At 41.9% G+C, this 288,358-nt stretch overlaps 3 protein-coding genes, 1 long non-coding RNA gene and 1 pseudogene across 8 annotated transcripts; 2 read left to right on the top strand and 3 right to left on the bottom strand.

Moving 5' to 3' along the window:
* The first annotated feature begins 53,615 nt into the window (after nucleotides 1–53,615).
* Nucleotides 53,616–156,977, top strand: MSH6 (mutS homolog 6). Of its 4 annotated transcripts, XM_060412203.1 has the most exons (12): nucleotides 53,616–53,958; nucleotides 114,601–114,655; nucleotides 134,249–134,409; nucleotides 146,457–146,659; nucleotides 148,963–149,132; nucleotides 150,630–153,174; nucleotides 154,204–154,472; nucleotides 155,471–155,588; nucleotides 155,771–155,860; nucleotides 156,260–156,414; nucleotides 156,499–156,698; nucleotides 156,807–156,977. In XM_060412203.1, exons 1-12 carry the CDS (start codon nucleotides 53,945–53,947, stop codon nucleotides 156,886–156,888), a joined length of 4,062 nt encoding a protein of 1,353 aa, XP_060268186.1. In that variant the 5' UTR covers nucleotides 53,616–53,944; the 3' UTR covers nucleotides 156,889–156,977. The 4 variants fall into 4 exon arrangements, with proteins under 4 accessions (XP_060268186.1, XP_060268185.1, XP_012027333.2 ...); XM_060412202.1 differs by lacking the exon at nucleotides 114,601–114,655 and having other exon boundaries at nucleotides 53,681–53,958; XM_012171943.4 differs by lacking the exons at nucleotides 53,616–53,958; nucleotides 114,601–114,655; nucleotides 134,249–134,409 and adding an exon at nucleotides 134,683–135,025.
* LOC121819162 (archaemetzincin-2-like) lies at nucleotides 70,326–72,330 on the bottom strand (annotated as a pseudogene).
* On the bottom strand, nucleotides 156,944–267,654 carry FBXO11 (F-box protein 11). Of its 2 annotated transcripts, none has more exons than XM_027966867.3 (23): nucleotides 266,629–267,654; nucleotides 187,381–187,508; nucleotides 187,163–187,247; nucleotides 186,600–186,744; nucleotides 182,810–182,939; nucleotides 181,597–181,680; nucleotides 181,369–181,501; nucleotides 180,168–180,274; nucleotides 179,971–180,082; nucleotides 179,783–179,889; nucleotides 179,561–179,698; nucleotides 170,711–170,928; nucleotides 166,640–166,725; nucleotides 165,691–165,785; nucleotides 164,592–164,714; nucleotides 164,421–164,506; nucleotides 163,620–163,696; nucleotides 163,381–163,524; nucleotides 160,310–160,420; nucleotides 159,443–159,550; nucleotides 159,028–159,136; nucleotides 158,376–158,474; nucleotides 156,944–158,289 (listed from the first exon to the last, which is right to left on the bottom strand). In XM_027966867.3, the coding sequence occupies exons 1-23, from the start codon at nucleotides 266,855–266,857 to the stop codon at nucleotides 158,160–158,162; spliced, it is 2,784 nt and encodes a 927-aa protein (XP_027822668.2). In that variant the 5' UTR covers nucleotides 266,858–267,654; the 3' UTR covers nucleotides 156,944–158,159. The 2 variants fall into 2 exon arrangements, with proteins under 2 accessions (XP_027822668.2, XP_042102143.1); XM_042246209.2 differs by having other exon boundaries at nucleotides 186,600–186,741.
* LOC105606943 (large ribosomal subunit protein uL22) lies at nucleotides 194,563–195,197 on the bottom strand. The gene has a single exon (XM_027966868.3). It carries the CDS (start codon nucleotides 195,160–195,162, stop codon nucleotides 194,608–194,610), a length of 555 nt encoding a protein of 184 aa, XP_027822669.1. The 5' UTR covers nucleotides 195,163–195,197; the 3' UTR covers nucleotides 194,563–194,607.
* A 320-nt stretch (nucleotides 267,655–267,974) lies between the features above and the next one.
* Nucleotides 267,975–278,771, top strand: LOC114113604 (uncharacterized). The gene is made up of 2 exons (XR_003588508.3): nucleotides 267,975–268,423; nucleotides 268,507–278,771. It is a non-coding gene; the product is annotated as an uncharacterized LOC114113604 (long non-coding RNA).
* Nucleotides 278,772–288,358: the final 9,587 nt, after the last annotated feature.

Below are 288,358 nucleotides of genomic sequence, written 5' to 3'. Positions count from 1 at the left end.
GCAGCTGGCAGAGTGTCTGACCTCCTCTGACACAAAGGGCCCAGCAGGCAGGGCTGGGGGGTTCCTCCACCACTCAGCTATGGTCTCCACTCAGCCTTCTGCAGGTCAAGCCATCAGCACTAAGCCTGAGTACCTTCCCCCACGCCCTGCACAGCGGGGTTGGGCTGGTACCCTCTCCAAGGTTGTCTGCCCTGGACTGGTGTGTTTCCTGCATATGCAGCTAAAAACAGCACTCCCCAACAGCTTGAATTTTTCTCCTCCTCCCTTGTGATTCCTCAACATGCACATGACAAGCATCAGAGATAGATGTGAAGGCCAGTTAATTCCGAGTCCGGGGCTGATACTGGTACAGACATGGCTGGATACCGAATTAAATGACTGCCAAGGTCCTCTGCTGACTCAGCACTTGGAGGAGCAAGTGACAAACCCTGGGGCCTTCTGGAGAGCTCTGCCTGCACAAGCGTGATCTTCAATTTTCAGCTTTCCTACCTGGAAAGCAAATCCCAGCCATTCTTCCCACCCTACCTGCTCACTAAGCTAGATGACGTATTGTTAAAAGGGATTTTCTGCTCTCCGGGGACCTCCCTCAAGTCCAATCTCCTGTCCCTACCTCTGGCACCTGAGTCCCACACTGGAGGATCTTGGATTTGGGGGCGGGGGGAATAAGATCGCTAATAGAGGCAGTCTCCAACAGACTCTTTTACTGCTGCTTGTCTCTAATAGAGACAGTGCCAAGGGCTGACTGTGAGAGTGGTAAGCTGTAATCTCCAGTTACAAACACCATACTTGATATGCTGACCTGGCTTCCACCCAAATCCGCTAGCTTCCTCTTCAACCAAATTGTCCTCCCTAAGCCCTTCCGACATAGATGTTCCAGAGCCACCTCCGACTCTTGGTTTGAATGAGTACATTTGGCCTTTTCCTGCAAGGGAGACACAGGTCGCAGGCCTATTGTAGTTGTTAGGTTTCTGCATCTCAGGCTCTGGGTGCGGATGTGAGATAGGTCCTTGCCTATGTCCCCTGTGCCTGTGTGTACCCGGAGGCATGCGTGCAGTGAGCAGACACAGGCTGTCTCCACCCTCTAGCAGCTGTACAACTTTGCTTCTTGCAGTCAGCACTGCTTTGGGTTTAAGGAGGTGTGTGGTTTATAGATCCCAAGTGCCGCATGTGGCCAAGGTCTCCAGTGCCCCAGCCTGTTCTAGAGGCTTTCTTAGGCCTGGATGGGCTGCTGGCAATGTTTCCCCTCTTGCTGTCTTATCTCAAATGTGACCCAACTGAAGACTCAACAGCTTCTTTATTGGGCATTTCACTTGTTTTCAATCGTCAGGCTGTTATAAATGATGCTGCAAGGGCCATCTTTGTTCATTCTGTCTGTCACTGAAATGGTCTCAAAGGGAGCCAGAGAAAGACAGGAGAGATGCTCAGAATCCAGTTGGATTTAAATATATTCAAGAGGCGTGGCCCTGCCAGTTTGGAAGAACACAAAAAGAATTTAGAACAGCATTAAGCAGTCAATAGACAAGTTCTAATGGAGTGTGGAAGGAATGGGGGTAAGGGTGGCGGGGTGAATGAGGTTTGCAGACTCAAACCACACTTGATAATTAGGGAAGGTGTCACTCAGGGCACAGGCTGTGACACCACCCTATTTGGAGGGTATGGACTGGGAACTGCCAAGTTTAGGCCGAGCTACAATATAAGGGGGCTCCAATTATCCCTACTGTCATGAGGAAAATCTCGAGTCTATTGCTGCAGATCTCATGCCCCAACCAAAAATGTGGTCTCTGGGTGACTCTAGCCTGGCAAGAAAGTCACATCTAGTTGCTTGGAATGGTGACCCTGATCCCCTTCAAATGATAAAATTATTGTTCCTTTAGTGAGCTGGAGGGTTTTTTTTACCCAGAGAAGGCTTAGAATTAGGTAGGAACATGAAAAAGTAATAAAAATCATGGTATTGCTGGGGTTTTTTCTTATTAAACTTGGGAATAACCAATGTATATTTGGTTCTTAAAGTGTTTGTCTAGAGTAACTGATAGATTAGCCCCATGACTCCATCTTTCCCTGCCCACCCCCCATGGTGGCTTAACACAGTGACAGTAATAATTTTGCTGTCTTCATTCAGGCAAAATTGCAGCCTGCCCAACTTCAAAGGGAAGAGAAATAAAGCTCCACTTCTTCTTGGGCGGGGTGGTGGGGGCTGGACTCCCTGATGGCTTAGATGGTAAAGAATTGCCTGCAATGCAAGACATCCAGGTTTGATCCCTGGGTGAGGAAGATCGCCTGGAGAAGGAAATGGTAAGTCACTCCAGTATTCTTGCCTGGAGAATTCCATGGACAGAGGAGCCTGGTGCACTACAGTCTATGAGGTCACAAAGAGTCAGACACACCTGAGCAACCAACACTTTCACTTTTCTTCCTGGGGAGTGGCATGATTCTAGAAGGGCAAGTGGAATATTGCTGTGGATCCATGGCTACCCACCTTGTCCAGACAGTCCCTCTGAAGCCCTTTAGGTTTTCAGCAGTCATTTCTTCAAGGTCCCTTTAGTCTCCATCTAGCACCCAGTCCCAAAGACGCATTTGGAGGCTTTATTATTTTTTTTAAGGGCTCAAAAAAAAATATGGACCATTTTTAAACTATTTATTGAATTTGTTACAATATTGCTTCTGTTGTTTATGTTTTTGGCTGGGAGGTATGTGGGATCTAAGCTCTCCAACCAGCAATAGAACCTGCACCCCCTGCATTGTAAGACGAAGTCTTAACCACTGGACTGCCAGAGAAGTCCCTGGCAGCTTTATTATGGCACCATCTTACCTCCAGGCCCCTCAGTCACATGAAGTATTTCTTGCTGTACAGGAAACCATCCCCAAGTGCGGTAGCTTAAAACAATGACAACACTCATTTCTCTCATAAGTCCTCAATTTGGGGCAGGACTTGATGGGAATAGCTCATCTCTTTTTCATTCCGTTGAGCTAAAGCAGCTGGAAGGCTGTGGCCTGGCCTCCCCTGGAGGCTTACTCACCCACATGTCTGGGGATTCATCCCAGCTGCAGTTAGCAGGCAGAGACCGACAGATCCATCCATACCGTCCCCACACGGCCTGGGCTTCCGTGCAACGTGGTGGCTGAGCGCCAGGACCACGTGTCTAGAGAGGGAGAGGCAGATGGAAGCAGAACTGCCTTTCCTAGCCTAGCCTCATGAATCACAGTGTCACTCTCACCACATTCTGTGCTGAGGTATCACAGAGGCCCACTCGATTGCGCCAGCTCTTGGTGGGGCCGCAACAGCGCTCTGGAAGAACATGTAGAACACTGATGTGGCCATTCTGGAGAACGCCAGCCTGCCCTGTTTCTGCACGAGTCTGTCCTTGGCTGTGGGCTAACCCCTGGGATGCAAGCTCGCAGGTGCTTTCAGCTGAGAATAGTAGTAACCTAAGGGCTGTCCACTCTGAAGGAGGTCAGCCCTGGGATTTCTTTGGAAGGAATGATGCTAAAGCTGAAATTCCAGTACTTAAGCTGAAACTCCAGTACTTTGGCCATCTCATGCAAAGAGTTGACTCATTGGAAAAGACTGATACTGGGAGGGATTGGGGGCAGGAGAAGGGGACGACAGAGGATGAGATGGCTGGATGGCATCACCGACTCGATGGACGTGAGTCTGAGTGAACTCCGGGAGTTGGTGATGGACAGGGAGGCCTGGTGTGCTGCGATTCATGGGGTCACAAAGAGTCGGACACGACTGAGCGACTGAACTGAACTGAACTCTTCTTAACGTAGGTGTGCACACATGGAAGTTGTGGAGGGGTGCACAGAAACGCTCAAGGGGACGTCTAGGAGTTCTGGGAAGCACATCAACAATGTCTGTTTCAGGACAATAAGACAAAATACTGATAACTAAGAAGTCAGGGTGAATCATATTCCTATTCCTTTCTCGTGCAGTCACAGGCATCGCAGTCTTTCAGGAAACATTAAGTGACCAAAAAATGTGAACCCAAGATCAGCTAGATGCTCATTTATAACCAACAGTTGGCCTGACCTGACATGTCCATCTCTCAAATCCTTTTGGTCTCTGACCACTCAAGGGATGGACCAGTGGCCCTTCCTTGAATCATACTGTTACTCATCTATGACTTGTTTTGATCTAAGAGAGGCTGGAAATTAACTAGTTTGCTTTTACAGATGGTCCTGTATGTGTACAAAATGAAGAAGCCTTTATTCACTGAACATGTTCTTTGAATAAGGTTTTGAGAATAGCTACCAAAATATATTTACATTTTTTTTCTTTTATTGAAGTATAGTTACTTTGCAGCGTTGTTAGTTTCTGACGTACAGCAGAGTGATTCAGTAATACATATATATATCTTTTCCATATTTGTTTTCATTATGGTTTATTATAAGATATTGAATATCTTATACTCAATGTGTTAGTGCCCTGTACTACACCGCATGACCTGGTTTCACCTATATTATATATGGTGGTTTGTGTTTGCCAATGTCAAGCTCCTAATCCCTACCCCTTTCCTTTTATAATCATAAGTTTGTTTCCTATAATGAGTTTGCTTCTGTTTCATAAATAAGTTCATTTGTGTTATATTTTAGATTATGTATGCAAGAGATATATGGTATTTATCTTTCTTTTTCTGACTTCACTTGGTATGATAATCTCTAGGTACATCTATATTCCTGCAAATGGCATTACTTCAATCTTTTTTATGGCTGAATCATATTCCGTTGTGTATATATACCAAATCCTCTTTATCCATTCATCTGTCATTGGACATTTAGGTTGTTGCCATGTCTTGGCTATGGTAAATAGTGCTGCTAAGCTATAGGGGTGCATGTATCTTTTTGCATTATCGTTTTGTCTGGGTATATGCCCAGGAATGGGGTTGCTGGATCATACAGCAAGTCTACTTTTAGTTTTTAAAGAAACCTCCATACTGTTCTCCATAGTGGCTGCACCAATTTACATTCCCACCAGCAGTGTAGGAGAGCTCCCTTTCCTCCACCCACTCCCCAGGATTTATTATTTGTAGGCTTTTTAATGATGGCCATTCTGAGAGGAATGGCGTGGTACCTTACTATAGTTTTGATTTGAAGTTCTCTAATAATTAGCAATGTTGAGCATCTTTTTATTACCAAGATATATTTAAAGATCTTAATTGGGCCGCTAAGACTGCAGTGTTTTGATTATGGTAAACTAGCTTCTATGAGAAAACAATGAGAAAGATCTTTGCTCTAAGGATGAGCAAACATGTTCACGGAGGGTGGGCATGAAATAGCTGCAGAACATACTCCTCGCCTGCTGATGCCAGGAAGACTGCTTAGTAGATGAATAGGAAATGTTGGGGTGGTGTCATAGAGACTTCTCCATGCTAAGGACATTTTTTGTGCTGCATCAAACCTGGAAGTTTTTCTCTTACTGCCCAAACTTCACAGGCACTTGGACCCTTGTCATCACCACAGTGTAGCTTCTTAGGAAGGCTCAGAATAAAAGAGGAGGATTCATTGAGAGGTCCCAGGGAAGCCAAGAGAGTGTGAGATGCTGTTCCTGAATGGAGCAGACATCCTTTGCTTTGTAAGGCAGTCTTTGAAGGAGTCAGCCTGGCTCCAGTTCTGACATCACAGAGAGAAGAACCTACCAAGCTGCCTCTATTTCCTCAATGCAACTGACTCGATGGGTCTGAAAAGGGACCAGTGTTGGCAGGAACACTTAGGGGTCAGCAGCACCACTCGCGCCGGGCGGTCCACCAGGTGAGCCCCACGCTGCACCCCCTTCCAGGAGGACCTGTGGCACAGCAGTAGCACTCACATGACCTCAGGTAAGCATTCAGTCGGGTCTCTGGAGACCAGGAGCTCCCAGCTCTCTAAGGTCCCAGGCCTGCGGCTAGATTCCCTCTACTTCTCTAAATGAAAACTCTCTCAATCTGATCCATGTTAGAGTCTTTAATGCAGAAGAGTTTTAGTACACAAAGTGCCTTCTCTGGGAAGATAACTCATCAAATCTCAGGTCTCTGTCTCCTTGGAGAAGTAAGGTGCTATCCCCAACCACAAGAGAAAGCCATTGGAGGATCCCCAAACACGTGTCTGGACAACACAGAAGGAAAAGAATGATCACACTGGGGAAATAGAGCAGGCTCTTCCCTGGGCGGGGCTTCCCAGTGGCACTAATGGTAAAAAGAACCTGCCTGCCAATGCAGGAGACATGAGAGAGGTGGGTTCGTTCCCTGGGTCAGGAAGATCCCCTGGATGAGGGCATGGCAGCCCACTCCAGTATTCTTGCCTGGAGAATCCCATGGAAAGAGGAGCCTGGCAGGCTACAGTCCATGCGGTCCCGGAGTTGGACATGACTGAAGCAACTTAGCCTGCATGTACTTCCCTTGGGTTCCAGGATGGCATTCAGCCCTGACCTCCCTCTTTCCTCTTCCTCGGTGACCTGCTTTGGGTTTTGCTATGAGGACTGTTCCTTCAGCAATGGGAAAGGCCCTGGATCTGGAGATGGAGGATTTAGAAATTAACCCCAGCTCACCCCCTACTAACTGTATCTGGGACAAATCCTATAGCCCCTCTGAGCCTGCTTCCTGTCTAAGCCTGCCTTCCCTTCCTCACAGGCATGAGGGGAGGACAGATGAGATGTGTGGGAAATAGCTCAGGGAGTTCTAGAACATTCTATCCTAATATCAGTGGTCATAACTGGCGCTGACTTAGCACAAGGTTCCAGGTTCCCTGTCTCAGGACGTGGCACAAGATCTCCGCAGGATCTGGAAGATACAACAGAGTTGAGTGATTCCTACTGACCCCTGGGTTGCCCTGGAGGCAGACGTTGCAAGGCCTGACTCAGTGCATGCTTTGAACCTCTCAAACACGCAGCCTCTCAGAGCAGTGCTGTGGAAGGAGGGGACGGACTATGGATCTGGTGACAGGAATGGGTTCCTCCTGTAAATGACCACCGACTCAAAACACAGAAAGTTAGCTTGCAGAATTAATGAAGACCTCAGGGAAAAGCAAGAGTTGGGATGAAATGCCAGCCTCACGCTGTGTTGAGTGTGATTTGTGAGCTAGAATCTGTGGCTGGTGTGAGCTGACTACACTCCCACTGCAGCTGCCCAGAGCTTCCACCTACCAGGACAAGCCCTCAGGAAAGTCCTGCCATCAGTCACTTCATCTCTGGTGCAAATGGCAGCTGTGTGCCCCCTCTCCTCCAGGTGTCTGCTCTCCAGAGGCAGAGTGGAAGATGTTGGCCCGGGGTTAGGGATGCTCGGCTCCTGACTAGCAGCTCAGAGAGGGTTTTTAGGGGCATGAGATCTCCCTGGCGCCCCGGCAGTTCCTCGCTTTCTCTGTATTGGAGTCAGGCTGACCTTGGAGAACCCTGACATCTGGGCCATGACATGTCTCCGGGATGATCTTCAACTTTCAGATGAAAGAAGCAAGTCTGGGGAGGAGCTGCACTCTGATCCAAATGGGGCGCTCGAGGCTCACTTGAAAGCTCCAAGCAGAGCCACTTGAAGCTCAGCTGGTTTGCTCAGCTGCATGTAAAAAGAGGCACTTTTATGAGAATAGAGGCTTCTCAAGGTCAAAGGCCTTTAGGGGAGGGGATCCCAGGGGTCCAGACACTGGAGAGAGCCCTGCTGCTGCTGCTGCTAAGTCGCTTCAGTTGTGTCCAAACTCTGTGCGACCCCATAGACGGCAGCCCACCAGGCTCCCCCATCCCTGGGATTCTCCAGGCAAGAACACTGGAGTGGGTTGCCGTTTCCTTCTCCAATGCATGAAAGTGAAAAGTGAAAGTGAAGTCGCTCCATCGTGAGTAAGTGTGATTTCAGGTGCTGGGAAGGATGCCTCCCCTCCCCACCACCCTTTAAAAAAAAAAAGATTGTAATCTGATCCTTGTGCTGCAGCTCAACTGCAGATGCCCAGGGGAGGGTCGCAGCACCTCGGTAATTTACCCTCCCCTGTGGAGGAGCTCCAGGCCTATCCTTGGAATTTTACCGGAACAAAGCAGATGGGCCCTGGAGGATATCAAAGGCCCAGAGTTAGTAGTTATGAAGTGAGTGCTGAAAAGCAGGCAATGTTAGACACTGAGGTTGTTCTCTGATGTTGCATGTGTGCTAAGTTGCTCAGTCATGTCCAACTCTTTGCAACCCCATGGACTGTAGCCCACCAGGCTCCTCTGTCCATGGAATTTTCCAGGCAAGAGTACTGGAGTCGGTTGCCATTTCCTGTTCCAGCAGTCTTCCCAACCCAGGGATAGAAACCACATTTCTTATGTTTCCTGCGTCTGCATGCAGGTTCTTTACCACTAGTACCTCCTGGGAAACCCTCTCTCATGTTGGTCTCACAATAATTAAGCAGGGTGGGTCTTATCCCCATTGTACAGATGAGGAAACTGAGGCCCAGCAAGCCATTTGTCTAAGGTCAGTTGGCCTGGAGCAGAGAGTGGCATCACACTCATCCTGCCATTTCCCCCACCATCTCTTATCTGGCTTAGAGTCCACCGTCCAGCTTACCAAGTCTTTACTGCAAATACCCTTAACCTCCTTGCCTTCCTTCCCCCTCTGTTAAACCCAAGCTCACTCCCGCTCTGCAGCTGCAGAAGAGCTTGCATCCCGGCTGACTGTGTGGCCACTTTCTGTTCATGACCCCAAACTTCACACAACACCAGACACCAGCAGGCCTTCATCACTCAGCTTCCTAGGGGAGCCATGTCTTGCCTGAACCCTTGCCATGTTCTTTCTCCATCTCATCCTTCCTGGAGAAAACAAACCTTTAAAGGGAACTCCTTCACTGACCTCTCCCCAGTCCCCGGTGCCCACCTGCCTCTTGCTCCTGTCACAGTGGAAGACCCGTCCCTGCTCCTGTCTAAGGCCAAACCTTAGACAGAAACTTCTTGGTCTGCAAACCCTCCCCTGCTCCCACCACATGCTCCGGCATTTCCATCTCCAGCCCTGCCTCTTTCTTGAGCTGTGGAGTCCACATCAATCCCCACTAGGTGTCCAGTGGGCTAAGGCGGGAGGCCCAAAGCCAGAGAAAGCCTGACCGCTGCTGGGGTCAGTCACGGAGGACAGTGCCCTCAGAGAATGACGACTCATCCCCATGATTTGGGGAGATGAACAAGGGGGAAAAGCCTTGAGAGGTCATTGCCACCAGGAGGGCAATTTCCCACCTGACCCCTCAGATGTCAGTCGCTGCAGAGCAGACTGCCAGCAGGAGAGAATTGGCAAAGGCCTCCTCCATCTCTGCTGTAACAGGCTGTGTCTGTGGCTGCCCTTTGGCCTCAGAGCTGACCCACCTCATAGGGAGGGATTTCAGGGCCAGCCTCTCTCTGGGCAGGTGAGATGGAGTTGGGGGAGGGGTCCAGGCTTAGGTGCTTGTCCTGCTTTGTCTTAGGGGTTGTTGGGGTTGGGGGAGATTTGCCTATAGCCACTGTCCTGGTACTGCTGGGGAAGGGGACCAAGGCAGCCCCTCCCTGCCTGCCTGGGGGCTCTGGGACTCTGGGTTCCAGACAGGCTGCAGAGGCATCTCATTAGGAAGCTCCCTGACTCTGGGTGTGGGGACAGGCTATTCGTTCACCCTGCTTCCTGAACCATCCCCTCTCCAACTCCCCATTCTTTCCAAGCAGTTTGTTCCTTGGCCAGCATCTGGGAGCCAATTTATTCAGGCCCTGAGGTTTGTTTTGTTAAGGATTTTAAAATGTATTAAGAAAAGTGCAAAGAGCTTTGTCATCACTTTCCCCTTTCTTAAGTACTTGAGTGATTGGATCAGGAAGTCCCTGTTGGCCTCTTGCCCTGGCAGGCCACCAGGGGTGGCCAGCTGTCCCAGGGGTAGGAAACAGGGGCTCAGTCCTCTCCAAGCCATTCATCTGCCACATAACCTGCCTGGGCTGTAATGATCTGAGGACAGAAGGGGGCGGGTGGGTGCTTCTCTCTTTTCTGTCTCTTCACTCCCTGTTTCACAGGGGCTGGAAGTTTCCAGGAGTCAGAGCCCGGGACTCTGGGGCTCCCAGCTCCCGGGGTACTCTACAGGGCATGAGGAGGACTTGAGCGATGACAGTCACTGAGAAAGGGGGGTGAGGTGCCTGTCTCCATCGTCTCACTGGGTCTAGCCTCCATCCTCTCTGATGTGCCTCTGCCAGGCTGCAGGGTATGGGCCAGGGGTCCCCAGGGTCTGTCCTGAGAGCTCTTCTGGCTGTGGAGAGGATGTTTGATGTTGCTCTGAGCTGAGCTTGGGCACTGAGGAGAGAATGTTCATCTCAAGATGAGTTTATGGGTATTATAGTTTCAGCTGTATACCCCACTAAAATGATATATTAAAGGCCTAACCCCCAGTACCTCAGAAAGTGATCCTTCTTTCTGTTTTTGGTTTAGAAATTAATCTTGTTTGGCAATAGGGTTTGTTACAGATGCAATCAGTTCAGATGAGGTCAGACTCGGGTGGGGGGCCCTGATCCAATATGACCGGTGTCCTTGTAAGAAGAGGACAGAGTTACTCAGGCAGACGACAGTCGTGCGACAAGGGAGGCAGAGAGTGGAAAGAGGTGTCTCCAAGCCAAGGAAAGTCAAGGGCTGCTGGTGAAGCTAGAAGAGGAAGGAAGATTCTCCCCAACAGGTTTCAGAAAGAGTGGGGCCCAGTCCCCCGCTCTCTCTGACTTCCGCCTCCACAGCTGTGAGACAGTGTATCTTGGTTATTCTCTGCCACCCAGCGTGCGCTGCTATAATACAGCAGCCCTGAGAACTAAGACCGAGGTGAAGGCCAGTGCAGTCCAGTGTACCCATTTGGAGGCCAGTCTCGCTGTCAGTGCCCTGTCTGCCAAGGTTGCCAATCTGACCCAGCAGGCATCCTCCGCCATCTGTCCCTTCATTTCTCTACTGCTGGAACCCTGGATGGGATGCAATCAGAATCAGGGCCAGGGGGTCCTGTGTGATGAGTCCACGGGGACCTCAGGCAGAGGTCAGGCCTGGGGACAGGAGCTGGGGTCATGAGCTGGGGTCATGACTGCTACAGAGCTTGGTGAGGGTCCGCTCCTGGGAAATTTACTAGACACGCTTGCTCACTGAGTCCATGTGATTGGATTTTCAGCCAAACAGAAATTATCACAGGTCACAAACCTTCAGGATCAACTGGAGGATACTTGATGTTCTGAATGGTAAATTTGTGAGTGATGAGGGTATGGCATTGCGTGAAGGTCCCTGTGCCATTCCAGCACATGTCTGGCCTGCCTGAAGTCTCAGGCGACCCTGGACGTGCAGCCATGCCTCCTGTGTGGTGTATCACGCGTGGGGACTCCACTGTGCTTCCATGCTCACCACTCCCCCTGAGAAAACTCAGCTCTCCCAGAACCACACTTGGCCAATCGGAAAAACAAATTCAAATCGTCAGTAATAACAATAAGCTGCATTTGTTCACTTCCTAAACCCCGTTCCAGGCATCATCCCATTTTATCTTCGCAACAAGTGGATGTGTTTTATCCCCTTTCATCCCCTTGTTACTGGATGAGGACTCGGAGACTCAGTGAGGTTGAAGGCTGGACCAAGGTTCACACAGCTGGTGATGGGCGGAACTGGAATGCAAGCCTCATTCTGTTTAACTTCAAAGCCCTGGCTGTCTCCTCTGGGTCCTGATGGGGACTCGCTCTGTCCTCTTCCCAGGACAGCTGCCTACTTTCCGACAGGAGCTTTTTAGAAAACCGTAACCCTTAGGAATTTCAGGCACCATAAGACACACTGCGGATGGAAAACGTTGGCGTGGCAAGTCCTTCTGGGGCAGCCTATATGCCTGTGAATTCAGAAAAGTCTCGAGGCTTAGTTCTGGGGCTATTTTTAGCTCCTCTCAACCTTGCCAGGTGTGGCCTGAAGTCCGATTGGCCTCCTGGAGCAGAGCTGCCAGGAAGATTGAACTCTGCTTATTAAAATGCTCATGGCATTTGCGATGAGGAGCTTTTCCCAGTTAATTCTAACCTGTCAGTATTCATTTTCCCTTTTGAAGCCCAAATAGCAACGTGTCACCTTCCTAAACAAAGGGCCAGCATTGACTTTGGCCCCCTCTTTGGGTTAAAGTCACAGGAGGTGTAGGAATCAGAAAGATGGGGCTTCTGTTCGTGTGCATAGGAAAAAGATTATGGGGTTACATAAATTATAGGGCACCTATTCCATGGAAGGCAGTACAGTTATTAAAATGCCAGTGTACTTATCAATATGAAAGTCATTTGTAACACGCTATAGAGGAAAAATAAGAACTTACACAACTGTGGAGCATAACCCATTTTGTATTTAAAAATATATCTACACATAATATGTATATGAATAACTGATTCACTTTGCTATACAGCAGAATCTAGAATAACAATGTAAACCAACTATACCCCAGTAAAAATTACTTTAAAAAGTATATCTACACACAAAAATTACCACCAAGGCATATTCTAAAATAGTTAAAATTGTTACTTCTGGGTACTGACAGTGTGGATAATTTTATTTTCTTTCGTCCACCTCTCTGTTTTTTCTTCTAATCTCCCCCAACCCCCATTTAAACATTGTATGTTCAAATTTAAACACAACAAATTTACTGATCAACGTGGAAATTGAACAGCAAACCTCATGCCTGAATTTCGGTGGATATTGGTCTCCCTCAAATCAGGTCACAGTAAACTTATGTTTGAATGAAATTCTATTCAGGCCCATATTCTATTAAATTTTTTTTAAACCTAGTTTTCTATTTTGAAAAATTTAAAGCCCAAAGAAAAGTTGTAAGAATGGTACAATCAACACCCCGAGTCCTTCACCTGGATGGTTTGATTGATTGCATTTTTGCCGCGTTTGCTCTCTCTCTGTGTTGTTATGCGTATTTCTAACCCCTCAACACCTGATATTGTTTTCTGTGAATGAACAAATGCCTGCAGTGGCAGGAAGATCAGTCCCTAAAGGGCAAGTTAGCTTGTGCAGTGGGTGCTACCTGAATTCAGCTGGTGCCAGAGGAGAACCAGAGGCAGAATGCCCCCCACCCCAGGCAGAGAGCAGCTTGAAAAAATATTTGGAGGATGGCAGCACAGAGCTTCTACTGAGCTACACAACAGGGAGTGGGATGGCAAGTGGAGGTGAGGCTGAACACACAAGCCCTGGGGTGGGGGTGGAGGACCCAAAAGTTCTCAGCTACCACACAAAAGGCTTCCCTGGTGTCTTAGTGGTAAAGAATCCACCTGTCAATGCAACAGACTTGGCTTCAATCCTTGGGTCAGGAAGATCCCCAGGAGGAGGAAATGGTAACCCACTCCAGTACTCTTGCCTGGGAAATTCCATGGACTATGGAGCCTGGAGGGCTACAGTCCATAGGGTCTCAAAAGAGTTGGACACGCCTTAGTGACTAAACAACCACCCGAAAAGGGTCAAAGTGTAAGGGGAGGGACTTCCCTGGTGGTCCAGTGGATAAGAATTTGCCTGCCAACGCAAGGGACACCGGTTCAGTCCCGAGTCAGGGAACTAAGATCCCACTGAGCCCACATGCTCTGGAGCCCGTGTGCCACAAGAAAGACCTGATGCAACCAAATAAATAAACATATAAATATTCACATATAGACGTATTCAAAAGGTGTAAGGGGAGCCGCTGAAATTTTGTGTTTTGTAGGTCACTCTACTGCCATGACAGACATGGACTTGAGAAGTACAAAGGGAAGGATGAGACAGAAGGCCAGTGAGGGGGCTGTTACAGCGGTCCAGGACAAGGACAGGCCGCAGAGGACAGGAGGAGGGACGCAGTAGCTCTGGAGGTGACTGCCTGGGTTTGTTGAGGCAGTGAATAACACGGGATGGCTCCAGGTCTGGTTTGGAACAGATGCATAGAAACCAGGGCTATTTCTTTAGATGGGGAACACAGAAGCGGGAAAGTCAGTGGTGTGGGGAAGAGGAGGAGGGGAGCTGCTGACTTCAGTTCGGGTATATTATGATTGAGTAGCTATGGGATATCCAGGTGGAAATGACCAGCAGGCAACTGATTATGGGTCTTGAGCTCAGGACTGAGGACAGGTCTGGAGATAGAGATACTAGAATCCTAAGACTCTTATGGGTTGGATGACCACCATCTGGTTATCCTGGAGTTGGCCTATTCATGCCTATATTGTAGCATATTTATTAATAGCTCCCTCTTTCACTTGCCTGGTTCTGACAGTGATGTATATGGCACCCTTGAAAAGCTGAGATTTGTTGCTTCCTGTCTTCACTTGATACCACTCCCTGGCTTGGCCTGGCTCTGTGGCTGTGGATGTGGTAAATTACTAGAAGTCCATGTCCTCTGTCCTTGGGTATCCCCACCGTGTTTCACACGCTACCTCTCAGGTGAAAGTGTTAGTCACTCAGTTGTGTCTGATTCTTTGCGACCCCATGGACGGTAGCCCATCAGGCTCCTCTGTCCATGGAATTCTCCAGGCAAGAATACTGGAGTGAGTTGCCTTTCCCTTCTCCAGGGGACCATCCTGACCCAGGGACTGAACCCGTGTCTCCTGCATTGCAGGCAGATTCTTTACCATCTGAGTCACCAGGGAAGCCCCTTTCAGGTAGATAGTGCCTAGACATTATCTGTGTGTCCTAGGTTGAAGATCCACAGGTCTCCATCTTCTGAGGGAGAGAGGGTGGAGAGGTTCTGTGGGTTATCATGCAGGAGGCTAATGGATTGAGATGGCCCCTGACAATCTCCTACTAGGTATGGGATTTAGGAAATGTCAGAGAAGTGAGGAAACTCTAAAACATTCCCACCTTGCTCCGTTCCCTCCCTGCCTTCTTGGGTTCTGACAGCTACAGTGCTGGGGAGACCCCATCCCCCAGAAGCCCTGGAGGCGCCCAGTGCTGAATGAATCCTTTGGGAGCCCACCTTGCTGATGAGAGTCACCCCTGGGCAAGCCCTGTTCCCTCCTGGGCTTTGCTTCAGCCAAACAGCCCCAAACATACCCTGGATAGTTTTGCCTTTGGGACCAGGAATGCCCCTTTCCCAGGCCCTCATGCCCCCAGCCCGTGTCTAACTGTTAAAATCGACCTGCCCTTCAAGGCTAACTCATACGTGTTGTGGTGCCCCAGGGGACTCTCTTGGATCCATCCCTGCTGGATGCGATGCTCACTTCATCTGGAAGGTCCTCGCAGCTCTCACTGCCTTCCTCATTGTTTCATCTGGGCTCTCTTGTCTTACTCTTTGGAACTCAGGGTGGAGACACTTTCTTTTGATTTTTGTATTTTTTTACAATGCCAAACATGGGAGTAATCACTTCATGATGTGTACAGGAAATGCGTGATGAGTTCAATTGCCAGGAATTTAGTCTCCAGATAAGAGAGCACCACTGAAGGTTAGGAAGCAGGGAATAGTGGGATGAAAGGAGAATTTACATGTACTCCTGCATTCAACCACTGTTTATCAATAGCCCTCACGTACTTCACACTCTGGTACATAGTGGATTTAAAGAAATAGTCACTGAGTCACTTCAGGGACCTCACTGCAAGACTGAGTGCCTAGTGGAGTCGGGAAGGGCTTCACCAAAGAATTAACATTAAAACTGGGTATTGAGGCATGCACAGGAGTTTGCCAGACATCAGGGGAAGGGTACTGCTGATAAAGGGAATAATAAGAGCAAAGTCACTGAACCCTAGAAAGGTTTGTGTAGAGAACTGCCAGGGGTGAGGGGGAAATAAGCATGTGGGACAAGGCAGGGAGATGAGTCCAAGGGGGAGGAAAGGGGCCTGACATTGGGGCAAAAGGTAGGGTTTTGGTGGCTCACTGGTAAAGAATCCACCTACCAAGATGTGGGTTTCAATCCCTGGGTTAGGAAGATCCTCTGGAGAAAGAAATGACAACCCACTCCAATATTCTTGCCTGGGAAATCCCAGGAGTAGCCTCGTAGGGTACAGTCGATGGGGTTGCAAAAGAGTTGGACACAACTTAGCAACGAAAGAACAGCAACAAGATGTGCTGACTGTGAGGCGTATGGAAGATAGGTAGTCGTGAACACGCAGCCGCTCCCCATCCTTCTACTGGGGCTGCCCCGAGCTCCTGGCCATGGCTGTTTTCATTTGGATTGTAGGTCCTTAAGGGGAGCTGCCTGCCCCATACCTCCAAGTTGCCAGCAGCAGCTACAGATCCCACCCACCTCCTCATCTACTCTCCTGGGGACAGAGACCTCAGCAGAACTGGTCTCTGGACTGAACCCTCCTCTGCCACCTGTGCCCTTAGAGGGTGGGCAGATGGCAAGGACCGTCCTCCCAGCTAGACAGCCTTGCTGGGCTGGCGGTGCCCTTTGAATCGTGCAGGAGATGGCAGGAGCCTGCAGGCCAATATCCGCCCTCCCAGGTGTCCAAACTTGGCAGTTCCACCAGTCTCCAGCCAACTGTGTCCTTGCAGATGAAACTGGCTAAAGGAAGGGCCTGGATTCCAAATTGCTCCCTGAGTTTTTTAAAATCACAACTTTGATGTTTCCCATTCTGTCTGCCAACACCATTAGTCCTTTTTCTTTTTTTAATCACCTCTTGTATGCTACCTCGGAGAAGGCAATGGCACCCCACTCCAGTACTCCTGCCTGGAAAATCCCATGGATGGAGGAGCCTAGAAGGCTGCAGTCCATGGGGTCACTGAGGGTCGGATACGACTGAGCAACTTCACTTTCACTTTTCAGTTTCATGCATTGGAGAAGGAAATGGCAACCCACTCCAGTGCTCTTGCCTGGAGAATCCCAGGGACAGGGGAGCCTGGTGGGCTGCCGGGACATGACTGAAGTGACTTAGCAGTAGTGGTAGTATGCTGCCTACACATCTTGGCCATCCTAGGGTGTAGGATGGCCTCCTCCCCCAACCCTTAGTGCTTACCTCTTCCTTGTTCCTCTGTGGTCTGTTTGGAGAGCAAGCTGGCCTTTGTCTTGTGAATGTTTACACAAATGAAAAATGTCAGAGTTCAATCTATAAAGGAACCCAGGTGGGGAAGTTCCCAAAGCAAACATCCGAAGGTGCAGTGTGCTTCCCCTAAGGGTGGTCCATGGGACAGTGTCAACTCACAGCCTCACATTTATTCAGCACCCGAGGCAAGAGCCCCTGCCCTCCTGGAGATTCCAAAATGAAAAAGACAAATCTGCAGCTGGTGAAATCCCAAGGTCAGTGTCACCGTGCTGTGCGAGCTCTTGGTCAGGAGTGTCTTATCCCGGGTGCAGGAGGGAAGGTTTGGTGGAGGAAGGGCTGGAAACCTGGGTGGAAAGTGGACACGCCTCCAACAGGAGAAGACATGAGGAATGGTGAGGACACGTCAGGCTGGAGTAATGGTCTGGCCAAAAATCTGAAAGGAAAGCACAGGGACATCGGTGACAGGCCTGGAGGGTGTTGGACAGACTCAGAGAGCCTTGAATGTCTATCCAGGGAGTTAGGCTCTTCTGTGTGCAGGAGAGGAAGTGAGGCACGTGGATGGGCATTTACGCCTAGTACTAGTCCTCATGGTGGATATGTCTATAGCCTGGACCTGTTTGTGTTTTAAAAGATGCTCATGCTTCTTATGTGTATCACTGGATAAATCCATTTCTAAAATCCCATTAATTGTAAAATAGTCATATTTCTGAGATAGGAGAAAATGGTGATGTAGTGAAGGAAAAACTTTTCCTCCACCCTCGTAGGTTCAGTTCCGGGGTCTGTGAATTAAAATGACAACAGGTATTAACAGGAAGAAAAGGTTTATGTGCATCAGCCATACATATGGATATGCTCAGTGTTGAGTAACTCAAAGGGATGGTTAGAATTGGGGTTGTATAGACCTAATTTAGTAGAGGAAATGGAAGAGAGAGAAAAAAGTCTCCTATGGGAAGAACAGATGGGTCTCTTTAAGAAAGAAAAATGACTTTTTCGGAGAATAAGTGGGAGATAAGAGAATTTGTGATAACATTTGTCTATACAGCTATGAGTGGCCTTTACCTCTTCTTCAGGGCCATACCAGAGAGAGAGTTGGTGGACTGGCAAATTATGGTATACTTGCTCTTGGCCTCTTTCCTGGAAGTGGACCCATCCCTAAGAGGGAATTTATGATAGTCCTGATTTCTCAGAAGATTCTGCTTTTAGTCAGTTAGGGGGAAGCTCCGAGAAGCCTTCTTTCTGCATCTGTTGAATCTCAAACGTCTACAACTGAAAACAATCGTTATACCAATTTTAGGGTTCTGAGTTACTCCCACAGTAAAATGGGGAACTGTAGGAATTCCTGGCCAGACTGGGGCTGACCTTCACATCCAGAGGAAACCAGTGACTGAAGATTCATTCTCACTGCGTAGGCCAAGCATCTGAATCACTGGGGTTAGGTGGATAATTTCAAAACATAACTGATGCTGGGGAGTGGAGAGACTTTTGGGGACTGAGTGATCCGGATAATTGTAGTGGTGGTGATGCCCTCCCAGCATGCCCTGGGGTGGTGGGAGCACATTAGTCATGGGCTGGGGTGAGGAGAGGTGGTTGAGGAACAGGGAATAAATAAAAGGAGTGAGCAGTCTTCTTTCCAGCAGGCCTGCAAGGGCGGGCTGGGAGTGGGGGCGGCTGCCGGCGTCCCAGGCAGGGAGACATGAGTCACACCCCGAGACGCTGACCTGCCAGCACCCGGCCTCTCCGGGAGAAGGAGGGAGCAGGCAGGCGCTGGAGGTTCCAAATGCCAGGCTTTGCCTCTCACCATAGCCTCAGGCTAGAGATTTTTGTCATCCCTCATCAGCAACCTTTGCAAAGCCACGTGACCGACTGGCCTCTGTTCATAGTTCTTTTGCCACACTTTACCCTTAAACCATCAGAAGCTCTACTTCTGACCATAAGAGCTGGAGCCACCCAGTCACGGTTCTACTCCTGGGACTGTTCTCTGTTTGGCGGCTGGTTTGTGAAGATAGGAAGGAGGAAAGGCTTGTGTAGTCTTCCCAGCAGCCTGTTCTCCCCCAAGGCCTCAGTTTGCTCTCATTCCTTCCCGTGTGTGACCCTTAGCCCATACAGGAGTTCGTCTGCCCAGAGAGGAGGTCTTTTCTAACGTTCCAAGAAGAACATCTCGGCCCTAACCCGGGGAAAGGTAGCACCTGTAAAGCCAGCCATCACTAGGTGACAGAGCCAGGCAGCTGGGTGGGTCAGGACCACTCCAGCTGAGGACAGTTGCTTGCCTCTGGGACCCGCTTTCAAGGAGCCGGAGGCCAGAGTCATGGTCTCCTCCTGGTACTGAGAATGAGAGTTAGTGTCCCCACCCCCTTTTAAATGTGTTTGGCTGCATGGGGTCTTAGTTTTGCCATATGTGGGGTCTCCGTTGTGGGATGCAGGATTTTTTTTAGTTGCTGCAGGTGGGATCTAGTTCCCTGGCCAGGGATGGAACCCGGGCTGCCTGCATTGGGAGCATGGGGTCTTAACCGCTGGACCACCAGTGAAGCCCCAGAGCCCGCTTTTTTATCTCGTCTGTGTTCTGTAGCCTCCTGGCTCATAGCCTCACCCCTGCCCAGCCCAGCCCCTCTCCCTCACCTAGGTCTGTGTCTCTCCCCTTCTCTAAGCCTGGCCTCAGATGGGTGTGCAGCTTAGGGCCAGTGCTGCAGGCTTTACCCTTGCTGGGGGCAGCTTGGGTGGGAGCTAAAGTTGGGAGTTCAACCTCGGCAGAGATGGGCTGAATCTCTCTTGGTTTGGTTTCCAGGATTCTATTTGTTGACTCTGGGCAGTCTTGTTAGACGAGCTGAAAGTCCATCTTTTGTTCCTCTACTGGATGTTTATAATGTCTAGGTACCTGCCTTTTTAAAATATCACCATCTAGAAGAGCTTTATTTTATTTTATGTCCGGTCTTCCTTTCTATCTTTTAAGTGGGAAATAGAAGACCAGAGTGAGGGAGTAATTAAGAGGCTTGCTCTAAGCAAGGGACACAAGATCCCTCCCCGCTCTTTGCCCCTGCAAGTTCCTTCCACAGCTCCAGAGCAGAGCTCATATTCCATCCGCCAATGCGCCCCTTGACCTTGACCAGGCACAGCTGGTTCACACTCTGACATCCCCGGAACAGGAGTGGCTGCTCTGAAATAACTCTGAGATGTCATCCTAGAGCAGAGACTGCCCTCCTTCTCAGAGCGAAGAGGGAAGAGCTGGAAGGACACAAGATGCTTCACATCCACGGCCTCTGGCTTACAAAGCACCTGGCCCTCCCCTGGGATGGGGGAAGGCCGCCATTCCTTTGAGGAGGGGCCCTTGGTGAAATGCTTCCATCTCAGTATTGGGGTGTGGTTGATAACAGAGATTCTCGCTATGCAATGCGGTAGTCATAGGCATGGCAGTGTATGTAAACCTACATTTATATAAATTAAAGTTTCTAAATCAGTTCCTAGGGACTTCCCTGGTGGTCCAGTGGTTAAGACTCTGCCTTTCAGGTCCAATCCTTGGTCTGGGAACTAAGATCCCACATGCCACGTGACATAGGCAAAAAAACAAACAAACAAACAAACAAAAACAGTTCCTATTGCACTAGCCACATTTCAAGTTCTCCACATGTAGCTGGTGGCTACCTCATCACCTGGCATGGATACAGAGCACTTTCGTCATCACAGAAGGCTCTCTTGGACAGCCCTGCAGGTGACTGGGAGAGAAGTTTGCCAGAATTGATCGAATCCCCTGTACAGCGACCTGGCCATACAATCAACATTGCTTTCATGCTTCTCTGACCTTTTGGTGGACATTCAGAGGCTTCATTCGCTCTGCTGACACGCCCAAGCTTCTTTCTCAACCCAGAGACCTGGTTGCCCTGGCCTTGTGAAACCTCTAGAAAGAATAGGTAGCATGCCTCTGATCCAGCTGACTAGGCCACCCCAAGGATGAATTAACAACCTGACATTTACTCCCCAAATGAATGCCACTCTGTCTCTGGCAGGGACAGCTCTCACTCGGCTGTCCTGTCTCACTGCTATTTAGTAACTGGTAGACACAATGGCACCCCACCCCAGTACTCTTGCCTGGAAAATCCCATGGATGGAGGAGCCTGGTAGGCTGCAGTCCATGGGGTTGCTGAGGGCCTGACACAACTGAGTGACTTCACTTTCACTTTTCACTTTCATGCTTTGGAGAAGGAAATGGCAACCCACTCCAGTGTTCTTGCCTGGAGAATCCCAGGAACGGGGGAGCCTGGTGGGCTGCCGTCTATGGGGTCACACAGAGTCAGACACTACTGAAGTGACTTAGCAGACACTGGATGACAAGACCCATCAGATGCTCTGATGTCCAGGGATATTCCTTTCCAGCTCCTCAGTGTCACTCCTCCCTTCCCCCAAGCATCACCATCTCCCCAGATAAAATTGTCTGTTAATATCCTAGGTGCAGGCTGTATTGGAATGACTTGGTGGGAGGGGCTTGTTTAAAATGCAGATTTCTTGGCTCTGCACCAAGCCAATAGAATGAGGATCTCTGTGGGAATGAGGGGGGTGGGGGACCAAATCTGGGAACCACTTCTAGTGAGGGAGCATCTCAGGAACCATCCTTGGAGCCCCTGGAAACTAGAAATTGACCGCCTTTGCATTCCGGGATCTGCGGTATATTGCAGATCATACCACCCCTGTGGCTGAAAGCTGGATGCTGGGAGTTGCTGACGGTGGCAGGATGACAGATGTTTGCCGCACCCTTTTGTTTCTCCACCTGCTCACCCCCCATGCACACGCACGTGTGCACACACAGGGGTAAGTACATGTGCACGTGCTCACTACTGCCCATTAGGTCTGCTGGGCAACTAACAGACCATAAGAAAACCCTGCTCCCAGCTCTGCCTGTGGGGCCAGGAGGAGCTCCGGGCCTTCTCTCAAAAGGCCCTGCTGTGCGGAGCCTCAGCAACTGAGCCCTGAGGACCTGCCTCAGAGGAAACTTCTTTCTTTTCTCTAAATCAGGGTTTCACGACCTTTATTAACCCTGCTCCATGTTAACGAACATTAAACTACCTCAGGGATTCTAGTGTGCCTTTATGTCCCCTCTTCTTGTCCCTCCAAAATGTTCTACAGTTTGTGTTATAAAAATAAGAGTTCCCCCTCACTTCCCAAATGTAAAATTATATACACATAACACCTAACAGAGGATGAGATGGCTGGATGGCATCACAGACTCGATGAACGTGAGTTTGAGCGAACTCCGGGAGTTGGTGATGGACAGGGAGGCCTGGCGTGCTGCAATTCATGGGGTCACAAAGAGTTGAACACGACTGAGTGACTGAACTGAACTGAACTGAACTGAACACCTAACAGAGCGTGAAGGTATAGTTCATTACTGGAAAGAAAGGCATACTGCTGGAACAGCATCTCTCTAGCAGGAGAACACCGGCCCCGCCCGAGACTCAGATTCAGGAGGTCTGGGTCCTGAATTCTGGGTCCTGCCCAAGAATATGCACTGCTGAGAGTTTCCAGGTGCCACAGCTGCTGCCACCACTGGGCAGGGAAATCACACTTTGAGAATCACTGCTCTAGGAAGACTGTCCTCTCTCCAACCCTTGAGCCCAAAGAGAGTTCAAGCCTTTGTTTAAAACACCCAGATCATCACATGGTCTTGTCTCTCTCTGTTCTCCCTCCTTCTTCAGATCAGAGGGTCTATAAGACCAACCCTGTTGTCAGTAATGCTGATGGCCTTTCCTGGGGAATCTTCTTATTGTTATCAGACCAGTTTTCTGTCCCTGCAAAGACTCCATACACGTGGGGTAGCTGTGAAGACAGGAGATGAGAAGAGGAGCGAAGAACCCTTTCTTGCCAAAGCTATACTGAACACACGTTTCCAAACTCTGCATCCAGGGGGCTGGGTGTCCTTCTCCGTAATTGGTAGCAACCACAGCAGAAAACTTACACAGTGACTCTGAATGACACTGGTGGAGAATACAGGCCTTCTGTTCCAGCCAGGACTTGGAACAATCATACAGGTTGTGTATTTATTCAGGCTTTGCCATCTTGGCAATGAAGAAGTTTTGTGGAGTAAATGAGCAAAAGATGGAGAACATTTTTGCTCTGTGTTTATAGGTTTTGACATTTCCCAAACGATCCATCTTGAGGTCTCACCATCAAGCAGGCAAGCAGCCCTCTGACACTCTTGTTAGACGTTTCACGCCATTTATTTTTTGCCCCAGGAAGCAATCTAATTCTCTGCCACCGAGGCTGTCAGGCAGTAACAGAGTGCCTGAGCTCACTCCGTTGTTTATGGGGCTTTTTCTGAATCCCCAGCCCTTTCCCATAGATGAGAAAAATCAATGAAAATCTCTCAGCAACAAGCCTGAATGGCCCATCTGTCCCCAGCTGTCCCCAACCCGCTCTTTGTTTCGTGCCCCTCACATCGATCAGCTAGGCTATTTCTACTCTGGGCTGCTCAGTCTTACCTGGACATTTACACTCAGTTAAAGGAACTTTGAGAGGAGAATGGCCCAGATGGTGATGGACTTACATGCATGCCTTCCCAGGAAAGCCCAGAGGGCTTGAAAGATGTTATCTAGGGAAGGGTCCTCCAGGGGACACCACTCTGCCTTCAGATATCCAAGCAGCTACCGGGTAGAAACCTCTTGGTCTTGCTTCCTGTGCTCCAGAGGGAAATCCTATTTTGTCAATCAGGCTATTTGCTGGGGTTTTTCCTTCTCCAAGTGGGCTTCCCCAGGTGGCTCAGTGGTAAAGAATCCGCCTGACAATGTAGGAAACGCAGGAGACACAGGTTCAATCCCTGGGTTATAAAGATCCCTTAAAGGAGGAAATGGCAACCTATTCCAGTGTTCTTGCCTGGTAAATCCCATGGACAGAGAAGCCTCAGCAGGCTACAGTCCATGGAGTCATAAAGAGTTGGACATGACTGAATGGCTGAGCATGCACACAGGCCTCTTCTTTGGGCATCTAACCTTGGTGTTCTTTGGAGCCTTTCTCCCTCTCTCCCTCCCTCTCTAGGAAATTTCACTTCTTCTTCTGGCTCTAAATGTCATTTGTAGGCTGATGACTCCCAAAAGCATATCCCTGGCCCAGATCACTTTTTGAAAATGTAAACGTATATATTCAACTGCTGACACACATTTCCACTTGATATCTCCCTGACATTTCCAAATATGTGCAAAAGTGAACTCTTGATCTGTGCCCCTAACCCAAATCTCATCCTCCCACAATTTTCCCGTCTTGGTGAATGGCACCAGCCTCCACCTAGCTGTCAAGTCAGGGATTTGGGAATCATTTCTGGCACCTCCTTCTCATTCATACTCCACATCCAGCCCATCAGCAAGCCCTGTTTATTCTCCCTCTAAAATGTGCTCTGAGTACCTCTCCTTCTCCCACCTTCGTTTCCACCACCCTCAGTTAGGCCTCCCCTGCCTCTCATGGGGTCTGCTACTGGTATTTCAACTGGCTTTCCTGCTTTCCCATCACCTGCCTCCACACAACAGCGAGAGAGACATCTGAAAACTCCGCATCAGATCATGTCATCCCCCAGCTTAAAACCTCTCGGTGGCATCTGAGACAGAATAAAGCCCAGGCTCTTCCCAAGACCTGCAAGGCCCTGCATGATCAGGCTCCACTTCCCCCTGTCACTTCATTTGATACCACTCTCTCTGTCACCATCAGTGGGCACTTGAGCCACTCTGGCCTCTTATAGCTCCTCAGATGCACCAGGCTATTTCCCGATCCCTCTGCCTGGGCTTGCCTTCCAGGGTGCCCCTACTCCCTTCCATCTTTTAGTTCTCATCTTACACACCACCTTTCCAAAGAAACCATCTGTTTTAGTTATCCACTGCTTTGTAACAAATCATCTCCAAACCTAGTAGCTTGAAACAACCACCATCTTCTTCTCACAGATAAGCTTACCCCAGGTAAGCTACCTGGGATTTAGCTGGTAGTCCCTGTGCTGGTCTTGCTTGGGGCTTTCTCTCTCTCTCTTTTTTAAATTATTTATTTGGCTGTGCAGGATCGTAGTTGTGGCATGCAGGATTTTCAGTTGTGACATGCGAACTCTTAGTTGCAGCATGTGGGATCAAGTTCCCTGACCAGGAATCGAACCTGGATCCATGCATTGAGAGGTTGAAATCTTAGCCACTGGACCACCAAGGAAGTCCCAGGGCTCTCTTACGTGGCTCCAATCAGACAGCGACTGGGGCTGAGACATTCAAATGGTTTCACTCACAGTAACCAAGATGGTTACTTGGCAGGAACATTCCAGCTGGAGCACTGGGCTGACTGGGTTTTTCTATGTCATCCCAGGGGCTCACCTTCTCCAACATGGTCTTTCCAACAGAATGGTCAGACTGCTTTGGGCCTGGGTTGATCCCATTAAAACACTTGTTAGAATAGAGAGCCACAGATATGTGTATTTCTTAGTGTGGATAACTGGCCTCCAGGAGTCTTGGTGTCATATAGTAGAAAAGAACAGGAATTTGGAGACTAAGATTCAAATCCACTTCTGCTTCTTGCACTTTAATTAAGACTCTTTTGGGGGACTCCCTGGTGGTGCAGTGGATAAGAATCTGTCTGCCAATGCAGGGGACATGGGTTCGATCCCTGGTCCAGGAAGATCCTGCATGCCACGGAGCAGCTAAGCCCGTGTGCCGCAACTACTGAGCCTGTGTGCTGCAACTATTGGGACCTGTGTGCCGCAACTACTGGGACCTGTGTGCTGTAACTACTGGGACCTGTGCATCCAAGAGCCTGCGCACTCAGAAAAGAGTAGCCCTCACTTTCTGCAACTGGAGAAAGCCTGCTCACCACAATGAGATCCCGCACAATCAAAAACAAAACAGATTGTTCTTTGCAGAAGGACTCTTCCGGCTGCTAGCCATGGGAACAGGTTCTGGCTTGCCTAAGCCAGAAGGGGATTTGTTGGAAGGATCCTAAGGCAGGGCTGATAACAGCAGTTCAGCAGTGGGTGTCAGTGGCCTTTCTCCAGAGCACAGCTAACTAATCTGTCTCACCCTCCGTGATTCCTTATCTTTGTGTCTCTCATTCTTTCATTTCAAGTCTCACGTCTCTTAAGATTCTGCTTGATCCAACTTGGGTTCAGTATCACATTCCTGGTCAATACGTCAGCTAAGGCCAGAGGACAGGTACAGAAAAGGCTGCCGGGACCCCCTGAGAATGGGGTCCAGGGCCAGAAGAGGAAAGCAGCTCATCTTCCACTTGCCTTGCTTCATTTCTCTGAAGAGCCCTCATTCCTTTTGTGGAAAAAGAGACTCAGAAGCCAAGATCTGGTCTCTAGACATCCTCACCGCTATTGGGATGTTGCTGCTTCCAGGGGCCTTCAGAGATCAGACAGAGGTAGAGAACACACACACACACACCCAGAGTCACACCTGCAAGGGTTAATAGTCAGCCACCTGTTGCTCTGGCTAAGCCCTGAGAAAATCACCATGGGAAAAGAATAAAAGCAAAATATAGCAATACAGCATAACCCAAATAAGAGTACATTGGGTTGATCAGTTGGGGTCGTCATACCCTGCTAAGCTAAGGAAAAACATAGTGTGGGCCTTAATGCTGGGTCAGTGCAAGTTCAGAACACTGCTTGTGCACACAGTGAGATGCTTTCCCAAGGCATATGCGGGTCTATGACCTCCAGCTAGGGATAGCCCTTGTACAAGAAAATAACAAAGATAGTTTAATCAATAAAATGGGAGACGTGGCCGGGGACACAGGAGGCTGACTTCATCGTAGCAGAACAGATGCTTTCTGCTTGCCAAGACTAAATAAGAGTGATGTGGCTCTGAGGAACAGGGCTCTGGACCCAAGAGGTCTTAAGTCTCCCGGTCCCATCTTTAAAAGTTTAATCATGTCTCTAGTTTCTTTATCCCAAACTGTGCGTCGACCACTTTCAATCCCTACCTGCTGTGCTGGCCACAGCACACACCCACATATGTCTACATTTATTTCTGTCTCTCGGAACATGAAAAATAGAGAGTTCACATGGATGCCTGAAATTGCAAACCGATACCACAGGGTTAATGTTCGTTTTCTCTCTTTCTATATTTGTTAATCTACTGATGTTGATAACCATACTGTGGTTGTGAAGGAGAATGTCCTTATTTGAAAGAAATACACACTGAATGTATTTACCCAGTGATGGGGCATGAAGTCAGCAATTTGCTCTCAAACGATTCTGGAAAAAAATATCTCCAAACCATATTTGCAACTTTTCTTTGAGATTTTTCAAAATAGATTTATTTTTAAAAGTGTTCGTAGGGAATTCTCTGACTGTCCAGTGGTTAGGACTTGATGCTTTCAGGGCCAAGAATGCAGGTTCAGTCCCTGATTGGAGAATAAGACCCTACAAGCCTCACAGCATGGCCAAAAAAAAAATTTTTTTAAAGCTCTCATACAATGAATAGCCCTGCATCTGTGTCATTTCCTACATAGGAAGGGGGAAATGCTATGTCAAAGGGCCTATGCATTTCTAATTGTAATGACTATCACTCCTATCCCCCTCCGTGGTGGCCTTATCAATTATAGACACTCCCACCACAGGAAATGGGCTTCCCTGTTGGCTCAGACAGTAAAGAATCCACTTGGAATGCAGGAGACCTGAGTTCGATTCCGGGGTTGGGAAGATCCCCTGGAGGAGGGCATGACAACCCACTCCAGTATTCTTGCCTGGAGATTCCCCATGGACAGAGGAGCCTGGTGGGCTACAGTCCATGGGGTCACAAAAGGTCAGGCATGATTGAGCGACTAAGCACAGCACAGCACAACAGGGAATGGTGTCCCCACATCAGTGTTTTATCAAATTTTAATTTTTTAAAAATCAGTTGATGAAATCTGTTCGCTTTTATACTTAAAAAAAAAAAAGTTCATTTATTTATTTGGCTGTGCTGGGTCCTAGTTGCAGCATGCAAATTCTTAGCTGTGGCATGTGGGATCTATTAATAGTTAACTGACCAGGGATGGAACTTGGGACTCCTAGCCACTTGACCACCAGGGAAGTCCCTGTAATGTACTTTTAATCTGCATTTCTCTTATTGTGAATCAGTCTGAGCATCTTTCAGAGAGACTCAGAAGCCAGTTGTATTTTTCTTTCCCTGAATGGTTGGGGCACAATCTTTCCCCATGTTTCTTTGGCTATTGTTCTTTATTCCTGTAGTTATGTTATTGATTTTATTTAGGACCTCTACGCATGATGGAAATTACCCCAAATGTAAATTTTAAAGATGCTTTTGTATAGTTTTAATGATTATGTAGGCATATTTATGATCTACTATTTTAGAGCTTTTTGGTTTTGTTTTACACCAACAAAGGATTATTCACAAATCTTTCCCCTATGGTTTCTTGTAGTATGTTTTTAAGTTTTATTTATTTATACATTTAGATATTAGACACAATTGATATTTATCCTCATCCAACTTCATGGTTTTTCCCAATTCCATTTATTGAATAATTCCTTTCCCCCAGTAGTTTGAGATGCTGCCTTTACTGTACATAGAATTTCTCCAAGTATTGGGATCTATTTCTGGGGTTTCTGTTCTGCCCTTGGATCTCTGGGTTCTCTCTGGAGACACAGTTTCTCATCTGTGTCTCTGGCTCTTCTTCTCTCCCTTCCTCTGTTTCATTGCACCCATCCTGTGCTATGCTAGTACATTTTCCCTTCTCTCTGCCAAACGGACCTCATCCAGCTTCATGGCCTTAAGTATGAGCCATGCATTGATGGCATATGACATTATTTCTCTGGCCCAGACCTCTCCCCTCTCTCTCCAAGCCCATGTAGCCAGCTGTCCTCTGAGTCTCCCCTTTGGAGGATTAATCTGCATTTCAAATTTAACATTTCTGAATCGGAACTCCTTATCTTTCCCAGAACTTGATTCTCCCACGAAGTTTCCCAGTCAAGAAACAACAGCCCCATTGTTTCTGTAACTCAAGTCAAAAATCTTCAAGTATTTTAGAAAATATTTGTTTGTCTGACTGTGCCAGGTCCTAGTTGCAGCAGGCGGAGTCTTTGATCTTCATTGCGGCATCCAGTATCTTTAGTTGTGGCGTGCAAACTCTTGGTTGTGGCATGTAAAATCTAGTTCCCCTACCAGGGGTTGAACATGGGCCCTTTGCATTGGGAGTGTGAAGTCTTAGCCACTGGACCACCAGGGAAGTCCCCCAAATCTTCAAATCTTGACTTCTCTCTCCCTCTGTACATCCATTCTCGCTATCAAGTCTTGTCAGTTCTGCCTGCAAACATGCAGAATCTAATCAGCTCTCACCATCTCCACCACTGCCCTATCGTCCCTCACCTGGGTTATAGCAGTAGCTTCCTAACCAGTGTTTCTGTGACATCTCTGATTCTCCCCACAGCGGCCAAATCAATCCTTTTGAAAAGTAGTCAGATCCTTTCTCCTCTGCTCATAACTTTCCAATGACTTCCAAAACCCCACAGAAGTTCCCAAGAGCCACCTAACCTGGCCCCCAGCCAACTCTCAGAACTTCATTTTCTTCCATGCTCCCGCTCTCTTGCTGAGCTCCAGCAGCATTAATCCCCACTCTGTTCCTTGATTATACCAAGAGGACTCCTGCCTCAGGACCTTAGCACAGGCTGTTTCTTCTACTTATGATGCTCTTTCTCCAGGTATACCTGAGACTCTCTCCTGCACCTCCTCTGTGTATTTATTAAAATGCCACCTCCTAGGAAGGTCTTCCCAGACTTCTTTGCATAAAATAGAAACCCTACCCCAACTTTCTGTCTTCTTACCCTGTACTTCAGTCAGTCAGTTCAGTTACTCAGTCATGTCCAACCTTTGTGACCCTATGGACTGCAGCATGCCAGGCTTCCCTGTCTATCACCAACTCCTGGAGCTTGCTCAAACTCATGTCTGTCAAGTCAGTGATGCCATCCAACCATCTCATCATCTATCGTCCCCTTCTCCTCCTGACTTCAATATTTCCCAGCATCAGGGTCTTTTCCAGTGAGTCAGTTCTTCACATCAGGTGGCCAAAGTATTGGAGTTTCAGCTTCAGCATCAGTCCTTCCTGTGAATATTCAGGACTGATCTCCTTTAGGATGGACTGGCTTGATCTTCTTGCAGTCCAAGGGACTATCAAGAGTCTTCTCCAACACCACAGTTCAAAAGCATCAATTCTTCAGCACTCAGCTTTCTTTATAGTCCAGCTCAAATCCATACATGACTACTGGAAAAACCATAGCTTTTACTAGACAGACCTTTGTCAGCAAAGTAATGTCTCTGCTTTTGAATATGCTGTCTAGGTTGGTCATAGCTTTTCTTCCAAGGAGCAAGCATCTTTTGATTTCATGGCTGCAGTCACCATCTGCTGTGATTTTGGAGCCCCCAAAAATAAAGTCTCTCACTGTTTCCATTGTTTCTGCATCTATTTCCCATGAAGTGATGGGACTGGATGCCTGGATGCCATGATCTTAGTGTTCTGAATGTTGAGTTTTAAGCCAACTTTTTCACTCTCCTCTTTCAATTTCATCAAGAGGTTCTTTAGTTCTTCTTTGCTTTCTGCCATAAGGGTGGTGTGCTTACAATCCTGGAATATTGCATATTTATTTATGTCTGTTTATTGCTGAAGAATTGATGCTTTTGAACTGTGGTGTTGGAGAAGACTCTTGAGAGTCCCTTGGACTGCAAGGAGATCCAACCAGTCCATTCTGAAGGAGATCAACCCTGGGATTTCTTTGGAAGGAATGATGCTAAAGCTGAAACTCCAGTACTTTGGCCACCTTATGTGAAGACTTGACTCATTGGAAAAGACTCTGATGCTGGGAGGGATTGAGGGCAGGAGGAGAAGGGGACGACTGAGGATGAGGTGGCTAGATGGCATCACTGACTCGATGGACATGAATCTGAGTGAACTCTGGGAGTTGGTGATGGACAGGGAGGCCTGGCGTGCTGCAATTCATGGGGTCACAAAGAGTCGGACATGACTGAGCGACTGAACTGAACTGAAATTGTCTATCTTGCTAGCATGAAAATCCCCACGAGGGCAGAGGTGTATTATTTTCTTTTACTGACACTCTTTTGCATCTAGAAGAGGCCTATACTAAGTCCTCCATAGCCTTATGTGGACACAGAAGTTTATCATATGTCACGTGCTAAGTCACTCAGTCATGTCCAACTCTTTGCAACCCTGCCACGTTCCTCTGTCCATGGAACCCTCCAGGCAAGAATACTGGAGTGGGTGAAGCTATTCCCTTCTCCAAGGGGTCCTCCTGACTCAGGGATCAAATCTGGGTCTCTTGCATTGCAGGCAGATTATTTACTGTCTGAGCCACTAGGAAAGCCCATCATATATCACACTTGGATGTATATAAGAAAGAAAATTTGAATGAGAAAAATTGACTAAAGTAGTTCTAAAGTGTCTTTACATTCTTATTTTGATTCTGACCATTGATGTCCTTGTCTTTCCCACCACTTTTGTCCTCTGTGCCTACAAGAGTCCCACTTTGATGAAGCAGCATTTCTTAAAAGAATACCCCACTATTGTGTCCAAGAGTTTCTTCCAAGTTGCTGACAATCTTGGCCAGTGTTTTTGTATATTGACAGGTGATGACAATTACCTCCTGATTGCCACCTCAGTGGCAGATGTTAAATTGCAAAAACAACAATCAACAGGAAGCGGAATAAATGAATTAAGGTGCTTATCTAGTAGGACTGATCCCCCCAGTTATTCTCCTTTTCCACTTTTTTTTCCTAATTATTCTTGGCCATTTTTTCTCTACGAGTAAAGTTAGGAAATCTTGTTTATACAAATAAATGATGATAAACAACAAATAAATAAATGCCAATAGTAGAAGCAGAAACATATAATCACTTGATTGATTATTTTATGTAACAGTTGTAACTGCTTTTTGTATTAGAGTTGTATCAACAAATACCAGGTAGTCACTCCCAACCCATGCTCCTAGCAGACATGGCCAATCCATCAGGAATCTATTTTTCATGCTTCCCAGAGGAAGGCCTTAAAATCCTTTTCAACACAGTATTCCAGGTAGCCATTAGCAGTTGATTAGAGTCTGCACATAGATTAAATGCACCAAGCCAACAGTCACTCAGGACACATGAAAGTGAAAGGCCAAAAAACTGTAAATCTGTTATCAGTTCTTCAACAAGACAAGATATGCACTCTAAACACCTCTTGTTGTTGTTCTTTAGTTGCTAAGTCATGGCCGACTCTTTGTGACTCCACGGACTGCAGCATGCCAGGCTTCCTTGTCCTTCACTATCTTCCAGAGTTTGTTCAAACTCATGTCCACTGAGTCGATGATGCCATTCAACCATCTCATCCTCTGTCGTCCCCTTCTCCTCCTGCCCTCAATCTTTCCCAGCATCGGAAGTCTTTTCTAATGATCAATAACCTCAGATATGCAGATGACACCACCCTTATGGCAGAAAGTGAAGAGCAACTAAAAAGTCTCTTGATGAAAGTGAAAGTGGAGAGTGAAAGAGTTGGCTTAAAGCTCAACATTCAGAAAACGAAGATCATGGCATCTGGTCCCATCACTTCATGGGAACTAGGTGGGGAAACAGTGGAAACAGTCAGACTTTATTTTGGGGGAGTCCAAAATCACTGCAGATGGTGATTGCAGCCATGAAATTAAAAGATGCTTACTCCTTGGAAGGAAAGTTATGACCAACCTAGATAGCATAGTCAAAAGCAGAGACATTACTTTGCCAACAAAGGTCTGTCTAGTCAAGGCTATGGTTTCTCCAGTGGTCATGTATGGATGTGAGAGTTGGACTATAAAGAAAGCTGACCACCAAAGAAATGACACTTCTGAACTGTGGTGTTGGGGAAGACACCTGAGAGTCCCTTGGACTGCAAGGAGATCCAACCAGTCCATGCTAAAGGAGATCAGCCCTGGGATTTCTTTGGAAGGAATGATGCTAAAGCTGAAACTCCAGTACTTTGGCCACCTCATGCGAAGAGTTGAGTCATTGGAAAAGACTCTGATGCTGGGAGGGATTGGGGGCAGGAGGAGAAGGGGATGACTGAAGATGAGGTGGCTGGATGGCATCACTGACTCGATGGACGTGAGTTTGAGTGATCTCTGCAAGTTGGTGATGGACTGGGAGGCCTGGAGTACTGAGATTCATGGGGTTGCAAAGAGTTGGACATGACTGAGTGACTGAACTGAGCTGAACTGAACTGAAGCTCTTTTCATCAGGTGGCCAAAGTATTGGAGCTTCAGCTTCAGTATGAGTCCTTCCAGTGAATATTCAGGTTTGATTTCCTTTAGAATGGACTGGTTGGATCTCCTTGCAGTCCAAGGAACACTCAAGAGGCTTCTCCAACACCACAGTTTGAAAATATCAATCCTTGAGCGCTCAGTCTTCTTTATGGTCCAGCTCTCACGTCCATACATGACTACTGGAAAAGCCATAGCTTTGGCATTTGTTGGCAAAGTGATGTCTCTGCTTTTTAATATGTCTAGGTTTGTCATAGCTTTCCTTCCAAAGATCAAATGTCTTTTAATTTCATGGCCGCAGTCACTGTTCACAGTGATTTTGGAGCCCAAAAAATAAAATGTCACTATTTCCACTTTTTCCCCGTCTATTTACCAATAAATAATGAAACAAGGTGCCGTGATCTTCGTTTTTTGAAGGTTTACTTTTAAGCCAACTTTTTCACTCTCCTCTTTCACCCTCATCAAGAGTCTCTTTTGTTCTTCTTCGACTTCTGCCTTTAGAGAGGTATCGTCTGTATATCTGAGGTGGTTGATATTTCTTCCAGCAATCTTGATTTCAGTTTGTGAGTCCTCCAGCCTGTCATTTCGCTGGATGTTGTACTTTGCATCTTGTTGTTGTTTAAGCGCTACGTCGTGTCTGACTCCTTTGCCACCTCATGGACTGAGGCCCGCCAGGTTCCCCTGTCCCTGGGATTCTCCAGGCAAAAATGCTGGAGTGGGTTACCATTGGTTCTTCTCCAGTGGGTCTTCCCGACCCAGGGATTGAGCCCGCACCTACTGCATTGGCAGGAAGATTCTTTACCACTGAGCCACCAAGGAACTGTAAGCAGGGTGACAACATACAGCGCTGACATACTTCTTTCCCCGTTTTGAACCAGTCCATTGTTTCATGTCTAGTTCTAACCTGCATGCAAGTTTCTCAGGAGACAGGTAAGGTGGTCTGGTATTCCCATCTCTTTAAGAATTTTCCAGTTTGTTGGACCCACACAGTCAAAGGCTTTAGCTTAGTCAATGACTAAACACCTCCACCCCTCCTTTGGAAAAAATTGAAACCCTGTATCAGTTAAAGGCTATTTAAAGACCTCCCCATCACACCCCCAGTTTAGCTGAGTTCAAAGCTAAGTTATGAACCTGCAGCCCTGCAGCCAGTCCATGGGGTCGCAGAGTCAGATGCGACTGAGCGACTGAATGAACTGAACTGGGGAACTAAGATCTCTCATACCTCAAGGGTGAGGCCGAAATAAAGAAAAAAAAAGGTTAAGTGAGGACACAGGGTGGGGTCCTGATTCAATAAGATTGCTACCCTCATCAGAAGGACACCTGAGTTCTTTAGTTCCCCACCCAGGGTTCAAACCCAAAACGCCCCTGCGGTGGAAGCACATAGTCTTAACTGGACCACCAGGGAAGTCCCTGTCCTCATTTAATCGTAATCACTTCCTTAGAGGTCCTGCCTCCAAAGAAAGCCTGCGAATTGGAGTTTCAACATACAAATTTTAGGGGACACACTCAGGCCATAGCACTAAGCATAACACCGGGAGAAAACGTTCTACTTTGTCGGTTCCCTAGGAAAAGCAAATATTCCCTGGACACCTGCACGGGCTTGACCTCAACACCTGAGATGATCAAGCTGAAGGATTTATCAAGGACTAGATCCAGCAATGTTGTGTTGTGTTGGCAGGAAAAATCCTTTGTCTAATTATGAACCGCCGCATCCCAGAATTGTGGGGCGAAGTCTGTTTTCCATTTCTTTTAACAGAGCTTCTCTCTGTGACAGTTCTAGCCAATTAAGCCTCCTCTGCAGGTTCCAGGCAGAGAGGGCTCTGTGTATGGGCTATATTTAGTGCCCAGGTGGCAGATGGACATGGGCCATGCTGAGCACAGCATTACTGTGCTCACCACCCCAGCTGTGCCAGGATGGCTCCCGGGGGCTTGTGTGGCAACACGGAGGCTCCCCACGCCTGTGCCAACCCAGGCCTCCTGCCCAGCCCCAAATGGCTTTGGAAAAACCTGCCTTAGGTGGCGCAGTGCCTCTTTATGGGCACTGTGCCTGGGGCCTGCTGGCTTTTTAAGGGCTTGTAGAAAATATCTGAAACCTGAGTTTAGAATGTATTGGTTCCAAGAGACAAAAGTTTCTAATTTGAAATCAGTAAATGTTAATTAAATGCCCAGAAAATGTCAGTGGTCACCTACAGTTTAACTCTTTGTTGTTAGTCACTAAGTCATGTCTGACTCTGTGAGATCCCATGGACTGTAGCCCGCCAGGCTCCTCTGCTCATGGAATTCTCCAGACAAGATCACTGGAGTGGGTTACCATTTTCTTCTCCAGGGAATATTCCCAGCCCAGGGCCAGAACCCGTGTCCCCTGCTTGGCAGGTGGGTTCTTTACCATTGAGCCACAAGAGAGGACAGTAGTGGGGAGTTCCCAGTGGTTGGGACTCCGTGCTTCCAGTGCAGGGGACATGGGTTCAGCCCCTAGGCAGGGCACTAAGATCCAGCATGGCAAAACAAACCAAAAAAAGGTAAGAACCACAAGGATAGTTATTTTAAAAAGCTAAAAGGTATAAAAGTCCTTTCAAATTTTCTAGAGCAAAGAGATATTTAGCATGGAGTTTGGGTGCCTTGTGATGTTTGCTATGATGTGGGAGATGCCCTAAGGTCAGCTTGCCCAGGGCCTGGCCCAGGTGTGTCCTCTAATGACTATGAGGACTTGACATTTGGGCAAAACCTGATTCCCAGCCCACCTGCTGCCGTGTCTCTGAGGTTGCCTAGCCGCGCCAGGCCCCAACACTCTACAGCAAGTTGCTCACAAGGTCATCTAGGAACCACGTCCAGCATTTGGAGCTCTTGTTTAAAATGCAGCTTCCTGGGCCTCAGGACCTACTGGATCAGGTTATCTAGGCAAGGCCCCAGGAAGCTGTACTTAGAACCAGCTCCCAGGTGATTCTGATACACAGTAAGCTATATACCAGAGCTGGAGAGCGCATGCTTCCTGTTTGGCAAAGAGCTGAGCTGAACCAGTGAGAAGCAGGTCTCGGGATAGAAAACGGGATGCTGTGAGGTTCATGGCAGAGAACTGGGGCCAGAGCCGGGACCCAGGGAAGATGTCTAGGACAGGAAGGGCAGCAGGTAAGCCCAACAGACTGGGGCTTGTGCTCTTTCTGGGTCCCGAATTTTCCCACCTGCCCCAAGCCAGCCTACGGGGCTCAGGGCTTAGGCACTGGCAGAAGCTCTTCAGGGCTGGATCAAAAGGAAGGCAGGGGGCGGAGGGGCAACATGCACTCATTTATTTAGTGTACGTTCATCCATCTAATGTTAATGAAGCACCCACTCTGCCCCGGATGCTGGGCTAAGCCCTGGCCATACAGCAATGAACAAAAATGGATGTTGTTACCTGCCTTGTGAGGCACACAGATCTGGCATAGCCTCTGGGCACATCTAACAGGGCTACCTGGGCCTGGCAACAGCTGCTGGGAAGTAAAGGTGGGATCATGGCCCAGGGAAGGGGGTCCCATTTCATTCCAGGTAGGAGGGGCTCAGGCCATCGCAGACTCTGAGGAATGTCAGTTGAGGGGTTCTGCATCATTAGCCAATCAACCAGTAAGTCTTAACACCTGCCTCTTTCCCCTTACCCCATCCACCTCCAGTTCCTATCCATTCTACTTTTTAACAATTTTTAACACCAAAAACATTTTGTACTGGGGTGTAGAAGGAGGAGGGGACGACAGAGGATGAGATGGCTGGATAGCATCAGCGATTCGACGGACATGAGTTTGAGTGAACTCTGAGAGTTGGTGATGGACAGGGAGGCCTGGTGTGCTGCCATTCATGGGGTCGTAAAGAGTTGGACACTACTGAGTAACCGAACTGAGAGCCAATTAAAAATGTTTTGATAGTTTCAGGTGAACAGGGAAGAGACTCAGCCATACATATATATATATCCATTCTCCCCCAAACCCCCCTCCCATCCAGGCTGGCACATAACATTGAGCAGAGTTCCACGTGCTATATAATAGGTTTTTGTTGGTTATCCATTTTAAATACAGCAATGTGTACATGACCTTCCCAAAGTCCTTAACTATTCCTTCCATCCAGCAACCGTGAGTTCGTTCTCTAAGTCTGTGGTCTCTCTGTTTTGTAGGTAAGTTCATTTATGTCATTTCTTTTTAGATTCCACGTATTAGGGCTGTCATGTGCTATTTCTCCTTCTCTGTCTGCTGCCTTCACTCAGTATGACACTCTCTAGGCCCATCCATGTTGCTGCAGTCTTGTCCATTCTACTTTCAAAATATCTCTTGCCCTACCCACTTCTCTTATTCCCCCTGCCACTAGCCTAGCCCAAAGCCATGATCTTCTTCCTCCAGGGTGACGGCAGGAGCCACTGGCCATTGTTGTGACAGCACCATTCTAAACCGTCTCTAAAACATTACCCTAACTCCCACCAGGGACAGGGATGCCCTGCTTATAGCCTCTCAAGTGACTTCCCAGGGCTTCCCTGGTGGCTCAAACAGTAAAGAATCTGCCTCAATGCAGGAGACCTGGGTTCAGTCCCTGGGTTGGGAAGGTCCCCTGGAGGGGGGCACGACAACCCACTCTAGTATTCTTGCCTGGAGAATCCCCATGGACAGAGGAGCCTGGTGGGCTACCGTCCATGGGGTCGCAAAGAGTCGGACACGATTGAACAACCAAGTACAATACAGTGACTTCCCAAGGGGCTTATTTAAAATGAAATCCTAACATGATTTACAGAAGTCCTGATGACTGGCCCCAGGCTTCCTCACCAACCTTGCTTCATGCAGACGCCCCTGCCCCAAAGTTTGTTGGCCTGAGGACAGGAACACACCTGGAATGCCTTCCCCCACTTCCTGTCCTGTTGCCCGAATGATTGCTAGTCATCCTTTAGGCTTCTACTTAAATATTCCTTCCACAGAGATGGCTTCCTTGGCTGCTCCCTACCCTTAATATAAATGCGGTCCCCTGTCCATTTTACCTTTACTTTGTATTCATAGTATGGACATAATAATTATAAATTTCATTTTCTTGTGATTATTTAATAACTAAATCATAAGCTCCTCCAGGCAGAAAGCCGATCTGTTTTGTCACTTTTGGCACACACAGTACCTAGCACATTGGTACTCAATAAATATTTACTGAATGAATGAATGAGCAAGCGCATCCTCATGCTGCACTTGTTCCAAAGTGTCCATCTTTGTGGCAGGAGTCATGGGAAATGCAAGGAAAAGGAAGAGATCATAGTCCCTGTGCTTTGATAGATTTGAGAAGATACTTCACTAACAAGACATTTATATTTGTTATTGACTAATGAATAATGAATTATTCCAAAATTTAGCAGCTTAAAATAATAAACATGTATAATCTCACACTGCTGCAGTGGGTCAGGTTTTTGCAACAGTGTAGTTGGGTGGTTCTGCCTCTCATGAAGTTTTAGTCAACATGTTGGCCGAGGCCTTGGTTATTGAGGCCTCAGTTACCTGAAGGCTTGACGGGGACAGGAAGATCCACTTCCAAGATGGCTCACTCACAAGTCTGCCATTAGTATTTGTTGTTGCCTAGTAACCTCAGCTCATCATCACACGAGCCTTTTCATAGGGCTGCTTGAGCATCATCCTGACCTTGACATGGCAGCTGAATTCCTCCAGAAAAGGTGATCTAAGGGATTTCCCAGGGGGCACCAGTGGTAAAGAATCTGCCTTCTTATGCAGGAAACGTAAGAGACATGGGTTTGATCCCTGGGTCTGGAAGATCCCCTGGATGAGGGCATGGCAACCCACTCCAATAGTCTTGCCTGGAGAACCCCATGAACAGAGGAGCCTGGTGGACTACAATCCAGAGGGTCTCAAAGAGTAGGACACAACTGAAGCGACTTAGCAGGCATGCACAGACAATCTAGGAGAGTACAAACCAGAAGTCGCACTGTCTTTTATGACCTAGCCTTGGAATTCACACTGATGTTTCTGCCGCATCCTATAGGCTACAGAGTTCAGCTCTACTCATGAAGGGAGAAGACTACGCAGGAAGTGAAGATCACTGGGGTCCATTGTAGAGGCCAGCTACCACGTGGTCCCTGCATATAAATGTGAATTCAGAAAAGGGAACAATCTCTGGAATCATTAGGGTTGATTTGATCAATGAGGTTGATTTGCCCTGTACCCTGAGGAATGACTAGCCACTGGAGAGTCCTCCATGAGTGGAGGGAAGGCAGGCCAAGTGGGAGCAGAGTATGAGCAAAGGCACTGAGGCAGGGAATGGACATCATTGTTAGAGAGGACAGTGTTTGGTGAGGTAGAGGTAATAAGATAAAGTAGGCGGGTGACATCAAGTTAGAGCGGCTTTGGAAGGTCGGTAGTAAGAAGCACTGTAGGATGCTGTGACGACTGGCTGTGCTGACACAGAGCTTCAGGAAGCATCACCAGGGGGCAGCATGTTGGGTGGCTTGGTTTGGGGTGAGGCTATGGCAGATTCACGAGCCGTGGCCTGGTGAGAACCAGAGTTAAGATACTGGCATTAGGAGAAGGAAACAAGGCAGACTTATTTGGGTTTTTAAAAAACGTTTATTTGCCTGTGCTGGGTTGTAGCTGCAGCATGCAGGATCTTAAGCCTTTGTTGCTACATGCAAAATCTTTAGCTGGTATGTGAGATCTTTAGTTGTGGCATGTGGGATCTATTTCCCTGACCAGGGGTTGAACCTGGGCCCTCTGCACTCCCACTCGACCTGCACTGGGGAGTGCCGAGTCTTAGCCACTGGACCACCAGGAACATGCCAGAGTTTTAGGGATTATTACAAAGAAAGAACCAACACTACAGAAAGCCTGGGAAATGGAGGATGAGGTCTGCACCCCAATTTGTCCTGTGCATAATGTGGGGGGCATGTTAGTACCTGCTCCACCCGCCCCCCAGCATTGAGATTTGTATCATGTGATAGATGAAACTACTTTGATAGAAGCTGTAGACAAGAAGGGATTAATATTGTAGGAATGATTCACCTGGGGAGCAGTGTTTATTTTCAGTCAGAGGGAGGTAAAAGTTGGAAAAAGAATAGGGACTGTTTGGGGCCATGCCTGTCCAGCAACCCATCCCTCTATCCTTTCTAGCCTGATGGATCTAAAACCCAACACCTCTCTTGTCCTTTCTTTGTGCCCCATTCTTCTCCTAGTTACCCATCTGTAGTCTGGGCATGTGACTCCATGGTCCTAGGGAACCTGCAGTCTCCCCATTTTCCTTTACCCCAGTACAAGCCCACAGCAATCAGGAGACTGTGCTGGGGAAGCATTGGCAGCCACCACCAGTTACTGCAAAAGGCTGAGTGATGTGAGAGACTGGGTCTTGTGGAGACTGAAGCCATACCCGAAGTGACCAGAGCAGAGGAGATGCTGACCCAGCCAGCAGACTCTGAATTTCAATGTCTTAACCTCTGTGTCTGTCTAATCTCTCCTGGTCTACTAAGTTCCTTGCCCACAGATAAATTTGCAGAGAAAACACAGTTGTTTTCCTCTTTGCTGTGTTTATCAAATGCACAGCCCTGTGGTTACTTACTCTCATTGTGTTAGAAATAATGAGGTTCTGGACTTGCATTGTCATTTCCAAATACTTTCACAAACATCATCATGAAGGGGCATATAATGAAAAATAGAGATATCATGTATGAAGTATCCAGATTTACGCCCGGTTACTGTCATTCCATAGACTCAATCTTCTCATCTGAGAAATGGGATAGCAATAGAACCTACCTCATCCAGCTACTGGGAAGATTGAATGAAGTTCAGCATGGTGCCTGGCAGGTCATGGTAGGAGGGCAGAAACCTCACTCTCAGAGTGCCTGCAGGCTGGTTAGGGAGACACGTGGGGGGAAAAAATGTCTGCTTTTTTTGGGCTGCCTGGGCTTTTGTTAATAAATTTCCAGAGGGACGTTTCCGCCACTTGCCTTTTTTTAGAGACATGAAGAGAGGAGAATTGAAAACATTTCCTATGTTGAAATGAAAGGCACTATTTAATCTTGTCACCATCTGCCTGCACTCCAGGCTGGGAGCCCACAGGCCCGGCTCCCTGTTTCCTAGCGACAGGCAGGCACACCTTCCCCATTAGAGAAGAACGCCCACTGCAGGGAATGCTTCCACCCCAGGGAACTGGAAGTGAGGTGCCCCAGACCAGAAGGGGGCCCAGTCTTCCTGGATGTTTGTCTTTGAACAGGCCACCTTGTTCTTCTCTCCCAGGGTCACACAGCACTAGGGCCAACCCTTAATTTGCAAAGTCCTTGAGGTCACCCTCGGTGCCTTGAGCCCCCTTCTCATCAACAAAGCTCTCAGGCTGTTTGCTTTTCAGAGGGCTGCCATAACAAAATACCACAAGTTTGGGGGCTTATAACAGGAATTTACTTCCTCACAATTCTGGGGGTCAGAAGTCCAGAATCTGGGTCTGCTTAGGGTGAGTCCCTTCCAGGACCTCTGTGGGAGAACCGGCTCTGTGCCCACCTTGAGGTCCCAGTGGGGTCCCCACCCCCTGATATTTCCTGGTTTGTAGGTGTACCACTCTCTACCTCCATCTTCACAGCTTTCTCGCTTTGTCTCTCTGTCCTCTGTTCTGTCTCTTACAAGGACACTCATAATTGGATTTAGGGCCCATCCTAATCCAGAATGATAACATCTTTCTATGTTTACCTAAATTACATTGCAAAGACCCTCTTTAAAAAAAAAAAAATTCACTTGGCTCTGCCGGGCCTTAGTCGTGGCATATGGGCTCTAGTTCCCCAACCAGGGATTGAACCTGGGCCCCCTGCACTGGGTGTGAATAGTCCTACCCACCAGACCACCAAGGAAGTCCCACCCTCTTTGAAATAAGATCATTTCAGAAAATCTGAGGTCCCAGGTGGACAGATCTTTGCAGGGGCGGGGAGGGATGCAATTCAACCCACTGCAGAAACTAGCAAGTCACCTGGGCTCTTCCTGTCCAGGCGAAAAGGTTTAACAAGTGACTCTTAGGACAGTGTGTGGGGATGCCCCTGGATCTCACAGTCAAGCGGTATGTATTTTGAAAGTGGAGCTTGGGACAAGGCAACACCTTAACCAAAGAAGACATAGCCCCTGTGGCGATTTCCCTCAGGGAGATGCTTTCCAACAAGGTGTCTTCCTGGTGATCCTGCTTGGCAGCAGCCATGTCTATGCAACCGTGCAAACAGCAGAGAGGCACCCCAACCTGTCTTCAGTTTCCTAAACATCTCCCTCTGATAATGAAACTGGAACCTGATCATCTGAAACCCCCACCTTTTAGATCTTTTCCTTAAAAAAAAAAAAAAAAAAAAGGCAACAACAAAAAAACTGTCACACGCACTTATCCTTTTTTGAATAGATAATACAGTTTCATTGTTTCAGCTTCCAAAGGAACAAAGGATATTCTGTGAAGATTCTCCCTCCCACTACTGTCTCCCCACCACTCACCTTTCCAGAAGTCACTGATGTTTCAGTCTCATGTATTCTCCAGAGACGCATAGATAGTCAGATTTTCTTCTTCCATTTACTGCTTAAGTGATAGCTACTGTACCAGCTTTTGTAACTTGCTGTTACAAAAAACCTTGCAATACATTCTGGGGATCTCTCAGTAGCAGTCATATGAAGAGAGCCTGCTCGTAATTTTTTAATTACGAGAAGTATGGCAGAAGTATCCACTATGAGGAAATACTGCAGGGCACCACCCAGTGCCCAGTCAATGGTTACAGGGGCTGTTCCCTATGTTTCCTGCTGCTACAAACAGCTGCTTGGAGCAACTCTCCATGGGCATCACGTCCTACATGGGTGGCAATAAGTCTCCAGGTTAACGTGCTGGGAGTTGCCGGACTCCCCTCCCTCCATCACAGACCTTCTGGACTTGAAGGCCCTGGACTGAATGGCACAGCCTCGGAGAACCTGTCTTGTGTTAAGATGGCAAGTGCTCTGCAGGTGGAAATGCACCATGAGCTAAAGCTTTGACACCAGCTAAAGCTTTGCCACCAGGGACAACCTGTGTCAAGGTCCCTGGACTGAGGTTGGACTGGAGACTGCAGGCTTGGTCCCAACTCCAGTTCTGCTCAGAGTGACCTTGGTAAGTCACTCACTCTCTCTGTGTGAGTGGGTACCTTAATCCCTGTCACTCCCTCTTTCCCAGATTTTAGGATGAGATAGGCAGATGTGTTCCAGAGCTCACTGTAGGCCAGGTCCCAACAGCAATCACATCCTGTTTATTACTAATAATGGTGGCTATGAAATAGTGTGAACCCCATTTCACCCCTCCTGCTCCTGTGTCTTTCCAATCTCACGTCCTTGTTGTTGTTCAGTCACTAAGTCATGTCTGACTCTTTGCGACCCCAAGGACTGCAGCACACCAGGCTTCCCTGTCCTTCACTGTCTCCCAAAGTTTGCTCAAACTCATGTCCATTGAGTCAGTGATGCCATCCAACCATCTCATCCTCTGTCTCCCCATTCTCCTCCTGCCCTCAGTCTTTACCAGCATCAAGGCCTTTTACAATGAATAGGTCTTTTCCAAAGTATTAGAGCTTCAGCATCAGTCCTTCCAATGAATATCCAGGGTTGATTTCCTTTAGGATTGACTGGTTTGCTTTCCTTGCATTCCAAGGGACTCTCAAGTCTTCTCCAGCACTGACTCTCTGAAAAGAAAGATAAGGTTGAGGAAACATCTTCCTTTTTGGAGTTACCTGGTCTGCTGGGGCAATGTGGGCTATAGGCAAGCAGGTCTGGGAGGTCTGACCCAGCAGACCCCAAGGGCCAGGGAGGGTTGTGTGGGAGATCCCAAGGCCAAGTGACAGACAGGTGTCTGAGAGGACTTTCTGCCAGGAGGCCTCAAATACCAATAGCTAACACTTGCCTGGTTCTTTACAAAGTGCTTTCTCATATGCTTTCTCAGTTAATGTGTGATTCAGCCAGATTCTTAGTAATAGCAGAGTTAAGCAGTAAAAGAATCTAGTCAGTATTCTGGGTGGGAGCTCACAGAATTGCCTTCAATTTGAAGTATGCTGCTCAGAAGTCAGATGGGAGCCAGGAAAGTGGCTGAGAGACCCCATGGCCTCAAACACTAGATGTCACCCAGGCTGGACACAGGCCACCAGAGGCTGAGGTGATCTCTTAGCACAAATTGTCATCCCCATGGCCCACCTCCGCGACTATGGTGGGCCCACTTGGGTCAACGTCTGTGCTGCCCTTTCAGATCACTCCAGGATGAGCGCCCCCTTCTGGCCTGGATGCCTGATGAGTGGAGTTGGGGCAGAGCCTGTCACCAGGGAGGTAGAAGTGGGTGGCCTTTACAGTTTCTCCAGTGAGAAGCCAGCTGCTCCAAAAAGAGTTACAGAGGGGAATCCTCAGTCCTAAAGAGGGTGGATCAGATGTTGGGTAGCAGAAGGGCAAATGTTCATGATTATTTGCAGAACAATCTTGGGGTCTAGGTCACTGTATGCATATCTTACTTATTGAGGGGTGCTGGGGTAGGACCTTTACCTGAACCAGGGCTACTGGGATCTTGGTATCAAACCTCTGCATATCTGTCCTGACACTGTAGCTGATTGTTCACAACCAGTATACCATTAGGGATGCAGTCCAGAGAGCCCTTCAAGAACCCTCCTCCCGTAGAGAGTTCAGAGGGATCACAGCCCAATCATCACCTTGTTTTTGGACTTTCAACTTTCAGAACCATGACACACTTTACTGTTCTTTTAAGCCGTGTTTGTGGTAAATTGTTGACAGTCTTAGGAACTGAATACAGGCAATTGTTTCAGTTCAGTTCAGTCGCTCAGTCGTGTCCGACTCTGCAACCCCATGAATCGCTGCACGCTAGGCCTCCCTGTCCATCACCAACTCCCAGAGTTCACTCAAACTCACGTCCATCGAGTCAGTGATGCCATCCAGCCATCTCATCCTCTGTCGTCCCCTTCTCCTCCTGCCCCCAATCCCTCCCAGCATCAGAGTCTTTTCCAATGAGTCAGCTCTTCGCATGAGGTGGCCAAAGTACTGGAGTTTCAGCTTTAGCATCATTCCTTCCAAAGAAATCCCAGGACTGATCTCCTTTAGAATGGACTGGTTGGATCTCCTTGCAGTCCAAGGCACTCTCAAGAGTCTTCTCCAACACCACAGTTCAAAAGCATCAATTCGTTGGCTTTCAGCTTTCTTTATAGTCCAACTCTCACATGCATACATGACCACTGGAAAAACCATCGCCTTGACTAGACGGACCTTTGTTGGCAAAGTAATGTCTCTGCTTTTGACTATGCTATCTAAGTTGGTCATAACTTTCCTTCCAAGGAGTAAGCATCTTTTAATTTCATGGCTGCAATCACCATCTGCACTGATTTTGGAGCCCAACAAAATAAAGTCTGACACTGTTTCCACTGTTTCCCCCTCTATTTCCCATGAAGTGATGTGACCAGATGACATGATCTTCGTTTTCTGAATGTTGAGCTTTAAGCCAATTTTTTCACTGTCCACTTTCACTTTCATCAAGAGACTTTTTAGTTCCTCTTCACTATCTGCCATAAGGGTGGTGTCATCTGCATATCTGAGGTTATTGATATTTCTCCCGGCAATCTTCATTCCAGCTTGTGCTTCTCCTAGCCTAGCGTTTCTCTTGATCTACTCTGCATAGAAGTTAAATAAGCAGAGTGACGATATACAGCCTTGACGTACTCCTTTTCCTACTTGGAACCAGTCTGTTGTTCCATGTCCAGTTCTGTTGCTTCCTGATCTGCATATAGGTTTCTCAAGAGGCAGGTCAGGTGGTCTGGTATTCCCATCTCTTCCAGAATTTTCCACAGTTTATTGTAATACACACAGTGAAAGGCTTTGGCATAGTCAATAAAGCAGAAATAGATGTTTTTCTGGAACTCTCTTGCTTTTTTAATGATCCAACAGATGTTGGCAATTTGACCTCTGGTTCCTCTGCCTTTTCTAAAACCAGCTTGAACATCTGGAAGTTCACAGTTCACATATTGCTGAAGTTTGATCATCCTAAAAAGGTTTTTGGGCCCACCATCTATCTGGACTCCAGCCTCATAGACCCCCTATCTCCCACCAACTTGTGATCTCCCCTTGGTTGCCTGGATCTTGCTGCCCTGTCAGTGGCCCCTCCTGGTTGGAAGGCTCAGGCTCCCCCTCTTCCAGCAGAATCTCCTCACTAAGCTCCCTCCTTGGGTGGGGGCCAGACTCCCTAGGTGCCCTTCCATTCCCTCTGGGCCCTGGTCCCTTCCTTTCCTTCTGGGTCCCTAGGGCCCATGCTGAGAGCAACATCCATGACTGAGCCACTGGTGGAAAGCACTGATCTTGGGAAAAAAGGCTCTTTGTGACTCTTGGGCATTGCTGTGGCTCCTATCAGCTGTGGAAAAATCAAAGCGCCTGCATGCCTAGCCTAGAATTAGCCAATTCCCCCTAATTGCCTGAAGAACTCACCTGAGCAGAAAGGGTACTGTCACCATAGATGACTAGGGTGTGAACTAGGTGTGTAGACAGGGAAGAATGCAGCAAAGTGTGTTTGTTAGAGTTCTTCTCTGTGTCCCATTGTCTCTGCAGGCCCAGCAAACATTTGTTTACCAATAACTCGCTTTTCCTTGGTTGCCTTCCTCCCCTTGGAGGTTTCAAATCACTACCCCAAACATCCTCTCTTGTCTTGAAGATGTTATTTAAGGTGAGGGTTCAGCAAGTTACTCAGTTTTCCTTGATCTCTCCTATGAATACACGTTATTAAAAATTTGCTTGATTTTCTCCTGTTAATCTGTCTCATATCAAGTTCATTCTTAGAACAACCAGAACTTACAAGGGTAGAGGAAAATGTCTTCCTCCCCAACATTTACCTTGGGGTAAATGAAACATCAAACCTGCCTGGAAGTGATGCAGTCTAGTGAAGAAAGACAGACAGACGCTCTGCAGCCATAGATGTCCTTACCAGATGACAGTGAGGGGATCCTCTCCAGCATTAGGATCAGCAGCCTAATTCCCCAGGCGAATCACCCTTGGAATAGAACATGCGGGTCCCAAACTGCTACCAGGATGGAGCATCTCCTGGGGAGGGTGCTAGAGGGCAGAGGGCAGACCTCCCAGAGGGTGGGGAAATGGTACCTAGAGGAAGACAGACTTGGTGCCACCTCCCACCTAGGTCTCTGGGCTTTTGTGGTATAAATGGATGCAAAGAAGAAATGGACACGTTGAGAGTGGCTGGATTTGATTTATATTGGAAAGGACAGGAAATGAGCTGGTTGAGAGTGTGAGGAGGACTGAGCTGTGGTAGACACAGTCATCAGGCTGTCCTCTGTGCTATCATATAATCCTCCTCTGGTATCTTATTGGATGGCTATAGGAAAGCTTTCTCCTGTTCTTCAGTTACTTCTGGATGCCAGACTGAGGATTCCTTCAGTGCTGACACTGACATCAAGGCGAGGACAAACCAGGTGCTCCTGGAGGTTGCAGTTGAGTGGAACCTGCATATATTGGAGATGTGGGGACCTCAGATGGGGAACTGGGGAGCAAAGGCAAAGAGATGGCCAAGCACTTTGTGTTCTGGGCTGAGAAAGAGCCATTTGGGCAAAGGTGCCAGTCTGGGGGGGAGAGGAGGGGAGGGCAGTGTGGGGCTGGCTTGCGGGCTACCTTTTGGCACCATTCAGTGCCAGGCTAGGGGTGTCTTCCTGGATTTTAAGCATGAGGAGACAGTGCATATGGGGGCATATGGTGTCATCAGTGTTGCAGAAAGCTTTTCAGGTTTGTCTGCTCTTCCAATCCTTCTCCCTCCTTCCTTTGCTTTTTTCCACTGAGAATGAGACCACACTTCTCCTTGGCTGGGACTCGAACCCAGACACACCTCTGGTTGGGACTTGAGCCCAAGCGATGAGACTGGAACCCACTGTCTTTTAAATTAAAACTACCCACCTGATCTGAAATCGCAGAACTTGTCTCAAGACTTAATGAAGCTCAAGTTCTTTCATTCTGGTGCAGAAAGAATTCAGGGAGAGACAAAGTGATGTATTAGTATAGGATACTTGTGAGAGGTACATGAAAGGGACTTCCACCCTGAGAACTTAGTGGGCTCCAGTTTTAAAAGCAAAGGAAAATGTGGAGGGGGAGAAGATCACCTTCTTCCTCATTCGTTGAGTTTTCCGTCATAACTCCTCCTACATGTTGGGGCGGGGGAGCTTTTGATCCTATATGGCTCTGTCATGATGCTATGGAAATGAACAAAAAGGCAGTGATGTATACTAAGATATGATAAATCATCTCAGGTTTCAGTATAATTTCATATTTTCCTTATATTTTTATTTTGAGTGCACGCAGAGAAGCATGTCCTAGGAATTGTCAACTTACTGACCTCACTGGGCAGGACATGGGTCTCATTCCACCGTTGCTTTGAGGCATGTCTCACGCTTCTATTGCATGGTTTTGTTGCTAAGCAATTCTGCTTTCTTGAGTGGTCATTAACTTATGGGGCAGGGAGGGTCTCCCACACTTTTTTCTCTACTTATAATCCCTTAGTGGGATTAACTATTTAATCACCTACATTGTCCCTTCATTCTGTTACTATCAAGAATATCTACTGGAAATCAGTCTTGTTGGAGGTTGCAGGAATTACACTGAGACCCAGACCCACCTCCTAGGAGCTCATCTCTGGCTGGAGAGACTGATAGATTAAGACACACCCTTCAATGTGGTCTAGTGGACACATATAAATTGCCTGGGAGCACATAAGAGGACCCCCAAACTCAGCCTGGCTTCTCAGATCTAGAGTCACTTGAACTGAGTCTTAAGGAATAAGTCATTATTCCAGGCACAGAAAAGAACAGAAAATACGTGTGATGTAGGGAACGGTCATTGTTGCGGTTGGGACTCTAAGGTATGTGTTTGTATGTTGGGAGAAAGGAGGGTAGAGGTTAGAAATACACAATGTGACCAGATGGAAAAGGCCTTGAGTGTCCTACAAAGGACTCTACCCTTATCTTAAAGCCCAGGTAAAGGTCACACCAGCTTCCCTGGTGGCTCAGTGGTAAAGAATCCACCTGCCAATGCAGGAGATGTGGGTTTGATCCCTGGGTTAGAAAGATCCCCTGAAGGGGGGCGTGGAAACCCACTCTGTTATTCTTGCCTGGAGAATCCCAAGGACAGAGGAGTCTGGTGGGCTCCAGTCCAAGGGGTCACAAAGGGTCAGACACGGCTGAAGCAACTGAGCAAAGCACACAACCCAAAAGTCACACATAGATCTTTTTTCTTTCGCCTCTTGCCAGCTTCCAAGCTCTGTGTCTCAAAATGATCAGCTGAGATTAGAACTGTTTGTCCCCCTGAAACTAGCTAGACACAAGCATCACCTGTTCAGCTAAATGATACTTCTCCTGGTTGCAAACACAAGCTGAGGATAAGTCACCTGGGCAATAGCTCACAGTTACAACTTGTAACACCTTACTTGTGGCAAACCATTGAGACATTCTGATCTTTACATCTGGGGGGAGTCTTATCTGATTGAAATATACTGAATAAATTAATCTCCTCAAATGTGCAGTTTCTACATTTGACATTATGATACGCTTGCTTTTTCCAACTTCCTGGAGGGCCAAGTGATGAAATATGGCTTTGCTAAATAATCCTATACCCAACATTTCTAAAGGACTCTACTGTCTCTGTGTACTTTCCCATGTATAGTCTAATTTAATTGACACTGTTGTCCTGGAAGACAGGCAGAAATCAATGTCACCATTTAGAGATGGGGAGATTGAGATTCACAGAAACCTCATGGCATACGTGAGTCACACAACCTGTAAGTGTCAAAATTCCGCACTGGAAAATGGGATTTTTTTTCTTTCTACCCTACTGTGCTCCTTCATCAAATTAACAACTATTAAAAAATATTTGCTGATTTATTTGGCAGTGTTGGGTCTTACTTGTGGTGCTTGAGATCTTTAATCTTTGTTATGGCGTGTGAGATCTAGTTAACCGAACAGGGATCAAACCTGGGCCCCTTGCACTGCGAGCTCAGAGTCTTAGCCACTGGACCACCAGGGAAGTTCCTAACAATGTTTAAAAACAGTACCAATACCCCTTCGAAAAAGAGCCCGCTCTCTACTTTTCTTTCTGTTTTGAGAGCTCAGGCCCCACTTGCAGACAACCTTGAGCAGGAAGTAACACAGTATCAGGATGATGCATCAGGATAATTTCCTTGGACTGCAGGACAGGGTTCCTGGGGTTCAGGGTTCACATTCTCCAGTCATCTTGAGCTTGTCCTTCCTGAAAAGGACTCTGGTTCAGATAACTGTTGCACATGCATCCTGAAGGCCACTTTTATATAAACACAGAGCCCGAAGGTCCCGCTCTCACTATTCTTATTAACACTACTTCTTTCAAAGAAAGAAAAGCAGCCTTTGATTAGCTTCTGCTCCAGCTGAGAGAGAGGCCAGTCCAATCAAAAACCGCTTCAGCTAAGGGAGAAATGGATGTAACAGGACTGCATTCTCTCAATCCTAATTGACTTTTCAATTTCTCTTTTATTTAATAACCTCTTCTTCTGAAATGACTGATGTCACTGTTCTGTATCCAGAGACGTTCTCAGCAAACGTATCCAAGGCTTGGAGTGAAGGGCAGCTGTCCATCTATCACAAGGCATGCTGCCTCTTCCCACAAGAACTGAATTGAGCACTTCCTGGGTACCCACGGCATGCCTCAAGCCTATCTTGCTGCCAGGGAAAGCCAAGACAAGTTCCCTGCCCTTGAGGAGCTCACAGCCGTGGAGAGGAACGGGGAACTAACACACAGGAAGAAATGCAAGGAAAACCAATGTCTGGGGCTCCAAAGCAATCCAGGGAAATAGCAGTGAATGGACAGATGAAAATTCCTGCCAACCTGGAGGGAAGACAGAAATAAACCATAGAGTCAACTAGAAAGCTATGAGCATCAGGGAAGGAGGATGGGGAATCAAGCAGGGAGCAGGGTAAGGAAAGGACTTTTGAATTTTAAATGGGATGCTTGAGTCAAGGTCCAACGGAGGTGAAGGACCAAGCCCTGAAAAACATCTGGAGAAGACAATGTGAGGAAAGGGAAGGGAGAAGTCAAAGGATCTGAACATGGGCAGGCCTGGAATTTCTGAGAAACAGCAAGGTTAGAGAGTAGTTGTTTTCTTGGCCAGGGGTTGTAAGAGGGGAAGGGTCCTTTTTAAAAGGACTTACTCTGGGCAGCAGTACAGGGAAGCATCTCTGAACCTCCATTTCAGTTCTCCGTGCGGTTCCCAGTGTGGCTGGAAGCATGGTATTGAGGGAGGAAGTGGGAGGTCACGGAGGTGAGGAGGAGGGACAGATCATCTGGGGGTCTCGGAAGTTTTCTTCAGGGGACACCAGTGAAAGGTTGGGTACAGAGGAGAAATGTGATCAGATGTTGATTCTAAAGGGATTGCTCTGTTTTAAGAACAGTGTGGACAAAGGGGTAGAAGCTGGGGGAGAAGTTAGTCAACAGAGTTGATAAGTACGTGCTTGATGTTTCCAGCTTCCAAAGTATCTGTGCATTTTGCATTTCCACCAATGTATGAGAGTTCACTTGTCAACACTTGATGTTATCAGTCTTTAACTGTAGCCTTTTGAGTGGGTATATAGTAGTATCTCATCACGATTTTAATTTTTTTCCCTAGATGACTAATGATGTTGAGCTTCTTTTCATGAGTTTGCAGTAGAGAGCTGATGGTGGTTTGGAGCAGGGTGGTGGTAGCACAGATGATGAGAAGGGTCTGAGTCTGGATATTAGAAATCTCTAGAGTGGGCATCCTTCCTGAACCCTGTGGGAGAGGGAACCACATCCAAACAAACTGAATCTCTGTCAGAATTGTTGTTCCCAATACCCCTCTTCCCCTTCTTCTAAGAGGCTAGAGCCCTGATTTTGGCCAGGCATGTGGCTATCCAGATAGTACTTCCCGCTTCCCTTGCAGCTAGCAGAGGCCACGTGATTAAGTTTTGGTCAATACTATATGAGCAGAGGAGTTGAAGGTAGGTCCCAACACCTTCTTTAAAGGGCAGCTGGCACATACTCTTCACCTCTTTTTTTCTGTTTAATACTTACTAATTAACTTACTTAGCCACACCAGGTCTTAGTTGTGGCATGTGGGTCTAGTTCCCTGACCAGGAATCAAACCCAGTTCCCCAGCATTGAAAACTCAGAGTCTTAGCCACTGGACTGCCAGGGAAGTCCCTCTTCACTCCTTAACATCCTCTCCCTCTAGCCCTTTCCTTTGAACATAAAAACCATTGCAGGCTCCACCTTCAAGATGGTAGGTGGCAGAGCTAGAAGTCCCTGAGCCCCAGGCACCGTGGAGAGCTCTGTCAGCCCTAGACTGCCACCTCCTGATGTCCTGAATGAGAGAAAGAAGATACATTTCTAATCGGTCTCAACCATCATTATTTTGTTTTCCCTGGTGGCGCAGATGGCAAAGAATCTGCCTGCAGTGCAGGAGACCCAGGTTCAATCCTGGGGTTGGAAAGATCCTCTGGAGGAAATTGCACACTCCAGTATTCTTGCCTGGAGAATCCCACGGACAGAGGAGCCTGGCAGGCTACAGTCCACGGGGTCACAGAGTCAGACACGACTGAATGACTGATACTACTACACGATCATTATTTTGTTGGTGGTAATGTTCTCAGTGAACTTAATCTAAACCCATTTGACAGGCAACCAACAGCATCTGCTGTCAAACAGCTTCTTGGAGGAAGGGATACATACAATTATTAATAGCTTCCAGATGAATAGAGCTCAGGGAATCAGGGACCAAAACGGTGAGCACTCTAGTCTGAGGCAGGATAGTGAGCCTGGCTTGAGGGTGAGGCTACAGAGGGAGTGAGTGCAGAAGGCTCGGATGAGCCCGGGGCTGGTGCTTTTAAGCTCAGAGAGTCTACACTGTGTAGATTTAATGGAGAAAGGTTACCCCCTTCTCCCAGGGCCCCCTCCCGTGTTTAACTGAAATGTATCACATTGCAGTTTAAACCCTCTTCCCTAACAGTGAAGCAGTTTGGGATGGACACGTACACACTGCTATATTTAAAATGGATAACCGACAAGGTCCTACCGTATAGCACAGGGAACTCTGCTCGGTGTTGTGCGGCAGCCTGAACGAGAAGGGGACTTGGGGGAGAATGGATACATGTATATGTATGGCTGAGTCCCTTCGCTATGCACCTGGAACTATCACAACATTGTTAATCAGGCATACAAAATATAAAGTTTTTAAAATTAATTTTTTAAAAATGAGACAATGCAATGAAATAAAGCCTCTACCCTTATTCACAGGGAGTAATCCTGGCTTCGGCGTTGGAAAGCTGAGCCTCTATGTACCCTTAGATGTAATTAAATGCCACTCCATCTCTCCACACAGCCAGCCAGGCAAGCAGAGCTGAGTCCTAACCTTCCTCGGTCCCAACCATCTGTTTCTCTAAATATGTTAGTTTCATCCCCAAAGACCAACTCTCAGACCAGACGGAGTGAGCTGGCCAGGGCAGGCAGCCCATCTCCTCCCTCAGCATCCGCCCAGGCCTGGCCTCCTGGGCTCTCACTCGTAGAATAGCTCCATCCTTCTCTGAGTCACCTCCCAGACATTCACCCTTTTAGTCTGTGCCAAAGGAGCCAAGCCCCAAGCATGAGACCCCTGGCAGCTCAGCTGGGCTGGGTGTGTGGCAGAGCTGCCTGGAGGGGCCCTCTGCCTTCCAGAAGCCACCCTGATGTCAATCATCTGAGAAGCAGGATGACACGCCATTGGAACACCCAGGCCCAGAGAACATCTTTGATTACTGAGACGCCCAGGCTCCCGAGGCCAGCTGCTGAGGATTTTCTACACCCAGACGTGCAAAACAAAAAAGCGTTATTTTCACGTGGATTCCATCATGGCACTGTGCAGGTATGGCACTGGGAAGAGAGACAGCGAGCTTTTTGGTCAAGGTTATTTGAGGTGCCTTGGACCCTGGCCAAGGGCGCCCGAGTGCTGGTTCTGTTCACTGTGGAGACAGTGGGAGGCAGGCTGAGAGGGAAGGAGGAAGGGGAAACGAGAGGCACTGCCCTCCACCCTGGGTCCGCGGGTTCCTGCGATGAACGCAGTGCCTTTCTTCCACCAAGGATGCCTCAAGAAGGCAAATTGGATTTTTTTCTAAAAATCAAATTTTGATTACCCGTAAGTCAGCCTAGCCTCCTGTCCAAGCTTCTGGAGAGTATGAGATGAACAAGAGTGTTATACAGATGATGTAATTCCAGCTGAAAATGAAGAAACCGGGGCTTTAGTGAGCCTTACAGCCTCATCCCAGAGACTTTTAAGCTTTGGTTTTGGCTTTTTGTGATATTGTCAATAGCCCAGTAACACCCTCAGCCCCCGTTCTCACACTGACTCTTGCCTAGGGCCCAGCTAGAGAACCATTATCAAGTCCAAGAAATGCCTCTTGGACTGCAGCTCCTTGAGCAGGTGTTTCAGGCCCTCAGTCGGGGTGTCCTAAGGCCCCCCAACCATCTGCAGTGCTTCAGGGTGAGCCCTGACCTGGGGCGCTGCATTGCTAGAAATTCCAGCCAAGTTCTTCACATGAAGAACATCATGGGAAATGTAGGTGTATATGCAGTGGAGAGTGAGAGGAGGAACCTGGGTTTCTTGAGGAAGCTAATTTTATGACTAATTAAATCTGAGAAGATGTGGAGAATCCTAGCACTGCTTTACGACACTCCTCACAATAGTCTTCACACCTTCAGTCTCCCCAAAAAGCGTTGTTTTCTTAGGAAGAGGAGCAAAGTGGGCATCTCAAGGTTTTCTCCTTTGGTGAGAGGGACTAACGGTGCTTGGGTGTCCAGTCTCTGTCCCTCTGTCTTACTTTGTGACCTTGGGCGTAATGCATTAACCTCTCAGAGCCTCATTTCCTTACCTGAAAAACTGCACTGTTATGAAAATCACACAGAAATTCACACCGAGCATTTAATGTCTCTGACATATAGTAAGCACTCAGGCTAGGGTAGTAGCCATTACTGCATTGCTCATTATATGTGATGTTCTTTGCCTTTTGAATCCCCCCCACCTCCATCTTCTCCTAAAAAGAGGCTGACCTGTGACTCCTGGGTCTGGCCAGGACCTTTCTCAGTGTGGAGACAGCACCTTTCCCGCTGAAGTGGGGGCTCCTGGATGGCTGGATGGCTCCTCTTCTTCCTCTGGGCCAACCATCCCCATTCCTACCACTCCAGGCCCCGTGCCAGTCTCAGCTTGATCATGAAAGATCCTGAAGATGCCACTGTTGGAGAAGAAAGAAAAATGTTCCCTCTACCCATCTAAGTTCTTGGTTGAGACTCTTGAAAGAAAAGACAGATTAACCAGAGAGAAACAAACAGAAGTGTATGAACATGTATACCTCTTGAATACATGGAGATACCCAGGCCCCCCAAGGTGGCTTTGAATTCAGTCTTAAATATCATCTTAATAGGGAAATTGAGGCTTCCCTGATAGCTCATTTGGTAAAGAATCCATCTGCAATGCAGGAGGCCCCGATTTGGTTCCTGGGTTGGGAAGATCCGCTGGAGAAGGGATAGGCTACCCACTCCAGTATTCTTGGGCTTCCCTTGTGGCTCAGCTGGTAAAGAACTGCCTGCAATGCAGGAGACCTGGGTTCCTTCCCTGGGTTGGGAAGACCCCCTGCAGAAGGGAAGGGCTACCCTCTCCAGTATTCTGGCCTAGAGAATTCCATGGACTATATAGTCCATGGGGTTGCAAAGAGTTGGAAATGATTGAGCAACTTTCACTTTCACTTCACGTTCACCTTTTAATAGGGAAAGGGAAGAGGCATTGTACCTCTACTTATTAGGGTAGAATCAATTTTAGAAAAAATGAATGGGCGCTCAGAAGAATAAATGGGAGGGATGAGAGTTTGTGAGGGCCTCCCAGGTGACTCAGTAGGTAAGGAATGCACCTGCAATGCAGAAAATTGTCTGCAATGCAAAAGACCTGAGTTTGATCCCTGGGTCAGGAAGATGCCCTGGAGAAGAAAATGGCTGCCTGGGAAATCCCATGGACAGAGAAGCCTGGTGGATACAGTCCATGGGGTCGCAAAAAAGATGGGCATGACTGAGTGACTAAATCACTACCACCGCATGGCAGTTTGTGATGAAGTTCATCTGTGAGTGTTGTTAACTTCTAGTTTCCTCTCCTATGATGCCTGATGAAATTCCTTGGGAGGGGATTTGTGACAATTGAGTTCCTTCTGGAGGATCTATATTTATGTAGATAAGGGGAGTTCAGAGAAAGCTTCTCCCTGGCTTTTCTGGTTTTCAAGTGCCTACAGTTCATAATAATCATTATAACAACATCATTGCAGGCGCCTCTTGGGAAGCAAAGAATCAAGAATCTGACCCCTTTCACTTTAAGAATGAATTTCCTTTAATAAGATCTGTGGCCTGGGGCACCCTGCCTAAGATGAGAAGATGACCCAGGAGACCCCAGGGAACTCCCTGGAAGGGAACTGGGAGGCTGGACCATACACCCAGGCACAACACCAGCATGGTGGGGACCAGTTCTGGGTATTACATGACCCAGAGGCTGCAAACCTCTCCCAGCACCCCAGCCCCACTGGCTCTGTATGCTAGTGTGGCCACTCTGCTGCTGCTGTTAAGTCACTTCAGTCGTGCCCGACTCTGTGCGATCCCATAGATGGCAGCCCACCAGGCTCCCCCATCCCTGGGATTCTCCAAGCAATAACACTGGAATGGGTTGCCATTTCCTTCTCCAGTGCATGAAAGTGAAAAGTGAAAGGGAAGTCGCTCAGTCATGTCCGACTCTTAGTGACCCCATGGACTGCAGCCTATCAGGCTCCTCCGTCCATGGGATTTTCCAGGCAAGAGCACTGGAGTGGGGTGCCATTGCCTTCTCCACACTACACACTTCCATTCATTCATTCAGGCATGTTTACTGCACTTGTTCTGTTACTGCTAGGCTCTGATCTAGCTGTGGGAAACAGCGATGAAAAATAAATACCTGATCTTATGGGAGCTTATTCATTAGGGGTCCCTGTGTGATCCTCTGTCTTAGCAATAAGCTGCCCTTTCCTCTGGTACAGGGAGGGCAGTTCACATGAGGGTCTTATGAGCTGCTTCAGGAGAGAAGGGTAGGGGAAGGTCAGAGTGAACTTCCTGCTTCTGCCATTTTCTCAGATTCCTTCAGCTTGACATATTCCATATACCAACATGCTGTATTTGGGGGTAGCCTGTTCTGAACCCTGCCAGTACTTAGGAGAAATTTGAGTACAGAAATCACATAATCTAACTTTTATTATATTTAAAATTGTAATTAAAACATTTATTTAGACTTCAAAGTACTTCAAAAGTAGAGAAAATAGTCGAATGAACTTTCATAGATATTAGTACTTGTTACAGCAGCACCCCGCTTCTCTGGACCAAAGCTTGGGCCGCCACTACAATATACCACAGACTGGGCCGCTCAAATGACAGAAATGCATTTTCTTACAGTTCTGGAGGCTGCAAGTCCCAGATCAAGGTGTCAGCCAATTCTGTTTCTGGCGTGAGCTCTCTTCCTTGCTTACAGACAGCTGCCTTCTTGCTTAGCCTCACATAGCCTTCCCCTAGTATGTGTCTGAGGAGAGATCTCTTCTTCCTCTTCTTATAAAACCACCAATTCTATCAGATTAGGGTCCCACCCTCATTTTATTACCTCCTAAAGACCCTTTCTCCAAGTATAGTCCTGTTGGGGCTTAGGACTTCAGGGTATAAATTTTAGGGAGGCTATGATTCAGTCTATAGCATAGGGAATCTGGAATAAAATTTTCAGGGGCTGTTGGTGGTGACACGGGTGCCAGGAACCTAGAAAGGCCCCTTCCTGGTTCTCCTCCCACAACCCTTCATTCCCATTCATTAACTTAGTATTTGTAGAGTTTGCATTGCTCTGCTTGGCTCAGGAAATTGCCTAGAAACATACACACAGGGACCTAGAAGAAGTAACCTGAGAAATGAGGTGGTCTCATTCTGCAAAATCTGGGCTGTGAGGGTCAGGGCTCTGGGAGGCCCCATTCCACCAGCCTTAGCCCTGTGTGGGTCAACCCCAAGAGTACTAGACGCATTCACAGGCACATCATTCGCTACCAGAGATGCTGCCTGTGTTGGGAGAGAAGAGCAAGTGCTGGAGTAACAGCTTTTATTCTTTGAGCAAAGAGTTAAGTGACTGAGTCTGGAGAGTGGAAGGGACTTCCAGCTCAATGATGAAACACTAGGATTGTGGAGACAGGTTTTTAATTCAAAATGTGTCATGGGATTCAATATCAAAGTAAAACCATAGAACTTGGATCTAGGGCCAGGCAAAGAGTTCTCAGACATAATACTAAAAGCATGATCCATAAAGGAAAAATTGATAAATTGGACCTCATTAAAATTTAAAAGTTCTTCTCTGTGAAAAATTTGTTTAGCAGAAAACAGGAAACAAGAAAACTTGTTAAAAAGACAAGTTACAAAGAGAAAATGTGTTGCATGTCCAACAAAGGGCTAGTATCTAGAATATATTAAAATAACTCTTGAAACTCAGTTATAAAAAGATTAAAAATACACAATCCAACTAGAAGTATTATAGTATATAGCGTTTGGGGATTGGTGTTTTTCAATGAGCATCATTCCCTGGAGATTTGTCTAAGTTGTTGGACAAATGGGACATTTGTCCCAATGGGACTTCCCTGGGGGTCCAATAAGCTAGACTCTGAGCCAGGGGCACTGGTTCAATCCCTGGTCAGGGAACTAGATCTCACATGCTGCAATGAAGATTCAGAGCAGCCAAAATAAATAAAAATTTAAATTAAAAAGTATGAGCAAAAATATAGAGACAGTTCACCAAAGAGAACAGATGGTAAATAAGTACATGAAAAGTAGTTCAACAGTATCAGTTCTTAGGGAAATGCAAACTAAGACCACAGTGAAACAGCACTGCTCACCCCTCTGAATGGCTAGAATAAAAAACAGTGATAACACCAAATGCTAGCAAGAAAGAGGCAAAAGCAAAGAACTGATACAACATCGCTGGTGGGAATGCAAGATGGCACCAGCACTCTGGGAAAACAGTTTGGCAGTTTCTTACAGAATTAAATATACAACTACCATTCAAGGCAGTGTTTGTATTTTATTTCAAAGAAATGAAAACTTATATTCATGGTAAAACATGTACAAACTTAGCAACTTTATTTGTAGTAGCCAAAAGCAACTCGGATAACCTTTAAGATGTGAATGGTTAAACAAACTGTATATCCATCAGTTCAGTTCAGTTGTCCCTCAGTCGTGTCTAACTCTTTGCAACCCCATGAACCGCAACACGCCAGGCCTCCCTGTCTATCACCAACACCCGGAGTTCACCCACACTCATGTCCATTGAGTCGGTGATGCCATCCAACCATTTCATCCTCTGTCATCCCCTTCTCCTCCTGCCCCCAATCCCTCCCAGCATCAGAGTCTTCTCCAATGAGTCAACTCTTCGCATGAGGTGGCCAAAGTATTGGAGTTTCAGCTTCAACATCAGTCCTTCCAATGAACACCCAGGACTGATCTCCTGTAGGACCATGGACTAATACTCTGTGATAAAAGGAAGAGGCTATTAAGACACCCAACAACTTGGACAAATCTCCAGGGAATGATGCTCATTGAAAAACACCAATCCCCAAATGCTATATACTATAATACTTCAGATAGCATTCAAAATGACAAAGTGGTATAGACAGAGATTATTGATTACCAGGAGACAAGGGTGTGGATGGGCGTGGGTGTGGCTATGGAAGGGCAACAAGTAAGATATTTGTGGTGATGGATAGAAATATTCTGCATCTTTTAAAAATATGTTTATTTGGCTGCTTTGGTTGAGGCACATGGGCTCTCTAGTTGTGGCGAGCAGGCTAGGTTGCTCCGTGGCACATGGAATCTTAGTTCCCTGACCAGGAATTGAACCAGCATCGCCTGCATTACAAGGTGGATTTTAAACCACTGGACCACCAGGGAAGTCCCTATTCTGCTTCTTGACTGTATCAGTATCCTGGTTGTGATAGTGTACCATAGCTTGGCAAAATTTTACCACTGGTGGAAACTGGATAAAGTACACATGGATATCCCATGGGATTGCTCCATATTACTTATGACTATGCATAAAACTATTTAAAAATAAGAAATTTTTAAAATTTTGCAAAAAATTATTTTAGAAAAAAAATTTTTACTACACCACCTGGCATGTGGGATCTTAGTTCCCTGACTAGAGATCGAACCTGCACCCCCCTGCAGTGGAAATGCAGAGTCTTAACCACTGGACTGCCTGGGAAGCCCCTAAAAAATTATTTTTAGAAAATTACAGCCTCTCCTCTGTGTAGGGTCATCAAAGCCACCTGGGAACTGTTCGGAGAAGTTGCTTCATTGACTTCCTTTGTTATGTACATATGAAGCTTCTGGGCCTCTCTGGCACTTTTTTTTTCTTTTTTTTCCTGGTTCTCTTGATTGGCTCTTCTCAAGTTTTGTATGCAGAGAAATGGGAGACAACTTGCCTAAGGAGTTCCAAGGCAGTTTTGGTAGGGAAGGTGCTAGTAACCTAACCCCTACTGTCTGTTGTAACTGTAGACCAAAGTCTGCAGACTGCAGAGAACTCTATGGCCTCTGAAGTCCACCAGGAGCCAGAGAGACTGAGGCAGGAAGGACCTGGGAGGCCAGGTGGGCTGCCCTGAGGAGGCTGGCAGAAGTGTGGGCCTGAGGCAGTGGACAAGCTTAGTTCTCTGTCGGTCTGGGCAGGCCTGCCTTCAACAGCAACACCGACTCACATTTGTAATAACTTGAGATGGAGAAGCCTCTAGAGGACGATAATGGAGTTTCCAGTAATAAGGGCAAGTGAAAGCTGGAAAAACTAATTTGAAAAATCAAAGAGATATCATGGTATTTGCACCTCACACTCATAGAAAAGATCCTGTTTGTTTCAAAAGAGGCTGAAATTGGACCTATGAGGGACAGTCTCCATTTAGCACAGTCCTGAGGTCAACATCTCTTGAAATTGCAAGACAATTTTAAACAGTCTCAACACAGAAGCCTCCCTTTTGTCTTCAGGTGTTGCCTCTATCTGTTACTCTTTCTCTCTCTCCATCTTATTCAGAATTCCAGGTAGAGTGGATTCAGAAGCAGTCAAGGCTCCAAACAGTCTTGGAGTGATCAAAATCTATCACGGACCAGAATCTGGCATGCCTGCCACCCCAACCAGTTACCTTAGGTCTGTGAGTTTGGAGCAGTTAGAGAAGCTCTCATAGACTCCAGGTAGCTGTGTTCTAGATGAATGAAGCATATAGGATGTATTTGATCTTTAGGAGACAGAAAACCTCTCTGAATGGTAAGAGCATGGTGGTTCCCTGTAAGGTGAAAGCTGCCAATCTCTCAAACATCGTGGGACTAGACTAGAATAAACATATAGCCAGGAATGTCCCTGGGGCCCAGATCAGGGAAGTTAGGAACCATCAGAGAGGAGGAGTTCCTTTGGCTGGGCTAATAGTAAAATCATAAATAGTAAAAATAGTAAAAAATAGATTAACAGGAGAAAAACATTTTAATTCATGTGTATGCAGGTCTCATGGTCCTGGAACCAATCTACCACTGATACAGATGGACGACTATACACACACACACACTTGGAGTCCCTGTAATTCCAGCCTCCAGCACTGCCCACTTCCTCTCACACTGCCTAGTTATTATAGGGCTACCCCTGGCCCCCAAGATGCCCACCACTCCCCTCCCACCTCCATTCACCCAGCCCCTGGGCTCTCACCCCATTATCTTTGTGTCACCCTCCTCATCTTGGGTATATCTAGGGTTTAGGCTGGGTACCTGCAGTCCTTCTCACCAAACACACCTTGTGTGCTTGAGAAACTGCAACACTTTCCTCTTCACTTAATGTCTCAAAAGGAAGGTAACGCAAAGCCAGCAAGATATCAGGCATTGCTCAGTTTCCATGGAGAAAATCATCCACACACAAGTCACTCCCTCATTTTGTCCCCTACCCCCACCTTCCCTGCCCCAGCATTTTCAGGAAAGCCCAGTGGGCCCTCTGTCTTGCTCTGTAGGACCCTGGCATCCTCCAGACTCCTTCCCAGACTTGCCCCCTGCACGGTGGCTCTACCAGACATTCATGTCCACGCCAGCCCCTTGGCCTCTGGGGCAGAGCAGCCAAGGCTCAGTCTTGAAATCAAAGAGAATCTGTAAGGGATTATTAATGTGTGCAATAACCACCGCTTCTATTTTCGTTAGAACACACGCGCTCAAGAGTGAAGAAGCTGTCCCTGTGGATAGCTTTCCCCGACAAGCATACTGTCTCCATCTCGTTTCTGAGATTAAAACGGCCTTTTTATTGGAAAAGGAGTGATTCCAGGAGAGGCTTTCTGCCTCCAGCACCACTGATATCCAAAAGGTCCCCGTTACCCCACATCTGACCCTCTTAGACTTTGGAAGGAGCAGAGAGCTCAAGGGCTGGCCACCTGCTGGTGAAGTCCTGAGCCACGGGCCTGTATTCTGGGCACCCGGGGCCACACAACCTCCCTGGATCTTGCTCAGAGCCTGGTAAACAGTAGGCACTCGCTGAAGAATGAGTGTTTAGATTTATCTGACTTGTGTCCAGTCCATCCCTGCATTGTCATCCCCACTCAGGTCCCTCAGCAACTGCCTTCTAAGTGGTTCCCCCCCAAATAAATGACTACTGTCTTGTGGAGGGTCTATTATTGATACAAGGGAAGTTGTTCATTGTCTTGATCATGAGGGTGGCCTGGGGGAGGAAAAGTTATGCTAACCCTCTCAGGATTCCCAGACGGGGTCTAAAATGTTAACTGACAGAGGAGAAAAGCATACAGATTTATGTAATATACATGTTAAGTGATATGGAAGGCTTCATAAGGAAATGAAGACCTGAAGAAACAGTTCTAGCTGAGTACTGTTATGCTAGGTTTGTTGAAGAGTGGACAGTCATGGAGGAATATGATCAGTCCCGCATAGTATACGGACTAAGTATAATAACTGGGGAAACTCAGCAGGCCCTACGTGTTAGGATTCTTCTCAGCACTCCGCTGTCCTCGGAAATGAGGATGCTCCTTTCCTGTAGGACAGGGAGCACACCCCTCACCTGAGGATTTAAGATCTGTTTCAGGGCAGAAGGGTGCCTATGCTGTTTTCTCCAACTCTTTCAGCTTAAAATGTCTAGCATGCCAAGGTGCCATACTTTAACATAGTGTGTCCTGTTCTGTTTTGTTGTGTTTTTTGTTTGTTTGTTTTTTGTTTTTGTCCTCTCATTAAATTCTGTTTTGATGGGTCACAAAATTGCATGGCAAATTTTTTGTCAAGCTGTTTCTATTAAAAAGTTCCAATATTAAAACTATTAACTTAAAACTGCCCCCCACACACCCTGAAAAACCACCCGCAAAGCATTCTCCTGTCCTTCTGAAGGTCTGGCGAAGCACTGTTCGCATTAACCAGGCTTTTACTGTTAAGCTCTAACAGCAATTGAGGCTAACACTTTTGAGACCTTTCCTCCACCACTGATCAAACCTGAGATGGACAGTTTGGGAGATAAGACCCATTTAGCCTTCTGAGCTTTCTGGGAAGGCTTGATGAGAGCTTCAGATGGGGATACATAGGACGTTTATCAATTTAAACACTTTAAATAAATGTAGATTATTGCATGTCAGTTTTACCTCAGGAAGGCTGTTAATAAAAAAGAACGTTGTTGTTTTTTTTTTTAAAGAAGTGTTTTTTAGGGGGAATTTCCTGGCGGTCCAGTGGTTAGGATTCCTCACTTCCAAGGGAACTAAAATCCCATACGCTGTACAGCATGGTCAAAAAAAAAGGTGGGGGTGGTTTGCATTCGTTAGCCCCCCTCAAAGGAGCCAAGCACCTTGATTATACCCATTAAATATTGTTCCTCAACCCCCATTGTAGTTTTCCTACCTTTTGGTATTAAATATTTTTACTTTTATGAGCATAGTAAACAGTATATATTTTCTCTTTATGTTTTACTTGACTTGATGAAATTTGCCAACTTTAATGAGGAAGTATGATTTTCAAAAAGTTAATGAGTCCCATGCAAATAAAAAAATGAGCTGTGTCAAACTTTAACTGTTTATGAGGTAACCAGCAAGACAGTAATGCTAGTTCACAGAGCGTTGGGGAGGGTGAGGTCTCTGTAGTGGCAAAAAAAGAAAGAGTATTTACAGAAGTTTGCTAACTTAGATACAAAACTGACATATCTGACATTAGCCCAACATTACCCTAAAAGGAAAGATAGCAATAATCCCTATTTTCAAGTTTTATAACATTTTTCCTAACAGAGCTTTGGTCCCCTAAAGGTTATTTCTTTTTTATTTATTTTAAAATTTTGTTGGTCCACCTCCAAACTTTGAAACTGTTGGCTCTGGATAATCTTTTTTTTTTTTTAAATATAAGTGGTAATTCAAGAAAACTTAAATTGTTTACAAGAGGCATTTCCCACTCATTCAATATGAAAATAGCTATAATATAACTATGAAAACAATGTACCTTTTCATAATTTTGATAGCCACCTTCTTGGGATAGAGAGAGAGTAATGAGAAAATGGCTTCTGCTTTTAACAGCTGAGTGTTTTCAAGAAGCAGCTTTCTAATCTTCATCTTGAATTGAGACCTCCAAACTCAGCTTATCCTTCTCAGGCAGCTCCTACTGGCTTGGACTATTGCCCCGGAATTGTGTGGGAAGGGATTTACTGGCAAAATCCTAGAGGAATGGGACCCCAGAGGCCGGGGATGGGGTAAGATTTGGGGAGTTAGAGGGGGAAAAGGGTCCAGAAAGGAAGGTGGGATTTGCTGTATTGTAATTCTGCAGAAGTCCAGGCTGAAAGTCCAAGACTGCTTCACTGAGGTCCTTAAGAGGGCAGAAGAAAATTTTTTTACTGAACCTTAGAAGCATGGAGCTTTCAAAGCAGTCAATTAGGCTTATGGAATTTAAAAGTAAAGTGTTTCATGTAAGGCTCTTGTCCTTCTTAGATAACTGAGGCTAGGGAGTAAAAAGTCTTAGCAGCCCTTCCTTTGCCTTCAAGACTTTATGTGTCCAAGTAGGTGGTGTCAATGATGTAGTCTCCTAGATCAATGTTTTATCCCTCCCGGAGGGCACATGTGCAGGTGTCCGGAGCCTTCTGAAGATAATGCTTCTATCCGTAACAGCGTCTCGTGGTAGAGTTTCAGACACTACATCAGGCCAGTAGTGCTGATATTACTAAATAGGGCAGTGAATAGCCTACCGCTATTTCTACACTGTCTAATATGGCCACTCACCACGTACTGAGCACTTGAAATATGGCTAGTCCAAAATCAATTGTGCTTTACGTGTAAAATATGCATTAAACTTGAAAGACTTACTGAGAGGAAAAAAATAAAAGCATGTGAAATATCTCCAAAATATTTTTTATACTGATCACACGTTGAAATATTTTAGATACGTTGAGTTTAAAATGTTATTAAAAATAAATTCCCATGCTTCCTTTTACTTTTTAAAAAGTGTCCACCGGAAAAATTTAAAATCTACCTGTGGCTTCGATCACATTTCTCCTGGACAGAGCTGACCTATGCTCTGCCTTCCCATCCAGTTCCAGAGAGACAGCAGCTCCCAGCTGTCATCCCTCCCACCTCTCTAGACAGGAGTTCGATTTTAAATTGCAGCTCCTTTGTTCTGGTGCTCATTCATGGGATAGATGGCTCTTGTCGGCAGGTAGTAGTTAGTCTATTCATGGTCCCTGGAAGAAACGATGCAGGAGTGCTGTGCAGGACTGGGGAATCGGGAGACTTGCAGTTTAGCCCCAGTGTTGCTGCTGATGGGGAGCCGAGTATGCCACCCTGAAATCTGCTGCTGCTGCTGCTCAGTCGCTTCAGTCGTGTCTGAAATATGCTACTTTGGCATAAAGATTGTTTGAACTCATGGCATTTAAGAAGAACTAGATACGAGAAAAGCTCTGCCCTCCCCCTATTTGCCTAAAAGCAGGACGTGAAGTTGTAGAGATGTTCCCCTCCCATCTCTACTAGGAAGAACAGACGTTAGCCATGGGGGTAACTCTAGACCTTTATCGTCCCAGAGGTGGCACCGGAGGAACTGACAGAACAGACTTTCCTAACAAGCCCTTGTCTTCTATTAGTTCCCTCATATATTTACCTTCCTCAAATTTTCCATGCCTAGACACTCAGAGTCTTTTTCCTCTGCCTGTCACTTCTCTATAAATTTATTATTCCTTGGTTATGAGGCAACATAAGCCCAGTTCTAACCACGCTTTGAGTTACTCATCATTGTGGTTTCTCTCAAGTGATGTGTTAATAAACTGCTCATTTCCTCTTGTGACTCTATCTTTTGTCAGTCTAATTTGCAAGACCACAAAACAATGAGCCTAAGATGGGTAGAAGAAAAAGAGAATATTTCCTCCCTGACATCACTGACTTCCTGTGGGACCAGGGCAAATCCCTAAACCCCTCAGGGCCCTCCCTTCCACACTTCCTGAATGACCCAGCCTGAGTGAGATCAACGTGAAGGCCCCCCTCCAGCTCTATTCGCTTGAGGATGTAAGAAGAGAAAGGGGCTTTTATTACACTGTTATTGTTCGGTGCACCTGCGTGCTCTGTCATTCAGTGGGGTCCAACTCTCTGCGACCCTATGGACTGTAGCCTACCAGGCTCCTTTGTCCATGGGATTGTCCCGGCAAGGATACTGGAGTGGGTAGGCATTTCCTCCTCCAGGGGATCTTCCCAACCCAGGGATCGAACCCTTGTCTCCTGTATCTCCTGAGTTGGCAGGTGGATTCTTTCCTACTGAGCCACCAGCTTTGGTGACGTTGTAGCTTTTGTTTAGAAGAGCAACCACAGCAGGTGCACCAGGCCGGACCCTCTCACCCTGGTCCGGAGTTGTGGCTGCTGCTAACTCTGCTCCATTTCATCTGGGAAAGTAGTTGCTGCCACCGTGTTTTTGTCCATATCATTCCTTCTCTGTCTATCAGTGCTAATGCACCCAGCTTATATTTAGTGCCTAACATGTGCCAGGCACTGGGATACAAAGATAAGAACACTTAGGGCTGCTTGAGCACTCATCTATCCATAGGTATGACCACTGACAGACAACTGTAATCCAAGGTGGGCAATTTAGTGAGTGATCTGTGCTTGGGTAATACTGTGGAGAGACAAAAGATGGGCTTGGGACAGGAAGATTTCCTGAAAGAAGGACCACCTGTGCTGTGTCTTGTGGAGTAGGTGGGAGTCAGCCAGCTAAAGAGATGTGGGAAAAGGAAGGCATTCCAGGGGGTGGCAACTGTATGAGCAAAACAAGGAGACAAGGCTCATCTTGGTGTGGGACAGGATTATAAATCATTTAGTCGTTAGACCTTAAAATTCAGTAGGGAGAGAGGAAGCAGGAAAGGCAGGCAGGTGACTCCGCCCCAGGGCAGCATTAAGAACTCCTTAGGGTATTAAGTCCCTTTCCTGGTTCATTTTCCTGCCTTCCTCCCTTCCATTTTCCTGGCTTAGTAAAAATTCTAATTCCTGTTTGCAGCCTCTTTTGGACTCCAGCTTCTGTCCTCTTGCCAAATACCACTCCCACCCCCTCATGTCATCAGGGGTGATTCACCTGTAGGCTCCTGCATGCTGAAAGCCTCTGCAGTGAGCCAGGAAATGAGTTCTGAGTGTCTGGGAACAGTCCTCTACTTTGAGATTGGGAGCAGGGAACATCCATTTTGTGTTGGTGTCTCCGTTTGTTCCTTGTTGCTTCCTCTGGACTTGTAGGTTGTTGCAGCAAATCCCAGCTGCTCTGTAGTGAAATCAAAATAATTAGAATTTTTTACAGGAATTACAAAATTTCTGTAAATATATGTGCCTTTAGAAGATTGGTTATCGTGAAGATGTTTTTGACTGCCTTTTGTAGCCCATTTTCTTCCCCAGCAGGACCCAGGTATAATTTTAGGTAAAAGTAGAAAGGAAATTATGATGCTATAGTCATCATCTAGTTTTAGTAATATACCTACTTCAGAGAATCTCAGTCTCTCTGAAGCACTCCCTGGGTACAAAGAGCAGTCATTGAATTCTGGAGTGTTTGGGCAGGATCCTAACAGGAGTTTCTCAGGCCTGGGACCCGTTCCCCTGCTTTGAGAAGTGGAGCTGTGGACAGATCTGCTGCTGCTGAAAGTGTAAGACATATGGGTACAACTAGCATGATCACTTAGACATTATTAGTCCGGGGTCATTCCGTTTTCTGTAGCAACTCCCTTCTGTCTCCTCTTACCTGAGGAACTGTTGTGGCCACTGCCTAGGCCTCAGTATGTCCAGAAACCATAAAACCATCACAGTTCCCAGAAACAGACTGGTGTTTTTCCCCTCTGGTGGTTTCCTGTAGCAGCAAAGGAAAGGACCCAACAGCCATTCTCAATGCCCATTCATGGACCTGCAGTTTTCTTGTAATATTATCATTATTATTTCTTTTGCTCAGGAGAAAGGAAAGGGGCCTGTTACATACAGTTGGCCCTCTGTCTTTGTGGGTTCCACATCCACGGATTCAACCAACTGGAATCAAAAATATTCGAGGAAAGATAATTTCAGAAATTTCTAAAAAGCAAAACTTGAATTTGCTGCATGCCAGCAACTATTCACATAACACTTGTATTAGCTATTATAAGTAATCAAGAGATGAGTTAAAGGATAAGGGAGGACCTGGGTTAAGTCCTGTAGGAGAGGGAAATAATTTTTTCTCTACCCTCCTAGGTTCTGTAGCTAGAGCCCTGGAAATCAAACTGACAAAAGAAAATTTAACAAGAGAAAAACAAAGTTGATTCTCTTGTTGTGGAACATGGGATCTAGGGCCCTTGGGCTCCATACTTATGATGCACAGACTTAGTCGCTCCATGACATATGGGATCTTCCTGGACCAGAGATCAAACCCGTGTCCCCTGCACTGGCTGGCAGATTCTTAACCAGCAGACCACAAGAGAAGCCCCTTATATCACATCTTAATAAAGAACAATAAATTTGTAGAGAAGTGATTAGACAAAAGAAAAGGAGTTTAGGCTTTTCAGGGTGGCAAATTGTGGGAAGGTAAATATATGGGAGAAAGCTAATAGCAGATGAAGGTAAGGTTTGGTAAGGTTTGTTTCAGAGATTCCTCTTAATGCCATCCCTGTCCTGCTAAGAGTCTAGAGTTGTCTTTGGTGATTAAGAGTCCAAGAGTTTTCTTTCTCTTTCCTGGCATTGAGGAGGGAGACACCTTTACAAACAAAAATTAATATCATGCTCTCAGCCAGGTGGGGAAGGGAAAATGGCTTTTTTTTTTCATTTGCTGTTTTGTAATTGTCTTTAGCACGAAGTGATCCTTATGTGAAAGTGGTGTGTTTTCGGTGGCATATTCCAGTCCCCTTCATTGCTAACTCCATCAGCTAAGTGACCTTCATCAGTTTACCCAGCTTCTCAAAGCCTCAGAGAGGCTTACAAAATAGATTCAATAAGAGTATGTTCTGTATATTATCATATGTGAAATAGCTCGCCAGTCCAGGTCGATACATAAGACAGGGTGCTCAGGGCTGGTGCACTGGGATGACTCTGAGGGATGGGATGGGGAGGGAGGTGGGAGGGAGGGTCAGGATGGAGAACACATGTACACCCATGGCGGATTCATGTGAATATATGGCAAAACCACCACAATATTGTAAAGTAATTAGCCTCCAATTAAAATGAATTAAAAAAAGAGTATGTTCTTCTTCATAGAGCTGTGATGAGGATTAAATGAAATATTGCACATAAATCTTTTTTTTAATATGCAAGTATTTGTTTTAATTACTCCTAATTGAAGGTTTCTATTTTTGGAGAATAGCAAGACATTTTATTATTCACTTTTTCCATTCCTTTTTTTGTTTACTGAAATATAGTTGATTTACACTGTTGTGTTACAGGTGTACAGCAAAGTATTCAGCTATATATATATATATGATTGTATTTCAGATTATTTTCCACTATAGGTTATCACAAGAATATTCTTTCCATTCTTTAAATGCTTCCACTGGTTTTGGCAAATTCACTTTCTTTTTTTCCCCCCACACTGTGCCACTTGCAGGATCTTAGTTCCTTGACCAGGGATTGAACTTGGGCCCTCAGCAGTGAAAGCACAGAGTCCTAACCACTGAACAGTCAGGGAATTCCCAGCAAGTTCACATTATCCTCATGACTGTATTTCAGAGTAATCCCAGGTATGTTGGTGGATTCATCATCAACCCACTGTGTGTCTTTCTATAATACTGAAGAGTAGCACTCTGCAACCTGCATAAACAGGGCAAAGGTGGAGGGGTCTCTGGGCAGCTTCTTCCAAGTGGCTGGAGCCTTGCATTAGGCAGGTTGAAGTCTAAATATGTGTCCAATCTCATGGGTTAAAGTCTTACAGGATTGTAGCAGCAAAACATCACTCCAGGAGAGTAATAGTTATCAAAAAACAAAAAGCCCCTTGGAAAGTATTTTCTGCAGCTTCTTCACTTTGCTTTCACAGCGATGTAAAATCACTGCCATACCTGGCACAGCTTGCCCATACCAGCTGTCAAAGAGGCCTGTCCAAAGACAAAACGCTAAGAGCCTCTTGGATAAAGATCGACCACTTACTCTCACAACACAGAAGGCATCTTCAGGTTCCTTCTCTTCTAAGAACTTCAGGATGTGTCCTGCATGACTGGTGGGTTTTCTGTGTCCTTATTGCACTAAAGGAACACTCTGTTACAGAGATAAGAACCGGTTCTAGGAGTTTTACTATCTAGCCATTGCAAAGTGCTTCAAAGTAGCCCTTGCGTCATTGAATATCTTCTTCACTGATAATTCTGGTGTTTCCCAAGAGATCCATTGCACTGTGTAACCATACTGCATTTCTCAGAAGAAGGTGTCTTTCTGTAAGGATTACTGAAAAAGTGTTCAAAGTCTTGGGGAGCCCTGAGATGGGAGGTGACCCAATCTGATGCAAATGCAAAGTAATGGATCCAAAAAGACCATTGTCTGCCTGGAAGTCTTCCATCAAATGCCGTTATGTCTCATACTGTGACACAAGCGCTGGGCGCTTTGAGTTGAGAGCTGTTCTTAGTGTCTGTTAAGAGCACTGTCCTGCTTGCCTCTTTGGGGAGGAAGATTCCCATTGAAGTTCTCACCTTTCTAGGACAGGCATGTCTGGGCCTAAGAAAATACTGTCTGGGCTGTCTTCACCCAATAATAGTTTGTTATTCTGAGAGGAAAGGATGACCCAGAAGTTAAAAACATGGCTTTCGGAGCCACGTTGCCTGGCTTTGAATCTCATCTCTGTTACTGTGTGACCCTGGACAGATTACTTAATCTCTCTGGTCCTCAGTTTCTTCATATATAAAATAGAAAATATATTTCATAGGGTGCTGAGTTTTTCCAATTTTTTTTGATGTTTATTTCATTTTTATTACTTATTTGGCTGCTGTGGGTTTTGTGGCACACAGGATCTTCCATCTTCATTGTGGCATGAAAAAAAATCTTTAGCTGTGGCATGAGGGATCTAGTTCCCCCAACCAGGGATTTAACCCAGGCTCCCTGTATTGGGAACGCAGAGCCTTAGCCACTGGACCACCAAGGAAGTCCCAGTGCTGAGTTAATTTTTTAAATGAATGTATGTACAGCACTTCAAATGAAACCTGGAGTACAGGGAGGTTTATGTGTTAGCCAGTCACATCATCCAGGACGCAGGAAAGAGCCCTCAGCATAAGCCCTCAGCAGTGACAAGTAGACCATTTCTTTCTGGTTGAGATCAGTGGATGGGACAAAGCCCCCTGTTATGAGTCAGGATTCCTAAGTGTGTTCCCACCAGACCTGCAGGCTGTGACCTTGAGCCGTGGTCCTTTTCTCCTTGATCCTATTTCCCCTTTTGTAAATTGTGGGGGTTGGACGTGGGGCAGGTCTCAGAGTTGGGGTCCTCATAGTGAATGACTGGGACAGAAGCGGAGACGTGAACTAAAATGACAAAGCAGAAATCCAGGATGACCTTTTAGGGCTCCCGAAGGTAGACCAGTGAGCAGGAATACTGCTCGCCTGTGGGGAACGGCGGCATGCTCAGGTGAGGGACCTAGTTTCTGCTTGGGTTGGGCGAGATGGGAAACCTCAACCTGCCCCACCACCTCCCGCCCTGGACTCCTTGGCAGCATGCAGCAGTGTGGCACTGACAGCTCCTTTTCCTTACTCTGGCAGTCTAGTTTACTGCCGAAGTGTAAAGTGTTCATGCTGAGAAAAGCCTGGAAAGTTTCAGTAAATGCTTCCCAGGGGTTTATCTGTGCCAGGAACTGGAATTCAGGGAGAAAATGAACTGCCTTCTCCTCCTGGGAAGTGATGCTGGCAGCAGCAGGACACGATGCCGAGAGGATATGATGCCTGAGAGGACTGTGCAGAGTTCCTAGGGAGGTTCCTTAAGGGAGAGACCTGGGGAAGAGCCAACTGAGGGCCATACATCGCGGCTGTGGCCCCTGGGAGAACAGTCTTCTGAGACCTCATTTCCATGCTGACTTGGAGGATGCAGGAGATAAGAGGGAGGTCTCGGCTGCCTCTGAAGAGGTTAACCTGCCAGTTGCACCAGGAAGAGGCAAAGATTAAAGGTCAGGGAGAGCCTTCTTTGCTGGTGACCCCTTGGGGAAGTGTCTTTGGCCTGGTCTTCCTAGGAGTCACCCTGTGGAATGAAATCCAGTTCACTACTTTTACAGATGCCAAGGACAGGGCCAGGTGCTGGAAATAAAACCCAAACTAAAATGCAGCTCCTTAGGGATTTCCTTTGCAATCCAGTGGTTAAGACATATAACAAGAGCAAACGAACAAAGACAGGAACACTGGAACCAGGGTAAAACTTTTTCCTACAAAGTACCCCCAGCTTCCTCTATTGGCAAACATTAACATTGTAATTGCAACAATAGGGATTAAAGGGTCTGATCCATTATCGAGAGCAGATCATGAAAGGTTGATTTAGCTCTGAGAGGCAATAAATTGATAACTAGCACAACAGTCAAGAACTTTAAAACAGCTATTATGAATATGTTCAAGGATGGAATGGAAGAGACAAACACAGTAAATAAACAAATGGATAATCTTAGCAGAGAAATGGAAACTATAGAAAAGAACCAAGCAGAATTAGACATCAAGATGGGCATTAGCTAACTGGTTTTTTGATGAAGGATCCAAAGAAATTCAATAAGGAAAGGAAAATTTTCAACAAACTGTACTGAAAAAACTGGGTAAACATATGAGATTGTTTATGATCCTAAACAAAAGGTTAAGAAACAAAGCTTCTAGAAGAAAGCATTGAAGAAAATCTTCATGATCTTAAGCTAAGCAAATATTTCTTAGACTGGACTCAGAAAGCAGTAACCATAAAGACTGAGAAATCAAAATGTAAAACTCCTGTTCATCAAAAGACACTATTAAGAAAATGAACAGGCAAGTCATGGGCTAGGATATGTCTAGATCCCAGTCTATATTTGTAACTCATATTCTGCAAAGAGTTTGTATATATATTATATAAAAATTCACACATCAATTTCAAAACACAATTAAATTCATACACCAATTAAAAAGCACAATAAAAAGAATAGTGAAAAGACTTGAGCAGACACTTCACAGAGAAAGATATACAAATGGCCAATAAGCACATGAAAAGGTAAATTGCATCATTAGTCATTAAAGAAATGCAAATTGAAACTAAATGACATATACTGTTTCATAGTCACTAGAATGACTCAAAAGACTGGCAGTAACTGTTGGCAAAGACATAAAGCAATCAGAATTCTCATAACTGCTTATGGGAATGTAAAATGATAAAACCAATTTGGTAAACAGTTTGGAAGTTTCTTTTAAAGTTGGATATATACCTACTCTATGATCTAATATTTCTACTCCTAGAGATTTACCCAAGATAAATGAAACTTTTTATCCAGACCTGTGTCCAATTGTTCATGGCTACCTTATTCCTACTAGCCAAAATCTGGAAACAACCAGTTAGCCTCCAACAGGTAAATAGATTTAAAAGATTGTAGTATATCCATAAAATGGAATACTGCTCAACATTGAAAAGGAACAAAATGTTAATTCAAGGAACAGAGAAGTCTCAGAAACATTATACTGTACAGAAGAGTACAGACAGCATGATTCCATTTCTATGAAATTCCAGAAGAGGCAAAACTAAGCCAATGATTGAAATCAAATGGGTGATTACCTAGAAGGGTGGTCATAGGTTGACCACAAAGGGGCAGGGAATAACTTTCTAGGTTGACGGGAAATTTCTATACCTTCATTAAGGTGGTGATGGCATGGGATTATGCATTTGACAAAACTCAGTGAGCTGTATATCTTATCTTTTATATTTGTTTATTTGGCTGCACCAGGTCTTAGTTGCAGCACGTGGAATCTTTGATCTTCCTTGTGGCATGCAAGATCTTTAATAGTGGCATACAGAAACTTTAGTTGCAACATGTGGGATCTAGTTCCCTGGCCACGGATCAAACCCAGGCCCCCTGCATTGGGAGTCTTAGCCACTGGACCAACCAGGGAGATCCCTCAATGAGCTAGATACTTAAAATGTTCATTTTATTTGTAAATTATACTTGAACAAACTTGGTTTTATAAAGGGATTTATTGAGCATGTACTAGATGCCTGGTTTGTGAACTGTGAAGAAAGAATGAACATAAAATAAGTTTTATAGAAAGAGAGGAACAAAGAGGAAGTAGTTAAAAATATACAAGAGAGGGGATAAGAAACAAGGTATTTAAGAAGATGAGAAAGGAGGGACACTTAGAGCCCAGTTGGCTGTGGTCAGCGTGGTAGACACTGAGACAAGAAAAGAGGAGGACAGTGGAAGGAAGAGCTGCTGAGAAACAGGTAGGACCGTCAGACCATGGTGCCAGCTGAGCCTGATAGACTTGAATCTCTGATCGCCCCAAGGATAGAATTTCTCCAGCATTGCTTGGTGAACTAGTGCAGGGGCGGGGAGTGGGTACACATTATGGGGTGTTCAAAAGCATGTGTCATGGATGGGAAAAATAATAGGAGTTGGAGGCACTGACAACTACCAACACACAGGAGTTAAGCTGGGAGGGAAAGGAAGTGCAGCCAGGAGGGGAGCAGAGGGAGAAAGTGGAAGGCTTGTGGGACAAGCGGAACAGGTAAGAGTGCTAGAAGCAGCAGGTCTCGATCCTGCTGAGTCTGCAATTGATGATGGTCTGGTCTACTCCTCTCTCTCCTGGGCTTCTCCAGCGACCTGGTGGTAAAGAATCTGCCGGCAGTGCAGGAGACATGGGTTCAATCCCTGGGTCAGGAAGATCTCCTGAAGGAGGAAATGGCAGTATTTTTGCCTGGAAAATCCCATGGACAGTGGGGCCTGGCAGGCTATAGTCTATAGGGTCGCAAAGAGTCGGACATAACTGAGTGACTAGGCACGCCTACACCTCTTTCTCCTACAGACACGAAACCTGGATTTCTTTGGTACTCTTTTTTTCAGTGAATTCCTCGCATTTATTGAAAACCTACTGTATAGTAATCCAAATTGTCATGAAGCGAAAGTTTTGTGCAGATTTTCTCCACCTAATAGATATATTCTCCTGAGGCTGTATTCATACAGAGCTCTGTGTGCCCACCTCAGCAGCGTACTTCATACTGCAATTTAAAAAAAATTGTTTTATTTACTTATGTATTTATTTATTTGTCTGCATCGGGCCTTAGCTGCAGCCTGTGGGATCTTCAGTTGCATCATGTGGGATCTAGTTCCCTGACCAGGGATCAAACTTTGGACCCCCTGAATTGGGAGCGCAGAGTCTTAGCTACCAGACCACTAGGGAGGTCCACCTCACACTGCCCTTTTAAATCGAGAACACAGCTACCCAGTCTTAACACGTTCACACCCTCTAGCCAGCAATTTCACGTCTAAGAATTTATTCTTACTGCTGCACCTGGACATGCACAGGCTATTTGTTTTAATGCCATTTACAATCATAGGAGGAATCGTTAAATGAACAATAGCACTTCCATGCAATGAAATACCATTGTATCCATTACAAGAAAAAGAAAGTTCTTTCTGTATCAATATGAACTGGTTTCAAAGTGTTTAAAGGGAAAATGAAAATAAGATACCAAACAGTATTTTGTTTTACCATTTGTGTAAAAACAAAAGCACATGGACTCCTAGAAACTGGACACTAGTCACTCCTGGGGCAGTTGTGTAGCTTAGGGATAGGAGAAGGACTGACTTTATACTCCACATCCTTTGTACCTTTATAATTTTGTGTTAGTCTACCTTTACAGTTCTGAGAGTAAGAGAGTTTGAGAAATGGAAAGAGAGGCGGGGGAGTGGGGGCAGCAGTGAGAGAGAGTATAAATGAATTATTAGTGTCTGGAAAACCTCAGACACTGGGAAACCTCAACCTAAGAATGAAGCCCTGAGAAGCACCTTCAGGACTGTACCCCCCAGGGTCCCTCCATCGTCACTGGACTTTTCAAGCACCTATCCAGCTCCAAACAGCTGCATCTCAGAGGGCCACTCTCGCACTCTGGAATTGGGATCCACCACTTATCTCCGTCCAAACACCTCTCCTTTACTCAGCTTCCTGGCAACCTCACTTGCCCAGAGCTCAGCTAAGAAGCAAAACATTTTTAAAAATGACTCTCAAGTATCATCATACATGTCACTAAAGCTCATGCATTTGTTTGATCCTAACTCAGAGCCCATTTCCCTTTGTGAGGACCTTTCAGGTCCCTGGAGTTGGTATGAGTATTATTTCTTAATTAATTAATTAGGCTGTGGCAGGTTTTAGTTATGGCATGTGGGATCTAGCTCCCTGGTCAGGGAATCAAACCAGGTCCCCTGCATTGGGAGCTCGAAGTCTTAGCCACTGAACCACCAGGGAAATCCTGAGTGTTATTTTAAACTGAAAGCATTTTAGGGGCTTCCCTGGTGGTGCAGTAGATGAGACTCCACCTGCCAATGCAGGGGACGCGGGTTTGAGCCCTGGCTTGGGAAAATTCCACTTGCCTCAGAGCAACTAAGCCCACGTGCCGAAACTACTGCAGCCCCTGCAGCTAGAGTGTGTGCTCTGCAACAAGAGAGGCCCCCGCAGTGAGAAGCCCACACACCACAGTGAAGAGCAGCCTCCACTAGAGAAAGTCTGCACACAGCAGTGAAGACCCAGCACAGCCAAAATAAATAACTAATAAAGAAATAAACTGAACACACTTGAGACACAGCAGGTATAGAGAGAAGCCTTTTGGAGTTTCCCTTATCTGACTACAAGGTAAAACCTTAGAAAGTGAAGGTGCCGTAAATCCCTTCTTCCAGGAATCTTTGCTTCCAACAGAAAACCAATCACTGGATGAGAAATTATATAAACTAACATTATATCACAAACGTTCATACCTTCCATTTGTTTCCCTGAAAGTCACTTTGTCTTCCCTAAAAAAAGGCTCATTTGTCCTTCCCATACAAGCCCTTTCTCCCCTTCCCTTTCCCCTGTTAAGCTGGTATGGAAAGTCCTGTTTCTAGATGTGCAGTGAGCCATTTCATCTGAATGCTCCCACATGCATATGAATCAAATTTGTGTATTTTTCCTCCAGTGATCTCTTCTATTATCAGTTAGCCCCTGATCACTGGACCTAAACTAGTAGAGGAAGAGTTTTCTCTCCTTGCTGAGTTTTTTTTTAATACTTATTTTTATTTATTTGGCTCCACCAGATCTTAGCTGTGGCACACAGGATCTCTGGTCCTCACTGCAGGATCTCTTAGTTGCAGCATGTGGACTCTTAGCTGTGACGTATGGGATCTAGCTCCCTGACCAGCAATCGGACCCAGGCTCCCTTCATTGAGAGCGTGGAGTCTTAGGCACTGGACCACCAGGAAGTCCTTACTTTGCTGAGTTTTAACTGAGCTTGGTTAACAGGCCCATAGGAAAAAAGAGACACCAAATTATAAGAAGAGAAGAATGTTATTTCATGCAGAAACCTTCCTTCAGTTTCACTAAGTGATAGATGACAACCTAACTGTTGCAGGGAAGACAGAAACATCTATTTAAAACAAACAATAATAACCTCAAAGAAGTGCAGGTTATTTGCCACTTTGCATGTCCTGATGTCATGAGGGCATCTGGAATTAGCCCACAGCCCAGCCACTGGTATCTGTAATCATGGCCCATGTTTTAACACAAAGAGCTAAATTCTCTTCGGGGCTTTCTGATGGAGGAAAGAGAGCAGAGCCTGTCAGGGAGATTTCTATACAAACCTTTTAAAACTGTCTGAGGGTTAAAGGGATAAACCCCATCACTTCAACATCTTGGCTTTTACAGAACGACTCACTCCCCTAAGGTTTCACTCCAGTGCAGCGGGAGGGAGAAGGGGAAGGTTTGTTCAGTGCTTAGACGATTACAAAATCACAGAATTCAAATAGACAAAGGAACATCAACAGCAGCTTGCCTCCATGGGCTCTTGAACGAGCCCAGCAAGGGAGGAGTCTGTCCTGCCCAAAAGGCAGCAGGGCTCAAAACCAGGGTCCAGATTCTTGCTCTGCAAAAACCTCTAGATAAACACAGTCACTTGATTCTCTAAGCCTCTGCTTTGTCTTCTTTACAATGGGAATAACAACCTCTAAGCTCTTGGTGTTACCAAATCATTGTGATTATTTAATTCGGTTCAACTTATTCTAACAAATATTTACAGAGAATCTACCGTGTGCCCTGCCTGGCACCAGGTAATCCCTGTAGGGAGAACGGAAAAATGAATAAAACATAGTTTTTTACTTCAAAGAGCTTGTCATCTGGCAGGACCAAATTAACTACCAGATGGTGTGAGATAATAGAAAATGTCTGTTGGTCTCTGTTCCTGGTTCTTGACACAGAGCTCCTGAAACCCTTGTAATTTCCTGGAGGATAGCAGTGAATTGTATTCTAAAGAGGAGACTCTGGGTGCGCTCCTACAAGGCTCCTGGCTGGAAGGACCAAACCATAATTAGAAGCTTGGGATTTTCAGCCCTGCCACCGCTTCCTCTTGAAAAGAGAAAAAGGCTGAAAATGGAGTTATTGATGGATCATTCTGAAGTGATGAAACCTCCATAAAAATCCCAACTGTATGGGACTTGGAGGACTTCCAGGCTGGTGAGCAGGTGGAGATTTGGGGAAAGAGGGCACGGAGGCTCTACAGCTTCTCCCTGTGTCTTGCCCTATACATCTTCCATCTCTCTGTTCCTGAGCTATTGTCCTTCATTATATACCAGTAATCTAGTAAGTAAAACATTTCTCTGAGTTATGTAAGTCTGAGTTAGCAAATTAATGAAAATCAAGGAGAGGGTCATGGGAACCTCTGATAAGCCAGTCAGAAGTACAGGTAACAACCTGAGCTAGTGACTGACACTGAAGTCCAAGGAGGGAGTCACTGGGCCCTTCAGCCTATAGCCCATCAGTCAGAAGCACAGGCAATAATCTGGGGGCGGGGGTGAAGAGTGGAGGGAGCAGTCTTGCGGGACTGAGCCTCAGCCTACGGGATCTGAGGCCGTCTCCAGGTAGATAATTTCAGGACTGAGTTGAATTGTAGGACACACAGCTGGTGTCTCAAGAATTGCTTGTTAGTGTGGGAAGACCCCCCTGTCCCACACACATACATTGAAAATCGGGTCTTAGAACGTACTTTAGATGGGAAAGTGCCTTAGAGAGGAAACCCTCCTCTACAAAAGTTAAGTGTCAGTGCTTTTTCTGGAAGCTTGGAGTTTGTGGTGACACTCTTACTAACGGAGCTGCTGCTGCTGCTGCTGCTGCATTGCTTCAGTTGTGTCTGACTCTGTTTGACCCCATAGACAGCAGCCCACCGGGCTCCCCCGTCCCTGGGATTCTCCAGGCAAGAGTACTGGAGTGGGGTGCCATTGCCTTCTCCAACTAAAGGAGCAGCATGGCTTAAAACCCCGGTTTGGCAAACAAAGTCCTGGGAGCAGCACCCTGTCCAAGACCCACCATCCAAGAATCCATCTTTCTTGTAACCTTTCCAAGAAAAAGATGCAGTTCCACCCTCCAAACCAAGAGACCCCTTGATCCTCCTGATCTAGCCTCTTAAAGCGTCCAGAATCAGCCCCCTGGCACAACTGGAGTCCTGCTCACAAGTTGCTCTGCTGGGAGCCAGCATGGGAGATCCCACCCATGACAAGGTCATGCGAAGGAGACCTGATAAGCAAGGCTTCAGGACTCGAGGGACTCCCTGGGCTGATCCCACCCATGACAAGGTCATGCAGAAGAGACCTGCTCGAGCATCTACCCTAAAACCAGAATCTGTCTGTCTTACTATTTTATGTCTTTCACCAACTCCTCTGACATTAACAGGAGAAATCCCCGACCACCCTTCTCTGGAGAAAATCAACTTAGGGCTCTAGCTAATAAGTCTCCTGGACATGAAAGGAATATTTCAATTCAAACCCTCTCTGTTGCCATTCTAGCTTGCTTGGCAGGTTTATCTAGACTCTTGTAGCTACACATATGATTATTCACAGCCTCCCAACTGTGAGAGGCAGGGGAAGCCTAAAAATATAGAGCCTTTCAAAGAATTAAAAGCTATTAGAGTAGTGCTGGTGTAGGATTTCACTGTTGAGCCAATGCTTGCTGCTAAGTTCCCCTATCTCTTATCCACTGTGCACCTGAGAGTGCATTAGTTAACATATTTGGAATGTAAGAAAAACAAGAAATAGCCTTGGAATTAACCATATCAGACCTTTGAGCTAATTGGTTCTTTCTTTGTTGTAACTCACTGCACCTTTGCTCTGTGAGAATGTGACTTTGTTTAGCACTTTCTGAGGCTGACATAGATTGGAAATATAAAGAAAAAACACTTCAAGGGAAAATAAGTTTTCTGGTTGAGCAGCCTTTATCAAAAGAGGGTTATAAAATGACCACAAGCCTCCAAGGCCAGAAGATAATGTACACAACATTGTTTATGAGAAGGGTATGCAGAAAAAATCCTGGTTTTGATACAGACAAAACAGATGTAATGTTTGGGCTGACTCTGACAGATGTAATGTTGGGCTGACTCTGTACAACTTTGCATCTTTCATTTCCCTCTATGTACAAGTCAAGGTATAAAAGTTCTTTTTGAAAATAAAGTTACGGGCCTCACTCACTGAAGCTTGGTCACCCCGTTTCATTCATTCATTCACCAACGTCATCCATCCTGAGGGTATCCCTGGACTCTGTTGAGGCTGGACCCTGGCATTGCTCTTATGGACAAGGTGTTAGCAGAACACAGCCGTGCCCATTCATAATATCCATGGTTGATTCATGCTTTAACAATAGGACTGAGTAGTTGGTAAGAGACTGAATGGCCCAAAGAGCCAAAAAATATTTTCTATCTGGCCCTTAGTGTGGCGATAAACAAGAATTAGCCACTGTTACTTGTGGTTGGCAGAGACACTAAGGCAGGCAGGGGAGTGGGAAAGCTTTATAAAAGTGCAGGCTTCAAATGTGCCCCAACTGGAGGCTGCCAGCCTGGGGAAGCTGAAGATAAGAGGCTAGACACTGGGTGACCTATGTGACTGGTTAGTGGCCCATACTGGCTTCCTCTGGTTGGTCCCAAGTTGAAAGCAGGGACAAAAACTAGGGGCACTGTCAGTTATTAATCAAATCCTAGCTACTTGAGACCAGTTGTTACCAGGGTTATTTTTTGGCTTCCTGAGCTGGTGGCTATGACAGATGGTGGTCTGACATCCTGCAAGTCTGACTTATAGATAACAAGCTGGCTTCCTGAGCTGGGTACTGTCGATGATGGATTGGTTTCCTGGACAGAATGCTGTAGATTATGGGAAAGGGTCCTATTTTTATAGAGGATCTGTCTATTTTCCATTTGTATGTTCAGTCTCTCAAAAGAAGTTACCTTATTCCAGTGGTGATCATTTTGTAATGTATCAAGATATCAAATCACTATGCCGTGCACCTGAAACTAAATTTGTAAGTCAATTACACTTCAATAAAAATATATATACACATAGATGTATGCATGTAAAGTTTGCTTATTCCAGGATTCAGGTGAAGTGTTTTCAGTGAGTGGGTCCTAGATACTTGGGTAAGTTACTTCAGATCTCTGTGCTTCTGTTTCCTCATTCATAAATTGAGGATTATGACAGTTCTTGTCTTGTAGGGTTTTAGAAAAAGTAAGCCCATGTAAAATGCACCTGGCAGAGTGCCTGATACATAGTGTGTCTCAGTGAATATTATCCACTGTGTTACAATCTTCCCACAGAGTTCCTTCAAGGCAAGGTCTGTGCCTTTTGTCTCAGTAGTCCCAGCTTCTATCAGAGCGTTTGACGCATAGTAGCTATGCAATAAATATGTGATGAGTAAGTGAGTGACTTGTAAGAAACCAGAGATAGAGGGAACCTTGGCTGCCCATCTCAGATAGAGGATAATCTCTTTGTTGCGTTGCGTGCGTACTCAGTCACTCAGTTATTACTAAACAGTAAAAAAGGCCTAAACTTGGGGACCCCCATTCCCACCCGGATATTCAGGCCATAACCCTGTCTTGAAGCTAAGGGAAGCCTGTTCCTCACTGACTGGACCCAGGAGAGGCTCAGTGACAGGGGGAGTCTCTGACTCTCAATGATACTTGACTTTACTAAATAATTCCTGTGTTTTCTTTAAATTGCCTGTCTATCTTTTTGGGAGCCTTCCCACTCCTGTAATTGGTGCTGTGGAAGTTGGTATCAATATTTACAATCTGACTCAGTAGTTTCCAAGGCTGCTCTGATCCTTCAGTTTAATAAGAAACAACAGCCATGCAAGATATTCCTTCCCCCTGCACCTTTGACCTTGACAGAGCTGGCCTTGCAAGGAAGTGGGGCCTTGGATTCCAGCAGCGGCTGCCGGATCCTCTCCCAACCTCCAGTCCCTCTGCCTGGAAGCAGCACCCAGTCTTGAGCCCAGCTACCCAAGAATCCATCTTTCCTGTAAACCTTTCCAAGAAAGAGACACAACTTCACACTCCAAAACCAAGAGACCACTTGGTCCTGCTGATCTCTACTCTTCAAGCCTCAGGAATCAGCTCCCTCCCCACCAGCCCTTCTGTATTTGTCATGTCTTGGACCCTCATAATTCCTCCCTTGAGCTCCAGCAGTGCCCTTCTGACTCCAGTCTTCCTCTGCTCTGTCCCAGCCCCTGGTCCAATGAGATGACCTGGTCACTTTTCGGTGTGCAACCCTCCAAAAACTTCCCATCATCTATAAGCTGAAGTCTAGCACCCTTCAAATGGTGTCTGCGGCCCTTCCCTGAGCTCTCCCAGCCTGCTCTGTCCCTGCCGCTTCTGCCCTGCACTTCACCAGAGCTGCCGAGCTGTCCAAGATGGTAGTCAGTGGTTGCCTGCAGCGCTTTTAAATTTTGATTAAGATGAAATCAAATTAAAAATTTAGCTTCTTAGTTGCACTATCCACATTTCAAGTGCTTAAGTGCTAAAGACTACATAATGGACAACATAGAGATAAAACATTTCCATCAACACAGAAAGTTTTACTGAACTCTTCTAGAAAAAGGGTTTGTGTTTCTCTGCACACATCATGGTACTTCACCCTGCCAGATTTTTACTCATGTCTCTGTCCGAATACACACCCTCCCCTCTTTCCACTGAGTGATTCTTCAAGACTCAGCACAGGAGTCACTTCCAAGAAGCCTTGTTTGAAGCCCTAGGCTAGGGCGAGTGCTTGGTTTCTGGGTTCTTAATAGTACCTCCCATTAGCTTATGTTTATCTGACCACTTACCATTTGCTGACATATCTGTCTCCTCCGAGAAACTGTGAGTTCCTCCAGGGCAAAACCCATGTCTTTACGGGCCCAGCATCCCCAGTACCCAGCACAAAGCAGGTGTCCATTACTGTTGGCTGAACTCATGCTAACAGAACACTCAGCAGTGCGTGACCACAGGACAGGATTTAGCTGTGTGTCAGTGAAGACCCTCAAGTAGAGAGAAACCAGTCACGAGGAAAGGGGACTGAATGGTTCAGTAATTGGGAGGTTTAGGGCAGTTCTTGCTCCATGCATGATGGGATCCAGAGGCTCAGAGCATGTTATCAGGGTTCTGGTGTCCTCCCCAGTTCTTGGCTCTACTGATTACTGTCTCTAGGTAATTACCACCAGTAGCCTTGGCCCTAAATAGTCCCAATTCTGTCATCTTCAGTAAGAAAGAAAATCCCCCCCCCAACATCAGTGTAGTGGTCCCTGGGAAGATGCTGTTTGGCCTTGCTTGGGTCTTGTGCCTTCCCTGAATGAATTACTGTGGCCTGGAGTAGGTGCTTGGTTCTGTCACTTGACTCATGTGTTTGTCCTGAGGTGAGAGGTGAGATGAGGTACAAAGTCATCATGACTGACAGCTCTCCAGGTCACATGGCAAAAAAGGGAGGAGTCACCCAAAGGAACCAGAAGAGCAGGGTGGACAAATGCTGGGAGACAGGAGGGTCAGCTGGTCTGACCTCTCACCCTGGGAGCCGGACTCCTGCTTGCTTTCCGTTGCAGGCAAAGGGTCTTGAGTTTAGGTTTCTCTGCCCTGGAAATTAATAGCTGATGGAGCTTCTAAGGACACTGGCCATATTTTGGGGAAAAAAATATCCCTTGTAGGATTAATCAATTCTGGTCAGTGCCTCACAAGTTTCTGCAAACTTCCTTTTTTTTCCATTTAAAATATTAATATATAATTTACATACAGTAAAATTCACCCCTTTTAGTGCATAGTATTCTAGGTTTTAACTACAGTCTTCTACCACAATCAAGATATGGAAGAGTTCTATCAGCCACGAAAAATTCCCTGGGTCCACTTTGTAGTCAACATTTCCCCCAGCCCAGTCCCTACAACTATTGCTCTGTTTCCTGTCCCTTTTGTTGTTGTTCAGCTGCTCAGTTGTGTCTGACTCTTTGTGACCCCATGGACTGCAGCACACCAGGGCTCCCTGTCCTTAACCATCTCCCAGCACTTGCTCAAACTCATGTCCATTGAATCGGTGATGCCATCCAACCATCTCATCCTCTGTCGTCCCCTTCTCCTCCTGCCTTCAGTCTTTCCCAGCATCAGGATCTTTTCTAATGAGTCAGCTCTTTGCATCAGGTGGCCAAAGTACTGGAGCTTCAGCGTCAGTTCTTCCAGTGAAGACCCAGGACTGATCTCCTTTAGGATGGACTGGTTGGATCTCCTTTCAGTTCAAGGGATTCTTAAGACTCTTCTCCAACACCACAGTTCAAAAGCATCAATTCTTTGACACTCAGCCTTCTTTATAGTCCAACTCTCACATTCATACATGACTACTGGGAAAACCATAGCTTTTTGCCTTTTCCCAAATGTCATATAAATGAAAGCATATAGTATGTAGTCTTGAGTCTGGCTTCTTCCACTGAACGTAAAGCAACTGATATTCATACATGCCATTCTGCATACCAATAGTTCATTCTTTTTTATTGCTAAATTTTGTTGCATGAATGCACCATATTTTATTTACCTATTCTCTTCTTGAGGGCCTTTTGGGTTGTTTCCAGTTTGGGGGAATTATGAATAAAGCTGCTATAAATAGATTTTCAATTGTCTTGGGTAAATACCCACGAGTGGACTTTCTGGGTTGAATGGTAAGTGTTTAACTTTGTACAAAACTGCCAAACTGTTTTCAGACAGACTGTATTTTTTGCATCCCTGCAGGCAGGGTATGAGCACTGCAGTTGCTTTGCATCCTCACCAGAACTTGAGTTTGCTGGGTTTTTTATTTTAGCCGTTCTAATACATGTGTAGTGGATCTCACTGTGGTTTAAGTTTGCATTTCCCCAATGACTAATTCATTTGAACATTTTTCTATGTGCTTTTTTTTGCAATCTATATATCATCTTGGGGGAAGTATCTATTCAAATATTCTACCCATTTAGTTGACAATTATTTTTTATTGAGTTTTATGAGTTATTTATACATTCTGGATTCAGAGCCTTTATCAGACATATATTTTGTAAATATTCTCTCCCAGTCTGGCTTCTTTTCACTTTTTAATGTGTCTTTTGAATAGCAGAAGTTTTTAAATTTGAAGAAACTCGTTATTATTTTTTATTTTATAAGTTATGCTTTTAGCGTCATATCTAAGAAATCTCAGCCTAACCCAAAGCCATAATGAAGTGAAGTGAAGTGAAGTCACTCAGTCGTGTCCGACTCTTTGTGACCTCATGGACTGTAGCCTATCAGGCTTCTCCGTCCATGGGATTTTCCAGGCAAGAATACCAGAGTGGGTTGCCATTTCCTTCTCCAGAGGATCTTCCCAACCCAGGGATCGAACCCGGGTCTCCCACATTGCAGGCAGCTGCTTTACCCTTTGAGCCACCAGGGAAGCCCAAAGCCATAATGCTTTCTCCTAAAAGTTTTGCAATTTTAAGTTTTACATTTATGTCTAAGTCCTTTTAGAGTTCATTTTTTTAAGGTGTGAAGTATGGTTGAAGTTCTTTTTTTGCATATGGATATTTAATTATGCTAACATCACTTCTTGAAAAACCTTTCTCCATTGAATTATCTCTTTATCTTTGCCAAAGATCGACTGACCAAATATACATGGTTTTATTTCTGGACTCTTCTTTCCCACTGATTCACCTTCTCCCCCTACCATGCTGTCTTGACTACTGTAGCTTATGGTAAATATGAAAATCAGTTAATGTGAGTTCTCCAACAGTGTTCTTCTCTTCTTTAAAATTGTTTTGGTTACTCTAGTTCTTTTGCATGTTTATATAAATTGTAGAATCAACTTGCAGACTCCGCATTTCTCTGGGGAATCCATAGGGGGACAGGGGCTGCCTGGTCAGGATTCACACCTCTGCTGGTGATTTATTATGAGGTGGTTCTAGGACAGAATGATGACTAGTACAAGACTCTGAGACTGGACTGCTCGGACTCAAATCCTAGCTCCAGTTCATCCCACAACTTGGGAAAGATACTTGACACCCCAGTACTCCATCTCCTCTCCTGTAATATGAAGGAAATGGCCGCACTTGCTTTATGGGATTTTTGTAGGATGGCAATAACACGTGGAAAACAGAACAGTACCTGGCACTCAGTAAACCCCTGATCGGTTGGTTTAGTCACTAAGTCGTGTCTGACTCTTGTGACCCCATGGACTGTAGCCCACCAGGCTCCTCTGTCCATGGGATTTTTCCAGGCAAGAATACTGGAATGGATTGCCATTTCCTCCTCCAGGGAATCTTCCTGACCCAGGAATCAAACCCGGGTCTCTTGCATTGCAGGCAGATTCTTTACCGACTGAGCTATAAGGGAAGCCCAAACCCCTGATAAGTGTTGGCTATTATTTGTATTATCTTTACTGATCTCAGTCTTTGCCCTTCTCTCCGCACTCCCACTAACATTCCACAACTGCTGAACTACTGATTTTTCTCTCAAGGACATTTCTCAGGCTTTTAAGTCACTTAATAGTCAGCTTATGACATTGCCATGGCCCTCCTGGAAGTTCAATATACAGATATTTGCTGTTTCGCCTTATCTGTTTCTTCTCATTTTGACATTTATGGAAAATCTGTTCTATGAGCAGTACAATTTGGCTGGTAGTGAAAGGCCAGGCTGAGGGTTGCCTTCTGTGTCCCGAGGCTGCAGGCCAAGCACAGTGATTGCCGCACACCTGCCAGCAAGCGAGGGCTGTGCCTCTCCTCTCAGACTGGGTCCATTCTTCCTCCATCAGCCTGGCATATGCCAGGGGCAAGGACTTGATCTATCTGGGTCCAGCAGATTCTCCTCAACAGAGAAATCTACTTCCCCCACAGGGTCAGGAGTTGTGGGAGAGTGAAGTCTCAGGGTCTCTGATTTATCAGCGATCTCAGAAGTGTTCTTACCTTTCCCAGTGGAAAGGTTGGGGGCTGTATCTACTCTGATGCTGAATACTTTTTTCTAAATAGTTTAATAATTTTCATAGTCATAGTTTGAAAATGGATTGCTTTTTCTCTGCCTTCTTTAAAGGAAGTCACTGAGTGTCATTTAATATTTCCTTGATAATTCAAAGCCATAATCAGGTACATCAATGGCTACACTAGGATTGCAGCTGAAATTCAGCCCCTGAACACTGGTACCAAATTGAATCTCAGAGACAGAGTTTTGGGTGAAGTAGTCTTCCCTAGTGGCTCAGACAGTAAAGAATCTGTTTGCAATGCAGGAGAACTGCATTGATCCCTGGGTTGGGAAGATGCCCTGGAGAAGGGAATGGCTACCCACTCCAATATTCTTGCCTGGAGAATTCCATGGATAGTGGAGCCTGGTAGGCTACAGTCCATGGGGTCCCAAAGAGTTGGACATGACAGAGTGACTAACACTTTCACTTTCATAGAAGAATAACTTTACTGTTTTGTTGGACAAAGAGGGCCACAGCAGGTTAATGCCCTCAAAGGTGTGTGTCCTGACGTGAAGGGGCTAGTGAAGAGTTTTCTGGTAATGGTTCAAAGAGGAGGGCATGATCAGTTCCTGGACATTCTTCTGATGAGTTGGTGGTGAGGTAATTGAGTGTCAGCACCATCAAGCTTCTAACTGGTTCTGACCGGTCTGGAGTCTACATCCTTGTTAACTCCTTCCACCTGGTGGTGCTTTCAGTATCTGCTGCAGCTGCTGCTGCTGCTAAGTCGCTTCAGTTGTATCCGACTCTGTGCATCCCCAAAGACGGCAGCCCACCAGGCTCCTCTGTCCCTGGGATTCTCCAGGCAAGAATACTCGAGTGGGTTGCCATTTCCTTCTCCATCAGTATGTGCAAGGCAGCTCAAAAATATTGTGTATATCCTTTGGTGGGGGGGTAATTTTTATTAGTATATATTTGGCTGCACCAGGTCTTAGTTGGGGCATGTGGATCTTTTCGTTGCAACACGCAAGTTGGGGATCGAACCCTGGCTCCTGGATGAACCTTGGCCCCTGGCATTGGGAGTGTGGAGTCTTGGCCACTGGACGACCAGGGAAGACCCTGCCATGTATATCCTTTGATGGGAGAGCCAGGACCCTGCCCTAAGGCTGTACTATTGTTTCTAGGCTGCTCCTCCGCTGTCTCTGCATCCCCTCCCTTCCCCGTTAGCAACTGTGTGAACCTGCCCTTTGGAACTCAGGGAAGATCATGGAGGCTGAAAGAAAACTATTTCCTACAAATGAGAAAGCGGGGACACACGAAGGCTTTTGTGTCCAGGAGCCCCACAGGGTCCTGCATAGTTTCAGGATGTCATGACTGGGGCCTTTTGAGGCACACAGGCTATTTCCATCCTGCCCTAATTCTCTCAGACCTTCCTGTGGATTGAGTGCGTGGGCTTCCTCCTCTGTCAGCACTTACCTATTTCAAGGCCCTTCCCCTTGGTGTCTATACTGAGACATGGACCTGAACACTAGCAATGTTCCGTTACTCATGGCAAAAACAGTGAGCATGAGAACAGCAGCTCCTGGGAGCCAGAAGTTGGCGGGACACCAGGGCCTGGGCTGTGGTGTCCTGCTGTTGGACGTGGCTGCGCCCACTGAGCATCAGCCTCCAACAAGACCACCACTGGGGCCAAGCCAGAGGACGGCAGTGTTGGGGCCCAGAGCAGGCCTCCCCAGCATGCGCCTCAGCGGCATACTGGTCATGTTACCTAAAGAAAAAAGTGAAAGTATTAGTCATTCTGTTGTGTCCAACACTTTGAGATCCCATGGACTGTACCAGGGCTCTTCTGTCCATGGGATTCTCCAGGCCAGAATACTGGAGTGGGTAGCCATTCCCTTCTGCAGGGAATCTTCCCAACCCAGGGACAGAACCCAGGTCTCCTGCATTGCAGGCAGATTCTTTACTGCTGAGCCAAAAAAAGCCAAAGCAAGAGGGACACCCTGATCCTCATCTCTATCTCCCTGAAAGCAGGAAATAAGCCTCTCCTGTGACAGGTGCCCTCCCAATGTCTGGAGGTGGAAGAACACACTTATCACCAGAGATAGAGATTTTGAGATGAAAAGCGTTTTACATAAACAAAACTTATTGCTTCTTTAACTCATTACCCCTAGTCCAAACTCTGCTTAGATTTTTCACTAATTAAGCATCCAAAGCCCAACTTTCTTTGTCCTGTCAATTCCCTACTATTTTGTCTAAAAAGTATAAAAATTGCCTGCTTTGATCACTTCTTAGGTCCCGTTTCTATGAAACTTCCAGTCCATGAATCTAAATGTGTTTCTTTTTCACCTGTTAATCTGTCTTGTGTCAGTTGTATTATACGTCCAGTCACAAGAACTCAAGATGGGGAGAAGGGGGAAACCTTTCCTTCCCTGACAACATCATGGACTACCCCCTCATCATCATGCCTGAACATGGGCTAAACAGGAACATTGTCCAGGCCACAAAAATGACCAAACATCTCTCCTATTTGTCTAATACGAGTGATAGTTACTTTTTTTTTAACCAGTTATAGCTTTCACCTTGTTTCATTCCCAAGTCTTCTGGATAAGAAATATTAAGATTCCTGGTGATAGAATTACCTCTACTTTCTGATACTGTTCAGTTCAGAACAACATCCTGCTTCTTTGAATACTCCCCAGAATCACCTGCCAAGGGACTTCCCTGGTGTCCAGTGGTTAAGACTCCGGGTTTCCACTGCAAGGGAAGAGGGATCAGTCTCTGGTCAGGGACTTTAAGATCCCACATGCTGCATGGTGAGGCAAAAAAAAAAAAAAATCATCTGCCATGAGCCCCAGTACTTAATAAGTTCTTAAATCAAAGAAGAGGTTCTCAGTGGAGTTAAGCAAGGATAGTAGGGCTGTTGAGAAGTTTTCTGTGTCCTTCAGATCCCAAATCTTTGTAGAAACCTACCTACTATGCTTAAAATGTGAGTGAAGAGTAATTTGTATATCTGTTATACATTTTGGATCAGCACAAAATCCAATTAGGAATGTGATACCTGCCTCTGGCCCATCCACCTCCACCCCACTCCTAACTATTCTGAGAGGGATGTGCTCAGTTGTATTGCATTAAAGAGAAGAAAATTTTAACTGCTCAAAAAATTATTGGTAGAACAATGTCTGCCAACAGAGATTGCTTCAATAATGGAGCCCAAAATAGAGAGAACAAATAAAGCTGTCGAGACGTCTGTGGGTTTAGTGTCAGTGAGCATCCCCCGCTATTCAGAAGACATAAAAATGATCTTTGCCGTGAGCAAGTAGCATTTTATTTCCATAGGGGAAGAATTTCTCATTTAACTCATTTCATTTCCTTTATGAAACAGGAAGCATACCTCTCACTCTTTTTGGAAGGTGGTAGCATGTTAAAAATGGATCTGAGTATTAATGTGAGACTATTCAGTCCATCACAGTTAAAAGTTTGAAATCCAGACTAAAGTTTTAAATGTGAGAAAAGAGAACGCGTGGTCCAGAGGATGTACTTCATTTCAGTCTTCTCTTCCCAGGGTTGTTCAAGAAAGATTTTAGGGCCCTTTTGGAAAAGACTATGATGCTGTCAAAGACTGAGGGCAGGAGGAAAAGGGGGTGACAGAGAAAGATGGTTACATGGCATTGTCGACTCAATGCACATTAGTTTGAGCAAACTCTGGGAGATAGTGAAGGACAGGGAAGCCTGACATGCTGCAGTCCATTCGTCCCAAGGAGTCAGACACGACTTAGCTACTGAACCATAACAAAAATTTAAGCAGAAGGGAAGTTGGCCTTTCATCTCCAGCTGGAAACTGGAGCAAGTGAGGACCTCGCGGCAGGGGGCGCTGCCCCCTCCTCCTTCACTTTAGTTCAGCTCAGTCGCTTAGTTGTGTCTGACTCTTTGTGACCCTATGGACTGCAGTACACCAGGCTTCCCTGTCCATCACCAACTCCCCGAGTTTACTCAAACTCATGTCCATTGAGTCCGTGATGCCATCCAACCATCTCATCCTCTGTCGTCCCCTTCTCCTCCTACCTTCAATCATTCCCAGCATCAGGGTCTTTTCTAGTGAGTCAGTTCTTTGCATCAGGTGGCCACAGGATTGGAGTTTCAGCTTCAGCATCAGTCCTTCCAAAGAATATTCAGGACTGATTTATTTAGGATGAACTGGTTTGATCTCCTTGCAGTCCAAGGGATTCTGAAGAGTCTTCTTCAACACCACAGTTCAAAAGCATCAATTCTTTGGTGCTCAGCTTTCTTTATAGTCCAACTCTCACATCCATACATGAATACTGGAAAAACAGTAGCCTTGACTAGATGGACCTTTGTTGGCAAAGTAATGTCTCTGCTTTTTAATATGCTGTCTAGGTTGGTCATAACTTTCCTTCCAAGGAGTATGTGTCTTTTAATTTAATGGCTGCAATCACCTTCTGCAGTGATTTTGGAGTCCCCAAAAACAAAGTCTGTCACTGTTTCCACTGTTTCCCCATCTATTTGCCATGAAGTGATGGAATTGGATGCCATGATCTCAGTTTTCTGAATGTTGAGCTTTAAACCAACTTTTTCCCCCTCCTTTCACTTTCACCAAGAGGCTGTTTAGTTCTTCTTAGCTTTTTGGCATAAGGATGGTGTCATGTGCATATCTGAGGTTATTGATATTTCTCCCGGCAATCTTGATTCCAGCTTGTGCTTCATCCAGATCAGCATTTCTAGATTGCCAGGAGAAATATCAATAACCTCAGATATGCAGATGATATCACCCTTATGGCAGAAAGCTAAGAAGAACTAAAGAGCCTCTTATAAAGTGAAAGAGGAGAGTGAAAAAGCTGGCTTAAAACTCAACATTCAGAAAACTAAGACCATGGCATCTGGGCCCACCACTTCATAGCAAATAGATGGGGAAACAATGAAAATGGTGACAGACTATTTTGGGGGGCTCCAAAATCACTGCAAATGGTGACCACAGCCATGAAATTGAAAGACACTTGCTCCTTGGAGGAAAAGTTATGACCAACCTAGACAGCATATTAAAAAACAGAGACACTACTTTGCCAACAAACGTCTGTCTAGTCAAAGCTATGGTTTTTCCAGTAGTCATGTATGGATGTGAAAGTTGGAATATAAAGAAAGCTGAGCGCCAAAGAATTGATGGTTTTGAACTGTGGTGTTAGAGGACACTCCAACACCTTGGACTACTTGGACTGCAAGGAGATCCAAGTCCATCCTAACAGAAATCAGTCCTGAATATTCATTGGAAAGACTGATGTTGAAGGTGAAACTCCAATACTGTGGCCACCTGATGCAAAGAACTGACTCATTGGAAAAGACCCTGTTGCTGGGAATGATTGAAGGCAGGAGGAGAAGGGGACGACAGAGGATGAGATGGCTGGATGGCATCACCGACCCAATGGACATGAGTTTGCGTAAGCTCCGGGAGCTGGTGATGGACAGGGAGGCCTGGCAAGCTGCAGTGTGCGTATCAGTTAAATAAGCAGGGTGACAATGTACAATCTTAACTCCTTTCCTGATTTGGAACGAGTCCTTCTCTTACGTTCTCAAAAACTCAGTGGATCAGGAAGAAGCCCCAGCCTTGAAGTCCAGGGTAATTTTCCATTCTCCTGCAGACTGTATTCCTAGCAGCTCTGCCTCTACAGTGCCCTGTATCTGCCTACAAGCAGGAGGAAACAATTATTTTCCCCAACATTGCAGTGTTTTCTCTTTCATTCCTTATTGAGCTGTCATTAAGTCATGGGGTTCTCTGGGGAAATCACTCTAATCTCTTTGGGGGTGGCTTACAAGCCCCTGAAGGTGATTCAAGTACATCCAGGCAATATATCACAACTGAATCAGAGAACGAGCAGTTAGAAAAACTCATTTGCTATTATTTCACTGGACTGTCTCTCTCCAGAGGTGGCCCTCCCCTCACCCATGGCACCCTGCCCCTGCCTGCTCCCCTCTGGCTGCCTTCTCAGCAGCTGTGTCCCCTACATTTGCTCTCCACTCGCTGATTCCTAGCCCTGGCTACTGTCTCAGCTGACTGCCTAAGGCCCTGAAAGACCCCAGTGGGAGCATGAGACCCCTTTCAGGAGGTTCTGCAGTTAAAGACACAAGAAGAACCTTCAAGAATCAAAGTTACTGTGTTGGGATCATAGGGGAGGAAAAATGCCTTTTACCTTCTGCCTTTCTAGGTTCTCTTCTGGAGCTCTGTAATAAGAGACAGAAAGCACAAAAAAAGATATACACATTTATTTAATGTAAGTTTTGCTTGATACAGGGGCCCTGAAGTCCTCATAAGGGAACGAATGATCCAAAGAAGCGGTCAAACCAAAGCACCTTGATGCTAAGTTTCATGAGGCATGGGAGGTCGTAGAAATCTGTGATAGGATATGAGCTCATGTATTAAGCTGGGGGGAACTTAGCAAAGTGTTCAGATTCCTCTCAGTCATTCCCCACCCCTACCCCCACTTTGGCAATAAGGTTGCTCCTTTCCTCCCAGTATATGGGGGGCACCTCGTCACGTGAGGATTTTATGACCTGCTTCAGGGACAAAAGGTTTGCAGGTAGCACTAGTGGTAAAGAATCCACCTGCCAGTGCAGGAGATGCAAGAGACATGGGTTCAGTCCCTGGGTCAGGAAAGTCCCCTGAGTAGGGAAAGGCAATCCACTCCAGGATTCTTGCCTGGAAAATTCCACAGACAGAGGAGCCTGGCAGGCTACAATCCATGGGGCTGCAAAGGGTTAGACACAATTGAGCACACATACATCAGGGGAAGGTCAAAGAATCCTTTCCACAATTGCTGTTTCTCAGATTCCTTCAATTTAATATGCTAAAGTGCTGTCCTTTAGAGTAGTCTGTCCTCAGCCCTATCAGGGTTACCGGCAGTGGGCCTGATGCTCTGCAGCAGGGAACACAACTCCAGGCATTGGGGCAGGCTCAGTCACGCTCCCTCCTTCTGTCTCTGTCTCTGCCTTCCCTCTCTCTCTGTTTCTCCCTCTGCTTTCCTTTGTCTGCTTCCAATCCCGATGAGCTCAGCATTAACTTTCTCGATACACAAGCTGCCAAATACTCCTTTTAAACTTGCATATTTCCCACCCATCCCCATCTTCCAGAAATCTCTTCTACACGGAAGACATTTACTGAACAGAATTGTTAAGACACTAGCCTGTCTACTACAGATTCTGCCGATAGTCAGATGCTCAACTGTCTTCAGGACTTTAACTACTCTCATCTGTGAAATGAAAATAAAGCATGGATTAGTCCATAGTCCTTTTCACTTCAGTTCAGTCGCTCAGTCGTGTCTGATTCTTTGCAACCCCATGAATGCCAGGCCTCCCTGTCCCTCACCAACTCTCAGAATTCACTCAAACTCATGTCCATCAAATCGGTGATGCCATCCAGCCATCTCATCCTCTGTTGGCCCCTTCTCCTCCTGCCCTCAATCCCTCCCAATATCAGGGTCTTTTCCAATGAGTCAGCTCTTCACATGAGATGGCCAAAGTATTGGAGTTTCAGCTTCAGCATCAGTCTTTCCAATGAACACCCAGGACTGATCTCCTTTAGGATGGACTGGTTGGATCTCCTTGCAGTCCAAGGGACTCTCAAGAGTCTACTCCAACAGCACATTTCAAAGGCATCAATTCTTTGGCGTTCAGCTTTCTTCACAGTCCAACTCTCACATCCATACATGACCACAGGAAAAACCATAGCCTTGACTAGATGGACCTTTGTTGGCAAAGTAATATCTCTGCTTTTCAATATGCTATCTGGGTTGGTCATAACTTTCCTTCCAAGGAGTAAGCGTCTTTTAATTTCATGGCTGCAGTCACCATCTGCAGTGATTTTGGAGCCCCCCAAAATAAAGTCTGTCACTGTTTCCCCATCTAGTTCCCATGAAGTGATGGGACCAGATGCCATGATCTTAGTCTTTTGAATGTTGAGCTGTAAGCCAACTTTTTCACTCTCCTCTTTCACTTTCATCAAAAGGCTTTTTAGTTCCTCTTCACTTTCTGCCATAAGGGTGGTGTCATCTGTATATCTGAGGTTATTGATATTTCTCCCGGCAATCTTGATTCCAGCTTGTGCTTCTTCCAACCCAGTGTTTCTCATCATGTACTCTGCATAAAGTTAAATAAGCAGCCTTGATGTACTCCTTTTCCTATTTGGAACCAGTCTGTTGTTCCATGTCTAGTTCTAACTGTTGCTTCCTGCATATAGGTTTCTCAAGAGGCAGGTCAGGTGATCTGGTATTCCCATCTCTTTCAGAATTTTCCACAGTTTATTGCGATCCACACAGTCAAAGGCTTTGGCATAGTCAATAAAGCAGAAATAGATGTTTTCCTGGAACTCTCTTGCTTTTTTGATGATCCAGCAGATGCTGGCAATTTGATCTCTGGTTCCTCTGCCTTTTCTAAAACCAACTTGAACATCTGGAAGTTCACAGTTCACGTATTGCTGAAGCCTGGCTTGGAGAATTTTGAGCATTACTTTACTAATGTGCGAGATGAGTGCAATTGTGTGGTAGTTTGAACATTCTTTGGCATTGCCTTTCTTTGAGATTAGAATGAAAACTGACCTTTTCCAGTCATGTGGCCACTGCTGAGTTTTCCAAATTTGCTGGCATATCGAGTGCAGCACTTTCACAGGATCATCTTTCAGAATTTGGAATAGCTCCACTGGAATTCCATCACCTCCAGTAGCTTTGTTCGTAGTGATGCTTTCTAAGGCCCACTTGACTTCACATTCCAGGATGTCTGGCTCTAGGTGAGTGAACACACCATCGTGATTATCTTGGTAGTGAAGATCTTTTTTGTACAGTTCTGTGTATTCTTGCCACCTCTTAACATCTTCTGCTTCTGTTAGGTCCATACCATTTCTGTCCTTTATCAAGCCCATCTGTGCATGAAATGTTCCCTTGGTATCTCTAATTTTCTTGAAGAGATCTCTAGTCTTTCCCATTCTGTTGTTTTCCTCTATTTCTTTGCATTGATCACTGAGGAAGTCTTTCTTATCCCTCCTTGCTATTCTTTGGAACTCTGCATTCAGATGCTTATATCTTTCCTTCTCTCCTTTGCTTTTCACTTCTCTTCTTTTCAGAGCTATTTGTAAGGCTTCCTCAGACAATCATTTTGCTTTTTTGCATTTCTTTTCCATGGAGATGGTCTTGATCCCTGTCTCCTGTACAATGTCATGAACCTCATTCCATAGTTCATCAGGCAGTCTATCTATCAGATCTAGTTCCTTAAATCTATTTCTCATTTCCACTGTATAATCATAAGGAATTTGATTTAGGTCATATCTGAATGGTCTAGTGGTTTTCCCTACTTTCTTCAATTTAAGTCTGAATTTGGCAATAAGGAGTTCATGATCTGAGCCACAGTCAGCTCCCAGTCTGTTTTTGCTGACTGTATAGAGCTTCTCAATCTTTGGCTGCAAAGAATATAATCAATCTGATTTCAGTGTTGACTATCTGGTGACGTTCATGTGTAGAGTCTTCTCTTGTGTTGTTGGAAGAGGATGTTTGCTATGACCAGTGTGTTCTCTGGGCAAAAGTCTATTAACCTTTGCCCTGCTTCATTCCGCATTTCAAGGCCAAATTTGCCTGTTACTCCAGGTGTTTCTTGACTTCCTACTTTTGCATTCAGTCCCCTATAATGAAAAGGACATCTTTTTTGGGTGTTTGTTCTAAAAGGTCTTGTATTTCTTCATAAAACCGTTCAACTTCATCTTCTTCAGCATTACTGGTTTGGGCATAGACTTGGATTACTGTGATATCGAATGGTTTACCTTGGAAATGAACGGAGATCATTCTGTCATTTTGAGATTTCATCCAAGTACTGCATTTCGGACTCTTTGGTTGACCATGATGGCTACTCCATTTCTTCTGAGGGATTCCTGCCCACAGTAGTAGATATAATGGTCATCTGAGTTAAATTCACCCATTCCAGTCCATTTTAGTTCGCTGATTCCTAGAATATCGACGTTCACTCTTGTCATCTCCTATTTGACCACTTCCAATTTGCCTTGATTCATGGACCTAACATTCCAGGTTCCTATGCAGTATTGCTCTTTACAGCATCAGACCTTGCTTCTATCACCAGTCACATCCACAACTGGGTGTTGTTTTCGCTTTGGCTCCATCCCTTCATTCTTTCTGGAGTTATTTCTCCTCTGATCACCAGTAGCATATTGGGCATCTACTGACCTGGGGAGTTCCTCTTTTGGTATTCTATCATTTTGCCTTTTCATACTGTTCATGGGGTTCTCAAGGCAAGAATACTGAAGTGGTTTGCCATTCCCTTCTCCAGTGGACCACATTCTCAGACCTCTCCACCATGACCTGCCTGTCTTGGGTGGCCCCACAGGGCATGGCTTAGTTTCGTTGAGTTAGACAAGGCTGTGGTCTGTGTGATTAGATTGACTAGTTTTCTGTGATTATGGTTTCACTGTGTCTGCCCTCTGATGCCTCTTGCAAAACCTACCATCTTACTTGGGTTTTCTCTTACCTTGGACGTGGGGTATCGCCTCACGGCTGCTCCAGCAAAGCACAGCTGCTGCTCCTTACCTTGGACGAGGGGTATCTCCTCACAGCCGCCCCTCCTGACCTTGAATGTGGAGTAGCTCCTCTCGGCCCTCCTGCGCCCACGCAGCCACCACTCCTTGGACATGGGGTTGCTCCTCTCGGCCACTGCCCCTGGCCTCGGGCATGGGGTAGCTTCTCCCAGCCGCAGCCCCTGACCTCTGGCGTGAGGTAGCTCCTCTCAGCCTCTCCTGTGCTGTCACAGCCTTTTAGGACTATTAATTGGAGGAGGTAATGGGAGCCAGGATATTTCCAGAAGGTGGAGAAAGACTTTTTATAATATTTTTTCCTTTGAGACCCAAGAGTTTAACTGAATACTCCTGGAAATAATTATTATATACTCTGTTTTCCCAGAGCAATATAATAACATTTCTACTTCATTTACTTGACCTAGTCAAAGCTCACAGATCATCAGAATTGGAAGGGACCCGAAGGACTCTAATTCAGGGGTTCTCAACTTATATATGGGGTCACACAGAGTTGGACATGACTGAAGCAACTTAGCAGCAGCAGCAGCAGCAACTTATACATCACTGAACTTTTTAAAAAGTACTGAGCCTGGGCCCCACCCTCAGACCAATTACATCAAATCTCTGAAGGCAGGGCAAGTCTTCTTTTCTTAAAGCTTCCCAGGTAACCTCAGCATCCAGCCAGAATTGAGCATCAGTTATTTGGTCCAACAGTCTCTGCACAAGGAAAAGACAATGAGAAGAGGTGATGTGAGTCAAACCAGAGTCTCACAGGGATGGCATCATATGACTTGTAGGTGCTAAATGGAGGCAAAGGTCACGCAAGGACAAGGAGAATGGAGAATTACAGGCGAGCCTAGTCATTATCAGCCAGTCAGTCACTAAGTTAAATAAACACTAGGCTATATCTACCTGGAGCAAGAGTTTGATGTCTTTAAGCTCCATTTTCCAGGAGATTTTAATATTACAAGGAAGTATCCTCATTATAAGTGGAAAAAATAACCTTATATCTTAACTTCATACATGGGCTATGCGTGTATGATCATAGGTTATATGCATAAGTGAAATACACCAGAAGTTAACAGGTGCTGGGAACAGGGCGCTTCCTCTTTTTTACAGCTTCCTTTGTTTTCTCTGTTTTTCAATTATTTTTAAATGAGCTGGGCCAGAGAGTTGGAACTCACTGGGTGAATGTGTTGCAGAAACCAGTAATCAAGAAACCAAGCACCAGACTCAGAGAGTTGGGGAACTTGTGTTTATTAAGCTGGCGGGCCCAGAGGAGTTAACACTTCAAGCTCTGAGCCCCAACCAAAGGGTTACAGAGTTTTTATAGACAGACTATAGTGAGCAACACTAGCTGCTAATAGGCTGGTTTAAATTAAGGGGTTTTGCACGCATGGGATCAGCAGTCAAGATTGGGAGGAGGATGCCTGATATTTACATGGACAGGCATGATTAAGCAGGTTTGCAGGGACTGGGCAATTGCAGAGAGCAGGACAAGGGTGAATGAGATAAGCTCCAGTTCCTAGTATTATAAGTCTCCACTTTCTGAGACTACTTGACCAATGTGATCCAGATTTTGCAAGGAGCAAGCTGAGTTACAGAGGCAGAAGGAGCAGGAGGTTATGTAAAATTTTAACTTTTCCTCTTCAAATGGTGGGGGATACTTCTTGCCTCTGTAATCTTCAGAATGCCCTGCAGTTTCTATCTCCTCATCCGTGCAGGGGTCCTCCTCTGGGGGCATGGACTCAGAGAGATCTACCAGGGATCTCCCGACAGGCTAGCTGGAAAGTCAGAGATACACCCCAAGTCTCCTGTTTTGTAGTCTGAATCTTGATGGGGCTGCAGTCTGAACACATGGGCAGGCCCAAGGGATAGGGAAGAGGCTGTTATAAAGGACGTGCCCGTTCTGAGGGGCCGGCCCATTCCCAGAGACCTGGGGCTAGCTCCCCACCCAGGAATCACCCTCCCCCCCAGGAATGAAGAGACCTGTGGACAGCAGATCCTACAGCCAAGTGATGTGGGAAAGGCACCTGTGGGAACTTGGAATAATCACCAAAACGATCTTTAAGACTGTTTGCTCTTCTCACCGTGGTGAGAACTCCAGGTGTTTTAGGAACTTAAGGATCTGCTTTTTGCAGATCTGCCACCTGGGGGCAACAGAGTGGCTGACCCAGCATAGGAATGAACCTCTCTGCTGCTGCTGCTGCTGCTGAGTGGCTTCAGTCGTGTCCGACTCTGTGCGACCCCACAGACGGCAGCCCACCAGGCTCCCCCGTCCCTGGGATTCTCCAGGCAAGAACACTGGAGTGGGTTGCCATTTCCTGTTCTAATGCATGCAAGTGAAAAGTGAAAGTGAAGTCAGTCGCTCATTCGTGTCCGACTCTTAGCGACCCCATGGACTGCAGCCTACCAGGTAAGAGTACTGGAGTGGATCGCCAGTGCCTTCTCCGGAATGAACCTCTAGTCCAGATGAATGGCTTGAAAAAATTCTGGGTGGCTCTGAGCCTGGTCTAATTCATTTACCACTATTGAAGAGTTGAACAGTTTGATGTTCATTTAAGTCAGAGATTCTCGATGTTGACACTTCTGACATTTGGGGCTGAATAATTCTTTGTGGTTGCCCAGTTCATTGTAGAATTACCGCCTCTACCCACTAACTAGACGCTGGTAGCCTTCCCTACACCATCATGAAAACCAAAACTCTCAGTGCATAACCTAAGGCCTCGCTGGGGCATTTAAATGTAAACAAGTCTTTCAGGAAGTTCCTGGATTGAACAATGAAGTTATTTGTAATTTGTATCTCTTTGGCAAGTTTCCTATGGTGCTGAGTTCTGGTTGATAAAGACAGTGGAAGAACCAGTGATTGAGTTCCCACTTAAGGGGAATCCTGCTTGCCGTGGGGTGTGGCCAAAAAAAGACTGGAAGAGCAACACCAAGTACTGTAGAGTCTGAGTGGTGGGCTGGGGACAAGGTGGTTGTAGATGGTTTCCATTCTCTCTGTCAACCTACAGCCTCGCCTCTCCTGCCTCCTGCAGTCTCCTTTTTATGGTCAATTTTTAGCTTGAAGATACAATATCTCTGAAGTCAAGGATCAATAGCTTCTAAGGAATGAAAAGAAAGCAGGCTAAGGTTTATTGAGTTCTTAACCTGAACACGATAGTCTTCATATAACCCCATGAAGTGTCATTAGCCATTTTATAGATAAGGAAATAGGGGCTCAGAAAAATGAAGAGAATTGCTTCTATCACTCAGTGAACAGTGAGGTTGGAATCTGAATGCAAGGGTCTGACTCCATGGTGAGATACCAGATTTAGCAATGCTATCATATGGAATATATTTATATTCAAAAATTATTCGTTGTTTGCTTGCAATTCAAATTCAATTACACATCCTATATTTTATCTGAGTACTCTACTTCAATACGCCTTCTCTGACCCCACAAGGCCATTGCAATGGGTGTGCAGTGCTGGCTGATGAACTGAGGATGGGGCACAGACCGGGGAGCCCTAGGACCTTTGTGGAGAGAGGAGGTGGGGGTGTGAAGCCCCGGCCAGCTGCCTCTGCTTCAAGAGCCTGGTGAGCAGTGACCCCTCGTGGCCATGCAGCATCCTGCAGCTGCAGGCAGTCCAGCTCCTGCACCGAGCACAGGGCCTCAAGGGAGGACATCTGTTCTTGGTTCTGACCCCCCTGGAGAGCTGACATCCTCCCAGGAACTATGGGGAAGGAAGCCCGGACCAGAGCCACCCAGGAGATTTTCAAGCCATTCAGCAGGACCGGAGGTTCATTCCCACGCTGGGTCAGCTACTCTGTTGCCCCCAGGTGGCTGATCTGGAAAAAGCAGATCCTTCAGGTCAGTTTAGTTCAGTCCGACTCTTTGCAACCCCATGGACTGCTCTTCCCTGTCCATCACCAACTCCCAGAGCTTGCTCAAACTCACATCCATTGAATCGGTGATGCCATCTAACCATCTCATCCTCTGTCGTCCCCTTCTCCTCCTGCCTTCAATCTTTCCCAGCATCAGAGTCTTTTCCAGTGAGTCATTTCTTCGCATCAGGTGGCCAAAGTATTGGAGTTTCAGCTTCAGTTTCAGTCCTTCCAATGAATATTCAGGACTGATTTCCTCTAGGATTGACTGGTTGGATCTCCTTGCAATCCAAGGGACTCTCAGGTGTCTTCCCCAACACCACAGTTCAGAAGTGTCAGTTCTTTGGTGCTCAGCTTTCTTTATAGTCCAGCTCTGACATCCGTACACGACTACTGGAAAAACCATAACTTTGACTAGATGGACCTTTGTCGGCAAAGTAATGGCAAAGAATCTATAGTACGAAATAGCAGATCCTTAAGTCTCTGAAACTTCAAGGACCCCTTATGCAGTAAAGTCAATCTACTGTGCTACTGTGCAGGGTTGCGGTGAAGGAAAGTGCAGTGCTTACTGCAAAGCTGTACAGCTAGTCCAGGACAGCTAGCACTCAGAAAAGCCTGAACTCCAGGACCTCCCTGGTGGGCCAGTGGTTAAGAATCTGTCTGCCAATGCAGAGGACATGGGTTCAATAATTAATTAATTCTTTTTAATCTAAAAAAGAAATCCTGAACTCTCTGAAGGGTTTCAGGAAAGCATTTTCAAAGGGCCAGTTGAGGGAGGGGGGCTTGGAGGGCATGTGATCAGCTGTGGCACAATTCTCTGATTGGTTGATGATCAGGTGACTGGGTGGTATTGCAGGGTGAACATTAGTAAGCCTTAGGCTCCAGTAGGCCTGGAGGCTATGTGCTCAAGATCACCAAATAGTTACCTTCTTCCATTTGATGAGGGTTTTCACATTATAAAACAATGTGCATCAGATACAATTAACTAGGGACTTTTGAGAGGAGCTACAGAAGAGGGTATGGCGGGGGTGGGGGCGGAGGCGGGGGTGGGGGTGGGGTGGGGAGGAGGTGGGATGTGTCCCAGGAAGGCACCTAGGGTCCTGCTCTGTTACAAGTGAAAGTAAAAGTGTTAGTCACTCAGACACATCTGACTCTGCGACCCCATGGACTATAGCCCTCCAGGCTCCTCTGTCCATGGAATTTTCCAGACAAGAATATTGGAGTGGGTTACCATTTCCTGCATTGCAGGTAGATTCTTTTCCATCTGAGCCACCAGGGAGGACTGCTGAAACCCGGGCCTTCCTACCCCCTGCCGCGCCCTAGGTCCCCTGGCCCCTGTGCCACTCCAGCGTGTGAAGAGTCACATCTATCTGAGGGCAGCACTGAAGTGAGGACATCATTGAAACTAATGTCCAGAGTCCACGTCTACCCTGGAGCCACGTCTAGCCTGGGGTCCATGTCTAGCCTGGGGTCCCATGAGTCACCTTTGTGTAAATCTGCTCTTTAGCGGAAGCCTTTAGTGCTTTTTGAAGTTGGACTTAAATTGAATAAAGTAGGGAAAACCACTAGACCATTCAGGTAAAAGTTCAATTCAGTTCAGTCGCTCAGTCGCGTCTGACTCTGCGACCTCATGGACCACAGCACGCTAGGCCTTCCTGTTCATTACCAACTCCTGGAGATTACTCAAACTCATGTCCATTGAGTTGGTGATGCCATCCAAATATTTCATCCTCTGTTGTCCCCTTCTCCTCCTGCCTTCAATCATTCCCAGCATCAGGGTCTTTTCCAGTGAGTCAGTTCTTCACATCAGATAGCCAAAGTACTGGAGTTTCAGCTTCAACATCAGTCCTTCCAATGAATATTCAGGACTGATTTCCTTTAGGATGGACTGGTCATTCAGGTAAGACCTTAATCAAATCCCTTATGATTATACAGTGGAAGTGACAAATAGATTCAAGGGATTAGATCTGTTAGATAGAGTACCTGAAGAATTATGAATGGGGGTTCATAATCCTGTTCATGACACTGTACAGGAGACAAGGATCAAGACCATGCCCAAGAAAAAGAAATTCAAAAAGGCAAAATGGTTGTCTGAGGAGGCCTTACAAATAGCTGTGAAAAGAAGAGAAGCTACAGGCAAAGGAGAAAAGGAAAAATAAACCCATTTGAATGCAGAGGTCCAAAGAACAGCAAGAAGAGATAAGAAAGCCTTCCTCAGTGATCAATGCAAAGAAATAGAGGAAAACAATAGAATGGGAAAGACTAGAGATCTCCTCAAGAAAATTAGAAATACCAAGGGAACAGTTCATGTAAAGATGGGCACAATAAAGGACAGAAATGGTATGGATCTAACAGAAGCAGAAGATATTAAGAAGAGGTGGCAAGAATACACAGAAGAACTATACAAAAAAGATCTTCATGACCCAGATAATCATGATGGTGTGATCAGTCACCTAGAGCCAGACATCCTGGAATGTGAAGTCAAGTGGGCCTTAGAAAGCATCACTACGAACAAAGCTAGTGGAGGTGATGGAATTCCAGTTGAGCTATTTCAAATCCTGAAAGATGATGCTGTGAAAGTGCTGCACTCAATATGCCAGCAAATCTGGAAAACTCAGCAGTGGCCACAGAACTGAAAAAGGTCAGTTTTCATTCTAATCCCAAAGAACCGTAATGCCAAAGAATGTTCAAACTACCACACAACTGCACTCATCTCACATGCTAGCAAAGTAATGCTCAAAATTCTCCAAGTCAGGCTTCAACAGTTGATGAACTGTGAACTTCCAGATGTTCAAGCTGGTTTTAGAAAAGGCAGAGGAACCAGAGATCAAATTGCCAACATCTGTTGGATCATCAAAAAAGCAAAAGAGTTCCAGAAAAACCTCTACTGCTTTATTGAGTATGTCAACACCTTTGACTATGTGGATCACAACAAACTGGAAAATTCTGAAAGAGATGGGAATACCAGACCACCTGACCTGCCTCCTGAGAAACCTGTATGCAGGTCAAGAAGCAAGAGTTAGAACTAGACATGGAACAACAAACTGGTTCCAAATCAGGAAAGGAGTACATCAAGGCTGTATATTGTCACCCTGCTTATTTAACTTAAATGCAGAGTACATCATGAGAAATGATGGACTAAATGAAGCACAAGCTGGAATCAAGATTGCTGGGAGAAATATCAATAACCTCAGATATGCAGATGACACCACCCTTATAGCAGAAAGTGAAGAAAAACTAAAGAACCTTTTGATGAAGGTGAAAGAGGATAGTGAAAAAGCTGGCTTAAAACTCAACATTCAGAAAACTAAGATCATGGCATCCAGTCCCATCACTTCATGGGAAGTAGATGGGGAAACAATGGAAACAGTGACAGACTTTATTTTGGGGGGCTCCAAAATCACTGCAGATGGTGACTACGGCCATGAAATTAAAAGATGCTTGCTTCTTGGAAGAAAAGTAATGACCAACCAAGACAGCATATTAAAATGCAGAGACATTACTTTGCCAACAAAGGTCCATCTAGTCAAAGCTATGGTTTGTCCAATAGTCATGTATGGATGTGAGAGTAGGACTATGAAGAAAGCTAAGAGCCAAAGAATCGATGCTTTTGAACTGTGCTGTTGGAGAAGACTCTTGAGAGTCCCTTGGACTGCAAGGAGATCCAACCAGTCCATCCTAAAGGAGATCAGCCCTGGGTGTTCATTGAAAGGACTGATGCTGAAGCTGAAACTCCAATACTTTGGCCACCTGATGTGAAGAACTGACTTGTTGGAAAAGACCCTGATGCTAGGAAAGGTTGAGAGCAGGGGGAGAAGGGGGTGACAGAGGATGAGATGGTTAGATGGCATCACCAACTCGATGGACATGAGTTTGATTAAACTCCGGGAGTTGGTGATGGACAGGGAAGCCTGGCGTGCTGCAGTCCATGGGGTCACAAAGAGTCAGACACGACTGAGCAACTGACCTTGAACTGGTGCTTTGCAGGCTCCACATGGCCCCCTGGGGACTCATTCCTTACCCAGAGATTTGCTGTGCCCTAACTTGTACCATGATATATCAAGTGCTGAAGGTCAGAAACATGATCCATGTGGGCCCTGCTTTCTCAGGCCCTTGAGGCAACATGCCTGAACACAGCCACACAGCTCAGAGAGTGCCCCCCACCTCAGCCCATAAGGAAAACCTCTGTGGCCGTTTCCTCTGAAAATCCTTGACGAAGTGTTGGGGGTGTCTCTCCAGGGCCCCTTCTCCATCTGGACCCAGAAGACCTTTCACTGTGTGTTGGACCCCTAATACTGTGGGGTGAATCTGATGATTCAAGTCCCACTGCTCACTGCTGACAAAATCAATTACATATTCACAAACTGAAACAGGAAGGAAGAAGGCAGGGCACAACTCTGAAAGAATAACGTAGCCCGAGGGCACAACATAAATTGATTAGAACCAAATGGGTCCAAGACGGCAGACAAATCAACTTAACTAGACTTCTATCCTCAGTATAAGCTACTGTAACACATCAGCAAGCTAAATGACACACCCAGAGGTGCCATGACTGTTTCAAGATCAACCATCAAAGACCAAACACTGGGCAATGGCCCAACCCCTGGAAATGGCAATGGCCCCACCCCTTTCCCAAAAGAGTTGGAATAATCCTTCCACTCATTAGCCTAGGACATTACCCAGCCCAAAAAGCTAACTACACCACATTTCAAGGCTGCTGCACTTGCCCTCTGTGATGGCCCACACTCTATCTGTGGACTATGCTCCTCTCTGAATAAATCCACTTCTTACCCATCACTTTGTCTCTCACTGAATTCCTTCTGTGATGAGGCATCAAGAACCTGAGCTTCATTAGGTCCTGCAACCAGGTCAGTGAGCTCAGCTGGAAGACTGTAGGTTTTAGCTGGGTTCAAGTCCTAGCCACAGAGGTTAGAGGCCCAAGCAGGGTTTTGGCTGGGTTCAAGTCCCAATCTGAAGTAGACGGTTTCAAAAAGGCAAAAGAAAAAAGCTCCTTTAATCAGAACGCTGGCAATCTGGGAAGACAGTGAACTCAGCGTCCCCAGAAAACCATCTCTAAATATTCTGCTCGGCCATGTAAATTCTAAAGGGAAACAGAGAAGCTATCGCATTTAATCACTGAGATGGGGGTCAGAGTCATTGCCATTCCCCACTGTGGCTTGTTGACCCCTCTCAATGTTATTTGGTTCACACAGTTTGTTGGGGAGATCACTAAAGCAGAAGCCAGGGAAGAGATCTGGTCATCTGTCAATTACCCTTCATTTCTACTTCTGTGATTTACAGAAAGAATCGACAAGTTAGGCGAGGAATTGTGTGATTAAGAGATCTGAAAGATGTGCTTGGGTCAGGATGAGTAGAGCTGGGGACACCTGGCTTAAAAGTTAGTTACAATGTATTCTTAGCTTTGCTAAAGTGACAGGAGGAAAAGGGGCTTCCTGCTGAGGCCCTGTTTTCAGTGTCCTGTAAAGAGTTGCTTACCCTGAGGCCTCACTGAGCCTTGAAGAGGACTCAAGGACCCAGGTGAGGTCACAGCCCTAGCAGACACCATGATTCCAGATGGTGAGATCCTGCCCACAGGACACAGGTACTCTGTGCTCAGACTCCTCTCAATACATTGGTATTGAGACCATACACTGGTATTGTTTTAAACTGCTCATTGTATGGTAATTTCTTATGCAGCAACAGAAAACTAATATAAGCCTCACTCTAGCCCTGGGTACCTCCATTCTGGAACATTCCCACCAAACCCTGGCTTCCTACATAACCAGAAAGAGCAGTAGAGCTAACTGAACCCACAGAAAGCTCCCTATAGGGGATGTGCTGTAGGGAGGTCCCTTTGAAACTGTACTTCTGCTTGGATGGGACTTGAACCCATGGGACAGGATTCAAGCCCATTGTCTTTTTAATTAGGTGGCGTTAGTGGTAAAGAACCCACCTGCCAATGGAGGAGACTTAAGAGACGTGGGTTTGATCCCTGAGTGGGGAAAATCCCCTGGAGGAGGGCATGGCAACTCACTCCAGTATTCTTGCCTAGAGAATCCCATGGACAGAGGAGCCTGGCGGCCACAGTCCATGGGGTCACAAAGAGTCAGACACCACTGAAGTGACTTAGCAAGCATGCACCTGAGCTCTGAAATGATAGAACTCATCTCAGGACTTAACGATGTTCAGGTTCTTTGTCTCGGTGCAGAAATAATTCAACGACAGTGAGAGGCAAAGTGACCGGCAAGAAGAGATTTATTTGTATAGGTCGCTTGTGGGAGACACAAAGAGGCAGGCAAGGAAGTGCAGCCCCCAAAGCTGGGTGGGCCTTATTTTTATAATCAAAGGAAAAGTGGGAAGGGGAAGAAGACCACCTTCTTCCTCATTCTTGAACAGATATCAAACTTCCATCGTCAGTTCCTCCTCCACATTGAGCAGGAGAGTTTCCTTGTCACTGTATGGTCACACTGGGCTTTCATAGTCCAGTTTCATACACTAAAATGTGGTAAATCATCTCAGGTGTCAGCATGATGTCACATTTTCCTCTCTCTTTGTTTTTCGTGTGCACAGAACAGCATGTTCTAGGAATGATTTTGGCCTCACTGGGCAGAATACAGGTCTCATTCCACCGTTAGTTTATTGATTGGGGGCGGTTCTCATGCTTCTGCTGCATGGTTTTGTGGGAAAACAAGCCTGCTTTCTTGAGTCATCATTAGCTCGCAGGTATCACCCATACCTTTTTTTCTACTTATGATTCCCTAATGGGATTAACCACTTAATCATCTACTTTGTCCCTTCTGTCTATCCCTATCATTTTAAGCCCACAGAAACCTGCTGTATTTCCTGCCCTGCTCTGCTGCTACTGCTGCTGCTAAGTCACTTCAGCTGTGTCCGACTCTGCGACCCCATAGACGGTAGCCCACCAGGCTCCCCCGTCCCTGGGATTCTCCAGGCAAGAACACTGGAGTGGGTTGCCATTTCCTTCTCCAATGCATGAAAGTGAGAAGTGAAAGTGAAGTCGCTCAGTCGTGTCCAACTCTTCATGACCCCATGGACTGCAGCCTACCAGGCTCCTCCATCCATGGGATTTTCCAGGCAAGAGTACTGGAGTGGGGTGCCATTGCCTTCTCCAGCCCTGCTCTAGCATCTAAAATTCACTAATACTCACCTAGCCAACAAATATTTGAATGCTAAATCAGTTATGTTGTCACAATGATGCTGTATTATTCAAAAACATAGTAATTATTAAAAAACAAAGTAATTATTGTTGCTCATGAGTCTATAGGTTGGTTTTTTGGCCTCAGGTGGCTTAAGAGTCTGCAATCAGCTGCAGGTCAGGTGGCTCTGCTGATCTTGACTGGCTCCATGGCACATCTGAGGCTCTGCTAGCTATGAATGGCCTCAGCTAGGCTGGACTCAGATCTTCTCTTCTACTTCTCACATCTTTTCAGCAGTATATCAAGGCATATTCTCATGGCATGGCAGGACCCAAAGAATCTACCTGCAATGCAAGAGACCTGGGTTTTATCCCTGTGTTGGGAAGATCCCCTAGAGAAGGGAATGGCTACCCACTCCAGTATTCTTGCCTGGAGAAGTCCATGGACAGAGGAGACTGGTGGGTTACAGTCCCTGGGGTTGCAAAGCGTCAGACATGACAGAATGACTAATGCTTTAACTTGAATAAAATGGCAGCTGACTCCAGTATTCTTTCCTGTGTAATCCTATGGACACAGGAGCCTGGCGGGCTATACTGCATGGGGTCATAAGAGTCAGACATGACTTATCAACTAAAAAACCACCAGACCAATTTTGCAGAAAGGCAAGTGGAACTGTGCGTATGCTTTTCAAGCCTCTACTTACAGTCATGTTTGCTAACGTTTCATTGGCCAAAGCCACACAGTGAGCCCAGAGCCAATGTGGGAGGAGCCTACAAAACTGCAGGAAGAAAGAGGGGCATTAATGCAATCAACTTGCCACAAAGGCCAAAGATACACAGGCATCGTTCTGGGTGTTCGCTGTACAGAGCTTGGAGTACGGTGGGGAAGAAAAGCAATATATAAACAAATAAATAGAACTAGAAAGTGTGATTGGTGCTTTGGATTAGAATAGTCAGTAGGACATGTTTTAAGTTACCAAAGACCTGGAGGATGAGAAGGAGCCAGTGGTAGAAAGGCCAGCCAAGGTAGAGGCTCCAAATGGCTGAAGTATAGAAACGTGTTGGCATAAAATAAGATTGGGGAAACGGCAGGACCAGTGATATGATTTCGGATTGTAATCCAAAGGTGATGGGAATTCACTGCCAAGTTCTACTGAGAGGAGGTGACATGATATGATTTGTGCTTTTGAAAGGTCACTCTGGCTATTACATGGAGAATGAATGTTAGGGAGATAAGAGCAAAAGCAGGGAGTCAAGTTAGGAGGAGGTGTAGGGGTTAGAGCAAACCTCCCCCAACACGTATCACTTTAGCATGAGGATTATTTTGGACTAAAGGCAACTGAGACCCTGCAGGTTCAAGAGAAATGACTGCCCCTCCCTTAACTACCTAGAAGCATTTAAATTTGGAATTTTTTCCAGAAAAAAAATCAGTTATTCTCAGAGATAAATTTTATCTAAGTGGCTCCATCTATATGTAAGACAAATATCTAATTACCAAACCCTTATTGTTCTTATCATCCATGATCGTCCTGTCCTGGAAAGCCCCACGCCCCTATAACATTCCTTAGCTCAGGATGGAATACAGACCCCCTTTTACCTTTCTGTCTCTGAACCTTTCATGTACATGGGGTTGCCATACATTCAAAATTAAGTTTGGTTTTCTCCTGTTAATCAGTCTCATGTCAATTTAATTCTTAGACCAACCAGAAGAACCTAGAAGGGAAGAGGAACGTTTTCTTCTCGACAGAGGATACTAAGAGTGGTAGAGAGATGGGAGGGGACAGTTTGTGTTATGTGAGGTTTTGGATGTGGACAGGGGGAGATACCACGGTGTCTAGCTTAAGCAACTGGGTGAGCAGAGAGCTGTCTCTTAGATGGAGAAGAGGCAGAGAACAGGATGGATGGAGGGATCTAGAGTTCAGCTTTTGGGAATCCCCTGGTTGGCCTGTTGTGGGGACTGTGTACTTTCCCTGACAAGGGCCCAGGTTCGGTCCCTGGTTGTGATTTTGATGCTCGAAGTAGTGAGCAGCAGCTCACAGTAAGCAGCAGTAAGAAGTAGCTGGAAACAGTTAGTTCCCTTACCGGGAACCCTAACTACTAGACTACAGAGGCACATGGCTAGGGCCTAAATCTTCAGTTCTTGCCTGCCTTGTCAGGGAAGAATTCAGCCAAGGAGGCAGGAGGTAAAGAGAAAAGTAAAAAGAAAAGCAAAGTACATGTGGAAAGATGCTCAAGGGGACTCAGAGAGGGAGTCTGTGCCTTTGGGAACTTTAAGGGGGTGATTTTCTGAGTCTTTGTCTTCCTTCTGGCCAGTCATCTTGTTTCTCTCCTCCTGGCTAATTTGTCTCAGCACCATCACTCTCGGTGTACATGCATCTCTCAGTCAAGATGGGTCTCGATGCAAAGGCGTCTGGGAGAAGCAAGACTCATTATGGCCTGGCGTTGTCCTGTCACTTGACCCTCAAGGAACCTTTCTGCACATGTGTAATGTCTCGCTTGTCCCAAGAAAGTGTGGTGAGCAGTGATCTCTGGATCATTTACTCAAACAAGGTTTTGCCCCTCTTTGTCCTTGTCATGACTATTATTCTAAGGCCTCCACAAGAGACAAATTTGGCTATTTACTCTGTCTCTGTTGTTAATATTATTCAGGAGGGTAAACAAGAGGTTAATTTTAAAAGTCTAACCTGGAAACCTACCTATCTCACGTCTCAGGAAATGCAAATAAGAGATGAGTTGTAAGCATCCTGCCTGAAGCCCACTATTTCCTGCCCCATGAAATGTAAATAGGAGGCCAGTTGTAAGCGTATAACCAGGAGCCCATCTATCTCCTGCCTCAGTTGGGGAACCAAGATTCTGAGCCACTTGGTGCAACCAAAAAATATTAAAAAAGAGTTCAGCTTTCAATATGTTAATTTTGATCTGCCCGTGAGACAACCAGGTAATTGGATATATGGGGGTAGAACTCCAGAAAAAGGTATTTTGAGGTTGGGTCTTACAAAGGAAGAAACTGGTTGGGTGGGTGCAATTTATGACTTAATAGATGGGTGGGTCATGAAGGCAGGGGTCCTGAAAGAGTCTTGATGAGCCAGCTGTTAGTCTTGATAAATTGTCTGCTTGGTTAGTTTGTAATCTTATCTTTCAGGAGCAGATATTTCCTGGAGCAAGCAGCTAGATTATTTTTGCTTGGTCCTAGTATTGTTCAACAGGGACAGGAAAGTATGTTCATTTCAGTTCTAATCAGAAGGTCCTCAGGCAAGTGCCTTAAAAATAGTAATAATAATAAGAGCAACAACAACTACCACGATATAGTGATTATGCTGCTGGACAGTGCTGAGCCCTTTATGGATGATTTTTTTTTTTTTTAATTTACTTGTTTGTACAAGGTCTTAGTTCCAGCATGCAGGATCTTTGATCTTTGTTGCACATGTGGGATCTTAGTTGTAGCGTGTGTATCTAGTTTCCTGACCAGGGATCCAACCAGGCCCCCTGCATTGGGAGCATGACATTTTAGCCACTGGACCACCAGGGAAGTCCCACTTCACGGGTACTAACTTGTTTAAGTCTCACAACAACCCAGTAAGAGTACTCATGCCTCATGGTACAGATGTTACAGTACTTATTTGCCTATGTTACAGATGTGGCTCTTTCAAACACCTAACGTCACATGGCTGATAAGTGATAAATCTGGGTCCCAGAATCCAAACTCTTAATCCCCAAAAACTGGTTTGCCACCTAAAAGACAACAAATTTTGATTTGCCCAACTACATTTTCTTTAATTTGCTTTTTTATATCACTGAGAATGTTTCCAAATAAACTGAAAATCAAGAGTTCTATATTCCTGGGACTTCCTGGTGGTCCAGTTGTTAAGACTGGACTGTTCTTCCACTACAGGCCACATGGGTTTTATTCTTTGTCAAGGAACTAAGATCCCACTTGCCTCATAGCATGACCAAAAAACAGAGTTCTGTGTCCTAGAACTTCGGAGTTCAATTTATCGTGCCTTCGAAATTTGCACAAGGCATTCAACAAAGACCTTCCTTCTGAGTGTACGAGTCAAACCTAGACCAATCCACCCTCGGGGCAGAGAAAATCCTCCATTATTGCTTTTATTAGCCCCTGAATATTAGCCCCCAGTTTTTATTTCATATTGTGTGGGCTCAGGTAACCTTGTTGGTTTCCTTTAATATGGTTAATTAATATTGCCCTAGGGGCAGATTTATAACACCAGGCAGGGGAACCATTCCCCAATAAGACATAATGTCTATTCTACAATATAACCAGGCAAAAGAGATGTAACCATCTTACATAAAGTTCATTCAAATGTACTAATTGTTTTTTCTTTTTTAATGTATACTATTAGATTTTATGTGAAATATTTACTGTATGTTCCATTTTTGACACATAAATTTAACATAAAAAACGACACGTTATCTTTTATTTTTTATAATTGTGACATAGATACACAATCTTTTGCAATGGTAGACTTAAGATTTTGACATGTTCTTATCTATAACATGTGGTGGTTTAGTTGCTAAGTCGTGTCCGACTCTTGTGGCCATGCGGACTGTAGCCTACCACACTCCTCTGTCCCTGGGATTCTCTAGGCAAGAGTACTGGAGTGGGTTGCCATTTCCTTCTCCATCATATATATTAATTAAAAAAAACAAACGTTTACCTCAATTCTATCAACTATCATACCGAGGCTTCCGTGATGTCTCAGTGGAAAAGAATCAGCCTGCAATGCAGGAGACGCAGGTTGATCCCTGGGTCAAGAGGATCCCCTGGAGGAGGAAATGGCAACCCATTCCAGTATTCTTGCCTGGAGAATTCCATGTCTCTATTTGGGGCCGGTTGTTGTTGTTTTTTTGTTTTTTCAAACAATATCTAACTTAGAGGGGACACAAAATATACCGCCCCAAGATGTGCCTCTTCGGTATATTATTTTAGACTTTTAAATTTTTTTTATACTTTTAAGAAACAGCAGACAGAGGAAAATCTCTAAAAACTAAGTAGAAGTTATACTTTTGCAAGAAATATTTACATTTAAGAGAGAAATCTCCCTCCTTTCATAAGGGTATCTCCTTCTTTCTACCACGAAGAGGAGGATGACCGATTAACAATGAAGAAGGTATGTACTTAATTCTTCATAACAACCTTACCCTTGTTCACTGTGCTTTGCATGATTACCTTCCATCACTGATTTCCCTGCCTGCCACCATCTTCTATCTTCTTTTGTCTTTAGCTGAAGATGTATTTAAGACAATGGCTTTGGCCATTTCAGAAACTTACTCAGTTTTCTTGGGTTCTCCTATGTGTAAAGGGTGTGTGTATGCGTGTGTGTGTGCTAAGTCGCTTCAGTCATCATTTCTGACTCTTTGCAACCAAAGGGTGTATACACATTATTAAACTTTTGTTTTTCTCCTGTTAATCTATCTTATGTCAATTTAATTACTAGACCAGCCAAAGAACCTTAGAAGGGAAGGGAAACTTTCCCCACCCCCACATAGGGAAAAGGGAGGGCTAGGAAAGTTTCCTATGAGAAGAATGGACAGATTTCCTTTGGAAAGACAAATGGGTTTTTAGGAGAGCAAAAGGCCAACAAGAAAGTCTGTGACAGTGTTTGTTTATGTAGGTGCCAGTGGTCTTTCTGTCTTCAGAGCCATAAAACTTCCCAGGAGAGGGGATTTATGATACAATTTTTCTTGGTCTTTCTCCTGGGAGCAGACTCGCCCCAAAGAGGGAATTTATGGTAGTTCTCATTTCTCAGAAGTTTCTGCTTTTAGTAGATGAAAGATGCTGTGAGATGGCTTTTGTCTGCAGCTATTGAATTTCAAATGTCTTCCGTTTAAAATCATCTTCATACCAATTTTCAGGTTCTGGGTGGGTCCCAGTGTTAACACAAGTTCGTGTACTCAACTTACAGGGAAACCAAACAAACTGAAAGGTCAGAATTCGGATCAGAGAAAGATTTATTGCAGGAGATGAGGTGACTCGTGCCCTGAGAAGCCTCACGCTCCCCAGCAGTGAAGTGAAATGAAAGTTGCTAGCCATGCCTGACTCTCAGAGACCCTATGGACCCCATGGACAATAGTCCACGGAATTCTCCAGGCCTGAATACTGAAGTGGGTTGCCTTTCCCTTCTCCAGGAGATCTTCCCAACCCAGGGATCGAACCCAGGTTTTCCACATTGTGGCCGATTCTTTACCCGCTGAGCCACCATGGGGTTTCAGCAAAGCATTTTTAAAGGGCAGTTGGTGGGGGAGAGGCATTGTGAGGTGTGCAATCAGTGCTCACAGTTCTCTGATTGGCTAATAGTGAGGCAGGGTGTGTCACAGGGGTTAGCCTTATCAGTCCTTAGGTTCCGGGAGGCCCGAGGCTATGTGCTCTGGGTCTTCAAAGAGATCTTCCTTTTGGTGGGAAAATTTTCACTTCTGCAAAACAACTCAGGAATTTGCATCAAATAACTTTTATCTAGGTACTTTTAAGGGAGGCTCAGAGGTCAAAGCGTCTGCCTGCAATGTGGGAGACCTGGGTTCGATCCCTGGGTCAGGAAGATCCCCTGGAGAAGGAAATGGCAACCCACTCCAGTATTCTTGCCTGGAGAATCCCATGGATGGAGGAGCCTGGTGGGCTACAGTCCACGGGGTATCAAAAGAGACATGACTGAGCGAGCGACTTAACTTAAGGGAGGAGCTAAAGCAGAGGATATGGGAAGGCCTGGCCAGGAAAGGCCCCAGAAGGTATTGCTGGGTCTTATCCAGTTCAATCATTCTCCCACTCACCATGAGATGGCAAATCATAACCTGAGATGTATCCCAGGATACATGCCACAGCTTTCAAATCACAGCTCCATATCTGGGGACCCAGGAGGCCATTCTTTGAAACTGAAGCTACTTGATTGGGGGATGATATGTTCAGAGGAGGGACTTGGCTGGGCAGGGACTTTTACTGAGCTGGTGAACGCTTTTTGTATTACCAAACTCAGGTCCAGCTGCTTGCCACCTGAATGAAAATCAATGCTTAGGAGGCAATGTTGGTAGAAATGGAAAGCACTGCTTTTAATCAGCTGACATTCCAGGGGGAAAGATGGATCCTAAAATTCAAAGATTTTGCATCCCAAACCCAAGATTCTGCTCAGCCCTGAAAGTTTTGAAAGGGAAAGGGGGAAGCAATTTCAGTTAATTATGGAAATACAGGATCAGACTCATTGCCATCTCCCACTGATGCAGCCTTGTTGACTCCTCAGAGATCTTACTTTAGATGTTATCTTGTTTATGCAGTTTGTTTGTGAGATTACTGAAGGGGAATTTAAGAAATCAGGTCATTGGTTAATGACTTATTCTTCATTTCTGTTTCTTTGATCTATGGAAAGAACCAGTGTATTTAGGCAAGGAATTGTGTGATCAAAGATTTGCAATGTTTGCTTGGGCCAGAGAAGAGTGGAGGGTGGGAGTGCCTGGTTGAAGGTTAGTTACAACATAGTTTTGCTAAAGTGACAAGACAAAAGAGGCCCCCTGCAGAGCAAAGAGCTCTGCTGCCAAAATCTGCTTACAAATCCCCACTTATCAGAGCATTATTCCATTTCTATGGGACTAGGGGTAAAGATCTATCTTAAGCTCTTCATGCCATGCCGATACAGAGCAAAAGATGTCAACATGCGACAGTAGTGTCTCTTTGCTGACAATTTTAGTTGCCTGCTTACATACACAGACAGAGCAAGCTATAATTACTTTGATGCCCACAAGATATAGAGTACTGTGAGCAACAGTGTTAATTCCATTCTCTTAAGGGTTCTTGACATTGGCTCATAGGTTCAGTAGTAGCCATAGGCTCAGTACCGCTCAAGACGGAGCAGCTAATGCTATGGCTGTCATCATGCAGGTAACTTTCCCCTCTGGTGGGCAGTTACCGTAGCTGTAAAATGACTCAGGAACATGCATCAGACACTGAAGGCTTCTGTGACTCTACTGTCTAATCATTAGCTGCTTGAGCCTGCTTTTTTTGTGATGGGGTGGGGGAGTTGGAGTGGGGTAGAGGGGGGACTGGGAGACTTCAGCTTCTCTACAAACAAGAGGCAGGCAGCATGGAGGGGCCTTTGCACCTGGGCGAGGGGGCAGGGCTCTGCTTGGTTCCATTTGGATTGGGAACGGTGAAGGAAAAGTGAGCAAGAGTGTTGCAGGGGGCAGAAACAGCACGTGAAAGTGAAGTGACTTATATTTATAGGGCACAAATTATGTATTTGGTAACTGTCTTCATCTCATTCCATTCTCCCAATAACCGTATGAGGTAGGTATTGTTGGCCCCATTTATCAGATTGGGAGATCAGGGCTCCAGGGCAAATAATTTATACAGGCCTCCACCGTTTGTATATGAGGTTACATGGGATTCCCTGTAATCTCAGGTGCCTCAGACGGTAAAGCATCTGCCCACAATGTGGGAGACCTGGGTTTGCTCCCTGGGCCGGGAAGATCCCCTGGAGAAGGAAATGACAACCCACTCCATTACTCTTGCCTAGAAAATTCAATGGATGGAGGAGCCTGGTGGGGTACAGTCCATGCGGTCGCCAAGAGTTGGACACGACTGAGTGACTTCACTATCCTTCTTTTCACTGGGATTGAAACCAGGTCTGTGTGGCTTCAGGGGAGAGGATGACACCAGGACAGGGAAGGCAGAGGGTGGGAATGGCAGTCAGCTGGGAAGGGAGACTGGGGCCAGATTGTGGAGATCTGAAGCTGAGAACACATTCAACCTAAAAGAGTTGCACTAGTAATTAGAAAAACATCTGGCAATTCTACCCACGATGGCTCTGGGAACCAGAGAAATGACTGTGTTAGCCCTCCCCTCCCCGCAATGTCCCCTGATTCTTGAGATAACAGAGAAGATGTTCCAAGAGAGAGGAATGCTGGGGTGGGGCAGGGGAGTGCCCCAGGCTGTGCAAGACCTCCCCTCTCTCCAGTTGGTCAAGGGCCCCCGCCTCCCCCAGCCAGTCACTCAGCCTCTGCACCTGTCAGGGTGTTGGTGGGAATACACAGGCACCTTTGGTTTTTGTCCCCTTGCTGCCTGAAAGAAAGATGCTGCTGTTGTCTTCTCCTACCTGGCCACCATGAAGTTCCACTCCTCCTCATTCTCAAGATTGAGAGAGCAAAAATTAGCAGTGAGAAAGCATGAGAAGTTAAAAATGTGCCCTGCCATTCTTTTGGTTGGGATAATAAAGATAAAGCCAGTTACAGAGCTGAACAGGAAAGACTTATTTCTCCCAAGGACAAGTTAACAGCAGCAGAGTGGCATGAGGACTCCTGCTTTCTTACTCACTGAGAGAAGTCTTGGCCTCTAAAATCAGACACCATCAGAAACTTTGCTTTATGAAGTTGTGTCATCAGTAATAAATGAAGAACGGATGCTTTGAAACTGTGGTGTTGGAGAAGACTCTTGAGAGTCCCTTGGACTTCAAGGAGATCAAACCAGTCAATCCTAAAGGAAATCAACCCTGAATATTCATTGGAAGGATTGATGCTGCAGCTGAAGTTCCAATACTTTGGCCACCTGATGCAAAGAACTGATTCATTAGAAAAAACCCTGATGCTGGGAAAGACTGAGGGCAGGAGGAGAAGGGGCGACAGAGGATGAGATGGTTGGATGGCATCACTGACTCAATGGACATGAGTTTGAGTAAGCTCTGGGAGATAGTGGAGGACAGGGAACCTTGCTGCAGTCCATTGGTGTCAAAGAGTCGGACATGACTTAGTGACTGAACAACATCAGGAATGAAACACTGCTCCTCACCCCCTTACCTGGACCTTCTAATTCACTTTGATACAGAGAAGCAGCTTCAGTTAACAACCCAAGTGCACTACATTACATAAGGGTTTTTTTGACACACCACGTCACGTCTTTATGTGTGTAATAAAAGGTGGAAACTTTGTAGTTTGCTTTGCTTTGCTTTGTATGTTCAGCTGCTTAGTCATGTCCGACTCTTTTGTGACCCCATGGACTGTGGCCCGCCAGGCTCCTCTGTCCACAGGATTTCCGGGCAAAAATACTGGAGTGGGTTGCCATTTCCTTCTCCAGGGGGATTTTCCTGACCAAGCAATGGAACCAACTGTCTCCTGCGTCTAATGCTTTGAAGGCGGATGGATTCTTTACCCACTGAGCCACCCAAACATGGCTTCAGGTAAATTTTTTCTAAACTCCACCCTCCCACCAAGCACAGGACTGTAGGTTTTCTTTGGTTTCCTTTGTTTGGTCCCTGGTTCCTCCATACCTTAGAGTCTCCTGTGCAACTGGCCAAGAAAACCTGGTACTGTCAGACTGATTGGGCTAGGATGAGGACCTCATAAAACCCTCCCTTCTTTTTCCAGACTTGACTTTATCTCCCAAGGCCTAAGACAAAGGGAAGGATTATTCAGTCAGCCTGATCCTGGGATGGGTGGAGCAGGAACACAGAACACTGCATTCTTCGGAAAACTTTCAGAGCCTTCTTTATGTAACTCTACCCCATTAATTGGTGTGCCAGATGGGGATGGGGGGCAGGCACTGGACTGAGGGCTTCACAATGCCATCCCACTCAATCTTTACCACAGCCCTGTTCAGTTCAGTTCAGTTCAGTTCAGTCGCTCAGTCATGTCCGACTCTTTGCGACCCCATGAATCGCAGCACACCAGGCCTCCCTGTCCATCACCATCTCCCGGAATTCACTCAGACTCACATCCATCGAGTCCGTGATGCCATCCAGCCATCTCATCCTCGGTCGTCCCCTTCTCCTTCTGCCCCCATTCCCTCCCAGCATCAGAGTCTTTTCCAATGAGTCAACTCTTCGCATGAGGTGGCCAAAGTATTGGAGTTTCAGCTTTAGCATCATTCCTTCCAGAGAAATCCCAGGGCTGATCTCCTTCAGAATGGACTGGTTGGATCTCCTTGCAGTCCAAGGGACTCTCAAGAGTCTTCTCCAACACCACAGTTCAAAAACATAAATTCTTCGGCGCTCAGCCTTCTTCACAGTCCAACTCTCACATCCATACATGACCACAGGAAAAACCATAGCCTTGACTAGATGGACCTTAGTCGGCAAAGTAATGTCTCTGCTTTTGAATATGCTATCTAGGTTGGTCATAACTTTTCTTCCAAGGAGTAAGCGTCTTTTAGCCCTGTTAGGTCCTGTTATCATCATTCCCAATTTACAGATGAAGAAACTGAAGCACAGAGATGTTAAATATTATAACTTGTCCAAGAAAAGCACGTAGTCAGCAAGCAACTCAGCTGGGATTTGAACACATGAAGTTTGCAAACAGAACTTTCAACCACTAAACAGGGGTTCATCAAAACTAAACCCTGGTGCTTTTACTTTCTGCACCAAGCCTCCTAGGCCAAAAGACATACTCAACAGTCCCATATATTTTTATGTTCATAACTTACTAAGCATTTATGGGGCTTCCCTCATGGCTCAGTGGTAAAGAATCTGCCTTCCAGTGCAGGAGACACAGGTTCTATCCCTGATCCAGGAAGATCCTGCATGCTGTGGAAGAGCTAAGATGGTGCACCATAACCATTAAGCCTGTGCTTTAGAGCCTGGGAGCTGAAGCTACTGAAGCCCTGATGCTCCAGAGCCTGTGCTCTACAATAACAGAAGCCACCACAGTGCCTGAGTACCACAGCTAGAGAGTAGCTCCCGCTTGTTGCAATTGGAGAAAGCCTGCACACCAATGAAGACCCAGCATAGCCAAAAAAATTTTTTATAATTATTTTTTAAAAAAGGATTTATGTTCTAACAATTTAGGAGTTGTTTTGGTGGGGGGAATACACATAAAAGGAAAAATAATATTTTAATTTCATTCTTAAATAACCTATACATAGTATTGAGATGCGTGTGCTGGCTGGGCACTGCACAACTTCTCAAACTTTAAAATTGGATTTGAACACCATCACATGTATCCTAGGGGCATCCCTGATGGCTCAGCCATAAAGAATCTGATGGCAATGCAGAAGACCCCCTGGAGGAGGAAATGCTAACCCACTCCAGTACTCTTGCCTGGAAAATCCCATGGACAGAGGAACCCAGCAGGCTACACTCCATGGGGTTGCAAAATGTCAGGCACAACTGAGCATGGAGCACAAACACTCATTCTACATAGTACTTGCTTTTTATCATAGAAAACACCAAAAAACAGTTTCACAGAGATATTAGTCAGGAGACCTATTCGGAATACCATGCTTGTGTGTATGTGCTAAGTCGCTACCTTTTTGGTCTCCTATTTGCCCTCCTAAAAACCCATTTGTCTTTCCAAAGAAACCTATTTGTCCTCACTGTAGAAGTCTTTTCTTTCCCCACTGAGCACTTCTGCATGTATTCGCATTGTTTCCAAAAGTAAACTTTTCCTTTTGCTAATCTCTTTTGTCAGTTTAGTTTGCAGATAACCCAAACTGAACCTAAGATGGTAGAGGAAATGTTGTTTTTCTTCCCCAACGATATCATTAAAAGCAATGTAGCATGATTTCATGTTGAAACTGTGAACTACCTGAAGTTAGCAGTCTTGTACAGTGTTTGACAGGTGCTGCTGAATTTCCCTTGAAATTTAAAAATACCCATGATGGATTTGCTCTTGTTCCCTGGGATGCTTTGTTTCCCAGTTTGGGAACCATGGTACCAGACTAAATCCATATCAAAATGATCTAACATAATCTATGAGGCTTGTCAACTACAAATTTGTGCCTGCCAAGGCCATTTGCCATCTGCTGCTGTGGGGACTGAATTCTGTTCTGCTGCAGCTGTTGCCCTTCGACTCACGCTGAAGGGAGCTCAGGGTGGAGAATGGGACACTTTGTGCTCCAGGGAAACTGGTGGAACAGGTCTTTCAGTTCAATTCAGTTGCTCAGTCGTGTCCGATTCTTTGAGACCCCATGGACTGGCAGGCCAGGCTTCCCTGTCCATCACCAACTCTTGGAGCTTACTCAGACTCATGTCCATTGAGTTGGGGATGCCATCCAACCATCTCATCCTCTGTTGTCCCTTTTTCCTCTCGCCTTCAATCCTTCCCAGCATCAGGGTCTTTTCAAATAAGTCAGTTCTTTGCATCAGGTGGCCAAAGCATTGGAGTTTCAGCTTTAGCATCAGTCCTTTCAATGAATATTCAGGACTGATATTCTTTAGGATTGATTGGTTCGATCCTCTTGCAGTCCAAAAGACTCTCAAGAGTCTTTTCCAACACCACAGTTCAAAACCATCAATTCTTAAAGTGCTTATAGTGCAGGTAGAAAAAAAAAAAAAAAAAACAAACCATCAATTCTTCAGTGCTCAGCTTTCTTTATAGTCCAACTCTCACATCCATACGTGACTACTGGAACAACCATGGGTTTGACCAGATAGACCTTTGTTGGCAAAGTAATGTCTCTGCTCTCTAATATGCTGTCTAGGTTGGTCATAGCTTTTCTTCCAAGGAGCAAGCATCTTTCAATTTCATGGCTGCAGTCACCATCTGCAGTGATTTTGGAGCCAAAAAATAAAGTCTGTCACTGTTTCTATTGTTTCCCCATCTATTTGCCGTGAATTAATGGGACCAGATACCATGATCTTAGTTTCCTAAATGTTGAGTTTTAAGCCAGCTTTTTGACTCTCCTCTTTGCCCTTCATCAAGAGACTCTTTAGTTCTTCTTCACTTTCTGCCATAAGGGTGGTGTCATCTGTGTATCTGAGGTTATTTATATTTCTCCTGGCAACCTTGATTCCAGCTTGTGCTTCATCCAGCCTGGCATTTCCCATGATGTACTCTTGCATATAAGTTAAATAAGCAAGGTGACGATATAAATCCTTGTTGCACTTCTTTCCCAATTTGAAACCAGTCCGTTGTTTCATGTCTGGTTCTAACTGTAGCTTCTTGACCAGCATACAGATTTCTCAGGAGGCAGGTAAGGTGGTCTGGTATTCCCATCTCTTTAGGAATTTTCCACAATTTGTTGTGATCCACACAGTCAAAGGCTTTGGTGTAGTCAATAAAGCAGAAGGAGATGTTTTTCTGGAACTCTCTTGCTTTATTGATGATCCAAGAGACGTTGGCAGTTTGATCTCTGGTTTCTCTACCTTTTCTAAATCCAGTTTGAACATGTGGAGGTTCATGGTTTATGTACTGTTTAAGCCTGGCTTGGAGAATTTTGAGCATTAGGAACTGATTTCATGGTCCCATCCTTACATCTCCTCATATCTAGAAAAGTACTAAATCCCTCATTTGGTGCTGACTTCTGCTCCTAGTGAAGAGAAAACCTTTTGTAAAATAACTGCTTGATTGCATTGAACTCCCCTCTCACCAAAATCACAAATACTGGACTTCCTCCACTACTTCTATGCAGGGGTTTCTCAGCGCTACCTGAGGTGCCATCTCCCGGGCTGCAGTCCTCATTTTGTGGAAATAAAACTCACTTTACAACTCTCATGTTGTGCATCTTTTAGTGGACAGCCCACTGGGAATGGCGTGTTATAACTGCTTGTTGTTCCCAGCAGTGTCACGAATATATTTTCCTCTACCTTTCTAAGTGCTCACTGGTCAAAGAATTAAACTGATGTGACCAAGATTAACGAGAGATAATCAAAAGTTTGATAACATGTACACATGGGAGAGAGGCAGAAAACTGAGTAACTCACCAAAATGGCAGAAATTTTCACCTTAAATACCATGTTCAGTTAAAAACAAAGGAGGTTGTTAGGGGTAGTGTTTGGGGACTTCAAATGGGAAGAGGGCAATGTAAGTGGAGATGGAAAAGCAAATATTTGGTAAATATTGACTGGGCCTTGCAGATAGTGGGACTCAGAGTGGACTCTAATTTCTAGGCTCTGCTGAGTTTCCCCCCACTACACCTAAAACCATTTACCTCAAACAAGGACTTGAACCATTTCTGTCCTTTATCGAGCCCATCTTTACATGAAATGTTCCCTTGGTATCTCTAATTTTCTTGAAGAGATCTCTAGTCTTTCTCATTCTATTGTTTTCCTCTATTTTTTTGCATTGACCACTGAGGAAGGCTTTCTTATCTCTCCTTGCTGTTCTTTGGAACTCTGCATTCAGATGCTTATATCTTTTCTTTTCTCCTTTGCCTTTCACTTCTCTTCTTTTCTCAGCTATTTGTAAGGTCTCCTCAGACAACCATTTTGCCTTTTTGCATTTCTTTTTCTTGGGGATGGTCTTGATCACCACCTCCTATACATTGTCACAAACCTCCATCCATAGTTCTTCAGGCACTCTATCAGAATCTAACCCCATGAATCTATTTGTCATTTCCATTGTATAATCATAAGGGATTTGATTTAGCTCATACATGAATGGTCTAGTGGTTTTCCCTACTTTCTTCAAAGGAATGTAGAAATGGTATCATCCTAACAGAAGCAGAAGATATTAAGAAGTGGTGGCAATACACAGAAAAACTATACAAAAAAGATATTCATAAAAAAACAAACAAACAAAAACAAAAAGGATCCTTTTGTTTTGATAACCCAGATAACCACAACAGTGTGATCGCTTACCTAGAGCCAGGCATCCTGGAATCTGAAGTCAAATGGGCCTTAGGGAAGCGTCACTACGAACAAAGCTAGTAGAGGTGATGGAATTCCAGTCGAGCTGTTTCAAATCCTAAAAGATGTTGCTGTGAAAGTGCTGCACTCAATATGCCAGCAAATTTGGAAAACTCAGCAGTGGTCACAGGACTGGAAAAGGTCAGTTTTCATTCTAATCCCAAAGAAGGGCAATACCAAAGAATGCTCAAACTACCACACAATTGCACTCATCTTACACGCCAGCAAAGTAATGCTCAAAATTCTCCAAGCCAGGCTTCAACAGTACATGAACTGTGAACTTCCAGATGTTCAAATTGGATTTAGAAAAGGTAGAGGACCCAGAGATCAAATTGTCAACATCTATTGGATCATCAAAAAAGCAAGAGAGTTTCAGGAAAAACATCTACTTCTGCTTTATCGATTATGCCAAAGCTTTTGACTGTGTGGATCACAACAAACTGGAAAATTCCTAAAGAGATGGGAATACCAGACCACCTTACCTGCCTCCTGAGAATTCTGTATGCTAGTCAATAAGCAACAGAACCAGATATGGAACAATGGACTGGTTCCAAATTGGGAAAGAAGTACGTCAAGGCTGTAAATTGTCACTCTGCATATTTAACTTATATGCAAGAGTACATCACAGGAAATGCCAGGCTGGATGAAGCACAAGCTGAAATCAAGGTTGCCGGGAGAAATATAAATAACCTCAGAAACACAGATGACACCACCCTTATGGCAGAAAGTGAAGAGGAACTAAAGAGCCTCTTGTTGAAAGTGAAAGAGGAGAGCGAAAAAGCTGGCTTAAAACTCTTAACTTTCAGAAAACTAAGATCATGGCATCTGGTCTCATCACTTCATGGCAAATAGATGGGGAAACAATGGAAACAGTGACAGACTTTATTTTCTTGGGCTCCAAAATCACTGCAGATGGTGAATGCATGAAATTAAAAGATGCTTGCTCCTTGGAAGAAAAGCTAGGACCAACCTACACAGCATAATAGAAAGCAGAGACATTACTTTGCCAACAAAGGTCTATCTGGTCAAAGCTATGGTTTTTCCAGTAGTCATGTATGGATGTGAGAGTTGGACTATACAGAAAGCTGAGCACTGAAGAATTGATGGTTTTGAATTGTGGTGTTGGAGAAGACTCTTGAGAGTCCCTTGGACTGCAAGGAGATCCAACCAGATCCTAAAGGAAATCAGTCCTGAATATTCATTGGAAGGACTGATGCTGAAGCTGAAACTTCAATACTTTGGCCACCTGATGCAAAGAACTGACTCACTGAAAAGACCCTGATGCTGGGAGACTGCCGGGGTCCAGCCTCAGCAGAGTTCAGGGATACCCTCAGGATGAACAGCATTGGTGAAAGAATGACACGGGGAGACCAAGTTTAGGTGAAGTAAGGCCCGTAACTTTATTTTTTAAAGGAGCTTTTATACCCTGACTTGTACATAGAGGAAAATGAAAGATGCAAAGTCAGGCAGAGTCAGCTCAAACATTCCAGCAGTTTTGCCCTTATTGGAACCAGGATTTTTTTTTCTGCATACCTTTCCATAAACAAGGGTCTTATGTTGTGTACATTATCTTTTGGCCTTGGAGGCCTGTTGACATTTTATGACCCTTTTTTGATAAAGGTTGATCAACCAGAAAACTTGTTTTCCCTTGAAGTGTTTTTTCTTTATACCTCTAATCTGTGTCAGCCTCAGAAAGTACTAAACAGAGTTACATTCTCATGGAGCAAAGGTGCAGTGGGTTACAACAAAAAAAGAACTTTTTAGCTCAAATGTCTGATGTAGTTAATACCAAGGCTACTACTTGTTTTTCTTACATTCCAACTATATTAACTAATGCAGTCCCAAGCACACAATGGATAAGGGATATGGGAACTTGGCAGCAAGCATTGGCTCAACAATGAAACCCTTCACCAGTATTATTATTATTTTTTTAATTTTATTTTTTTACTTTACAATACTGTATTGGTTTTGTCATACATTGACATGAATCCACCACAGGTGTACATGAGTTCCCAACCCTGAACCCTCCTCCCACCACCCTCCCCATATCATCTCTCTGGGTCATCCCAGTGCACCAGCCCCAAGCATCCTGTATCCTGTATCAAACCTAGACTAGCGATTCATTTCTTACATGATAGTATACATGTTTCAATGCCATTCTCCCAAATCATCCCTACATCTGTATCTCTTTTGCTGTCTCACATACAGGGTTATCATTACCATCTTTCTAAATTCCATATATATGACAGCCTTCGGAATGGGAGAAAATAATAGCAAATGAAGCAACCGACAAACAACCAATCTCAAAAATATATAAGCAACCCCTGCTTGTTTCAGCATCAGTTCAGAAAAATAAACGACCCAATCAAAAAATGGGCCAAAGAACCAAACAGACACCTCTCCAAAGACATACGGATGGCTAACAAACACATGAAAAGATGCACAGCCTCTTTAATTAATCACCCATCTAAAGGTTTAAAACATTTAATCAATATCAAAGACTATTTCATCTCTGAAGGAAGCATATCATTTTTAGAAAGCAGTTTTTATACTAAAACCATAGAATAATTTGTATTAGAGTTGTAAGGCATCCTCTGTACTGTGATACAAGAGCCCCAGACCCTATTTTGGGAATTAGAAAAATTGAAAGTTAGCAAGTCCCAGAAAATTCAGTTAGTTAAGTCGCTCAGTCATGTCTGACTCTTTGCGACCCCGTGGACTGTAGCCCACCAGGCTCCTCCATCCATGGGATTCTACAGGCAAGAATACTTCACCAGTATTATTTTAATAAAACTTTTTCACCCCTTGAAGGGCTGTATATTTTCAGAATGCTTAGGCTTCCCGTGTCATGGTTGGGATGTTGTGAACAATCATATGCGTAGTTGCAAGAGTCTGGATAAACCTGCCAAGCAAGCCAGAATGCTAACAGGGGGGTTTGAATTGAAAGGCTCCTTTCATGCCCAGGAGACTTATCAGCTAGAGCCCTAATTTGATTTTCTCCAGAGAAAGGTGATCGGGGATAGCCCCCTGTTAATGTCAGAAGAGCTGGTGAAAGGCATAATATAATAAACAGTAGACAGACAGATTTTGGTTTGGGGTAGATGCTTGAGCAGGTCCAGGGAGTCCCTCGAGTCCTGATCCAACTTGCCTGTCAGGTCTCCTCTGCATGACCTTGTCATGGGTGGGACCTCCCGTGCTGGCTCCCAGCAGAAGACAGCAGGAAAAGGGGATGCCAGAGGATGAGATGGTTGGATGGCATCATCAACTCAATGGACATGAGTTTGAGCAAGCTCAGGGAGTTGTTGATGGACAGGGAAGCCTGGCGTGCTGCAGTCCATGGGGTCACAAGGAGTCAGACACGACTGAGTGACTGAACTGAACTGAGGACTTGAACCTACATAGCTAGGATTCGAACCCAGCGCAAACTTACAGTAATGAAGCTCAGGTTCTTGATGTCTCATTGTAGAAAGAATTCAGTGAGACATAAAGTGATAGGTTAAGAAGCGGATTTATTCAGAGAGAAACACACTCCACAGAGTGTGGGCCAACACAGAGGGTGAGTGCAGTGGCCTCCAAATGTGGCGTGGTTAGTATTTATAGGCTGGGTAACTTCATAGGCTAATGAGTGGGAGGATTATTCCAACTGTTTTGGGGGAGGGGTGGAGATTTCCTGGAATTGGGCCCCCCGCCCACTTTTTGGTCTTTGATGCTGCCTTGGAACTGTCTTGTCTGCCATCTTGGACCCATTTGATTTTAATTGGTCTATGTTGTATCTTCAGGCTATGTCACTCTTTCAAAATTGTGTCCTGCCCCCTTCCCTCCTGTTCTACACCTAGCCTATATTCTTTGCTGACATTTCTCATAATAGCCCTATTCCAAGAATAGGCCTTTTATCTAAATTCTTTTAGGTAGTTAAGGTTGAGGCAACAAGAAGAACTTCTGATCTTCTGTTTAAAAATAATCAGCCTAAATTAATCCTCATGTGAAAGAGGTACATTTTGGGGTAAAAAATTTTGCTCCCCTAGAGCAATCGCCGGAGAAGGCAATGGCACCCCACTCCAGTACTCTTGCCTGGAAATCCCATGGATGGAGGAGCCTGGTAGGCTGCAGTCCATGGGGTCACGAAGAGTCGGACACGACTGTGCAACTTCCCTTTCACTTTTCACTTTTATGCATTGGAGAAGGAAATGGCAACCCACTCCAGTGTTCTTGCCTGGAAAATCCCAGGGACAGGGGGAGCCTGGTGGGCTGCCGTCTATGGGGTCATACAGTCAGACATGACTGAAGCGACTTAGCAGCAGCAGCAGCAGAGCAATCTCATCTCCCTCTGGATGTGTCTGTCTGGTTCATGGCTGTATCTGCTGTGCCATCATCAGTGCCCAGTACAAAGGAAGAACTTAGATGAAGGAGGTGGCATATGAGTGGGGAGAACAGGTGCAGAGCACACATGATTAACTCTTAAGGGCTATTTCACCCTCCCCTGTTCATAAGTCATCTTAGAGGAAATGTGTCCAGAATTTTGGATATAAACACCCCTGATTCCTGCTCTTCTGGCTCTTTCTTCCACTAGACTTTATGTTTCCTATTTTCACAGTCTTTCTTCTGTAGAGAACAACATAGCTCAATTAGATTACTGTATATTAAATACAGTCTTTTCTGAATCTAGCAGTTCATGTCAGATCAGGTCATTCTTCTACTCAAAACCCACAATGGCTTCCCAGCTCACTCAGAGTCAAAGCCACAAGTCTTATAAGGGCAGGGATAATCTGCCCTTGTCTTTCTTCTCTGACCTCATGTCCTACTGCTCCTCCGTTTATCCTCCTCCAATCATTTGGGCCACCTTGCTATTCTCAAACTAACTGTGTTTGCTTTTCACTTAGAGGCTGTTGATTCTGCCTGGAAGGCTGTGCTGTCACACATGTGGAAATATTTAAGACCACTGAAATGAGAACAAGCAAAAGCTATTTACTCAGAACTTGCAAGGAGTCAGCCACCATTATTTGCATTTGGCAGCAACTCAAAGGCATTGCTACAGGGGTTGTTGTTTAGCTCCACATTGCAGCTATGCTTGACTTCCTGAGTTGCTTACTGCAGAGGGAAGCCAAACCCCGATCTTTGCAGCAACCAGTCCAGAAAACAAAGAACTCTGCAGTAACTGCCCCAGAATTCTGAGGACCTGGTCAGCTGCTGTATATTTTTTATCCCCACTTCCAACTCAGGATCAATCAGTTCAGTTCAGTTGTTCAGTCGTGTCCAACACTTTGTGACCCCATGAACTGAAGCACGCCAGACCTCCCTGTCCATCACCAACTCCCAGAGTTTACTCAAACTCAAGTCCATTGAGTCAGTGATGCCATCCAACCATTTCATCCTCTGTCATTCCCTTCTCCTCCCACCTTAAATCATTCCCAGCATCAGAGTCTTTTCAAATGAGTCAGTTCTTTGAGTCAGGTGGCCAAAGTACTGGAGTTTCAGCTTCAGCATCAGTCCTTCCAGTGAATATTCAGGACTGATCTCCTTTAGGACTGACTGGTTTGATCTCCTAGCTGTCCAAAGGACTCTCAAGAATCTTCTCCAACACACAGTTCAAAAGTATCAATTCTTCACCATTTAGCTTTCTTTATAGTCCAACTCTCACAATCCATACATGACTACTGGAAAAACCATAGCTTTGACTAGACAGACCTTTGTTGGCAAAGTAATGTCTCTGCTTTCTAATATGCTGTGTAGGTTGGTCATAGCTTTTCTTCCAAGGAGCAAGCATCTTTCAATTTCATGCAGTCACCATCTTCAGTGATTTTGGAGCCCTCCAAAATAAAGTCTGTCACTGTTTCCATTGTTTCCCCATCTATTTGCATGAAGTGATGAGACCAGATGCCATGATCTTAGTTTTCTGAATGTTGAGTTTTAAGTCAACTTTTTCACTCTCCAATCAAAGAAAGCTAAACATGCTCCCCAAGCCAGTCGAAGAGGATGCTCTACCTCTGGTTAGCCCACCTCCAGCTATCCCACACCAGCTCCCTCCTATCACAGCACACCTGACACCTTCTCTTTTTTACTATGAAGCTTGCCTATTCCTCTGCCTGCCTGTGAGTCTGGTCCAGATGCAAGTGGTGGTAGCAAGTTCAGAGTAAGTAGCTTGTTCTGTTTGTTCTCATTTGGGCGTTCTTCATTTATTTCTACAAAAAATGTACATTTTCTGTGTGGAGAAGGCTGAGTGACTTCACCTACCAAGGGACTGTGTGTTTGGTGATGTGTGACTTCTTGTTTACATCTTGTGGGAGGCATCTAACTGCCTCCAAATTTTGACCCATAGTTATTATTGTTCTTATTAGTGATGAGGAAACAAGTTCAGAGAAGTAAAATCACTGTTACCTGGCTGGTGGGTGAGAGGCCAGGTCTTGATTTACCCAAGCACTGGCTCTTAACTTCCGTCCTATAACTAACTGGCTCATTCCTCTGAGCCTACATTTCCTTTTTATAAAACAAGAATAATATTAATTTGAACCAAATGAAATAGAATTTTTATACTTTGAAAGAGGTTGAATATGGAATCCCCTGATGGTCCAGTAGTTAGGATTTCATGATCTCACTGATGAGGGCCTGGGGTTCAATCCTTGGTGGGTAACTAAGATCCCACAAAATAGTTCAATCTAAGATAAGATTGTTGTGAGGATGAAATAAAATAGAAAATGATGTTAAACTGAAGGCAATACAACATTTCTATTAATAACCAAGCCAATTGTGAGCAGTTGTGTCTGACCCTTTGCAACACTTTGGACTGTAACCTGTCAGACTCCTCTATGAGATTTTTCAGGCAAGAATACTGGAGGGCATTGCCATTTCCTCCTCCAGGGGACCTTCCTGACTTAAGGATCGAACCTGTGTCTCCTGCATCTTCTGCACTGCAGGCAGATTCTTTACCCACTGAGTCGCTGGGGAAGCCCCTATTAATAAAACAGGACTCCAGAAACTCTTCCTGGAATTTAAATTCCTACTCTATCCTTTTCTGGCTATTTGGTCTTGGGCCATCTAATCCATCTGTCCCTGAGTTTCTTCAGCCATAAAATGGAGACATAATACAAGTTCACAATCCCTGCTACACTAAAGCCTTTGACTGTGGGGGTCTCGTCAAACTGTGGAAAATTCTTAAAGAGATAGGAATACAAGACCACCACTCCTGTCTCCTGAGAAAACTGTACGTAGGACAAGAAGCAACAGTTCGAAACTTAACATTGAACAACTGATTGGTTCAAAATTGGGAAAGGAGTATATGTCAAGGCTGTATACTGTCAACCTGCTTATTTAACTTATATGGAGAGTATATCATGCAAAATGTTGGGCTGGATGACTCACAAGCTGGCATCAAGATTGACAGGAAAAATATAAATGACCTCAGATATGCAGATGACACCACTTTGGTGGCAGAGAGCAAAGAAGACTCTTGATGAGAGTGAAAGAGAGCGAAAAAGCTGGCTGAAAACTCAACACTGAAAAACTAAGATCAGGGCACCAGTCCCATCACTTCATGGCAAATAGATGGGGAAACAATGGAAACAGTGGAGACTTTATTTTCTTGGGCTCCGAAATCACTGCAGATGGTGACTGAAGCCATGAAATTAAAAGATGCTTCCTCCTTGGAAGAAAAGCTATGACCAACTTAGCATATTAAAAAGCAGAGACATCCCTTTGCTGACAAAGGTCCGTATAGTGAAAAACTATGTTTTTCTACAGTAGTCATACATAGATAAGAGTTGGACCATAAGGAAGGCTGAGCACTGAAGAATTGATGCTTTTGAACTGTGGTCCTGGAGAAGATGACTGAGAGTCCCTTGGACAGCAAGGAGATCAAACCAGTCAATCCTGAAGGAAATTAAGCTTGAATATTCACTGGAAGGATGGATCCTGAAGCTCCAATAGTTTGGCCACCTGATGTGAGGAGCTGACTCATTGGAAAAGACTGATGCTGGGAAAGATTGAAGGGAGGAAGAGAGGAGTTGAGGATGAGATGGTGCTGTATCACCAGCTCAATGGACATGAGTTTAAGCAAACTCCTGGACATAGTGAAGTGTGGCAATGTAGCAGTTCATGGGGTTGGAAAGTCACATGCGACTTAGGGAGTGAACAATTCCCAACTTATGATTCTAAAATCCAAAAAGTTCTGAAAAATGTTTTGTGGCAAACTCATTTAGTAGCAGATTTTGACCTGAGCTAAACTGAGGCTATTTTTAGTCTGTATTTTTCCCACTTAGTGTGAATATGCATATGTTCTCCTAAAGGAATATGTATATATTAATATTTATTTATTTTGGCTGCACCAGGTCTTAGTTGTGACATGTGAGACCTTTTAGGTGCTGCAGGTGGGATCTAGTTCCCTAAACGGGGATTGAACCCATTCCCCTGCCTTACAAGCGCAGTCTTAGCCCCTGGACCACCAGGGAAGTCCTTTTGCTGAAGGAATATTGTATTTGACTTCAGGGTATTGCCTCAAGATTCTCTGAGAGTGTCCTGTATTATCCTCATGGAGGGATTAATATTATTCCAAATACTACTTCTGAAACAAAGCTGACTTTATTACATGCCTAGAAAGGAGAACTGCGTGGCAGAACAGATTCCTGAACAAAGCAACGAGCTGATCTTCATGTGTTTGTACCAAAGCACAGCTGTTGCTGCTTGGGGTTGGTTTCTGGGATTCTGGATTCCATAGTTACTTATTCAGGGCCTGGGATTAGGCCAAAGACTTATCAGTCTTCTAATTTCTTTCTTTAATTTGGAGAATAGGAATTTACTCACACCTTGCGACTTTTTTAAAATAGGAAAAATCCTGCATTTTGAGACACACCTGGCCGAGTTCAGATAAGGAACACTGGACCAGAAGTACTTAACTCACAGGTTACAGAGAGGATTTAATTAATCTATATAAAATGATTGGATTTGATTGCTGCCCAGCAGAGGAAAGCTGCGTAGGCAGTAATACACCATAAACTCTTACAGGGCCTGCCACTTAGCATTCAATTGTAAAATATCAAGTACCTACTATATGCAATGCTTTGCGAATGGAAAGTGAACAGGCGACTTGATCTGCTGATTTAAGTCTGGAAGTCTGATCTTTTTTTTTTTTTCCCCGGTTCCTTGGGTATGGAATCTAACCGCAGGATTTTCACACAGGTGCTGGCAGGCGTTTCTCCGCAGGGGTCTCTTTCCGTGACCGTTGGGCTTACCCGCCTTGCACAGTCTAGGCAGTGCACGCACTCGGCACACACCGGCCCCTACGTGATCGCAGCTCCGGTGACTCTAGATTCCCTTTCAAAGACGAACTCCTTTCCGAGGTGAGGAGCCCCGCAGCCGCGCCAGGTTTCAAGTGGGTCGAGGTTTCCAGTCCTATCTAGCCCCAAGCCGTACCCGCCTAGCCGCGACCGGCGGGCAGCACCACGGGCTACTGCCCCGCGCAGCGGCGGGCCGACCCCGCCCTCCCCGCGTCTCTGGGCGCCCGGGGGGGCGGGGCCGGACGCGCGCCGCCAGTGACGCCGCCCGCGCACGCCCAGGCGCCTGCCGATTGGCCGCTGGAGCCAGAGTTCCTCCCGCGGAGCGCACCTCCCCCCAGATTTCCCGCCAGCAGGCCCCGCGCGGTAGATGCCTTGCCTCTAGTGGCTCGGTCCGACAGAGCGGTTGAGCCTCGGCCTCTGTGGCTATGTCGCGACAGAGCACGCTGTATAGCTTCTTCCCTAAATCTCCAGCCGTGAATAATGCCAACAAAGCCTCCGTCAGAGCCTCAAGTGGAAGCAGCGCCGCCGCCGCTGCCACCGGGGCCTCCCCTTCCCCAGGCGGGGATGCGGCCTGGAACGAGGCCGGGCCTGAGCCCCTAGCGGGTACCACGTCGCGGGCCGAGGCCAGGAACCTCAACGGAGGGCTGCGGAAGTCGGCATCCCCTGCGATCCCCGCCAGGTAGCGGCGTAGGGGGGGTGCAGGGAGGTGGCCTCGCGGGGTTAGGGTTGCGCGTCCAAGCCCTGGGCTCGGAGGAGGTGGGGCTGCTTGAAAGAGTGCAGGGAGCATGGGGGGTGTAGCTTGTAAACAGGGTGCGAGGAAATCAGCCGTGCAAGGAGAGGGGGTTGGCGGGGAGGGGAGGACGCACTTAGTTCGGAGGTGGAAGAGGAGAAGTCGGCCAGGTGCGGGAGGAGGAGTGGAAGGTGCTTGGAGTAGGGAGGAGAAAGGGGAGAAGGGAGTACTGGGGGGTGGGGCGGGAAGAGAAAAGAGCTGGCCTGCGCGGCGCGCGGTGCGCCCTCTGGGCGAGGGAGGGGTGGCGCCTGCCCCGGGCGGGGGAGGGGTGGCAGGAAGGAGGAATGCCCGAGGCAGGGATGGACGCCGGGAACTAGCAGGTTGTGGGGGCGCGGCGTGCTTCGAGTGGGATATCCGGAGGATGTTCCCCCATCAGAGCCGGGATGGTCCATTTCGAACCCGCTAGTTGCTCGAGGAACACCCTCGATGTTTGGATTAGAACCTCGGATGCGAAGCCTCTGGCGGGGTGGGTGTGTAGGCTCTTGGGGTGGGTGAGTGTTACCTTTTGCGGTAATCTTGGGGCCTCTCTGGCGGCTCAGATGGTGAAGAATCTGCCGGCAATGCGGGAGACCCCGGGTTTATCCTTGAATCGGGAAGATCCCCTAGAGAAGCGAATGGATACCCACTCCATTATTCTTGCCTCCTGGAGAATTCCGTGGACAGAGGAGCCTGGTGGGCTACAGTCCTTGGAGTTGCAAAAAGTCAAGACTATTGAGCGACTAACATTGAGGGGGTGGACGGCAAGTTTAGAGCGCGGGGGTGTGTCAGCTGGTAATCCAAGGGGCCTGATTGGTCCGAGTTAGGATTGCAGGGGCGGGGAGCAGAAAGTGCGAGGACCAAGCTGGGTCAACGTGTAGATAGACTGCACATGCATCAAAACAGATGGACAGCTTAATGTTAATTTTGACACCTGGAAGTATTATGCAAATTGAAAATAATATTAGTTTAAGAAATAGTGCTTTTTTTTTTTTTTTTTTTTGGCTTACCAGGGAAGCTCTCGAGATTAAGTTCAGGGACCAGGGATTGAACGTGGGCCATGGCAGTGACAGCGCGGAATCCTAACCACTAGACCGAAGCCATCCCTGAAATAGTGCATCTTTTGTTGGGGATTTCAGGGGAGGATGGGGACTGTTAATTTTTTTTCCTGAATTGAGAGCCCCCAAAAGCCTTGATAGGGCTCTGGGAGAGAGATACGAACGTGATAAAGGGGAAGCCTGCCCGGCGGTGCCTTCCTGTCCTAGGCAGTTTGGTGGTGTTTCAGGGGTTGGCTGGTCTTTGTTGAAGTAGTGGGCGACATTTTGAAAAGCTCGCACTTATTGTGTCCTATGTATTGTATTAGGCATACAGTGTAATGGCAGCCGTCTGAAAGGGTGAAATAATGGTACCAAAAAAAAACCACATTCAAAATCAGAGAGCTGAGTAGTTGATTTAGAATGTCATGCGTTTTAGGCGTCCCACAGATTTTTCAAAGTGCAGCTGTAATTACAGTGTTACCTTCCTCCAAGCGACCCTCTCAGGAAGTTTATGTAGTTGCCCGAAAAGTGGCAGGATTTGCCACCCCAGAATGTGCCTCTGGCACAGAGGTTATTTTGAGCTGAGTATTTTTTGAGAAGGGCAAGATGGGGAGAAGCTCTGAGAACAGTAGAAGTTATTCTTCTGTAAGGGAAATTTACATTTAAAAGGGAAATCTCCATTTGTAAGGATGCCTGCCTCTCTGTACTAAGAAGAGAAGGGAGATTCTATAGGCCCTGAACTGAAATCTTAATAACAAACATATCCTTGGTTTTTGTTCTTTTCTTGGTGACCTCCCTGATCTCCCTCCCTGGCCCCCTATCTTTCCTTTGTCTATAGCCGAAGACAGTGGTTTAAGGTGGTACCCTGGGCCATCTCCAGGAGTGTTACTCAGTTTCCCTTTGTATTTCTCAGCCAAGACCTCAGATGGGTAGACGGAAAAATACTGTCCCTGGGAGGTGGGATGAATTGCGAGATTGGGATTGATGTGTATGGACACTGTTGATACTACGCGTAAAACAGATAACTAATGAGAACCTGCTGTATAGCTCAGGGAACTCAGTGCTCTGTGGTGACCTAAATGGGAAGGAAATCTAAAAAAGGGTTATATGTATAAGTATAGCTGATTCACTTAACTGTACAGCACAAACTAACACAACATTGTAAATCAATTATACTCCAGTGAAAATTAAATATTTTTCCAAAATAATTTTTTTCCTTCCCTACATGGGCATCCTCTGTAACGGATGCATGGTAAGAGATGTACAAAGCGTTAACATTCACCTAAACTTGAATTTGATTCTTCCTGCATCCATTCTAAATGAATGGAATTATTTGTTGTATGGTTGTGCTTTATATTTTGAATAGCATATGCAGGTTTTTTTTTTTTCTTTTGAGGTCTGAATTTTGGAAACTCATAAAAGACTTATAAAAGAATAATATTGTTTACATTTGACCACCTGCTCTATAGGACTGCTTTCAGGGTAGTCAAGAAAAATGGGCATTTGATTCTAGGTTTCCAAAGAACTCTCCATTCATTAGATAGATTTGGCCTTCACTTAACAAATGTTAACGTACCTCCTCTGGCAGGCACAGAGGTGTTGTGGAACCTGGATACAAGAGTGAACAGGACAAGAGAAAAGGCAGTTTTAGAGCAGGAGCAGAGCCAGTGAGCTCTGTTCACTTTGGGGGGAGGATAGGGTATGTATGGGTCTGGGTAGGCTTTCAGCTCTAAGGCTGAGACCAGAGGGTAGATAAGTAGAAGTTAGCTCAGCTGCTATAGAGGTGAGGTGGTTTTAGGAAGCTGATGCAGGAAAAGGAAGGTCCTGCAAATTGAGAATGAAGACAGGACGCCGGAGCCTTAGGTATGAGGAGATCCAGTCTCTGCTGATGGGCAACAAAAACATTTGGACTTTTCCTAGGGGTCAGTTGAAAGAAGTTGAACATCTTTCAGTGGTCATTGGTCATTTAGTTTACTCTTGTGCACCACTGTTAAAAGTGTTTTGTCTTTTTTTCTTTCCTTCCCCTAGTATCTTTGTCAGGTGTGATGCAAAAGTCTCTTTTTCACCTGGGTTGAGAAAGAGGAAGCAGTTGAGGTGACATCAGTTTGAGTAAATGGCTGCAGGATGTATGTCTATGCACTCCGGGCCTGCTTCTCAGTATTTCATTTCTTCTATAGCCTTTTTTTTTTTTTTAATTTAAGTCTTTATTGAATTTGTTGCTATATTGCTTCTGTTTTATGCCAGGAGCCAGCACAGGCCATCCCACCCATGACAAGGTCATGTGGAAGAGAACTGTTAAGCAAGGCTTCAGGACTCGAGGGGCTCCCTAGACCAGCTCGAGCATCTACTCCCAAACCAGAATCTGTCTGTCTTACTATTTTGTGCCTTTCACCAACTCTTCTGACATACAGGGGGCTATCCTCGACCACCTTTCTCTGGAGAAAATCAACTTAGGGCTCTAGCTAATAAGTCTCCTGGACATGAGAGGAAAATTTCAATTCAAACCCCCTCTGTTAGCATTCTAGCTTGCTTGGCAGGTTTATCCAGATTCTTGCAGCTACGCATATGATTGTTCACGGCCTCCCAAATGTGAGAGGCACGGGAAGCCTAAAACATAGAGCCTTTCAAAGAGTTAAAAGTTATTAGAGTAGCGCTGGTGTAGGATTTCATTATTGGGCCAATGCTTGTTGCTGAGTTCCCATATCTCTTATCCACTGTGCACCTGGGAGTGCATTAGTTAACATAGTTGGAATGTAAGAAAAACAAGTGCAGCCTTGAATTTAACCACATCAGACCTTTGAGCTAATTGGTTCTTATAACTCACTGCACCTTTGCTCTGTGAGAAATGTAACTCTGTTTAGCATTTTCTGAGGCTGACATAGATTAGAAATATAAAGAAAAAAACACTTTGAGGGAAAATAAGTTTTCTGGTTGAGCGGCCTTTATCAAAAGAGGGTCATAAAATGTTCACAGGCCTCCAAGGCCAGAAGATAATGTACACAGCATCATTTGTGGGAAAGGTTTGCAGAAAAAAATCCTGGTTTCGATAAGGGCAAAATGGAATGCTGGAATGTTTGGGCTGACTCTGTATGACCTTGCATCTTTCATTTCCCTCTATGTACAAGTTGAAGTATAATAATCCCTTCTGAAAATAAAGTAATGGGCTGCGCTCGAAGAAGCTTGGTCACCCCGTGTCTCTCTCTCTTTTTTTTTTTTTCTTTTCTCTCTCTTGCTCTCTTGTTCAGGCTGATCCCTTGGAGCATAGAGGCTCCCTGCGTTCACTTATCTGCCCAGGTTCCTAAGACCTGAATGGGAGACGTTCTGCATCTTCACTCCCTCGGGAGACCGGGAGGGCACCTGTGGCCTCCGTGAACAGGGCAAGCTCCTTGTCTCGGGGCTTTATTGGCTTCCTGTGTAAACCAAGGAATATCAGCCTCTTTCTCTCCTCTGTTCCTTTCTCATTCATTCATTCGCCAGCGCCGTTTCTCCTTCGGGTTCCCCTGGATCCTGCGGGGGCTGGACCCCGACAGTTTTATGTGTTAGTATTTTGGCCAGGAGGCCTGTGGTTAGCTCCCACACCAGGGTTGGAAACCACACCCCCTGCATCAGAAGGTGAAATTTCAACCACTGGACCACTAGGGAAGTCCCCTCTAGCTTATTAAGACAATTGAAAGAGCTGTGAGCAAGGCTTCTGACTATGTAAATCTGGCTTTTTAAAGCAAATCTTAGCTGGTTTGGTTTTTTTGCAATCTCATTTCAATAATTATCTGTTGATTATGAGAAATGAGGACAGTAAAAAATTTTAAGTGTGTGCCTTGTATTCATTTATAGGAGTGGTGTGTCAGACCGTGACAAGGTTTTTTTTTTTTCCCCCTAAGAGCCTTTAGTTAAAGGTAACAATCTGCCCTAGTTGTAGATGCCTTTCCTTTTACTTTTCATACAATTAAATCTATTTATAGTAATATATTCTGAATAATATCACACTTAATATAATAATATTAGTTTTTGTAAGAAAAGAATTCAGGCTTTTAAAAAAGTATCATGGTGGACTTGGTTTCACAGACTTAATTTGATTTAATCGATATAACTAAAAAGGTGCTGAGCTTGTCATAATAATTTGGCCAGCAGGAGCCTCTTTTAAGCTGGCGTTTATGACTTTTTAACATTATCTCAGAACTTTTCATTCTGATGACGATTATTAGTTGTCCCTGCTCCTTGAGCTGCTTTCTGAAGAGCCCTAGTGTTAGTTTTTTTATAGGCTTCTTTTCTAATAATATTTAGGAAATTGTTTTAGAGGCCAGTTTGGATGATAATTTATATGGTTGTCCTAGACTTCATGCATAAGTGTTAGATGCCATAGTTATCCAAGCCGAAGGAAGGAAAACCAGGTGAAGGGCAGAGAGGTGCAGGTTGATGGGTAGGTGTCATGGGAGCCCTTGGTAATAATTTCTCTGGTTACTTCTGTTTTCTCATTAGCTATTTGAGGGTAGGGGAATTCTACTCTAACGGTCTACGTTGAGAAGTAGATACAAACACTGATGGTTGGCTTGAGAGTATGTTCACCTTCGTGAAACTTGTGTTTATATACACAAATTCTTTTTACACATAGCCAGTCTAACTTTTATTGTTTATAGGAGCAAATTCTAGCATTGCTTTTGTATCTACTGATGCTGTTTTAAAAAGTAGACAGAAATGTTGCTTATAAATTTGGGGTACAACGAATAATCGACACCAAGGTAATGGGCTAAAGAGGGAACAAAAATAACAGCATTTTTTTAAGCAAAAGTGTAAAGATTTGTTCATATATATTTAGCTTTATTAAGTCATTTCTTATTTTTAGTTGTATGACATTGTGTTTTAGTTGTATGTTTTACACTTGTTTTTCTGAGCTGTCACCTTTCCTCTTACCTTTTTAAAGCTGTCTTTAAAAATCCCAAGGATATCAAACATTTGAGATATATTATCATTTTAAAAACAAGGGAATTCCCAGGCTGTCCAGTGGTCAGGACTCCACATTCTCACTGCCAAGGGCCCAGTGTGGTCCTTTCTCAGGTAACTAAAATCCCAAAAAGGTGTGTGGCACAGCCAGAAAACAAAAACCACTTGTGAAATCATAGTTGAATCATATTTATAAAGTAGGCTGCTCCAGCAGCCAGGGAATCAGCCTGAAGGGATGGGCAGGGTCAGCAAGTATCCATGCAGCCTCTCATTCGTATTTCTTGGACTGCATATTTATTTCAAGCTTAAGATTCTCTTTTATACTTTTACAAAAGCATTAGGTCAGAGGTTTGACATTTTCAGTTCCCACTGACCCAGATTTGTTGTCTCCATAAATCATTGTTGCCCCTCAACAGGAGTTCTGCCTCAGCAATTTTCTTATCTACTTCTTCTCATGTGTCCTTGTGAATACATTGTAACTCATGCTAATGTCTGGGCTGCATACTGTATTCCTCAGTTTATTTCTTATCTTTATAAATCCTGTTTGCCCCTAGTATCCTGAGCTCACTTTCTCTAAAAAGGCTTCTAACCACTAATATCTCCAAAATTCCTAATCTCTATAAGCTATAGTAAAATATGCTAACATTATAACATTCCTTAAATCTTTAGCTTCTAACTATTTTAATTATTCCTAAGCTCTAAATTCAGCAAACTCCTTTGCCATAAACATTTCCCTCACAAATAGGTTTTAGGTAGCAATCCTTCCCATGGCCTCAAGCTGTGCTCATCCTGGAACACTCTTTTGTACAGGTCCTTGACCGAATGTCAGTGATTAGCTTTATGAATTATTCTCTGAGCACAGCTGCAGAAGGCTTTGTGCCTTCTTATGCTCCTCTCAAGAACAATAAGCACCTTAGTATTCTTTTCAGTCAACTCAGCCAAGGAGAGGAAAAAACAAGACGGAATCACAAGGCCTAACTCCTTCATCCTGGGTCCGTGCCTGCGGGACAAGGAGAGGGAATTGGGGTGTGCCTCCATTTTGTCAGGAATGCCTAACGCGGCTCCCGACAGTAGGCTAATTTACAGGCTAATTCCTGTATTTATTTTGGGATTTCACACTGGACTCCAAGAAGAACCCATTCTACATTGTAAAGTGACTTTTTGGCCTAGATATTTTCAGATTGGATTTGCATTGCATAGGGTTTGATGATCCATGTTAATATTTAACACAGTCCTAGTTATTTGAAAAGAGAAAGGTATTAAGATTGTCAGGAAATGGAGCCAAATGTTAAAATACAGTAAAGTCTGAATCCGACTGTTAAATAAAGTTTCAAGTAGAGCCATTTGTATCCATCTTTGATTTTATAAGGTCCTCTGGCTCTTTAAGGATCAATGTATGAAAAATAGCAGATAATCAAATTATAGTACATTCCACTGTGATCCCATGCTTAAGTTACAGTTACATATTTTAAAATATGGTATTAGTATTGATAAAAATCTGAATATTTGCATGGATTAAAATTTATGTTCCTTTTATTTTGATATTCTGTGGAGACTGCACAACTACTAGAGATAAAAATTTTAAATTACCTTTAAAGACTTTGCACTTAGAAAGTAGATTAAAAAGAATTTTTTTCTGAAAAGCCTTTTAACATTGGGGAAACTATCCATTTTTTTTTAAACTACATTTTTAGTCTTAGCATTTAGAGTGTACTTCCACTTCTTTTTTTTGGCTGCTCCAGGTAGTGAAGGCTTTGTGTCCTAACCACTGGACTACCAGGGAATCCATTCTGCCCACGCCTCCCCCCACCCAGCCCAATTCTTAACAGCAGAGTTAAGTTATACATAAGATTCTGTAAGTATAAGTTTATGTTTAGGGTGAGGTGATGTTGAAAAACAATTTTGTTTTTAAACAATTCAGTTTATGATGGCATTTTAGCTTTACAGATCTGATGATTGTAATTAGCTTTTTATGTGTTTCTTCCTCTAGTGAGGACGCACATTTATTTGCCTTTCAAATAAATTTAAAGACATTAAAATTTAAAGTTCTTTATTTATTTACTTATGGCTGTGCTGTCATTGCTGTGAAGGCTTTTCTTTAGTTGCGGCAAGCAGGGGCCCCTCCAGGTGCACTGTGTGCTGGCTTCTCGTTGCTGTGGCTTCTCCTGCTGCAGAGCACGGGCTCCGGGCGGTCGGCTTCAGTAGTTGCAGCTCCCAGGCAGGTTCTAGTGCATAGGTTCAGCAGCTCTGCACGGGTTTAGTTGCTCCACCCCATGTGGGATCTTCCCAGCTCAGGGCTCGAACCCGTGTCCGCTGCACTGGTAGGCGGATTCTTTGCCACTGAGCCACCAGAGAAGCCCTAAAGACATTGCATTTTCAAGTCGGTTGCTTGGAAAGGACGCTGTGTCAATTTGAAACCTTTGAACACCATTTTACAATTTGTTGTACAGTTTGTTCACTTTTATACAAATGACAGTTTTAAGGTAACAGTCTTAGAGATAAAGCTCAAATTTCCTTTGGAAAAAAACTATATTAACTTAGTACTGTTAAAGGTATAGAACTCAAAGTTTTTTCTCCCATGGCTTGGGCTTGAGCTGGAAACTTGAGTTACTCTTCATTGAGGATAGACAGGAACTTTCAGGAGGGAAGTGTGGCCATCTCATATTTTTTGCTTAAGAATTTTGATCTACATATTCAATTTCTAAGACACCTGAGATGCTTGCAAGTGCTTTGTTTCTTCACTCGAGATAAAACAGAATTGTTAGTTTTGGGGCATCCTGATCCCTTGAACTGCAAATGTGCCACCAAGATGTTCATTCTTGTCAAAGTCTCTGATGGGCTAACTCTTTTCTAAAGAATGTGTAACTTTTATAGACATGTATGTAATGAAATCGCTACTGTTGAATTAGCCGTACCTTAGTCCTTACCCTCACATGGGTAAGGAAAACAGTCTTCACTTTTACAAAGCACTAACACTTTGTATGAAAGTGAAAGAGGAGAGTGCAAAAGTTGGCTTAAAACTCAACATTCAGAAAACTAAGATCATGGCATCTGGTCTTATCACTTCATGGCAAACAGTGGAAACAGTGTCAGACTTTATTTTTTTGGGGCTCTGCAGATGGTGACTGCAACCATGAAATTAAAAGATATTTGCTCCTTGGAAGAAAAGCTATGACCAAGCTAGATAGCATATTAAAAAGCAGAGACCTTACTTTGCCAACAAATGTCTATCTAGTCAAAGCCATGGTTTTTCCAGTAGTCATGTATGGATGTGAGAGTTGGACTATAAAGAAAGCTGAGTGCCAAAGAATTGGTGCTTTTGAACTGTGGTGTTGGAGAAGATTCTTGAGAGTCCCTTGGACAGCTAGGAGATCCAACAAGTCCATCCTAAAGGAAATCAGTTCTGAATATTCATTGGAAGGACTGATGCTGGAGTTGAAACTCCAGTACTTTGGCCACCTGATGTGAAGAACTGACTCATTTGAAAAGACCCTGATGCTGGAAAGATTGAAGGCAGGAGGAGAAGGTGACGACAGAGGATGAGATGGCTGGATGGCATCACCAACTCGATGGATATGAGTTTGAGCAAGCTCGGGGAGTTGGTGATGAACAGGGAGGCCTGCAGTGCTGCAGTCCATGGGGTTGCAAAGAGTCAGACATGACTGAGCAACTGAACACGTTGTAATCTTGACTCCATTCTGGCAACCTGACTCCATTTTGGCCAGCCTGAGCTCACCTAGGGGAGGAACTGCTTCAAACTAGCCAGTGATGAGTTAAGGCTTCTTGATGTACACACGAAATTTTATCTCTTAAGGGATGAAGGGCAGCCAGGCTGGACTGATGAGTATCCCTACTGGTCCCCCTGTAGAAAAGTCGACTTTGGCCAACAGTTTGTAGTCTGATGTCTGAAGGTTTTACAGCCAGAAATAGCTTCCTGTGAGGAGACATGTTTATTGGCATAACATGTATTTGCTGTCTGGTCAGTCTTCTAGAAGTTACTGTCATAGAGTTCAGACTCGGTTCTGATAGTGTATTTATATATGGACAAAGGTTATGTCCCTCTTTTAGCAACAGAGAAGGGTACAGATATAGGGTACTCTCAGGACCTAACATACAAGGAAAGCTTGTGGTTTCCTGATCCCAGTGTGATAGACTTTGTGGTTAAGTGGTTGCCCGGCTAAGTTAAGGGAAAGCCTGCTTGACAGTTCCACACAGTTCATTTTTCTCCTCTTAACAAATGGTTGTTAGTAACGAGGAAACACTTAAGATACCTGAATTGTGCAGACACAGCTCCCTGTTTGAAGATGACCCCTTTGGTGTTTGACAGCAATAATTATAAACTCATGCTGGTCACATCAGTTTTCTAAGTTGAAAGAAAATGTACTTTAAAGGCCCTGGATGTAAGCACCAGCTGAAGCCATCTTCTGGTTTCTGTCTAGCATAGGGATTTCCACATCCACATTTTTTGAAGAAAGAAATAACTTCAGTTTTATGATTGAGCCTGATTAAGGTGGCCTCAATTGATTATTCTAAAATGTCTGAAATATTCTCTTTTGTAATGTACTTATTTTACATTTGTCATTATTCAGTGAAAACTTTTAAGGAGGCTTAGAAAATCATGGTATATAGTACTGGAGCAGGGTTTATCAATTGTTGTGGCCTCTGTATCACTGAGGGACTCTTGTATAATTCTTCTCTCCCTTTCTCAGGAAATCTTCAGGGCTAAGTTAGTTTTTGTGAAGATTTGATCTCCTGTTGATTCTGTAGGTTTATTTATACAACTGTTTATGTACACAACTATTTTGGGCACATTACATACTTAGTTTTCCCACAAAACTAGATTTTTAGGGATGGGCTAGGGGTATTAGTCTGCTAGCTTTTGGGGTATTTGGAATACATTGGAGCAAAGTTTTAATGAAATAATTTTTAATGTAAGTATAGCAAATTTGCCTAGGCATTATGCTTGGTATTTTATTAATACTTTGGGTCAGATCCTGTTCCTAATGTGTACATGTGGTAGTACAGGTGTTATAATTTGAATCACATGTACAATGAGTTTGTCTTTTTCCTGCTATTACTAGTCTATCAAAATTCTGCCAGTTTTTAAACCTTGAATAATTCTGAGATAATTTCTAACTTTAATACCATTACATTTGTGTTGTCTTGTGATATTTGCTTATGATTTTAAAAATGACTTGAAAATTTGATTTTAAAAAATCATTAATTTTAGAATTTCTGTACCTGAATATTAATGCCAGAAAATTTCAAAGGTGTCTTAAGATACCTTCCTTAGAACTGCTTGTTTATAGTAATTGCCTTTAATGTAACTTAACAAAATATTAACCAAATTATGTATTTTCTCTTGGCAGCAGTTCTTGTGACTTCTCACCAGGTGATTTGGTTTGGGCCAAGATGGAGGGTTACCCTTGGTGGCCTTGCCTGGTTTACAACCACCCTTTTGATGGAACATTCATCCGTGAGAAAGGAAAGTCTGCCCGAGTTCATGTACAGTTTTTTGATGACAGCCCAACTCGGGGCTGGGTTAGCAGAAGGCTATTAAAGCCATATACAGGTAAGAGATTTACTTTGCAGGTTGGGTATGTTTGTAAGATAGAGCCCATGCACATGTGAGTCTGAATGTTGGTGTCTCCTACACAGTGGATTTAAGCATATTTTACTCCAATAAATTTTAGGAGCGGGTGTGGTAAAAGCTTCTAGCATGGGAAAAGGATAAGATGTAGCTGATCTTCGGAGAGTTTGTAGTGTGGAGTTGAATTTTTATTTCTGTCCTTCTGAGTGACTTACAGCAATATCAAACCCTTAAAGGAAAAATGATTTCATGATTGGATCTCGTGATGGGTGACAATGCCAGATTCAGACATGAAAAAAAAATTAAGTGTTCCTATCTTAAAAGGTTCCAAAAGAGAGACAATGTAGCCAAGATATAGAACATCTATATCAGTGACATACTCTAGGAAGGTGGAGAAGCATGCGACCTCGGCTTCAAAGTGCTCACCTTAGGAGCACATCTGAGTCGAGCGTCACATCAGAAGCTAGACTTCTGGACCCTTGACTCACTCTCCCCAGGCCCAGCCTTACTTATCACAGAATCGGCAGTCCTGCGTGTGTGCTTTCACCTGGGCTGGCTGTACCGTCAGTCTCCTGCAGGGCATGCACAGTGTGGCTGCAGGGTGCATGTCATCCTGTACATGCACGGGCTTTTCCATTATCTTCAGACTGCTGGCTAGGACATTGCTGAACTCAGTATCTTGGAATCAGAACAGTGGTCAGTTTCCCAGAAGCCTGGGAATCATGCCCTTTTGGTCGTATCGCTCCTCATCCTGCAGGGCAGATAGGCCTGTGTAGAAATCTGATGTGCAGGGTGAGGACAGAGTAAGAGAATTTACTTCAGTTTTTTTCATTAATTTGCTGTGTAATCTTGGCCAAAGTAACTTCTGTTTGCTTATATGCAAGTTGGACCAGATGATAAATGAGGTCTTTTTCCAGGACTAATTTTGAGATGCTAAACCAAGCCTTGGCAAAAGATGACTAAAAAGAGATCAAAAAAGTTTACTTTTATGTTGTAATTATTTTATAAAGTCATCGATGTGCATATTGCTCTTTGCCCTTTAAATTTCCAAAATGTTGCAAAACGTGTATGTGAATAAATCCGCAAAGAGGTGTGCATGAAAACAGTAGGCCTTTGCGGGGGTGGTGGTCTTAGGGTTGTAGTTTGCATTCGAGGTTTTGGGGAGTGGTAGTGATACTACATCGGTGGGGTGAGCACAGCTGTAACAGGTACTTTGGGAAAGTTCAGAGCCATTCTTAATGATTTTGACTGTTGCAGTTTGTAGTTTTGGTGCAGCTCTTTAGAGAAATAAGAAATTGCAGCTTTGTTTTAGGCAGCTCATAAAAGTTGCTAATTCCATGGAAATTTAGGATGTCCCATCAGTTTTAGTATACTGAAAGAAGGGAGTAATGTAATGTTTGGATCTGTTAGACAAATTCAGGTTTGTTTTGTAGCTGTTACATTCAGATAGAAGAAGAGAACATTCCTAGTTAGGCCTCTTGGAAAAGAACTAAAACAATTCTGTACCATTATAATTGTCTGTATCTAACCTTTTGCTCAGTGGATAGACATGCCATTTAATACTGTAGCTCTTTGAAATGAAATGAATAAAGGAAAAGTTTTACTTTAAAACAGAACAAGACATTTTTGATGCAGCTGTTTTGAAAAAACTTTGAGGTCTGTACTGGGTTATTATCCTCCTAAAATTTAGGGTTCCTTAGAGTAGGATTTTAAAAAAAAATCTGTCTTATCTAACTGCCTTGGGAACAAACTTACTGTTAATGTCATTGCTTTATTTAAGTGACAGTGTAGTTTTTGCCTTCCTTAAGCAATGTTTTTTTAAAAAGGGTCTCAAATCTCCTTTACATCTTATGCCTCACCGGAAGAGGTGTGATATTAGGGTCCACAGTCTGAGGTCTTTATGGAAGAGAGAGTGGTCCTGGGTGAACCAACAATTAAGGTATAACTTACAGGAGGTAAAATAGGTAATTCCAGTTTTACTGATAGTTTTACCCTGAAAATTCTTTCTGTGAAGGCTTTATTGATCTTATTTGTATCAATCAAAAATAATGGGACATTAAAAATTATACCTGAAGGGCTTCCCTGGCCACCTAGTGATTAAGACTGCACTTCCATTCAGGGGCACAGGTTCCATCCCTGGTCGGGGAACTAAGATCCTATGTGTCTTTGGCAAAACAAAACAAAACATGGTTATCATTCTTGTTCCTTCAGGCAAGTGTTATACGTTGAGCCAAATGTCCAGCCAACTGTTCTTATTTATAAATAAATACATGTGTGTTTTTTAGGTTCACATTCAAAGGAAGCCCAGAAAGGAGGTCATTTTTACAGTGCAAAGCCTGAAATACACAGAGCAATGCAACGTGCAGATGAAGCCTTGAATAAAGACAAGATTAAGAGGCTTGAGTTGGCAGTGTGTGATGAGCCCTCAGAGCCAGAGGAGGAAGAAGAGACAGAGGTGGGACACTGCTAACAGGCAGTTGTTACTATTGTTGGGAAAATGTTAAAAAGTAGGGAGGGACGTATTAGAGTGGTAATTTCCTATTTATTTCAGTTCAGTTGCTCAGTCATATTCAACTCTTTGCAGCCCCGTGGACTGCAGCACACCAGGCATCCCTGTCCATCACCAACTGCCGGAGCTTGTGTGTGTATATATATATATACACACACACACACACAAATATATATAAATGTATTTTATTTGGTACTCATACACACATACTTTCTTACACCTCTGGTCATAGTCAATTACTTAGAATCCTCAGCAGTCTGGCACCCTTTTTTACTTAAGTTCTCAAGTCTGCCGGAAACACACATGCTTATACCCTTTTGGTAACCAGTATAGAGCGCTAGGGACAGTGAGGACATGGTGACAAAATTGATGGTGGTGTCTGATAGTAACCTTCTGTATGAGGGTGTGGAAATTATCCAGGTTTATGTTCTAATACTTTTTTTGTTGTACTTTAGATTGGTAAGAAAAGGTTGAAAGACAACCTTGGTTTCAAATATTAATGGTCACTTTGAGTGAATTAAATCTTAAATGAACAAATAGTTGGTATACTTAAACATTATTTTCTAATTTAGTAAATTAATGAGATGTGCTTAAACAGAGTCATCTATAAGCTGCTTGATTTTGTTCTATTCTATATGAGATAGGCATATAAAATACATATTTTAAGAGAAACTAGCCTTTTCTGTGGTGGTCCCAGTAGGTAAAAGACTGCACTCCCAGTGCTGGGGGCCTGGGTTCGATCCTCATCGGGAACTAAGAGCCCACATACAACAACTAAGCCCGCTTAGTGCAACTAAGAACGAGCGCAGCCAAAACAAAAAGAGAAAGAAATGTTTTTAATCTTATTTTTGAGGTTGAGACCAGGGATCATAACATTAATCGGATGTTTAGATCTGGGTGGTAATGACAAATCATTTAACCTTGTAACTACTTTACATATGAGGGAGGTCTATGAGAACTGAACGTGGCTTGCTGAAAAAAAATAGAGCTGGTTTGTGGAGGAGCAAGGACTAGAACTAGAATGATTACTATGTTTTTTTTTATAGTAAGGAATTTATAGAATGGTAAACTTTATATGTTCAACTGTAAGAGGAGAGATGACCCTGGAAGAAAGACAGCAAGTTTTTTCTACAGCTGTGACTGTTAACGAGGACATCACCTGTGGGTATTTTGTCATGTATGGCCATCCTTAGGACTTAATTAGTATTGAGTAAGAAAGAACTCTCATGACAGAATCACTTAATCCTGTATTGTGATATTTATATTAATTTTAGGTGAAACTGAAATTGCTATCTATTGAGAAAGAAAACAGTTTCTTATTTCTGGAGATGGGTTCTTCTCTTGATATATGAAGCTGCAGCATACTGAGAGATTCCCTAGCAATATTGTCATTTTTCCAAATTTTACTTTTATATTTTAAAATATTCCTTCTTTGCCTCTCAGGTAGGTGCCACTTACACATCAGATAAGAGTGAAGAGGAAAATGACATTGAGAGTGAAGAGGAAGTGAGGCCGAAGGTGCAAGGATCCAGACGAAGTAGCCGACAAATAAAAAAACGAAGGGTCATATCAGACTCTGAGAGTGACATTGGTGGCTCTGATGTGGAATTCAAGCCAGACACTAAGGAGGAAGCAAGCAGTGATGAAATAAGCAGTGGCATGGGGGACAGTGATAGTGAAGGCCTGGACACCCCTGTCAAAGTTGCTCCAAAGCGGAAGAGAATGGTAACTGGGAATGGTTCTCTCAAGAGGAAGAGTTCAAGAAAGGAAATGCCTTCAGCCACCAAACGAGCAACTGGCATTTCATCAGAAATCAAGAATACTTTGAGTGCTTTCTCTGTCCCTCAAAATCCTGAATCTCAAGCCCACATTAGTGGGGGATGTGATGACAGTAATCGCCCCACTGTCTGGTATCATGAAACTTTAGAGTGGCTTAAGGAGGAAAAGAGAAGAGATGTGCACAGGAGGCGGCCCGATCACCCAGATTTTGATGCATCCACACTCTATGTGCCCGAGGATTTCCTTAATTCCTGTACTCCTGGGATGAGGAAGTGGTGGCAAATTAAGTCTCAGAACTTTGATCTGGTCATATTTTATAAAGTGGGGAAGTTTTATGAGATGTACCACATGGATGCTCTTATTGGAGTCAGTGAACTAGGGCTGGTATTCATGAAAGGAAACTGGGCCCATTCTGGTTTCCCTGAAATTGCATTTGGCCGATACTCAGATTCCCTGGTCCAGAAGGGCTATAAAGTAGCGCGAGTAGAACAGACTGAGACCCCAGACATGATGGAGGCACGATGCCGAAAGATGGCACACACATCTAAGTATGACAGAGTGGTGATGAGGGAGATCTGTAGGGTCATTACCAAGGGGACACAGACCTACAGTGTGCTGGAGGGTGACCCCTCGGAGAATTACAGTAAGTACCTTCTCAGCCTCAAAGAGAAAGAAGAGGAGTCTTCTGGCCACACTCGCGTGTATGGAGTATGCTTTGTTGATACCTCACTAGGGAGGTTCTTCATAGGTCAGTTTTCAGACGATCGCCATTGTTCCAGGTTTAGGACTTTAGTGGCACACTATCCTCCAGTACAAGTCTTATTTGAGAAGGGAAATCTCTCAACAGAAACAAAGATGATTCTCAAGAGTTCATTATCCTCTTCTCTTCAGGAAGGTCTGATACCGGGCTCCCAGTTTTGGGATGCAGCCAAAACTTTGAGAACTCTCCTTGAAGAAGGATATTTTACGGACAAGTTAAATGAGGACGGTGGGGTGATGCTACCCCAGGTGCTTAAAGGTATGACTGCAGAGTCAGATTCTATTGGATTGACACCAGGAGAGAAGAGTGAATTGGCCCTCTCTGCTCTTGGTGGTTGTGTCTTCTACCTCAAAAAATGCCTTATTGATCAGGAGCTTTTATCAATGGCTAATTTTGAAGAATATGTTCCCTTGGATTCTGACATGGTCCATGCTACAAGACCTGGTGCTGTCTTTACTAAAGCCAATCAACGAATGGTGCTAGATGCTGTGACATTAAGCAACTTGGAGATTTTTCTGAATGGAACAAATGGTTCTACTGAAGGGACCTTGTTAGAGAAGATTGATACTTGCCATACTCCCTTTGGTAAACGGCTCTTAAAGCAGTGGCTTTGTGCCCCACTCTGTAACCCTCATGCGATCAATGATCGCCTGGATGCCATAGAGGACCTAATGGTTGTGCCTGACAAAATCTCTGAGGTTGTAGACCTTCTTAAGAAGCTTCCAGACCTTGAGAGACTACTGAGTAAAATTCATAATGTTGGGTCTCCCCTTAAGAGCCAGAACCACCCAGACAGCAGGGCTATAATGTATGAAGAAACCACATACAGCAAAAAAAAGATTATTGATTTTCTTTCTGCTCTGGAAGGATTCAAAGTAATATGTAAAGTTATAGGGGTTATGGAAGAGGTCATTGATGACTTTAAGTCTAAAATCCTCAAGCAGGTCCTTACTCTGCAGACAAAAAATCCTGAAGGGCGCTTTCCTGATTTGACTTCAGAACTGAACCGATGGGATACAGCCTTTGACCATGAAAAGGCTCGAAAGACTGGACTGATTACTCCCAAAGCAGGATTTGACTCTGATTATGACCAAGCTCTTGCTGACATAAGAGAAAATGAACAGAGCCTCCTGGAATACTTGGAGAAACAGCGCAGTCGAATTGGCTGTAGAACCATAGTTTACTGGGGAATTGGTAGGAATCGTTACCAGTTGGAAATTCCAGAGAATTTCATCACCCGTAATTTACCAGAAGAATATGAGTTGAAATCCACCAAAAAGGGTTGTAAACGATACTGGACCAAAACAATTGAGAAGAAGTTGGCTGATCTGATAAAAGCCGAAGAACGGAGAGACACATCATTAAAGGACTGCATGAGGCGACTATTCTATAACTTTGATAAAAATTACAAGGACTGGCAGGCTGCTGTGGAGTGCATCGCAGTTTTGGGTAAGGCTTTCAACAGGTTTGTTTCTAAAGCTTTAGTTAGTGATGCCCTGTGTGCCAGTTTTATATTGAAATTATAGTCCACTGGAAATTCCCTATTGACTCATAACCCTAAACTCAAATAACTGGTATATATTTTGATCAAATTCCAGTTGAATTTATAGTATTTGATAAATGTTGCTTTTTCAGCTATTTTTGAAAGGTGCATGGAACATTGTTTCCACTGCACTTTAAAAACATTTGGCGGCTCCAGGTCTTAGTTGTGGCACTTGTGATTGTTGCAGCAGCATGCAGGCTCTAGCTCCCTGACCAAGGATGAAACTTGTGCCCCCCCCCCCACCCCGACCCCAGCACTGGGGGCATTGGGAGCACGGAGCCTTAACCAGTGAACCACCAGGGAAGTCCCAAGCTACTTTGCTCTGTTAATTTAAAGCTGTCCCTTGAACTTTGTTTTACACTCTACACACGTTATTTGAAAAGATTTTAACCTTTACTTTTTCTCTTAGCCCAAGTTATCACACTTTCTTTTCTGAGTTTATTTCTTAAGAGCCCTGGTTTATGTATTTGTAATTATATAACCTCTTCAGTTTCATAAATAATTTCCTTTTTCTTTAAATTTCATGGCCAACTTATTTTGAAGCCTTTGCTTATTTTAGAGTTTTGAAGTTTTTTTTTTCCTTTGAGGGGTTTTTTTCTGTGTTTTGACAGTTTCTACTTTGAGGAGATAGATTTCTTAAGCTGAAACTAGATGTTATTTCTCATTTTAATAATGAAGTAATGAAGTACTGTAACAAAGACATGTAAAACAGTTAGACTGATGACTCATTTCCAGCTAATGAATCCATTAACAAAGCAGTTTGTATACTGTGCAGTTAGAAAAATGTCACTGGAGTATCTACTTACAGAAAAGAAATTTGCCTTGTCTAAAGTGGAACATGCTACCTCTATTAAAAAAGCATTTCTGAAAGAAATTGGGCCTTTGTTGGTTATCTCAAAAATGATGAAGCCTCACTTTTGTCCTCTCTTTACCAGATGTGTTATTGTGCCTGACTAACTACAGTCGAGGGGGTGATGGTCCTATGTGTCGTCCAATAATTCTGTTGCCAGAAGAAGATACTCCTCCCTTTCTAGACCTTAAAGGATCACGCCATCCCTGCATTACGAAGACTTTTTTTGGTGATGACTTTATTCCTAATGACATTCTAATAGGCTGTGAGGAAGAGGAGGAGGAAAATGGCAAAGCTTATTGTGTGCTTGTTACTGGACCAAATATGGGAGGGAAGTCTACACTTATGAGACAGGTAAAGTTACAAATGGTGGTGTTACAAAACTTTGAGTGAATTTATTACACATTTAAGCCATTGTTTCCCAAAAAGCTCATAATAGTCAGTCACTGACTTACTGGTAAGCAAAGGAATACTCCTTGAGTCATGAACTGTGTTCATTTCATCGGTCAAATATTTGCCTGATGTTAAAGGAAGTACTTCACTTAAGAAGGTGAAGTTCAGGCCATGATTTTTATGAGCGTTGACTTTGCATCCATTTCCTTTGAAGGTCAGATGTATTCATAATGAATGAAAATTACACAGATGTACATTTGTTCTCAAACTAGGTTCATTCTGGGAAACCTTAGAACCCACTGCACTTGTTCATACAGGAAAGCAAATATAATGCATGACCTTTAGTTAAGTGTTGGGAACTGCTTTTAAGGAAGACAGTCAATATATTTTCCTAACCTTTTGTCGGGTTGGCTAGTCACTGAGCTAAACATGATTTAGATTTAGGTTTAGAAAAAATGTAACAGAGACACTGGGCCCACTGGGCCCTTGACAAAAAATGTTTGCTGACCCTCTTATTCTACTGTACTGTATTATATACTTTGTACAAATTTGCTGACTGGAGAGGAGCAGTAGTGTAGTAATAGGTTTTTAACCTTTTCATTTTAAATCAAAATCATCTAGAGAGCACAACAAAAAAAGTACCTGGGAGCTGGGTGTATTCATCCTCTGAAATTGTTTGGTTTGCAATGGGTTCTAGACATCAGTGGTTTTAATCCTACTGTTCAGCCAGAGTTGAGAATCACTAGTGTAGTGGGTTAGTGTATATGTTCTGAGGTTTTAAAGCCAGTTAAGCCCTTGGCCTCACTTTTCCTGCAAAAAATTGTGAAGATTGTTTTTTTAAGAGTGCCTGACTTCTAGTTAATGTTCATTAGCTTGGCTTATTATGTCTTCTGGATATACATAGATATCTCTATCTCTTAATATCAGTCATAAAATACTTTTTCCTCCCTCATTCACAGGCTGGCCTATTAGCTATAATGGCCCAGATGGGCTGTTACGTACCAGCTGAAGTGTGTAGGCTCACACCAATTGATAGAGTGTTTACTAGACTTGGTGCCTCAGACAGAATAATGTCAGGTGAGTTATTTTTCTACCTAAGGCTCTGTTATTTGACAATTCATTATGCAAGTTTTACATACTAGAAGTAATCTTTTTGTAAAATTTAATCTTTAGTACCACTGGGTAGTTCATAAGATTCAAATGATACACCTATTTCTGCTGTTAAAAGGATTTTCATTTTGATCACTTTTTTTTTTAAGGTGAAAGTACATTTTTTGTTGAATTGAGTGAAACTGCCAGTATACTTACACATGCAACAGCACACTCTCTGGTGCTTGTGGATGAATTAGGTAAGACATTAAAATTTCTAAAACATTAGTACAAATAATTATTTTTCTGGAAAATGGTCTGAGGGACACATTTCTTAAAGAATATGAATATACCCACCTTTGTCCATAGACTCCACAGTTGGCACTAAGGTGGCAATTTCTAAATCCTGTTCGAATTTAAATTATAATACAGGAATAATTGGATAATAAGGCTAAAGTGAACTAAAAGGTTTCTGAAGCATAGTGGCACTTGAATAGTATTCCTGAACTCTTTAAGGGCTGACAAGCAGGCGTACTTCAGCTAGAGAGGGCCTCTTTACAGAGTGCTTTTGGATGTACTAAGCTGAAATTCTAAGGCCTGTGCTTCTGGACTGTAATATGGCAGACTGTATAATATACAGTTCATGTATATTTTCACAGGAAGAGGCACCGCAACATTCGATGGGACAGCAATAGCAAACGCAGTTGTCAAAGAGCTTGCTGAGAATATAAAGTGCCGTACATTGTTTTCTACCCACTATCATTCATTAGTTGAAGATTATTCTCAAAATATTGCAGTGCGCCTAGGACACATGGTATGTATAAATTGTTTATTCAGAAATTGTGTCAAGTTTTTGAATGGGTCCTTCCATTGCCAGCATGTAACTTTTCTTTTTTAGGCATGCATGGTAGAAAATGAATGTGAAGATCCCAGCCAGGAGACTATTACCTTCCTCTACAAATTCATTAAAGGAGCCTGTCCTAAAAGCTATGGCTTTAATGCAGCAAGGCTTGCTAATCTTCCAGAGGAGGTTATTCAAAAGGGACATAGAAAAGCAAGAGAATTTGAGAAGATGACTCAGTCACTGCGATTATTTCGGTAACTGTAATTGGATATAACTTTACCACGGGGTTTCGAAAACAGTAAAGGGGTGGATGGTGCACTGTGAAAAATGCAAACTAACTTTTTTTTTTTTTAAATTTTAAGGGAGGTTTGTCTGGCTAGTGAAAGGTCTACTGTGGATGCTGATGCTGTCCATAAGTTGCTGACTTTGATTGAGGAATTATAGACTACATTGGAAGCTTTGAGTTCACTTTTGACAAAGGTGGTAAATTCAGACAACATTATGATCTAATAAACTTTATTTTTTAAAAATGACCATTTTTCCATTTTCTTTCTAGGAAATTAAACCCTTTTAATTCTTATCTACCTTCTACATAATGGTTATTGAATACTCCACAATATATTAAGTCTAGATGTTATGGTACATGCATACACTTTCAGGCTGTTTATACCCACTGTCACCAATACACATAAATGGGGGGGGGGCTATGAAACTGTATAGGGCTGTATATATACTTGTCTCAGCTTAATGCGGGAAATTGTTTTAATTTCCAGCAATTTGTCTAAACTGTTCAAAAAAAAACTATGAACAGAGTTCAAATACAGGACTGTTTTGAAGAGACTTTCTAAAGTGTACTTTTAAAACATAGTAGTTTTTACCTTTCACAAAACTGAGTTACAAGAATACTTTTGTTTTACAGTGCATCCCTTCCTAGGAAGTCTCATTAAAACACTCTTTCTAGGGGTGATTTTGAATGCTGCACAGGGAAGGGAAGGAAATAATAGTCTTAACTTTTCTTAAAGGATACCAGAAACATTGCTGGATATAATTTAAGATTAGTGTTTTCTCTTTCATAGAAAGAACGTACATACTGGGACATGAGTACAGTTACAGCAAGTCTAGGTGTGCTAACAAAACAGGGCACATTCAAGTACAATAAGATTTTGCTTGAAATTAAAAACAAACTACATGAGATTAAAGCATTAAAATCATATTTCTCAATCTGAATACATGTTAAAAAAAATCAAAAGAAACGCAGAAGTGCTAGCTCACATTTTTACCATATTACAAAAGCAATTGGTACCCACGTCCATAAAAGCAGCAACAAAGCTGCTTGTCTAGTGAAGAGTAGTACTACTGCAAGTTGGACTGCATTCAATGCTAGTTGTAAAAACACCAGCTTTTTTTTCAGAAGTTGGTATCTGTACAAAATTGAAGCTTATTTTCTTCACTTCTGTCCCTTCAAAAGTCTTTACACAGTAATGCTAAAACACCCAGCTTTGAGATCCTGAGTCAATATATTGCCACTTTCTTTTTGGTAGCTTGAGCTTCATAGTGTCAACTGACCTTGTGTATCCATTTTTAATACAGTCTCTTCCTGTAGCATGGGCAAATATTTTAAATCTTCAAAAAAAAAAAAAACAAAACAAAACAAAACCAAAAACGTTTTAAGTTATGATGTTAGAATGGCAGGACTTTTTCTTTAGGGAAGGTATTCAGTTGTGCTGCAATGTATTAGATTCTATAGGTGGAGCAGAGTCATATAGTGTATCTGTATCATGTGTAGGCTCACCAGCTAACGTACAAGGATTAGACAGTGTTCCAGCACCACAGTCACAGAAAAACCTAAAACAAAATATGAAAACCCAAAGATTAGGAAAGTAAGGAGAGGAAAATAATTGAGTGATATAGCAAGTGTGCTACATACATACCTATCATGTCTAATAAATTCTACATCATGTCCCTGATGGCACTTCTTAATGCAGTTCACACATATGGCATTTCGATCTGTGGTGTTACAAGTGTGACATCTAAAAAACAGAAGCTTACATTATTTTCCTCAATCATATTCAGAATACTGCAATCTGTTATATATTACCCTACGACCTTTGGCTTTTAAGAGGACCAAAAGTTTTGTGGTTCTAGTCTATTTCTGAAAAGAGACTTCAATGGACTATAACAATTTCCTATTTTGTGTCTCCCAAGGAAAACAAGTAGCTACCTTTATTGAGTCAATATGGGGGAGAGGAGAATTAAAACCACTCATGGTAGCTAGGATATAAAGGAATACTTAATGACAGTCCAGGAAAACAGTATAAATGTTTTGCATTTTCAGTGGTATCTATAGTTGTACAGTACTACATTTTCCCACATTTTATGGTCTCAAACAAAGGATCCTCCAAGAAGACTGATCACAGAACTTAATGTGGACAGCTAATAATTTTCAGTTAAATTCTATTAGCAAATACCCAGTTTACTTTCTTTTAGCTCATACACTTAAGGGAAAGCTAAAAATGTTCGAGTTCTTGTCAGTTAAGGAGAGAAAACCTTAGTATCTTTTTTTAAGACAAATAACAAATATACCTGTAGAAATCATGCATGGGATAGCTGGTATAACTTGATATTTTATATAAACACTGGCCTCTACTAACAGCCTTTTCTATGGCGTCTTGATTGTTCATTATTTTGTTATCTGTAATAAAAGAAAAAATAAGCAATATTCTATAGTATAAAGACTTTAAAATACAGTTTAAGAGCTTTAAAAGAGACTAATCAATGAACTAAAAAAAAAAACCTGCCATAGAAATGAGTTTTCCTTGTACTCCCAACTATTTAGAATAAGTTGAAACAAAACAAAACTTTCAAAATACATCTCTTGAGTTGCTGGTTAACTACTGTACAGTGACAGGAATTAAATTATTGGATAGCAATGACTTCTGATTATCTTCTCATGGTATATTTAGTGCACTTATAGGCAGAACACAAGATTCCAACATACCTTTCATTGTCACATTAACACCAGATGCTAAAAATAAGCCTCCAAATCGGTTGTTAAAAATTTGATTGCCTTCTAGTGTTGCAGTTGCATGATTTGTAATTTCAATACCTGAAGCAAAATTTACAAACAGCAGATGCATCACTTTATATAGTTTCTTAAAAGAAACCTGAAATATAGCAAATGTAGTAAACTAGTTCTTTTATATAAAAAGTATGTTAAATATAGAAACTGTATATTAATTCCTAACATCTAAAGAAAAAATGGAAGCTTATTTGAATCACTTAGTTCTCTATCCCTGCTAAGGAAGGAATAATACAGATGGTTCATACTTTATTGATAATGATATTATTTTAAAATTTCTCTCCAACTAAGAAGATAGGACCCAGAAATATGTGTAGGCAGGAGCTAGATGGTTATTTAGAATTAAGAGAAATTGTCTTTACTGGCAAAAAGTTGAAATATATGCATAATACTTGAATTTTACTTACCAATATCTTTAAAAAACATTATTTGTGAGGTCAGAGGGCTTGCATTTTATCTTTATTCCTAATGGTAGCCAGTATTACTCTATCCAATTAATGATTCTTAATTACTACTGAACTACAGGAACAACTACTGTAAGTTTGGCTTAGAGTAGAAGAATCCAAAACTTGGACTGTGTGAGCTCAGTCACTAAGTCATATCCAACTCTGCAACTCTGTGGACTGAATCCAAAACTTGGATTAGGTACTCTTAAAAGCAATTGTAAACAAGCATTCGGCCGACTTCCACAGCACACTGCACACCTTTAGTTATTAAGAAATGATATACCAAGAATCAATTTAATGTACAGCAAACAAGCTACAGGTCACAGAAGAAAATACAAACCTGCAGCAAATCCATCAAATATTCTGTTTTTCCTCAAGACTGGATGACTATTAGTGCTGATTAGAACACCTGCTTGAGCATTCCTGAAAATATCATTTTCTTCAAGGAGACCTATAATGAAATATTTCCCCAGGTTAGGGCTAATCCACATAGCAAATTTTACTGTCTTTTTGGTGGTATTTAGGTTTTCTTTTAGTTTTTTATTAACTGGACTATAAAATTCATAGCACTAATTTTTCAACTGAAAGTTTGTTTAGTAATTCACAAATATTTAAGTAAATTTAAGCAAAAATTTTAAAATTAGCAGATAAGCATTCTAACCAATAAACTGGAAGTCCCATGGTTGCAAGGACCATGTATAGCTTACCACTGCATCCACAGTGCCAAGGCACAAGGCATAAAGCTGATTCTTACTAACACTGCTGAATTAATTCCTCTGAAGTATTTTTAAGATCTCTGCATTCTCCATGCTTTAGATTCAAGCCCCAATTCTTTCTGGTCACTATCAGCATTCCTTGGTCAGTTTCTTTACTTTGGTCTCTCTTCTGCTATTGTTTCCCCAAGTTCCCTACAACTCTATCATATCCCTTTATCAGTATAAAAAACTTACAGAATAAAGTTTAAAATTTAACTTGCTGTTTACAGTCTTTCAAAATATTCCCCCAACCTACCCCTCTTGTTTCACTACATTACTTACACTATGAATATACTATACATTTTTATCTCTATTGCCTTTGATTTATATTATTTCCTCTTTCTGCAGTGTCTTCCCATAGTCTGTCTTCTTAATGTCACTTCCTCTGGGAGGTTTTTGGTTTTCCTCTATCAAATTATCTCTCTTCTGGGATGATAACGATGATTAAGAGTAGACTGAGGAATCAGACTTCATGCCTTCAAATACTGACTTAACCACTTCCAAACTCTGGGCAAATTACTTCTCTTTATTTCAATTTCCTTATCAGTAAAACAGGCATAATAGCACCTACCACAATAGGGTTATTATGAGGATTAGTTAATACATGTAAAAGTACACAGTACTAAATAAGTATTAACATGACTCCTATAAAACCTACTTATGTACACTGAATCATATTTAGTTATGTACTAGTGTTTCTCTGCTCCCTGAAGACATGAAATGCTTTTATTTCTGTACACATCTGACCTATCTGTAATTGTTAAGTATTAACCTATAAATTCCTTTTCTCCTAGAAAAGACTATTCCAAGTGTGTGAGTGCATGCGTGCTGTCACTTCAGTTGTGTCCGATTCTTTGTGACCCCATGGACTGTAGCCCACCAGGCTCCTCTGTCCATGGGATTCTCCAGGCAAGAATACTGCAGTGGGTTGCCATGCCCTCCTCCAGGGGATCTTCTCGACCCATGTATCAAACATGCATCTCCTCAACTCTTGCACTGCAGGTGGATTCTTCATACCACTGAGCCACAAGAGAAGCCTGACTATTTCAAGACCCTACCTCTAATCTTGCAGATGTCCACTATAGGCTCCTCAAGTACTATTGCTAAGGTCTAGTCCAAACTACTGCATACATACGAAGCCTTTTCATTATACTGCATATATGAAAACAAAGCCTTTAATGATTTCGGCCCTGCCTCCTTTCCAGCCTCAACTTTCAGAATCTCTTGCCTTACTAAACCACTGTTTCCTTTTAGACTGTTGTTTACAATGTGCTACTCCATTAGACTATAAGCTTTCTGAATGTTTTATATTTGTTTTATATTTCTGTTTTATATTCACCATTTTATCTTCAGTATCTGTATCACAGTGTTAGGCACAGGTATGTTCAATTAGTAAGTATGCTACTGCTAAGTCGCTTCAGTCATGTCCCACTGTGCGACCCCAGAGACGGCAGCCCACCAGGCTCCTCCGTCCCTGGCAAGATTCTCCAGGCAAGAACACTGGAGTGGGTTGCCATTTCCTTCTCCAATGCATGAAAGTGAAAAGTGAAAGTGAAGTTGCTCAGCCATGTCTGACTCCTAGCGACCCCATGGACTGCAGCCCACCAGGCTCCTCCATCCATGGCATTCTCCAGGCAAGAGTACTAGAGTGGGGTGCCATCGCCTTCTCCGAATTAGTAAGTATATACTAGAACAAATGAAAGAGTGAAATAACTACGTTCTATACCAGAATGGCCTTCAAACCCCTAACCCCTCATCTTACCAGTAAATACTCATTTTTCTAAGACACAGCTCAAGAGTGCTTTTACTCCAGAACCTTTTCCAACACCTTACAAATAAAACCAACAATTCTGTACTGTGTTTTCTCATTGTATCTTATAAAGAATCCTATCAGAGGATTATGTCATTTACTGAACTACTAGATTATAAGCTTCTTGAGAGTCTATGTCATTAATGGAATCATGTTGCTTGCTGGTAGCAATAAATTTTGTTGATTAAGTCTTGCTATGTTAGAGTAATTACTAGCTAATCTTCTATACAAGGTATGTTTGATGTTGGGTTACTGATACTTCAGGAATGGTGATAATTTGCATTCGATAGTCTCTATGAACAAAATAAACTGGCAAGAGGCAGGGACTGTAAGCTTTTGCCTCAATGCAAAGTTGATTTGACCTTTATGGATACCAAACTGAGCACATCTTGGCTTTAATAATTCAATTCTCTAACAAAGATGGTTGTGAACAGGTACAAATAAGCAATACTTACTGACTACAGACATTTTTATATATTTACAGACCAATTAATTTTTCACAGCTAGTTCTATAACTTGACTTTAAAGTTTATTATAATCATATCACTATTCTGGATAATAAAAAGTCCAGAGAGGGGGTGTAAACAAATTCTGCTACCTTAAAAAAGCCTTACTAAAAAAAGCCTTAAAAAAGTGGCACAAAGTAGCTATAACAGGAGAAGAAAAATTCTGCAAACATGTCTCCTTTAACTCTAGGCACTAACCTCCTAAGCCATCTCAAGATTTAATAAGGAAAGACCATGATTCCCTTACAATGACATTAACTGGCAATGTCATTGATCATTAAAGATATGGAAGAATAATGGAAAACTGGGTTTTTAACTAATGCAAATTTAACAACAATACCTCGACCCCCATTAAATATACAGATGCCACCATCTCTTCCATCATGGATTTTATTTCTTCTTAGTGTAGGATTACTGTCTGTCTTAATCCAGACTCCAGCCATTGCATTGTCAAATATTTCATTGTCTTCTATACAGCCTAGACCTATAAATGGAAAAATTTAGGTTATGTTATTTAGAAAGTGTATTTCTAAAGATAATATCACTGAAAAAAAAAAAAAGGTAAAAGATTAAACATACCAGAATTATAAACTAGAATTCCACCATTCTGTCCTCCCCAGATTTTGTTGCGCCTAATTTTGGGGTTGCTTCCAGTCCTATGGATAGAATAGAAAGTAATACTATCTCATTGCTTCTGCTCCCACATCCCATGTTAACAGTGGGTTTTAAACCCACAATAATCACTGTAAGAATTAACGACATAATTAAACATCACCTTCAAGATACTCTGAGAAGTCTGTCAGTGAGGAAACGGGGTTAATTTTGTGTAATTCTATCTTCCCACAGAACAGACTTAGCTATAGATTATTACTATAGAGTCTCCTAATATGTAAACTAAACTGAGGAGGTTAGATTAAGCAACATTTATTATTATATGCTCCCCTCAATATGTAAAATAAAATACGATCAGGAGTACTACAATTCCAAAAACTGGTAAAATACAAGAAAGGAGGATTTAAAGCCTATTAATTTTGCAGAATGAGCATAAAAACAGAAGCTCCCATTTAATAAGTACCTACGACATGTAGGTACCTTACGGTATTTTTACATAGCTTTCCACTCTCCAAGTATGACAGAGTACACTGATAGCTGATAAGGACTGTCATACTGGATGACGCAACAGTGGAAATGAGCTCTTACGGCATATGTGTCATTCAGCCAAAACTTACACACAACTTAAGCCAAGAGTATGATAGAATATGAACACATGTACAAAAGGAGGAATAAATATTGAGCATTTAGTAACTAGGTAATTTTTTCTATTTACCCTACACACTCACAATTCCCTCCCCGAAGAAAGCCAAATGTGAAAACATTTACCTTATCTGAACCCCTGAATACATATGATTATAAATATCATTGTCCTCTAGTACTCCATGTCCATTGTCATAAAAATAAACACCAACCTAAAATTAATAAAGAATTTTTTCAAATTAAAAAAATGTGTTTATAAGATAATAATTTCCCATACTAAGTCAAACATAACCTTACCTGCTTGCCACTGTGTATCCTATTTCTTCTCAGTACTGGAGTGCTGCCAGTTGTCACCCAGACTCCGGCCAGAGTATTACTATAGACTTCATTCTCTTCTATTACGCCTTGTCCTTTCTCATGCTAAATAAAAGTTATTGACTATAATATGCATCTTGTATAAGCCAAGTAATTTACAGTACAGTCTACCTTTTGAGACAAATTATGACCAGAAAAAAAGAGCTAAGTGGTAACATTCTCTTACCTAGTCTTTACCTGAGTTTAAGCTCAAAGGTTTTATACTGTCCTTTGTGTATTTTTGTATTTTTAAATCTATTATGGTAAGAATAGCAGCACTGGATTTTCTTATCTCATTCTAAGATACAAAACAAACCAAAGTTCTCTCACGTAAGAAGTTAATAATTATTTCAACCTATCACTGGTTCAAAACAAGGTTCAGGTTACTAACATTTTTATTTTCAGTAGAAGATTTAAGACATGAACATTTCTAGAACTAGGAATAAAAATTAGACTCACACCTGGCATCACACAAGGACCTTTCTGAAATTCTCTACATTTTCTTACTTGAATAACAGTGTCAGATACTATGATGACAGAAGACACAGGACTAATACGCTAATACATAGGTTTTTAAATTCTGTATGATGCTTAATTATGTTTCAACATCATGTCAAATGTCTGGCTTTTACAGAAGATAAAAATATTCAAGTCTAGCATTATTAATACTCAGTGATATTATGATTTTAATTAATACTTTTGGAAAATCTTAGAGACTCATACAGTAATCACACTGGCCAAATTCTAGCGTAACAAGTATAACTCAGACTGCCAACCATTTATTGTATGCGTTCAGCCCATACTGCCATTATAATTAGATATTTCAATAAAAAGGTGTTATCTCCTATGCTTAAATTTAGTCAGTTGACAAAATTATACAGAGCACTACACACAAAATATTAAGTCATTCATACACTGGGAGAGAGAAAAAGTTGAATATGGCCTACTTAAAGGTAGACATAATTTTGTATTCTCTTTTCTACCCCAACTTTGATTCATGAAGTTCTAGAACTGTATTTATTAACTGTATTTATTAACTTACCACATAAATTCCACCATGCTGGCCATCATGAATTTTGTTATGTCGAACAATTGGACAACTGTTTGTCCTAATCTGAATTCCTGCTAATGCATTGCCTATTTAAAAATAAAAGTTACAATATCAACATATGGAGCCTAATGGAACATAGTAAGAGCACAATTCTGTGAAATATGTCATATTCAGAAAGATACTTATGATCCATGAAGATTTCAGGACAAAACTAAGGAAACTAGGAGTGTAAGAAGATGCAGAACAACTGTAGGCAGTCTAAGAATAGTGGTTAAGACCAGAGATGCTGGAGTCAGGCTGTTAAGTTTTGACTCCCAGGAATTTGACTTAGTTCCTGTGTGACTTTAAGTTGCTTAAACCTCCTTGTACCTTTGTTTCCTGACCAGTAAGTGGGGGAATATTTAATACTGCCTACTTCACAGGGTTGATGTAAATATTATATGACTTAATTCAAGTAAGGTACTCAAAAAAGTACCTAGCAATGAGTAAAATTATGTGTATTATCCAGTAAGTATTAGCAAAAGAGGACACCCAGGAACATATCACTGTCTAGCACACAGATACCTAATAATTGTTTGCTGAATTAATACCTCAAAAGTTTTACTGAGGAGTATTTTCCCTTTCTAATTAGTACCAAAGTGTATAAAACTACCACAGAAATTGCTAAACAATGGAATGAATCTAAGGGAACTGCAGACACTCTGTGAGAATAGGGTCTTACTTTTATTTTCATCCCTAGTATGTAGAACAGTGCCTAATACATATCTACTATGTATTAGGTAAATGTTTGTTAAGTGAATAAATGCCACAGAATAATCTTTATTGAGAATTTAAAGAATCTAGATCAGTTCTCCTGTTCAGAAGGTTTCAAAATGGTCCCTTTACTAATGAAAGGAACACAGGCCAGGCTCTAAAATTTTACAGAACAAAATATATTTACCATAAATGTCATTTCCTTCGATAAGGCCTCGTCCATCACCGAAGATGTAAACTCCACCTTGATTTCCATTAAATATAGAATTCCCCCTATAATCATGTGGGGAAATAAAAAACACAAAAGAATCTATTCAGAAAAGCTTGCTTATTTTATTAAAAGCCCAGCCATGTTCATGTGACCTTAGAAAATTATTTAACTTCTATGAGCCTCAGCTTCCTAATTTATGAAATGAGGAACTACATGATTTCCCTTCAATTCTAAGACTTAAAGCTTTGGAAAAGCCATTCAGTATTTGAGATGCTGGCACCCCACTCCAGTACTCTTGCCTGGAGAATCCCAGGGACTGGGGAGCCTGGTGGGCTGCCATCTATGGGGTCACACAGAATCGGGCACGACTGAAGTGACTTAGCAGTAGCAGCATTCTTAAAAATTCCCCTCAAAAGTGCTAATTCAGGGAACTCCCAGACAGTCCAATGGTTAGGACCCTCCACTTCCACTTCAGAGGGCCCAGGTCTGATCTCTGGTCAGAGAACTAGGATCCCACAAGAAGCGAGGTCAAAGGAAACAAAAACAAAACTTATTAATATTTACAAAAAAAGGGGCTAATCCATTTAAAAGAACTTTTCTTAGCTCATCTATAAGCATTTGTTGAATAGTAATTAAGATGGGAATCACATAATCAACTTTCATAAAGCCAGTGGAAAACAATTTTACAGAAATAATTCATGGTCATTGATTTAATTATAATAGTTCTGTTTTACAGTCTTCAGTTCAATTCAGTTCAGTTCCTCAGTCGTGTCCGACTCTGCGACCCCATGAATCGTAGCACACCAGGCCTCCCTGTCCATCACCAACTCCCGGAGTTCACTCAGACTCACGTCCATCGAGTCCGTGATGGACCCAGCCATCTCATCCTCGGTCGTCCCCTTCTCCTCCTGCCCCCAATCCCTCCCAGCACCAGTCTTTTCCAATGAGCCAACTCTTCACATGAGATGGCCAAAGTACTGGAGTTTCAGCTTTAGCATCATTCCTTCCAAAGAAATCTCAGGGTTGATCTCCTTTAGGGTGGCCTGGTTGGATCTCCTTGCAGTCCAAGGGACTCTCAAGAGTCTTCTCCAACACCACAGTTCAAATGCATCAATTCTTTGGCGCTCAGCTTTCTTCACAGTCCAACTCTCACATCCATACATGACTACTGGAAAAACCAGAGCCTTGACTCAACGGACCTTAGTCAGCAAAGTAATGTCTCTGTTTTTGAATATGCTATCTAGGTTGGTCATAACTTTCCTTCCAAGGAGTGTCTTTTAATTTCATGGCTGCAGTCACCATCTGCACTGATTTTGGAGCCCAAAAAAATGAGGTCTGACATTGTTTCCACTGTTTCTCCATCTAGTTCCCATGAAGTAATGGGACCAGATGCCATGATCTTCATTTTCTGAATGTTGAACTTTAAGCCAATTTTTTCACTCTCCTCTTTCACTTTCATCAAGAGGCTTTGTAGTTCCTCTTCACTTTCTGCCATAAAGGTGGTGTCATCTACATATCTGAGGTTACTGATATTTCTCCCGGCAATCTTGATTCCAGCTTGTGCTTCTTCCAGCCCAGCATTTCTCATGATGTACTCTGCACAGAAGTTAAATAAGCAAGGTGACAATATACAGCCTTGACATACTCCTTTTCCTATTTGGAACGAGTCTGTCGTTTCATGTTCCATTCGAACTGTTGCTTCCTGACCTGCATATAGGTTTCTCAAGAGGCAGGTCAGGTGGTCTGTATTCCCATCTCTTTCAGAATTTTCCAGTTTATTGTGATCCACACAGTCAAAGGCTTTGGCATAGTCAATAAAGCAGAAATATATGTTTTTCTGGGAACTCTCTTGCTTTTTCGATGATCCAGTGGATGTTGGCAATCTGACCTCTGGTTCCTCTGCCTTTTCTAAAACCAGCTTGAACATCTGGAAGTTCACGGTTCACGTATTGCTGAAGCCTGGCTTGGAGAATTTTGAGCATTACTTTACTAGTGTGTAAGATGAGTACAATTGTGTGGTAGTTTGAACATTCTTTGGCATTGCCTTTCTTTGGGATTGGAATGAAAACTGATCTTTTCCAGTCCTGTGGCCACTGCTGAGTTTTCCAAATTTGCTGGCATATTGAGTGCAGCACTTTCACAGCATCATCTTTCAGGAATTCCATCACCTCCACTAGCTATGTTTGTAGTGATGCTTTCTAAGGCCCACTTGACTTCACATTCCAGGATGTCTGGCTCTAGGTGAGTGATCACACCATAGATGATTATCCAGGTCATGAAGATCTTTTTTGTACAGTTCTTCTGTGTATTCTTGCCACCTCTTCTTAATATCTTCTGCTTCTGTTAGGTCCATACCATTTCTGTCCTTTATCGAGCCCATCTTTGCATGAAACGTTCCCTTGGTATCGCTAATTTTCTTGAAGAGATCTCTAGTCTTTCCCATTCTGTTCTTTTCCTCTATTTCTTTGCACTGATCGCTGAGGAAGTCTTTATCTCTTCTTGCTATTCTTTGGAACTCTGCATTCAGATGCCTATATCTTTCCTTTTCTCCTTTGCTTTTTGCTTCTCTTCTTTTCACACCTATTTGTAAGGCCTCCCCAGACAGCCATTTTGCTTTTTTGCATTTCTTTTCCATGGGGATGGTCTTGATTCCTGTCTCCTATACAATGTCATGAACCTCAGTCCACAGTTCATCAGGTACTCTATCAGATCTAGTTCCTTAAATCTATTTCTCACTTCCACTGCATAATCATAAGGAATTTGATTTAGGTCATACCTGAATGGTCTAGCGGTTTTCCCTACTTTCTTCAATTTAAGTCTGAATTTGGCAATAAGGAGTTCATGGTCCGAGCCACAGTCAGCTCCTGGTCTTGTTTTTGTTGACTGTATAGAGCTTCTCCATCTTTGGCTGCAAAGAATATAATCAATCTGATTTTGGTGTTGACCATCTGGTGATGTCCATGTGTAGAGTCTTCTCTTGTGTTGTTGGAAGAGGGTGTTTGCTATGACCAGTGCATTCTCTTGGCAAAACTCTATTAGCCTTTGCCCTGCTTCATTCCGTATTCCAAGGCCAAATTTGCCTGTTACTCCAGGTGTTTCTTGACTTCCCACTTTTGCATTCCAGTCCCCTATAATGAAAAGGACATCCTTTTTGGGTGTTAGTTCTAAAAGGTCTTGTAGGTCTTCATAGAACTGTTCAACTTCAGCTTCTTCAGTGTTACTGTTTGGAGCATAGACTTGGATTACTGTGATACTGAATGTGGTAAGAATTTACAGTCTTAGCCAGTGCCTATAAGACTGGCTCTGTGCATTTCCCTGGTGGTCCAGTGGTTAAAAATCCACCTCCCAATGCAGGGGACTTTGGAAGATTCCATAAGCACTGGGGCAACTAATACCATGTGCCACAACTACTGAGCCCACGCTCTAGAGCTTGTGCTCTGAAACAAAGAGGAGCCACTGCAACAAGAAGCCCACACACTGCAACTAGAGAGCAGACTCCACTCTCTGCCACTAGAGACAGTCCACGAACACCAATGAACACCCACCTTAGCCAAAAATAAAATAAATAATGATAAAAAAGACTGTATCTGTTTGTTTCCTTGCTGTGGCCAGAGGGAGTGTTAGGAACTGACAGCTTAAAGTTTTGACTCTTTTGTTATCTTGGTCTCTTTGTCTAAATATCTTAAGAGATAATACCTATCTGATCTCAGAAACAAAGAAAAAGGATAAGAGATCATTCAGATTTCAAGAGAAGATCACAGACCTATTTACTCATCTATAATGAAGTTTGATGAATTTAAAACGAAAATCACAGCATTTGTAATTTTTCATAAAAAATAGGTTACATGGATGAGATCACTAATAAAAACACCGCAAAATAAATGCAATAGCTATGTTCATTCAGATGAACAGACTTTTATTAGGTAAATCTATTTTATAGTAATCAGGTGTCTAGGAAAGAGAGTTAAAGCTAAATATCTTAACTCTTCTTATAACACAAAACATAAAGTGAAAATATAATTCTCTTCCATAATTATATAGAAATACCTTATTGTTGGGTCACTATTTGAGGTAATCCATACACCTGCAAAGTTGTTTGCATAGATTTTATTCTCTATGAATTGTCCTCTTCCTTTTTCATGAACATATATTCCCCCGGTCTGCCCATGATGAATTTCACATCGAACCACTGTGGGGTTAGCATAAGCTTTTACTTCAAAGCCTGCTATCCGGTTTCTGTGTATGTTGCAGCTTTCAAAGTAACCCTGGAAAACACAGAAATTAAGCCTGAAGATAAGGCTACTTTCCAAAAAGAAATGACTTAATAAACCTTTTAAATGTGTACTCCACATTAAGTATTAGAAACATTCAAGAGTTAACAATGAAACAGAGACAGATATATACTAAATTTCAAATTATAAACATTTAAATGTTTTAAGCATTTAATTAATTTGAATTAATTAAATCCTCTAATTAATGTGAGTATATTTAAAGGCAGGAAAGAAAAATAGGGAAAGATTTATTCAATAAATGCAAATAAATACCATTACTGAGTAAGAATATATATTCAACAAAAGGTTTATTTAAGTATTAAAGAAAACCTTAAAAATGTCCCAAAAATCAACTATTAAAAAGTTGACCAAAGGACATAATCAGAGACTACAGTAAAAGACATAATAATGTTCATTTTAGCACAACAGATAACTGACTCAAAATATTGTGAAGACATTCATATACATTCAATATGATCTCAATTCTATTTGGGAAAAAAAAAAAACACACACACACAAAAAAAACCTGAAAGATAAAACAAGAATATGACAGTGTGATTAAATGAGCAGTGGTATTATGCATGTTTATGCATATCCTTTATGCTTCTCTAAATTTCTTAGGACTTTCTACAATGGATATATTTTACTTATTTTCTAAAGATAATAAACATTACTGTAATAGTGATATCTTAAATTCTAAGACCCAGTCAGACTGAATGTTAGAGGAAAAAAATGAAAGTTAAATGACAGCACTCCTAGAGGCCATTTCATACTCCTTGTCTACCTCCCTTCAAAAACTCAATGTGTTCCCCTCTCATTAAATTCCCTTTAGCACTAAGTATTTTCTTACGCTACTTCCATGTACTATCTTGTGCTTAATTTGTTATATCCATTTTTACCTGATTATAAGCTCCTGAAGAGAAAGGGTGCCTCTTTTACTAACTTCTGGAGCATCTATTTAAGATTTTACATAAGGTAAGCGCTCAAACATGACTTGGTAAACTTTTTGCCAAATCTAGTAGAGGTTAAAACAGGATGTAACTCTGAGTATTCTAATATACTACATATTTAACTCTTTAAGAAAATGTCTCTCTGAGAATAACATTTAGAAGTAGTTTTCAGGTTTCATTTCCCATGAATAAAGTACAAATCACTTATAACTTACCTGTTAGCATATAGGTTATAAATTTACTCTTTTTTAAAAATTGGGGGGTTGCATCAAAAATAGCTCCTTAATATATGAAAAAATTTTTTCTTCTTTGATTTATACCAAAAAAAAAAAAAAGGATCAACACCAGGTGTATACAGACTATTATGGCAAAACTGAGTATCAAAGAAACAAAAATTGTAAAAGAGATTAAACTGAAAGAGATTAATGTCAGATTGAAACAATTCAACATTTTGATGTTTTCATCATTGAGAAGGGAGCTCAACTTGTTTCTCTCTCTCTCTGTCAGGAGTTGAATGATATACCCTGAATGGTAAACTTGGGAAACAATAAAGTGAGTATGCTCAATTCAGCTTCACTTTTTCTCACAGAAATGAGCTGCCCTTAGGGGAGTATACCTTCTTTACTATTCCATGAACACTGCCTGTGACTAAGTAGATAAGCCCATTTTATTCCAGGGTTCAGTTAAACAGACCCATTTAGTTCTCATTCTAAGTTGTATCATCCAATTTAACCTTTAAGGGAAATGAAGCTGATATATCAACCTCCCTATGCTACTTCATAGCTTTGATTTCTTAATTTGCTCACAATGCGGCAGGAAAGGTATGCTATTTACTGGGCTTCTATGAAGATTCCAGTGACAGGACAGTGTCATGTTCTGGCTGTGCTAGTGCAACATGTGGTACTGCAAGTATACTTTGCTACAGTGTATCTACTAGAAAATTTTCAAATGTATGGTTGCTTTTTTGGCAACACCACACATCTTGCTGGATCTTAGTTCCCTGAACAAGAACTGAACCCAAGCCTTCAGCTGTGCAAGTGCAGAATTCTATCCACTAGACCACCAGTGAGTTACTTGTTTTCTTTAGGTTTTGATTTTGCACACTCAGGAGAGTCAACTAGGACCCACAAGTTTACTAAGGCAAACAGCAGTCCCTTTCTTCATTTTCCCTTGTCCAGAGGTCCCCATTTTCAGTTCTTTTGACTTACTTTCATATTTTTAAGTGAAAATGTGTACTGCCTTATCTTGAGTTTGCAGTTTTAGGTATTAAGTGTTGATCTCCTATTACGAAAGATGAGATTTTGCTCTCCTACAATTATCTTGTTTTCTTTTGCTTAGATATCCAGTGACAATTCTATCCTAAACTTGCTACTAGTTGTTTAAATCACTTTTTTTTTGGTGGCTGCGAGGCACAGCTTGCAGGGACTCCCTGTCGGGAGACTAGGGATAGATCCCATGCACTTGTCAGTGAAAGCTTGGAGTACTAACCAGTTGACTGCCAGGGAATTTCTAATCACTTCTTTTTTTTAGAAGTTTTGGCTGTGCTGGGTCTTTGTTGGTGCGTGTAGGCTTTCTCAAGTTGCGGTGAGCAGGGGCTGCTCTCTCTGCTTGCAGCATGTGGGCCTTCTTACTGCAGTGGCTTTTCCTGTTACAGAGCACAGGCGCTAGAGTGTGTGGGCTTCTGTAGTTGCAGCTCACAGGCTCTGGAGTGTGGGCTCAGTAGCTGTGGCTCAGGCTTAGTTGCCCCAAGGCATGTGGGATCTTCCTGGATTAGGGATGGAACTGGTGTCCCCTACATTGGCAGGTGGTTTCCTAACTACTGGACCACCAGGGAGGCCCCTCAATCACTTCTTAATATATTTGTATTCATATTAGGTTCTTCCTGAATACAAGCAGTTTTAGAACCTGCTCTAATCTGAGTTGGTTACCATGATCATAGGCACATGGTTATTTTACCATACTGTAATTTAGAGATTAAAAATCTCCCCTAGTTCTATCAAAGATGGGAGTTGTAATCTGTATCTTTTGTTTTAAGATAGCTTTCAAGAAAAGAAAGTAGCAAAAACTTTTTGAAAAGAAATTTTTTTCCTTCATGCTCTTAGAATCTCTTACATTGCTACAACTGTGATTTCATTACAGTCAGAAAGGGCAACACTTGATTGACACATAGTTTTATAATACCATAACAAAACCAATCTATTGTTATGAATTAAAGGATTCAGTTAGTGTAATTTTGCTTTAAAATACTTTTTAATGAAATGCATCTATTTTGTTAAGAAATGCCTTTAGTGCAAAATGGTGTAATGGACCATAAGAAAACGTAATTCTACTTTGCCTTTTAAGATGCAAACCATGAAAGCTCTAATATATATATAAAACTCCAAGGGCACAGACATTTTCCCAGATTACTCCTTATCATAAAATGATTTATTTCCCTACCAGAAGATACCAGATTGCTAACAGCTTCTTTTATATTCTAAAATAAAAGCTTGTTAACTTTTTAGCACAAGCATTTCTAAATCTCTGATATATAAGTCCTTAAAAATGATCATTCTACCAAGCTAAAAAAATTAAAATTGATATAAAAATAAAAGGTGAGATAAAATATTTTTTCATTAAAATTTTTTGAATTGAAATAGTCTTTATTAAAGATGACAGAATGAAAGGTATTCAAGAGTTTCTCTTAAACTCCCCAGATAAAAAAGGAATGAATAAAAAGAGACAAATGTTATCTTCATTGAAATAAATGTCTACAATCCCAAACTATACTCTATCAAACACTTGCCTAATACTGTGATATGTGGATAAGGAAGACTAAGGTGAGAGCTAGCAAATGTACTATACACCTTTAGCAAGGTATGTTTCCCCAAGTAACTGTTCTAATAAGCAAGCATAACCAATGATCTACTACGCAGTGACATCTAGTGTCATGAACAGAACACAGGAGAGGAAGGAAATAATCCCACAGGAATATTTTCATAGAAATAATTTAGGCACAAGAAGAAACTCTGAAGGCACACACTAATGTACAACTTCTATCTAAAACTTGCATTTTTTATCTAAAGAGGACTATCCAAAGTAAAAAGTAGAGGAAAACCATACTTCAACATAGTTTTTGTCTACTGTCAATCTATCATGAGTTAAAATTCATAAACCTAGAATATGTATCTTGAAATTTTTATAGCAATTTGCTACTGCTATATTTTAATTTTACTTTATGAACATAATACTCTGCAACAGACTGAATATTAAAACAAAAAACACAAAGAATTGGGGAACTGTAGATGTTGATAGAAAAATTATTTTAGGAGTGAGAATGGCACTGTGGTTATGTAAAAGAAAAAGAAGGAATCCTACCTTTAAAAGAAAGATACATGCTGAAATGTTTACAGATGAGATGATGATATCTGAGATTTGTTTCAAAATAATTCAGAATAAAGAAGAGAATAAGCAATGTATGAGGAAGTACAGATGAAATAAAACTGACCATGAATTGAAAGTTTGAACGTGGAGGGTGGAAACATGGGAAATTCATTACAATATTGTCTCCAGTTTTGGATATGCAAGAAGGATTCCATAAAACAAAAACAGATTAAAAGAATCAGAGATAAAAACCATACTGGAAACAAAATAGAAAAAGAGACAAAGATATGTAGACACAGTAAAATACACAGATTTGAGGAAATTACACAGAATCCCAGGTGGTGCTGGTGGTAAAGAACCCGCCTGCCAAAGCAGAAGACGTAGACATGTGGGTTTGATCCCTGGGTTGGGAAGGTCCCCTGGAGGAGGACACTGCAACCTACTCCAGTATTCTTGCCTGGAGAATTGCAAGGACAGAGGAGCCTGGTAGGCTACAGTCCATGGGACTGCCAAGAGTCACACATGACTGAAGCAACTCAGCATAGCACAGAACAAAGGAAAAGAACAAAACAACATAGAACATAAGTAATAGAGAAGATAACTAAGTTTCTAAAGAAAGGAATATATGAAACAGAAAAGTAGTAAAAAACAAAACAAAACAAAACTATTAACATACAACAAAAACATCACATGGATAACTGAAGTAGAAAAGCAAATCTCCATTAGAAAGGAAAAAACAAAAACAAAAACCCAGAATGATCTGACTTCTCAGTCACACTCAATTATAGAAATATAAAAACAACTACCCAATTCTGAGTGAAAGAAAATAAACTATATACTCAGCAAAGTTAAAAGGTTAATGGGTAGACATTTTCAAGCAGGAAGAATTCAAACTACAATACCCATACGCCTTTCTTTTAAAAATAAACAAAATCAAAATGGCTAGATAAAAGAATAGCCACACCAAGAATGAATCAAAATAAAATTAGGAATGGAAAAACTGTGATAAAAGGACTGAAGGTTAATAAATATAAATACAGACCAATAACTGTAGGAATAGAAATGTTTTAAAGTACTCAAGAAAAATAAAGATACAAATAATGGAGTACAGAGGTGTGAAATATAAAGTATTTTTTATAATTTTTCAAAAGTTTAAACATGCAGTTAAATATGACAAACTCTAGAACCATACCCTTTGAAATTCTAGGGATGTCTTTTATACAGGGCATGTAATATTTTAAAATATTAAGATTAAAAAAATGACAGAAATTCTTTCACCATTCATTCTTGCCAATATAGGAGTTTAAATTCTAAGCAGGTCATAGACAAGGAAGAGGAAAGACAATTTCAGAGAACAGTACAGAATTTACTCTGATGTTCTCTGAAGTTCTATTAAAAAACAAAGTCAAATTTTAAAAAGGTTAACCTTAGTGATACTCTACCAATCATGGAAACTAACACAACAAACACCTTAATAATAAAGAACATTCTACCAAAAGATTTTAAAAGATTGTATCACAATACTAAAATAGATGAGAGGCCCACGATATGCTTTATTCCCATTTTTTTCCTTATAAACCTATATAATTTATATATTTCCATTAAGGATTGATGAGATTTCATCTGTAGGATCGCCCAAGATTTGTCTTTTTAAAATTTATAAACTTGAATCTATAAAATGTAAACTGTACTGGGACTGTGTGAACTGTACTGGGACTGTATTATTTGATGAATTTTAGTAAGTGACCATCAGCATTAGGTCTTTTAAAAATGAGGAAATTTACTCAGGTTAAAGTTATTTTGGTACCTCAAATCATCTATGAAAGAGACCAGTGAAGTGAGTGAAGTCGCTCAGTCGTGTCCGACTCTTTGTGACCCCATGGACTGTAGCTTACCAGACTCCTCCCTCCATGGGATTCTTCAGGCAAGAGTACTGGAGTGGGTTGCCATTTCCTTCTCCAGGGGGTCTTTCCGACCCTGGGAATGAATCCTGGTCTCCTGCATTCCAGGCAGACACTTTAACCTCTGAGCTACCAGGGAAGTCAAAAGAGACCAGAGGCATGCATAAATATGATACTTGAAACTGTTCATGTAACTCTGGGGCAAAGTCTAAAGGCAACACAGGCAAAGAAATACTAGCATAGTATAGTTTCATTACAAAAATATGAGTTCCATTTTGAATTCCATTTAAGAATTATTGCTAGGGCTTCCCTCATGATCCGTGGTTAAGACTCCGCTCTCCCAATGCAGGGGGCAGGGATCTGATCTCTGGTTGGGGAACTAAGATTCTACAGGCCATAGGTAGGGTGTGATTTAAAAAAAAAAAAAAGGAAAAATTAGGGAAAAAAAAAATATTACCAACACAGGCCTCTAAGAGGGGGTAGATTCTTAAGACTCTTTTTTTTTTAATAGCAGAAAGCATTTATTAATAGATAAGTACTTTATATGTATTCTATTGTTTAATCATCAAAGGTCTTTCAAGATAGGCACTATTATCCCCTTATATAACTTTGTAGTCAGTCTTGTAGAAGTGGCTAGCATGTAATGGTAGCTGCAATGACTCAGTAATTCTGCACAACAAAAGCCCCAAAGCTCAGCTTATGCCAAAAAAAGGATTTTGTTCTCAGACATCTAGGGGTAAACTAGTTGACCGGAGAGTTGGCTAGGTGGCTCTGCTGATTTTTGCTGGGGACCAGCCAGCCAAAGGCTGATCTAGGCTGGCTTCCGTAATGTGAATCTGCTTCACACATCTTTCATCTTCCAACGGACTCCCCTGGGCATGTTCTCATGGTGACAACAGAGGTACATACCCATTTCAAGACTCTGGACTGCATCTTGTTTGCTAACATCCAACTGACCAAAGCAAGCTGCATGGCTGAGCCCAGGGTCAAGGGCAAAGTGAGAGGACGCTGCAAAACTAGGTAGCAAAGAGTGTGCCCAAAGGAAGGAGTGAAGAATTAGGACCATCATTGCCATCAACCACAGAACCCAATCTATGTGTGTTGTATAAATGAGCCAGTGCATGTCCAAGGCTCTGAGAAGTTAAGAGCTGAAGGTTACACAAAGCTATGCTTTGAACCCAGTGAGGATGAATTCACTGAAGACTCTTATGTTTTGACAACCTCCATACTTTTGCTGAGACCTCCTAATTTCCAAACTCCCCTCTTTCCTACTCCTTGGGAAAAAACAGCTACAATTTACAAAAAAAAAAAAAGTCAATTTTTAAATTCTAGCTGGAGAAAGACAAGTGGTCATCTTCACTGTGCTTTCTTATTTATAGGTCCAAACTATACAGCATGAGTTTTTAAGTGAACTATTTTTCTCAGGTTATAGTTATCCCAGGAATACAACGAACTAGGGAGTCTATTAAGAAAACTATTTACATCTAAACAGAATTTAACAAAAGGGTACTCCTTCCTGGTCTACTTCAGTTTTAACAGTTTGGCAGACTTCTTTGGAGGTCCAGTGGTTAAGACTCCATACTTCCACTGAGGGAGTACGGGTTCGATACCTGGTAGGGGAACTAAGATGTCACATGTTATAAGTGGCCGGCAAAAAAAAGGGTTCTGTGTTAGGGTTTCAGGCACAACAGTTGAAAATAAACTTCCTTTGTTAATAGACAATTTTTATATGTCCCAATTCAATGTTCCAAAGTTGTCTGATTAATACCACATAATTGTAATAAAACTTCATCATACCCTTGTTTGTTACCACATTACAATCTCCTCTCCCATCCTGGACTTCTTAACAAAAAATGTTGCCAATGTTGTCCTAGGATTTTAAAAAATTACTTCAACAAAAACTAGGTGTTAGGTATCCCCTAGCAGTCCAGTGGTCAGGTTAGGACACCATGCTTTCACTGCTGAGGGCTCAGGTTCAGTCCCTGGCTGGAGAACTAAGATCCTATAAGCTGTGCAGCACGGCAAGAAAAAAAAAAAAACACAAAAAGCAACCTGCATTAAACTAACTTATGGTGCTTACTAAAAATGCATATACTGGGTGCTATCCTGAAGAATTCTGATTTATTGTATCTGGTTGATTTTTTTTCATACTTACATTTGAGAACTACTGGATTAGACCTTACTCTCCTCAAAGATTGTATCAATTCTCTAAGGACTCCATCTTCTCTACATGTATAGAATGTTAGATTCAAGAATTTACAGAATTGATATTGCATATTCACTTTAATTTTTAATCTTATTTTAGACTTATACTCTTCAATTCAACAATTTGGTGATGATAAAATGCTGACACCTATTTGAAATTTAACTAATACATTAGTATTTTTTCAAATTAAGAATAACTGTTCTTACCATGCCATGATCAAATGTGAATACACCAACGTCACGTCCATGATGAATATGATTCCGTCTAATAATTGGGTTTCCATGATTTTTAACCCAAATCCCAGCTAAAGCATTATTGGAAATTTCATTATCCTCATATATTCCCTACAACAATTAACCAGAAATAAACATTAGCACAGTTTAAAAAAAAAAACAGAAAAGGAAAAACCCCACAAAATTAAAAAATACCTGTGCATGATCTGTTATATAAAGTCCAACATTTTCACAGTCACTGATGTTACAGTGCTTGATAGTGGGACATGCTCCTTGACCACTAACACATACTGCAGAGCCAACTGTAAGAAAAACAATTTATTTAAAATTCTGTCGGGCAACACAATGACTAACTTATAATAAAACATAATGGGAACACTAACCTGTGCATGTACTTCGGATGATACAGTGATCAATAATAGGGCTACAATTTACTGTAATCTCTAAGCAGTGGTGTGCATTGTGGTGTTGAGCAGATTTGTCATCAGGGTTAAACTGGAAAGTAGAAATTTTGTTTGAAATAAATAGCCACAGCCTTAAATATTTCCACATATGTACTTAAAAATTTATAATTTCTTACCCTTATTGTCATGTATCCAACATAAGCATCTTCAGAACCTTCCATAAAAACAAAGGTTGAATCTCTAGTGTTTTCAATTATAACTTTGTCTGCTACTTTTCCAGGTGCTATGAAGAAAATATTTTAAAGCATATTACTTTCATGAGACAGATAAAAAAATTACTTTCTTAGTCAGTAAAAATACTCTGCCATAAAACTAATAATTCAATAGAACCCTTTCTACAGTTTTAAATTGGGTAGTTCTTTTGGAGAAGGAACTTTAAAGGAACTCAGAATTGAGTAGACAGGACTAATACTCATTTTATCAGATAACTTGTCATACTTAACGTGGACATTATTTGAGCATCACTGTAACTCAAATTCATGTATAATAATACTTTCAATAGACTCAGCTACAAATAGTATTCAATACCAAATGCAATGGTATATTAAAATGTGGGTTTCTTGTGGAAACCAAATCACTACCAGTAGCACCAGAAAACAACATTCAGAGAGAAGAAAGAAGGGGATGGTGAGCAGGGAGAGAAAGAAAGAATCCTCTTTACTTAAGCTTATTTTCAGTACTGGTCTTGACTTGGAAAATAATGAAAATCAGTAGGCAAAATTTCTCTATACTTTCACTTTTCTTTGACGTGGAAATAGGGGAGGGAAGAAGGGCAGTAAATGCAAATCTCATTAAAAAAGCGAGTAGTAACAACTACTTGCTATATTAAAATGGTCTTATACTACTGTATCCTTAAAAAAAATCAAAGAGCCCATAAATTTTCAAATAACTGATCAGTGCTCAACAAACATTACATTTATTTTTAGAAATTTGACCATAAAAACAACTTTGAAACAGCATGGAAAGTATTTTAAAAGCACATTTGTTTCATTAAAAACACAGCAATAAAAACATTAGCCTCTGTATTTTCAAGTAAAAGATAAAACAAATATTTTTCTCTCCTTATTAACTAAAGCAGTTGGACAAACTATTGGCATCAAGAATTATACACATTCCCCCAAGAGAAACAGATACATTTATAATTTCTGAACTCTAAAGTTTTCATTTCCATCATATAAAATATACATGACATTTCTAATTTTTTCCTACAATTAAGGTATTATCAAGGTTCATCTGGATTTTAAGTAACCAGCATTTTTAAAAAACCATCACATATATAAAGTATTAAAATTCTAATGACAACACATTTCAAAATACCTGCACCAATCATGGTGATTGGAGATTCAATATATATCCATTCATCAGTATATATTCCAGAATGAACAAAGATAAGTCCATCAAAATGAGCTTCTTGTACCCCACCAAGGGCATCTTCAATTGTATCGTAGTACTAAAACAAACAAACAACCCCCCCCGCAAAAACATGTCAGTATAGAACTGTAAGATCATCATTTTAAATCTTAGAAAAAGACAAATCAAACATACCAACATGTTTTCTCTTCCTTTGTATCTTGCAGGGTTACTGTAGAAATGTTCAGCAAATCCTGGCTTTACATGTGCACCTTTATACTAAAACATCAAAAACAAAACACTGACTACTAGTATAAACACTATAGTCTAAATTAGTTTAGTACTACATGAATTTTTAAAATTAATTTTCAAAAATAATTATTAGTTAGTTCAACTGATTTTCTGATGCATTTTACAATGTAAAATCTGGAATAGTTTATGACTCAGTAATATCAAGTAAGGACACCGTTTTTCATCCTCAGCACTACTGATAGTTTGTAACAGATTCTTTGTTGTAGGGGCTTATTCTGTGCATTGTAGGATGTTTAGTAGCATCTGCTTCCCTTGTGGCTCAGCTAGTAAAGAATCTGCCTGCAATGCGGGAGACCTGGGTTCGATCCCTGGGTTGGGAAGATCCCCTGGAGAAGGGAAAAGCTACCCACTCCAGTATTCTGGCCTGGAGAATTCCATGGACTACACAGACCATGGGGTCACAAAGAGCCAGACACGATTGTTTGGCTTTCACTTTCACTTTTCACTGCACTCTAACCATCAGGTATCAGAAGCAGTCTCTTCTCCAGTTGTGAAAACCAAAAATGTCTCCAGACACCACCAAATATTCCCTGTGGAACAAAATCTCCCCTAGCTGGGTAGTTAACTATTTATAAAGGACCATATGAAAATAAAGCTAAATGTGACCACTGGACTACCAAGGGAATTCTGTGAAATTCTAAATAACTACTCAATAGTAATAATTGAAATATAAGTTGAAAGAGATCCACAGAAAGTATAACTGCTTTCAGGCTACTGATACTTATGGCTACTGTTTAAATTATTAATAAATATGCCAGTAGTGAAAAGAACTGCTGATTCCTTTGCTGGCTGATAAATGTGTACTGACTTGAGAAACCTATTCTTTTTTTTTTGGCCATGCTGCGTGGCTTCTGGGACCTTAGTTTCCTGACCAGGAATTGAACCCCAGCCCTCAGTAGTGAAAGTGTGAAGTCCTAACCGCTGGACCACCAGGAAATTCCCGTGAAATCTATACTTGAATTTAAATTTTGAAAAAAGGAACTTTTATAAAAATATATTTATAAATATATAAATATAATAAAACATTATATATTTAAAAACTTTTATTTAAAATATATATAATATAAAATCAGTATTTTCCATTTATACTTCATACCAACTGCTGGAAACTCTCTTTCCATGGATTTGGGTGTTCATATTCTTCTGGATTAATCTGGTAGAATTTGCCAGGTTCAGGGTGCATCATAGGGCGGGTATACTCGAATACTTCCATGTATAATCGTTTCCTGGAGGGGGAAAGGGGTTTAAGATTTCTTCATAAAATATTCTTTAAACAACTATAAAAATTATTTGAGGCCTCAAAAACTCATAAGAGTATGAAAGAGCAGCATTGTAAATGTAAAAATAAAATTTTTGGCTAAAATAATATAACTGCATATAAAAAGTAAAGTAGTCTACCTAAAAGAATGCATCAATTCTTTAAAGTCTGATTGTTTAGTTAAAGGAAAATAAAAGCCACCCTTACTATAAAAGCCACATACAGTTATAATTTAAAAGGATTATTTTAAACAATGATGTTTCATGTATGTCTGATCTCAAATCATCAAATCTTAGGAGTGGAGTGATAGTTAACTACTATATAATTTCTTGTACAAAACAAATGTTTCTTCTTCTGCTCTTTTAACATTCCCTTTTTGCTTTCCAATACAAATATAATTTTCTTTCTTAAAGTGTACCTTATTTTTAGCATCATAGAAGTAATACATATAGCTGCTGTAAAATACAGAAAAGTATGAAAGAGATAACCTACTTTTAATATGTTAACTATTAACAATTTACTGTATTTCTTTTCAGTCTTTTTAGCTACAGAGAGTTTCATTTATTACAATTGTGATAATATAACATATTTGTATTCTCCTTTCATTTTTCATAATATAGCATATTCCCATGTTATTAAAAACTGTAAAGTTCACTGTTAAAGACTATATCACAACCCTTTAAGTAGACATAACACTGTTTACTTTTAGTCCAATCCCTTGTTGCTAGACTTTGATTATTTCTAGCTTTCTCCCACTATTAACTACGCTATTATGAAAAATTTGTACATAACGTAAACAAATGTTCAGAAGTGGAATTCCTGGGTCAAAGGGCACACATATTTCATGGTTCAAAAATACAACTGTCCAAACTCTTTTCTAAAAGCGATATACAAAATCTACATTCTTACTGAACTATTAGCTGTTTTAAATTAGACTTAGTTCGGTTTCTAAAAACCAATGGAATGAAAAGCATTCTCCAAAATCACTCAGTAGCTTTTAACTGACAAATAGCAGAAAAAGTACTTCCTTTATTGTTTTAAATAAGTACTCAGATGGTGGCTCAGATGATAAAGCGTCTGCCTACAATGCGAACCTGGGAACCCAGAGACCCAGGTTCAATCCCCGGGTCAGGAAGATCTCCTGGAGAACGAAGTAGCAACTCACTCCAGTATTCTTGCCTGGAAAAATCCATGGACTGAGGAGCCTGACAGGCTACAGCCCATGGGGTCACAAAGAGTTAGACATGACTGAGTGACTTCACTTTCTTTCTTATAGTTTTAAAAACTGCCTGGACTGATAACCAACATTTGTGATAAACAGGTAACTGGGAAAGGAAAGATATATCCATTTGAATGCAGAGTTCCAAAAAACAGCAAGGAGAGATAAGAAAGCCTTCCTCAGTGATCAGTGCAAAGAAATACAGGAAAACAACAGAATGGGAAAGACTAGAGATCTGTTCAAGAAAATTAAGGATACCAAAGGAACATTTCATGCGAAGATGGACACAATAAAGGACAGAAATGGTATGGACCCAACAGAAGCAGAAGATATTATTAACAGAAGAACTATACAAAAAGATCTTCATGACCCTGATAACCATGATGTTGTGATCACTCATCTACAGCCAGACATCCTGGAACGCCAAGTCAAGTGGGCCTTAGGAAGCATCACTATGAACAAAGCTAGTGGAGGTGATAGGATTCCAGTTGAGCTATTTCAAATCCTAAAAGATGACGCTATGAAAGTGCCACACTCAATATGCCAGCAAATCTGGAAAACTCAGCAGTGGCCACAGGACTGGAAAAGGTCAGTTTTCATGCCAATCCCAAAGAAAGGCTATGCCAAACAATGTTCAAACTACCGCACAACTGCACTCATCTCACATGCTAGCAAAGTAATGCTCAAAATTCTCCAAGCCAGGCTTCAACAATACAAGAACCATGAACTTCCAGTGATGTTCAAGCTGGATTTAGAAAAGGCAGAGGAACAAAGGCAGAGAGAGATGGGAATACTAGAGTATTTGACCTGCCTCCTGAGAAATCTGTATGCAGATCAAGAAGCATCAGTTAGAACCGGACATCAAACAACAGACTGGTTCCAAATCGGGAAAGGAGTATGTCAAGGCAGTATATTGCCACCCTGCTTATTTAACTTATATACAGAGTACATCATGCAAAATGCTGGGCTGGATAAAGCACAAGCTGGCATCAAGATTGATGGGAGAAATATCAATAACCTCAGATATGCAGCTGATACCACTTTAATGGCAGAAAGCAAAGAGGACTCTTGATGAGGGTGAAAGAGAGTGAAAAAGCTGGCTCAAAACTCAACAGTGAAAAAGTTAAGATCATGGCACCCAGTCCTATCACTTCATGGCAAATTGATGGGGAAACAATGGAAACAGTGAGAGACTTTATTCTGAGGGGCTCCAGACTGCAGCCATGAAATTAAAAGACACTTACTCCTTGGAAGGAAAGTTATGACCAACCTAGACAGCATATTAAAAAGCAGAGATATTACTTTGCCAACAAAAGTCTGTCTAGTCAAGGCTCTGGTTTTTCCAGTAGTCATGTATGGATATGAGAGTTGGACTATAAAGAAAGCTGAGCACTGAAGAATTGATGCTTTTGAACTGTGGTGTTGGAGAAGACTCTTGAGAGTCCCTTGGACTGCAAGGAGATCCAACCAGACCATCCTAAAGGAGATCAGTCCTGGGTGTTCAATGGAAGGACCAACATACTTTGGCCACCTGAAGGGAAGAGCTGACTCATTTGAAAAGACCCTGATGCTGGGAAAGATTGAGGGCAGGAGGAGAAGGGGACGACAGAGGATGAGATGGCTGGGTGGCATCACTGACTCAATGGACAGGAGTTTGGGTAGGCTCAGGGAGTTGGTGTTGGACAGGGAGGCCTGGTGTGCTGCACTTCATGAAGTCGCAAAGAGTCGGACACAACTGAGCAGCTAAACTGAACTGAAAACCACTGCCGATGGTGACTGCAGCCATGAAATTAAAAAAGCAGAGACATTATTTTACCAACAAAGGTCCATTTAGTCAAAGCTATGGTTTTTCCAGTAGTCATGTATGGATGTGAGAGGTGGGCTATAAGGAAAGCCAAGTGTCGAGAATTGATGCTTTTGAACTGTGGTGTTGGAGAAGCCTCTTGGGAGTCCCTTGAACTGCAAGGAGATCCAACCAGTCCATCCTAAAGGAAATCAGTCCTGAATATTCATTGCAAGGACTGATGCTGAAGCTGAAACTCCAATACTTTGGCTACCTGATGGGAAGAACAGATTTACTGGAAAAGACCCTGATGCTGGGAAAGACTGAAGGCGAGAGAAGAAGGGGATGACAGAGGATGAGATGGTTGGATGGTATCACTGAGGCAATGGACATGAATTTGAGTAGGCTCCAGGAGTTGGTGATGGACAGGGAAGCCTGAAGTGCTGCAGTCCATAGGGTCACAGGGTTGGACTCGACTGAGCGACTGAACTGGAATTTATAAATATTCTAATTTTCTTCTATTTAACTGTAACCATCAACTCACACTCCAGCCTTCCTACCATCCTTTAGCATTTGGGGCAGTAAGTAATATATCTCAAGATACTAAGAAATAAATTTTCACTTACCATAAAATTGGATCATTAGCAAGTTCACTGAAGCGTTTACACACACAAGCTGCTCTACAAAGATCCTGTTCCAGCAAATACGAGAAGATTTTTAGAACCACTTCATCTGGCAGTTTCTCCTGAAGATACTGTTCAGCAGGTGCTGCTATAAAAAGATTAACAAACAGAACATAATCTGTCATGCTACCAAAGGCTTTCTCATTATTTAAAGAGCACAATTTTCATTTTGTTAAATGAAGAGCTTTTATTTTTTGATGACTATTATTTTATAAGCATGTGCTTTCAGAGATGACACATATTTCTTTTCTTTTCTCTTAACAGTATTCTTTTTTTTAGCTAGTATGTACCATTTCAGTAATTGGTTACAATAAATATACAAAAAATATTTTTATACAACAATTACAGTCAAAGATGGAGAAGGTCAGGGTTCTCAGGTTTATTCTGTAACTATTGCTTTCTCAATCTCAAATGTGTAAATAAACACTTAATTTTAACTTTCTGTTATCAAACAAAATTTAAAAGAACTATTTGACCCTATTCCTTAACTTTCTCAAAGGAAATACCTGATAGATCTTGTGATTTTCCAGAAACTCTTGCACGTTTTGCACGATGACCAAAAAAGTTTTCTGTAGTTGAAGTTGAAGCACCCTTCAAAAACAAAATGAAAACTAGTTAAGCATGTATTTTTACCCATAATCATTACTTCTAAAAAATGATGACAGTCCTGTTTGTTTCCTAACAATTCTTTCATTATACACACAAAAACAGACATTTAACCTACCTCCATACTGCTCTTTGTAGGACACGCTGTTCTTTTTGGCAAAAGAGTTTTCCTACGAAGTTGGTATGGACTATTTTGTGCACCAGGACCGGATTCTTCTGCAACCATATCTGCAGGTACATCATCATCTGTTATAAACAAAAATAATATGAAAATGACACCCATTAAAAAAAAAAAGCCCTATGGATTCAGTAAACTTACAAAAGACTTTGTAATATATATATATTTTTTTGGGGGGGGTACAGTTTTTATACAAAATTCCAGTCATCTGGATAACCATTTGAGAAGTGTTGGATTTCTATTTCATTTCTTAGCTCAAAATAAATTTCACAATGCTTACCTACAATAAAATAAATAAATAAAATCATGAAAAGAAAACAAAACTATTTTTTATAATGTGAAAGTGGGAAAGTTCTTTAAAGGTATGACACAGAAACTGGAAGGCATTTTAAAAAAACGTGAGGAGGATGTTCACTTGCTGAGTGAGTACAAGTGAGTACTGCATGGTTAGAGTACACGTAGGGTGAGAAGTGTGTCAATGGAGACAGACAGTTCAGTAAAGGTTATAAACACCAAGTAGGATAGCGTAGATTCAGTATAGATACCAAGTGGGATAAAAAGGGCATCCATGCAGAGGGTGGTCTGGCACATAGTGCTGGAGCTCAAGAGGGGTAAGAAGGAGGAGGTTTGTGTGTGGGAAGGGTGACAGGAAAGGCGATCACACAGGAGAGGGAGAGGTGGAGCTGAAGCTTGGTAACATCAAGGGACTGACCAAATAATTAAGTAGATGGAAGCCAGGCTTCTGAGAAGAGTTAAAATATAAATAGAAAGAGTACATCTTACACTATTGGACTGGAATTTTCAATGTGAATTCATAGTTTTTTAAAAGATAGATATAGAAATAGGTAAGCACATATAAACATATGTATAAATGTTTGGAAACATGTGGATTATACACGTGTGTAACAAAGCCTGGAAGCAGTGCCACTCCAATAGCAATGAAGACGACCAGTATTTGGATATTTACTTCTGAATACTTTCTTACTTCTTTATAAAAGGGATAAGGGCTCCTTGGAGAAATGGCTGATTCTACATTGAGGGAAATACAAGGTGAGCCTGAAGCATCTTGTGGCAGAAACAAGAAACTGCTGAATGATGAGGACATGTCAAAAGAACACTGAATGGACTTCCCTGGTGGTCCAGTGGTTGTGAATCCACTTTTCAATGCAAGGGACACAGATTCCCCTGGTCAGAGAACTAAGATCCCACATGCCTTGGGGGATAACTAAGCCCATGTACTGAAACTAGAGAGGCCTGCATGACGCAACTAGAAAAAGCCCACATGACAGCCAAAGGAATAAAAAAAAAGAATACTGAGATCAGCCCAAATGATCACCCACTAGCTAGTAAAATTATGCTGAAGTATCAAAACTCACGACAGTAAACGGGTTATAACCTACTGAATGGACAACCTATAAATTCATTCTACTATAAATAAAGGAATAAACGGAGTTTGATAGGAATGAGATGTTTAAAGTATCCCTCCCCCCGCACACAAATACTGATTAAGTAGAAAGGGAAAAATTATAACTCTATAGTAGAGATGCCAATCAAACACTGTCTTAATCAAGTGACCAAAGTAAACATCATTCATAAGACATACTGAAACTGTGTGTCACCTGGGAGTATGAAAGAACACAGAATCACTTCTATGATATTCCTGACAAAGATACGTAACCTAAATCTATTGGGAATATCAGAATTATGAGGAATCATTGGGAGAAATCCAAATTTATTCTAATTTGTTTTGAATAATCTTCAAATTATCAAAGTTGAAAGTCAAGGAAAACCCTAAGGAACTGTTCCAGATGGAAGGACATTGAAAAGATATGTAAACTCATTGTAACCTGTGGTTCTGAACTAGATCCTTTTGTTTAAAGGTCTGTTTTTAGGACAAGAGTGAAATACTTCATTCAATTAGTGAAACCTGAATGGAGATCTAAAGACAATAAGGCATCAGTACTAACTTTCTGATTTTAATAGGTACAGCATGATTATCTAGGTGAATATCCTTGTGTTAGGAAATACACACTAAAGTATTAGGAGGTGACAGGACAAAGCTGGAAACTTATTCTTGAAGGGTTCAGGGTGGGGGGAGGGCAACTTCTTTGTACTGTTCTAAACTCTTTCCTAAGTTTAGATTGTTTAAAAAATGAACTAATACATTTGAGTAATATGTTTACATTTAAAAATTCTGCTTAGGAAATAAAAACCATAGAGACAGTTAGAAGAAACAACACAATTAGGAAAAATAACCCACTCCAGTATTCTTGCCTGAAGAATTCCAGGGACAGGGAAGCCTGATGGGCTACAGTTCATGGGATAGCAAAGAGTTGGACATGACTGAGACACTTAACACACACATTTGTTAATATGTGTCACAAAAGGGTAATTTTTAAATTATATCTGAGTACTACGAATCAACATGGAAAAGACTAACAATTCAACAGAAAGTTGGACCAAGGATACAGACAATTCAGAATTTAGGAAATACAAATGAAACACTAATAGAAACTACAATGAGATTTTTTAATGTAGCAGGTTATCAAAGATCAGAAAGTTTGATTGTATACTAGTACTATATATCAAAGGATAACATGAGACAAAAAAATTCTTAATTTGAGGAGAGCAATTTGGCAGTAGCTATTATTACTTAACAATTCCATTCTGGGAATTGATTCTGCACACATGGGCAAAGCAGTTAAGAACCAAGATATTCATTGCAGTACTTTTTATAATACTGCTGGGTAACAATCAAAATGTTCATCAAGAGTAAAACTCCAAATATACAGAACAATGTGTTTAGTATATGTGTGTGTTTTAAGGTAATACATATACATATGATTGGGGCTTCCCAGGTGATGCAGTGGTCAAGAATCTGCCTGCCAACGCCATGGTTCAATCCCTGGGTTGGGAGGATCTCCTGGAGGAGGAAATAGCAACTCGCTCCAGTATTCTTGTCTGGAAAATTCTACAGACGGAGGAGCCCGATGGGCTACAGTCCATAGGGTCAGAAAGAGTCGGACATGACTGAGCAACAGAGCATGCACACATACATATGCTTATATATACATATATTTACTACAATATAAACTCCCTGATGGAAGAGAATCAACTTGAAGATGCTCCCACTGGCCGAAGATGGGACAATTTGAGCATCAGTAAGAATAACTGAAATGAACTGAAAGAAATATATTTAAATCTTGTGAATTTATGACACAAAAAAGGGCAAAACCACAATCTTGTATCAGCCTCCAAATAAAATAAAAAAATAAACTAAAAAAAGTGGGGAGTGGGGTTGCTTTGAAAGATGCCAGTGAAAAGCAACTCCTCATTTTAAAAACTGGTATACAACTGGAAATAACACTAGCTCTTTCTCTCTTATATAAACTGAATCACCAGGTAACCAGCTGTTAGGTGAAGGGAAGCTTCTTTACAGGAAACGTTCCAGCAATAAATGAAGAAATAATCAAATCAGAAAAATAAAATCTGTTATCTCTAAAGAGTTAATAGAATTAACCATTGAGTATCAATAGTTCTAATCTCACAAAAAGAAATACTACCAGACATTTATATATCTCCTGATGAAAGAACACACCACCATCTACAAAATCTGCCAAAACCATCAAATCTCAACTTGAACAAACCTCTCAGAAACTCTACAAGATCAAACTATACCAGTTTTTTCAACAAATAAACTCCATGGGGGGAAAAATAAGCAAAACTAAAGCATACTGTTTTAGAACGTATATTCCAGTACTAAAATTATAAGGAAAAGAAGCTAGAAAATGATTATTACAAAAATGCTTTCTATGGAAGTAAAGAGGTTATGGTCAGAATGGGGCACATAAAAGGCTTCTGCAGTGGCTGGTAAAGGTCTACTTCCTGATCTATTGGTATTACAATACCAACCTTAACAATAATTCAATAAACTATGTAGTTGTTTAATGTGAACTTCTCTATCTGGCTGTATTTTACTCAAAAAGATATTTTTAAAAGGTGGGAAGGCTGTGCAGTGTATTTAAAAAGAGAGGTTTTTCTTCCCACCTGCAGATCTTGGGCAGATATTAAACTTTTAAAATTAATTTATTTCTTGGCTCCACCCACACAGCATGTGGGATCTGACTAGGGATCAAACCCACAGCCCCTGCTGGGGAAGCCCAAGACCTATAAACATTTTTAAATCTAAATATTCTCACTACTAAGGATGGTAACAGTATCTTATAATTCATAGGGCTGTGGAAAAGTATTTAAATAACATATGCAAAACATTCAGTAATATGCCTAGCTTACATTAAGTGTTCAATAAATGTTTTAGCAATTATTTTATTTAAATATTATTCTATTAAAAACACCTTCAAATAAAATTTGGAAAACCTAATAAGGTTTCCATGTACTTACACTGTAGTCAGAAAATACAGCCAGTGTGAACATGCCTGGGTATTTGTGAAGTCATTCCACTGTAGTTAATGTAGTTAATTTCTATGTTTCAAGTGTGGTTGAAAGGAACATCTACATTCTATCTAAAGGTTAAACACACCTAAAACACCAAGCTTGTTGACTGCAGTGGCCATATATTCTCTGCCTTCACTTTTCTGGGGAGGAGGTGGTGTAGCAGTGGTGTGATCTATCCGCCTGCTTCTGAGGAAATGTGCTAAAATTCCCCACTATCTACAAGTAGTCCATTTTTAGTATGTAAAATTTTGCTTTATATACTTTGAGATAGTATTATTTAGACATAAAGCTTCAAGATTATTATTTCTTCCTGGTGAATTATTCCTTTCCACCATTATGCAACGGCTCTCGTTATCCTTAACAGCACTTTTGCCTTTAAAATCTGTTTTTGCCTGATAGTACTTTCCTAGGAACTTTCTGTTTTATTCTATATCAGTCTAGCATTTTGCCAATCCTGAATTTCAGCTTTTTACTTTTGCACCATTACATTTAGATTTAGTTCTTAACCATTTATTGCTATATACTTCTTTTCCTTTTCAGCCAAGCAAGAATATGTTTAATATTCTATATAACCCAACTAAAGCCAAATTCCAAGATTATATTTTTAATTTCTCAACATTGATTTTAATTTTCTTTTTCAAGACTTACTGCTTGTTTTTCATATTGGCTGTTACTTCATACTTTACTTCCTTGTTTTAATCCTTTTAATTATTTCATACATATTTATTTCTTGTTTAGACTGTTCCATCACTGAGCACTTAAATGCTGCCCCCCCCCCCAAAGACCCCCAGCAACACTGCAGTTAGGGAAATCCTTTCCAATTCCAGGGGCTTCCCAGGTGGCTCAGTGGTAAAGAATCCACCTGCCAATGCAGGAGACAATGGTTTCTATCCGTGGGTCAGAAGATTCCTTGGGAGTAAGAAACGGCAACCCACTTCAGTATTCTTGCCTGGCTATCTCCATGAGGTTGTAGGAGTCAGACACAACTGAACACACACACATAATTCAGGTTCAAGACTGCATGCCTGTATATCAGACCTAATTCTATTTTAAATAGGCCCAAACTCCATTCTCCATATGTGCACTAAAATTTCACCCCAGACCTACGTGTGTGTTCAGCTGCTCAGTCATGTCCGACTCCATGGACTGTAGCCTGCCAGGCCCCTCTGTTCATGGCAAGAACAATGGAGTGGATTGTCATTTCCTCCTTCAGGGGATCTTCCCACCCCAGGAATCAAACCTATGTCTCTTGCAGCTCCTGCACTGGCAGGTGGAGCCACTGAGCTGCCTGGGAAGCCCCTCATACCCAGGACCAAACGGGCCCTGTACTATTTTATATAGCAGCACTAGTTCCCACGCAAGGTTTTTTTGTTTGTTTTTCCACTGAAGGTTTTGATTTGATTTCTCTCATACCTGGCACCTGGGAATTTCCTTCTTCCCTTCCTCAGAGTTTAGCTATGCATTTATAGTTGTGTTATTGTTCTGTGTTACATTTCCATTATGTTTGCAGTGTGTATGCACGTGCAGGGGATACTTCTATCATCTTGGTTTATGATGCAGCTAGTAGTCAGTTTCTACAACACTCACAAAGACATGCCCAAACTCTTCATCCTATACTACCATCTCTCTAAATCCCACTCCTGTTTAAAATCTTCTCAGTTCAGTTCAGTCACTCAGTCGTGTCCAACTCTTTGAGACCCCATGGACTGCAGCACACCAGGCTTCCCTGTCTATCACCAACTCCCAGAGCTTACTCAAACTCATGTCCATCAAGTCTATAGATCTTATTATTACAGATACCCATCCAGACACCAGCCTGGAATCATCTTTCCTTCTCACCATTAACACAGCAAATATTAAGGACTGATAAGTAAAGAGAACAGGAAAGATACACTCATTTGAATGCAGAGTTCCAAAAAAAATAGCAAGGAGAGATAAAAAGCCAGTGATCAGTGCAAAGAAATACAGGAAAACAACAGAATGGGAAAGACTAGAGATCTGTTCAAGATACCAAAGGAACATTTCATGCAAAGATGGACACAACAAAGGACAGAAACGGTATGGACCTAACAGAAGCAGAAGATATTATTAAGAAGAGGTGGCAAGAATACACAGAAGAACTATACAAAAAAGATCTTCATGACCCAGATAACCCTGATGGTGTGATCGCTCACCTACAGCCAGACATCCTGGAATGTGAAGTCAAGTGGGCCTTAGGAAGCATCACTACAAACAAAGCTAGTGGAGGTGATGGAATTCCAGTAGAGCTATTTCAAATCCTAAAAGATGATGCTGTGAAAGTGCTGCATTCAATATGCCAGCAAATCTGGAAAACTCAGCAGTGGCCACAGGAATGGAAAAGTCAATTTTCATTCCAATCCCAAAGAAAGGCTATGCCACAGAATGTTCAAACTACCACACAATTGCACTCATCTCACACACTAGTAATGTTCAAAATTCTCCAAGTCAGGCTTCAATAGTACATGAACTGTGAACTTCCAGATGTTCAAGCTGGATTTAGAAAAGGCAGAGGACCAAAGGCAGAGATCATATTGCCAACATCTGTTGGATCATCAGAAAAGCAAGAGAGTTCCAGAAAAACACCTACTTCTGCTTTAGTGACTACACCAAAGCCTTTGACTGTGTGGATCACAACAAGCTGGAAAATTCTTTTTTTTTTTTACTTTTATTTGCATTTATTTTTTGCGGCATTTATTCCCGGGCCATAAGTTTTTGTTTCTTCAGTTTCTTCTGGGATATCTTTTTCTTCTGTGCAACCTCCTCTTCTGGTTTAGGAACAATCTGTTCTTTTTCAGTAAGGATCATCTCAATGTGGCAGGGAGAGCTCATGTAGGGGTTGATCCGACCGTGAGCTCTGTAAGTCCTGCGTCGCATCTTGGGGGCTTTGTTCACTTGGATGTGCTCAATGACCAGAGAATCTACATCTAAGCCCTTAAGTTCAGCATTACTCTCTGCATTTTTGAGCATGTGTAGTAAAAATTCAGCACTCTTTTTGGGCCATCGACCCTGAGTCCAGCCCCACTGTTTGGCCTGTGCACACCTGCCAACTCCACCGTTGTAGCGGCGAAACGGCACACACTGCTTCTTTAACGTGACGTCCTTCAGATACTTGGTGGCTTTTCGGATATGCATACCTTTTATGGCCTGGGCAGTTTCACGAGTGTTCTTAAAGTGTACACGAAGATTTGAACCTCTTGATTTGCATGATTTTGTGGGGTTTTCTGGGTCAAGTGAATAGCGCACCATTTTTAGGAGTCACCTCAGGCCGCTTACCGGAAAAGGATGGAAAATTCTTAAAGAGATGGGAATACCAGACCACCTGGCCTGCCTCCTAAGAAATCTGTTTGCATGTCAAGAAGCATCAGTTAGAACTGCACATGGAACAATAGACTGGTTCCAAACAGGAAAAGGAGTACGTCAAGGCTGTATATTGTTGCCCTGCTTATTTAGGCAATGGCACCCCACTCCAGTGCTCTTGCCTGGAAAATCCCATGGATGGAGGACCCTGGTGGGCTGCAGTCCATGGGGTTGCGAAGAGTCAGACACGACTGAGCGACTTCAGTTTCCCTTCTCACTTCCATGCATTGGAGAAGGAAATGGCAACCCATTCCAGTGTTCTTGCCTGGAGAATCCCAGGGACGGCGGAGCCTGGTGGGCTGCTGTCTATGGGGTCGCACAGAGTCGGACACGACTGATGGGACTTAGCAGCAGTAGCAGTAGCAGCTGCTTATTTAACTTATGTGCAGAGTACATCACGAGAAATGCTGGACTGGATGAAGCACAAGCTGGAACTAAGATTGCCGGGAGAAATATCAATAACCTCAGATATGCAGACCACCACATACGACAGACACTTAATGACACCACTCTTATAGCAGAAAGCAAAGAAGAACTAAGGAGCCTCTTGATGAAAGTGAAAGAGGAGAGTGAAAAAGTTGGCTTAAAACTCAACATTCAGAAAATTAACATCATGGCATCCAGGCATCCAGTCCCATCACTTCATGGCAAATAGAGGGGAAACAGTGGGAACAATGACAGACTTTATTTTGGGGGGCTCCAAAATCACTGCAGATGGTGACTGCAGCCATGATATTAAAAGACGCTTGCTCCTTGGAAGGAAAGCTATGATCAACCTAGACAGCGCATTAAAAAGCAGAGACAGAGCCAACAAAGGTCCATCTAGTCAAAACTATGGTTTTCCCAGGAGTCATGTATGGATGTGAAAGTTGGACTATGAAGAAACCTGAGTGCCTAAGAATCGATGGTTTTGAACTGTGGTATTATAGGACTCTTGAGAGTCCCCTGGACAGCAAGGAGATCCAACTAGTCCATCTGAAAGGAAATCAGTCCTGAATATCCTCTGGAAGGACTGATGGTGAAGCTGAAACTCCCATACTTTGGTCACCTGATGTGAAGAGCTGACTCGCTGGAAAAGACCCTGATGCTGCGAAAGACTGAAGGTGGGAGGAGAAGGGGACGACAGAGGATGAGATGGCTGGACGGCATCACCGACTCGATGGACATGATTTTGAGTAAGCTCCAGGAGTTGGTGATGGACGGGAAAGCCTGGCGTGCTGCAGTCCATGGGGTCTCAAAGAGGCAAACACTACTAAGAGACTGAACTGAAGTAAGGAATGCAGAAGTAATTAACAGGGAAGAGACAGTGCTGGTTAATTTCAGTGCAGTTTGAGGTTCACACCAAATAAACACATAAAGCTACATGATTTGAATCACATAATGCCATAATAACCTCAACTTCCTATTCAAAACACCATCCTGTTCTAAAGCACTCAAAGCTCAGCTCTAAAACAATCGTATTAAACTCTTACTTGCGCTGAGATCAAGAATCTGTGCTATTTTCTATACTGCTCTCAAAGTAAATTACCACTGTTTCTAATATAAATAAGAAACAAAAGGAGAAAACTTAAAAGACACAAAACCCAAAACATACACACATGAAATAATCTTTAGTGATCAGTGTTCTCTTCATCTTTTGAACTCTTATAGTACTGTATATACACCATATACTCTACCATATCACAGCTGCCTTATTTGTTATTTGCTTTCTTGGTATACTTATTTTCTTAACAAAATTTAAGCTCTGAGGACATGGCTATTTTATATATAATATTATATATGTATTATATATAAAAATATATAATAATACATTTATATACAAATATACATATAAATGTATTATAACTTATTAAATTATCATTTAACAATAATTATACTGTTATAAATGTATTTATATTATAAATATATATTAATATTTTAATATTAATTATATTATATTAATATTTTAATATTTTCCTCCACGTTCAGCTTGGTGCCCAATAACTACGCAAGAAATGCTGATTTTCATCCATTGAGAACTCAATTCAATTTATTCAAGACTTTTTCCAAGAACCCACCACCAGTGGTGTACTAAGATGACCTTACATACTACTTGACAGAAAATAAAAACCGAGATAAGAACTGCTTCTCTTCTTCTTACCTCCAACTCTGTGAACTAATTACAAGCATACACATTTATTTTTTGTTCCCTCCTGAAATTACAATAGATTTGGCACATATGAAGCAAATAATAAATTATACAGTGACTAAAGTGACCCATGGTAGCTGCCAAACTGTCCAATTCAAGAACCAAGAAATCATGAAAGACTAGTTATGATATTGTTCTAACAACAAAATCCAAAAACAAGACCTCAAAATAATATTTTGTTAAAAATTTTTTAACTTTACAGCTTTCACTTTTATATCTAATATTGGAATACCATATTCAGATGTCAAATTATAATCTAAGACTAATAAAAAATAATACCAAAATGTTTAATTTCAACCATAACTAACAGAAAATGTAATTTTCAGTTAGAAAAAAATGTTCTTGACCAGAAGATACCCAATAGAAACACAAGCTCTTTTTTCATACTAAAGTTTATATTTTTAATACAGTATGCCTCAAGTTCAGATAAGCCATACTTCAACTGCTCAATAGCTACAACGTGGCTAGTAGTTATCTTAATTGGATAGTATTCACACATACATACCCTTTTATTCTTACCAGTCCTCTTACATACATACACATAATGTAAAAATTATAATTTTTAGATTTTTACTACAAATTATATACAAATATACTAGAGTCCTCACTATTAATAGGATCCATAGGGATAAAGGCTTCTGTAGGGTAAGTATGATTCTTTAAAAAAAACTTTTGAAATCTTTGCTATTAAATAGGATTTAAAAAAATAGCATTGAAAATTTATACTACGATTCACTTCCACAAAAGAAGGAGACTTAAGTCTACATACCTTAAGCAAAAGATCTTAATTTTTACATACCTTTTAACTATCTCAAAGATGTACAGAAAATGACACTATTGACTGGCTCTAGGTTAAAGTCTATACACCTTAGGTTTAAAGACTAATGTAAAGTTAAAAGGTAGTTTATGTGGAATTTAATTTCCAAAAGTTTTTTCCCCCCACAAATATTATCTAAGTTCCATGTTACTTACCCATAGCCACAGATCATATATTGGAAACTTGTGCTAGTAACTGTGTGTTTAGAAACAGCTCCCAGTCTCACAGTATAAAGAACCACACTTGACAACTGTTTCTAACACAGTTGGGAACTACCACAGCTTTTTTCCAACTACTAAAAAAAAAAAATCCATGAAAAAACTAAAATCAAGACAGAAATTTATCTTAAGTGCATTTTAACTTAAATATTTTACTTGAAAAATTTACTTAACTATTTTAAGGGAGACAGTCCAGAAGCAAAGTTACAAAAAACTGCTTTTTAAAAGTGTGACTTGCAATAATCAGATATGTATCTTATAGTTACAAACTCTAAAAAATCTAAGTATTAAGAATACTGTTCAATGCTTTCATTAATATATTCAGGTATTATTTATGTACATGCATATAATTCTGCTGAATTTTCACAATATGAACTACAGGGATTATGTAAGACTGGTCAAAGAAAATATATTTGACCATATCTTTGATACTATAAAGAACTACTGAAAATCTGAACAAGCCTTCATTTCATCGGGCTTCCCTGGTGGCTCAGATGGTAAAGTGTCTGACTGCAATGCAGGAGACCTGGGTTCAACCCCTGGGTCGGGAATATCCCCTGGAGGAAGAAATGGCAACTCACTCCAGTACTCTTGCCTGGAGAGTTCTATGGATAGAGGAGCCTGGTGGGCTACAGTCCATGGGGTCGCAGAGTCGGACACAACTGAGCAACTTCACTTCACTTCTTCATTTCATCAGAAGAAATTTAAACCACTTCATTGTATGCCATCTTACATAAAGTGTGTTCAACAAGTATTTGGAGAATAAATGAATGAATGTGCCATGCACTGTGTGAGGTACTGGTAAAAGAGAGCAACCAAACAGAATCTTGTACTTGCCCTCCAACGGCTTGGAAGAGACATAAATGACCAAGCAGGCAATAATAGTGCAGTATGTCACATGCTGTAATAGGAATAAGAAGAAGGTACTATGAAAATATGGAGAAGGAAATGGCACCCTACTCTAGTATTCATGCCTAGAATCCCACAGACAGAATCTGACCCTCGTGGGCTACAGACTGGGGTCACAAGGAGTTGGACAAGACTTAAAGGGTCTGAGCACAAACATACTACGGGAACACACAAGAGCATCTAATTCAATCTTAGATGATGTTAAGAGCATGTTGTTGGGATATTAGTTGAAGGTTCCTTGAAGAAAGTCTAAGGTGAAACGGTAACTACTGGGAGTTAGTTAATCAGAAAGAAGTGTGTGTGAAGACTGAAGGTGCTCACCTCCAGCCATCTCAAGGAACTGCAAGTTGCTCCATATTGCAGTATCACATAGCAGGTGCCAGATTGTGAAGGGTGTCACAAACACTTTATTTAGATTTTATCTGGAAGGCCAAGGATAGCTACTAAAAAGGTTTTAAATAGAACACTGAGATGTTCTGATTTGTGTTTTAGGGAAATTACCTGAATGTACAGACACTTAGAAATGGATAGCACTAGTGGTAAGTGGCCAGTTAGGAAGCTACAACGGAGTAATACAATGGAGAGATGAACATAGCTTGAACTATGGTAATAAATATGAAAGAACTGAATACATCTGGGATATAGTCACAGAATAAATTCATAAAATTTGGTGACTGAATGGATATAGGTGGGATGGAGAAGAGGTTGGTGCCATGAATCACAATGATTTGGGCAATCCAATGGATGGTGGGGCTATGTACTAATAAGGAAGAAACCTTTGTGGGTGAGACAGGGATCAAGGTGGGCGATGAGTTCAGGTTTGGGTTTTGAAGTACTCGTAAGACAATCAAGTGGAGACTCTCAACAAAGCTAAATATATTGATTTCAGGCTCCAGTGAGTAATTTGGGTTGGAGATAAAGAATCAGGGAATTCTGTCACTCTGAAAACACACTACAGAAGGAGTACAGAGTCAAAAGTGTAGATTAGCTGTCATTATTTATGGTACAATACTAATTTTCATGGCAGATATGTCATCCAACTCTTGAGCATTAACCATGTAGGTGGATAGTTATCTATGTCAAACTAATCATTCAGTTCAGTTCAGTTGCTCAGTCATGTCCGACTCTTTGCAACCCCATGAACTGCAATACGCCAGGTTTCCCTGGTCCATCACTAACTCCTGGAGTTCACTCAAACTCATGTCCATTGAGTTGGTGATGCCATCCAACCATCTCATCCTCTGTTGTCCCTTTCTCCTCCCACCTTCAATCTTTCCCAGCATCAGGGTCTTTTCAAATGAGTCAGTTCTTTGCATCAGGTGGCCAAAGTATTGGAGTTTCTCAGCTTCATCATCAGTCCTTCCAAAGAATACTCAGGACTGATTTCCTTTAGGATGGACTGGTGGATCTCCCTTTGCTGTCCAGGGGACTCTCCAGAGTCTTCTACAACACCACGGTTCAAAAGCATCAGTTCTTCGGCACTCAGCTGTCTTTATAATCCAGCCCTCAAATCCATACATGACCACTGGAAAAACCAAAGCTTTGAGATGGACCTTTGTTGGCAAAGTAATGTCTCTGTTTTTTAACATGCTATCTAGGTTGGTTGTAACTTTTCTTTCATTACTGTATATATAAGAAGAAAATCTGTGGGTCCCAGAACTGACAAGAATTCGTAACTCTAGCTTGATAAAAAAATAAAAGAAAGTCAACTGACAACTAATTCAATGATTAATGTTCTTTGGGAATAGCTCAGCTTTCTTTTCATTCTTTCCCGTTACAAATCACATTTTGTTCTCCTGAGGCATTTTCTCCCTTTGCTTGCAGGGAAACTAGTAGTATAGAACAGCCTCACCCACAATGGGAACATTTGGAATTCCTTCTTCTATTCTCATATTTTACCTCCAGTTTTGCATTTTCAGTATTTCCTAAAGCGACAAAATTTACGAAACACAATCATTCTTTTCTATTTTATCAAACAAGAAAAACTATTTTTAACATTCATGAATTTTAAGTATTTTTAAAGTTCAAGGAAAACTACATGGTTCAAAAGTAGCATTACATCCAAAGTAGGAGCTGATATGACTAGAGTATCAAGTGCACCATTAATTCAAGATCAGAATGATCATGGTTCCAAATCAGTAAGACAAACCTAATTCTAGGCTAACCTGAGATTCATATAAGTCACTAATTAAAAATTGCTAATTTTCATCTATTTGCCAGTCACGATGAATATAAAAATCTGCCATTAAGGGAACTGATATAGTAGGCAGGCTAGACATGTAAACAAGTAACTGAAGCACTACAGTAAGAGCCATACTAAAAGTATACATGAGGTATTAGGAAAGGATAAACAGGACACACTATACACACCCAGCTTAAAAGGAAACAATTTATCCTGTCCTTAGCTTCACTTTTACGGGAAATGTGACAATTTTAGAAATGCCTTTTATTAGTTTAGTTTTATAGAAAAGGACTAGTGTGAAGACCAGGAAGAGGATTTTCCAGGCAATGGTACTGGAGTGGATTGCCATTTCCTTCTCCAGGGGATCTTCCCAACCCAGGGATAGAACCCAGGTCTCTCACATTGTAGACAGAGGCTTTACTGTCTGAGCCACCAGGGAAGTCCCAAAATGAGAATAAGGCTATTAAATTCTTGTCTGTTGTCGTTCAGTCATGTCCAACTCTTCGCAACTTCATGGACTACAGCACGCCAGGCTCCCCTGTCCTTCAACTATCTCCCAGAATTTGGTCAGATTCATGTCCATTGAGTCGGTGATGCCACCCAACCGTCTCATGCTCTGCTGCCCTCTTCTTTTGTCTTCAATCTTTCCCAGTATCAAGTCCTTTTTTCAGTGAGTTGGCTCTTTGCATCAGGTGGCCGAAGTATTGGAGCTTCAGCATCAGTCCTTCTAATGATTAGTTAGGGTTGATTTCCTTTAGGATTGACTGGTTTGATCTCTTTGCTGTCCAAGGGACTCTCAAGTGTTTTCTCCAGCACCACAATTTGAACGCAACAATTCTTTGGCACTCAGGCTTCTTTATGGCCCAACTCTCACATCTGTACATGACTACTGGAAAAACCATAGCTTTGACTATATGGACCTTATTGGCAAAGGGATGTCTCTGCTTTTTAATATGCTAAGTTTGTCACAGCTTTCCTTCCAAGGGGCAAATGTTTTTTAATTTCATGGCTGCAATCACTGTCTGCAGTGATTTTAGAGCCCAAGAAAATAAAATCTGTCACTGTTTCCACCCCTGCCCCTTGCCATGATGTGATGGGATCAAGATGCCATAATTATAGTTTTTTGAATGTTGAGTTTTAAGCCAGCTTTTTCACTCTCCTCTTTCACCTTCATCAAGAGGCTCTTTAGTTCCTCTTCATTTTCTGCCATTAGAGTGATCCCCTTCATGGATCACAACCTTGTCATGGAGAAGGAGCTTGTGTAACTCAATGAAGCTATGAGCCATGATGTGCAGGGCCACCCAAGATGGACGGGTCACAGAAAAGAGTTCAGAAAAAACACAGTCCACTGGAGGAGAGAATGGCAAACCACTCCAGTATTCTTGCTGCAAGAACCCCATGAACAGTATGAAAAGGAAAAAAGATATGACACCAGAAGATTAGTCTCATAAGCACTAAATGCTTAATCTTTGCTATAAATTCATACAGCATACTTTAAATTGAAAGAAAATGGATGAGACTGAGTATCATCAGTTCTCTTTCAGTTCTACAGTTAAACCACAATCCTGAGACTGCATGATTTTAAGCAAATGTTTTACAGATCAAAGATCAGCTAACAGGAAAGGTATCACTAGTGGGCATCTGAGGCCCAATAAGGGTTCCGTGAAGTGTTTGAGGTTTGAAGGCCAATAAGTAGTAGCAAAATAACTTTTAGCTTAGTGGACTCCAAGTACAGTGTTCTTTATTTTCACAAAAAGTAATGTGGATTTCTCAAAAAAGCTTATCATATAATCTATACAGATGATAATGATGATAATGATGATAGTAAATGGAATAATAATAGTACTACTACAAACTGGTGTATCTAACACTGAAAATTTCCATGTGCAGACACTATTTCAAGTGTTTTATATATGAATTAACTCACTGACTCCTTTATCAACTCCATGAAGAACATATTCCTATTTTACAGATGAGAAAACTAGGCACACAGTGGTTAAACATCTTGACCAAGGCCACAAAGTATTAAGTAGCAGAGGCAGAATGTGAATTCAGTCTAGCTCCAGAGCCCAATACTATTATCCACTGTGCTATCTAAATACAACTTAGTTATGCTAAATACCACTGAATATATACTCATCACTAGGAGTATATTACTATATAAGAGTACCATGAAATGGAACATATACTCCTGGAAATGTAAAGAATTAAAAAATAATAATAGTTTTTCATGTCTTACTTTATTCAAAGAATCAAGTTAACACTTTATAAAATCACAACATATACCTCAGACCTCTTTATTTTCATAATGAGCAACTTAGATCTTTCTGTATTATGTCAATAACATTTTGATATTTCACATATTTGATGATATAGTATAATATTTAAGGAACAAGCTCTGGAAAGACTGTCTAGCTTCTTTGTTAGAATACTGGCTTAGTAGCTGTGCAATCTTGGACAAGTTCCTTAACCTGTCTGATTTTCAGTGCATCATAAAATGGAGATGATAATGGTGACTACCTCATAAAATTTTTGTGAAGATTAATTCTCAATACAGTCCTTGGGAGAGATAACATTTCAACGTTAGTTATTATCATAATTGAAATGAGATGCTAAAAGCTAGCAAGGTGTGCTCAAAATGCATTTCAAATTCTAGCTAAAGGCCTTTATTATATTATCTGATTCAATGTTCAAAAAACCCTCTGAAATGTAGAAATAATTCTTATCACAAAATAATTCTCATGATGACTGTTTAGAATAGTTTATGACCAGCAGAAAATACAAGGTGAAATCCACAAACACCAAGGACTGACCACTGACAAAAATGAATAATGCCATTTCATTTTAGGAGGGTATAATATTATTCTAATGATCCTGTCATAAATTTAAAGTATGTGTAACATTCATTTTTTTCCCAATTATAAAAATGTTTACAATTGCCAAGATATGGAAGCAACTTAAGTGTCAATCAACATATAAATGGAAAAAGAAGATATGGTAGGGACTTCTCTGGTGGTCTGATGGTTAAGAATCCACCTGCCAATGCAGTGGACATGGTTTGATCCCTGGTGGAGAAAGATCCCACATGCTATGGAGCAACTAAGCCTGCAAACTGCAACTACTGAGCCTCATAAACCTAGTGTTCCTGCTCTGCAATGAGAAGGTCGCACACCACAGCTAAAAGGAGCCCCCACTTGCTGCATCAAGAGAAAGCCCGTGCACAGTAACAAAAACATGGCACATTCATCAACTAATCAATCTTAAAAAAGCAAAGAGAATATATGGTACACACACACACAAACACAGAATGAACTTTTGCCCTGTAACAACATGGATGGACTTGGAGGGTATTATGCTAAGTGAAATGAGTCAGAAAGAAAAATACTATGTGATATCACATGTGCAGAAGCTAAAAATTAAACTACTGAATATAATAAAAAGAAAAACAGGGATATAGAGAACAAACTAGTAGTTGCTAGTGGAGAGGCAAGTAAGGCTAGGGGTTTAAGAGGTACAAATTACTATGTACAAAATAAGCTACAAGAATACACAGTACAACACAGGGAATATAGCCAATATTTTATAATAACTATAAATGGAATATAACCTTTAAAAATTGTGCAACACTACACTGTATACCTGAAACTTATATAACATTGTATATCAACTATATCTTAATTTTTAAAAAGTTCACTTAGAAAATGTGAATACAGAAAAACACAAAAGAAAGTTACAAAATTTCTTTCTGAAACATGCTTTCTAGTGCCTGCAGAATAAAACTGTTCCATAATTTATGTAATCAGCCCCTAGTTAAATTTATTTAACCAGTTTCCTTTTTCTCTTGGCCATATTTGTAAACTGCTTCAGTCATGACAAAAATTTACCTTTTCATGAAAAATATTTTGACATAGTTTTGTCATTTAGAGTCAAATAAGATGACTTATCAAACTAGTAAGTAATAATAGTAAGTTACTATTAGTAGTTATTATCAGTTAAATAATTAGGCTGGATGAAGCACAAGCTGGAATCAAGACCGCCGGGAGAAATATCAATAACCTCAGATACGCCAATGACACCACCCTTATGGCAGAAAGTGAAGAGGAACTGAAGAGCCTCTTGATCAAAGTGAAAGAGGAGAGCGAAAAAGCTGGCTTAAAACTCAACATTCAGAAAACTAAGATCATGGCATCTGGGCTCATCATTTCATGGGAAATAGATGAGGAAACAATGGAAATACTGAGAGGCTTTATTTTCTTGGGCTCCATAATTACTGCAGATGGTGAATGCAGCCATGAAATTAAAAGATGCTTTCTCCTTGGAAGAAAAGCTATGACCAACCTAGACAGCATATTAAAAAGCAGAGACCTTAATTTGTCAACAAAGTTCCATCTAGTCAAAGCTAAGGTTTTTCCAGGAGTCATGTATGGATCAGAGTTGGACTATAAAGAAAGCTGAGCACCAAAGAATTGATGCTTTTGAACTGTGATGTTGGTGAAGATTCTTTAGAGTCCTTTGGACTGCAAGGAGATCAAAACAGTCCATCCTAAAGGAAATCAGTCCTGAATATTCATTGGAAGGACTGATGCTGAAGCTGAAACTCCAATACTTTGGCTACCTGATGCGAGGAACTGACTCATTGGGAAAGACCCTGATGCTGGGAAAGATTGAAGGCAGGAAGAGAAGGGGACGACAGAGGATGAGATGGTTGGATGGCATTACCGACTCAATGGACATGAGTTTGAGTAAGCTCCAGGAGTTGGTGATGGACAGGGAAGCCTGGTGTGCTGCAGTCCATGGGGTCGCAAAGAGTTGGACACAACTGAGCGACTGAACTGAACTCATTATGAAGCAGGCCTGCAATCAAGAAACAGTATCTCATTGCATCATTATAACCACCCTATAAGGCTGATAGTATTATTCTCATTTTAGAAATGTAGAAACTGAGTTTTAGAGAGTAACTTTCTAGAAGTCAAACAGCCAGTAAGTGCATGGCTGGGATTTGATTCAGCCACCCAGTCTTATCTTCTGTTCCATGCTGCCTTCCTAACAAAAACAAAATCAACAACACAACCAACATTAGCCGAACAACAAGAAGGTGCAGCTAACGCTTTATCAATATGCCAGGCACTGTGATCATTATTTTACATACATTATTCTCTATATTCATGTAAAGGAGGCCTATTAATTATTAGTCCAACTTGCCGACTGTTCTCAGAATGACCCTGAGATGTTCCAGTTGACCCTGGAACATATGGGATTAGGGGCACTGATCCTCCTTGTATTTGAAAACCCACCTGTAACTTACAGTTGGCCCTCCACATTGGCAGTTCCTGATCCATAGATTCAACCAACTACAGATCGTGTAGAACTGCAGCATTTACTATCAAAAAAAAAAAACAAACACAAAAACCCATGGATAAGTGGACACAAGCAGTTCAAACCTGTTTAAGGGTCAAAAGTATGTTTTTATCTTCACGCCTTTATTCACTGCGGTCTTCTTGCTTATAATACCATCTCTTTTCTTTCTACTTACATAAGGTTATAGTATAAGGTTCTGTCAAGTCTCACATTCTATATAAAGCTTTCCCATCATGGATGGATTGCTTTCTGATTGCAACTCATAAAAAGTCAAATCATGTATACAGTACTAGAAAGAAAATCCTACCTAGTTGTTCGAGTTAGGACAAGCCAATTTACCTCTTTCTCTTTGCCTAAATTTTCTGCCTGCAAATGAAAGGGATGACTAGACCAGACCAAATCTTGTGGTGGTGTTAAAGCACCTTGCTGAGCTCTACCCTCAGTGTTTCCGAATCAGACAAAGGGGAGAGAGAGTGAGAATTTAAATTGCTAACAAATTCCGAGGGATGCTACTGCTGCTGGGCAAGGGATGACATGAGAATTACTGGGACCAAACAAAACTCCAAGGTAGTCTTTTTTCTCTTAAGAAATAACGGAAAGTTTTCAATTAGCACTGTAGCATTTATTACACCTTTTGTTAAGAGGTCGTTTAGGCAGCAATAGGGCACAATAAAAAGGCTCCATCAATAATGTCAACAAATCAGAAAACCCTGGATTAGAGTGGTGGTAGTTAGAACAGGAAGGAACAAAAAAGCCTCAAAACGTATGGCTCAGTCACTCTTCTCTACTAATGTTTTTGCCATTATCCACTGGAAAGTCACATGTATACATACTACTATTAGCTATAAAACACAACACAAAATCAGGAATCACTTTCTGATATAGCAAAATAACTATAATGTAATTGTTAGGAATCTAACAAACATTATATTATAATAATAAAGTTACAGTATAACATTATATTCTAAGTATATATTACTATTTCAATTCCAAACTTTAACAAAAACAGAGGGGAAAATGACAGTATAGGTTGATTAATTTTATCTCTAAACTCCTTAGTATTAATAGTAAGGAAATAAAAAGATACAAATCCTTACAACAAAGAGAATTGATGAACCCATCAATACACAAGATTTCAGTGGGTTTCTTGAAGACAAAAATATAAAGGGATATTGAGTAGTGAAGCAAAGTAGAGGATGCTGCCCAGTAAAGCACGTCAGAGGCTACAACAGAAGAGGGAGCTGTCAACTTCTTTCAAAATCTCAGAGAAGTTTTGAATTCTGAAAATGCAAGTACAAAACAAAGGACAACAGTGATATGTAGATCTGAAAACAATGGCATTCACTGCAGATAAATAAAAGGAAGTCTCGTCAAAATACCAAATAAGGGTGAAAGCAGAGTAAAGAAATTTTCAGACATACACAGACTTACAAATTTTCTCCTATAATAGAAAATTACTTGAGAACACATTTCAACAAAAGTAGAGAGTAAACCTAAAAGGGGTAAGACTTAAGATGCAGTAGTTAATGAAATCATTACAGAAAAGCAACAACGGGAAGATAGTCTAAGGTAAAAGGGGTGAAGGAGGCCCAAAGAAATTTGGTATAGATTGAACCAGGGCTCCAAAAAGCTGCAGGTAAGAAATTTCCTGGAAATTAATAGGTTAGATAATAGGGAGCTTAGAAAAACTTGAGGACATGATAAAGCCAACAGGTGAAATACCAAAAAGAATCCATCAGAAGTTAGGAATGATTTCTTTTGAGCAGAGTAAGAATATATCAGGTAGTAGAAAAAGAAACAGAATCTACCATGTACTTGGCTAAACAGAGAAGATATTCCTATAAGTATAATAAGATAAACACTATGGTTATTTTTCAACTTTTAGAATCAACCTACATACAAATCAATAATGCTCTATTAACAAAGTGGTAAATGTTACCAACCTTGATAATGAAAATGGACAGCCATGAACATTCTCATCTTACAAGAGAGTCTACGGACTCTCTATTGTCCATAGTGAGGAAAATAAGATTAAGCTTTAGGCATGAGTGGTCACTCACGTTTGACTCTTTGCAACCCCATGGACTGTAGCCCACCAGGTTCCTCTGTCCATGGGATTTTACAGGCAAGAGTACTAGAGCAGGTTGCCATTTCCTTCTCCAAGGGATCTTCTGGACCCAGAGATGGAAACGGCATCTCTTGCACCTCCTGAATTGGCAGGCAGAGAGTCTCTACCACTGTGCCACATGGGAAGCTCCAAAATTAAGTTTTAAGTATGCTGTTTAAAGTTATACTGGGATGAGGTAGGTAGAGGGAATGCTGTAAGTAAACTACCACAGCAGAAATCAACAGGCAATGTTTAATTTGATAAAGATGAAGTAGAATAAGCTTTAGGCAGCCAAAATAAACCTCACGCTATTTATGCAAAGAAATTTACCCACTTGACTCAAAGTTCACTGCTCAGGATACATCTGTCTTTATTCAGCACACAATTCTCTTAATTAAATTATTTCCTAGTCTTCATACCTAATATAAAGGTAGAATTGTTACCTGAAGATTATAAAATTAGTACACAAATCATCCCAGTCAACAAAGAACATGCCATTTGTTTGGAGAGAAAAGACAAAAGTGGCAATTAATGAACAAAACAGTGTGTATATATCTCTATGTACCAGAGTACAACCATATCACATGAGACAATTAGAGACCATAAATATAAAATAAGATGTTATTTCTGGGGAATTCCCTGGTGGTCCAGTAGTTAGGACTCCCATCTTCCACTACAGGGTGCAGGGTTAATCCCTGGTTGGGGAACTAAGATCCTGCAAGCTGCACAGCACAGCAAAGTGAGGGGGGGGGGTGGTGGGGAGAGAATAAGATGTTATCTCTGCAGGCAAATAATTTACCTAAAGGAAAAGCAATAAAAATAGAAATAATGTAGTTCAGAATCATAGGGGAAGATTTAATAGCGTAAACAGAGGTTAGGCTTGAGAATAAGGTATGGGCAAGCAATGAAACAAAAAACACGGTATTCAGAAAGGAAAAGGGATACTAAAAACACAAACTAAGCTAAAGTAAATAGTCTAGTGAAACTGTATTACTCAGGAGCTTTCATGGGAAGACACAGAACTGACAGAAGGAAACCTTCAGGAAGTCAGAGGCACTGAATGAAAATGCAAGTGGCAGAATTCAGAGTATGGGAATGTGTTTAAGACAAGTCTACTTCTTACCACCAAAATTACAAGATAACTTTGGCAGCTGGAAATATAGTAATTGTAAGGCAGCTCCAGCAGATTAAAAAAAAAAAAAAACCTTCATTTATTTTTGTGCTGTATTTGGACGAAAGAAAAAACAAATTCAAATTACAAGTTTTACTGAAGTATCAATAGATGAAATATCATACTTATGAAATATCACACTAAAGAACAGCAGATGGCGCCAAAATATTATTTTCCACAATTTCCTTCAGTCAGTCACATAAATAACTGAAATAAAACACTCTTCATACTAGAACTGAAGAGTTAAAAAAAATTTATATATTATCCAAGTTTTCATGTGGTATACTCACATACTGATTATTAGTAATGATGTTCTAGAGAAAAACACAAGGTTGGATCAAACACAAAAACCTGAATCAATTGTAAATACTTTCACCTTTATGAAAAATTTAATTATACTTCTTACAAATGAGTTTCTAGTCCAGAAAAAGTACTGATACCTACAAAACTGAAAGGATTCATAGTAACATTTTCACAATAAACTCTTAATTGTAGTAACAACTCACCAGCAATATGGGTAATTTAAAGCTACCCTTCACAGAAATGGACCTCTTTTCTAAGATGTTTAAAATGGAACACTACCACAATTAAATACACTCACTGATCTCAAGATTACCTGGAGTTCAAAATATTAAAATGCAAAAATACAAAATAAGCGGAGGATCTGCGAAACAACTGTGTCAATATCAATGCTTCACTTTTATGATGCATGAATTACATTTAAGATTAAACTAAACTAGTTTGCACTGATTCAGGTGGGGAGAGAGGGAGGAAAACTGTGGCAGACTTGAATATCTGCTGGATGATTTAAACAGAGAAAAATGGTACATTATCACAAATTCATAAATGGATGAGACTTTACCCTTGCATACAAACAGCTAAAGCTTTCCTGTGTCTTTCTTATCTGCAGCTACTTTTTCAGGATATCTGAAGATTTTACAAATCCTTCAAACACCAAAATTAAAAAAAAAATTTTAATCATTCTGATTGAAAATATTTCTGAAGTATATTACCTTATTTTGCTTTTAAAAGAATATCTTAAAATAATGTAACACTTTCTTGGTTTTTATAAGATAATCATTAGGATCATGAAGTAAGCCCATTGATTTGTAATACAGCAAGACCCTGGTCACTCACTTATCAGTACAAAGCAATTTTTTTCTTGTAGTTTTATCGGGTTATAATTAATATACAGCACTGTATACATTTAATGTGTAGAGCATAATGATTTGACTTATATACATCATGAAATGGCTACCCTAGGAAAGTTTAGTAAACATCCAACATCTCATAGATGCAAAATAAAAGAAAAAAAATTTTTTTCCTGGTCATCAGAGTGCTCAGGATTTACTCTTAATAACTTTCATAAATAATGTACGTAAGTATTAACAAATAAATCATGTTATACATTAAATCTCTAGTACTTATTTATCCTAAAAGTGGAAGTTTATACCTTTTGACCACCTTCATCCTTCCCCCTATTCTTAATCTTTGCTTCTGATAATCACAAATCTGGTATCTTTTTCTGTGAGTGTTTTTTAAACGTGTAATTGACCTATAAAACTATGTTACTGAGCACATGCGTACACACACACACAGTATGTTAGTTCCTGGTGTACAACTAATGATTCAGTATTTCTAAGTATTACCAAATGACTACCACAACCCTATTTTTATATTATCCTAAACTACTGGGTTTCTTGTGTTACTCCTGCAGTTTATCAACTTTTTTTCTTTCTTTTCTTGCTGTAAGGTTGTTAGATGTCATTTCTTTTGGCTGTTTCTGAGACTACAGATTCCTCTTTTCTCTGATAAAACAAAGAAATAGCTTGCTAAACATATTGTTTTAAACGTAAGGGCGTGGGCTTAGCCGCTCAGTCGTTTGCTCGTGTGAGACTCTTTTGTGACCCCATGGACTGTGGCCTCCAGGCTCCTCTGTCCACGGAATTCTCCAGGCAAGAATACTGGAGTGGGTTGTCATTTCCTTCTCCAGGGCATCTTCCCAACCCAGAGACTAAACCTGTGTCTCCTGCGTCTTCCGCACTGCAGGCACATTCTTTACCTGCTGAGCCACTGTGACCCCAAAAGTGAGGGTAAACAGTCACTATTATAGGAACTGAGAAGACTTTTCCAAGAATAAAGTGCATGGGCTTTATAACCATGTCATGCTGCTCCTAAGTCATTATCGCGTCTGTTCCTTGGTGCTGTTTAAGATAAATGAGATTGCTGGACACCTTTTTTCCAAATAGCTAAAACACTTCTTTTTATCACTGTGTTCTGATTGGTTAACTCCTTTGCCAGATAGCACACAACCAAAATATCTCTGGCAACAGCCACTGTATTAAAAATTGGGTCTATTTTACATGATTGATAGATTTAAATGACAAATATGAATATGGTTTTCAATTCTTATCCTTAACAATTATTTTACCCTAGAGTCTTAACCAAGACTAACCAGAACATTAGCCTCTTCAGCAGAAATCAAAAAGGTAAGTTAAATCAAACTGTCCTTTGTTCCACTAGAAAATGGAGAAACAGAATTAGTATATTTTTTTCCTTCTCTATTATTTTTTGAACTGGGAAGTATAGCAATGTTCAGACTTAGTCATGAACTAAATCATCTGCAGACCTTGTAAAAAAACATATCCACACTTTACTTCTTATGAAGTGGACACTGTAATTAACTTCGTAATATCCTTTCTACCACATATGAATATGGTTATTTATAGTAATTTCATACTCATCAAGGGTGAGGAGGCCTGAGCTAATATGAGAGAGAAGCAGCAGCTTGCTTTTTTGACTTCTGGGTAAAACAGGTCTATTTCCCTTTTCTCCTAATAGATACTAACAAGGATCAATGTTACACTGTTATCATAGGCAGCCATTCTATGTCCTTGAGGGGAACTAGACATGACAAGACAAAACATCTTGTCATTTAATATAAGTTTTCTTATTGTTTAAGCCAGTTTCAGTCAGATTTAAGTTTTTCACATTTAAAAGCATCTTGAACTTTGAAGATGTTCATTATTCATGATAAACAACCAGGGGTGAAAGCCACTGGACTTGAAAAGTAGTAATTTGAAATTCAAAAGGAATTTAACAAACCAGACTGATCTTTAGAACTGGGAAAAACAGGGAAAAATGAGAATCAAAACCCAATCTATGGCGCAATCTCCTCATTATAAAAATGTATGTACAAATTTCAAAAAATGCATATACGTATAATTCTTTCTTTGGATCCTCCTTTAACAGTGATTATCATACCACCAAGCATACTGATGTTATTTAGTAACTATAACAAATATAAAATAATTAGTTTGAGACTTACATTAGCTTTGTTATTCCCTTTGCCTTCAAACATATTTCAATATAGAAAATAAAATCAAAATACTGTTGTTAAATTAGCCCAGTGAGAAACTGTCTCAACTTTAAAATGCTGTAAATCTGCTGATACCATACGAAAGCTAATGAGTTAATTATTATATACTTTTATTTACACATTTGTGTCAAAACTAATCACTACATAGCTGATTTTACAGACAATGTTCTGCTGTTAAGACTAATACAGAACCGAATTAAATGAAAAATCTAATTTCCACAAATGTTCTTAGATAGCTCATTTACATGGCTCTGAAATAATACAGCTACAGAAAACTTAAGTGAAACCTTAATCAAATCATATGGGTATTCGTTTAATAAACTGTTCAAACTAAGGATCTATAAACAGCTACTAAATTATGAAGTACTTAAGTAAAAGCTAAGTTTTATTTCAAAAGTTTTACACAATTTTCTGTATACCTATTATTTGGAGGTTGTGATACAAAAATACTCGAAGGTACTGGCTGACTTTGAAGACATATGGCATTTTCTACTAGAGCATAGAGATAAGCCTAAAGCTGGACTCGTTGTGATTTTATGAGGTGCTCTGAACAAATGAGAACCAATTTACATAAACATATTTGTTGGACTTTTTCATTTAAGAATGAAAAGTTGATAATTTGGTCATGCTTACAAAGGCATGTGACTGTGCTGATCTTCAGTTTATAAGACCACTACCACAACTAAGATGGCTAAACAGAATCCATCTTAAATAAATGTTCCTATTCATTAAATAAAAAAAATTCTTAAGTACTGATACTACTTCATGAGAAACAACATAAAGACAGTGAGAGAAACTACCTTCGAAAAATTAATAATTAAAGACAGTGACTGTATAAATATTTAAATAAGTACCCAGAATTAATAAATCATTTATGTTATATATAAGCAATAGGGTCTTTTGTCAAGATGAGCAAAGTTCTTATAAGAGGTTAGGTGAAACACTCATCTTCACTAGGGGAATGACGTGTTATCAATTAAGTATTTTGAGTCACTAGCAGTGGAAGCCTACTAGGTAGAATGTTGGAACATGAGCAGATATTTTGAACCATAAAGTCACATGTTTACAGATAGTAGAGTAATAAAATAGGAGCCTGGGTCCCTAATATGTTATGGTGGAGCCTTCACACCGACCTTAGTGTTAGGGACCAAGGAGCATAACACCTAGAGGCTTACCTCTAGACAGTCACCACATCAGAAAAGAATAAACTTCTACCTTTTTAAACAACTATTACTTTGGGCTTCCTGTCACTCAGACAGGAATTATTTTAATTAATAATCACACAAAGTAAAAACATTCTATACATTCGAACAAGAATTTTAAATACATTTAAGACATACGTTCAAATTCCAGGCTGTGCAACATGATTTTGGGCAGATGACTTGACCTCACCAAGTCTGTCTCCACAACTGTAAAGTAGCAGAAAAATACCTACTTCTTATAATTATTGTGAGGACTGAATATAATGAATAAGGGGAAAATGAGGAAGCAAGAGGAAAACAAATGTTGGCAAAGAGTGCTAAGAAAAATATAAGATGGGAAAAGGAAATCAAAATGGTATTTTAAAATATAAAAATGTACAAAGTTAATCAAGCACATTCTTTATTTCATCTTTTATAACATACAACATCTACAAAATAAGGATGCTGTATTACATGATATTTAAGGGTTCTTCTAGCTCTAAAACCATATCACAAAATTACATTATGTCACAAATATCTGTAATCTATCTAGCAAGGCTGTTTAAAACCTTTCAGCTCCATCCTACTCTTGAGAAAACACACACACACACACACCATACTGATGGTACGCAGGATTCTCTATGATAATCTTGATCATCTTCTGATTATTTTTATATATTTAAAACTGTGCTGACTCTGCAAAATGTTCCATGCTCCCTGACGTATCTTTTATGTGAACTCTAAGCTACAATTTCTAAGAATTATGTCCTCTGATGACACAACTTACAAACAAAAATTACTCAAAATACTGAAAACAATCTTCTAACAGTTTGCAGCTTACAGATTTTAACACAGCTGCCTTTAATTAATTGCTCTGATTGTTAATTACATCATTCTTTGTTCAGTTTATTGGTACAGTGTAGTATCAGTCAGATAGGCTTGTTCAAAAGCTGCAGTAATGAAGTCCAAAAAATCTTTAGCTTAAAACAACAAAGATTTATTTCTCACTCATTTTACCTGTCTATCTGGTTGCTGAAGACCTCTGCTCTATATAACTGTTCTCCTCTGGAACAGACTTATGGAACAGCCATTCCCTGAAACAATACTAGAGGCAGCAGTACAAGGAAAAGAGCTCTGGAAGACCTCATACTGGCAATTAAATGATTGGCTTGGAAGTGACACACTCATTTCCATTCATAACTCTTTGGCCAGAACTGTTCACATGGCCCAATGATAGACGGGTCAGAAAGTGCCAAATGGTGCAGAGCCAAAAATATTTAGTAAGCAGTATAAATGATTACCCCAAGTACCTGCCTGATGACACAGAAAAACATTAAAGACTTTCTAGTGATACAAACTTGAAAAATTATTGATTTTAAAAGTCATATAGTCAACTCAATAAAATTAGGACTTTATCAAACACCACTGAATTCACCAACATTCTTCCTGTAGAAACTACCAGACTCCAGGGAAATCAACATCAAATGCTTTGAGTAGGTCAGTAAAGAAAGAATACATTAATACATATCTATACCTCTGTACCTGCATATTCTCCTCAAGATGGTACAGTTCTGGGAAAGAGAGATGGCAATGTTGACCCAAATTCAAGGCTTTTAGAAAAGCCATTTAATTTATCCCAATTAGTATTAGTTTCTCATGCCACAATTAGAAAAAACAAAAGTTTTTAAAGACTCTTTGTATAAGTCAGTAAGTTATTTACCAAGGATCATATATTTAAATGCCTATAAAGGTTGCAAGTAAAGAAGCAAGTAAAGTGAAACATTAAGAAATGGTGGGCGACAAAGAGAACTGGAGAGTTTATGGCTCATGCAATTCTTACCCAGTGTTAAAACCTTGGCCAATGGCTGCCATATTGAAATTCAAGTCAGTGATATCAGATGATCTGAACAGTTAAAGGAACCTGAGAATCAAATTTATGTGGAATCTCACATTTAAAATGTTGGAAACCAACTGAATTTATTTTTTAGGAACACTGTATAGAATAAGGCATTCTATTCACCAAGTCAGTTTGCTGGCTGCAAATCTGAAACCTTTGGGTGAGACAAAAGTGAAAGATTTCTGTGCACACATCTTTTTGGAAGCTGTCTAATTCTTGACCCTGGTTGTTTTAAGCATCTTAAAAACAAACAAAACCCCCTCATTTTATGGGAGCGAGGAATCTTGAGGTAAACTAGCAAGCTGACAGAACAGACCTAAAATACCCTGTGCTGTGCTTAGTCGCTCAGTCATGTCCGACTCTTTGTGACCCCACGGACTGTAGTCTGCCAGGCTCCTCTGTCCATGGAATTCTCCAGGCAAGAATACTGGAGTGGACTGCTATGCCCTCCTCCAGGGGATCTTCCCAACCCAGGGACTGAACCCAGGTCTCCTGCACTGCAGGCGGATTCTTTACCATCTGAGCCACCAGGGAAGCCCTAAAATATATTATATCTTATGCCTCGAAGTCTGCTTTTTAAGGTATTCAAAATATACAAACATAAAAATTACCTTAGGAAGCATTTTCAGCCTAAGCTTCTAGTTAAGCAGTAGTTTAATGAAGTCAAAGCAGAAGTTTAGTTCTTTTGTAGGGATTAAACAAAGGGAATCAAAACATATATCCAAGAAGACCTCCCCAAATCCAACTATATAGGTCAGATTTTTCTGAAGTAACTGTTATCCTTCAAATACAGGGCTATACTATGGAACCCTAATAAGCCTTAGGCTGTTTTGGGAGTATATACAAATTTTTAGTAAAGTTACAGTTATTCACCTATTAATGACTTACAGGGATGCATGTGTGAGATTGCTTATCTGGGATTAAAATAGGTCTTTCTGTGAAATTAATTTAAATAACTTTTGCTTCATTTATCACTATGTTCAAATTAAACTTAAATCCCAGATGCATACCTATCATGACTTTAAAACTATGCTAAAAAACACCATGATACAATAATTAATAAGTTAGGAAAACAGCTTATCTTTTTTCCCTTTAATTCTTCCCGTGAGAAATAAAAGTTAAATTGTTCTATGTAAAAAAGAAATTACATATATGGGCAGTCTTTTTGAATGTCAAGTTTTCCATACATTTATTATCATTTCTTAGACAGTAATTTCAAACTCTGAAGCTTCAATTGATAAAGATAGAATCATTATAAGACAGACTTTGATGGCCAAAATATCACGGCAGCTATCACCATATCTTCTGTACAGGAGTATTTATTTAATTGTTTGATTATTTTTTACAGTAGAAATCTTCAAACTGTGCTTCAGTTCAGTTCAGTCACTCAGTCGTGTCCTACTCTTTGCCACCCCATGAATCACAGCACGCCAGGCCTCCCTGTCCATCACCAACTCCCGGAGTTCACTCAGACTCACGGCCATCCAGTCAGTGATGCCATCCAGCCATCTCATCCTCTGTTGTCCCCTTCTCCTCCTGCCCCTAATCCCTCCAAGCATCAGAGTCTTTTCCAATGAATCAACTCTTCACATGAGGTGGCCAAAGTACTGGAGTTTCAGCTTTAGCATCATTCCTTCCAAAGAAATCCCAGGGCTGATCTCCTTCAGAATGAACTGGCTGGATCTCCTTGCAGTCCAAGGGACTCTCAAGAGTCTTCTCCAACACCACACTTCAAAAGCATCAATTCTTTGGCAGTCAGCTTTCTTCACAGTCCAACTCTCACATCCATACATGACCACTGGAAAACCATAGCCTTGACTAGACGGACCTTTGTCTCTGCTTTTCAATATGCTATCTGGGTTCGTCCAAGGAGTAAGCATCTTGTAATTTCAAACTGTGCTTAGGAAAATGTAAATATCAAAGAGATTAAAGCAGAACAGAGATGGAGAGACTGAGGGCTTGTATTTAATGTGTAAATGAATATTAGCAAAAATTATCACTTTCTACCCCCTTTATCTGGTATTTTGTTTCTTCATAGCATTTATCATATCTAACATCATTTGTCTTAACACTCGACTGTAAGTTCCACAAAAACAAGACTTGGTTTGTACATTACTACACAATTAATAATGCTTAATTTCTGGTAGATGCTCAATATCTGCTCAATGAATAAATTTTTTTTTCTCTTTTGTTAGAAGTGACAGGTTACATTGAGAGGTTTTCTATAAATAAACCAACTTTGCATTTCTGGGATTAGCCTCACTTGTGATGTATTCTTATTAATGTAAATTGAGTTTAACTTGCTGATGTTGTAAGATTTTTGCATCCCTGTTAATAAGATTAAATTATATTTTTCCTTATACTGTCATAAGTTGCTTTTGGTATCAAATACTTTTGTATTATTAATATATATAGTAGATGTTCTAGAAATTTTTTGAAAAAATATTTTTGTAAAATGGACAACTCTTCTCTATAACTATAAAATTTGGGAGTTTGGTGTACTTTTTGGTGGGGGAGTTGGTACATGGGAATTTGTTTCTGTTTTCTATTTAGCATTATTGATTAATTTATTAGTGTTCTTTATTTCTAAGGAAATTTTGTCAAATTACATTTTTCTAAAAAAAAAAGGCATCTAAGATTCAAATTTACTGACAAAAGATTCATGAAATTATGATTTCTTCCAGTGTTACTGAGATATAATTGATATACAGCACTATATAGGTTTAAGGTATACAGTATAATGATAAGACTTATACATCAATACATTATGAAATGATCATATTAATAAGTTTACTGAACATCTATCACCTCATGTAGGTACAAAATACAAGAAAAAAATAGTTTTTCCTTGTGTAGAGAACTCTTAGGATTTACTCTCTTAACAATTTTCATATATAACATCTAGGAGTGTTCATCAAATTAATCATGTTGTACATTACATCCCCAATATTTAACTTGCCTTATAACTGGAAGTTTGTATCTTCTGATCACCTTCATCCAACTCCCCATTCCTCCAAACCCTGCCTCTCATAATCATAAATCTGATCTCTTTTTTAGTTAGTTTGCTTGTTTTAAGGATAACTGACCAACAACACTACATTTCTGGTGCACAACTTGCTATTTCGGTACATAATGAAATGATTATGATGGTAAGTCTAATTACTATCTGTCACCATACAAAGATATTACCTTATAACTGACTGTTGTTCAGTCGCCCAATCGTGTCCAACTCTTTGCAACCCCAAGGACTGCAAGATGCCAGGCCTCCTTGTCCCTCACCATCTCCTGAAGTTTGTTCAAGTTCATGGCCACTGCACTGGTGATGCCATCCAGTCATCTCATCCTCTGACACCCTCAATCCTTCCCAGCATCAGGGACTTTTCCAATGAGTCAACTGTTTGCATCAGGTGACCAAAATACTGGAGCCTCAGCTTTAGCATCAGTCCTTCCAATGAGTATTCAGGGAAGATTGACTAGTTTGTTCTCCTTGCTGTCCAAGGGACTCTCAGGAGTCTTCTCCAGCACCAGAGTTCAAAGGCATCAGTTCTTTGGAGCTCTGCCTTGTTTAAGGTCCAGCTCTCACAATCATACATGACCACTGGGAAGACCAAAGCCTTGACTATACAGACCTTTGTCAGTAGAGTAATGTCACTGCTTTTCAACACCCTGTCTAGGTTTGTCATAGCTTTCCTGCCAAGAAGCAATCGTCTTCTGATTTCATGGCAACAGTCGCCATCCTCAGTGATTTTAGAGCCCAAGAAGAGGAAATCTGTCACTACTTCCACCTTTCCCCCTTCTATTTGCCATGAAGTAATGGGACCAGATGCCATGATCTTAGTTTAACATTTAGTTAATATTACTGACCAAGAACCCTTAAAATTTTTTACTGTATCTGTGATCATATTCCTTTTTGTCTTAAATACTGCTCATTTGTATCTTTTCCCCCTTAATCCCTCTTGTTAGAAATTTGTCTATTGGTCCATATATTGATTTCACTATTTGTCTTTTCATTAATTTCTACTCTATATGCAGTCTTTTAAAAATTAGTATTTCTGGACTTTCCTGGTGATACAGTGGATAAGAATCTGTCTGCCAGTGCAGGGGACATGGATTTGATCTCTGGTGTGGGAAGATGCCACATACCATGGAGCAACTAAGTCCATGTGCCATAAATACTGAACCTGTGCACTGCAACCACTGAAGCCCACGTACCTATAGCCTCTGCTCCGTTACAAGAGAAGCCGCTGCAATGAGAATACCTGTGTACTGCAATGAAGAATAGCCCCACTCAATACAACTACAGAAAGCCCGTGTGCAGCAACAAAAACCCAGCACAATCAAAAATATAATAAGTAAGTAATTTTAAAAAAATAAGCTATTTTTAGGCCAACAAATGTCCATTCACCACATGAGGTGCAACATTAATTTCTGGTGCGTAGTGTTTTGTGTCAAAGAATTTTAAATATTTTGTAATTTCATATGGGATACTTTCTTGTCTCTTAAGCTACAGATACTTACTTTTCAAATGTAATTTTTAAAAGCTCATATTGTTATTGTTCAGAAGATGTTTAAAAATAATTTAACTCATTGCTAATTTCTCAATGAAACTGAGGTCCAAGAATATGCCCAATAACACTAATTTCATGAAATCAGATAAAATTTCCACTATGACAAACAAATTTTACTTTTGTAACTTGAAATTTGCGTGCTTAAAAATAATTTATATGTTCTACTTGTGCGTCTATGTTTATATATGCACACAACGTTCCTTTAAAATCAAACTTATCATTGTATTGTTTAATCTTCTATATCTTCTATATCCTTACTAAGTTTGTGAGGGATTGCTATAAATGGAGACCTGTCCATTTTCCAGTTTTATATTTTTCTTCATAAATTTCAAGTGTATTATTTATTCCACTCCATATGTGAGAACATGCCTAAGTAATGAGTTCTTAGAAGCTATTCTTCCTCATAAATGTGAAGACACGATGCTTTCAGGTTTGTTTTCAAGAAGCTCAGTGATATTCTGACTCAAGATCATTGGTATGTGACACTACCCTCTCCTCTCTAACAGCTTTTAGGTTTTTCTCTTTATTTCTGGATGTACTGTAATTTCACTGTGATATACCACAATGTGGGTCTTCTATCACTCACTGTCACAAACGCAATATTGAGAAATATTTTGAGAAATATTCTCAAATTATGTTTGAATTACTTTCTCTCAAAAGTTTCATTTTTTCTGAAACTCCTAGTATTTGAGAGTTGGGCCTCACAGACTGTTAATTCTCTTCTTTTCTTACCCATACTGTTGATTTTCTCACTCTAGTTTCTAGGAGACTTCTTTGAGTTTAACAATCTTATTTATGTATATTTTAAGTTCCATTTGAATTCATTTTACCCTCATTTTCCATTTTCATTCCTCTCCTTATACAAAGGCAACTATTCTAAAATGTTTAATATGACTCTTTATTGCCAAACAAGGGTCAGTTTGTATACACAGTGTGATGAGTGGTCATTTTTCCTTGTTTTAATTTAAAAACTTTGAAAAAATTTATTATAAAACAAAAATACCTCTCCTAGTTGAAGCACAGCTGATTTGCAGTGTTGAGTTAGTTTCTGGGGTACAGCAGTTACTCAGTTACGTATCTGCTGTAGTTCAGTTGATAAGTCGTGTCCAACTCTGTGCCCCCATGGACTGCAGCACACTAGGCTTTCCTGTCCTTCACTATCTCCTGGAATTCGACCCAATTCATGTCCATTGAGTCAGTGATGCTATCTAACCTTTTCATCCTCTTCTCCTTTTGCCTTCAATCTTTTCCAGCATCGGGGTCTTTTCCAATGAGTTGGCTCTCTGCATCAGGTGGTCAAAGTATTGAAACTTCAGCATCAGTCCTTCCAATGAATATTTAGGGTTGATTTCCTTTAGGACTGACTGATTTGATCTCCCTGCAGTTCTATGGACCCTCAAGACTTAAGAGTCTTCTCTTGCACCACAATTTAAAAGCATCAATCCTTTGGTGTGGTTCAACTCTCACATCTGTACCTGACTGTTGGAAAAACCATAGCTTTGACTATATGGACCTTTGCTGGTGAAGTGCTATCTCCACTTTTTAACACACTGTGTAGGTCTGTCATAGCTTTTCTTCCAGGGAGCAAGAGTCTTTTAATTTTGTGGTCTCAGTGACTATCTGCAGTGATTTTGGAACCCAAGAAAATAAAATCTGTCCCTGTTTCCACCTTTTCCCCATCTATTTGCCACAAAGTCATGGGACCAGATGCCATGATCTTAGTTTTTTGAATGCTGAGTTTTAAACCAGTTTTTCACTCTCCTCTTGGCCCTTCATCAAGAGGCTCTTTAGTTCCTCTTTGTTTTCTGCCATTAGAGTGGTATCATCTATATATCCAAGGGTCTTGATAATTTCTCCCAGGAATCTTGATTCCAGCTTGTGGTTAATCCACTATGGCATTTTGCATGATGTACTCTGAACAGAAGTTAAATAAAATGGGTGACAATATACAGTCTTGTTGTACTTTCCCAATTTTGAACCAGTTTGTTGTTCTGTGTCAGGTTCTAGCTGTTGCTTCTTGACCTGCATACAGGTTTCTCACGAGACAGGTAAAGTGGTCTGGTATTTCCATCTCTTGAAGAATGTTCCACAGTTTGTTGTGATCCACACAAAGATTTTAGCAAAGTCATGAAGCAGAAGTAAATGTTTTTCTGGAATTTCCTTGTTTTCTCTAGGATCCAACAAATGTTGACAATAAGATCTCTGGTTCCTCTGGCTTTTCTAAATCCAGGCTGTACCCCTGGAAGGTTTTGGTTCACATACTGCTGAAGCTTATACTCTTCTCCATTATGGTTTATTACAAGATACTGAACATAGTTCCCTGTGTTATACATTAGGACTTTATCTACTTTATATATTTTAGATTGTATCTGCTAATTTCAAACTTCTAATTTTTACTCCCCCATTTCCCTTCCCCTTTGGGAAACCATAAATTTGTTTTCTATGTCTGTGAATCGGTTTTATAAATAAGTTCATTTATGTCACAGGTTCCACATATAAGTGATAACATGTAGTTTGTCTTTCTCTTAGTATAATCTCTAGAACCATCACTGTTGCTCCAAATAACATTATTTCATTTTTTTTTAATGGCTGAGTAGTGTTCCGTTATATATATGCCCTATTTTCTTTTCTCCATTCATCTGTTGATGAATGTTTAGGTTATATCCAAGTCTTGACGGACTGTAAACAGTACTGCTGTGAACACTGTATTACATGTATTTTTTTGAATTAAGAGTGTTCTCTAGAAATAGGCCCAGGTAGGACTGTGGGGTCATATAGCAGCTCTATTTTTAGTTTTTTAAGGAACCTCCACATTTTCCAAAGTGGCTGCACCAATTTACATTCCCACCAACTGTGTAGGAGGGTTCCCTTTTCTCCATATGCCGTCCAGCTTTTGCTATTTGTAGATTTCTTAAATGACAGCCATTTTGCCTGGTGTAAGAGTATCTTATTGCTGTTTTGATCTGCATCAGTTCTCTAATAAAGAGCAATGCTGAGCATCTTTTCATGTGCTGTCAGCCATCTATACATCTCCTTTGGAGAAATGCCTGTTTAGGTCTTCTGTCCATTTTTTGATTGGGTTTCTTTTTTTGTTATTCAGTTGTGTGGACTGTTTGTATATTTAGGAAATTAAGCCCTCACTGGTCATATCATTTGAAAACATTTTTTCTCAATCTGTAGGTTTTCTTCTCATTTTGTTGATGGTTTCCTCTGCTGCACAAAAGCTTCTAAGTTTGATTAGTTTTCATTTGTTTATTTTTGCTTTTATTTCTATTACCTTATGAGACTGACCTAAGAAAATATTGGTACGACATCAAAGAATGTTTTGCCTATGATCTCTTCTAGGAGTTTTATAGCGTCATGTCTTATATTTAAGTCTTTACTCTATTATGAGTTTATTTCTGTGTATGATGCAAGAGTGTTTTAACTTCACTGATTTATATGTAGCTGTTCAGCCTTCCCAACACCACTTGCTAAAGGTGATGAGGGATACTGACCACTTTTCCCTTTCACAAGATATCACACTGGGGACATTATACTCACCTAGTGAGTAAGAAGTAGCAACTACTCTATAGACTTATTGGTAAGACATTTATGTACCAGGAAGTGGGAACTAAATCCAGCCAAAATTTAGGGAAGGGGCTTTCCTGGTGGCTCAATGGTAAAGAATCTGCCTGCCAATGCAGGAGACACAGGTTTGATCCCTGGTCCAGGAAAATCCCATATGCCAGGGAACAACTAAGCCCATGAGCTACAACTATTGAGCCTGCACTCTAGAGCCTGGGAACCACAACTACTAAGCCCAAATGCCTCAGAGTCTGTGCTCCACAACAAGAGCAGCCACTGCAATGAAAAGCTCTGGCACCACAACCAAAGAATAGCTTCCACTTGCTGCAATTAGAGAAAAGCCTGCACAACCTGGATAAAATTAAGTTTTAAAAAAATTCAAGGAATTTTAACTATAAGTTCAGTGATGTGGGCCATCTTGAGATATGTCCGAAGTCAAAGTAAGTTGTTGCATCTGGCTCATCTCACAATTTAAAAAACCAAAAACCCAAAGAGCCCAATGCTTAGAGATACAATAAACTCTGGATTGTGGAGGTAATTCATTATTCATTCAGGTGTTAATCTGGCTCATCTACTGAGTGACCCCAAACCTGCTAATTTTGTGTGGCACCCAGAAAAGAGATGGCTCTGCAATAGAACCAAGCTGCTGTCCAAGCTGCTCTGACATGAGTCATAAGTGAAGTCGCTCAGTCGTGTTCGACTCTTTGCGACCTGGTGGACTGTAGCCCACCAAGCTCCTCCATCCACGGGATTCTCCAGGCAAGAATACTGGTGTGGGTTGCCATTTCCTTCTCCAGGGGATCTTCCCGACCCAGGGATGGAACCCAGGTCTCCCGCACTGCGAGCAGACGCTTTAACCTCTGAGCCACCAGGGAAGTGACATGAGTCATATGACCCAGCAAATCCAATGGTGCTTGAAATGCCAGTGCAGACATGGATGCTGTTTGGAACTTCTGGCTGGCCCCTATGGGAGAACTGAAGCAGAGGCCCTTAGGCATATGGAGTGAAGCCCCGCCATCCCCTGCACCTAACCATTCTCCTTGAAGAAACATCTGCTGGCCTGCTACTGGGCCTTAGTAGAGGTTAAATGTTTAACCATGGGCCATTAGGTTACCATGTGACCTGAGCTACTGCTCACCATGAACTGGGCATTATCTGACCCACCAAGCCATAAAGTTGGGCACGCATGGTAGCACTCCATGATCAAATGGAAGTTGTACATAGGAGATAGTTCCAAGCAAGTTGTGAAGGCATAGGAAGTAAGCATCCACTATATGGTGCAATTTCTCCCATAACCAGAACTCACAGATCCAGGAATCAAGGCGTAGAAATGGAAGCAGCATCACTCACTATTACTCCTAGTGACCCACTGGGAAAATTTTTGCTTCCTGTCCCCATGACCTTGTGCTCTTACTGGCCTAGAGGTCTCAGTTCCAAAGGAAAGAATGCTTCCATTGGGAGACATGACAATGATTCCACTGAAGTGAATTTGCTCAATTGTGTGTGACTCTTTGCAATCCCATGGACTTGCAGCCTACCAGGCTCCTCCATCCGAGGAATTTTCCAGGCAAGAGTACTCAAGCGGGTTGCGATTTCCTTCTCTAGGGGATCTTCCTGACCTGGGGATCAAACTCAGGCCTCCCACATTGCAAGCAGACGCTTTACCCTCTGATCCACCAGGGAAGCCGCTGAACTGAAAGTTAAAACTGCCACCTGGACGTTCTGGACATTCTCTTCCCATTTTTGAACCAACAAACCAAGAAGGGAGTTGCTGGGATGATTGGATCAAGGAAAAACTGGACTGCTTCTCCACGATGGAGGTAAAGAAGAGTCTATATGGAATACAACAGATCCCCAGGGGCATCTCTTAGTATTACTATGCCCTGTCATTAAAATCAATAGAAATCTACTACAACACAATTCAGGCAGGACTACAAATAGCCTAGACCCTTCAGGAATGAAGCTAAACCTTCACACCACACAAGGTATAGAACGACGACCAGCTGAGTTTTGCTGAAGGGCAAAGATAAAGCTGAAAGGGGAGTGCACAAAAGTAGTTAAGAATACCAGCTATGATCTTATGACCAGTTACAGAAATGAGGACCATAACCACGAATATTTATTTTGATATGAACATGCTTGTGTGTGTATAAAGTAAACATCTTTCTTTTTCTTCCCTCTCTTATCTCTTCATCATTCAACAGAAAAATACTGACTTTATATTACAGTATATTAAGTATACATACAAATAACATCACAGTATTTAAGTTATGGAACATCAAGGAGAAGAGTAAGCATCCGGGGTTAGCTTCCTCCTCTGGGGAATGGATTAGTGTGTTTTTGGTTGTACGTAGGATAGTTGTAGCATATTAAGTGGTAGTATGACTTTGTTATTGTCTATTTGGAAACTCAGTATGGTTCAAGGAGATGTCTGTAAGTGTCAGTTTGACAAGAGGGGGACTTGTAATGGTTAATTCTAAGTGTTGTCTTGGACAAGATTAATATTAATCAGCTAACTTTGTTTAAGCAGACTGCCCTCTATAATGTTGGTGGGACTCATCCAATCAATTGCAAGATTTGCTCAGAACAAAAAGAACAGCCTCACCAAACAAAAGAGAATACTCCAGCATACTGTCTTCAGACTTCATCTACACCATCTGCTCTCTTGAATCTGGCTGCTGGTCTTCAGACTGGAACTGTACCATCAGCTCTCTTTGATCTCCACCCTGCCAGACACTGCAGACTTTGACTTCCCAGATTCCATAATCATCTAAGCCAATTCCCTAAAAGCTCGGAATCTCTCTCCATATATGTGTGTGTGTGTGTGCCTCCACCTAACTGGTTTTGTTTCTCTGAAGAACCCTGATGAATACAGGTTTTTCATTTATATAAATGTTATTGTTACTAGTCCTTGGTGGCTCAGACGGTAAAGCATCTGCCCACAATGTGGGAGACCCAGGTTCAATCCCTGGGTCAGGAATATCCTCTGGAGAAGGCAATGGCAACCCACTCCAGGATTCTTGGCTGGAAAATCCCATGGACAGAGGAGCGTGGTAGGCTACAGTCCACGGGGTTGCAAAGGGTCGGACACGACTGAGCGACTTCACTTTCTTTTCTTTATTGTTACTACCTCCTCATTGTGTTTCTTACATTTTCCACTATGTATTATGTGCATGTGTACACCTAACCAATTGCTTCGAATTGCTGTGTAAGTCTGTGTATGTATGGATTGAACTGTGTCCCTTTAAGGTATGCTGAAGTTCAAACCTCCATATCTAGGAATGAGAATTTGGAAAGAGAATCTTTGAAATGTAATTAAGTCAAAAGTCAAAGATGAGGTGAACAGGGTGGGCCCAACACCAATATTCTTAGTTGCTCAGTCATGTCCAACTCTTTGAGACCCTGCTAGGCTCCTCTGTCCATGGAATTCTCCAGGCAAGAACACTGGAGAGTGGGTAGCCATTCCTTTCTCCAGGGAGTCTTCCCAACTCAGGGATCAAACCCTGGTCTCCTGCACTATAGGCCTATTTCTGAGCCACCAGGGAAGCCCCTTATATAACTCCAATATGACTAGTGTCCCATTTAAGAAGAGGAAAACACCATGTAAAGACACACAGTGAGATACACAAAAATAAACTCAAATGGATCAAAGACCTAAATGTAAGGCCAGACACTGTAAACCTCTTAGAGGAAAACTGTGGCAGAACATTCCGACATAAATCAGAGCAAGATCTTTTTTGACCCACCACCTCCTAGAGTAGTGAAAATAAAAACAAAAATAAATAAATGGGACATAATTAAACTTAAAATTTTTGCATAGCAAAAGAAACCATAAACAAAATTAAAAGACAAACCACAGAAAGGGAGAAAATATTTCCAAAAGTCCCACAAGGGATCAATCTCCGAATTATACAAAGAGCTCATCCAGCCCTATACCAAAACAATAAACCACCCAATCAAAAAATGGGAAGATGATCTACAGACATTCCTCCAAAGAAGACACATAGATGGCCAAAAAACATGTAAAAAGATGCTCACTGTCACTAAATTATCAGAGAAATACAAATCAAAACTACAGTGAGGTATCACTTCACAGTGGTCAGAATGGCAATCATCAAAAAGTCTACAAGTAATCAATGCTGGATGGGGTGAACCCTCCCACACTTTGGTGGGAATGTAAATTGGTACAACCACTATGAAGAACAGTATGGAGGTTCCTTAAAAAACTGGAAATACCTGCAATATGATCCAGTATACCTGACACTAACATAATACTGTAGATCAACTATATTCCCGTAAAAATTTTTAAAAAGAGAGAAAAAGCCATGTGACAACAGAGGCAAAAGTTGGAGCAATACAGCTGCAAGACAAGGCGTGTCATGGATAAACAGCCACCACCATAATTTAGTAATGGATAAGGAAAGATTCTACCCTCAGAGTCTCGGAGGGATCACACCTTGATTTGGGACTTCTAATTTCCCAAAATCACTGCAGATGGTGACTGCAGCCATGAAATTAAAAGACACTTACTCCTTGGAAGAAAAGTCATGACCAACCTAGATAGTATATTCAAAAGTAGAGACATTACTTTGCCGACTAAGGTCTGTCTAGTCAAGGCTATGGTTTTTCCAGTAGTCATGTATGGATGTGAGAGTTGGACTGTGAAGAAGGCTGAGCGCCAAAGAATTAATGCTTTTGAACTGTGGTGTTGGAGAAGACTCTTGAGAGTCCCTTGGACTGCAAGGAGATCCAACCAGTCCATTCTGAAGGAGATCAGCCCTGGGATTTCTTTGGAAGGAATGATGCTAAAGCTGAGACTCCAGTACTTTGGCCACCTCATGTGAAGAGTTGACTCACTGGAAAAGACTTCAATGCTGGGAGGGATTAGGGGCAGGAGGAGAAGGGGACGACAGAGGATGAGATGGCTGGATGGCATCACTGACTTGATGGACTTGAATCTGAGTGAACTCCGGGAGTTGGTGATGGACAGGGAGGCCTGGCGTGCTGCAATTCATGGGTCGCAAAGAGTTGGACACGACTGAGCGACTGAACTGAACTGAATCTCCAGAACTGTGAGACAATAAATTTGTTGTTTTAAGTCACCTAGTTTGTAGTACTTGGTTATAGAAGTCCTAGAAAGCTAAAATAATGTCCATTCACAAATTTCACCTATCTACATTCAGATGGTATACAGAATAGCTAGACTGCCTCCAACTTCCTGCTTGAAATTACTGATCATAAGGCATCTGTATTCCTAACCGAAAGACAACTAGACTAAGCTCCAGAATGGCTGCAGAGTCTACATTCCTATTAACACACTTGGCATTATCCAGTGTAAATTGTAGGAAGTCCACAAATTTCTCCCTTCAAGAGCAAAGCCTTATTTCTCTAACCCTAAGTATTGGCTGGACTTAGCGACTTGTCTCTAATCAACATGAAAGTGATGGTATGCAATTTGGAAGAAGAGATCATAAAAGGCATAGTGGCTTCCCGTCTGCTCCCTTTTGGATCACCTGCTCTGGGGGAAGCCAGATGCCATATATCTTAGTCAGCTCAGGCTGCTATAACAAAACACTATAAATTGAGTGGCTTATCAACAAAAGAACTTTATTTCGTAAACGCTGGAAGTCCAAGATCATAATGCCAGCATAGCTGCGTTCTGGTGAGGACATTCTGGGTTGCAGATGGCTGACTTCTTTGTATTTTTATATGGGGGAAGAAAACAGTAAGTCAATTCTCTGGTCTCTTCTTTTAAGGGTGCTAATCCCAATAACGAGGGCTTCACTTGTGAGCTAATCATTTCCTAAAGGCCCCACTGCTAAGTACCATCACACCAAGGATTAGATATCAACCTATCAAGTTTTTTTTGGCGGGGGGACACATCTAGCCCTTGGAACCATGTCTTAGGAGCAATCAGCCTTACAGAGCCACTCAAGCAGCTCTGTGAATAGGCTCATGCAGAGGAAAATGAAGACCTTCTGCCAATAGCCAGAAAGAATCTGGGTCTTTCTGCCAACAGCTGTGTGCATCAACCATCCTGGAAGTAGATCATTCAGCCCCAGTCAAACCTTCAAATGACAGCTCGACTTCAACCTCATGAGAGATGCTGAGCTACAACCTACAATGCTACTGGATTCCTGATGCATAGCATCTGTGAGATAATGTTTGTTGTCTGAAGATGATAAACTTTGGGGATAACCTATTATGAGGAAAACGCATTCAGTTTTCTAGTTTTGTCCAAATTATAGATATAAAGTGGTATCTCATTTGTTTTAATTTACACTTTCTGACAAGTAATGACTGAGTATCTCTTTTAGTCTTATTAGCTTTGGGGTTCCTCCTACAAATATTGGCTCTTTAAAAACTGTATGCATTTTTATATTAGGATGGCTGTTTTTTTCCTTTTGATTTTTAGGAGTTCCTTACATTTCCTAGATGTCAGATCCTTTGTTAGTTTTACATTTTACAAACATCTCCCATCCTATCATGATGTCCTTTCAATACACAGAACTCTTTAATCCTGATGCAAACACATTTATTCCTTTTTACTCACGCAATATGCTTTTCAAGTTTTGTACACAGGGACTTCCCTTGGGATCCAGTGGTTAACAGTCTGCCTTGCATCACAGGGTACATAGGGTTGGTTGATCCCTGGTCAGGGAACTAAGATCCCACATGCTACGGAGCAACTAAGCCCGCATGCAGCAACCAGAGAGTCTGTGTACCACAACAAGTACCTGATGTAGCCAAATAAATACAAAATTTTTTAAAGCTTTGTATACAAAAGTCCTTCCCTATTCCTATGTTACAAACAAAATCTGTCAGCATCTCCTTCTACTAGAGTCATATCCTTTACATTTCGTATCTGTTCATATTTTAAATTTAGAGCTCACTTTGGCTCTATGATACTCCTTATTTATTAATATAACCTCTATTTCAGGTTCCACAAATAGAATAGCTTCCTTCAGCCTTCTGAAGGTATAACTGTTTTTCAACTTTTCTTTCTCCCTATACCATTGCTGCTTCTTTCAAATAACTTGTTTCCATTTTTCTGCTTTGGCTTTCATCTTTCACTTTACAGGTTTTCCTCAACTGTAAATCTCCAGCTGTCCACACGTATATTAGAATAAGGATTAAATGTTGTTTACAAGTTTTGCGTGGGGTCATGACTGGTGAGTTTAGTGTAAAGCAGCTGTTCTCAAAGTGTGGTCCAGGAATTCTTGGGAGTCATCAAAAAATAACTTTCAGGGAGTCTTAAGGTCAAAACTATCTTCATTATTAATACCGAGACATTATATGGCTTTTCCACTCTCATTTTCTCACAAGTACACGGTGTTCTGCAAAAGCTATGAACAGGACATGGCATAGTACATCTGACTAAATGCAGAAGCTAAATTTTCTATTAAGTTTGGACATCAGATTTTAAACTGTGAAAATGTTACAATATTATTTTTGTTTTGGAAAATAGTTTTTATTTTTCATATAAGTATATTACATCAACATATAACGGCTTTATCATGTTTAAAGAATACCCAAAAACTTTGCTTTAATTTATAGTAAATAGCTATAACTCACATTCTAAAAAGTTCTCAGGGAGTCCTCAAATATCTGAGAACCACTGCTGCAGAGTAACAGAGCAGGAACATACATTTCAGTGTCAGTGCTGTTCAAGTCTAGAGTTTTAGACAAGTTTGTTTTCCAAGAGTACCCTTCTAACCTCTTCCTTAAAGCGCACATATCTCTACAAATCAAGGACTCAGAGTGATTAAGCAATGAGATCTTCAACCTTTCAAATGCAGACTTGCCATTTAATCACCATTTTAGGTTTGAAGGCCCAACCTTCACCTGTATCTGGTATATGTTCTCCCATTAACAGCTTTCCACCTTGACGATAAAGAGGCAAACATCTAGCTGTACAGGAGGCAAGGGAGCTGGAGTCTAACTGTACTTTTTAAAGCCTTAAAACCAGTACTCTGGGATTTAGCCTTATCCTACACTCAGCCTTCACAGGTACTGTGCTACTAACTCCTGAGTTGCGGGAGAGGGAGGGGTGTGTGTGGCATGGAATGGCCTGATTTGGCTTGTTCCTTATAGCTTTCATTCCTGCAGACTTACTTTCAACTACTGTTGGTATGCTAAGTTGGTTACATATCCATTCATTTATTTTTCAGTTTCTAAAACGTAATTTATAGAAGAATTAATGGATAATGAAAGGCAACTTCAGGAACTTCACTGGTGGTTCAGTGGTTGAGAATCCACCTGCCAATGCAGGGGCCATTATCAAACTAGGGGGTTCAATCCCTGGTCCAGGAAGACTCCACATGCTGCGAGGCTTTGCCCATGCACCACAACTACTGAACCAGCGGAGAGCCCACAAGCCAAAATTACTGAGCCCATGCGCCCTAGAGCCTGAGCTCCACAACAAGAGAAGCCACTGCAATGAGAAGCCTGTGCACAGCAACTAGACACTAGTCCCTGCTCTCTGCAATTAGAAAAAGCCTGCACGCAGCAACAAAGATCCAGCACAGCCAAAAAAATATATATAAATAAATAAACATTTAAAAAAAAGCAACGTCACAAGTAATTTGTTTTACACAAAAACATATGAGATGAAAGAACACTATCATAGGATGTTTTTTAGCAAATGATGACAGTCCACGTTTGTGTTGCAAAATATTCCTGCACTACTTGGTATACAATACCCTGTTTCTATTTGTCCTTAGAAATATACCATGCATTCATCAAAAAAATACTCCATGTCAGGCGTTCCCTGGTGGGCTTGTGGATAGGATTACAGGCTTTCACCATCATAGCCTGGGTTCAATCCATGGTCAGGGAACTGAGATCCTACAAGCTGTATGGCATGATCAAAAAACAGAAAGAAAGAAAACTAAATATACTGTGTGTTCATCTTGAGTTTGAAATAATTTAAAATATACTTTCATACAGGATATGATTGTCTGAAATCTCATAATCTGAGTTCATGTATATGCTCAATTTCACTATCATATTAATAAGTCTAGAGAATGATATCTAGTAAAACTTTCTGCAATGATGAAAATGTTGGACATGAGGTTAACAGTTACATTCTCTCTACATAACCACTTCGTGCTTAATGTGACTGGGGAAACTGAACTTTCAATTCTGTTAATTAATTTTAGTATAAGTCACATGGGACAAGTGGCTACCATACCAGACAACTCAGTTTCCAGTGTTACTTTTCTCTCTGCGTTTATCTTTTGTTGTTGCTGTCGTTGAGGCCATGCCTCACTGCTTGTGGGATCTTAGCTCACTGACCAGGCATTAAACCCAGGCCCTCAGCAGTGAGAGTGTGGTGTCCTAACCACCGGACCACCAGGGAATTCTGCGCATTTATCTTTTGATCTGTATGTCTCCCATCCTACTTTATACCTTTTTGAAGAAGGATGTAATTCTTGAGTAGTGTCATAAAGAAAAAACTGACAGTCGACTATTTCACTACTGTATCTTCTGTTCAGAAGACTTCACCATCCTTGCTTTCTTATTGTAAAGGGCGGCCTGGTGGCTCAGATGGTAACCTCCTGCAATGCAGGAGACCCAGGGTCTCCTGGGTCAGGAAGATCCCCAGGAGAAGAAAATGGCAATCCACAAGTAACATTTTTCTGTTTTTCGGAAGATCTTGAATAAAGAATAAAAGTCACAAAGTAGCAACCCTAGTAAGTAGTTCAGTTCAGTTCAGTTGCTCAGTTGTGTCCGACTCTTTGCGACCCCATGAATCACAGCACTCCAGGCCTCCCTGTCCATCACCAACTCCCAGAGTTCACTCAGACTCGTGTCCATTGAGTCGGTGATGCCATCCAGCCATCTCATCCTCTGTTGTTCCCTTCTCCTCCTGCCCCCAATCCCTCCCAGCATCAGAGTCTTTTCCAATGAGTCAACTCTTCACATGAGGTGGCCAAAGTACTGGAGTTTCAGCTTCAGCATCAGTCCTTCCAATGAACACCCAGGACTGATCTCCTTTAGGATGGACTGGCTGATCTCCTTGCAGTCCAAGGGACTCTCAAGAGTCTTCTTCGGCACTCAGCTTTCTTCACAGTCCAACTCTCACATCCATACATGACCAGTGGAAAAACCATAGCCTGACTAGACAGACCTTTGTTGGCAAAGTAATGTCTCTGCTTTTTAATATGCTGTCTAGGTTGGTTATAACTTTCCTTCCAAGGAGTAAGCGTCTTTTAATTTCATGGCTGCAATCGCCAACTACAGTGATTCTGGAGCCCCCTAAAATAAAATCAGCCAGTGTTTCCACTGTTTCCCCATCTATTTCCCATGAAGTGATGGGACCAGATGCCATGATCTTAGTTTTCTGAATATTCAGCTTTAGGACTTCTCAAAAAAAAAGAAAAAACTAAAATTAGTCCACCTAATTCTGATGGTATATGAAAGTTAAGCTTTCTTCACTTTTTAGTTCTGCTGGACTGGAAGCCATAGGTTTTACTTCTTTTTTTCACAGGTACTCCTAAAAGTTAAAAAAGAAATAAAAGGAGCAACAGCAAATGTACTGAGTGCTTATATGTACTAAGCAGTGTTCTAATGTGAAGTGAAAGTTGCTCAGTCGTGTCCGACTCTTTGCAACCCACGGACTATACAGTCCATGGAATTCTCCAGGCCATGGAGTGGGTAGGTCATTCCCTTCTCCAGGAGATCTTCCCAACCCAGGGACTGAACCCAGGTCTCCCGCATTGCAGGCAGATTCTTTACCAGCTGAGCTACCAAGGAAAGCCCAGTGTACTAAAAGTTTTATATATATTTCACTTAACTCTCTCCACAACACTATGAGGAAATATTGGGTTGCCCAAAAAGTTTGTTTGGACATCAGAAAAACCCAAGCAAGCTTTTTGGTCAACCCAATATTACTTATTGTCATCTTTATAGATAAGAAAATTTAGGCAGAGGAAGGTGAAGTAACCTTAATATCACACAGCCAGTCAAAGATCCTATAGTCAGAGGAGCCTGGTGTGCTACAGTCCATGGGGGTCACAAAGAGTTGGACACGACTGAGCGACTAAGCACACACACAGTGAAAGATAAGCTAAAATGTCATCCAAGTTGTCTGCAGAGCCACAAAAAGAGCTATTAATTTTTTCAGGTGCCCTGAAGTTTTTTCAGTAACTCTGTACTCACTTCTTATGAATACGACTAAGTATAATAGCATTCTAGGCTCAATGCAATCCTCTTTTTTCCAACTTTCTATTTTCTAGTATTGATATTTTGGTTTTACCTTAAAAAAAATTTTTAAAAATTATCAATAGTCAACCTGAGTAACACACTTCACAGATTCTTTGCTCACAATGTATTCTTTTATCCAATTCCTCCCTCTAGTTTACTATTCTTTCTGCCCAAGAACATCACTTTGGTTTTTGCATCAAGGTTTTTTTTTTAAATTAATTTATTTTTTAGTTAAAGGATACTGCATCAAGTTTTTTAAGTGATAAACTCAGTTTCTGTGTAATTCCTCATGTTGGGTCTCATTATTGATAATATTTTAAATAGGTGTAGAAGTCAAGATTTAACAGTTATAGTCCCTGTACATTTTGAGGAAAATGTGTCCCATTTTCTTCTGGAAATTACTGTTCTGATAAATATACTATTAGTATGACTGATATTTTGGTGCAGGTACTCTTTTTTTTTCACCCTTTTTATTAAAAACTAATCTTTTTTTTGTTTTGCAATTTCACTATTGAGCAGTTAGAAGCTGACTTTTTAGAGTATTTATCCTGCTAAGTAATTGTTAATTAATATACAAGTTCAGTGTGAAAACTTAGATTTTACTTCAATTCTAGTAACTAATTATCTCATTAAATATTATTTCTCTACTATTTTATCTAATCTCTTAGTTTTAGAAAACTTCTTTTAGACAGATGTTTAAATCTTTTAACCAATCCCCTAATTTTTTCCCTTCTTATTGCTAAACTTTTGGGTGAATTCCTCAATATTATGCTTCAAAATCACTAATTCTTTCATTGTGTTCAATATAATACATCTCATCTACTAAGTTAAATCATTTCTATAGTGTTCAGTTTTTACATCTATTTGTTAATCTGTTGTCATTTTTTACTGTTAAGTCATGTCTGGCTATTTGCGACTCCATTTGCTTGGTGGGAAAAAAGATCATAGTACAGTGTTTATAGTCTATTTCCTTTTGTGCTGGAGTAGAGGAACAACTGATATTCTCATTCAAGTAAATCCTTAGTCTGTAAAGAACAATCTTCAGATAACTGAATATATTTAAGATTCTCAGGGAGATAAAAGGAATAAATTATATCCTGTAGCCTGCCAGGCTCCTCTGTCCATGGAATTTTCCAGGCAAGAACACTGTAGTAGGTTGTCATTTTCTTCTCCAGAGGATCTTCTCAACCCAGGGATTGAACTTGTGTCTCCTGCACTGGCAGGAGGATTCTTTACCACTGAGACATCAGGGAAGGCCAAATTGGCATGTACTTAATTTTGGTGTTCTTTTATGGATATTACTTATTCCTTTATCTCCCTGAGAATCTTAAATATATTTAGTTATCTGAAGATAGTCTGTGAAGAACAATTTACTTGACTGAGAATATAAACTATTCCCCTACTCCAGACAAAAGGAAATAGACCATAAACACTGTACTGTGATCGCCTTTTCTCCCACCAAGCAAAGAAATGTTGAAGGTATTTCTCTATCAGTACAGAGTGTTTTCTTTCCCTTTTGTTTTTAGTAGAAGTGTTGACCTTTTTCTTAGGGTTAGTTTTTCTTCTGTGTTTTTGAATTCTTGTTCACAGGTTCATCACAAGTTTACATGTGTGTGCCTCACCTTAATAGTTTTTGATTTGCTGGCACCTCTCACTCAAGTCTCCCACCCCAATGAAGTTTGTTAATTGCTGCAGATGGGCTCTTCCTGAAGATCCAGTCACTACATCATGGGCAGGTTGGCTCAGATCTTATCTAGGCTTTCACTGCTTCCTTCCGCTGCTATGGATGTTTAATTTATATAAGCCTATAAGCTCTTTCTTGACTCAGCCCCCTAGTTTCTTGAATAGTAAACAAACAAGTAGTGTACCTCCTTTATCCAACCTGCACACCATCCTGAAAGAAAAGAACCTTCAGAGCATCTGCCTGCTTGTAAACAGATTTAAGTAGACTCATGTATTAAGTCCCTACTTAACACACTGTCTTTTATTTTTTTAAGTCCAAAGATGTTTCTATTTTATCAAAAGTAAATGTACTTTTATTCTGCGAGACAGTGCCCAACTGAATTCCAGAGGATATCTCAATTTTATCCTCAATAGTCATGTATGACAAAGCATCATGAGGATGTTATCTGTTAGGTTTTTGCCTAATAGGTGTTTTGGTTTGAATTTCTCTTACTTTGAATGAGGTTATTATTAGCAGCTTCTCAGATGCTCACAAGCCATTTGCATTTAATTTTCTGTGAATTATCTATTCACATCTTTGCCCCCAATTTTTTTTTATTAGATTGCAGGGCTTTTTAAACTGAGTTTGCAGGACTTATACACAAGAACACCATTTGTGATATGAACTGCGGATAAGTTTTGTTAGTTCTTAATCTGTATTCTGTTGTATTATGACAGATTTTGGCATTCTGAGTGCTGTTTTTAAAAACTGTGGTAAACAAAACACATAAAACATCAACTAAGACACTTTTAAATGCATAGTGTAATAGTGTTAACCATATGCACATGTTGTGCAATGGATCTCTAGAACTTTTTCATCATGCAAAAAGGAAACTCTATACCCAATGATAAACCAAGGGAACTTTTCATGCAAAGATGGGCACAATAAAGGACAGAAATGGTATGGACCTAACAGAAGCAGAAGATATTAGGAAGAGGTGGCAAGAATACACAGAAGAACTATACAAAAAAGATCTTCATGACCCAGATAACCACACAATAGTGTCACTCACCTAAAGCCAGACATCCTGGAATGTGAAGTCAACCGGGCCTTAGGAAGCATCACTATGAACAAAACTAGTGGAGGTGATGAAATTCCAGTTGAACTATTTCAAATCGTAAAAGATGATGCTGTGAAAGTGCTGCACTCAATATGCCAGCAAATTTGGAAAACTCAGCAGTGGCCACAGGACTGGAAAAGATCAGTTTTCATTCCAATCCCAAAGAAAGGCAATGTCAAAAATGCTCAAACTACTGCACAACTGCACTCATCTGACACACTAGTAAAGTAATGCTCAAAATTCTCCAAGCCAGACTTCAGCGATACGTGAACCGTGAACTTCCAGATGTTCAAGCTGGTTTTAGAAAAAGCAGAGGAACCAGAGATCAAATTGCCAACATCCACAGGATCATGGAAAAAGCAAGAGAGTTTCAGAAAAACATCTACTTCTGCTTTAATGACCACGTCCAAGTCTTTGACTGTGTGGATCACAACAAACTGGAAAATTCTTAAAAGATATGGGAATACCAGACAACCTGACCTGCCTCCTGAGAAATCCGTATGCAGGTCAAGAAGCAACAATTACAACCAGACATGGAATAGACCGATTCCAACTCAGGAAAGGTTGTATACAGTCACCCTGCTTATTTAATTTCTATGCAGAGTACATCGGAGAAGGCAATGGCACCCCACTCCAGTACTCTTGCCTGGAAAATTCCATGAACGGAGGAGCCTGGTAGGCTGCAGTTCATGAGGTCACTAAGAGTCGGGCACAACTGAGTGACTTCACTTTCGCTTTTCACTTTCATGCACTGGAGAAGTGGCAACCCACTCCAGTATTCTTGCCAGGAGAATCCCAGAGACAGAGGAGCCTAGTGGGCTGCCGTCTATGGGGTCGCACAGAGTCGGACATGACTGAAGCGACTTAGCAGCAGCAGCAGCAGAGTACATCATGTGAAATGCCAGGCTGGATGAAGTACAAGCTGGAATCAAGATTGCTGGGAGAAATATCAATAACCTCAGATATGCAGATGACACCACCCTTATGGCAGAAAGTGAAGAACTAAAGAGCCTCTTGATGAAAGTGAAAGAGGAGAGTGAAAAAGTTGTCTTAAAACTCAACATTCAGAAAACTAAGATCATGGTATCCGGTCCTATCACTTCATGGCAAATAGATGGGCAAACAGTGGAAACAGTGTCAAAGACTTTATCTTTTTGGGCTCCAAAATCACTGCAGATGCTGACTGCAGCCATGAAATTAAAAGATGCTTGCTCCTTGGAAGAAAAGTTATGACCAACCTAGACAGCCTATTAAAAAGCAGAGACATTACTTTGCCAACAAAAGCCTGTCTAGTCAAAGCTATGGTTTTTCCAGTCATCATGTACGGATGTGAGAGTTGGACTATAAAGAAAGCTGAGTGCCAAAGAACTGATGCTTTTGAATTGCAGTGTTGGAGAAGACTCTTGAGAGTCCCTCGGACACCAAAGAGATCCAACCAGTCCATCCTAAATGAAGTCAGTCCTGAATATTCATTGGAAGGACTGACGCTGAGGCTGAAACTCCAATCCTTTGGCCACCTGATGCAAAGAACTGACTCATCTGAAAAGACCCTGATGCTGGGAAAGATGGAAGGCAGGAGGAGAAGGGGACGACAGAAGATGACATGGTTAGATGGCAAAATCGACACAATGGACATGAGTTTAAGTAAACTCTGAGAGTTGGTGATGGACAGGGAGGCCTGGAGTGCTGCAGTCCATGGGGTCGCAAAGAGTCGGACACAACTTGAGCAACTGAACTGAACTGATAACCTAGTGAATAACAACTTCCCTTTTTCCTCTCCACTTAGTTCCTGGCAACCACCATTCTACTTTCTGTTTCTAAGAGTTTGACTAGTTTAAGACACCTCATTTAAGTAGAATTATGCAGTATTTGCGATTGGTTTACTCCACCCGGCATAATGTCCTCAAGGTTTATCCATGCTTACCATGTGATGGGATTTTTTTTTTAAGGCTGAATATAATTTCAGTGCTGGGAAGTACTGGGGGCAGGAGAAGGGGATGACAGAGGTGAGATGGCTGGATGGCATCACCAACTCGATGGACATGGGTTTGGGTAGACTCCGGGAGTTGGTGATGGACAGGGAGGCCTGGCGTGCTGCAATTCATGGGGTCGCAAAAAGTCGGACACGACTGAGTGAACTGAACTGATAATTTTCATTGTATATATACATATCACGTTTTTCTTTTTCTATTCAGAGACTGCTTTTTTACCCCATTGTTTTATGAATTCTGGATTTAATTTAAATGGTCTTTCGCACATCAAAAGTGTAAAGACTTCTTTAATGCTTTCTTTTATTACTTTCATGGCTTTATTTTTCATTGATCCATTTGGTATGTGGGTGAAATTTACAGATTGACGTTCTTTCATACAGCTAACCAGCTGTCCCTAGTTAACTGTTTATTTTTTTCCACAGATTTGAGATGTCACTTTTATTATAGTCTCACATGTATTTGAAAGTATTTCTGCACTTACTATCCTGCTTCACTGACCCATGTATGTGTGTTGACTCGTACCATGCCTGTTTTGCGCATTTCACCTTTATATCTTAATTTCTCCCTCAGTTCTCTCTAGTTCTTCAGCTCTCCTGGCTACTCTTGCCTATTCTTCTCTATTAACTTTGGAATCACCATGTCTTAAAAACTAGTCGACAAACTACCTCAGCGGGAACTGTGACGATGTCATCCCTTCTATCCAGAAAAGATGATACGTCTTTTTATTTAAGGTTTTGTGTCTTTCAATTACATATTTCCGTCTACTGACACGTTTCCACTTTCCCTCATATTTTCTATGATTTCAGCTTAACCTAGGCTGCTATTTTAGTTGATATACAGATAGTCACGTCTATTAAACCTTCACTCCACTGTTTAAGAAATTGTATTCTTTAACTATTTCTTTTTACTATGAACTCCACCTTGTATGTTACGATCATGACATCCGTAAATTTCTTTCACTTTGCCACCTTTTAAAATGTTAAGTTTTTTTTTGTTCTAGTGATTAACTCTCATATTACTGACTTAGAATTCCACTAGATTATTTTTTTAAGATAACTGTTAATTCCTTAATATGAACAATGTTAAAATGAACACGTTTCCTCTTCCTCTCCTTACTTAATTCAATCAATAGCATTACCTTTGCAGTTTCCTTTGAAGTGTTAAACATGTTTATAATTCCATTACTTGATTTGTGATCTTGAATACAGTTTTTGACTACCAGTAACTACAATGAGGTAATCTATAAACTTTCTTCTCTCAAATTTTATTAGTTTTCATCATTTCTACATCATCAAGGTATATAACATTATGTTCTGTCATTATAATCTCTACATTGTTTTAGTCTTTAGGGTTACAGAATCTCTCTCTCTCTCTCTCTCTCTCTCTCTCTCTCTATATATATATATATATATATATATATATATATATTCAATGGTTACAACAAATGCTTTTCTCTGATAGCTCTTGGCTGGCTGAAGTTTATACTTTAACAGTTTCCTCAAGAAGGGCTCATATATATACAGCATTCTCTGAGTTCTGTTTATACCTTTCATACTTGAACAGCATAACTGGATATGAAATTTTTGGCTCTTGCTTTACTTCCTTACTTTGTAAACACTGCTTTAACATATTCTGGTATTGAATGTTATACAAAAATCTGAGGCCAGCCCAATTATCAACCCCTTGGAAAGAACTTTGTAGAGAGAAAGATGAGGGTGGTTGGCTGCCCAAAGGAATCTTTATGACCTTCTGGTCAGTTTACCCTTTAAACAGAAAAATTTTAGTTCAGTTAAGTTTTAATTGTACTTAAAACAATTTGTTCTGATGCACTGTTCTGGTTTCCTTACCAAAGAGTAAGAGTTGAAAGACTCCTTATTTGATGCTAGGGAGAAAAGCTGATTCGGGTGCATATTGCTCCATGTAAATGTAGCTCTACCTTTTCTTCTGTTGTGAATCAAACTAGGTATTTCTGGCACCAACTCTGTTACTACAAACAAGAGACTTAGCCTTTGAACTTCAAGGTGAACCCTTAAACTTCAATAAATATTTTTAAGTTCACAACTTCTGCTCCTTCTCAAGATGCTTTTGACAGCCTTTAAATACAATTTGGAGTCTACATGCTGTGTCTTTCAGTTCACTGAAAATGGAAGTTCAGGTATTTTCCTTATTTTTAATTTTATGACTTCTATGGAGGAAAGATGTAGAATTATGTAGCTATTATCACGTCAAAAGTCTGACTATTAACTATGTGTGCACATTTAATCTATCATTATTATCTTCTTCTCTTGGAAAAGGAAATGGCAACCCACTCCAGTACTCCTGCCTGGAGAATTCCGGACAGAAGAGCCAGGCATGATACAGTCCATGACGTTGCAAAGAGTTGGACACAACCGTGCGACTTTCACAACTGTCTTTGGAAAGGTGGGGAATCTCTATGTTGGAACTCATAGGGCCCATTCTGATAGATTTCTTATAGTGTAACTTACAATAGAGAAAAACTAGAAGTGTGTGGATCACAACAAACTGGAAAATTCTTAAAAATATGGTAATACCAGACCACCTGACCTGCCTCCTGAGAAATCTATGTGCAGGTCAAGAAGCAACAGTTAGAACTGGACATGGAACAACAGACTGGTTCCAAATTGGGAAAGGTTGTATACTGCCACACTGCATATTTAACTTCTATGTAGAGTACATCATGTGAAATGCCAGGCTGGATGAAACACAAGCTGGAATCAAGATTACTGGGAGAAATATTAATAATCTCAGATATGCAGATGACGCCATCCTTATGGCAGAAAGTGAGGAGGAACTAAAGAGCCTCTTAATGAAAGGCAAAAATGAGAGTGAAAAAGCTGGATTAAAACTCAACATTCAAAAACCTAAGATCCCATCACTTCATGGCAAATAGGGAAACAATGGGAAAAGTGACAGACTTATTTTCTTGGGTTCCAAAAATCACTGCAGATGGTGACTACAGCCATGAAATTAAAAGATGCTTGCTCCTTGGAAGAAAAGCTATGACAAACCTAGACAGCGTATTAAAAAGCAGAGACGTTATTTTGGTGACAAAGGTCCATATAGCCAAAGCTATGGTTTTTCCAGCAGTCGTGTATGGATGTAAGAGTTGGACCATAAAGAAGGCTGAGCATCAAAGAACTGATGCTTTTGAACTGTTGTGCTGGAGAAGACTCTTAGGAGTCCTTTAGATAGCAAGTAGATCAAACCAGTCAATCTTAAAGGAAATCAACCCTGAATATTCACTGGAAGGGTTGGTGCTGAAGCTGCAATACTCTGGCCACCTGATGTGAAGAACTGTCTCATTAGAAAAGACCCTGATGCTAGGAAAGACTGAAGGCAGGAGGAGACGGGGACTAAAGAGGACGAGATACTTGGATGGCATCACCAACTCAATGGACAAGAGTTTGACCAAACTCCAGGAGGTGGTGAAGGACAGGGGAGCCCGGCATGCTCCAGTCCATGGGGTCACAAAGAGTCGGATGCTACTGAGCGACTGAACAACAAAGAAGTAACCTAACAATAAAGGAATAATAAAATAAATTCAGGGATACATAAAACATATCATGCAGGACTTCCTTGTTGGTCCAGTGGTTAAGAATCCACCTTCCAATGCAGAGGACACGGGTTTGATCCCTGGTCCGGGAGGATTCCACATGCCATGGGGCAACTAAGCCCATATATCACAACTACTGAGCTTGTGTTCTAGAAACCACGAGCCACAAAATCTGAAGCCCGAGTACACTAGAACCTGTGCTCTGCAACAAGAGGTCAGTTCAGTTCAGTCGCTCAGTTGTGTTAGACTCTTTGCAACCCCATGAACTGTAGCACGCCAGGCCTCCCTGTCCATCATCAACTCCCGGAGTTCACCCAAACTCATCTGTTGAGTTGGTGATGCCATCTAACCATCTCATCCTCTGTTGTCTCCTTCTCCTCCTGCCTTCAATCTTTCCCAACATCAGGATCTTTTCAAATGAGTCAGCTCTTCGCATCAGGTGGCCAAAGTACTGGAGTTTCAGCTTCAACATCAGTCCTTCCAATGAACACCCAGGACTGATCTCCTTTAGGATGCACTGGTTGGATCTCCTTGCAGTCCAAGGGACTCTCAAGAGTCTTCTCCAACACCACAGTTCAAAAGCATCAATTCTTCCACGCTCAGCTTTCTTTATAATCCAACTCTCACATCCATACATGACTACTGGAAAAACCAGAGCCTTGACTAGACGGACCTTTGTTGGCAAAGTAATGTCTCTGCTTTTAAATATGCTGTCTAGGTTGGTCATAACTTTCCTTCCAAGGAGTAAGCATCTTCTAATTTCATGGCTGCAATCACCATCTCCAGTGATTTTGGAGCCCCGCAAAAGAAAGTCTGACACTGTTTCCCCATCTATCTACCATGAAATGAAGGGGCCGGATGCCATGATCTTAGTTTTCTGAATGTTGAGCTTTAAGACAACTTTTTCACTCTCCTCTTTCACTTTCATCAAGAGGCTCTTTAGTTCCTCTTCACTTTCTGCCATAAGGGTGGTGTCATCTGCATATCTGAGGTTATTGATATTTCTCCCAGCAATCTTGATTCCAGCTTGTGCTTCATCCAGCCCAGTGTTTCTCATGATGTACTCTGCACAGAAGTTAATTAAGCAGGGTGACACTATACAGCCTTGATGTACTCCTTTTCCTATTTGGAACCAGTTTGTTGTTCCATGTCTAGTGCTAACTGTTGCTTCCTGACCTACATACAGCTTTCTCAAGAAGCAGGTCAGGTGGTCTGGTATTCCCATCTCTTTCAGAATTTTCCTGTTTATTGTGATCCACACAGTCAAAGGCTTTTTGGCATAGTCAACAAAGCAGAAATAGATGTTTTTCTGGAACTCTCTTGCTTTTTCGACGATCCAGTGAATACTGGATCAAGTCAAACTGGAAGTGGTCAAACAGGAGATGGCAGAGTGAACATCCACATTCTAGGAATCAGCGAACTAAGATGGACTGGAATGGGTGAATTTAACTCTAATGACCATTATATCTACTACTGTGGGCAGGAATCCGTTAGAAAAATACAGTAGCCATCACAGTCAATAAGAGTTCAAAATGCAGTACTCGGATGCAACCTCAAAAACGACAGAATGATCTCTGTTCGTTTCCAAGGTAAACCATTCAATATCACAGTAATCCAAGTCTATGCCCTGACCAGTAACGCTAAGAAGCTGAAGTTGAACAGTTCTATGAAGACCTACAAGGCCTTTAAGAACCAACACCCCAAAAAGATATCCTTTTCATTATAGAGGACTACAATGCAAAAGTAGGAAGTCAAGAAACACCTGGAAGAACAGGTAAATTTGGCCTTGGCATACAGAATGTAGCAGGGCAAAAGCTAGAGTTTTGCCAAGAGAATGCACTGGTCATAGCAAACACCGTCTTCCAACAACACAGAGAAGACTCTACACATGGACATCATCAGATGGTCAACAACAAAATCAGACTGATTATATTCTTTGCAGCCAAAGATGGAGAAGCTCTATACAGTCAGCAAAAACGAGACTGGGAGCTGACTGTGGCTCAGATCATGAAGTCCTTATTGCCAAATTCAGACTTAAATTGAAGAAAGTGGGGAAAACCACTAGACCATTCAGGTATGACCTAAATCAAAAGAAGCAACCTCAATGAGACACCCACACATTGCAACTAGAGAACAGACCCTGCTTTTTGCAACGAAGACCCAGTATGGCCAAATATAAATAAAAGTTTTAGAAGTGCAGCCACTGATATCCATTTTCAAAGAATACATGCATACAGGCATATATATTTATATTAGGAAAATAACATTAATAAGGAAGAACACAAAATTGTATATACGATTCCAACGAAAATATTACATGATACTATATATATTTCTACGTCTTATTATATTTATAGCAAGTAAAAAGAAATGTGTATGTTTTCTCTAGTTTTTTTTTAATTTAACATTTACTTATGTACTTGACTGTGCTGGGTCTCAGTTGCAGCATGTGGGATCTTTAGTTGTGGCATGTGAACTCTTCATTGTGGCATGTAGGACCTAGTTCCCTGACCAGGGATCAAACCTGGGGCCCCTGCATTGGGAGCAAACATTCTTAGCCACTGGATCACCAGGGAAGTTTCCTCTAGGGTGATTGTTGCTAATTTTCAATTTCTCTTTATGCTTTTCTGAATTTTCAAAGTTTTCTTGGGAAATGCATAAGTGATTATTCATTACTTCTTGCTTTCTAAAAGCAGGTAACTGCAATGTAATTAGTAATAATTTTTATGTAACAAATATTTCCTAGAAATTTGTTTTTGAAAAGTTATACATGAGAGATAATGATTACTGATATAGTATAATATAGTAATTCAACCTTTATTCAGGCTGTCTAATCAGAAAGAGATGGATTCTAACCCTATGATTGCCATTTACTTGGTGCTGGGAGTTAAATTTGTTAAACTTCTGTTTTCTCAAATGTAAAACAGGTATATTGTCCATATGATGGAAACTGTTGAATAAAACCAGCACTTAGTGTCTACTTGAAATAAAGTCATCAATAAATGATGCCTATTAACATTACAACTGTGAAAAGTATGAAAATGTTAGTCACTTATTGTGTCCAACTCTGTGCGACCCCATGGACTGTAGCCAGTCAGACTCCTCTGTCCATGGGGATTCTCCAGCAGTAAAACTGGAGTGAGGTGCCATTCCCTTCTCCAGGGGCCCTTCCTGACCCAGGAAATCAAACCCAGGTTTCCTGCACTGTAAGTAGATTCTGTCTGAGCTACCAGGGAAGCCCTATTATAATGAGAATTATACACAGTTTCTATTGTGTATTACAAATCTATTCACTATTAGACATTTATTTGTAAGGAAAATACATCCTGGTGATTTTCCAGAAACTTTGCCAAACAGTATTAGCAAAACATTCAGAGTGTAGAACAAGATAAGCTTACTACATAAAATATTATCACATCTTTACTCATATTCCTTCACACATTAAGCATAAATGGACCTACCAACGATTGTAAATGACTCTGGAATATGAGAAGCTATCAAGAAGGCATGGGGGCAAAAAGGAAGTGATCAAATACTTAAGCAACAACTGAGTTCAAAATTTTATAGCTCTGTGTGTGTGTCTGTGAGATTAGTAATGCATGTGAGTCTGTCAAGAGACGAATCATATGGAAGAAAAATAGGCAGCCAAAGTGTGAAAGACTGGGATAAAGGATTTAGATTAATTCACAGGTGGTAGAGGAAAGCCTTAGACAGACAAAAGAGTGACTAACTCTGACCTCCTTATTGGACAAGAAACACCAACATAAACTGAGAGATGACAGAGTATGCACACCGAGTAAAAATCTCTGCCCTGGTAACTCTTCTATGCTGTTTGTCTAGCCCATTTCCTCTTACTAAGAATGTTATTTTTTCCCTTTTTTCGTGACATACTTAATCCTCAAGATCTTGTTCTAGTACCCACTTTCTCTGAGAAGTCTTTACAAACCATTTTAGCCCTCAGACTAGTTTCCTTAATAGTGGGATTGTTTTTTAAAAACAAATTTGGTAATAGGAACTTAACAAAGTGTTGCGGATCTACTGTATCTCAAAAAACAAACTTGCCGAAGAGTAAGATCAGATTTGTGGTTATCAGAAGTGGGGCACTGGGAAGGAGCAACTAGATGAAAGGGGTCAAAAGACACAAACTTCCAAGAGAGCTCATCACAAGAAAAAAAACTTTTTCTATATCTTTAATTTTGTATCTGTATGAGATGATAGATATTCACAAAAACTATGATAATCATTTCACGGTATATGTAAGTCAAATCATTATGCTGTACATGTTAAACTTATATAGTGCTTCATGCCAACTATATCTCAATAAAACTGGAAGAAAAAATGCAAATATCCCTTTGACTCAATAACTCACTTATATGAACTGAAATCATGATGTAAACATATAAAGAAAGACATTTGTACAAAGATGTTCACTGCAATTCTATCATAGCAAAAAAAAAAAAAGTACCTAAATATAAATCAACAGAGATACATTTAATACAAATTGTGGTATATTCACATAATGGACTGTTCAACTAAAAAAGACTGAGACAACTTTTTGTATTGTTATTAAAAAAAAAAAACACCCAGGATATATTCAAGCAAAAAGAAAAACTTAATTTATAAATTATTACATAGTGTGGTTTCTTTTTAATGAAAGAAGTATGTGTATTTATATATACGTGTTAAACAAATTTAAAAGTAAACACAAACATATACAAATACAATTAATAGTTATCTCTGGGGAACAGAAGTACAAAGGAAAAGAACTGACTTAATTTTAAAGTTTCCTATAATTCTGTATCCATTAATTCATTTAGGAATCATTTGAAAATTTCTAGAGTGCCAGACACTCATGATTTATACCACTCACTTGGCCCTTACACATTAAATGTCTTTTGAGGTATTTCATATTTGTTTATCCCACTGAGCCATAAACATGTTGAAAGCAAGCTTCCTTTCCCATAGCCAACAACTATAAGCACACGTTTACAGATGCACGTACACGTATAAGTACTTTCTACAAGGAATGAACAGGCCCTTATCAAATTCACAACAGTGGTTGTTTCTGAGAAGGGTGAGAATGAGGAGGGGAATGGGATGGAAGGTATTTTTTTAAAAGAGGATTCAGTTCAATAAGCTATATTTTATCTCAAAAAAGTTTTTTAATAAAGACTCATATAGGGACATCCTAGGTGGTCCAGTGGATAAGTATTCGCCTACCACGAATTTGATCCCTGGTCTGGGAAGATTACAGATGCATATACTACAACTACTGAGCCACACTCTAGAGCTGGAGGGCTGCAACTTCTGAAGCCTGAGTGCCCAAGAGCCCGTACTCCACAAGAGAAGCCACCTCAATTAGAAGCTTGGGCACTGCAACCAGAGAAAGTCCGAGCACAGCAATGAAAAACCTAGTGCAGCCAACAACAACAAAAAAGAATGAATAAAATTTTTCAAAAGACTCATATACTGTATGGTAAATAAGTGTAATTTTTTTTTCCCAGTCTTTCATTTGTGTTACCTTTGTTTTTAGCACCTCTCTTGCATAGAACTTTCAATTTATTTTGTATAGTCAACCTCCTGATGTTTCTTTAATGACTTCTGGATTTTTTTGGCCTTGTTTATACGAAAAGTACTTTCTTCTTATTCTTCTATGGTTAAACAAAAACACTGAGCTCTTACTAGGAGGACATTATGCTAAGTGAAATAAGCTTGTTACAAAGGACAAATACTATTAAGTATCTAAAATAGTCAAACTCACAGAAGTAGACAGTAGAAGGGCCGGGGAAAGAGGAAATGGAGAGCTGCTACTCAATGGGTATAAAGTTTCAATTATGAAAGATAAATTAAGTTCTCATAACCTGATATACAATATCTTGCCTATAGTTAACAATACTGTATTATATACTCAAAATTTTGTTTAAAAAGTAGATCTCATGTTATACCTAATTAAAAAATATTTGCACTCTTTAATCATTTGGAATGTATTTCTTGTTATTGTACAAAGTAGGAAATTAACTGAATGTTTTTCCAAAGGAATAATCAATAGTCTCAATATCATTTAGTGAACAGTAAATCGCTTCCTTATTGATCTGAAATACCACCAGTATTATAAACGGACACTTGAATTCACAGTGAAAAAAAACTCACAGCATTAACCAGTTTTTATGCGTCTGAAATTAATTACACTGGGAATCACCACATGAACCTGTCATCAACATGGTTTACCTTACACTGCATAGTAAAATTGCTTTTTCCCTCCAACCAGTCACAGCCAAAACAGGAAAAAAAAAAAAAAATTAAGTCAATCAGTAAGAAGTAAAGCATAATTTTATTTTCATGTTCTTTTTAACTAAGTATTCTAAAAAAAAGAAAAAATTAATTTCTGTTTAAACTAAGGAATTACAGAAAAGTTTATCAGATCAATAAACTCAACAAATCACTAAACTGAAAAATGAACAGAATGAAAATAAAATTCCAGAACAAGAACAGATACCACCATCATTACTGACTGGGAGTGAGGAAATCTGTGTTTTAATTCCAACCTGAACAAATGAATAAACCTCAAGAATTGGCTCTATTGTTCAACTGCCAACATTCTATCATTTCTAATTTGCCATCTCTAAGATTTAATTAAAACACCTAATACTAACAACTGCCACCAAAGAAGTACCTAATCTTTACTGAGATGTTATTTATACCAGTATAGGTCCTTAATCTAACTTAAATTCATTTTTCTCTAGCTATCTTCTAAGCACACAGAAAAATAACTGAGCAACATTTTTAAGACTTTCAGTCACGTGAAAGTAATTTTTTTTAAAAAGCTGAAGTATAGTTGATTTACAAGGTTGTGTTAATTTCTGGTATACAACAAAGTGATTCAGTTTATATATATATGTGGATGTGCATAGATCTTTTTTATATTCTTTTCCATTATGGTCTATTATAGGATATTGAATATAGTTCCCTGTACTATACAGTAGGACCTGGTTTATCTTTTTTATATGGATATACAGTAGTTTGTATATGCTCATCTAAAACTAATTTATCTTTCCCACTGTCTTTCCCCTTTGGTAACCATAAATTTGTTGTCTATATATGTGAGTCTGTTTTGTCAGCAAGTTCATATGCGTTATATTTTAGATTCCACATATAAGTGATAACATATGGTATCTGTCTTTCTCTTACTTCACCTAGTATAACAATCTCCAGGTCCATTCATGTTGCTGCAAATGACATTATTTCTTTTTTTTTTTTTTTTCAAATGTCTGAGTGCTGTTCCATTGTGTATATATGCCACATCTTCTCTCCCTATTCATCTGAAAATGGTCATTTAGGTTGCCTCTGAGTTTTGGCTATTGCAAACAGTGCTGCTATGAACATCAGGTTGCAGGTGTCTTTCAAATTCGTTTTCCCTGTATATATGCCCACAAGTGGGATTAGTGGATCATATAGCAACTCTACTTTTAGTTTTTTAAGGAACTTCCATACTGTTTTCCACAGTGGCTGTACCAATTTACATTTCTACCAAATGTGTAGGAGGGTTCCCTTTTCTCCACACCCTCTCCAGCTTTTGTTACATATAGGTTTTTTTTAATAACAACCACTTTGACTGGTGTGAGATGATATTTCATTGTTGTTTTGATCTGCATTTCTCTAATAAATAGCAATATTGAGCATTATTTCATGTGCCTGTTGGCCACCTGTGTATCTCCTTTGGAGAAATGTCTGTTTAGGTCTTCTGCTCATTTTTTGATTTGAGGTGTTGTTGTTACTGAGTTGTATGAGCTGTTGGTATATTTTGTAAATTAAGCCACTGCTGGTTGCATTGTTTGCAAGCATTTTCTCCCAGTCTGTAGGCTGCCTTTTAGTTTTATGGTTTCTTTCACTGTGTAAAAGTTTCTCAGTTTGATTAGGTCCCATTTGTTTACTTTTGCTTTTATTTCTATTGCCTTGGGAGACTGGCCTAAGAAAACACTGGTACAATTTATGTCAGAAAACACTTTTTGTCCATGTCCTCTGTTTTACTGTGTCATGCCTCATAAAGTCTTTAACCCATTTTGAGTTTATTTTTGTGTATGATGCAAGAGTGTTTTAACTTCACTAATTTTCATGCAGCTGTCTAGTTTTCCCAACAACACTAACTACAGATACTTTCTTCTCCATTGTATATTCTTGCCTCTTTTGTTGAAGGTTAACTGATTGGTAGGTATGTGGGTTTATTTCTGGACTCTCAATTTTGTTCCACTTATCCATATATTTGTTTTTGTGCCAATACCATGCTGTTTGGATTCCTGTAGCTTTGCAGTATTGTCTGATGGCTGGGAGAATTACACCTTCAGCTTTGTTCTTTTTCTTCAGGACTGCTTTAGTAATTTTGAGTCAGTTTATGGTTCCATATAAATTTTAGAATTATTTGTTCTAGTTTTGTGAAAAAAGCCAAGGGTAATTTGATAGGGATCACATTAAATCTGCAGATTGCTTTGGGTAGTATGGCCATTTTAACAATATTGATTCTTCCAATCCAGAAGCATGGGATATCTTCATTTCTCTGAATCATCCTCAGTTTCCTTGATCAATGTTACCTAGTTCACAGCATCTAAGTCTTTCACATTTCTTGATCAGGTTTATTTTTAACTTTTTTAAATGCAATTTTAAAAGAAACAGTTTTTTACTTTCCCTGAAAGTAATTCTTAACTTACCACTTAGCTTGTTCCTCTTTAAGATAACACGTTTTCCTAATACATGTTTTTTCCCAACCATTCCAAAACTACTGTGATACTATACCATGTGTTTACATGTGCACACATACGTTAGGATGATTCATTGAACTATATACCAAATCACTTTCTGCTTAATTCTTTTGGCTCAACCTTTCTTAGTTACTACTCATTTTTTGGTTATTTCTACAAAGATTGAAGCCATTTGTTTATTCCTTTTTTCTTAGACTACTCAAAATAATTTGACTTCTATTTTCAGTTTTTTAAGTACTCAACCTTATCACCGTTCAAGAACTCATCCATGAAGTTAATATGCTCAGTCACTTAAATCAGTGATTCTGTGAACAAATCTGAGTCCAGGAGAGGGAAAAGAAATAGAAAGAACCATTTAGTAAGTATCTATTTCCAAATGTTTAGCGCTATTTTTAAAAGTTGTAGATTCCAGACAATACAACTTTTAAAAAGTTCTCCCAACTGCCACAACATCAATATGACTCCTTCATAAAAGAATAAAATGTTTTATTTAAATCTGGCTCTGTTGTTCTTGTTCTCTCTTCAACTACCAAAAGTCACTAGTACAGAAAAATACTTTACATTTATCTGTAATCAGTTCTTCATAAAACCATGCTGATTATTACCTAGAATCTACATTTAATGACTGATTTGCCTTAAACCATATTAGCGTATGTTCATGCTCAGCTGTGTGCAATTCTTTGCAGTCCTATGGGCTGCAGCCCACCAGGCTTCTCTGTCCATGGGATTCTCCCAGCAAGAATACTGGAGTGGGTTGCCATTTCCTACCTCAGGAGATGTTCATGATCCAGGGATTGAACCCAAGTTTCCTGCGTTTCCTTTTGGCAATCAGATTCTTTACCACTGAGCCACCTGGGAAGCCATAAACCATATGCTTCCCTGGCAGCTCAGAGGTTAAAGCGTCTGCCTGCAATGCAGGAGACCTGGGTTCGATCCCTGGGTCAGTAAGATCCCCTGGAGAAGGAAATGGCAACCCACTCCAGTATTCTTGCCTGGAGAATCCCATGGACAGAGGAGCCTGGCGGGTTACAGTCTATGGGGTCACAAAGAGTCAGACATGACTGAGCGACTTCACTTTCACTTTCTAAGGAGATCAGTCCTGGGTATTCATTGGAGGGACTGATGTTGAAGCTGAAACTCCCAATACTTTGGCCACCTGATGCAAACAGCTGACTCATTTGAAAAGACCCTGATGCTGGGAAAGATTGAGGGCAGGAGGAGAAGGGGACGACAGAGGATGAAATGGTTGGATGGCATCACCAACACAATGGACATGGGTTTGGGTGGACTCCAGGAGTTGGTGATGGACAGGGAGGCCTGGCGTGCTGAGGTTCATGCGGTTGCAAAGAGTTGGACACGACTGAGCGACTGAACTGAACTATAAAAACAAAACAAAAAAGCCGAACAGTTCACCCCATTCAATGAAAGTTCTAGTGTATTTTGAGGAAAATGCTTGTTTTCTCCTGGTTTAGGTTTATAAAGACTATAAGAAATCAGAAGACTAGTCAGGTGAGCGTTGAGATGAGTTAATTCTGAATTTAATTACTAGATTTAAACTTCAAAGGTCAATATTTTTTGAAAGACATTGCCCGGTTTTTATTCATTCCCAAACTCATTAGATCCCACAATCTAAAACTTCTGTGAATATAATATCTTAGAAAGGAAAGGATGTGGTTTTTTAAAAAACTGGCAACGATGAAACGATTTCCCTTAGCAATTTCTGTTTGAACTTAATTAACTGATAGCCATTAATTTCTTCAGTGCTAATACCAGTTTTATGAAAAGAAAATATTCTCCCATATAAAATTATCAAATAGTCATGAACCCTTACCACCAGGGTACAAAACAAGCATCCATCTGTTGTGAACAATAATAAATCTTTTATTCGCCTAATTATTCAGTTCGTTTGCACACTAAATTTCCATCTTTCATCATTCAGTCAGGCATGCAAATTGAAATTTTATTTTTATGTATTTACTACCACAATCTACTGTTACAGACATCCTGGAAAGACAGAATCATTGGCTCAAACTTCCAAATATCAAATTTTGTTTTAAATTCTGAATTCTGACTTTCTGATCATCAGTTATCCTCATTTCCTATATATGATACAGTTATATAACTATCCTAAAGTTATAACGAATATAAAAACCCAAAATGTCCATAAGCAAGCATTTAAAACACACTTGAAAAATGTAGTTTTAAGCTTTTATTCACATTTAAAATGATCCACGTGGGGACTATGTCATCAAACCAAGTAGAACTTCACATCACAATTAGAACTACTAAATTCTTAAACACACACACATACTCCTCCCCCTTCCAGATTCCATACAGTCTTTGAAAAACAAAAAATTACATGAAGAATTAAAAAAATCACCTCACCCCCATTATCCTAAGACATTATTGTTAACATTTTACCAAACAATTTTAGACACTTCACAATATCAAAGTACATGTTCCCAGTATTGCTGTTTATGCATATGTTATCAAATTATGTCTATGATTGGTATGTGACATTTTTCTAGCCCTCTAAAACCAGACAACTTTACAGACTCAGATTAAATTCACTACCTCCAGATCTCCCAGCTCAGTTTTTCAGCATTAAAGACTTCAGCTAATAGGTTCTCAAACCAAATAACTCAGAAACAGAGAACAGGTTCCCTGTGAGAAACAGCAATAGAGATACTGAGACAGAATCAGAAAAATCCAACAAAGCATCCTGAGAGTTACAACTACTAAGTATGTGGGATTACAGATGCTATGAAAAACCTGAAAGTGTTGTTTATTTCTGCAATTGAGCTTAAATTCTAGCAACACGATCTAACTTTAACCTATTCTCAGTTTCTGGATGTAAGGCAAAACAATGAATGTAATGAAGAAGGACAAATACCATGAAAACAAGATGAATGACTCCAATTCTGAGTAGTTTCCTTTACTTGGTACATGTTTCTTTCTCAGTTACATCAAAGCGCCACAACTTGGCTTAATATTTAGGTTGCAGTAACTTTCTAAGTGTGGCACAAAGGTAATTCAATGAATAACTAAAGGGTAAAACATACAGTCAAGAGTAGGGAGTCATAACAAAACTTTATCTTAATAGCACTGAAATGAAAAATCCACTAAGAGACTTTGGTCTTGCAAACTGTCTAATGATAAAGTTACAAATGAAATGCCAGATACACACACACACTCACTCTTTAAAAATATATACCAGAAGACAATGAAAACAGTATCAACCCACTTATTTACAAGACATCTTGATCTGAAATGCTATTTACATTCAGTCTCTAGAACAGTACCACCACCCAAATTTAGATCTTGCTGATTTATATTGGTAACGCAAATGATACAGGAAGGGTTTCAGAGCATTTCAAGAGTCAACTTATTTAAAATCTCCTAATTTAAAAAAAAAAAAAAAAAACTACTGCAAAAATGAGAAACCACTGCAGAAAAAAGTATAAGAAAGCCACTTTGAAAAGCTCCTATCCCTACCAAATTTAACAAGCAACAATTACTGAATGTGGCTATATGTTAAAATAATAAGATAAAACAGAAAGGAAGGTGACAATTTTCACACTGCTTGTTGCAGACAAGAAAGAACAACTGTTGGTACTAACGCCGGACTGTTAAGTGCTGAAAGAGCAGACATGAAATAACGAAATCTCTTACTCCTCTGGTATCTAAGGCTACTGTATCATCAGTTTCAAGCAAGTAGTTCCTTAAGAACAGAGGCCATCTGTCATTCTCAGGGGGTACTTGTATCATAGAGTGTACAAGCTTATAAATCACTAGCACGTCAGCACAAGCTTTCACTTGATGAAGAACTTATCAATGATGCTGGCAGAGGCACTTTTACACCTTCTTCCTATGTGAAAGGAATGAAGAGATCTGGTCAAGGACTAAAAATACAATTCTGAAAGCAAAATGTGCCACAATTTTTCTGTGAAAGTTTTATAATTTAAAAATAAGTTGAATGTAAGACAACAAAGGATGACAAACTACACAAAAAAAGAAATAAAATGAAATAACTGACTAAGCAATATCAAAATATTTTCACAGGAGTTAAAACGACAAGTTTAAAAAAGTAGTTAGAAACAGTGTGAACTAGTAACAGTAGTTAGAAAAAGTAGTTACAAACTGAAATGGAGAATCAAAAATATTTATGGCAGTAGTAAAGAGAAACAGCAGTTTTTGGAATGAAGACTCAGAATCACATATTAAGCTCCACATTAGTTTTAAAAATTCTTAAATATAAAAAACAAGATTTCCCCTCTCCTCAAAATAACCTAACCTATGATCTTTGGCAGAAAAATTTATGCTTTTGAACTATGATGCTGGAGAAGACTCTGGCAAGTCCCTTGGAGAGCAAGGACATCAAACCAGTCAATCTTAAAGGAATATTCACTAAAAGGAATGACACTGAAGAGCCAACACTCTGGCCACCTGATGGAAGACCCGACTCTTTGGAAAAGAGTTGCTGTTGCTGGGAAAGAGTGAGCGAAGGAGCAGCAGGCAACAGAGGATGAGATGGTTGGATGGCATTACCAACTCAATGGACATGAATCTGATCAAACTTCAGGAGACAGTGAAGGGGCCTCAAAGAGATGGATATGACTTAGCGACGAAACAACAATGATCTTTGGGGAAAACTTCAGCATATTAAGTTGATGGGTAAGCTTCCTAACATTGGATTGTTAGAGGAAGTGTGTGTGTTAGTTGCTCAGCCATGTCCAACTCTTGTGACACCATGGACTGTAGCTCACCAGGCTCCTCTGTCCATGGGATTCTCCAGGCAAGAATGGAGTGGGTTGCCATTGCTTTCTCTATGTTAAAGGATACACAAGTGAAAATATCTAAGAAAAACATTAGTATCTGAAATAAATTGTTGTAACAACATAAGGGGCCATATCCATATTTGTCTTAAAGCTGTTTTATCTTCCATTTCTTATAAAGTAAATAGAAGTTTTGCCCATCTAGGATGTTGGTAATATTTTATTTCTTGATCTAGGCATTACTGATAACACAGACATGTTCATTTTGCAAAAAGGCAACAAGCTGTATCAGTGATTTAAAAAGTTCATAAAAATTATTTCTACAACTTGAATTGTAGAATTTCTAATTGTATTTCTACAACTTAATTGTAATACTTAAACTGTATGTCTACAATTTAAATGTAGTTATATTTATATATAGTACATACACATACAGATTATATAAAGTTATATATTCATATCCATATGCAAGTTGCTCAGTTCAGTTGCTCAGTCACGTCCGACTCTTTGTGACCCCATGGACTGTAGCCCACCAGGCTCCTCTGTTCATGTACAGACAGTTTCTAATCCAGATCACCACTGCTAATGTAAATGACTTACACATATTGTCATTTGTACCTGCTCAAATTCTTTCTCTTTTCTCCAACTCAAAATTATCCTTTTGGGGGAAAAAAAGTAAAACTTCAGAAAAAGCTAAGGTTCAGAAGTACTTCATCAGGGAAAATAAACATGTAACGTAAGCGATTCTTGAAAAAAAACTTCCAGTCTCCCTCTCCTCTGATGTGCTCATTTTGCCTGTGAGAGAGCACTCCTTCCTACAAAGTCTTTCTCCAAATTGCTTATTTCTCCTATCAATTTTACTGGGCTTAAAGTATCAAAATTTGACCAAATAATCAGTTTCTTCAAATTGCAAATCCATTTCAAAGGATTAAAAAGATATCAGTCACTCACACACAACCTTTCTGGGGCTTCCCAAGTGGCACAGTGGTAAAGAATCCACCTGCCAATGCAAGACACACAGGTTCGATCCTGGGGTTGGAAGACCCCCTAAAAGAGGAAATGGCAACCCACTCCAGTATTCTTGCTTGGAAAATTCCATGGACAGAGGAGCCTGGTGGGCTACAGTCCATGGAGCCACAAACAGTCAGACATGTCTAAGGACACATACACACACAATTTTTTAAAAATTGAGGCACAGTTGATGTACAACTATTATGTAAGTTTCAGGTGTGTTATATAAGTTTCAGTGTATGACACAGTGATTCAAAGTTGTGTGTCCACTTCTAACTAATAACTGTAAGAAAGTTCTTCTATATAAAGAAGAAAAATGAGCAATTCCACAATTTCTTTTATCATACAGTTTGCCAAAAATACTAAATTCCAACATATACTGTCTTCACCTATTCTCATTTATTTAAACAAGTCTTCTTTGATCTTCTCTACCACAATATAAACTTGAATGACTCCCATTTGCCATTGTTAAATTCTACTCACATTTTATTTTCTTTTTAAAAAAATGTAGATCAATTACTAGTAACATATGCTGCCACCAGGGAAACACACACACACACACACACACACACACACACACACACACACACACCCAATCCTCAAGCTACAATAGGTGACTATGTCTTTCCTTTCCCCCACTTGCTTACTCCTAAGTGTTAAGAGCCTCATAAGGCCCTGTGTTCTTACACATACATACATACGTATACATACACACACAATTATATAGTATGGATGCAAGATACAAAATCAATACTTGAGTGCAAAAAGAGTTCTCTTATCTAAACTCAAGTAAAGTCAGCAAAGGCTAAACTGATTCAAGTCAGCCAGCAACACATCGTACTAAAGAAACCAACACCAAAGGCTGAATTCACATAGTTCCTCACAAACTTTCAGCAGTCAAAGACTGATACAACCCAACTCAACCATCTGGAGAAGGCAATGGCACCCCACTCCAGTACTCCTGCCTGGGAAATCCCATGGGCGGAGGAGCCTGGTAGGCTGCAGTCCATGGGATCATGAAGAGTCGGACACGACTGAGCGACTTCACTTTCACTTTTCACTTTCATGCATTGGAGAAGGAAATGGCAACCCACTCCAGTGTTCTTGCCTGGAGAATCCCAGGGACAGGGGAGCCTGGTGGGCTACCGTCTATGGGGTCAAACAGAGTTGGACACGACTGAAGTGACTTAGCAGCAGCAGTAACTCAACCATCTGAGGATTGGAATGTACACTACAAGAAAGCTAGATTACCACCATTACCAGAAAAATAATTTTAAAGCAGTTTCTTACCCCATTTCTACTACTCAAATTATTTCTAAACTTTGAGAAAAGTTGCCTTTCCTCACAGAAAAGATGAATGGCACCTCATCTCTAATGAGATGTGAAAGTATACATTAAAAAAAAATTTTTTTTTGGCCACACAGTGCATGCAGCATGCAGAACTTCCCTGATCGGGGACTGAACCTATGCCTCCTACATTGAAAGTACAGAGTTTTAACCACTGGGCCACCAGGGAAGTCCCATTAATGTTTTAAGGTTTAGCCTCCAGTTGACAGCGTTTAATAATGTTTTCTCCTCTGTTGAACACAGTCATACCATTTTCCATTTGCTAGAAAAGCAGAACATTTGATAATTGGATTTTTAGAACCTGAGAGAATAAGCAACTAACTTACATGATATGATATAAGTTTGCTTTTAACCATACTATCTTACTTGCGCATCTTTTAAAATAAAAAAATACACAACATATTCATTTTCAAAGTAAATATTTTCAATATTTGCCTTCAATTAAAATAAATTACATAAAGGAAGTTAGTTGGTTTCATTTCTCTATTTTCTAAGGATTAAGTTCAAGCACATGTATTAACCAAACTTATATAAAAACCTCAAGCTATGCATGTAAAGACATCAAGTTATGCATGTAAGGACACCAAATTATGGTGAGAAGAGTACTTAGTCTACAAATCTGCCAAAATTCCTACTGAAGTCTAATTTAACTCACATTTTTTTCCTTTCTGAAATAGTCCAGTCTATAACTATGAGCTAAAAAATGACTTAATACCCTTTATTCATAACTTATGAGTAATTCAAGGGAAATCTAACCTTCTTTGTACAATGACTGCTTAGTGATCTCATCAACAAACTGGAAAAACATGCAGGCCAATCACTGCAATCTCATCTGGAAACATGAGGTAAAATTATGATCAGAAAGCTACTTAGAAATGTGAAACCAAATGATTTAACTATCACTGGCATCGTACTACTATATCAGCCTTCGATCAGATAGGTAGGATAGGACAGGAGACCGATGTGCTGCAAGGGTTAGGAGATTCTTTTCTCTGGAGATGATGAAGATATTCAGTCAAATGTATTTCAGTATCTCCTTTTGATGGAGACTAGGATATATAAATCATTTTTGAAATTCTCTGCTACTTACTAAGTATGATCACTGCTGTGTCACAGTCATCGTACAGAATTGCTAAGAAGGATAGTATATAAGAAGAGTATCTGGCACAGACTCTAGTACTTAAGAAACAGTCATGTTTATTACTCCAAATACCCATTTCTTCTGTTATTCTTTTTTCAAAGAATATTTCAACTCATTAGGTATAAGATTGCTGATCTACAATTCCAAGTCAGTCTCTCTGAGGTTACGCCGCGTCACCTGGGCTGCATTTCGGGATATGTCAGAAACTCTCTGGTGACTCATACACACTTTATTTCTTCGGTTTAGGTTTATAAGTGGCTGCTTCTGTGCCATACTATTATTTTCAGTATTTAAAAGAGCTGCTATTTATTGAGCATCTACTATACACTAGGTACTTCACTATCTCATATCTTTAAATTACTGTCAGACAAGTGTTACCATCCCAATTTTAGAGATAATACAGTAAGACTCAGAGTGGTTACACTTCTTGCCCCATGTCACACACACAGCTCATTAGTGGTATGGCTAAGTTTAGCACCTACCTCTAGTTAGCTCTAACTCTGAGCTCTTCCCAACATACTATCTCCAATTGTCTCATCCCTTATATTTTACGCCTTTATAAATTTGCTTTCAGAGGATAACAACTACAATTTGGGAGCACTCTGCTTACAACCTCACATAACCAGTTTTCTGGAAGACAAGAATGCACTTTCAATGACTGATAAACTTGAGAAATGGAAGGTCTAAAACAGAATAACCCTTCAGAGACCAACGGGACAAGATAAGACACAAAACACAAGTAACTTGCTAGGAATAAAAAAGAGAACAGTTAAGACAGTAAGAGACCTCAAGGTGAAATAACTTAGTATTATAAATTACTTCCAAAATTAAAACAAACAGAGGAAAAGACAGAAAATACTCACTAGCTTTGAATTCTGCCAAATTTAAGTTCAGGGATTCTCACTAACAGGTCAGATCTACTGGTCATTCTTGCCTTACCTGATAGGTCTTCAAGCTGGTTAGCCTTTCCTTGGGTTTGCCAGAATTTCCAGTTTAAAAAAAAAAAAAAACAAAAGGCAAGCAGTATAGGGACAGGCCTTAGGCCTTACCAGCAGAACTCTAACTTCAGTATTGTCACTATTGCATTTCTATTCCTCAAATAATTTTTAAGTGTTGAGAAAACAGCACCGCACCCCCCCTCCCACCCGCCACCACACACACTAAGTGGCATTCCTCTTACGGATGTAAATATTTCGAAGGGTTAGCCACAAGATGGAAGAGCAGTGACTCATGGTACTCAATTCCTAAAAGAGGAAAAATCAGATTCCTTGTCCAGAATTCTTCTATCTGGAAAGATTGCAGAAATTCCTTATTCTGTAAGTAGTAGGGAGAACCGACAGGTAAAATATAATGGGCTAGGACAACTCCACAGCAAAGTGTAACTAGGACGCATGACTAGAACACTAAAGAGCTTCCTGACTGCTCCACAGAATATGCAGCCACTAAGGAATATTTTCTGTAATACTATATATACACCAAATTATTTTAAAAGCTCACATAAAAGAAAAAAAATGCAACAACTATAAATCCAGGATCATAGGTGAGATTTTAATCTCACAAATAGGAGATTATACAGAGACTGATTACATTTTTACTCTATATGATTATTTCAGACTAGAAATAGCAAAATCCATTAATATACTGTTATAATTCATTAAATTCTTGAACTATATATAACCCAGTTAAAGTTTCAACATTTCAACTTTATGAATTTGCCAATAACTAGCAAATTACACTTATTTTTCAAAACTTTCATATCAAGATTTTCAGAAGTCAAACTCCATCTTTTATTAAAACATAATAAATGAGAAACTAGTAACATAGTAATCAATAGGTTGATTCCAGGTAGGAAAATTTGGGAGCTGAAGGCAGTTGTAGGAAAGAGACTTTTGAATTTTAAATCATGTGCATTTACTACCTAATCAAAGTAATCAATTTCAACTAAAACCTAAAAATGCTCAGAATACATAGCACGTCTGCAGATGTGTAAGCGTTCCTCAGATATATTTCTAAAACAAGACTGCCAAACAGATTTCATGATAAATTCAGCAGAACAAGTTGCAAAAACTCATTCAGGATTTTAAAAGAAAATATATAAAATCCAACCCCACATACTTTCAGTTTCACTGAAGCTGGAATATATTATCAAAGGATTCCTATGTGGAACACAAATTATTTTCTACTAGCTAAAAGTGGTATGTGAAATCCTAAACCCAAGATTTAAAATAAAAGCCTAAAAATGCTAATGATTTGTATTCCATCTTTAGACAGCAGACCGTTTCAGATAACATGCGAGAAGACAGCATTCCATGGAACACCCAGGCTGATTATTTCCCATTTGGGGTGTAAGCAAATCTCCTGCCTTTAAAAAGTCCTCATAAGATTTCACTCCATATGGTTTGTTTCTCTCTTTTTCAAACACTGGCCATTACAACACTCAAACATATATACATTTTAAAAGGAGGTATCAAGGAAATTTTTAAGACTAATTAACCTGTGGGCAAAGAAGCAACTAAAAACCAGTTCCAACAGAATTTTTGCTTGAAAAAAATACTTTCCTATAACTTACTACCACTCAAAAGCCTAAAGTCCACTCTTTACATGAAATAAGTGATTTTATATACAGATTGAGTTAACTTGTCTTAAAACAGTGAGTCTCACTTCAGTTCCCTACTCTGAAAGCTCTCTGATCCACTATTATGTAACTCTATCCAAAATTCTAATGCAAGAGTTACATATCCATTAAAAGTTGGCAAAAACTAAAACGGGCCTATGCATAAGCTTAGCTGTAGGTTCCTTAATTACCTTGTTCAAAATTATGAAACCAGGTACATTTTCAAACCAACAACAACCAAACCTTTCCTATCCAAACCAGAAATAGTGACACTTTGCATACTTTGTAAAACTGTTAAGAGTATTCTTCTTGGCTAGCTTCTGATCATTATGCAAACTGTACATTTAAAATTAATTAAAAATGCCAATTTTCAAAGAATTACTATTTTTTACATAACACTAGCAAACTTTTTCTAATTTTAGTCTTTTAATTCATCTTAAGGCCATTTATTTGCCCTCCAAAAAGACCCATAGCATTTTCCCTGAAGGCTAATCAGCACTTCTTTTCCTCTCTGTGCCAACATAGAACAGTTTCTACTAGCAGCAGCAAAGCAACAACAATTCTACAGTGAATCTGATTTACCATTTGGTTGGGTACATACTGAAATTCTGATTCATGAACATCTTAGTCAGTTTATGGATATCAATGAAAAGAAAAATGACACTCTGGCATGTGACCAAGTCACTCTTACTTCAAAAGGAAATAGACTTCAGAAGCTAATAATTTTAAACAAATTAAGAAAAGTGATCAAATATAAGACCCTCAACTAAGTTGAAAATACACACAAATGAAAAGACTCAGAATTAACACTTAACAATCAGACTAACTTTGGCTGCAAGAGTCTGATTCACTGTTAATGTAATTAACAAATCAGTACATCTTGAAAAAGCTTACTTCTAGCAATAGAATCCTTATTACCCTAGAATTTCAACCCAATGCCATTGCTTTAAAAAAAAAAATTAGTCAACTGTATTACATATAGTGTCAATTCTGAGACTTTATTATTTGAATGAAACAGGAGAACCCTGATATGCAAATACAAAAGGAAATGATGAAACTGTACTTTTAATTAACAAAAAAACCCCTGTAAATGTATCAAAGAAGTATTAAAACACATTTACCAGTAATGTAGCACAAGACCTCTAACTGGCTTGAAAGATCACATTCTTTCAAGCAACGTATAGCTTTCACAAGGACTTCTGTAACAGTAACCAGTGAAAACCGTTTAAACTATTTTTCAATTATCATCTCCCTCTTTCATTTGTTCGGTATTTTGATCATGCACAACAAAGAAACAATTTTTAAGGAAAGAATGTATAATTTTCAAAAGGCATTTAATCTTAATTCCCTCAGCCAAAGGAGGTGTGACAACCAACGCACGTAAAATTAACCTTAATCCGCCAACGAAAACACGCAAAATGTCTCCTAACAATTCCCCTCCTCCTTAAAACAACAACCGTACACATAAATATGGTATTGACCTCCACCTCCACTGAGAGTAGCTGATTAATAAACAGAATAGTTAAATTTGGAGATCAAGGTGCAACACCCCATCTCCGAAACCTCCCCGAATAACATCATCAAAGTAGAACTGAACATTAATTTTGCTAAAGCAAGAATCCAACCCCCGGGAGCCTCAGCCCTTAGACAATGGTGGTTACCAGACAGAGCTGCACAGTTGGGTCCAAATGACACATTTCACTAGGCCCTGGACACAACACACACAGGCACAAACACACGCACTCTCTCTCACAAGGGGCCAATTCTAAGGAAGGGGCGTTCAAATCCCACTGGGAGACGGAGGGGCAGCATGGTGGCGTGGGGGTATGCTAGGGGAGGACAAGCGAGAGGGGAGTCGATAGAGCGGAAGGGTAACTGCACCTCACGCGAGGGAGGGGGCTGGAAATGGCCGATGGATTCTATATTTATTTATTTAAAGGTCTTAATTTAACGGGTCCTTCCCAGGGGTTCTGTAACTAAAGCCAAACTGCGCAGCAAACATTATGAGGTTGGGAGAAGAGTCGCCGCTCCCCCTACCCCGTGACTCGGGGGGGGGGGGGCGGGTGAAACAAGTTCCCCGGCCAACACCACCGACCACTCCAACTCCCCCTCTCCCCTCCTCCACAGGAAGGGGGAGGCTAACAGAGAAAAGGGGGAAAAACAAGTTCCCCAGCCAGCCCTAACCACCCGATCACTCCCAGTTGTCCCCCCCATCTTCCATTAGAAACAGGAGACCAACCCGTGGAAGGCAGCCGAAAAAGGAGAGATCCCACCCTTCGCCTTCCCCCCACCCACCAACATACTCCTGCGGGGTCCGTAAGCGAGCTCGAAAAACAGAGGGATGGGTCGAGGGGAGAGGGTGTCGAGCCCCCGAAACCAAACAAAGCGCGGCCTGAGCTAAGAGCCCAGGCGAGTCGGGAAGCCGCGGCTTTTCCTGCCGGCCGGGGCCCGGGCTGAGCTGACACTGCGGCACCGGGGGACCCGCCTCCGCTCTGCCTCCCTTCTCCCACCCTCCAGGCGCACAAGCCGCCCCCGCCCGCCCCGGCCTCCCTCCCCGCGGGTCCCGCCGGCCGGGCGCCCGAGCCGGCGGGCGGCGGGGAAGGAGCGCGGCCTTACCCCGCTCGCCGGCGTTGTTCCGCTCCTGGGGCAGCGGCGGAGGCGGCGGTGGCGGCGGCGGAGGCTGTTGCTGCTGCTGCTGCGGCGGCGGCGGAGGCTGCTGCTGCGGCGGCTGCTGCTGGGGCGGCTGCGGCGGCGGCTGCTGCGGGGGCTGCTGCTGCTGTTGCTGCACCGGGCGCGGCCGCGACACTCGCCTGGGTCTCCGGTTGGCGGCTCGGACGGAGTTCATTTGCCGGGCTGAGGTGGCGGCGTTGGCGGAGGGACACACACACACACACACACACACACACACACGCACACGCACCGCGAGCTCCGGGGCGGGAGAAGGGGGTGGGGAGAGGGGGGAGGAAGGAAAGGGGGCGAGGGGAAGGGGAGATGGTAAGGGCGGAGGGGCGAGCGGGACCCCGAGTCAAGAGAAAGGCCCGCGGAGACAGACAGAGACCGAGCGAGGCCAGGCGGGCGGGCCTGACGCACGGGCAAGGCCGAGGCCGCCGGGCGGGGCGGCCGCGAGGGACGGAGACAGAAAGACGGGCAGAGCGAGAGAAAGAAAGAAAGGGCGTCCGCCCGCCTGGGGATCCTGAGGCGAAGCGCGGCGTCGGCGGCTGAGGACACAGACCCTGGTCCCGCCGACTCCCGAGCGGCGTCTCCGGCGGCGGGGGGAGTGGGCGGGCGGGTGAGGAAGGGAGAAGGAGGAGAAGAGAGGGAGAGAAGGGAGGGAGGGAGCAGGGGGCGCCTGGCTCTTTTTTTTTTTTTCTCTTCCTCCCCCCCACACCCCCTGAAAGAGATTTCTGAGAGGAATTTTTTCTCTCTTTCTTCGGCCTCTTCTCTCTCCTCCCCCCCTTCTCTCCTGGGCGAAGGGGAAATGAGTGTGAAGGGAGGAGATAGGGGGAAAAAGAGGCGTCGTCGTTCCTCCTCCTTAAAGGAGCCTTTCCTCCTCCTCCTCCTCAGCCCCGTCGCCGCTGCTTCTGCTGCTGCTCCGTGGCAGGAGGAGCCATTGACACCGCCGGAGCCACCACTCGCCCAGTCGGTCCCTCCCCGCCGCGGGGCTGGCCAGGGGCGCGGGGGAGGGCCGTGGAGCGGCGGGGGGAGGGGCAAATGGGCGGGGAAGAAGAGGGGCGGGGATTCCGGCCAAGGAGCCAACGGGAGGCGCTCATACAACCTTTGGGCCAATGGGACCTCTGCTCTTATCGCCAAGTCCCTTCCTTCAACGCCCTGTTTCCTCTCTCGGGTTTCCTCCCTCCCCCGCTAAGGAGGTGGGGGAAGGAGGAGAGGGGGAGTGTGGTGGGGCGGGTGATAATGGGGAGGTATCAGGGCATATAATAGAGCGGGGGGTGGATGAAGAGATCGCTAGTGCGTAGCGACGATTCTAGGAGAGGAGGTGCTCGGAGGAAAGGGCGGGGGCTGCTGATGTAATGGGGAGAAGTGATTAATCCTTCGGTTCGCCGTTTCAACCTCTCCCCGCTCCCGCCCCCATCCGATTTTTTAAGCGGAAAAGTAGAGCGAGGTAGCCAATCTTTGATAACTGGGGTTTTTTTGTGGTAGGTAGGTTCAAACTCTGAGCTGTAGGGAGCGCTAGAGATTCTGTACCCTTTAGTTCAGCTGAGGGTATTTGCTAAACCTTGAAGATCCACTTTACCGAGCTTTGAGCTCGGGAACCGAAGTTAGAAGTCGGTTCCTACTTGTAGTCTAAAAGGAGTTATCTAAATCTTGAAAAGATTGTGATCAATAGGGAATAGACCTTTGGTCAGTTTACTTATTGAAGACGCGGACTCTATAACGTTTGGGGAAATAATAGGTGAGAAAAGAGAAGTAAATGTGTTGAGGTGGTGATTGTTTATGTGATAAACGTTTTAATTTTTTAATTTTATTTTTTTTTAGATCTCAGAAACTCAGAGGAAAAGAAAAGCCCCAAGGGGAATTATCTTTTGTGTCTGTATCTGGTCCCCTCGAGATAATCTCTCCCCAGGGAAAACGTGTTTTAATTCCCTCGCTGCTGTTGTGATGACTGAAAAAGTATCCTTTCTCGGTTCTTTGGCTCTCTTTTGTTTATCACTTTATGGAAATGGTAAAACTAGCAATTTACCTGATTTTCGATCTTAGGTGATTTCTTTCTCATTTCAGTTTGACCAGGTGCTCTATCTTAGGTTTGAGATGGATGACTAAGTGGTTACAAAGTACAATAAGAGAAGCAGGGGTAAGAGCCGGGTAGTGTGTGTTTTGGGAGCGGAGAGGAACAGTGAGAACCACTGTTGTGTCGGGTGTTTGAGTCTCTGACTTGATGTATGCCTCTGGGCAAAATGCTTTACGTTTCTAGCTTTCAGGGTTCCCTCCCTTTCAATAAGAATTTACTTTGAATTACATAATACTGTTTTTAATTTTAAAACATTCTCTGATTTTGGGATGAGCTCTCTTTGGTCCTGACAATGGAGAAACTTAGATCTAAGTTTCCTTCTCAAGAAAAATATCGAGGAGGGAGGCTTACAATGAAGAACTGCAAATGTTTATGGTGGTTAGCAAGGTACAAATGGGTACAGTTTTATATTTGGTTCAAATAAATGTAGCAGGAAAAAAGGAAAACTACACGCTATTGTACATATTATAAGTGGATCCATAACTCTTTATTTTTTCTAAAACTTTACTTTTTTCCAGCATGCATTTATTGGTTTCTTCTGTGTATGTATTGCTATGTAAGGTGCTATGGGAGATAGCAAAAAATAAAATAAATTGCAAAATATGGGACATAGTTTGTATTTTTTTTATGGTAGTTGATTTAGTTAATTCAGATGTACAGAGAAAACATAGCTTATTCTCTGTAGCTTATCCTTCTTGAGTCCCCATGTTATCCCTTTTCTTTTATAGGTAAGTACTGAATCTTACAGATTTCCCCACTTCCCTGTCATCCAAGATACACATGGGAGTTGAGGGATTTTGTGTAAAGTGTACATAGACGGAATGTCGCATCTTCAATATCCTAGATTTCCAAGTTGTAATTAATAAACTTGGAATGATAGTTCTCTGGCCATGTGGCAGTAAGATGCCTTATTTTAACAAAACCAGTATATTATGATAATTTTCTGATAGGTGGAAGTAAAATGCCTTGATAGTGCCTTTTTCTAATTCACACAGTAACTAGTGGGCTGGTAGAAGCCTGTGGTATGGGAAGGTCAGCAGGACATCAAGGGAAAGCCCTGAGCCACGCATGCCAGTCCTTGTGTTGTCCTTTACTTGTGGAGTGTCTGGTGTAGTCCGAAAGCAGAACTGCTAGCCTCAGAGATGGAACTGCTCCCTCTGTCCTTTCGAGAAGTTGTGCTGCTTCCGCACTGAACCATATGCCTTATACACTGCAACTTCTGTCCTGACCCCAGGCCTCCGCAGGTCCACTGATTCTCATGATGCCATTCCATCTTCTCACTGAAACGTGGGAACTTCTGGTTTCCCAGAATATCCCACTTAGGCCTTGATGAGCCAGAAACTTTGCTTCAAGCTCATCTACTGAGCCACCTCCCTTCACCGATGTTGCATTTTTCTCCCTATGTCATGTGGAACATGCCATTAAGCTGAAAGCAGAGATCCTAGCAGACTCAGCCTCTCGCAGGCATGCCCAAAGAAGCAAACCATTATCCCCATTTTTCTTGGATTTCCCCATATCTCTGAATATTTCAACTATATACTTCCAACTCTAGTTTCCACATTGAGAAGGGACAGGAAGTAAGCACACTGAGTCTGATTACCTCTTTCTGTCCCCCTTTCTTCTTTCCATGATCGCTTAGGGCTATAAGAGATGGATTTTTCTAACACGACATTGTAAAATACATATTTTAATTAAAAAGTTTTTTAAAAGAGATTATTTTTATTCTTGTGACAAGAGCTTTCGTCATGTACCACATCCTCTTCATTTTTTGTTATGACTTCTACTGTGCTCCCTTTTTTGGAGCCATGATGGCGGATGGGACGCAGGAAAGCGTTCCATTAACAATAATGGAATATCTACTGGGAGATACTAAAAAATATTATCCTATCATATCTCTGGCTCCTACATATTTTTAGTTTATCTTACAAAAGCATTAAACGTTAGAGACTTCTTTGTGTAAAAGTGTTTAAAGCCATCTTAAGTTAAAACTTGGGAGTTGTTAGAATAGGCCTTGGAGATCATTTAATTCTCATGTTTGTATTTGCTATATAAGGAAACTAAAATTCAAAGAAATGAGGCGACAGAAGCAAATCCCGTAACTACTTAGTAGCAAAGTTAATGCCTGACAGTCCAGTGCCCTTTCTGTTCACAGATATTATAGACTTTTAATTCTTCCAGTGAAACACAAAATATTCCAAATGGTCTTAGCCATCGCCAGGTCCACCTGTGTTAGCAGATAATCCGGTCAGTTAGCTGCCATAGGAGGTATATGTGAGAGAAAACAGCAGAAAAACATAAAGGAGATTTTTATTTGGGGGGTGGGGGGGGTGGGTAGCAGTCTTCCAAATTATTTCAATATACACTTACCATAATTTCAGAGGACTGAGTTCCCTCAGGTTTGCTCGCTCTTCAAGAATATTTGTTTCTCTCAACTAATTACTGGTGCTTAACAGGTTTGTGTACTTAAAATTATTTGTTTATAAAACATCACAATAGGAGTGTGGAAAAAATAAGCCCTTTAATCATTTTAATACCTGGCAGGTGATATTTACTGTGATTTTTAAATGATAATTTTTACCATTTCAAAGATTCAGCTTCCCCTTTCCTTGTCATTCCATCATCTAGTCTTAAGCCGTCAGTACTCAAGTCAGTTATATAAGACACCTGAAAGCTGCTCATCCCTTTTATGTCATTTAGGAAATTAGTTTGATCTGAATATGGTTTTCCTGAAGGAATAACCAGCTCTGTTTAAAATATCCTTGTTAGAGTATGAATGACTTATCTCACTAAGCTGCAAAAAGTCATTCTTTAGTACATGCTCAGATAATATTTTATCAATTAGTAAGTGAAAATTAACTTGGAACTAAGAATTTAAATTCAGTGTATATGTGGGAAAACCTGGTAAGCATGCAATCAAATGATCCTCATAACAGAGGTTATCTGTAAAAAAAATTATAGAATCTAACTTTAATACCTTTCCCTGTGGAATAATAGAGACATAGCGCTATCAAAAGAAATTATGTTCAAGATTCAGGATGGGCTGTGATAGACCACTGTAAATCTTTTTATTTTTTTGCTTTTAAAAGGAGAACCCAATTTTGAAGTATTGAGAAAAGACTAGGCCAAACAATAAAACGGTGTTATATTATGGAAGGACTGGTAGATGACTGAACTGTGGGCAGATGTAAATGAAAGACAGTGACAGAGCTCTGCTACCTGCTGGCTCTCTGACCTTGGCCAAGTTACTTCACCTCTCTATGCTTCAGTTTCTATGTCAGTAATATGGGGGTGATAATAGTCCTCATTTCATGGGATTGTTGTGACGATTATAAAATGCTGAGAAGAGTGCTCAGTATGCAGTAGGAGCTCGATAAACTATTAGCCATTATTGTCACTGCTGTTGATACTGATGTTATTTCATGCATTCCTTGATGAGTTTCAAGATTACACAGACATTATATGTAGGGAAGCAGGTATGGCTTGGAGAAGGCAATGGCACCCCACTCCAGTACTCTTGCCTGGCAAATCCCATGGATGGAGGAGCCTGGTAGGCTGCAGTCCATGGGGTCGCTAAGAGTCAGACATGACTGAGCGACTTCACTTTCACTTTTCACTTTCATGCACTGGAGAAGGAAATGGCAACCCACTCCAGTGTTCTTGCCTGGAGAATCCCTGGGGCGGCAGAGCCTGGTGGGCTTCCATCTATGGGGTCACACAGAGTCGGACACGACTGACGCTACTTAGCAGCAGCAGCAGTCATGGCTCTTGTTATAAGGAAATATGACTAGAAAATGGTATTAGGGAAATATTTTAAAAGAACAAGGAAGACAACACCAAAAGGAAAGAGGCAAAGCAACAATCAGTAGAGATCAGCCATGGGTTGAAACTGACGTCAGGAGACCTATTTAGGCTGTTTCCACTCAAGCAGTGTTTGGACTGAGGATCTTGTGGCAGATGCAGAATATTCTTTCACTATGGGAGCCTCTGAAGAGGCAGTTTATGGAATATGTCAGGAAACAAATGCATGGACCTAGAAAGAGGGAGGAAGGGAAGTGGGAGGGGAAGGAAAAAAAAGACTGCAGCTGGCGTTTTATCTGTGTTATTGAAAAATTGGACTCATTTAAGTGGTATGTTGGGCTTCCCTTGTGGCCCAGCTGGTTAAGAATCGACCTGCAATGTGGGAGACCTGGGTTCGATCCCTGGGTTCGATCCCTGGGATGGGAAGATTCCCCTGGAGAAGGGAAAGGCTACCCACTCCAGTATTCTGGCCTAGATAATTCCATAGACTCTATAGTCCATGGGGTCGCAAAGGGTTGGACACAAATGAGCGACTTTAACTTTCACTTAGTATGTTAAAATTTAAAAATTCACTTAGGCCTCCCTGAAAGGAGTAGGAATTATGGAAAGAAATGGAACATAGGTGGAAATAGAAATAGCAGTAAGTAATACAACCTAGATAGTATATTCAAAAGCAGAGACATTACTTTGCCGACTAAGGTCCATCTAGTCAAGGCTCTGGTTTTCCCTGTGGTCATGTATGGATGTGAGAGTTGGACTGTGAAGAAGGCTGAGGGCCGAAGAATTGATGTGTTTGAACTGTGGTGTTGGAGAAGACTCTTGCGAGTCCCTTGGACTGCAAGGAGATCCAACCAGTCCATTCTGAAGGAGATCAACCCTGGGATTTCTTTGGAGGGAATGATGCTGAAGCTGAAGCTCCAGTACTTTGGACACCTCATGCAAAGAATTGACTCATTGGAAAAGACTCTGATGCTGGGAGAAATTGAGGGCAGGAGGAGAAGGGGACGACCCAGGATGAAATGGCTGGATGGCATCATGGACTCGATGGATGTGAGTCTGAGTGAACTCCGGGAGATGGTGATGGACAGGGAGGCCTGGTGAGCTGCGATTCATGGGGTTGCAAAGAGTCAGACACGACTGAGGGACTGAACTGAACTGAACTGAACTGAATACATGATGTAGCACAAGTTACTCAAGGACTAGAGAATTTGAAACATGAAGATGGTTGTAGAGGAGCATGTACCAGAGGATATATGAGAGCCTCTATGATCCTGAGATTATGGCCTCTACAAGCATCCATAGAAGCTTCAGATTCAGGAATTTGTTGAGAGTGATCCAGCTAAGACACATTTCAGGAAAGAAGATCTTGGAAGCAAGGTTAATAGACCTAAGGAGTTCTAGAGCAGGGTATAGTGGTAGCAGCTGTGTCATAAAGTTTAAAATTATTTGAGATCCTACTGGAGATAGACAAATACCCAGAGAAGATCTGCTATAAGGCTATAAGCGTGGATTATAGGGTTGTCTATTATTAAATGTGTAGTGCTGCATTCACCATGGAAAGGGAAGCCATGTCACTCAACTGAGACCAGGCTCAATTTAACGTGGGCTTCCAGGCCAGAAGTACCAGACTCCAAGGGAAATGGAAATAGAAGTGTTCAAAACATGGGAAGGATCTCAAGAGACATAAGGAAGATTTAGGTGTGATCTAGTAGACATTGAAGATGCTGCCACTGTAAACCTCCTCATGGATCTGTACCCAGTTGGGCCCTGTGCCCACTCTTGAGTTAATCTCTGGCAAGCGTGAGAGGATTACTCTTAGGCCAATCAGAATTTCCCCTGAAGCTTCAGAGGTGGTCTGCTGGATGGAGGAGATGTGGATACCTTTTTGGAAGCAGGAGAAAGACACTATGTAGAAAGTCAGCTCTGACCTTATTAAAAGCAATTAAGTTCTATGTCACAGTTAACCTCCTGATGGGAAATGTATCCGAGCTGAATTTAAATTCACATATAGTAGTTGGAAAACTGACATGTTCTAATAGGCATCTTGGCATGGCAAAAAACAGAATGATATTCTCCATTTGTTGTTTCCTTTTACATTATTCCCCTTCTCCCAGATAATTCTTAGTCTGCCGCAGTCTCTGATAGGCAACAGCAACACGGATCTATATACTGGGTTCTAGGAATATTTTGTTTGCAAGATATTGTTACTGCCGGAGTCACATTTGCTTTTACATTTATGGGATACAACAGTTTCAGGTGGATTACTTCAGTTTTGATGTTACTGAAGGTGCTACACCCATGTAATGGAAGAAGGCTCAGGGTGCAGTGGCTGCTGAAGGAACCCAAATTCCAAGGCATTTGAGCGAGAATCTTCTGACAGAGACTGAAAAGATCTGGAGACCAGAGAGAAGAGTAGTCAAACTTTATGGTCTTCTGAATTTAACTTACTATAGGAAGAGTAGTTCATTTTGGACTTGAATTTCTGTAGTAATTTAATAATGGCGAGTAAGTAAGTAAGTAAGTAAAGTCACTCAGTCGTGTCTGACTCTTTTGTGACCCTGTGGACTGCAGCCCACCAGGCTCCTCAGTCCATGGGATTCTCCAGGCAAGAATACTGGAGTGGGTTGCCATTTCCTTCTCCAGGGGATCTTCCCAACCTAGGGATCGAACCTGGTTCTCCCGCATTGGAGGCAGATGCTTTAACCTCCGAGCAACCATTCTTTGTTGTTTTATTTGGACTCATAAGAGTAATCTCTGTTGACCAGTTTGGGGCAATATTATTAGTCATAGTTTCAGATGAGAAATAAACTAGGGAGTGAATATTTAGTCTAGGGTGCAGAACAGTCTTGAAGTTAAATTAATTAATGACCTGTTTTAATTCATTTTAGGAGGACTAATTTTTAACTGTGCATTTCATTGGCCCCAGGAAGTTACAGTGAGGAGAAGTGGTAATAACTGAGGGAGCTGCTGGTCTGTCCTAGTTGGACAATCCTGACTGAACAGAGGTTTGATTATTAAGGCCTGTTGTTAAATAGAGAATAATGGGGTATGTGGGATGTTGGTCAGTATCTCCCCTTGCATTTCTGCCGGAGCTCATGAAGGAGGAATCGTCCATCTAAGCTTCTGTCTCAATCTACCCTCCTATTAGATGTTCTATATGGAAGAAGTGACTAGTCTGGTCAGAGACTGGGGACACTTTCTAGAGGAAAGAAAGGTGACATTGAAAGATGCTTTCCTTCTGTATAACTCCTAATGCCTGCTTTTTCATAAGCGAAAGCCAAGGAGAAAAGGAAAGATATAAGCATCTGAATGCAGAGTTCCAGAGAATAGCAAGAAGAGATAAGAAAGCCTTCTTCAGTGATCAATGCAAAGAAATAGAGGAAAACAACAGAATGGGAGAGACTAGAGATCTCGTCAAGAAAATTAGAGATACCAAGGGAACATTTCATGCAAAGATGGGCTCGATAAAGGACAGAAATGGTATGGACCTAACAGAAGCAGAAGATATTAAGAAGAGGTGGCAAGAATACACAGAAGAACTGTACAAAAAGATCTTCATGACCTGGATAATCATCTAGGGTGTGATCACTCACCTAGAGCCAGACATCCTGGAATGTGAAGTCAAGTGGGCCTTAGAAAGCATCACTACGAACATAGCCAGTGGAGGTGATGGAATTCCTGAAAGATGATGCTGTGAAAATGCTGCACTCAATATGCCAGCAAATTTGGAAAACTCAGCAGTGGCCACAGGACTGGAAAAGATCAGTTTTCATTCCAATCTCAAAGAAAGGCAATGCCAAAGAATGCTCAAACTACTGCACAATTGCACTCATCTCACATGCTAGTAAAGTAATGCTCAAAATTCTCCAAGCCAGGCTTCAGCAGTACATGAACCGTGAACTCCCTGATGTTCAAGCTGGTTTTAGAAAAGGCAGAGGAACCAGAGATCAAATTGCCAACATCCGCTGGATCATCGAAAAAGCAAGAGAGTTCCCAGAAAAACATCTATTTCTGCTTTATTGACTACACCAAAGCCTTTGACTGTGTGGATCACAATAAACTGTGGAAAATTCTGAAAGAGATGAGAATACCAGACCACCTAACCTGCCTCTTGAGAAATCTGTATGCAGGTCAGGAAGCAACAGTTAGAACTGGACATGGAACAACAGACTGGTTCCAAATAGGAAAAGGAGTACGTCAAGGCTGTATATTGTCACCCTGCTTATTTAACTTCTGTGCAGAGTACATCATGAGAAATGCTGGACTGGAAGAAGCACAAGCTGGAATCAAGATTGCCGGGAGAAATATCAATAATCTCAGATATGCAGATGACACCACCCTTATGGCAGAAAGTGAAGAGGAACTAAAAGCCTCTTGATGAAAGTGAAAGAGGAGAGTGAAAAAGTTGTCTTAAAGCTCAACATTCAGAAAACAAAGATCATGGCATCCAGTCCCGTCACTTCATAGGAAATAGATGGAGAAACAGTGGAAACAGTGTCAGACTTTATTTTGGGGGGCTCCAAAATCACTGCAGATGATGATTGCAGCCATGAAATTAAAAGATGCTTACTCCTTGGAAGAAAAGTTATCACCAAGCTAGATAGCATATTCAAAAGCAGAGACATTACTTTGTCGACTAAGGTCCGTCCAGTCAAGGCTATGGTTTTTCCAGTAGTCATGTGTGGATGTGAGAGTTGGACTGTGAAGAAGGCTGAGCGCTGAAGAATTGATGCTTTTGAACTGTGGTGTTGGAGAGGACTCTTGAGAGTCCCTTGGACTGCAAGGAGATCAACCGTGGGATTTCTTTGGAAGGAATGATGCTAAAGCTGAAACTCCAGTACTTTGGACACCTCATGCGAAGAGTTAACTCATTGGAAAAGACTTTGATGCTGGTAGGGGTTGGGGGCAGGAGAAGAAGGGGGCGAACAAGGATGAGATGGCTGGATGGCATCAGTGACTCGATGAACGCAAGTCTGAGTGAACTCCGGGAGTTCGTGATGGACAGGGAGACTTGGAGTGCTGGGATTCATGCGGTCGCCAAGAGTCGGACACGACTGAGCAACTGAACTGAACTGAACTGAACCACAGGAGCAGCAGGCTGTTGTACACATAGTCTCTCCAGTGTTAGTCACTTGGTCATGTCCGACTCTTTGTGACCCCATGGACTGTAGCCTGCCAGGCTCTTCTGTCCATGGAATTCTCCAGGTAAGAATACTGGAATGGGTTGCCATTCCCTTTTCCAGGGGCTCTTCCTGACCCAGGGATCAAACCCAGGACTTCTAAACCTAGGCAGATTCCGAGCTACTAGAGAAGCCATTGGAGAAGGCAATGGCAACCCACTCCAGTGTTCTTGCCTGGAGAATCCCAGGGACAGCGCAACCTGGTGGGCTGCCGTCTTTGGGGTCACACAGAGTTGGACACGACTGAAGCGAGTTAGCAGCAGCAGCAGGGAAGCCATGTTGTAAGCAAATCAAGAGGTGGGGTGGGAGTGGAGGAGTGAAGGTGGACTTCTGTCCTCAGGAGGCCTGATCCTCCTCCTTTCCCCACTTGATTCCCGAGTTCATGGGTCTGACAGTCCAGTGTCATCCTGGCACCTGGTCAAATATGTGGACTTCTGCAGCTTGGCTATTAATACCTAAGAACTTGAGTCTTTTTCTTACCCTCACTCTTACTCTTCTCTCTTCTGGCACACTTGAGGAAGTCACAGAACTTAGATTTGGGATTGGAAAAGCCAGAGGCCTCACTTAGGTCTCTTGGCCTCCACCCAACCTTGACTCAAGCTTTAAGCTGGACATTTCCTGCTTACTAATGAAATCATTCTGGGGTTCTCACTGGGACAGAATGTAAGTATGCCTACTCCCTCAGGTAAGCCAGCCAGAAGAAGAAGTTGGGGGAGGGTTTGAGTTTGGAATTCTACCCCAAATTTCTAATACAATTTTTTGGGACAGATGATTATTTTCTACATTTTAAAACCATGGAGGGACTTTCCTGGTCTAGGGGCTAAGATTCCGTACTCCCAAAGCAGAGGGCTCAGGTTCAATCCCTGGTCAGGGAACTAGATCCCAAATGCCACAACTATTAGTTCACATACTGCAACTGAAGATCTTGCATGCTGCAACTTATTTCCTGCAGCCAAATAAATAAATAAATAAAGCCATGGACATGTCTTACCGGAGGTTGTGGTTGTTGGGCTCAGAAATTCCCAAAAGAAAAATGAAGAAAGAATAAGAATTTCAGAAAATTTAGAACTGTTTTTGTGACATATAAACTATATATATATCTGTGTGTGTGTGTGTGTGTGTGTATATATATATATATATATATATATGTAAAACTTGTAACTATATTTTGAACAAGATTTTTGTGGCTGTAATTTAACTCTATGCTGCTGTTCAAGTTATAAGTGGTACAAAAAATGTAAAATGAAGATAATTCCAAATAAGTGGAAATATTGTTATATTCAGTGCATGTAATAAATTCTTTATTTTAACCATAAAGAGCTATACATTTTATATTAATAGAAAATGAATTTTTCTCTGCCCTCAGCTATTTAAAGAATATTGGCTTGAAGGAGTGCCAGATTACTCCTCTTCCCAGGGCTCCCATGTGACTTGAGCCAGTCCTTTCTCAGTCTTTCCCTCTATCATGTGTCTGATGTTGCTTAGCTTGTGCCACCTACTGCTCAACTCTCAAACTCCATGGCTCTTTCTGAAAAGATTAGTAATTATAAGGGATGATGGAGGTGGAGAGGTAGACAAGGGTAAAAACTGAAAGGATAAGGAAACCCAGCACACACCTATGAGAATGACCAAAATGCAGAACACTGTCAATACCAAACACTCGGGAGCATATGGAGCATCAGGAGCTTTTATTCATTGCTGATGGGAATGCAAATGGGTACAGCTTCCTTGAAAGACTATGGCAGTTGATCTTCCGTGGTGTCTCAGACAGTAAAGAATCTGCCTGCAATGCAGGGGACCCAGGCCTGGGTCAGGAAGATACCCTGGAGAAGGGAATGACAACCTTCTCCAGTATTCCTGCCTGGAGAATTTCATGGACAGAGGAGCCTGGTGGTCTGTCGTCCTTGGGGTCACAAAAGAGTCAACACAACTAAGTGACTAACACTTTCACTTTGGCAATTTCTTACAAAACTAACTATATTCTTACTGTATAAGAGTGTGATCCAGCAATCACACTCTTCAGCATCTACCCAAGGGAACTGAAAACTTACCTCCACACAAAAACCTGCACACAGATGTTTATAGCATCTTTACTCATAATTGACAACACTTGGAAGCAATCAAGATATCCTTAAGTAGATGAGTGCATAAATAAACTGTGGTATATCCAGGTAATGTGTGTGTGTGTGTGTTCTCAGTTGTGCCTGACTCTTTGTGACCCCATGGACTGTAGCCCACCAGGCTCTCCTGTCCATGGAATTTTTCAGACAAGAATACTGGAGTGTGTTGCCATTTCCTTCTCCAGGTGATCTTCCTGGCCCAGGGATTGAACTCACATCTGTGTCTCCTGCATTGGTAGGTGAGTTCTTTACCACTGTGCCACCTGGGAAGCCCAGTGGAATATCAGTCAGCACTAAAAAGAAATGAGCTATCAAGTTGTGAAAAGACATAGAGGAACAATCAGTTCAGTTCAGTTCACTCGCTCAGTTGTGTCCGACTCTTTGTGACCCCATAGACTGCAGCATGCCAGTCTTCCCTGTCCATTACCAACTCCCAGAGCTTACTCACGCTCATGTCCACTGAGTTGGTGATGCCATCCAACTATCTCATCCTCTGTCATCTCCTTCTCCTCCCGCCTTCAATCTTTCCCAGCATTTCTGTCAGATGAGTCAGTTCTTCACATCAGATGGCCAAAGTATTGGATTTTCAGCTTCAGCATCAGTCCTTCCAATGAATATTCAGGACTGATTTCCTTTAGGATGGACTGGTTGGATCTCCTTGCAGCCCAGGGGACTCTTAAGAGTGTTCGCTAACACCATAGTTCAAAAGCATCAATTCTTCCTTGCTCGGGTTTCTTTATGGTCCAGCTCTCACATCCATACGGGACTACTGGAAAAACCATAGCCTTGACTAGACGGACCTTTGTTGGCACCTTAAATGTACATTACTATATGAAAAAAGCTAATATGAAAAGGCGACACACTTGTATGATTGCAACGTTATGGCATTTCTGGGAAAGTTACAACTGTGGTGATGGTAAGAAAATTAGTGATTGCCAGGGGTTAGGGAGGAGGAGGGGATGAATAGGCAGAGCACAGATGATTTTCAGGGCAGTGAAACTACTCAGTATGTATATGGATTCATGTTATTATACATTTGTCTGAACACATAGGATGTACAACACCAAGTTCAGTTAGTTCAGTTCAGTCGCTCAGTCATGTCCGATTCTTTGCAACCCCATGAATTGCAGCACGCCAGGCCTCCCTGTCCATCACCAACTCCTGGAGTTCACTCAGACTCACGTCCATCGAGTCAGTGATACCATCCAGCCATCTCATCCTCTGTCGTTCCCTTCTCCTCCTGCCCCCAGTCCCTCCCAGCATCAGAGTCTTTTCCAATGAGTCAACTCTTCACATAAGGTGGCCAAAGTACTGGAGTTTCAGCATCATTCCTTCCAAAGAAATCCCAGGGCTGATCTCCTTCAGAATGGACTGGTTGGATCTCCTTGCAGTCCAAGGGACTCTCAAGAGTCTTCTCCAACACCACAGCATCAATTCTTCGGCCCTCAGCCTTCTTCACAGTCCAACTCTCACATCCATACATGACTTCTGGAAAAACCATAGCCTTGACTAGATGGACCTTAGTCGGCAAAGTAATGTCTCTGCTTTTGAATATGCTATCTAGGTTGGTCATAACTTTTCTTCCAAGGAGTAAGCATCTTTTAATTTCATGGCTGCAATCACCATCTGCACTGATTTTGGAGCCCCCCCAAAATAAAGTCTGACACTATTTCCACTGTTTCCCTGTCTATTTCCCATGAAGTGATGGGACTGGATGCCATGATCTTCGTTTTCTGAATGTTGAGCTTTAAGCCAACTTTTTCACTCTCCTCTTTCACTTTCATGTAAACTATGGACTTCGGGTGATAATAATGTGTCAATGGAGGTTCATCACCTGTAACAAATGTACCACTCTAATGGGGTGGGGGCGGAGATACATGTGTGAAGATAGGGGTAATGAGAAATATGTATACTCCCTGCTCAATTAACTTGCTCTAAAGAAATAAATCCACTAGAAAAAAAATACAAAGCAAACTTTTTCTAAAGGAGAAAAAATTCAGTTTTCTGTTTTATTTTACAAAAAAACTATATTGCCAAACAAATTATACATTCATATGATGGACGTTCACTCTCCAAATGCTGCTCTAGAGGGAGAAGAGTGAAGCCTCATGCATGTGTCAACTATGTCAAGTGACGGCTCTGGGGGGTTCCTGCCACTATCTGTTCCAATTAAGTGTGCAGTGAATCATTAATATCAGCATTCAGATTTATTTATAATACAATTGTTGAGAAAATGTTAGTGTTTTTGTTTACTCACAGATGGAGAAGGGGCCTTGATGTGAAGGTCAAGTTCAGTTCAGTCGCTGAGTTGTATCTGACTCTTTGCGACTGCAGCACACCAGGCTTCCCTGTCCATCACCAACTCCTGGAGTTTACTTACACTCATGTCCATTGAGTCGGTGATGCCATCCAACCATCTCATACTCTGTTGTCCCCTTTTCCTCTAGCCTTCAATCTTTCCCAGCATCAGGGTCTTCTCAAATGAGTCAAGTTTAGGGGTATGCAAACATCAGGGAGTCTTACCCAGTCCATTCTCATAACTTCCCCTCTCCCATTTCAAGACAGCCTTGGAACTAGAAATAAACACAGAAACAAAATTAAGGAACTGAGTTTTTGGTATAAGTAAAACCCTCCAAGCTACTGCTTACCTAGGATCACAAATGAAAGGAATCAGACTTTTGAAAACAAACAGATCAACAGATAAAAACACCTTCTAGATTTCTAATAGTTCTAGTTTAAAACCCTTGGTTAAAAAGTAAACAATTAAGAGATACTCATCAAAGGTAGATAGTTTTTATAGCATAGAAGCTTATAATTTTGGGGTGAGGGGTCGGGAACACTGCTTGCAACCTATCTTGTTCTAACAAGAGCTCTTCTGTCATTTCAGACCTCATTTAAAGGGCCAAGCCTCACCACAGGATATATCTCCTTTGTGATACAGATCAATTTTATTCTGTGACTTATTTTAATGAATGCTTAACATAAAATTGGGGGTATTTTTGTTTTAAAGCATAGTTCGATGGCTCAGCGGTACAGAACCTGCCTGCAATGCAGGATACATGAGATGCGGGTTGGATTCCTGGGTCGGGAAGATCCCCTGGGGGAGGAAATGGCAACCCATGCCAGTGTTCTTGCCTGAAAAATCCCATAGACAGAGGAGCCTGGCAGGCTACAGTCCAAAAGGTCACAAGGAGTTGGACATGACTGAGTGACTGAGCATGTCTTACTCGTCTTCAGGTCAAAATCCTTTTGGGAAGTAGGCAGGACACAAGGATTTCGCACCTAAAAAACGAGGGTCTGGTAAACAAATAGACCAGATATTCTTTATCTGATAAGCCATCTTTCAAACCCTACTTGAACCTAAATGTTTTCCCCTATTCCCCATGACTCCAGCCTCTAGTATCCTACCTTTGATGACTTGGATTCTGATCACATTTTGTTCCTTACCTTGTTTTTTGCTTGCTGGATCTGCTCCTCTCTGTATTGTGGACCCTGTGCTGGTAATTTGACCAAGGTTTTGTGTTTTCTTGCTTGATTATTTATTTTGGCACTGTAGTAAAGTAGAAAAAAAATATGAGCTTTGCAATTGGCAGACTTGGGCTTAAATCCTGACTGTACCACTGACTTGTGGGCTGCTTTGGGTGATGCACCTCTCTGAGGATCAGTTTCCTTTTTGGTGAAATGAGGATATAAATGCCCACCTCAAATTATGGTTGTGATTAGAAGTAGAGAGTGGAGATGCTGCACAACACTGTGTCACTGAATTGCACAGTTAACAATTATTAAAGTACAACATTTTATGTTACGTATATTTTACCACAATTTAAAAAAATATGGTTGTGAGAATTAGTCTTTATGGAGCCCCTCATTATAATTCCTGGCACATAGTAGACCTTCAACAAATAGTAGCTGTACAGCATAGAATATTGTATGTTGCAAGTAGCAAAAAACAAAACTCAAACTGCTTTACACAATAAAGGAATTCATGAAATTGGAAGTCGAGAGGTAAGGCTGGCTTTGGGGTTGTCATTAAGGACTGTTTCTCTAGGTCTTCAGTCACTACAGGTTCAGCCATATCCCTAAGGGTTCAGATTTTTTCCATCCATCTTTCTCTGTCTTCTGCAACTACTGCTTTATCCTAAAACCAGCAACTCTCATGATCACAATATGGCTGCCAACAGTCCTGTAAAGCACATGTTCCCTCATCCACCTTTAGACAGAGTGATTTCCATCAGTCCAGCAAGTATCATGATATTCACTTGTTTAAATCTGAAAGCTATGCATGGAACGATGGAATGTGATGGTTGGCCTGAACTAACCAGGGAATGGGTCCGCTTCTCTGAAGGCACATGGGCTCCATGGGGAGGGATGGGGTTCTCAGATGAAGATCAAGCTGCTGTGGAGGAAAAAAGACAGGGCTGAGACACTGAGCAGGCAACCAGCAAAAGTCCACGCTTGTAGCTATTTTCATTATTATTGACTTCCTGGCCCTTAGCCCCTGGTGCTTGTCCATTTCTTTAAAAATCATTACAAAAAGCAAAAACTAAGAGAGCTCTTATTTGGGATAAGTGTATTCTTTCTAGCAAAGGAAAATCAATATATATAAAACTAAGTTTAATTTAACTGGGTGTTAGGAATCTGGAACACTTGCCAAACAAGCAGCAAAATGCACAGAATGAAAGGGTTTAATAGGAATGAACGTCAGGGATGCAAATCAGGAGGAAGCTAAAAAAGGTGGTTACCTGCCAGAATACCAAACCCAGAAGAGTGAGGTTAGTTACTGGAGCCAGATTAGAAGCCATGACTTGGGTCAGGACAAAGGGACCCATTAACAAGGGGAGGGGGCATTATCCAAAGCAAAGTTGGCAGAAGAGAAATCTGACTGAAACTTGATTTTGACTGCTGTGCCTAGACCTTTGCAGCTTCTACCTGACGATCTATGAGATTCTTCTTTTTCTTTTTGATCCAACCCCCAAATAATGACTCACCAGTTTCTGCCAGTTTTACTTCTGCACCTTCTGCCAGAAGGTTCTTCCATATTCCTTTGCTGTACTTCATCTGGCTAATTCTCACTCTTTGGTTGAGACTTATTTATTCATTCTAACTAATTAGTTAATTTATCTTCGGCTGTGCTGAGTCTGGTGCTGTGTGCTGGCTTTCTCTGGTGACCAGTGGGGGCTCCTCTAGTTGTGGAACGTGGGCTTCTCATTGCCATGGCTTCTCCGGCTGCAGAGCACAGGCTCTAGAGCTTGGGCTCTGTAGCTGTGGTGCCTGGCCTTAGTTGCTCCCAGTCATGTGGAATCTTCCCAGAAGAGGGATCAAGCTCTCATGTCCCCTGCGTTGGCAGGCAGATTCTTAACCACTGGATCATCAGGGGAGTCCTGGTTGAGACTTTAAATTCCAGTACACCACTGATGTTCTATCCCCTACCCTCAAGACGCACTGCAGGCTGACTTAAATAATCTTTTTTGGTATATACCTATAATCAATACCAGTAACCCGATGATTTGTTTCCTTGTCTGGTCTCAATTCCTGACTATTTCCCCCTCATCACATGAAAGCTTCTGAACAGCAGGAATGTTACCTTAGTTACCTTTGGTTCCAAGACACCCACCACAGTGCCTTACACATAATAGCTCAGTGAATGAAGGAGGCAATTCCTTTGTTTACCATCTGACATCCTCTTACCCAGGGCTTAAGAAATAGAACAATACATACAGATCAAAAATGTTCTCTACTGAGACAGGAGCTAGGAATTAGGAAGATAGAGATATTAAAGATTTTTGTAGTAGGCTGTCCCTTTCAGATTTTGGAACCACTAAAGATAGAATCAAAACTGCCAAGAAGGTCCAGAATGCCTCTTTTCCTGTCTTCCCTCTTCAAACACTAGTCCTATTCCCAAACTGTTAAAGAATACTTATTTCTCCTATTGAGTCACATCGTGTTCATGATTTTTAGTCATTTTTTCCAGTTACAGAATCAGGATGAGATTAGTACATGAAAGTGACCATTATGATAGTTCAGACTTACAAATGCTAGTTATTAACATTTACAGAGTGAAGCAAGCCACCTGAACTAAATACAAGGTGCTCAGTAGGTGTACTGTAAAACTTCATTCCTGGTTACAAACAGCTCATATGACCGTTATGTAGGGAATTTGTTTTCTGTTTAATTTATTTTTCTGTTCTGAAACAGATTCATCTGTTATAGGAGAGGAACCAATTATCGGGTAAACACAGTAACACCTAATGACTATACCCTCTGGTATTTAGTCTCAAAACATTTTGTATTTCTTAATACATAGAATTAAAAGATATTTTAACCTTCCGCTATATACATTTAGATTTATAAACATAAGATTAAATATAATTTTAAATGTTTCAGAACATATCTCAAGAAGGCTAACTGAAAGGCACTGCATTGCCTGGTTTAGGTTTTGATAATAAACTAAGGTAAGGAAGTACAGAAGTGAGGGCCACCTTAATCACTTTCTGTAGTTTCCTGGTTATTTGGGATTGTTTGGAAGCAAAACCAGCCACAGGCAAATTTCCTGATATAATGTGTCTTTAAGGCCAATGCCTGCATGACCCATGATGCTGTCTCTCAAGCCTCTTTCTCTCCGCTCTGGGTGTCCTTTCTGTTAGGTCCTCATCCTCATCCTTATGCCTTTATGACCAGAGCTGAGGGCCACCATGCTGCTTCTACATAATGACCCACATGTACTTCTTTCTCTGGCTCCTGTCGTTCCTCACAGCTTCCCATAAGAATTATAACTTTCTCAATTCTAAAGTGCACTTGAAGAAAACCCTAGTTAAGTGTTTCCTCAATTCCAAGACATACTCCTTGTCCCTCTACCCCCATCTCAATGTTTCTGAAATTTGAGATAATTTTACAGTCTTTCTTTCACTTTTTTTTTTTTTCCTCCTTAAAAAGTGCTTACTACATCTTTGGTCAATCCTAAATCAAAAATGTCTTAGAACTGGAGAGATGTCATACGAATGTACCTTACTGGAAAGAAGCTCTTTCATGAGTCAGAAAATGTTGCTCCATGTGGATATTTGAGCTATCATACAGTTAATTCAAAGGGCTTCCCACATGGCGCTAGTGGTAAAGAACCCGCCTGCCAATGCAGGAGACACAAGAGACATGGCTTCAATCACTGAGCACAAATACACGCACAGTTAATTCAAACAGAGGGCTCTAGGGTAGGAAAATATGAAGGTTAGACAAAACAAGTGAATTGTTAGTTGGTTTTGTGGACTAATAAGTGTTGACCATATAATTATCGCCTCACCTAAAAAAGTTTGGGGATTGGATGTAAGGGAAATATGAAACTAAATTCCTTCATGATATAAAAGATAGGGAACCATGTTGATGTTTGACAGAAAACAACAAAATTCTGTAAAGCAATTTTCCTTCAATTAAAAAATAAGAAAAAAGATAGGGGATCTTAAACTGTCTTTCTACACAAGTTGTCCTAAAGCCTAATATTTGTATTAGACAAAAAAAATTAAGGTTATAAGCAGAACTTTCTACAGAATAACTTTGATATGGATGATCAGTTATCTCAAACCATCCCTAAGGTCTTCCCCCAAAAGACTGTAACTTGATCTTACTTATTCTTGCTAAAGAGATGATGGCGGCTTTAGTCACTGGTCTGTGGAGAGGGGCAGAGTGTCAATATAATCAGGAACACCGTGGTTCCAGCTTTGGGTAAAATATTTTGAGGTATCCTAGTTCTGTTTGTGATGGTTAGCATAATCACACAATTGTTTTTCTAAAATAAACAGGGAAAGACAATTATAAGTTGAAGCAGTATTCCAGTTATCATCATCCAAACAGTGTCAGTTGTCAAAATTAAGAATAAAAGGGAAACTTTGACAGTATGCTTGTCCCTAGCATTTCTAGCACCCAGGACATGAGTACAAGTATCAAGCTAAAAATAAATAAATTAAATACATATGTTCTAGACACCTTCCTTGGCAAAAAAAAATATTTTTAAAGTATAAAGCAATGTTTTTTTATATGACTGAAAGTCAGCTAAATATGATTATCAGCTAAAAAATGATTGCACTTAATATTATATGTTTGCATTTTATGGATGGACTGGTGATGTTTGGATCCTCATCCAAAATAAGATAACATAAGATAAGATAAACATGTAAGTATAAATTCAGTTCAGTTCAGCTCAGTTCAGTCACTCAGTCGTGTCCGACTCTTTGCGACCCCGTGAATCACAGCACGCCAGGCCTCCCTGTCCATCACCAACTCCCAGAGTTCACTCAGACTCACGTCCATCGAGTCAGTGATGCCATCCAGCCATCTCATCCTCGGTCCTCCCCTTCTCCTCCTGCCCCCAATCCCTCCCAGCATCAGAGTCTTTTCCAATGGGTCAACTCTTCACATAAGGTGGCCAAAGTACTGGAGTTTCAGCTTCAGCATCATTTCTTCCAAAGAAATCCCAGGGCTGATCTGCTTCAGAATGGACTGGTTGGATCTCC

This window comes from Ovis aries, chromosome 3 (genome assembly GCF_016772045.2).
Source record: "Ovis aries strain OAR_USU_Benz2616 breed Rambouillet chromosome 3, ARS-UI_Ramb_v3.0, whole genome shotgun sequence".
Lineage (NCBI taxonomy): Eukaryota > Metazoa > Chordata > Mammalia > Artiodactyla > Bovidae > Ovis > Ovis aries.
This window is presented reverse-complemented; position numbering and strand designations above follow the sequence as displayed.

Coding starts and splice junctions, on each gene's coding strand:
- MSH6 (XM_060412202.1), top strand. CDS start 53,701: ATGAGACCCCTGGCAGCTCAGCTGGGCTGGGTGTGTGGCAGAGCTGCC. Junction 153,175..154,203: donor GGAGTGCATCGCAGTTTTGG/GTAAGGCTTTCA, acceptor TCTCTTTACCAG/ATGTGTTATTGTGCCTGACT. Junction 154,473..155,470: donor AGTCTACACTTATGAGACAG/GTAAAGTTACAA, acceptor CCTCATTCACAG/GCTGGCCTATTAGCTATAAT.
- LOC105606943 (XM_027966868.3), bottom strand. CDS start 195,162: ATGGTGCGCTATTCACTTGACCCAGAAAACCCCACAAAATCATGCAAA.
- FBXO11 (XM_027966867.3), bottom strand. CDS start 266,857: ATGAACTCCGTCCGAGCCGCCAACCGGAGACCCAGGCGAGTGTCGCGG. Junction 164,715..165,690: donor AGCATGGTGGAATTTATGTG/GTAAGTTAATAA, acceptor ACTTTTATTTAG/CATGAGAAAGGACAAGGCGT. Junction 158,475..159,027: donor CCCATGCATGATTTCTACAG/GTATATTTGTTA, acceptor TCTGTTTTTTAG/ATGTCACACTTGTAACACCA.